This window comes from Passer domesticus, chromosome 1 (assembly GCF_036417665.1).
Source record: "Passer domesticus isolate bPasDom1 chromosome 1, bPasDom1.hap1, whole genome shotgun sequence".
NCBI classification, from domain to species: Eukaryota; Metazoa; Chordata; class Aves; order Passeriformes; family Passeridae; genus Passer; species Passer domesticus.
Genome location: NC_087474.1, coordinates 48,824,144 through 49,112,501, shown reverse-complemented (window position 1 = coordinate 49,112,501; position 288,358 = coordinate 48,824,144). Strand labels below are relative to the sequence as shown.

At 38.8% G+C, this 288,358-nt stretch overlaps 4 protein-coding genes and 1 long non-coding RNA gene across 15 annotated transcripts in view; 2 read left to right on the top strand and 3 right to left on the bottom strand.

Annotated features, from left to right (window-relative positions):
* The window catches only part of CNTNAP2 (contactin associated protein 2), a 1,014,456-nt gene extending 885,164 nt beyond the window's left edge, over positions 1 to 129,292 (top strand). For both annotated transcript variants that reach the window (XM_064419448.1, XM_064419458.1), the window contains 9 exons: positions 16,159 to 16,329; positions 35,726 to 35,944; positions 38,475 to 38,711; positions 50,257 to 50,502; positions 51,994 to 52,127; positions 64,966 to 65,059; positions 102,997 to 103,227; positions 117,591 to 117,662; positions 118,641 to 129,292. In XM_064419448.1, coding sequence (XP_064275518.1) covers positions 16,159 to 16,329; positions 35,726 to 35,944; positions 38,475 to 38,711; positions 50,257 to 50,502; positions 51,994 to 52,127; positions 64,966 to 65,059; positions 102,997 to 103,227; positions 117,591 to 117,662; positions 118,641 to 118,840 — 1,604 coding nt within the window. In that variant the 3' untranslated portion in view covers positions 118,841 to 129,292. The remainder of the gene's footprint in view (positions 1 to 16,158; positions 16,330 to 35,725; positions 35,945 to 38,474; positions 38,712 to 50,256; positions 50,503 to 51,993; positions 52,128 to 64,965; positions 65,060 to 102,996; positions 103,228 to 117,590; positions 117,663 to 118,640) is intronic.
* Positions 129,293 to 145,449: 16,157 nt separating this feature from the next.
* Positions 145,450 to 164,647, bottom strand: LOC135291542 (basic proline-rich protein-like). The gene is made up of 4 exons (XM_064407436.1): positions 164,592 to 164,647; positions 163,526 to 164,231; positions 162,886 to 162,917; positions 145,450 to 145,609 (listed from the first exon to the last, which is right to left on the bottom strand). Exons 1-4 carry the CDS (start codon positions 164,645 to 164,647, stop codon positions 145,564 to 145,566), a joined length of 840 nt encoding a protein of 279 aa, XP_064263506.1. The 3' UTR covers positions 145,450 to 145,563.
* On the top strand, positions 163,816 to 216,062 carry CUL1 (cullin 1). Of its 3 annotated transcripts, XM_064419428.1 has the most exons (23): positions 164,486 to 164,665; positions 176,704 to 176,896; positions 179,012 to 179,304; positions 191,539 to 191,713; positions 192,391 to 192,558; positions 193,586 to 193,636; positions 194,582 to 194,672; positions 195,385 to 195,548; positions 198,809 to 198,971; positions 202,537 to 202,667; positions 205,318 to 205,425; positions 205,525 to 205,631; positions 206,773 to 206,821; positions 207,199 to 207,330; positions 207,866 to 207,983; positions 208,925 to 209,001; positions 209,766 to 209,897; positions 210,726 to 210,818; positions 211,989 to 212,036; positions 212,128 to 212,210; positions 213,660 to 213,765; positions 214,491 to 214,604; positions 215,521 to 216,062. In XM_064419428.1, exons 3-23 carry the CDS (start codon positions 179,165 to 179,167, stop codon positions 215,599 to 215,601), a joined length of 2,331 nt encoding a protein of 776 aa, XP_064275498.1. In that variant the 5' UTR covers positions 164,486 to 164,665; positions 176,704 to 176,896; positions 179,012 to 179,164; the 3' UTR covers positions 215,602 to 216,062. The 3 variants fall into 3 exon arrangements, with proteins under 3 accessions (XP_064275482.1, XP_064275498.1, XP_064275488.1); XM_064419412.1 differs by lacking the exons at positions 164,486 to 164,665; positions 176,704 to 176,896 and adding an exon at positions 163,816 to 163,956; XM_064419418.1 differs by lacking the exon at positions 176,704 to 176,896.
* Positions 213,776 to 215,198, bottom strand: LOC135300205 (uncharacterized). Its single transcript, XR_010362087.1, has 3 exons — positions 215,088 to 215,198; positions 214,887 to 214,962; positions 213,776 to 214,035 (listed from the first exon to the last, which is right to left on the bottom strand). It is a non-coding gene; the product is annotated as an uncharacterized LOC135300205 (long non-coding RNA).
* Positions 216,063 to 218,085: 2,023 nt separating the features above from the next.
* EZH2 (enhancer of zeste 2 polycomb repressive complex 2 subunit) lies at positions 218,086 to 268,864 on the bottom strand. Of its 8 annotated transcripts, none has more exons than XM_064419375.1 (20): positions 268,714 to 268,864; positions 246,869 to 246,992; positions 246,249 to 246,377; positions 243,334 to 243,450; positions 241,847 to 241,985; positions 239,509 to 239,652; positions 238,831 to 238,933; positions 238,069 to 238,232; positions 231,454 to 231,545; positions 230,283 to 230,523; positions 229,681 to 229,850; positions 229,206 to 229,300; positions 223,706 to 223,746; positions 222,422 to 222,547; positions 221,883 to 222,061; positions 220,924 to 221,019; positions 220,222 to 220,303; positions 219,370 to 219,450; positions 219,172 to 219,256; positions 218,086 to 218,416 (listed from the first exon to the last, which is right to left on the bottom strand). In XM_064419375.1, exons 2-20 carry the CDS (start codon positions 246,983 to 246,985, stop codon positions 218,356 to 218,358), a joined length of 2,262 nt encoding a protein of 753 aa, XP_064275445.1. In that variant the 5' UTR covers positions 246,986 to 246,992; positions 268,714 to 268,864; the 3' UTR covers positions 218,086 to 218,355. The 8 variants fall into 8 exon arrangements, with proteins under 8 accessions (XP_064275445.1, XP_064275454.1, XP_064275464.1 ...); XM_064419384.1 differs by lacking the exon at positions 268,714 to 268,864 and adding an exon at positions 267,805 to 267,936; XM_064419394.1 differs by lacking the exon at positions 268,714 to 268,864 and adding an exon at positions 252,804 to 252,958.
* Positions 268,865 to 288,358: the final 19,494 nt, after the last annotated feature.

Below are 288,358 nucleotides of genomic sequence, written 5' to 3'. Positions count from 1 at the left end.
GCTTCCTGGCAGCAAGCCCAGCACAATTGTTTGAAGTCTGGATCCTTTCTGTGCAGAAACCTGTGATTAAGTCACCTTCGAACAGAACATCAGATCATGTCAATATCTTAAGTTTTCTATACTTGGTTATTAGCCTCCCTGAGCAGATATGACCCATCATGTTTCTTTTTCAGTCATTTTGATTTGTGTCTTCCTCAGGACTAAAACGCATGGGAACAGGAGAAAAGGTTTAATCTTTTACTTTGAGAGGGTGATCTGCCAAAGCTTTTCAGTAGAAATAAGCATGGGAGTTATGATATAGAGAAAACTGGGCATTAGGTTTACATCTAGGAGGAAAAGCCATGGCTGCCATGTTGTTTTTAAGCTTAAGAAGAAAATGTGTACAGAGCTTTAAAAAGCTTTGTGTGTTTGCAGGTTTTTTCCCCAGGCTTTTAATTCAAACCATTTTTGTCTTCAATTGTAATAATATCAGATAAAATTTCTTATAACATAAAGTTGGATAAGCTTAAGAGATTTTAGAGCAATGGCATATTTAAGTTGTAGAAAGACTAAAAGCTATTAAGGTTAATATACCTTTTCCTGATTTGCATCTATAATTAGTAGCAGAATATGCCCTATCCATTTTAAAAAGTAATCTTCATGCTATGAAAAACTGGTTCACCTCAGTAGAGAAATAATCCATCTTCCCTTAAAAGTAAAATCTGGCACACAATTCTCCTATTATTCTGTATTTTTGAAAAGCATTCTATTTAAGTGATGACACAGGAGTAAGATGAGTTGGATTACCAGGCTGCAGTGATCTGCAGATAAGTAATCATCTGAATAAAGTCGGTTTCATTCTTTCTCAAGCTAAAATATGCAGATCTGTGGATGAAACTGGGGGTGGGAAGGGGGACAAGGGGTGAAGATATGAAAACTTCCCACTGATATTAATTTTCAAATCTAAAAAAGTGGTAACAGAAGAGGACAAGTGCTAAGCTAAAAGCTTATGAAGATGAAGGCTAGATTTTTTACTACCTTATGGCTTTGAATGGGGAAAAAACTCAAATTACTTCACAAATAATCATCTTTTATCTAGATTTACCCTTTGACTTAGAGGTTGTTTGATCTTTCAGTTATTCGAAGAAAGAATAGAACAGAACAGAAACATACTGATTTGCTAACCTGTAGCTTTTCGTTCCCTGAAGGGAGAGGTTGCTAATACTGTTTGCAGAGTTAATGAAATGGTAAATAGTGCTGAACCTGGTTATGATACTTCTAAGTTCCTCTGTCCTCTGATGGGACAAGCATTATCAACTGTCTTTGAAACTGAAAAACTTGCCTTGACATCATGGTGTCTCTTAAAAGAAATAATGCATACCTGTGCTTGCAAAATAAGACTTGTTTTTCTCAGTAAAATCATAACCTGTACTATCATAAGTGTAAACCAAAGAAATTGCATAATTACTCATCAGATGGGGAAAAAAGCCCCAACCAACTAAAAAAAAAATAAAAGCAAACACATCCAGCACAGAGAAAAACACAAAAAACCTCCAACAAATACCGGGGGAAAAAAAAAAAAAACAAACTGACAGTCTGGATTTAATCTGCAAAATAAACTTTCAATCCCTGCTATTTGTGTACTTTTCACAATAAATGTTTATGGACAGGATTGTCCTCATGGTACTCATATGAAGATGATGTTTCTTTCTTTCATATGAGCATTTGAGCCTTTCACTGAGCCAAAACCTGTTTTTTTAGAAAAGCCAATCAGCCCTTTTCTGAAGCAGGGCCTGTTGCTTTCTCTCTGCAGAATTCATACATTTTTAGATGCAGCTGAAGTAATCCACTTTGCTGCCACCCTATTCCCCAGCCCTCATTGCCTCAGCACTCACAGCAGCTGGCTGACTGTGCTCAGCACATGGGAGAGAAAGCACATTTTGCAGGTTCAACTGTTCTTCTAGAAACTCAGTAATGAAATCAGAAATGACAAGGTAAGCTCAGCAGTGACCAGGCTCTGAGATGATTTTTTGCTAACCCTTTGTTGGCTTTCATTCAAATTCCCAGAAAAAAAAATAAAATTGAATCTGTCATTATTTTATTACCTTATGGTTTTGAATGGGGAAAAAAACTCAAATTACTTAGCATCTTTTTATTCTTCCTGGTTTGCTTGTTTGGGGTATTTTTTGGGTGAGGGATTGAGAAGGAAGGAGTGAGGAAGAGGGGATGTGGGGGGAGAATGGTTTTCTTTGTGTGGAACTCCATTATTTGCCTGTGCTGTCATGGAAAAAAATATAAGAGTAAGTTTCTAGAGAAAAACAGTAAGAGCCTGGATTGCTGACAAATACTGACATGCATATATAATAATATGTACATAAGCTGTTCACTTGCAATGAGACAACATAATAAACACAGGTGCCAGTTTTGCCTTCGTTGCAAAAACAGGGTTTCATTTGTTTCCTTCTCATCAAATTTTCTGTTTTAACCTGCATTTATTTGTACCTCAAGCTCCCATAGAATACTAAACAAATTCAGGAACAAATAGCTATAAACACAAGACAGCAGACCAGGTTAAGTACCCACAAATCGGACCTAGTGATGGTTGAAGCCAAGTGTGTTCAGTGTGTTCTTAAGCAAACATTGTAAGATGGCCGAGAAGATGACCCACCATCACCTGCAGAGAGTTGATATCATAAAGATTCACTGTCAGGAGCCCAGTTTACCAGCTGTTCTGTCTTTTGGGGATGACTACACAGGAAACATGTAATGCTGGTTACAAGCTGCATATTTATAGTCTGAAAAGGAAGGACTAAGACTGATTGCCATTATAGTGACTTAAATGAAGGCTGAATCCAAGCCAGAGCAGCCCCACTTAGAAGGTCAGGCTGCAGTTGAGGCAATTAGTACAAGCATATGTTATGTTTACAAGGCACAGTGCAGCTCTATCTACATGAAAGAACTCCACCCAAGCCCATACAATAAAAGAGAAGAACACAGAGCAATGCAGAGCCTGTCTTAGTGCTGGCTGTGGGAAGATTGTGCAGGCCAGCTTTTGCTCTCAACTCTCCAGCCCTCCACCCCAGTCCTGGAAAGCTGTCTGATCTTGTGACCTGGGTACACCTGCACATCTCAAGTGCTTCCATCTCCAGGGTTAGCTCTGGTTTTGTTCCAAGGCATTTCTTGACTCATGTCAATATTTCCTTAGACAAAAGCCACATTTATTTTTGTCCTTGGAAGAATTTCCTCCAACAGAGATTGTCATGCAGTAACAAATTCCTGTGAAATTAGGTGGTTTCCCAAAATCAGATCCCAATTCATATCCATTTCTGTGCAGGCACGTTTTTCCCCCATGACTGCCTTTTAAATCTATATTTGACATCTCAATTGATCAATACAAGTATATTTTGGTCCATTTGTGCCCTTCCTCTCCATTTGAGAATCAAGATTGCTGTGCACAAATACTCTCTTTTCCCAATGAAGGAAACTGTAAAGTCGAGTGTCAGAGTACAGCTCTTCCCTCTTTCAGAAGAAGAAAGTCTTTGCAGATCAAAGTGAAGTACACCTCTGGTGTCAGCAGCCCAGATTCTTTACAGCTTGTGAGTAGTTTCTTATTTAGACCAAATACAGACCATAGTTCTGATTCTTTAGCTTAGCCTTAACTCTTTCCCAATACCAAATGCCTGAGCTAGTAGCTGTGATAGTAGGCATGACTGTGATGTTCCCTTTCAAAAAGTTTAGATCTGCCATGTCTGATTTTTTTTTCTTATAAAAGGATTGCTAAGGAGCCTTCTGATTTGGGCTGCATGTCTGAGCAAAGCAAAGTCTGAGTAAAAATCACCAGTATTCATTAATGTTCAAAGAACCTTATTATATTTATTTATATTTATATTGGAAAAAGATGTCATAATGGGTAATGTGCCATGATGGGTATCTTGGTCATTGTGAGATAATTACAGTCATGCAAGGTTGCAAAATACTATGAAGAAATATTTGTTTTTAAACAAATAGCAAAATATTTGTCATCTTTGCTTTTTAAGTGTTGCTGGACCTAATATTTATGTATATCTTTTTATCCATAAATAATGTTACCACATTGTGTTCTCCAATTTCAAAATTTTTTGACATTCATTTAATGACTTCATCCAACACCAATGCATTTGGATAATGTGCAAAATAAGAAGCAAATTTGTGGAAAATTATTGTTGACTATTGTATCACAGGAGCGTGTTCAAATTCAAGCCAGGTTTTGTACTCTGTTTCAAGTAGAAAAGCTGCCCCTTCTAGCCTAAGATTGTAACCACAATTCTCTGCAAATGTTGACAGTCCTACAAAATCAACATTCAAAAACACTTTATAAAGGAGAAAAGAGAAATGGTATTTTCTTCACCTCAGAGATCTTGGACTCTGGAGGCATAAGCCATAAACAACTTGGCCAGGGTCATGTATGCTAAGAATGTCAGAGCCAAGAAATTGAATTTAGAATGACTAAATTATGGCACAGTGCCATTCCCCAAGTCACCTTCCATTTCAGATAAAAATCTTCACTATAAGGGGCTCCTTTTGTGTTCATCTAGTTTTAGATGTTCACGTTTTTCCCACTCAGTGCCATGCTTTGTAAAATGTCTAAAGGCAGTTTTTAGCTGCAATCTTCTGTTGTTATAAGCCAGCTGAAACATTCTTTACAAGCCCAAATTTCTACATGACTGTTTAGTAGAGAGACATTTGGGATGGGAAAGGTTAAAAAAGGCAGGAAGGCAGGCAGGCAAGCAAGCAAGAAAGAAAGGAAAATAAAAAGAAACAAAGAACTTTGGCTCTTTATGAGACATCATTTTCACACCCTTTTCTCTTTCATTGCATAGTCTTTTGGTTGAGATGTAAAATATTTGGGAAATAAACACTGAGTAAATATTCTCAGATTTGTGTAAATTGAGTGTAATGCCATGAACAGTAGAGCTATGTCTAAGTGATTAGCAAGAGGTCAGAATCAGATCTCCTGTAGATGCAGTTATATTTTGTTTCCACAAATCATTTCACCTCGAAAATACTAATTTCATTGCAATTTTTCTATTGATTTTTCTTGTAATTTTTATGCAAGTCAGAAACATTGGTCATACTTTCACAAAATAGTTGAACGTGAGAAGGGGTTCTCTAGGGAAGTTAAACCTTTAGCATGGGTTATTTGTGATAGGTTTTGGGTTTTTTTTTCTGGTAAAGCTGGTATTTTTTATGGGGATGTACTATGTATAAGTCTTTGTTACATATCTGTAAACTCTGATTGGTTTAATAGTCGTTAAATTTGTATAAAAGCATTTTAACATATACAAACATTTAAGATTCTTGGTCTCAGTGCTGTTACCATTAAGCTGCAACAGGAGTTCAATAGATCTCTCTCCATATGACAACTTATTTAGTCTAAAATGTCTTCATTAGTGTTCTGGTTTAGATTTGCTACTACACTAGATATATTTGCTTGCATCACCTGTGTGAAATTTGAAGTGTCAGTAGACAGTGCCTGTTAGAAGAGGGACAGCTGCAGTTCCTACCGTACATGTACCTTTCTACAGGGAGCCCACCTTTGTCCATATAAGTGTTCTCTCTGATAAAAATATTACAAGTGTCACTAATGGCAATGTTAAGACTAAGAAATTTTACTTTTTAATTTAAATTTTGTAGGTATTCTTTCTTTGTATTCTTGGATTTAGAATACTGCTGAGATAGTCAGATCACAGGAAGATATTTGGACATAGTGATAGTCTTAATGAGTTATTTTAAAGATAAGGAACAGGCAGGGAATGGAATAAATGCTCAAATGCAGTCATGTGAAAAGTTTCTCTGCATAGATGATATAGAAATGAACTGTAAAATTACTTTGCAAAGAAATTTTTTTCAAAGACAGAAGGGGGGAAGTCTATATCAACATCGGCATATCAAGCAGGGCCATGGCACAGAGCAGAGTAGAGGTTCTAGTGAAGGCACCAGTGTCTGGGGTGGAATAGTACCACAGCATGGAGTCCAGTGGTTCTTCCCAGTTCCCAGAGGAATGTAGAACAGGGAATCCATGGAGGTGTTAAGCTCCCAGCTGTTTGAATTCAGAACACAATGTCTATCTCTATGATTCAAATTCTGTGCTTGTATAAATAGCTACGGTCCATAAAAAATACACACACACAAAAAAATGGGAAGTTGGACTTGGAATAATGTTACATGTGACATGAAACTTGGATGGCATCATAAGAATGAAGACAGTTCTACTCAATTGTAGGTTTAATGTATATCTAAACTATTTATTAATAACTGAGAACTAGGACATGAACAAAGGAGTCATTAAAAGTATATATCTACAAATAAGCAGTAGAACAGCATGACTGTACTAATGCACCTGCTGAATTAAATGATTACTTCACGCAAATTATTTTAGCTGTAAGTTTCATCAGGTTAGAGGACTACAAATAACCAAAGGACCTAGTTATAACTTGTGACTTAAATATTCTCAGCTTTAGTTCAGAAATCTCTGAAATCCATCCAGTAATAGAAGATCAAGCAAAAGCATTTCATGATCTCCGTCAATAACAATGGAATCAATGGCATGAAGAATAGTTAATGTACTACATCAAAAACAAATTGCATCTTACATTTTAATTCTGAAAAACATTTTCCAATGTGAATGTGTAGCTGGTCTAGCAGAACAAATCAGGTGACCAAAGAGCCAGAACACTGAGTCCAGATCCATAGTCACACACAAGTGATTTTAAAGCCACAAATAGGAAGAAAAATGTCACTCTAAGCAGAGAAAATGAGAAAATGTAGAGGGGAAGAACTGTGTGAAGATTACCCAGCGCATTCTTCTTTTAAAACATCATTGCAGGAAGAGCAAATGGGAATGGCAGAAGAAATGGATTTTGGGTCATGTAATTCACATGATGTTGGCCAATGCAATGGCTCTGACTCTACAGAGCTCTAGAGCTGCAATCTCATTGTCCACACACCTTGCCAAGGATCTGGAGAGCAGAGAGCTACCATTTCCGGCAGTTCACCTCTGCAGCACAGGGAATAGATTTAGTACCACAGGGAAACTGAATTCTTAAGAAAATTCTTTTTTTTTTTTTTTTTTTACATTATTGTCCTTGTGTCTTTGCCTTCCATCTTGCACAGATATGTGCAGAGCATATGGTGATTATGCAGCATTACCAGGTGGGAATGGAAAGCTCGACAATTGTTTTGCACAGCTAAACACCCACCAATATATAGGGAACAACAGAGAATCAGATCATCACAGTAACATGGTTTGTGGACAGCAGCAGGCTCCTGTATTTAATGTTTACCATTCTGGCACCGTGGCAGGGTTCCTACATACTGCCTTGACTGTGGCTCACTGGTGATCAAGCTCATGTTTACAGGTCAGTTATTGTTTAAAAAAATTCCCCTGAAAGGACACCAGTTTACATGCATCATTAAAGCTCTATCAGCACATTACAGAGCTCCAGGTTGTAAACCAGGCCGGATCAGGACCTTTCATCCTTTAGATGGATGAAAGTAATGATGCCAGCAGTGACAGGGTATGTATCGTGATTAGGCATTGTGGCCAGGAGGCAAGAGTTCTGAAAAATGATCTTCCAAAGATGATTGCAGGAAACACAGCAGGTGCTGGAAGCATTTCTGCATCACTGAATCTGTTTTATTGACTCCAACATTTCACTGATAAATATGATTGCACTTTTCCCCTCACTCAGCAAATATAGTGACTGGCAGAGTAAAGCAAACTTTAGCATCTGTGTTTATATCCATTGATTAGTGTCTTGTAACTGTTATGTCACTTGAGAATCTTTATGAAAACAGATAATTTATAATGGCAGCTGATAAACTGCTAACCATCTTATTGCAACGCAAATATAAGTAATTTTTTGTCCTTCATTGCTGACCAAAAAACTCAAGTTGATCCCAAATAGAAGAAGAAACTCTTTAATTTCTAAAGAAGTAATTTAGGACTTGTCTGCATTTGTAATTTTTTTAATACACTTACTCTCTCCTCAGTATTTTGTTATGCATAAAGTATTTTGGGGCTTTAGACCTTGGGCCCACATGAAAAGATGAAAAGTTCTGTAATGAGGTCAACAATTGTCACAGTAGTGGCAGACATGCAGAAGGGGAGGTGACAAAGTTCTGTAAGTGAGGACCAAACAACCTCCCCAAAACTGGAGGAGGAAAGGGCATCAGTGGAAGGTCACCACCCAAATGAGTGGACAAGTAACCTTTTCAGGACCTCACTTTCAGAGAAGGTGCATGCAATGAACTTCCAGAAAAGAAGTCTTGAGGAATCACTGTGAGTTTCAGGTGTAGTATAGAAATTGAAGGGGTTATATATTTATCAACAATCTGGATGCAGTAGTTGAATGCACCATCAGCAAGTTTGCTGATTAAACCAAACTGGGAGGTGCTGTTAACTCTCCTGAGGGACAAGAACCCTTGCAGAGGAATTTGAGGAAATGGATCATTAGGCTTTGATTAATGGGATGAAATTTAATAAGTCAAAATGCCAGGTTCTGCCTTATGGAGCTATGTCAGGCACAAATCTGGGAGAGTAGTGTCTGGAGAGCAGCCCTGCAGAGAGGGTTCTGGGAGTTCTGGTTAACAGGAAACTAAACAGGAGTCAGAAGAAGGAGGTGCTGAGCTCTTCTCCCTGGTGCCCTGTGCCAGAACACATGGGAATGGCTAAAAGATGCACCCATCAGGGAAGGTTCATGCTTGACATGGGGACATTTTTTTACTGGGAAGCTGATCAAGCTCTGGAACTGGCTTTCTGGAGAGGTGGTTGATGCCCTGTGCCTGTCAGTGTTTAAGACAGTGTATAAGGACAACATTCTTAAAGCTATGATTTAACTTTTGCTCAGCTCTAAAGTGGTCAGGCATTTGGACTAGATCGTCAATGCAAAAAAAAAAAAAAGTCAAGGTCGATGTAAAAAAAAATTCTGCAACCTGGAATTTATCTTTTAAAATCTGAATTGTCTTTAACATGACAGCAATCACTGCAGAGCTAAGTTTTCTGTTTTGTTAACTCTGAGCTCATCTCTATATGTATTGATATTCTCAGCAGGTTTTGTTCTGGACTTCCAGCCATTTGTTACTTTGTTGAAGGATACACAGCTAGTTTTAGCCTGGAAATTGAAATCTAACCTATATTTTTATTTAGCCTGAAAGGGGGTAAGTCAGTTTGCTGTTATACAGTGCTAATACACTCTCCATCTGTTCACTTGGGGATTTTTCCTGTGTGTTGTCAAAAGACTTTTCTGCTATTAAGGCAACATCATATGTAGCAGCTCTTTCTGGTTTATTTTTCTTGATTCAGATTTGGATTGCAGATCAGGACACTACCATCTTAATTTTAAATTAAGTAGCACTTTACATGCTTCTTTTCAAGTGATATTCTGCTGTGATGTTGATAAATTGTTAACCTACAGCCCAGGAAACACATTATTGATATCACTAGTTAGTCTTTGGGTATGGCAGGAAGAATTCAAGGACACAGACTTGCCAGGCTTGGACTATTTTGAGATCTGTCTCTTTTTTTATTTTATTTTTTTTCCTCTAATGGCAGGAGTACTACACCTAGTTTGTGTTACTGTTGCTTATCTTTTTATGGTGCAACACCATAATATTAAAAAGTAGTTACTTTTTGCAGAATAAGATATTGATGACTAGCATAACCACAGAATCATCAAGGTTGGAAGAGGTCTTCAAGATCATCTAGTCCAGCTGTCAGCCCAGCACCACCATCATTGCTTAAATCACCTAAATCATATCCCCACGTGCCTCATGCAGGCACCTTTTGTAAGAGCCGATCTTCATCTCCCCTGGCAAAACTTAATGCCATTTCCTCTCACTCTTTTACCTAAGACATGGCAGAAGAGAGACTGATCCATACTCCACTACAGCTCCCTTCAGGCACTCTGTCCTTAGCCTCCTTTTCTCCAGGCTTAACAATCCAACTTCCTGCAGCTGCTCTTCATAAGACATGTTTCCTAGACCCTCCCCCACCTTTGTGGCCCTCTTTGGATATACTCTAGCACCTCAATGTCCTTTTTGAAGCAAGTGACACAGAACCGGGCACAGTGCTCAAGGTGCAATCTCACCGGTGATGAGTACAGCAGGGCAAACTCTTTCCTACTCCTACTGGCCACCCTACTCCTGATACAGGCCAAGATGCCCTTGGTCACCTGGGCACACTGCTGGCTCATGTATCCATCTGGCTGTCAGCCCCCAGTCACTTTCTCCTCAGTAGCTTTCCAGCTGCATCCCCCAGCCTGCAGCAGTGTCTGGGCTTGTTGTGGCCCAGGTACAGGACCAATAAGAATAATGGCAGTGGGCAGAGAAATGCACAACTGGCATATATTCAGCAGTCCTGAAAACTGGGAATGTGGGATTGTGGGCAAAGGGATACTGACTGATAGAGGGGAGTCCAAGGCTCTAAACAACTCACCAACAAGAAAATAAATTCAGGACTGGAGCTGGTCAAAACTGATTCTATGAGTACCAAAGAAATCAAAGAAATGTAAAAATTACCATATATAGTAAATTATATGTGCATTAAATATAGTAAATGCAGTAGAGTGAAAGATAGTAGATGTAGCATGGAGCTGCAGACCAGAGAAAAACAAAGGTTTCAAAGCATGTTAGCACAATGAAAAATGACACCAGGCAGATATTTCAGTCAGGAAGAAGCCCCTGGCATTGTAGTTCTCCCAGCAAAGGAGAGAATGCCGACGACTTGCCATCCTTGCTCTCCTCCCCAACACAACCCCCACTCCAGCTCAGACTGAAGCTGTGATCTCAGCTCCCCAAAGATTAACACTGATGACAGAAAAGTACCTGCCCTGCTTAGAGGTCATGGTTACATCTTTCACAATAAAGTACAACTCAGTGCAAGAAACACTGCCAATTTTCTTTGACTTTTCAAATAGAAAGTCCAACAGCAAATTTGGTTTTCATTACAGCAAGTTCCACTCTGAAATGGATCTGAAGACTTGAGTCTAAGGTGTGATTTTTGCTGTACTGATACCCAAACTGCTCTGTGTGCATGCATAAGTTCCTATCTCAGAATGGAAAAAGAAGAAAGGAAAAAAACCCCACCAACTTGATTTGTTGAGCATAATTGTATGGATAATCTCAATCCATTACTTTGTGCCACAGAACAGTTTTCCATTCACATAGCCATCTCCTCTGAAATAGAAGACTATTCTTACGTTTTATTCACATAATGGTTTTGATAGAAAATCTGTTTTGCTGCAGATGAGGGCCCTGGAGGTTTTTGGTCTATTGTAATACATAAGAGCTGCCTGACACTGCAGCATTCGTTCTCTAGTGCGATTGCCTAGCAGGGCTAAAAGCACTGATGTCTTTTACAGTTCTGGTATTGCCATTATCCATTTCAATGGGGTTTAAATGTAAAAGTGAAATTGATGGTGTTAAAGCATGAATTTCAATCATGCTAAGAAAGAAGATATTGATGGGAGCCAGCAAGGGAGCTCTGAACAAAAATATTGCAAGGCAGAAGCTGAAAGGCTGATTACTATAAGGCCAGTGATTCTGTTTTCAAGTTACAGAGCTGCCACACATTAAAAGATGCCTGTTCATGTTGCATAACTCAGGACAAAATGTGTGTTTGTCCCTGTCAGTATTATGGGTCTCCTTCCTTCTCACTGAGGTGGGACTTCATGGGAAAAATCTTCAAGTCCTAGTTCAGCTTTTTATCTGAGATTTAAGATGTCCCTTCTCATTAACTTTTGTAGTAGGGCTGGTTTCTTGTGGCTACAGACCATCGCTGTTCTTGTAAAAATTATACCTTTGCAATTATAGTGCAGCCACCTGTCTGAGACTGAGTCTTTTTGGAGCACTAAAAGAGACACTTTTGTATCATACAAATTACAAAGAACACCGTAACTCAGGGTTAGGAAAACTAATGAGAAAGCAGTAAGAGTGTTTTGCAGGAGCTTAACGAGTTGGATTTTAATTTTCACAGCAGAGAGGCAGAGCTGTGAGCAACCTTGACACAAATTGAAACAGAATCACAAAGTGTTACTTGGTGCATTGAGGCACCTCTGTCTCGGCTATGACTCTGATTCTTGCTTGGATCCAGGCAAACATCCATGGCAGTGTCCTCTGGCACTGTGGTCAGCAATTCCCTTTCCTGCCTCCACGTGCCCTGTGTCCTAAGGCTTACTGCCATCACCAAGAAATTTTATGAAAAACACATCCATGCCTTGGGGATCTCCACATTTATTTCGAGTTGCAAACAACTGAAAAGGCTTGTCTGGTGTCCTGATTGACTTGTATTTGTGCTTCCACGACAGCAGCATGCTCTGTACCTGTTTAATTGGTTTAAAATCTAATTTAAACACTAAGCGAGTTTAAACTAACAGAACTGCACAACAGAGCTGTGGTGTTCATTACAAAATTATAGTTGAGTTTTCAAAGAAAGTAAAATTATAATGTCATATTTCAGATAATACAATAAAAATTATCCCTAGACTCTGGTATGTTTTTAAATTAAAAACTTATCATTTATAGTGTTCTTTCTAAATAAACTCCCTTTCCCACCTTCTGTCTGATATTCCTGCTGCCATACCTCTACTCTGTGGTTTAAGTTCCAGTCCCAGTTTTCTCCATCTACAGTTTGTCAGCCTAAAGTGGGAGAAAAATGCCTGTAGGATCAATATGTTCAAACCACTTGAGGAAAGAATTGTGACAATGTACCAAAGAAATTCTAAGGCATAGTGACTGATAAAAGTTCCTAGCAAGAAACTGTAATAATGTGTGTAAAGTGGATTTTTGTACAGTATTTCCTTAGGGAGCCCATTTATTATCAAAAGATAGCATTTTATGATAAAAATCATTATTTATGTTTGGCAAAACATTTCTATTATACCCTTAACAAAAAGACTTTTTTCCCTTAAACTGATTTGAAATGAATGTACACTAGAGTGCAAAACCATGATTTTATCTTCATAGGAATTTCTCATGAATAGTCTTTGAAGATGTCTCTCTCAAGGTGCAGAGATTTCTCCAATTCTGTCTGCATCATTTATATTTATTCTCTCACCAATAAGGTCTGCAGACAAGGTTTTCTGCAAAGTCAAATCGTAGCATTTTGAATTAAATGCAAAATCCTTAATGATGGAGCTCTTCAGCAGGCTGGATGTAGCTCTAAATAAAAATTGTTTCATTTTGTTCCAATAAGAAGGTGATGAAGGCTCCATCTGAACCCACCTGCCTATCTGGCCCTGCAGTGGCACTCTGAAGCAGCAGTCCTTGCAAGTGTGCTGTGGTAAAAATGTGAAATCTTTGCCATAGGGCTGCACCCTGCTGGTTAAACCCACAAACAATACCAATCCTAAAAACTCTGAGATGTCCAGCTGGTCACATACAACTGAAAACTACTGCCCTGTAAAGGCAAACCAGTTCTTGGGTTATGCACTCTCATAGTTAAGGATTTAACCCACAGGGTCCCAGCCTTGCAGACTAAGTCTATGTCAAATTGCATTTAATGATTTCAAGTTTGCAAGATAATTAGAAATATGTAAATACAATACTGCAAAATATATAGCTGTTTCATATAGCAGGTCATACTCTTATTTACTTTATTGAAATATTCATTCTAATAATGCACTCTATATATTCATTATAATATTGCTCTCTTTTGGTGAAGTGAGGTGGCTTGGACAGCTTTCTCACTGAAGAGAGATTTGTCTCCAGTAATACTTGAATTTTATAGCTCTCACATTCACAGCAATTTTACTTGTCATGTGTTTTGGGATAACAAGTTTTGTAATATTCAAGGAATGTAAAGCTAGGGATCTAAAATACTTATTTAAGTTAAAAAAAACATTGACGCATTTCTACAAGGTTATTCAGGGCAGCAAAATTGGCTCCTGAACAGAGAGTGTATTAATACATTCCTGGCTTTTTGTCTAAGTCCCACTTATTTCATGTGAGTTTATTCAGCAAGTGAAGTAAAATCTTTTTTGAGGGTCTGCCAGCAGCTAGCATATCTGCAGGTCCCAGGAAAATAAAATAGAGATGTCCAGGTACATCTGCAAATGGAAGAGCATATACAAAGTCCATCTGGACCCTGTATTTACAGATTATTGACAAAGCACTCATGCATCTAGACCATAAGCAACCCTAATATTAAGAGAGCACTTTGAAAAGTGCAGGAAAATGAGACCTGAGACTACGAATGAAAATAAAATTCAAGACATTTATCTGTGCTGCTTTAGCACTAGGTATGTTTTCAAAGAACACACTTGCAAATAACGAGCAGATATTTCTTGCTCGTGCAGGTTTATGATATGAAGATTATTGACTTTTCTATAGAAATCATTAGTAGTGTTCAATCTGGAAATTACTCATTTGTATAAGGAGGGTAAGTAGTAATACATGTTAAAAACTAGCTGATCTAGCCTAACTGGTTAATTCACTTATACCTGTTTCATGAATGCCTATTTCTTCCCACTTTCTCTGCTCAAATGTGTGCTTACATATATACACCCTCAAAATCTCAATTACAACTTTCCTCTTGGGATGCATTGAACTAAATGGAAAATGGCTTCTTTTTCCAAATACCCTAAATCCTTGAGAGAGGCAGAATTACAATGTAGGGTATGGAATAGTACTATGGAAAGCAAGAGTATGCTTTTATTTATACCTAAAAACATCTGCTAATTCAGATGTTCAATTTAAAATTGAATAGAGATTAATAATTACTCAAATAATAAAACTTCTGAAATGGGTGTGAGCCAGTAGTATAATGTATCATCACAGCTGATCTTCTGAAACTTCCTCATTCATATTCATCCAATGCTAACCAGACAAATAATAGCATTATCACATAATGTAATAAAAACAATAAAGTAAATGAAAAATAAAACAATGAAAAAACAATATCTGGGACTTTGGACTGGAATGAAAAGTAGTAGTATCATGTTTATTAGCTAGAATACTAAGGGCTCAGATGTGATGACATCATGAGTGATATTCTAATAAGTTTCTGAAGCTGGATATGTAAGCATTCTGATTAAACCAAAAACAGCTCTTTCAGTCTCTCACTGGCTTACTCTATCACCTATATGATCATCATAGAATCAATATAACATGGCCTGGTTTGGAAGAAACCTTAAAGATTGTCTAGTTCCAACATCCCTGCTGTGGATAGGGACACCTTCCACTAGACCGGTTTCTCAGAATCCCGTTCAGCCTGGCCTTGAACACTTCCAGGGATGGGGCATCCACAGCTTCTCTGGGTTACATGTTGCAGTGCCTCACCACCCTCACAGTAAAGAATTTCTTTCTAATCTCTAATCTAAACCTACTGGCTATCAGTTTGAAGCCATTCCCTCTTGCTCTTTTACTGCATGCCCTTATAAGTCCCTCTCCATCTTTCTTGTACCTTTCTTCAGGTACTTGAAGGCAGCAATTAGGTCACCCCAAAGCCTTCTCTTATGAATCTTATGATCTTTTTATTAAGAGAATCTTACCTGCTCTTATATCTTATGACTTCTTTTTTGCATTGTAATGCTACCTTGCACTGAATTTGACTGTCATTCTAGCTAAAGTACAGTAATAGTTATTGGATGTTATTAATTATTATATTTCTCCAGTGGGAATGTACTAGGGGACTATTAGGTGCATATGTTAATTGTGTCGTATTGATTAGCTTCATTTACTGGATATTTCCTGTGATTTAAATTAATTAACTTCTGATAGACATGGCTAGAATAGGAGGGGGTGTAGGTGTGTAGAATAATTTTGAAGACAAGTCACACATGCAGCAATATATGAAAGCAAAGCATATACCTGAGGTGAAGCAGGTATCAAGCTAGTGTTTTGCCCCTCTGAATGATCTCCCATGATAGTCTTACTATAATAAACATATAATAACAACATTTGAGTATGACTGGATATGATAAATTAAGAGCTAGAAAATAAATTTACCATTAACGGGGTCTGTCTTCTGAAATGTGACACACCATGCCCAGAAAAACAAAATGGAGATAGCAAGAATCAAGGTGCTTGGGGTTCTTTCTTCAGCACAGACACACCATAGCATAGATGAACCTTAAAGTTTCCAACTTTTCCAACAGCTTCAAGACAGCACTGAAACATGTCTTTCCTGTCTATCCTCTGCAGGGAATTACTGGAACGCAGCTTCTTTTGTTACTTCATCATCTTACCTCCACTTCTCCACCTTCCAAGGAGAAACCAGTGCAGACATCTCTTTCTACTTCAAAACATCAGCCTCAGATGGGGTGTTTCTTGAGAATCTGGGGAACACTGACTTCATCAAACTGGAGCTGAAATGTAAGTATACACTTCCTATTACTATTCTTGTCAGTTGAAGTATTATGTTGAGTAGTAGCTTTTAAAAAATGTGTACAATTTAATAAAATGTGCAAGCTGTCTAAATCCTGGAAAAACTTCCAAATCAAGCTGCTTGACATGTTTTCAAGTTGTCTTTTGTGAAAGGAGTGCTTGAAGTATATTTGAATTGTTTATTGAGGGGAAAATACAAAGACAAATAAACCTGGTAACATCAATTACAAAAATGACACTGACCTGAAAAGGGGTTTCAAAATTGCATGTCAGAATTATTTCTTCAAAATTTATGTCTTCGGCTCTGTGTGCTTTTCGGTTTTATTTTATGGTTGCTTTGGAAACAGAGGAAAGAAGGAAAAAAGAGGCACCATCCTAATCAGCGCTGCAAGGAGCCAAATAGCTGAAAACTTGCATATGATATTTAAAAGCCATAAAATATCTCATAAAAATAAATCTTTATCAGTATATCTGTTAATAAAATCACTGATCTGAAAAAGAGGGTATAATGACACCAAGAGGCAAGTCAATTGTATTATTCAAACCATTTTTAATGGCCCAGGGGCAAACTTTCCAAGGAAGGTGCTGAAATCCTCAGCCGCACCTGAATTCTGCTTAGTGGAATTGAAGCAGTTGAATTAGGGGGAAACACGTTTTATGTCTACTTTGTTCTCCCCTGACCCTGCCATAAATGGGAGCAGGGAGAGGCCCTCTGTGCTATGTGTGGTTGTTATTACAGCCTCTAGCAGCATGTTACAGCCTCCCTGCACTCCAGCACTGGGGCACTGGGAAAAGATGTGTGCTTCCTTTGGCTGCAGGAGCTGCTCATGGATGCCAAGGACCCAGATCTAAATGTTGATGCACAAAAGTCAGCAAGTCATTAATGTTGAAAGAGAAGCAGTTGGCTTGTGGGCCCTAAATAATCTGTACTTTTATGCGGATTCAATGTGATTTAGGTACACATATCTCATTTGAAAGCAGAGCCATTTTCAATGCTTCCCAAAGTTTAAACACACAAATCAGAATGTATAAATTTAGAAACCACTAAGAGACTCCTTTAAAATGCATTTAATTTTTTCCCTCCAGATAAGAATAAAATGCTAAGTTCCATTTGGGTGACTTTTTTTTTTCTTTCTTTCTACAACAAATTTCTTTCACATTGCTTAATCCAATTTCTCTAATCTGCAACTTCAGTGAATGAATATTGCTCCTATTGAGTCACAGGGAATAGTTTTATTTGCTTTACCAAGGGGCAAAGCCCTTTAATAATAAAGTGGCAGCTATTTTTAATTTCCCTTTGAATTTAAGTAGTACTTACAGTCAGCTGAGGTGGGCATCTTCAGGGCTTCTTGCTCTTCTACTTTATGGAAGATGTTCTCAGCCAGTGCAATCAGACCAACCATGTTGTTGGTCACTTAGCTAAAAAGTGACACTATCAGTGTGTAAACATGACTTGGCAGCCACTGAAATTCTTTTGAGCTCAGCTCCGGGTAAATAATAATCATGCTGCTCACTGAATAGATTTACCAGTTCAAGAAAGTGGCAGTGTGCTCAGAGTATCATTATAAAGGACTTTAATTTTAAACCTTTTTAAACCTATGCTTGAGATTCACTGACTTTGCTGAGACCTGACATATGCGTAAATTTACCCTCTGCCTCATGTCTCTGAATCTAAACTTTAGATTATAAATTCTTGATAGAATAAGTTGAAATATCATCTGTAAGAAAAGATGAAAAACAACTGTAAGAACTGCGTAGACTGCATTTGCTAAAAAATACAAAGCAATTCATTTGAGATAGTTGCATTCACTTTACCCTTTTTCTCTGGAAACTATTGCTTGAAATTTTGAGAGCCCCAGGAAAAGGCCTTCCTGTGACTTACAGGTCACAAATTAAAAAGTGGGTTCAGTAATAAAGAGAAAAGCACCTTCTCTACTAATTACACATTTATTAATGAATATTTGCTTTACATATTTTGGGGGGTTTTTTGGTTCTAGTCTGTACTTACAGTTTTCCATAATTCATTTAAATGAAGAGTAAAGTTTCAGAATTTCAGAAGTACTTTACATAGCTCTACAGTAAACTCTGCTGCTGCTTAAGCCTGTTTCTTTTTTACAGAAGTCCTGTAAAATTAATATGTGAATTTGTTCCTAAATAGGAACATAAATTTATGTTAGTAAGGTAATTACAGAATTATCCCCAAACTCTGATGAAGCTTTCCTTTGGCAAGGTGCTTTTCATCTATCTATCACATTCTCTAATAGAGCAGCTATTTTGTATTAAAGGCTTTTTACATAAAAAGACCACCACCACATATTTACTGAAAGCTGTTTTGGTTCACCCAGTGGATTGCTTTTGTCTATTCATTGCCTTCTCATACAGTTACAGTTCTCACTGGAGAAGGAGGACTTCCTACAAAGCCTGTTCTCAATTTCTTTACTTTTTTACCATTCCAAAAGGAAAATGTCAAAGTCAGCATCCTGCACATACAAATTCCATTTCTTTTTCCCTTATGTGTAAAATAGCTGTGTGTACCTGTAATACATGGGTAATGATGTATAAGCTGAGCTCTATAGACCAGAAACAAAAAGGTTCTATAGTATCCAGTATTTTAATCAGCTTGCTGCACTTGGTGAATGCATTAGGGAAACAAATCATTTGGTCTATTAAAATTCTTAGCTTCAAGTCTTTGGAAAGGAGTTTGCATGTTTTATTCTGAGCACAAAAGTGGTTACTAGGAACACTCATTAAATAATTTTACTGCATTCTGTCTTTGAGCCTAATAATTCTTGAGTCTTATGTTATCTTAGGGTCTAATAATTGTGCAGATTTTCTAACTCTCCTGATTCATATGAAAAAGAGGTGACATTTACAGTATCTTGAAGAGTAACTTCATATGCCTTCAGCAAAACCTCAGATTGCCATCTCTGAGGGGGGATAGAGGAAGGAAAGGAAGACCATTTTTTTTTTATTTCAAAAATAGCTTTTGCAAACATCTGACAAGGAATGGTGTCAAGAAAAAAACAGAGATAAAATGCTGCTATGAATGTGGCTGAAGACTTTAGCTGTTCCATTTATCAAGCAACTCCTCTGGCAGGCTTGTAGTTGTCACCATACATGGAACAGTAGACAGAGACGTAGAATTACCTGAAGCCTCAATTTTTACATACACCAGTAAATCTACAGAACCCCATTGTTTTCATAGCTAGCTGGTCAGCTGACAATGGCTAGGATTGCTTAGAAAGGTGGTAGTTGAATAAAGTATTAATTTTTCTGTAAGACAGGGCTTCCATCTCTGGTCAAAATTTCCAGATTATTTTAAAATTAAAACTGGTTTTTAGAGTAAGAAAGAGAGGATGCATTCTCTTTTAGAATTCATTCTCCTTTTTTCCTATTTATTTTGTATGTTTATGAAATATGGACTGAAGATTTTAGAGTTACAAGTATGAAAATGTAGCTACTTCATACCTGAGATGCTTGTTGAATAAATTACATTTAAATTTTCTGTTTGAGATATATCCCAAGTTTTGGAAAAGATTTGCTCCTGAAAGCAGATTTTGGAGGGGGCTTATTTGTGGTAATTTGGGAAGAAGCATCTAGCATCACTGTTTCCAGAATACTCTCTCAATGACACTGTCATATAATTCTAATGGAAGAGATATTCTACACACTTCTGTAGCTCCTCTCATCCCAGCACCTCCAAAAAATCCACAGACACTAATGAATTGTGTCTCATTGTTACTATTCTGAAGTAAACAGCAAGTCACTTTTGCAATTGAAAAAAAAATGAGGCTTAGAGGTAAAGGTTAGCTTGTGTTTGGTCCTGGCATTAACATGGAAGAGAGGAAAGGTCTTTCTTATTAATTTTGTAAAAAGCTGGGAACATTTATAAGCACTGTATTCAGGGATGTCACTTGGCTGATAACCCCTAAAAGTGCCCTAAAAGTCTCTCCAAGGAGTGATCACTGAACTTGGCAGCTGTGAAAGGGATCATATGGAGTGGCTTGCTAATGAGAGCCAGTGGCATGGCTGCAGGATGGGTGGACTTGTTCTGTGGGCAGGGGATGCTCACAGCTCTGTAATACCTGACATCTGCACATGGAAGGTCTCATGCTGCTTCTGGGGCTCAACTGTTTCTACACTACTTAGTTGAGACATAAGTAACTCCTCCAAAATCAGACAAGTGACAATGACAGACTAGGGACCACCATTCCCATGGCTGTTTGGTTCTTCAAAAAGTGTTCATTCATCCAGGCTGGATGCTCTAACACATGACTGATTAATATATTTTCTTGCAAATTTTAATAGTTCTATCACGTCTTTCTCCAGAGGCATCCTAAAACACAATTCTACTATATCAATGAGTTTTCCACAGGATGCTCAAAGTCCCATATGTTAAAATAAATGCATCTTATGTTTTCCACTGCTTGGTTTTTCACCTCAGTAAGGAAACTGTGAGACCTTCATTGTTTCTTTCAATTGAGTTGTTATTTTGTTTTCCTAGCAGAAGGTCACTTTTCTATAAAACACCCACCTAGGAAAGCATGTTGTATTAGCCACATGTCAAAGAATGCATAGGACACTGAGGAATCTCTTCATCCCAGAGGCTCACAAGAAGTTATTAAATTAAGTGTAAAAACATTACATTTCTTCTGGAAGTTTATGACCCAAATGTTTTTACAACAGTACTTGCAAACTGTCATTCTATTCCAGGACAATATGAAAGTTTCAAACAAACAAAAAGAAAACCTGGTCTGAAGAACTGCAAGCACCATTCTTTGAAAGACAAGATTCTGTTTCAGATGAGGCAGGTGATGCAGAAATGCCTGAGATGCAAACAAACCAATTTATGACTCATCTGAGAAGACCAGTTCCACCTCTTTTTTGTTCCAAATTAGTAGATGTGGATAGGTGCCCAGTCTGGCAGGTAGGAGCCAGCCAGAGGCAACAAATAAAAAATCCAGCTGGGGAACAGGCTAAAACTGACCAGTGGAAAATTCCCACAGGGCTGTGAGGAAATTAAGGCCACCTTCTGTAACTGGCTTGGAGGTTGGCAGACTGTAGTTACAAGTTGCTTTACTTTGGTGTCCCTCAGTGTTAATATGCCATTCATGACCTTCACCATACAGTGCATCCCCCCAGCATTACCCCTCTCCTTTCAATGGTGATTGGACACCTTCCTTATTGCCATAAATGCCACTTTAAAAGTAATTTCGTGTGCAGTGTTTTATAAATCAGTTAGAGCTCACACAAAGCTCAAGGTGGGAACTGGTTGACATTCAAAGAGCACAGTTGTCCCTGACTTTGCTTTTCACTAAAACCAAGCAACACATGGCAAACCATTGCTGGCACTACCACCCAGTAATTGATCTCAGGTCTTCATCCTTATTTCCAGTCTACTTCCTGTTCCATGCTGATGCTGCAGAGGCTTTGTTACCTTCTTCATGTGAGCTAATCATTTTTATGCAGAAAGTAAATATTTGCTATGCTGCACAAAATTGCCAGATGCTACAGGCATATGACAGAAACAAACCTTCTGGGTCCTTGAGTTTAGATCCTCACAGTCACAGACAACCAAAATGCATAACCTGTGCCTAGCTCCCTAAATTTATGCAAGTCTCTATTGAAAATAGTTTGAATCTTTGCCAGCTGGACAGCTGTTTCAGACTCATATCTTTGTTTTTTAGAAGTCTTCTAATTCCTAACAATTTGCTTTGCATCTTTTCTTTACAGCCATGCATTCTTGTTTCAGTATTGTTCTTTGGCTGAACTAATTATTTTCACTTCCTAGCATTTACTCTCCCTTTGTATGCTTATGGTGCAATCATATCTTCTCCCCGATTTTAATTGCTGTGTTAAGCAAGACAAACTCACATTATCTCTTCTCATAAGATATTTTGTCTTGTTCCATTCTCTGGTTAAGTTAATAAGGTTCTCCCTACTCACAGTGCCTTGAATTCTTTCTTAAACACAGGTAATCCAAACTATCAACATTAATTCGCATAATGGTTTACCAGTCCCCTCTACAATGACATTAATTCTTATGCTGTTCATTTGTCCTAGGAATTTTTGGCTGATTACACTGGGATACTGTGTGTTATGTATTATTTTCTGACCTCTCCAACCTTGTGTTACTAGAGGAAAAAAAAATAGACATATGCTGACTTCTTGTGTAAAGGTATTTATTATAATACCAAATATGACTTGACCCAAACCAAATTAGAAGTCGTCTAATTTTCTGATGACCTGCTCTTCACCCATCTCATCAACAGTCTCTGCAATTCTGTTTTCTATCACTGCTCTTTTCAGAAAAAAATCAAATATGCTAAATCTATAACAATTCTCTTCGTCCAAAAATTCAGAGGGATTTTTAATCAAAGAAGGACATCCATTGTGTTGACTATGGTAAACCCATTATATGCTCTCATATTGTTTTTGTCTGTCATACATTAGGCAATGATATCTATTTCACTTGCTGATTTTATGGGCAGTCTTACCTTGATTGACTGCAGGGTAAAATCTTGTCAGTAAATCATTAAAGATATGGTAATTCCATCAGTTTACACATTCTTTGTAATTACCTGTAATTTGAAGTAAAAAGACACAAAAAACTCTCATTATTTTATACCCTTATGCAGGCTGATGTGTACCAAAGCCAATCACAAACATCTCAACACCCCCATTTCCAGAATACATCAATTTCCACCTGATGTTCTCCTCTTGGGACAAACCTCTTTGCCCATCAGAGAGGGCAGAAAGGAGGGGTGGGGGAGGATGCACACAAAGACCTGACTGTCTTTTGTCACTGTCACTCTTACCTTTAATCCCAGTCACCAACATCATGCCATTACTTGAAATGCCGAGAGTGAGGAAATCTGAAAGGGTCCAACCAAGTTTCATTGTCTCCTCAGATTATGTGGCCTCAATCCAGTAGGTCTTCTGGACCTAAATTATTCAGATATTTTTGAGAATCATTCTTCTAAGTGGATAAAGAGAATCTTGGTACTCTGAAAGTACTCTTCTTGGTATTTAAGTTGAACTTTTTAGATAAAGTGTTAGCAATTGTTTTCTTAGCCCATTGAAAGTCTAAATTAGTCTTTATTGGTTTTACCAAGGCAATTCAGTTTTAAAGTAGAAAAAGGTTTTCTGTGACTAGAAGATTAGCTATAATGAAAGTGGAGGTGTTTTTAATAATAATACAGTGGTATCCATGGTGCTTAAAATATTTATGCAGATGGTTAACTCAAATTATGTCAACAGACTGATTCAAATAAATACAATTATTTTCTCCCTAGGTGTTTGTAGGTATATGCTAAATGTTTATATAGAGTTCCATCCACAGCCTAATAGTTTGCAGCATTTCACTATGGTTTAAATGGTAGTTTAAAAGAAAATCAGTTTAAATCATGATGGAAATTAATTCATTTTTAAATCATGTTCCATTTGGGTTCTGCCTTTCTATCATGCCTTGCTACAGTTGTTCTAAGGAAAATTAATATTTCGACTCACAACTTTAGAAACTTTGAACACATATAATTTCTTACATTTTGAAAGGAAATAAAAACTTAATGTAAAATTTTGTTTAAAAGTTGATAAAATAGTAATCTATTTTTAAGAGCATGAAGGCAGTTACTATCACAAGGCTGCCATAATACGATCTTGCATAATTTAGACTTTTTATACCCTCTTGATCTAAATGTCTTGACTTTGTTTTTAAAATAGAGCTTTTTGTCTCAAATCATGCACTGCAGACAGCTCTCTACTCGTATGAAATCTTAGAAGCAAATGTTTTATAAATCCATAAATTCTCTCACCATTTTATGTTTTCTACTACTATAGCAGGAAAGAAGAACAGGTCTCCTGTTGGCTTTACATTTCCTGAGACTCATGCATACTCCAGCAAAATAGTTCACAAAAGGTGGCCAAACCAGGCAGCTCCCTCACTCACATACTGCATCAAGTTTTCTACCTCTAATCATCATGAAGTCTAAGATACTTTTACTTCCAACAGATCAGTTCTCTTTCCCACTCTTGTACCTCTCCATGATACTTCTGGTTTGTATTCTTAGTAGATACTTCTTCCTGCTGCAGGATAAAAAGCAAACAATACCAAAGATATCTTCTTCCATCTTGGGAAATCCATTCTGGATTTTGGCAACTATAAATTATTACAAGTATATTTTCCAGAGCAGAAAATCTTTGTCAGAAAATCTGGGACAGAGTTAGTTGGGTCCATCTACCCACCCCCTCACATGCACCCTTTTCATGTACAGAGTTACTACACTAAAAACAAAATTGAGTCATATTTTTGGATGGCTTTTTTTTATTGTGGTAGTAAAGTGCATAGTGCAATGGAGTCCTTACCCTGATGGTGACCCTGGACAGCCAGAGAAATAAATAGCCATGAGAAATTGCTTATAAAAGAGGCACTACAAATGACAAAACCTTACACAGACAAGCAGAAAAGTCAATAAATTCATATCATCATGAGACCCTGCTGTGATGCAAAAGTTTTTCAGTCGCTACCACCCAGGCATCTAAACACCTTTATAAATCTTAGCCACAGTCCACAGCAGAACTTACAGCTAATAAACAAATTACAGAATAAGAAAAGCACCACAGAGAGGGAGAAAAGCATACAGGGAATGTGTTTTTATAAAAGGACATCACAGAAAAGTGACAGTCTGGATGTCTAGTTTTCAAACCCGCACCAGGATCTTACCATTGAGGTATGATGCAAAATTTCCAGTTTTGACTGATTTTTATTGCATTCAAATGTGACATATTCGAGAGGGGTGTCAATATCCTTGTGTCTGTTTATAAGCACTTAAACACATTGCTCAGCAGCTTCAGAACTGTGCCAAATTCATAACAATTTTTCATAGTAAAATAAGCCACTCTCTCCTTTCCAAAAACCTCTCTGATGCTTTACCATGCTCAGACAAAATCTGATTTCATGAACATTACCACCTGCTTTTATTTTGCCTTTCATCCAAAAAAAAAAAATAGCTATCAGTTACACAAAACCCTTTATATTCTGCATGGGAGAGCTCTGTTCTGATGTCTCTGCTTCCCCCTTGTTGTGCTCCCTTCTGTTGTATGGGAGCAATTCAGTTTCATGGTAAAGTCCTGCAGTTAAAAAGATATAATGAAGTATATTATAAGCCACTACAGACAGGAGAACACACATCTCCTCCCCTTTTCCACTCAGTGCACTGACTACAGTTCCCTTTGTGTGAATCATCTGTGACAAAAGAGACCAGGAGATATTGCTGCTGTATTTTTTTTAAGCATTAGTAACTCTCATGAGATGAATCAACAGACCTTCAATGAGTCACCGTTCCTGTTCCTTCTTTCTTTCCAGGCAGCTAAATAGTTATTGGAAGAGAGATTGCTAGATGGGAGGTAACATCTCTCTGAAATTGTATTTATTGCGTTAGAATTAAAGCAAGTGGGGTTTTTTAAAGTCCTGTTATAACCATCTAATGTTTGGCTTTAAACAAGGCGTTTCACATCTCTTTTCTCTGGTTCCTTGCTTATGCAGGACTGATAATATTTTTTTTTATTTTGTTCTTACTGCCCATGGCTGAAAATTGCTGTATCAAGTAAAACACAACCATGAAAGTATGGAAGTTGTTTCCAAGTGCTTATCTACAAGTCAGCTGCAGTGCAATTAGCATAACTGAAGTAATTAATAAATAATGATAATAAATAATTTTTTTCTTAGGGCATATTTGGCCTTAGCATGATCTCTTATGAGAAAACTTGGTACTTCCATTAACTCAATTATTTTTCTCCCCCAAAGCCATCTAATGTACTGTGTAGGAAGACTGGTATTTATTTTTGAATGGTTCTTTGGCAGTCAAGATTATTTCAAAGTGAGATAAAATAACTTAGTTATTATCAAAACCAAATCCCTCCTTATCTTTTTCCTTAAACAGATGTTTAGTCATGATGAAAAAGTGTTGTACTGAGTTCTGATGTCCCTTCATTTTGAGCTCCAGTATAGCTATGCCTTTCCAAAATATTGCTTGTCTGCCAGTAAAATGGGAACTGTTGTCTCTCTGCAAGGTGAAAGAAGCCAGGAATTATTTTTTTTTTTTACTACCTTGCACCTGGAGAGTTTTTGGCCAGTTTCAGGTAGCCTCTGTGCAGTGCAGTACAGTACTTCTGAGCCCACTGGTCTATATTGTATATTTAAGATTAAAACCACAGGTGAAAATAATAAGGCTCAGCATGGATACAATAGGCAAAGATTATCACAGCAGAGAGAGTCTATTCCAACATAGGCAGTGAAAGCTAGTTATTCAGTCAGACAAATATATGAAAATATGTTTGATCAGTCATAAAATGAAATTATGAAAGAATTAACACATATGATTTCCATTAATCCAAAGATTATTTGTTCCTGCAAACTGAAACTAGAATTTAGACTTATTACTTGTCCAGTTGTTGAAATTACGAGTCCAGCTATAAATGTTATTAGACAGAAGATATTAGTATTGTGAAGGAAGAAGGACAATAATGCGTTAAAGTTCACTTCTTTTAAATATATAGCAAAACAATTTATTTGTGTGCAGTCTTGTCTTACAATGTAGCAACATAGTCATATGCATAAGAAAACAGCAGCTCTTGCTGAATCAGGTCAACATCTCTCAGCAGATCTGATTCCCTGTCCATTCTCAAGGAAATGTCACTACAAGTTTGCAGCTGCCAGATGTAGATACTGCACACAGCAGAGGCTGAATCAAGTGCCTTCAGGCTGCAGACCAAATGGTGGAGAAAATGAGGATCAAAAATATGAGGCTAAACACTTTAGGGGGTGCCTTTCCTGCATTCAACAAAGTGTTTTCCTTTATTTTTCATTCTGATACAATTTTTCTGGTGTGCAGGATACTTTGAAAATTGCAAGATAAAAACAAACTGAAAAGGTCATAAGAAACTTTAGACATTCTGAAGAATGATGTATTCCTAATGAAATTTCGCAGGAATTGAATGAATTCTGCTCACCATAAATATTCACTAAATCTTTAATCTTTGGGAAAAAAAATCTACCCTTGGATTACTATTTGGATCTTTTCTAAATATTATGCTATAATTTCTTCCAGAACTGTGATGATTAAAGCCATTCAGTTATACATGTTTTCATTTCTTTACTTTTCCTTTATAAGTTAATTTCCTTTCTCCTTTCCATACATGTTTATAGACTTTCGGTGACTGAAGTAAAAATGTGTTTGAAAATATTTCCTCCAGGCAGCAAGAATTTCACTGAGAGAAATCAGTAATTCTGTTACAGAATGTCAGAAACCACTAATATTTAAAACTAATTTTATAGATACATTATCAAAATGTTAATGCCAATAACTGTACTTCTTACTGTACGTCCTTTTTTGCAGGAAACTAGTATTTTACCAGTACATATGGTAATCTCTCTTCCCACACATCTCAAGTCCCTGAACATCAGGGCAGGGACTGGGAGGAAAAGGTTTTTCTCATTGCAACTCAACTCAGCTTCAAGATTCCCTGAGGAACGTGAACAAACGTAGAGCCCTGGGATTGACAAGATGCATCCCATGGTCCTGAGAGAACTTGCTACTGTAGCTGCCAAGCTATGCTCTGTGATATTTGAAATATCATGACACTCAGGCAAAGTCTCCAGTGACTGGGAAAAGGTGAAGAAGAGAACCTTGGGAGTTACTGGTCAGCCTTAACTCTCTGCCAGGATCTGAACAGATCCTCCTGGAAGTTATGTCAAGGCATACGCATGACAGGGAGGTGATTAGAGACAGCCAACATGGCTTCACCAAGAGAAAATTGTGCCTGACTAACCATCAGCCAGTTCTCTCAGGACTCTAGGAGAACATCTCATTGGGTTCCACAGACTTATGCACATTCAGGTTCCACAGATAGTCATGAACCTGACCTCTACTTACAGTGAGAAGTTCTTTGCTCCTCCAGTCCCCATCTTGCTGTCCATCCACTGGAGAGGCATGGGAAGGTTGTCATTGAAGACTTGAAGGCAAAAGAGGTGTTGAGTACCTCAGCCTTATTTGGATCCTCATCCATTGTTACCAATGTTCCACCACTGTTTATCAGGGGTGGGTGCACCTTCTTTGACCTTCCTTTTCTGGTTAACAGACCTGTGGAAGCCTTTTCTGTTATTCCTTGCATCCCTTGCCAGGTTCAGCTTCCTCAGGTTGGCGTTCCTCAGCTGTAATTAATCTCTGTACTCTTCCCAGGTTTCCTGTCCATGTTGCCACTGCCTGTGCATTTTCTTCTTTCCCTTTAATTTGACCAGCACTTCCCTACTCAGCCGTGCCCATCCCTTGTTTTCCCTGCCTAATTTCTTGCTCCTGGAGATTGTCAGTTATTGTGCTCTGTGGAAGACTTCCTTAAAAACCTGCCAGATCTGCTCTTCTCCCCTGAGGGCAGTGTCCCTAGGAACCCTATTAAATATCTCCTTGTGGAGATGGAAGTTTAAGTTTGCCTGACTTTGCTCCTTACCTGATCGATATATCTCGGGACTGCAAAATCCACCTGATGCCTTGAGAGGCTGCCTAGAACAGAGGCTAGACAGTGTTAAAGGATTAAAGTTGGTATTTATTAAAAGGCCTTTGAAGGATACACCTTGGGTAGTACAAAATCTCGGCTGTGGCTCCACCCAAGATGTCACGAGTCACGAGTTTTCACACTTTTATAAGTTTTGGTCCATTTACATATTGGGGCTAATTGTCCAATTACAGCTTCAGGTTATGAAGTCCCATCCTCCCAGATTGCTCTCCTCAATTTGCTGTTGTTTATAGTTTTGGGGCCTGAAGCTGCAATGATGTCCTTGGTTCTCAGGCTGGAAAAAGGATTTTTTTGTCTAACTAAACTATGAAGAGAACTTGCTAATACTTTAGATGAAGTTCAGAGTTTTATATTCATGCAGTACAGAATCTAGAAAATATGAAAGCTAAAAGTAAGGAATCAATCCTTTTAGTTCAGTCTGTGTCCAGTCTTGATGTCCCCAATTCACTTGTTACATTGGTAACCCTCAGACACAAATGGATTGTTCATTCCCTACAGAATATCAGCTTGTTCTAAGGGTTCAGAGACACAATGAGCCTCACTTGTATTGTATCTTGTAGGTGGATTTACACATGAGAAGTGGATCTTATATATTAAATCAAAGCAATAGCTTTAGACACCCTTTTTTCCTTCCTGGCACTTACATAAATGACTGCATAAGATTCAAAAGAATGTAAAGTTTCATGATTGTTTCTTTATTTTACCTGTAACCCGCAGGAAAATATAGAGTGTGTCTAGTCTGTACAGTGAGCCCCTATGTTAGAGAGATCTCTGAGCTGTTTCTGAGGAAGATATAGCATGTCCACATAAATCAGCACTCAGCTATGCTGGGATTGATCCTCAGTGCAGTATAGTCTCTCATTAGAACTAATTACTGTTGGCATAGCATCATGCTGATGCAGCTGTGCAGTTTTCAGAGCTGGTTCATTTGGCACTTAACTCAGGGATCACTGAAGTCTTGGGCATGGATATGCACTGTCATTTGGTCAAATGAATGAAGGTTCTGCTCATTAGTTCAAATGGACTTTTCATTTGGGAATTAGATAAATGATGAAGCCATCCAGATGCTTAGTCCCATTATTGTAAATACAGTTATGATTTTTGACAACTACCTGATTATTAACAGACAGCCAAGCTACACAGTAATTTCTGTATTGCAGTCAAGCAACTTGGATCAACAATTTTTCTCTTATGTTGCTTTGGTAGCTTTTATTTTAAGTCGTGCCCTTTGAGAAGTGGCCTCCTTAAAGCAGATCCTGTGTTCCAATATGGCACTTCACAGTAGCATCTGTAGCCCCTTCCACCTATTTCTGGCAGCCAGGAACAATCTACCAATGTTGTTTCCATGTCAGCATTGACATGGTCTCTCTCAGCCCTGTGCAAATGAGGGCACCAGGGAAGGAAATTTAGAGATGACTTTATGAAACTGTCTTTAAACACAAAGATCTGAGTATAAGAGGGAAGGGTGGACAGGCTAGTTACTTTCAAATCCTAGAATGCCTTCTTTTCTATTCAGAGTCTTATTTTCTATCTATTAAAGGCAGAGGGAAGGATTCCAATAACTATATACATCAGAACTGATCGTGACCATTTGATAATCTTGGCCATTTTATACATTTTGTATAACAATGTATAGACCACTAGCTCTAGAAATATCTATCATCTCTCTCTTTTTATTAAGTTTTTTCATTTTCAACCATTTCACTGAATTCTGTCTACAGGATCAGAGAGTGAGCCTTTTGTCAGAGGTGTATGTACAAACTGTCCAAGAAGTTTGGCAGATGTTGCCCTTACAGAGTTACAATATTTTCAAGCTGTTGTTTTCTCAGCACAAATATATCTCTGGCAGATTCAGTTCACAGTTTATAGCTTACTGTTGTAAGTTATTTTACAGCCAAGTGAGTGAACTCTGATTCTAGATGTAACATGGCATTTATTTCTAAGAATGGGATTTCAAAAGGATTCTAAAGCAGTTAGAAACTCGTCTCTTTGATGTAAGTCAACTAAAACATCAGTCAGTCCCATTTGAAGGGTATAAAAATATATCAGGGGATGTAAGAGAAACAAAGTACAAGGGAGGACATGAAAAATGGAGACATGGGCATACATTAGAGAGGTGGTTGAGAGAAGGGTTGCAATCCATCTTCCTTTTTTTCCCCAGTTTATGTGTCTTGAGGACATCCACCTACTGTTTAGCATCTAGTGAGTACCCACCCATCCATTAACATCTCTTTCTTTCCTGGCAGCCCCATTATAACTAGAGATCCTAGCCTGAAAATCATCTACAAAGATGAAACTAGAAAACAGGGGAGAAGGAAAAAAAACCCCTTGAAACACAAGGAGTTCAAGGAAGATGGGAGATCTAGCTGGTCACAGATCTTGAATGTTAGAAATGTCTATCAGCTCATGTAACTTGACCTTGTGCGTAGCAAAGGACATAGAATTGTGTGCTGCTTCTCCTGCAGCTGACCCTGCTTAAACTTGTGTTTAACTAATATCTACTAGAAAGCCTTGAAAGGAAGGACCCAAGAACCATGGACTCCTACAGACAAAGCAGTCATAGAATCATGGAATTACAGATCAAATCATGCCAGGTTAGAAGGAGTCTCAAGAATCATGTGGCCCAACCTTTCTCAAAAGAAGGACAGTCTAGACAAAATGTCCTAACAGCCTGTCCAGCTGAATCTTAAAAGTGTCCAGTGGAGAGGAACCTACCACTTCCTTGGAAACATTATCCCAGTAGCTGATTGTTCTCATCGTGAAAAATTTCTATCTTTTGTGTCCCCAGGAGTAACCTGTACCCATTACCCTTCATCTTTTCCATGTGACTTCCAATCAAAAGGATTTCTCCATCTTCTTTGTAGCCACCCCTTAAATACCAGAACAATGGTGAAAAAGTCTCCCCCAAGCCTTCTTTCTCAAAGCTAAACACAGTTTTCTCAGGCTTTCCTACAACAGGCTTTCAAGTACTTTGATCATCTTTGTGGACCTTCTTATATTTGTCTTTGTTGAACTTCACAGGTTCTTGTCAGTCCACTCTTCCAGCCCTCTGCAGGTCTTCCTGCACAATGGTTCAGTTGTACCCCTTCATTTTTATGTGCAAATGCCTCATAGATTTAAGATGAGGAAATGGTGAAGCACAAATAGAGGTAAAAACAACACAGAACAAAGAGTGAGAAGGGCATTTTGTTTGCCAGAGTTGCTCTTCTGTGTTCTGAACAGATGGCTGACAATATCCTGAGACCTTAGAAAATTGAATCGATGAGAGAAACGTGCTCAGATTTAATTATATGTAATTGTGCAAGGCACAGAAAGGGTAAAACTCAGCCACAAACCTCAGTGTATTGAGTGAATTTATGTAGTAGGAGTACATAAAAAATTCACTCTTGTTCAATTTTATGAAATTTTCATCACAAAATCCTGTTCTAACTGAATAAATTAAAACCCACACTAACTGTTTTTTTTAATAATTAGGCAACTTCAGACATTTGTTCAAAGTCTGATTATTATTCTCATTTCTTAGAAAAACTGGCTTTAGTTTTATGGCATTTGGTAGGCTGGAAAATAAAATTATTATTAGGAAAATTCACTTCATTACCTCAAAAGTGACCAGTACAAACCTCTGGTCATTTTTTTGCAGCTCAATTCCTACATCTTTTTTTGAAAAAAATCCTGTGCTGGGTCAGTCATTCTGAATAAATACTCACATATGCACACATTTGTTAGATATTTTTTGAATCACCGTACTCAAATGTTTGACAAAATAATACCACTGTCACATCAATCAAAGATGCATTTGAGTAAAAGAGATTATATCACACAAGGATTGTATGTGTAGACAGAGTGAAAAGTACAACACACTGAAAGGAAAAAGCTAAACAGTTGCCAGTCTTCTTGTATAAGAAGTTACACTGAACTTCTGAACTAATTGGATGCTCTACTGGCTCTGGCTGAGGTGGAGTTAGCATTTTCCTCAGCAGCTCATATGGTGGTGTGTTTTGAATTTTTGCTTAGAGTAGCTTTGATACCACACCAGTGTTTTGCCTATTGCTAGTAGTGCTTGCACAGTGCCAAAGCTTTCTCTCTATTCCAGTCAAGAGAATGAGGGTAACAAAGGCATTGGAAAGGGACACAGCCAGGACAGTTATTCGCTGACCAAAAGAACAACACCTTGCTCATCAGAAAAACTAGTGTAGAGGAAACAGAAGGAGTGGGGGCAACACAGTGTGCTCAAACCCAACCTTGAACTCTTCATTGCCCCAGCCTTGAGAGTCAGGATCTCAAGAGATGTGGGAAGAGCAATTGCCAATAAAAACTGAGACAAAAAGAATGTTGAGTACCTCAGCCTTCTGCCTGTCAGTTGTCACCAGGCTACCTGTCTCATTTTTCGGGGGTATGAAATTTCTTTTGTCTTCATTTTCTGACTAATGTGCCTGTGGTCAGATATTCATCCATTTGTGTTATGACCTGTCATCTTACTCAGAGATGTCCCTGGTTGGAAAGTACTTATTCCAGAGACTGAAAATGGAGCTAAGAATGAAGAGTCATAACTAGTAACATAACTTGTATGTGAGACATTCTATTTGCAGCCTCTGGCCATCTGTGAAGCTCTTTTCATTGACATATTTCATGTTTTTTTCAGTCCATCAGTCTAGAAAATGCATTTCCTTGCCTTTGGTATGGGAATCATGTTTTTGGTAGGTTGAGGAAGGATCAGGAAGCCGATAGATGTAGTATTATCTTCTCTAACTTTCAGCATCTCAGCAGATACATGTACTGACAATGGCCTATGATGACAAGATTTTGCTGGAAAGCTATTCTTTCCCTAAATATAAGATTAAATATAAAAATATTATATAAAAATATAATATACATTTATATAATTGATACTAATTTCAAATGGACTGATTTTCTCCAAAAACTACAAATTTAATTACATATATTTTAGTCTGTGATACAAATTTTAGTTTAAAGCCATGCATAAAGTTAGATTATGCAGGGACAGAGCTTCTACTTGAAATATCTTTATTTGCCAATTTTCTTCACTTTCCCTTTTAAAAGAAGAAAAACTTTCCTTTGAAAACTTAGGGATACTTCTATCCAGAAGACCAAATGTTTGCAAAGAAGCATTCTTATGGCAGTTTTCAAAAATTCTGGATAGATAATAGTCAAAGTACACAGTAGCAATATTGACAATGTCATCAGCTGCCTCAGAATAAGAGGAAAAGTCTGCTAAGAGGTCCTTATTTTACAGTCCTGTGGACTGACAGCTTTTGGGAAACTATTCAAGCCTGACAGTGAAGAGATCTGAGGCAGTTCTTCAAAGCAGAATTAAAGGAGAATTATACACACACGCTTGAAAACAGACTTGAATACAACATACAATTTAAGTACTGGAGAGGTTTTACTCTAATTCCTACTTTGCCTGGGTTTATTGGCAGAACCACTGAAGTTACAAAACATAATAACATTAAAACTAAATATCTTTATTTCTGTAACAGCAAGCTTTGGCTTATACAGATTTTGTGCCTTGTAAAGTGCAAAAGGACAAACAGACTAAATCCATGGCTTATAAAAGGCAGTTTATTCAACAAATTAAATTATTTTATTCAATAGAGAACAGAAAGAACAACAGCTTTTCATTTTTTTTCTTTTAGAAGTAGCCAATTTTGAAAAAAAAAAATCAATTATATAATAAATTTATGTTGAAAGCAAATTTTCTGTAAAAAACTTTATTCCTATCCACTGAATTTTCTTTAAAATGCTGTCAAGTCTATCTGATATAACCTTGTGAAAATCTATTAGGTCATGTACAAAAATATTTCGCACTATTTATCAGCATTGTTAGTGATAATGAACATGGAGTGGTGCTTTTACCCCAATTTAATAGCCTTGCTGAATAAGAGTTTTATAATAGTGTATTATCAATTCAACCTAAGCAGAAACCTCAGCTGTACTGGAACACTTAGACCCTAATTGGGCACCCAAGATCTTTGAAGGGAATTAAAAGGGAGCTCTGGCTTTTTTATTTCGTGCTTAGGAAAACCAAATTAAATTGAACTCTGGGTTGTCTTTACTTCTGTCTAGTATCCTCATTTGTGAATGCTGTAATTGATAATCCATTCTCTTTTAACCCTTTCATCAGATCTTTTGCCACCAGAATAGAATTTGCAGCACAAAGATATATAAACTAAATCTCAAGAAATTCATAATTATACTACTTTATTAAAATAATTTATATCTTATTAATCATACTCAACATTCAATAATAGTTATCAATTATATATTTGCCAAGGATGACCTGAAGGAGTGACTAGTAGTGCTTAATGGAAAATCATAAAATTTCTAAACATGGTTTTAATCACACACTATAAGCAGAGCACTGTAGAGCTTACTAAAAATCCATTTCTTTTTCATAAAATATCACATGGATCTTAACCACAGCATTATTAGTTCATTGCAAGAATTAATTGCCCCTCAAAATCAAAACAAAAATTTAGATTTCTCCACCATTTCTTTATCAAAAAGCTTATTCCTTTAAAAAATAATTTTAAAAAATGTAAACTGGAAGGCTGCAGAGTACAAAGATTAATGCAATTGTTTGAGGGTCTGCTGATGAAGTCAAGAAGTTTGACTTCTTCTAAAAGTCGAACTCCTACTCAAGTTAGAAGGAATTGAATGTGCTTATAAATTCAGAAAGATGACTTAGCAGAGCACGTTTCTATCTGATATGACTCCTTACTTTTTGGGAAGTGAATGTGTTTACAAACAAGACTGCAAACAAATTGTGGACACCTCTTGCTTTCTATTTCAGCTGCTACTGAGGTCTCCTTCTCGTTCGATGTCGGGAATGGGCCGGTGGAAATCGTGGTGAGATCTCCCAACCCGCTCAACGATGACCAATGGCACCGGGTCAATGCCGAGAGGAATGTCAAGCAGGCCAGCTTGCAGGTGGACCAGCTACCCCTGGAGGTCCGGAAAGCTCCAACAGAAGGGCACACACGTCTGGAATTGTACAGCCAGCTCTATGTTGGTAAGGTGCAGAGGAGGCAGCCGGGCTTTGCTCTCAGAGTGCTGAACATACTTTGCCTCGTGTCTTGCCAGCAGCAGTTAGTGAATGTGGAAAGCTGTGCACCTCGAGTGGGACAGCAAAGAGGGGGGAAAAAAGAAAAAAACAAAGAAAAAAAAAAAAAGGACGAATGTGTCCATAATTACAGAAATACAAAGATCAACTAAGAGAAAAATATTGTGCATTAGAAACTTGTCCTTGTTGTCTCTCTCCACCTGCACCTCCTGGCTGATAGTGCCTCCAGCAAACTGCAGTGCCAAACTCCTTTTTTGCTGAGTCTCTTCCCAGACACACAAACACTTTTTCACCACAGAAGTAAAAACTTCTGCAGAGTTCTTGCCAGGACTGCATGTGCCTGCAGTGCCCATCCTAGCCTCAGCAGCACTTCCAGCCTCTTTGGATTTGATCATTGGCCATACTTTTGCATTCACAGCTCTCACTGCAGTCTTTTGCCTTTAGTCCCGTGGGCTATTTACTCATTTGATGTAGGAAAGCACCACACACTGTTACACAAATGCATTCCCTGGAACCAAGTTAGTCCAGCTGCTTTCTGGAGCTACTGGTTTCCACTACATTTGGGGCAGGCTATTCCAGCAGCATTTGTATTTCTCCAACTGTGAGCCGCAGGGCTGTAAAGTGCTGACATGCCAAGTGCCATTAGCTGGAATCAGAACTGCATGAAATGTTGAGCAAAGAAGCACTGTCATACCTCTCTAGATATCTGTTACAAGAGAAGAAGGAAGTGAAAAGAGAAAAAAATCATTTTTTTTCTCCATGTCAGTCAGCATTCAACAACTCAAATGAATTAAGATTATGTTTAAAGCCTTCATTGCCTTAGTAATCAGCCCAGTGTCACTGCAAACTGTGTATAATGTGTCACCACATGTGCAGGTGTTATTTATAAGCTCAGATTCTCCTTTGCTGCTGTGGTCCTAGAAATGGCAGTTTCAAAATAAGCTCAAAGATAAAGTTTGTTTAAAAGAGGAACACTTAACCTTTAAAAAATACCAAAACCTTTGCTGTAAACAGGAAAAGATGGAAATTTTTCCTAGCCTGAGTTCTTTGAGAATTGTTGATAATGATGATTTTATTTGTTAGTATTGAATTGACTGTAACACTAGCAATGTTTTGAAATACATAGTACCTTTATTGCCAAAAAAACTAATGTCATAATCTCTACCAGATTTTTTTTCTTTCTGAATTACATCTATTTCATATAACTTGGTGATTGGAGCACACATATCAGAGAACAGCTTTAAACTTTACCTGGAGTCAGACTTTGAATGGATTTGAGTTGGAGTGCCCAAAATGAATACCTGAATATCAGGGCCCTGAAGAGTAATGGTGAACAAGAATTGTTTTAGTGCCTCCTTTTCCATTTTCTGTAGAATAAGTATCTGTTCTTTAGGTGAGCAAGAGGGACCGGGGGGTGATGACCTTGTGTCCTAGGGGCTAGGACAGTTAGTGGCAGGGGAAAGGTGGTTTTTCATCACTGTAGTATATATGAGTGTACATAGAATGGAATCACACCAGAACACCTCTGCCATGTGCACTCAGCAGACACCAAGCCTTGCCTGCTCCTACTCCAGTTACTGGTGCTTGGTTTGGAGCAGCCCACTCTGGTTTGCATTTAATCCTCTTTTCCATTCAGGTAAACATCAACCTCTGTGCTCAGTGGTGATGAGCATTCACATCTCCTCAGGGACTCTGGCACCTGCAGCACTGCAGTAGTCAAAGAGAGGCGGGATGAGCAGAAAAGATGCCAGCACTCATTGTTATTTACTCACATTTTTTAGTTTGGGCTTTTTTTGATTGTTGTTTCTAATCCAGCCTCAGATAAGTCTTTCCTAGATGAAATCACATTTTTTTCAGTGAGTGTTTACTCGGGATGAAAAAGGATAATTCTTATTAGCTGCTATAAAAGGCCATCTCAACCCAGATTGTCAAATGTAGTTTTCCAGTGTTCCATCCTTCAGTCTAGACTCTGATAAGTAAATAATATATGTGATGTTTCTTGGAAATCAATGTGAATATTTCCTATTGTAACTGAGAATGGAGATTTGGCTCCTTTTTTCTTTGCCCATTGTGGCTTTGAAAAATGTAACACTGCATAGCATGTTATGGCATTATTATTATCACCCACCATTATTAATCATTAGGAGAGAAAGGCTACACATTAGCAGTTGAGCCAAGCCCATTTCTTCCACTGTTATCTCTAAAAACATTGAAGTTGAAATGAAAGGAAATCTTACAGTGTAGGGCTAGAATCCCAAATGTCTAATTAGTATAAAGCAAGCATTGATAAAAAACTACTATTTATGCTTGCTAATGGTATGATATCAAAGCGCTAGGTTTCACTGATCTGCTGTCATTAGGAAAAGGCAATTCCTTGTCCTTATTACAACGTTACCACAGGCTTAGCAGGATATTTAATGTGAAGCAACAGCAATGGAACCCATTCAGTGTTGTCTCACAGTTCAGCATTCCCTCTCAGGTGCTGCAGGAGGCCAGCGAGGCTTCCTGGGCTGCATTCGTTCCCTGAGGATGAACGGAGTGACGCTGGACCTGGAAGAGAGAGCCAAGGTCACGCCTGGGGTGAAGCCTGGCTGCTCCGGCCACTGCACCAGCTATGGCATGTACTGTGCCAACGGGGGGAAATGCGTGGAGAAATACAATGGCTACTCCTGTGACTGCTCCAAAACTGCCTACGATGGGCCATTCTGCATAAAAGGTAAATGCCTCGGTGCAGGAGGCAGAGTGGGAGGGAACTATTTGTCTGAGGGAGAAAAAAACCACAATGGAATCAATGCTTCAGCTTCATTAAATAAACTAGTAAATCCTGTTCAATACTTCTTGCTAACAATTCAAACTATACACCCATGTGTATATTTAAATGTGATTATTTAAAACCACACCTCTACATGTTGCCTATTTAAATCAAATAACACAACAACAAAATGTATCAGGAATGCCTGTAGTAGGAGCAGGTCTGACAGAGGGTATTCCATTCCAACTAGCACAATGTCATGGTAACTTCTTTAGAAGAAAAACATGGATTTAAAGAAAAGCTAACTAGTCATTCAGATATGTAGGTATGACATTTGGGTTGAATATCTCATATATCGGGAAGCCAGCATTTGGCTTAAAAATTTTATCCATCTGTAAGTAGATCAAGTCTTTTAGTACCTCAGACTGGGTTAGGGATTCAACCTGCTGGCACAAGGGAAGGCACAGAGCTCCCATATTTATGTCAGCCCTTTGGCAATGTTTAAAATATGTTCTGGAATTTCAAAAGCAATGATTATAAGAGAACAATGTACTGTGGATGCACAGGTCTGCATGAGAAAGAAAGTCAAGGAGCAAGGAAAAGCAGGATCCAACAAGAAAAATAGAGAAGAAAAGTACTAATTTCTTTTTTCTTGTTTGACTGTCTAATCCACTGCTTTTCCTAATAATTTTTAAAGTTTTCTCAAAGTTTCAGATAAAAATGTGAAGGCTCTTCTCATCAGCATCCCTGATGTTAAAGAAACCTGTAGCCTCATAAGGCACTCCTCTGCTTTTATATTCCTCTCTGAACCAGGAATCCTGCCGGCAGTCTAGGTCACCAGGCACCAGATCCCCCTCATGAAGTTAATTTGGCAGTAGGGAACAGCACCTGGCTTTTGATGTTCTGGTTTTCAACTTTTTCTCAGGGTTTTTTCCCAAGTCAAATTCTGGTAATTATTTTGCAAATATCCATACCCTGCCTTCTTATAGCCACACTTCTAGGAAGCATAATGTTTATAACAGAAATAGGCAGTCTGTGCTGTGTTATGGGCTGCATTTCCTCCCCACACATTTCAGCCATTTCATTTTTACCCATGTTTGCTCACTTTCATTTCATTCTGTCACAGCAAAGCTTTGTCCATTGCTGATGTTGCTCACATGTTGGACCATCCTCTTCTAAAAGCCAAGGAATTGTTTTCATATCACGAAATTTTCACATCACCAGATATGGATGAATCTCTGGCATGATTATTTTTTAAATTCCAATAAATATGATGTATTTCTAGTGCAACAGAAGGGAAGCAGCTGCTTCTCTAGGTAATGGCTTCCACTGTGCTTGCATGCAGGAATTTCATCAGCTTTCACCATACTGTGCTGCTTCGAAAGCAAATTATAAAACATGTCCATTCAGTTCAGGACTGTACATACAGCAGCTCCTGAGAATGTGAATACAGTAATTTCAGTTAATTTAGCAAATGGTTTGTCATGAATAATGGTAATGCATATTTAGTATTTCTGTTCACTAATGCAGTTATATGGTAGAGGAAACCTGTTCAGGCTGGAATTAGGTCAATCTCTCACAGATCATGTGTTGACACAAAAAAAAAGGAAAAAAAAAAGGAAAATAAAAGAAAAATAATTACTGCCATGCTGTATTCACAGAATTCACTTCATAGCTTTTTCTATATTGCCAGAACTCACACTGACTTTTATTCGTGAGGGGTTTGTTCCTCTTATGGATAGATAAGCCCCAACCTTCCACCAAAACTACCTCTAAGCTAAAGTGTCTAATTTTTCCTGGATGTAGAGCTAGCAGAATAAAAACATACCATGAATATAATAATAATTTGGAATAATTGAGCACCTAGCATAGGCAAGCCCTGGTTTTGGCTGGCCTGTAAGCACTTCCATAGCAATGACAGTAGTATCATATAAGTTATACTCTTCTCCTTATCAGTGTCCCCGTGCAGCCAAGGGCCTGTAGCTCTGACAGGGATAATTTGGGCATGCAGTGAAACTTTCTGTGAGCTGGTGCTCATGCAAAAATACTCTTTTTAGAGCAGGGATGTCTGTACCATACGGTGTTGTGCCATTTAAACATGACATCAGATCTCTGCTTTCAATATCAAATCTGTTCCAGGCTAAAAAGGGCTCCCTAAATCCTTTAGATCTTATGTACGTGGTTTAAATTGCCAATTTCCTATCTGTTAGCGCTGAAGACTGTTGCACTCATCTAGAATGTTCCCAAGTGTGATTTATTGTGTGTGAGGTCATGAGGCTTCCCTACAGAAGGAACAATGGGATACTGGGGAAAAAGCTAGAGGGTAAATTACACAAAACAAACTGTGATTGAAATAAGTGTAAAATCTCTGTAACAAACAATGCTGATAATGAGGTCTTTGGAAGAATTCATTTACAGCCCATTACATTTACATTGTCAATTTAACTTGCATTATGCCTTTTAAATCAAGTAAAGCACTGGAACAACTTATGTGTGTTGCCAAGCTTCTTAGACTTGTGAAAGAAGGGAGTCCTACATTTTCTTTCTAATAGCAGCTCCTGGAATCTTGTACTGTGTCTTGGGCTATGAGACAAGAATGAATGTATTTTCTAGAAAAAATGGGCAAACATACATAACAAGTGCAAAATAAGTAATGGCAAAACAGCCAAGTATGCCTTCATTTAAAAAAATATTTTTTAAAATTTATAAAAATTTGAAAGGCTTTGGAAATTTATAATTTTTTTCCTGTAAAATAAAATTATGCCTAAATTATATTTAAACGTATTTTGATGAAGAGATTGTAATTCTTATATTTCAATCATTTTTTTCATTAACACTTTGACACTTTCCCCTCTGTAAAAGCACTGAAATATCTATGAACATGTTTTCAAATACTGTATGATCTGTTTTCAATTATTTTTTTTCTTTATAATGACAGAGTTGAATATGGCTCTGTCACTTTTATAACCTGCACCACAGTATGCTGTTTGTTGCTTTAATGCTGGTAAGTCTAATACAAGGCAAGCAGGAATATTTTCTTTTGTCGCCTTCACTATGAATTCCCATTGGCTGCCAGAAAATATCATGGTTAGTACTTTGCAGGATAGATTAGGACTACATTTCGTTATTCCACTCCTCTCAGTAAATATTCCAGGCCAAATAGATCTGTTGATTTGATAATCAGTAGTGCCTGACATCCCATTCCAACCAATATGAGATATTACCAAAAAAAATATGCTACTCAGCTGGAGTGAAAAGTGGCACAATGTAGCCCTTACAGTATAGCCCAGACTTCCCTTCCCATTGATTTTCTTTTGCCACAGGAAAGTTTCCTTATCCAAAGGCTTCATTTTGATATTGAAATCACTTGCCTGCAGTGAACTTCTTGGGGTTGGTTACGCACTGAATGTGCTAGCAGAGGAGATGGGAAAATTGAAGGAAAAAAAACATTGCTATAAGGAAATCACCATACAATGGTTCATGAGTAATAAACACATTTCACAATAAAAGCAGGGCTCGTATGCTGTGGATTCTTTCTCTGATGAAATCTGTCCTGAGAGCCTCTGACTGATGACTGACAAGAAATTGCATTGTCTCCAGCCTTATTAGCAGCACACCACACTGTGAATGATGTTGTAGTGGTCTGGAAATTACACTATTTTTTTACAAGGACAAAAATAAGTATGAAAATGCAGTCTGACATCTATTTTATCTGTATTTTTGCTTCATGTTTGAGGCATATGCAATTGGTTTTACTTCTTTCATTGCTCAGAGAAATTGCTCTGAGGAATAGCTGAAGTGTTTCTGCTGTCCTGCAGATTGCTGTCTGACCTTTCCCTGTCCTTTGTTTAAGCATAAATTCTGGGGTTTTTTTCTCCCACAGCTGTCCTATCATCATAAAAGCATTTCTGAGAGAAAAATTAAATATTCTTCTTCTAAAAAACAAACTCTTTCCTCTCTTTAAACAAAAAATAGAAATAAAAATAAAAAGCAAAGGTCAAATGCAGGGCATGTGGCAGCATTCTGATGTGGGACATACCCCAGGGAGAAAGCATTCCTCCTTTGGTATTGAAATGCAGTGGAACAACACCAGGAGAAGAAATTACACCCACCAGGAGTGAGGCCAAAAAGAAAATTTTTTTAAAAATTAAATAGTTGGTGCTATGACTCATGTGCCTTCAGGGATGCTGGAAGGGTAAATTCAAAGCTTTCCAGTTTCTCTGCAGTTACTCAATTTGCATTAACAAACAGCAAGGAGATGCTATAGTCTTTTTTCTTTTCTCCTTTGGTGTAAAGCTCAGGTTCTCAGTGTGAATTCTTGTAATCGTTAAGACAATGCCCAAAATTATCTCCTTCATGTTTGTTTTTATATTTGTATGAACCCTGAAAGCACTTACAAGTAGTATTGTCACAGTCAGATTTCCATCTTTCCTGCTCCCTTCTATGTCCCAAAGAGAAAAAACAGCTTTTTACTAGGCTGAGTGGATGCAAGACCTATCAGGAGGCAGCAGCTCTGCACCAACTCTCAGACTGACACTTGAGCAACTCCAAATTCTGCCCTGCTTAGACTCATTCAATTCCCTTTATTTGGCAAAACCATTGCATTATTTTGATGAAATCAATGGTAAGGTGATTGTTAGAGTGGTTTAAGGTGACTAACTTCTTCATTTTCATAGTTCAGAATCACAGAACCCAGAAAATCAAGGCAACATTCCCTCCCAGACCCCAAAAAATTCCACTGTTTTCAACATGATTGTGATCTGTTAGCTGAAACTTACATGAGAAGTTTTCCTCAGACTTCAGGACTCAGGTTTTAGCCTCTTTTGGGTAAATATATACTCACAAAAATATATATACTTTCTAAAGCTATTCCATTCTTTAGTCCTGTCAATATTGCCTAAATAAACATTCACAGTTATGTTCTAATGCTTTGAAAGTTGCACTTCAATGCAACAATTCTTTCATTGGAAAAAAACAATGTTTTTTTCTTTTTAAAGAAACCTTTCTAATAGTACTTACATATCTTAAAGAGATATCAACCTGGTTATAAACTGATTATTAATCTGACTATATTAGTGCTTGCTCACTTATCATCCATAATAAACTACTTATAGAAAGCATAAAATCCTTATTTTATACAAAGAAAACAAATAAATCAGGGTAGTAAGCTAAAAAGAAAAAATATGTAGTCCTGGCTCAGAACATGTGATTAACTTTCTTGGTCAGACAACTAAAATAGGCCTGCTTTAGTGTCATTGCTCACTGAATGCAGATGTTTTGTAAAAGTTAAGAAGAGCAGCCTCAGCAACATTGCTGGCTGCTGCATGCCTGTGCAAAGGCAGCTGAGAGGTTTGAGTTCTCACACCAGATACCCATGTGCAATATTTATACATCTGCATGCTGCTTAAATAGTTTTGGCACCTCACAAGATGATAGGGCATTTGTGCTTACAATAGCTCTGTGATGTGAGAAGATGTTTTTGTTATGGTAATGGGGAAAACAAAGGAGGGCAGGAAGGATCTGCTCAGATTTAAAGTGGATACCTGTAGTACAGGAAGGAATTGAAGCCAGTCTCACCTACCGAGGCTGTTACTCTGAACACTGTGAAATCAGCAAATGACAGTCCCTAATATTTCTCAAATGCTCTTGCAAGGATGCAAGTTTATCTCTGAGGTTCCTAAAAAGCACCTCCATAGACTCCCTGGCAGGAAATTGTGAAATCCATTCTATTTTACACTTGACATCACATTTTCTTCATCCATCCAATTTTATTTGATGGCAGCATGGAAAAAGTTGGTGTTTGGGTTTTTTCTTTTCAACCACTAGGGATATTCCCACTAGAAATGGAGCTAGCTTGTTATTTAGATTCAAAAGAAAATACATGGCACCTGTTGTCATTCCCTTACCCTGAGTCTGTTGTCCCAGACATCAGATCAACTATCTATCATACTTTCAAATCAGTACAGAATGAACTGCAACTGCAACTTTCCTGACATTTTTAGTCTCTCTGTGGCATGTACACTTCTGTCCAGGTATAGAAATGTGGAATAAAGTCCTGTTTTGCAGGGCTAGTACAAAAGTACATTCAGAGCTCAGCCTTGTTTAGCATATCAAACTTCTTCCTGGCAGAATCTACCTGTTGGCATCAACTAGGGAGGCTTGAAAGTGTCATGAATCAGGTGGCTAAACCCATCTCCTGTAGCACTCATCCTGTTCTACTGAAGTTAGTGGGAATCTTTGCATGGATTTATGATCAGATCCCATAGTTTCACTGGTGCACATTATTTTGTATATCCCCTGATTCTCATAGCTCAAGAAAGCGTTTTTTATACTTAATACTGATACACTCATATAGAAGAATCAAGTCCTCACTACGTTTGTATTCTATTAAGGCCCACAAGCAATTGCTATACTTTGGTGCAAAGTTCCAACATGCATGACAGATTATTAGAGTAAGAGCAGCCAGAAAATGAGGGATGTAGAGAAATAGCTTTAAATTCCCACGTCCTGATATTGCACACTAAATATGCCTAAAGATAGAATAAAATGTTGAGTAAGCTAACCAGATGAATGGTAAGCATTATCACCTTCAGGGCCCTCAAATTCTCTCCCAGATAACAACTGTGAGATTCTAACCCTTTACTGATATCCTATGGCCAGAAGGTATCTCAGCAAACAAGTCTTAGTCTTTGTAACCACAGTCTGGAAGTAGCAGTGATTTTAGGTGCTCCCAAGCAAATTTTTGCCATGAGATGACCAAGCAAGCTCTGGTTAATCTATATTCAATATTCATAACTACACGTAAAATCAAAAAAAGAAAGGAAATCATGCAAAAAGAAAGAGGGTTTATTCAACCATCTGAAGAATCTTTGTAAATGCACCAAGTGTTAGAACATCTCCAGTGACTGTCCTTGCTTAGGATTTTGAAAAACTGTTTTTCACACTCAGAACTCCATGAAGGGAAGACATAGCATTGAGCATTGGAAAGCGACATCACAGACTAATAATTCTAATTTACCAAATCTGAGCAGGGCCAAGGAGGTGTTTAGGGACCCCAGATGGGACATGATGACAGCTGTAAGAAGTCAGCTTTGGGAAACAAAGAGGAGAGAGTCTTTTCCTTCTCCATTTCTCATGTCTTTGCCAGAATTCATAATTGCCAGGATTTTGTCTCAAGCTGCTGTAAGGCAGGTATACCCTGTTACACCCATTAAATAAATAACCAGCACTACTTCCTCCTTGGTCTCCAGGTAAAAAGTGGCAGAAATCAGATCCAATTTACTTGGAAAACTATGAGATGGCAGCTTGAGTCAGTGAGAGCTGTCCCACTAAAGAAGGGAGATTCCACTTCTTACAATGCCATTCTTGAAAAGGTCCTGTGTTTAGATTGGGGCAGTTTGGTTTTTGGTTCGGGGATTTTTTTGTCAGCACCACAGATCTACAGCTTCTTTATTTATTAGGCATAGTATCTAGTACTTGATTCATGACAATTCCTATTAACATTTCCATCCCAACTGTCAGCATAGAGCAAACTCAATTGCCGTAAAGACTGCTGAGCTCTGTGTCTCTTATATATATGCACCCAGATAGAAAATCATACTGAAGTTGTGTTCAGCCACACCTATGCCATGTTGGCAGCGTTTTTCAGAGGTGAGAAAAAGGTTGTGGAGAAAGAAGACAAGTTCTCTATGTGTCTGTATGGCTCACAGGATCATTATCACTGCCTAAGGACAGAAGCAACATTGACATTTCAGTACTGTACAAAACACTACAGGAGAATAAGATTACTACTTACATTTTCTTAGGTCTACATCACCGGCCCAGAAAAATAGTGAGACTTTGCAAGTTTTGTAGAAGAAATGGGGATTTTTGTTGCTATTTGGTTTTTTCCTCCAGTCTTTCAATACTCCTGATCCCAGACAGAATAAGAGGGTACAAAAATAAAAGTAGCTGAGTGGGTAGAGGGAGACTGTGGTGATGACCATAGAATCATGACCTTCAAAATAACATTGTGACTTCTGGGTACATGTACATTTTCTGCGGAAGTTTTGGATCACCTTTCCAAATTGAAGCTGGACAATTTTGTAACATATGTGCAATTCACAGTGAGGACACACACCTTGCTTGATAAAATTGTTTTTAACAATCTACAATTCCTGTTCTGGGTTCCTCTACAAAGCCAGCCCTAAGTGTTTATATTTGAGAAGTCTGCCAACAGAAAGTGACTACACTGTACGTTGGTATAAAAATAGGTATTATTTTCTGAAGAAAACAGATCTGTTACCACCACATTCATTTCCCTAAGGCCTCTGCTTTGAAAGGGCAGTTTGCAGAGCAATCTTTACTACGTCTTATGCCTGATGTCCCAAGAGTCATCTGTTCAGATAGCATTTCAAATTTTACAGAAGAAAAGAGAGTTGTGCATGGAAACTTCATTCACATTTCAGCAGCAGGGTTTGGGCTGCATTTGACCGTCTTTATTCAGGGAGCTTGAATGGTTTTCTGGATGAAGGACTTCCATGCTTTTTCTAAGACAACTTCAGGAAGATGCTACACTTGTGACCTCAAGTGTAAACCTCAGGGTCACTACTTGTGACCTAAAAAGTAGGTAGCTTTTTCTTTGGTCAGCCCTCAGCATTTCCAAGTCATCACATACCTGCATAGAGTATGTGATAGAGAAAATTATGTTCTAGCTATTTTTGGTACATCCTAATAGTTTAAACAACCTCCTCCTGTGAGTCACTGAGCACTTTGCAGTCCTGATGCAAGGATTTCAACTTCTTTTAGTAAAGTGCATAAACATGTGCATCAGCCTCTTTGATGAGCTGGAACTTGAGACAATTCAATATATTCCTATTGAAGGCCCAATACACTCACAAAACCAAAGTGAACCTTCCTCTTATCCTGCCTTTTCAAAAAGGTGATGTGCATGTGAGGAGAATTTCAAGGTTTATTGCAATACCCTGTATGCCTGCAATAATAGAGCTACATTGAAAATTATTTTCTCAGCACAAATCAAGTTAAACATACCGAATATTCTTTGCTCCATCGTGAAACCCTTTTGGAATAAAAAGTCACAGAACAGAGTATTGAGAGTTGGAAGGGACCCACAAGGATGATCAAATTCACCTCACAAAACTGCAGAATAATCTTAATACCATTTCAGAGAGCACCATTTACTTAAAGCTTTCTTTGTAGTAATGAACATTTAGCATAGCAATTTATAACATTTACAGCTCTGGAAAAAATGCTTCGCACGCTTTCCACTTCAGCCCCAGAGCAGTGCTGAGGTCAGGACTGAAAGTCCCAGTATCCCCAGAGCGTGAGGCCCTGGGCAACCATAGCGCCAGGCAATTCCAAAGATTACTTCTAAAATGAAAGGCATGACAAGCAGCAAACAGGCTGGAGGCAAACATAATTGTGCATCAGTGTGCAGAGTGCGTGTGTGGAGCCTCCAGGGGGCTGCGGTCCCCACCAGTAGTGGCAGCAGCAGGACCCGGCACGGCCAGCAGCTCTGCCAGTGTAATTGATAGGGCACCTGCCCCAGAAGCAGCTTCTGCAAACCAGAAGCAGGACCTGAAGAATAAATTAGTGGTCACAGTGATGTTTTAAGGCCCATCTTGCAAATACTTGGAGCTACTGCTTTTAGCAGCAGATAAATTTTTTGCGTGCTAACACTTGTTTCTTGCAACACTGTTAGAGGCAGAGGGCATCATGAGTTTGGGAAGTTTTTTCATGACAGAGCCCTTCACTTTTAATCCAGGAGCACTAAAGTTGAGACTACTGCAAAATATAGTTGTTAAATGAAATTGCCTCCCCCCATAACTTTTCGGGGTGATTTAACTTTTCCCCTATAAAATTGCAGTTATAAATCCATCAGAATGATCAAATTATTTATAGCACTTCAGGACCACAGTTTGGCTCTGTGTTTTATATGTCCATTTAGCGACAGCAGCTGTGATCTTTTGAGTTTGGGAGAATTTTTGTATGACAGCAAGAAAACATAAAGCTTTTTCAGCATTAGATTTAGCAAAATTCTGGAAAGAATCATCAATATAATTTTATAATTTTATATATCCTCTTACCTACTCTCTGCTCAGCTACTCTGAATGAATTCTGCAGGCTCACTCCCAGCTTGCTTTGTGTCTGTGTAAAGCTTTGAAAATTAGTATCTTCCAACATGTGTTTTGAGATAAAGCCATTACTTAAAATTGTGTGAAGACTCAAAATGCTAAAATGGAATAAAAATAATTTTCTTGTTTAGATGGGCAATTTTGCACAAAACTGTGGCAACTTTGCATCATGTAGAAAGGTAATAGACAATGAAAGACGTTTTTTAGCCTGTGTAATGCCTTAAGCATTTCTTACAGCCTTTCTTTGAATACAGTACTCATATGTTATGATTATAATATTTTAATCATTATTTAATATCTTACAAAATGTTCATAAACACAGCTTCTTAATCAGGTTCACATATCATTTAAAAATTTCCTTTCAAAATCTTGTCCCAGGCAGCACAGTTGATCCAGTACCACAATGTCTCTAAATAAATGAGTGCCATAGCGATCCTCAGTGGAGTACATGATACCACTGGTGGCCAATTATACAGTAATTCCTATAGGAGGTTATTCAAAGTCAGCATTGCTGCAAGAACATCAGCCTGGAATTATGATTTTAATATTGAGGAAGAGTCAGGACTGCATTATTACGGGATGCACTACTAGTGCTTTTTCAGCTGAAAGTATTAATTTGGTCAAAAAGGGGTAAATTTTCTGTCTGGAGTGTTGTAACACCACATCTTGTCTCAGATTGGTTTGAAAAATATGGCACCTTCTGGGATCTAAAGTCCAGGTAGCTCTTGCCTCTTGTTCCCAGCTGAGTCAAACTCACTAGTTAATTTCATCTCCCATAAGAGCATCCTTGCTGTGGAGGTCTCATGAAGGATAGTGCTAGCAGTGGATAACTTACAGGCATTGTGTCCAGTCCTTTTAGGGACTGGAATTGTCATCATTCCTTTGGGTGGTCCTTCCAAATCCAGTCAATTTTGGTGGTCAGAACTGCTGTTTTTCCTTTTCCTTGGCTGTTGTTTGTTTACTGTGTCCTTTAAGCCACTCTTCCTTGTATCTCCTTATTTGAAGCATTATCTACTTCAAAATTTCAACCAGAATAAATTTAAATCATAATTATCCTTGTCTGTAGTATTGATATGAGATATAGGCATAGGGTTTCTGTGCAACCCAAAGGAAATATTTCCTTTGCTTTAAAATCCAAGTACCCACCAATAAAATGGCAATTGTTCTTTTCATTCTCATAGGAAAATAGTGAGGCTCTTGACCTAAATATTGTGCTTAATAGCACAAGTTTCTACTGCTGTGCTTAAATAGCACAGCAGTAGAAACATGCACAGATTAGTACTGATCAAGTCACAGGAATATGTTTCGACCAAAAGGTGTCGGCACTTTTAATTTAACTTTTTTTCTTTTCATCCTCCTTTTCCTGTTGTGTTCAGATGTGGGAGCATTTTTTGAAGAAGGAATGTGGCTTCGTTACAACTTCCACTCCCCAGGGACTAGCATGAAGGATTTAGTGAGCCGGACGATTTTGAGTTCTGCAGATCCTGAGATCACAGCACCTGACCTCAGCTTGAACAAGGAAGAGCTCAGCTTCAGCTTCAGCACCACCAAGTCCCCTTGTGTCTTATTTTACGTCAGCTCCTACACCCCGGATTTCTTGGCTGTGCTTGTGAACCCCACTGGTAAGAAACTGCTCCGGGCTCTCCCCATCTAAGGTACAATTGACAATACCAGGCTGATAATGAGGGGGAGCTCTGAACTAATCAGAAAATCTCTTCACCCTTGTCACATTAAAGTAAAGCGCTTAGAAACCTGAATCTTCATTCTGCCTCTACTCGATCTGGTACTGATGTAACTGTTCAGTTTAGTGGTGTTTTTTCAGCCAATCCTCTCTCACAAAACAAAACTAACCAAACAAAAGAAACCAAAAACCTGCTATAACAACGAGACCCATGCCATGAGCCAGTATTAAGGTGGGGACAAGTAGACATCCACATCAAGGTACCTGAATAGCTGAACTGGCAAAATCCCTAGTAGTCAGTATGAAGTGTCATGTACTGTTCTGAAAATCTGGATACTCACTGAGGTGACTAAAATATGGATGTAGTATAGTATAAAATGTCCTAAACATTTTGGTGATGGATGAAGGTTGGATATGGACCATTTACTGCTACAGTATTAAAACTCTATATGAACTAAATATACTTCAATTCCAAAGAGTGCCTTAGTGCCCCATGAAAATCATAATTAGGATGATTTTACTACTGTTCTCTTTTATGGGATAATATGAGTATTCTACACGCCACTCATTTTTTTCCCTTCATGGGAAAGAAAGGATGTGCATGAGAGAAATCCAGCATCACACAACTAAACTGTAGTTATAGAGGTCTAAGTCTGCTCTTTTGGGCCAGAATATTTCCATTTTTCATCAAGAGTGGAGGCTGCATTTCCCTTTTCAAACATTCCTCCTTTTAATCAAATATTTAAATGCGTTATGAAGAGGAGACACTTCACTTTTGTTTAGAAAAGAAAAATCTGTCTGGCAGTATGTTATGAATATCAATTAGCCACTCCTGACTACATTTTTCCAACAACGTAACTTCAGGTTTTTATTTCACAATATAATACTAAATTTCCATGGAAGTCCAGACGATCACTCATCAACAACAATTAAACATAAGAGCAAGAAAGTACTATGTGTGAATTATGTGTCAGTGCTAATTTGTTGTAATTTTGCCTTTATTCAATGCATGTTAGTGGTTTATTCTTTAGAAAATGTTATGCTTTGTATAATTTTGTAGAATTTTTCTGCAGCAAGAATAATAATCTCAACAATAAAGTGTTACTTGATGGGCTCAATTTTGTACCAATTGTCCATATTGTTCAGGGCATAAATCCAATTTGTTTGGTTTGCAGTCTGAAGTGTTTACAAACACTGTGGTTTAGAAATGCTGGTCATTGTCACACTTCTGGGTTATAAACTAGAGGCAGTTTCGGCCCAGTAACTTTATAATCTCAAACATGAGCTCTTCTCTTACAGCAGAGACCAGCTATGAGAGCAATTAAGTATGAAATGATAACAGCTGTATGTGAAAATAAAGACAGGAAAATAGCTGGTGAATAAAGATCAAAATACCTGAGGGTCCTTTTCACATTTTTTTCTTTCTCACTAGGGAATCTGCAAATTCGGTACAACCTCGGGGGCACCAAAGAGCCATATAACATTGACATTGACCACAGAAACATGGCCAATGGCCAGCCCCACACTGTTAATGTCACACGGAACGGGCGGGACATTGTACTGCAGGTAAGTTGCTTGGTTCCATCACTCATATCTTACAGCAGGTGTTTTTTAATGGGTCTCCAGCCCTCTGAAAAGACTGGTGCTATTTAGAAAATAAAAAGTACAGTAGATGGGTTCTGCCTGCAGATCACACTCCTAGGAGTTAATAAAAGCTATTCACTCCCTTTGTGGTATCAACTCATGTTGTTCTGAAATCCTCATTTTAGTGTGATGACAGCTGGTCTAATACAGGTGTCACTGTAGATGCTCGAGGGCATCAGAGACATCTGGGCTGATAGATAATGTGGGACTTAGGATAAACCTGTGCCATTCTGGAGCAGCAGCTGGAAGCCAGGAGGGATACCCTACTGCATCTTAAATGGTAGTGAAGCCTAATGCAAATAATATCATTCTGTAAGTCCTGAGTCTGCTAAATGAGGATGTCTTTAAATTTAAATTTACCCTGCAGTCCAGTGAAATTGCAAGAGCTGTTTTGCAAAGATGAGCAGATGCCTAAGTGTTTGTGTGACATAAGCCTGGGACAGAGAGCATTGTTGAAGTCACATACCTCTGGCTTATTTAGGTTTTGGTATGGTACAGGTAGGAACTTCATCTCTCCATATATCTCAGTTTACAAAACTTTGAGATAGTCTAATTCTATTTATAACACTATAAATAGAGGGGGAATGCTGCAAGAAGCAGTCAGTGTTTCCAGGCAGCCTCCTCTCTGTGGTCATCACAGAACTCTCTTTTCATTTCCTCGTTGTCAGATCTGCAAACATGGAGATTGTGAGCAGGGTATAAGAACAGTTTTGTTAGCAGGAGAGTCAGGTGGATGGGCGACATTAATCTGGATTTGTTAGTTCAGAAGAAGCAAACCAAAACCAGTAACAAATGAAATATAAAAAAGGAGACGTTTCCTTGGGAACCAAGCCAAAAGGTGAAGGATGGTAGTCATCATAGTATTATGTAATTGAATATTAAAATAAATCCCTGACAATTATTGTTTCATGGTATCAAAAGGAAACTTTTCAGTGCATTACAGTGTCGTTTGACTGAGGCTCACAGTACTCAGAATAACACTGAATGCATTGAAGTAGAATTGTCACAAAATTACTCACAATAACAAACAACCTAAAAAATTCCAAAATCCTAAAAAATATCTAGGTGGTACATCCAAACTCTTTTCAGGCTTTTGGAGGTTCAGAGGAATATATATTGATGTGTGTCTGTCTTGCATGCTGTTGCATGCTTATTTCTCCTACAGCTAGATGGAAATAAAGGACGACCTATAGTTTGGTGTCCCTCTGGTGTTAAATGCTTTTATTTTGGGGAAGTATGGCATGGAGTCCTAGCTGGCTGATTTAGGCAGCTCTAAAACTAAATAAATTACATTCCAAAGGGATCAGATGAATTACCTTACCCAGATGGAAATTATGTACACAGTTAAATGTTCCAGCCTTGCATGAACTCACCTGAACTTGATTCCCAAAAATTCTTTCCCAGTGTTTTGAGACCACTGCCTGTCTAGAACTTTGCAGAGTCAGAAACATTTTGGTTAGTGCTGCTCTGCTGGGGTAAAAAATTTTTAATCTATTCAGTGTGCCTAAAACTGATTAATGTAGCCAGAAAGCAAATTCATTTGGGACTTATTACATGAGCTAATCTGTCTGATGTACATGCAAGAATAAGGAAAGAAGGGTCCCATAGAAAGCAAATACAGAAATCCTATTCCTACTGTATCAAATTTTGTTTGACCTTTGTAAGTTTATTTTATTACTTATCTGCTTACTTTCTGAAAATGAGAGAAATTATATGGACAGAAATGAATCTGCTAAGTAGATTGTTCACTTGGAAATGACTCCTGTTCAAAAATGAACTCCTCCCAGTGTTTGAAAATACAGAAGATATAAATACAGTTTTTCTCAGTATTCATAGGACAAATCATAAAGTATGAGTTTTCTCTTGCAGATCTGAGCTATGAACATTTGAGTAGACTTTTATTTCCTGCTAAATCCTTCACCAACCTGATGAGCAGCTGGTTTGCTTGCTTTTAAAGAAGACAGCTTGCTTGCCAGGTGCTGTTGCTCACACTTCCACATCTCTACAGGGCATAAAAGTGTCACAAGAAGGATTTATTTCTCATCAAAGCTTCAATTCAAGAGCACTCAGTATTTTTGAGATCTTAACAGCAAGTTCATACTTAGAGTACCTGTCTTTCTAACTTACTGTAATAACCCTGTAGTGCCAGAGAGATTTAAAAAATCTGAAGCCAGGCAATAAATTGGTACCATATGAGCTGTGTGAATCAGAGTTTTATCATGATTCTTGAGTTTCACTTACATATAAATATGAAAAAAGACTCATTAGTGAACTCTATGAGACTTCATCTCATGCTGGCAGACAGGAGGCCACTGATTACTTACATAAAATCAGATTTTGAGGTGGGGTTTAAAATCAACATATCCACAATATTATATGTCCACAAGGTAACAAAATAAATTCAAGAACAAATATTTATTGTGAACTACTTTTGTTATAATTATATCCCTATTCTAACATACCATGGCAGTAGCAAAGGCTCTGTCAAATAGTTTTTATATTTTAGTTTTATACATTCACTGACTGCAGACAAATCAATAGTTCTACATTAAATAACAAGCTCTCAATGGTGTTGCCAGTGGTTTGTCAAGGATAAGATTAAGGATATACAGTCAATTTACATGTCAGAAAAAGCAAATTACATAAATCCAGGGACAAAGATATGCTTATTTTCTCATTTCCATGAGGGGGACAAAGTAACTTTTGATAGCAATAATTCCTATCCCTTCCCTCTAGTAAAATATCAGATACTAGTAACCATGGCACACCTCCAAGGCTCCTTTAGTTCACCTGTGGCAAGAAAAAGCCCAGACTTACAGATGGGGAATGCATTATTCCAATAGATGACATTTCAAGAGCTGAGCTTTAGGTTATGGAGGGCAAGTTTTACTTTGTTTGATTTCATTAGAAGATTTCATGCATCAGCAGGGTATTTTACATATCATAAAAACCAGATCACTCTTTACCAAGTGTTCATGGGTGATTAACACTATTCACATATCAGTAAAATCTTCTTTGAAGAGAGCCAAGGACAAAAGCTCCCTAGCAGAGGTTCTGATCCAAAGTCCATTGAAGTAAATGAAAGGCCTTCCATTGCCTCCAGCAGGTTTTAAATTGTACCTTAAAGAACTGTAGTAGTTGCATCCTGAGTGCAAGATTCGTACCTTCTGCCTCTTTGCATGTCCCTAGAGTAAAATCAGGATGGAATCTGGATCAGAGCCTTTTATGTTCCGTTGCACAAAGGTAGATCAGCCTGCTACAAAGAAAAAATATGGAGGGGGGAAGAAAGAGAAAAATAAGTACTATATGCTTTGATTGTTAGTGGAATAAAGCTGATAGTCAGCAGGACTCAGACTGGGCCTGTCATCTCCCTTGCATGTTCATTCTCAACAGGTGTCCACATCTCCAGCCCTGCTTTAAAGCCATTTCTGGTAATGGGTTATGAGTCACAGTTTATAACACCTTCTTTGTTCCTGAAAAGGATTAAATCAGAGCAACTTCTTCAGGACTGAAGAAACTCTGTCCCAAACTCTCACTATACTTTCAGGACAATTATCAGCAGCCACTGCTCATTTTCTCAGAAGGGTGGAGACAGTTCTCTCTGTCAGCCCTGGACAGTATGTCAAACTGTGGTGGAGGGGCTGCACACCACACTGCCATGTAATCTCAATGTTAATTACTGAGTCTGCTCAAAATCAGCTAAATTATGAGGCTTCATGGCTAAATCTTGACCTGCACTCAGCTGAGGCTGAGAACAATACAGAAAATGTATTTGTACAAGTCATTTTCCAGCTTCACCAGAGGCAAGCAAGAGTAAACACTCATCTTTGTGAAAAATGCTCAAGGATCTATTTGACCCTTACCCAAATGAAATCAAGAAAAACCAGAATTTTTGCAAGACCGTTTCCATTTAGAGCTCTGCACTGCTTGAACAGAGATAACAATTGCAAACTCCTAGATTGTTCAAAAATATAAATCATACAAAGTTAATTCAAATCTAATCTGATTGCAGATGGTAATAAAATAAATGGTAAACATAATAGCAATAAAATAAAATAGGTAAAGTGGAGCAAATCAGTCTGCACATAATCCCCATCTTAAATGCAATTAATATATCAAAGATTTTATAATTGTAGATTAAATTTTGTTCTCATTAAAGCATGTGGGAACTTTCTCATGGACTTCAGTGAGGCTATAATTTCATCTCCCATGCTTATTGTTGTTGTAGAATCACAATTATCATATTTCCTATATTTTGAAGCCTCAACAGAAAATTATCACTATTTGAGCTCGTGCTTAAGAGAAGACAGAAAATAAATCACCAAATTATTTTCTGCAGCTAACCCAAAAATAATGACAGCAGTAAAACAAATTTTGTAGAAAGACATTTTATCTATCTTTAAAGACTTCAAATGATAGAAAATGTACCATATCCTTTGGCTATGGATTACGGTGCTAAGTACCATTCTTCTAAAGAATTTGCACCTAATTTACAGTTTGAATTCAACATTTAACTTTGGGATCTTTTTGTCTATGCTTGATAGATGAAAGAAATGTTTAATGTCAGGCATCACTCCCCTTCACACTTTCCTAGAGATGCTGATTAAAACATCTTTTCATCTTGTCTGCAAGATGCTAAATAAACTGATCTATTTTAGTATATCCTCATCCATCTATAGTTTTTGAGACTTAAAACAATTTTTTTAAGTCTTCTCTGAAAACTCTCCCTTTTGAGTCACATTTTGAAAACATTTACCCTAGGATTAGAAATTATAATGGCTGTTATGCCATCAAAATGATGTAGAAATACCATCTTTATTTATTTCCTCCATTTTTTGTGAATTATGCTGCCTCAGCAACCTTTGGGTAGTGCTGTAAATTGTCAAGACACCAGATTAATCTGAAGGCTGGTTTAGCTAACATTTAACTGGTAAGGAATGGGGAAGTAGTGCTCATGATTTGAAAGGAACACGTCAGTATTTACCAGACAGTATTTACAAATTCCATAGCTGCTGATATGAATAAAACATGTTTTAAGTATCCAGGACTTTAATCAAAGGTAAAACACATAAACCACCATCAACATCAATGCAACAGTTAACCTTCTGCTTTGTTTCCTCATACACAGCAATTCTATTGTATTTAAAAAGAAATTAATGAATTTCCAAACATGTTTTTCTTAAAGGGAAAAGAAAATCATTTGTTCTATCAATAGTAAATGCCTTCCTGCTGAAATGAATTATTTAAAATCCCTGAGGATACATTCTTTTCACTATGTATTGCCCTTTTGTAGTGGCAATGTATTACTCAAAATGCTAGTGCCACAGAAAGGCAAACTCAGACCATTTTCTAGAGCAGAGCCATACATTAGATCTGCATGTTTAATGCATTAGCACTTAGTTTACCCATAACTGCTAAGCTTTTTTTTTCAATCAGAAGTCACAGGGAAGTGATTTTACTAAGGTGTGAAAATATAGGGGTTTTTTTCCACAAATAGGTGACAAAGCAGTATAAGAAGCTATCAATAGATATCAATAAACTTCTGAAAAGAAAACAAAGCTTTTATTGACATAGTATATCATGCCTATAACCCTAAGCAACATCTGGTTATCAAAATATAAACAATTACAGACCCTGATCTTTTCATAATTCAAGTTCCCTCCAACTATAAGGATGTTACAGATGTTGCAAATGGCCAGGTGTTCAATACTGAAAAGTGTCAGTAAACAACAGCAAGAAACAGCAGAACAGAATTTAAATTGTGTGTACCAGCATCAGAAATGAGCAAATAATTCACTGATTATTAATTTTTACTGGTTCTTTTGTGCTCACAGGATGACCATGAGCTCCGAGCAGTTTTGCTGATTTAAATCTTCACTGAAATGACTCAATTTCTTTATTTTACAGTGTGACACAATATTGCAGTTAAAGAAAGCAGTTATAGTTAGGACAGGAACCTCATAAATAAACAACTTCTACTCTCCTTTTGTGTGTGATAGTTGGTTAGTAGTAGCACATCCCCATTGAATCTCAGCTTGATGAAAGACAGACTAAAAGTTTTCAAAAACCAGAACTCCTTCCACTCATCAACAAACAAGTAGACATCAGGACATGGCGTCCTATCTCTCTTGGAAAAACATGGGGAAACAATGGGAAAAACATCATCCATGCATTCCCATCTGGGGTAGCCTTTCTCCCTGTGGTTTTCCTGTAGCTGCTGCATAAAGGCAGAGGCAGATGATGAAGAATATATATTTTAAAAAGTTTTACCCCCTCTGCATTAGCTGAGATAGTTTCAAACTTAGAGGGCTTTTAGAAGAATATTCCTCTTTACTTTCTGATTTGTAAAACCCCTCCATAGGAGAGCATCTTCTTTACACATCCATCCTTTCTCATTTCCTCAACAGAGTTGGTGTTGCTAGATTCAGTCATGTTTCAGCTGCCTTGTCCCAAACTTTGCCCATGTCTAGGCCATGTATCGTGATAAGACCCATAAGTGAAATGTCTTCCTCACCCTACACCCCCATTTTCCTGGGAAATAAAGCTAAGGCCATTCAGGTCAGAATGGGGAATGGTGCAGTCTGGCATTTCCTGAGACTGCATATCAGAGCAGAGCAAAGGTCTGCAGGGTGTATCAGCAGGCTTATACACCTCACAAATGTGTTACTTACAGTGGCTAGGCTGAAACTACTTCCTTCTTCTATAATGTATTTTCAGTGATGAGTGTGTGTGTGTGTGTGTGTCTTCCTTGGCCTGTGTGATTGCTGTTTTTATATAATTTTATTGGAATTAAAGAAACAAGGAAAGAACAGAAAAATCATTAAGTAATCCCAGAGTCCAAGACAAAGCTAAAAAAGTCAAAACCTACCATGAAATAGGCGATTTCTATTGTATGGAAGCACACATTGGACAAATTAATGTCCTGTGAAAGTCATCTTTAGGTACCTGAGGTAGATCTCTTTAATTTTAATGACTTGGCATTATATGACTTGCTATTGCTTCTGTTAACATTTATTGTAATTCATCTACTAAAGAGAGCAATAAAAAGTCAACAGATATGTGAAAGAAGCACCAGAGAATCACTTTAATTGAAGGAGCCAAACTAAATAGTGTGGCTTTCCTTATCAGTGTTCTTGTTACATTTTGAGTTATGTTCTACTTTCCATTTAAATTGTATCCAAAATTTTGTGACTTTTTTTAGAGGGAGGCAAATTATCCCTGGATTTATATAGCAGAGCAACAGCAGCTTTCAGGATACAGATGCAAGCTTTCTGCACATAAAGGATTCAAGTTTTGAACCAGAAAAAAAAACCCTATATTTTTAATTTCTTTTTCTGCAATGTATCTATGTTTTTTCCATGTCTGTATCACATTAATCACATTTTAATATAAATCCCTGCAAAAAAAAAAAAATACTTTATAATAAAATACTGTAATTTACCTTTATTTAAAAAAAAAAAACCTGCTGAAGGTTTAATCAGTGGATTACACCAGAAAAACAGATTTTTAGGAGTGGTTCCTAAAAGAGCACTTACTATACCTCTATAGAAATTTCATCTGCAGAGCTCAAAGCACACTGCCAGCCTTTAGTTTGCCTTACATCACACCAGTGAAGTGTGTGCCTCCTCCTGTGTTCCAGATGAGCAGTGAGGCTGCAGGTTTGTGACAGTCCAAGGCAGTAAAAAATGCAGGGTTTATGGTCCTGCCTGTTTCTCTGGATCCACTCCTCATTTACAGTCCATGGCTGGTCCCTGCTCTGGCTCAGATCTGATCTGCACTAACCTGGGTCAAGGACCTGGCCCGTCACAATCAGATCAGCAGAGCACTAGTGCCACACTGAGGAAGGAGCTGAATTGCAGTAAGAAGTGGCCATGATCAACCCAAACAATTGCACAGTTATCACTCTAAGCTGCTCCTTTTCTATGTACTAGAGAAATAAAAAAATTAAATAACACCGTATTAACAAAATTGTTTATGAATTTTTTACTAACCTTTTAGCAGGTGAATCATCATCTATTATTGTATTTGCGGGGTCCTTCATGGCAAGAAGGAATGATGAATCGGACTCCATGTTTTCAGAAGGCTAATTTATTATTTTATTATATATATTATATTAAAGAATACTGTACTAAACTGTACTAAAGGACACAGAAAGGATACTTACAGAAGGATAAAAATATAATAATGAAACTCATTACTCTGTCCAAACCCCTGACACAGCTTGGCCCCCAATTGGCCAATAAGTCAAAACAATTCACATGAAACCAATGAAACAATTACTTGTTGGATAAACAATCTCCAAACACATTCCAAAGTAGCAAAACACAAACAGGAGAAGCCATGACATAATTATTGTTTTCCTTTTTCTCTGAGGCTTCCCAGGAGAAAAATCCTGGGTGAAGGGATTTTTCAGAAAATATGAATGTGACAATCTATATCACACCAATAAAAATAATGTAATAATATCTCCCCTTTGATTTTCATAAACAACTTTCTTCTTTCTCATACACTTCTGTCATACTTGTGAGGAGCTCCATCTAAACACCTGCATACCACCTTGTTATTTTCTTGGGTCACATGCCTATTCTGTTCCAGCATTGTAGGCATTTTTGAGTAGGAACCCTTTTTATTATGTATTATTATAGAACTTAGCACAAAAAGCCCTTGTTCAGGACTAGAGAGGTTGGTAACAAAAGTGATAAATCATCATAATCATGCAGAAGAGAAATACTACACTGATCATGATGGTAACACCCCCTTCTTTATCCTGCTATTGCTGAAGTCAAGAGCACAGCTGCATTGACATCAGATGGTGTGAGATTAAGCCTTACAGCATTATTATTCCACCTGATTTTGACAATTTTTTTTTATAAAATTTGTCCGGCATAAAGAAAAGCCTTTACTTTATAGCAGTACACAGGCTGGGTTGACAATGATTCAGATGTAAGTATATCCACAGGGTGAATATAAGGTATGTGTTTGTGTTTATACCCGTTTTTTCCCCAAGAATACTAAGGTGATGCAGACATTATACTTGCCCTTAGATTGATATCTCTGTTAATCTCAGAACTCCCATCAAGATTAGTTTTATTATCTAAGTGAACAGTAATTTAAAAGAAATAGCATTTTATTGAACTTCTGCTTAAATCCAGACAACTTCAGAAAAAGGCAGTCTGCCTTGGCGTGACGTGACTTGAGAGCTGAAACTGCAAATTCCTGAGAAAATGCCACCTACTTTCATCTCTGTTACACTCAAAGCCACACTGGATGTTTATATGAAGCTCAAATGAAATTACTGAGTTTTTCAAGAAAAGTAGCTGTAATGAAAAATCTTAAATATCATTTTAAATGGTAATATAATACAAAATCATGACATCAACATCAGTGTATACAGAGGTTCTATTTAATTTTCATTAAATAAGGAAATCAAATTATAATTCAAATATAATTTGACACTAGTAATTCATTTTTATTATATGTTTTCTATTAGATTGGTAGGTTAGTATTTCATGCAAAGACTGCAGGCTGCTCCATTCCAGCTGCTTACACTGGAGCCCCCACTGGATGGCAGTCACATGCAGCTTTGGAAAGAATTCAGCATGGTGCTTTAACTCACAGACCTCTAAAGAAACCCTAGGCTGAGTGTCAAAAAAAAAAAAAAAGGTTTCTTTTATTAGGTAATTCCAGTTTAGTACAAAGACAAGCAGTAAAAACAAGTGGACAGAAATCTTCACATTCTTTCAGCCTAGACCCACTGTCTTGCGGTGCATCATTTCATTACAGGTGCCAGGATTAGAGAAAGGCATTACTCAAAGCTGTAAAAAGCAATGCAGGTGTCCCCTGACAAGAGAGGCCAGAGCTGGCAGCAGAGCAGGAGCTGGCTCTAACACTGATCAGAAATGTTGGCCTCAGAAAATTGGTATCAATAGGTTTTAAATAGAGATTTATTTTAACTAGGAATCAGAACACAAAACTTCAGACAGTCTTTAAAACAATCCACAGCTGAACCCATTGAGATATCTTTCCTTGCCTTCAACAAGATGTGAAAAATGTATGTGAGTGGCTAGATTCAGGTTTTTAGTCAGTACAAGAGATCTGTTTAAATGAGTAAACCTCAGCAGCAAAGTGTCTGTTCCTGTTAGAGCCTGCAGTGTAACACACCATTACTCTCATTGTTGCAATCCCTTTTGCCTCTGAACCGGGATGAATCCCTTGGGACTTCAGCTCTGCTATCCTGAAGTCTCAAGGAAAGGTGAGGTCACTGAAAGGACTTTGGGTTTCTTTTAATCTGGCCAGGGTTGCTGCTAACTAACCTGTTCCAAGATGGGGAAAGAGAAGGCCTTTCCAAATCCTGAACGCTACCTGAACACAAAGGGAGTCTTATCACACTGCAGCTGGCAGGATTTGTTATTCTGTAATTATCCATGTAAATGTTCACAGTGGTTCATCATTAAAACTGTTTTCATTTTAATGCATATCCCGCAGACTCAACCCATGTACACAGGTAGAGGCTGCCTCCACGTTTGGCAGGGGTGACTTTTTTGTTACTTATTGCTACTAATTTCTTACTCTGGCATTGGACATGTCGCTGCTGCTTTAGGACATCCAGCATACATCAATAAGTTGATTATAGACATAGATTGATATTTAATTAATTTATTAATATTTTATCTGATTAATGATGATCTGATCAACACCACTACCTAGAGTCCAGATCACAACAAAAAGAAATATTTTGAAATTGCTCCAGACTTCCAGATTCTGAAAAAAAGAACCTAAATGTTGATGATACTGACAGATACCAATGTAAGTAGTAGCATGCCCAATTATTTTATCAGAGTTACTTCAGCATATTTTAAGTCATTTAAATAAAGGGAAAACCTAGAAAATTTATCCTGTGTAGGTATTGGAAAAAAATACCACTGCAGGCAAAGTTACATGAGGTTAACTTCTTGACATATGAGAGGATGGAGGATCAGTGTTTTGTGGATTAGTTTTCACCAACCTTTACCTGATACACCTCTCTAAAGTTTACAATTTTCATTTAATCACCTTAACGGTAAATACCATAACAGATCTAAGCCATTTCTATTTTTGTCCTGAAATAACAAGAGAATTTTTTGATATGCCTGCAGTTCTCATTGAAAATGTGTCTTGCACTTGCAATGTTGAATGCTGAGACATTTCCCTTCCATCAGGAAAACCAATAGCAAGCACTCAAGTGGAGTCTCTATTTAGTAAGGCCTGAAGTGGTTGAGGTTGGGATCTGTTTACTATTTTAACCCTTTGTATTCACTTGACTACACTTTCCAAAATAACTCTTTTCAATTTGAATTTATAACACTCTAATTTCAGGTAAAATATGCATTTCTGCTCTTTATTAAAAATCTAAGAAAAACTGTTCACAACACTGAACAATTAAGACTTACTAAACCTCTCTTGCACTCTGCAGAGACTGTCTTTCCTGTGTAGTATGTATATACACTTTTCTTCTTGGGGTTTTATGGGGAATTATAAGAAAGACAGGACTCCTCCAATTGTTGTGGTTTTTTGAGATGGTTGCCTCTGCAGACTCATGACACCAGCAGCCTTTACAACTGCCTGAGCTTACGGTGTTCCAGGTTCCAGGGTATCAGGGGATTCAGCCCTTCAGTTCTGTGCTACCTGCCAGTCATTTACTTTTAACCACTGAACAGAGCATTTGCAGTATCATTAAAACAAAGTAATCCACAATAATTATATTTTGAAATTAGAAATATGGCAGAAAGATATGTGAAAATATTGCATGCCCCATAGAGTTGCCATTTCCTGAGAATTACTTTTCCAGTCTACCCTGCAAAGTCTTAAATCACATATATGAGTTTCTATCCTGTTTTGTGCCAAGGCAAGGCCAGAATAAAATAAACTGTTACTGCTCTGTCCTCTTTAAGCCTGTCTAATAAACATGTAAATCTGAGAAAATAAATAACAACAGTAAAGATGAAAATTCATCCCAATTACTTTTATGAAATGTGAAATCAAAACTCCACTGAGCTATATTAAACTATGTTAATAGCACTATTACTAAGCATAGGCAATTCATTTTATTACTCTCTTTCTTCACATTTTTCTGTTAAATAGCTAAAAACCAGGGGGAAATATGCTAATGTAACGTGATTGCTGTGCCATATCAGGGACAATATGCATTTCCTATAGATTAAACTATTTAGCTAAGTTGATTACTCTTGAATTTATTTAGGTTTCAATAGGTGTCATCACAATCAGATTGAACAACATTCTCAACAACAAAATAATGAACATGAGGTGCAAAAAAAAGAACGCTTTATTAATTTATTACTTTTTTGAGAGAAAAGAAAAATGCCCAACACCTGAATTAGTCTCAAATTCCCAGCTATGTAAATCTAGTTTTAGCAGTAACATAGGTCCCAAATGGAAATCTATTTCTATGGAAAGAAAAATGTGTTTTATTATTGATGCTGTTGTTATATTTAGCAATTGAAGAGCACATAAATAATAATTGATGTGATTCTACAGCAATCAGAACAAAATATATTCAGTATAACTATTCTCCAGGCCTTGAGAACTGTGGAGATGGCAGATATGGAAGGAAGTGTATTTACTATTGTTTTCCCTTTATGAAAATTAAAGTATTAGACAGTTATAAGAGATGGCATAAACTCCATGAAGTAAACCTGATTGATCAGAACTGTAATAAGCAGATCAGTTCAAAATACTCATCATTTCGTTTCTCTTTCTCCAGCTTGATCACTATCCTCCAACAAGTTACAGCCTGCCAGCCACATCTGACATTCAGTTCAATTCCCCAAAGGCGCTATTCCTAGGAAAAGTCATAGGTAAGATTTCATTTTGTACCTGGGACAATGATGTTTGTGTAACAGGATGCTTGCTGGACACGTGGTACAAGTGGTGGTACTGGAGTTATGCCTAAAGGAGGGGTTATGTTCACCCTGTCACAGAGGCTGATAAGCACACAAACAATTTTCTGCCATGCATGGGAGGAAAAAAAATGAATGAGCAAAGAGACCCTTGTAACATTGTCTTTGTGAGGTTTCATTACCCTCTCGGTGTCAGATGAAGGCAATCCAAGGAAATCACTGAGACCACTGCTTCTACCAGGAGATACTGAAGTCATTTTGAATATTATCATTCACTGTGAAGTTATTGTGTGCCTTGTATAATGCATACTTTATCCACACAGACTGCCTTCTTATCCCAGAGTGTCCTCTGGAAACCACCATTCTCTCCCACTAACACCCACCAGCCAGGCCCTTTGGAGCCTGTAACACCTGCAGCAACACTCATCTGGACATTTTCTATCCCTTTTTTGGATTTCATGGTTATTTCCAGTGCAGCAGCTTCCTGGCTAGCTCACCAGATGAACTCAAGGGGAAATAGAGATGCCTCGGCTTCACTTTCAGACCGTCCTTCATTCCATTGTTTAATTTTTCTGCTACTGGCATTCTTACATGAATTTCCAGTGTTACTCACTTCAGAAAGAAATTCTTCCCAACATTTACAGTTTGTAAGGAGGGCTTCTTCCCCTTTTCAGAGATAAAGGGGAATTAACATTATTTCCTCTAAGCGATTTATACAGAGATATGGTTGCTTGAACTCAGTGAAAAGCTTAATCCAGAAAATTGCAAACTTTTCTTTGTTAAGTGGCTAGAGCATTAATCTGTGAACCCTTTACACTGTTTTTAGAAGTGGTAAAGAAATTGACCACATAGCTAATGGAATTTTTTGTAGATACATTTTTCCATTTGTTTTGTTTTTAAAATTTAACCTGGAGAACTTCCATGAGATAGGAAATGAAAAGTCTTTAAAATCATTTGCTATCAGGAGAGTCATGAACTATTTTCTAGTACTTCCAAGTCAGTTCTGCTGACAGTACAAAAGATGATGCAGTCTGATTTTGGACAGTCTCTGGACTCTGGGTACCTTACTCCATTTAATTTGGGCAGCTGGATTGGAGCTGACTCAATTTTTTAATAGCATGGGATTATATTAACCCTTTGGGAATATGATTTTTTTTTTTTTTTTGCTTCTTCTTCCCTACTTGTTACTGTCTTTGCAGATAAGGCATTTTATTAAGCAGAAAAATGTATCACTACTAAAGAAACAAATGAGAAAACAAAAAATAAACCCATTTTTACTCTTTCTATCAAAGAAAAATTGAGCTTCACTGCAAAGAGATGTATTTCCTCGGGTAAAATGGTTGTGCAACTGACCATGTCTGTTGATGAGCTTTACTGTGCAGCTCTCAGAGTCATGTTGAACGAGGGGAGAACTCAGTTAAAAGTACAAAAGTTTGAAGGGTAAAGTAGACACAGAATTCAGTATCTTCAAAGGCTCTAGCTGTCACCTCATACTGACTAGGCATATTTTAGTGGTCTAGAGGGATTAAAACCAACAGAAGATCTGGATACATAGATCAAGTTGCAATTTGTGCCCATATGCAATTACGTTCTCCAAATGGGCAATATGGGAGTAGCCTCCCGTTTCACTGCTGCTCTGGCATTACTTGCATTCAGTTTCTGTTGTTCCCATACGATGCAACTCTTATTTGTCAGCAAAAATGAATGCAAGGTCCTACTTTTAAAGACAGATGGGTTTTTGAAGAGCACTCTGGAACAATCTTACTTGGAAACTGGTCCTCTGTCTGTCTTATTTCCATTTTTATTAGTGTTATTTGCATAGGAGCAGCCGGTTCTACACCAGCTGTTCTTGCTGTGATAGAGAGTTCATCTGCTCTCCGTCAGAAATGATCCCTTGTATGGCACCTACCACAATGCAACACCTCTCTCTGCCCTAGGTGTTACAACATTATGTTGTAACAATTGTTACAAGTGTCACAATTAATAAAATGCTGCTTTGTACCTGCTCAGAATATTTTCTGTAAGGCAGGAGGGTCACATCAGAACAACAGCAAAACGTTTGAGTTGCAATCAGGGAGAATTCTTCTTTAAGTCGAGATGTTTTCTGTTTCCTTGAAATACTGTTTTAAAAAATGCATTTGTTCATTGGCTTGAAAAATACTGATATAAAATAATTGTAGTCTTTTGGACAAGTAAAATGGATTATGATTTGATGTGTGAAATAAAGCTGGAAGACACAGCAAATGAAAAATCCTATTTTACATGAGTGTGTAGTAACAAAAACAATAACACTAGAGAAATGCAGGATGCTGTTAATGTTTCAAGGAAGTTCTTTAATCTGTTATTTAGATGTATTTAGGCTTTGGTGGCTGACAGACAAGGCGAGAAGGAAAACCAGGATATCTGGATGATAAGCTATGAAGAGGAAAAAGTGAAAATTAGACAATGTGACAGGCATCTACATTTTCATGTCGGCTGCAACTTGCAGCTCATTACTGCAGTAGGATAGAGCAGAAGTTTGATTTTTCCATTAAGTGTAGAGGGTTTGGATGCAATACTCAGCTTTGTCTTCACATAATTTTTGGGAAACTACACCTGTACTCTCTTAGTCTGTACTTTATTATTAAAATTGGAACATTTCTTTGGCAGTTAATACGTATTTATAAGTAATTAGCTAGACATAATTATGCATGATTTTGTGAAAGTATCATTCTGGTGAACAGAAATAATTTGAGAGTTTGTCTAACAGGATATATGATTGAGCACAGACACACCAAGATCAGACTAGAGTTGCTCTTGAGAAAGTGGCAGGGAAGTAAAGGAAATGTGCTTCTTGTCATCATTTCCACCAACCACTCCAAATAAAATTGTCTCTTTTCAGAAATACTTATATATCCACTTGGCAACAATTGACATAATACAAATAATCATCACACGGATAATAATTTTCAACACTGACAGCTGTCCCTGCAGCTCACCTCTGTGGGCTCCATTTTTGTCTCTGCCTCAAGCTAGTGTTCTTCAGGGACTTCTAGTAACAGTAGCCAAAAGGGACATATGTTGCAGGTCTGCCTTCCTTCTTACAAAAACAGCTGCCATCATTCTATGGATAAAGAGAGGTCCTGGAAAGCAACACCAAAGGCCCGGATTCTTTACACAAAAAGTAGTTGCCTTGAGAAGAAGTGGTAAAGGTCAATTTCTAGATGTGGTGAGGTTTTCCTAATGTTAATGCAAAGGCTTTTTTATTGTCACTTGATTTGATTTACTGGGTTTTTTTACTGGTGTTTATGGTGAAAATTAAAATTACTGGAGACATTTCCCTGTGTTCATTGTGACATTCAGCACCTTGGACTGGTGGGAGGTAAGACTAGCTTACATCTAGCCAAGTAGTTAGTTTCAAATGTGCAAAGGAGAGAACACAGAAATACTTCACAAAAAGGAGGAGATAAATGATATTTCTTCATGGCTTAGGTACAGTAGAGAACGAAGAACTGCTTTTTCTCTTGCATGGCATCTGTCTGCCAATATATACTGAATAATAGGAGGCAAACATTCAGGATGCTTTGAATTTCCAGCAGTGAACAATGGCATTTATTCCAAGAGGTAAGCATTCTTTATTCCTAGATAAGATACTTTCTTTTCTATAGAAAAAGCTTAGTAGTTTGGTGCTTCAACACATGTAACTGAAAAACAATGATCTACAATGCAATTCATCCTACCAAAACCATCACACACTTTTAAAACCAGCTCCTGATCACCATGTTTCCACACATCTGCAGACTTTCATCACTTAGAGGGTTTGTTTCATGTCAAAGAATGAACATTTTCTCTCTTTGAGAGTATTTGCCATCATTAAAAAGGGGAAATTGATAGCCTAGATAAAAAAAATTGTGAAGGATATAGGCATAGTCATATTTGGTGGTCAGTTTGGATATGCTTTTAGACATCGACATCATCTGATATGAAGTTATTTTTAATATACATATAAAATACCAGTTTAGAATTAGATCTCTATATTGTAGGGTGCTTTTTGTCAGCTTTTAAATTTGTATCTTAGAAAATAGTGCAGAGCTGAAAATAGACCACGAATAATCTAAAAGTATTCTTCTGCTACACATCTTTGACATGCATCCACTAGTACTTCATGATGATAATGAAGTTAACACCTCATTATATATGTTAGGAGTGTGGCACTCAGAGCTGCACAGCTTGAGCTCTGCTGCTCTCCTTCATTTTGCAGGGCCGGGAGACACTCTGAGTGCAGGGGAGCTCAGCCAACTCTCACTGATAATGAGAAAAAAACAGCTAGCATGCAGTAAATTCATCCAGCAACTTACTTCAAAGTAACTGCCTGCTGGTTCATTTCTGAGCACCAGCATTGACATTCAGTACTGTAATCTCACTGAGAATGCCTCTTGTCATATTGGGAGCCCTCCTGCTACAGCAGGTAGCAGTTGAATATTAAAGATGTTCTTTCCCCTGCATGAGTTATGTATGAATTGTCATACAAAAATATAACATCTGGAGAATTCTTCTTCTCCTACTCCTCCTGTATAATGCTGCCAGCCTGGCTGAAAAACCTCTAGGATTCAATATTGCCTATCTCTCTGATCTCAGATCTGTCTGTCCATACTCACTCTTTGAAGTGTTTCTGGTAAAGGTGGAAATGTTCCACAGCTTTTCTGGTCTAACCCTGACCAAAATAAAAGTAATTTTTCTTTTCTTTTAGACCTCTGGTTTTGAACTATCTGTTTTTTCTATGAGAAGTCTTACCTACAAGCCATATTCAGAAAGGAACATTTTCAATCTACAGGTCTCATATCCGAGGGACATGACAAACACTTTGAATTGCCAGCTTGACCCTAATAACTTTTGAGGCAGAAATTAGGGTAGCACAAGTGAATTTTATTGTTTGAGAACCAAAATGAAGAAGAGAAGCCAAGAATATTTATTGATGCCTCTCAGTATCCATGTAGCATCTTCTTTCTATTTTTCTGAATATTGCAGGATTCATCTGCTTTAGCTCCAGAGGGGCAGAAGGTAGACCACAGACAAAGTGGATTAAATTAGATGCTTAGATAATCTCAGTTGTCATAAGCATAGCCAGTTTTGCTCTTCCAAAAATTAGCTGTAGTTATTTCCTCCCACAAACTTTTCACTCTCACCCTTCAGGTGACTCTTCACCTCTCAGCCCCTCTCTCACACTTTGTAGTGGCAGGTGCCTTTTCATTTCCTGTTGCACTATTCTCTGCGAGAAGACTTCACTGATTCCCAGTCTTTAAATCTTCCATGGGCATTCAACAGCTCCAGAAGGTCGACTTTTACTCTCATGGTCTTGTAGCACACATACCAGCCTCTAGCAGGATGCAGGAGTCTCCTAAATTCTTAAATTCTAAAGTTGCTTCCCTTGTGCTTTAACATGTCTCAGAAAATTGATTCATATAGATCACTCTACAGCATCTTGCTGAGAAAATTATCTCATTGTTTTACAGTTTTCTCCAAAGTATTCTTCTGCTGCCTCTGAAAAAAAAAAAAAAGAAAAAAGAAAAAAAAAAGAAAGAAAGAAAGAAAAGGGAAAAAAATCAAAGGAGATTGTAAGGCAATTTAATTTCTTTAATGCCATTTTAAACAGAGTATTTGCACAAGCCTTATCTGACATTCAAAACAATGATAACACTATTTAAAAGCAATGGAATATAACGAAAATTTAAACTCCAGTAATTAGACTGACCTCTTTCCTAGCCTCAGTATTTTGTTAAGGTGGCATATCTTGCTTATACAACTTTTCCCTACTGCAGGAAGACAGGAATTATATTGCCTGTTCTGTGTAATATCTAATACTAATTTATTTCAAATGCAGCTGCTTTCAAGGCTTAAAGAAAGGTACTGAACATGACAGGGGCATCAATAAAACCTGCCACTGGCCCCATAAAATTCTAATGGCATAGATAGCAAAATCGAAGAGCTCAGAACACCTTCAAGGCTTATAAATCATTTAAAAAAAAAAAAAAAGGTGCTACACAGTCTGAAAAAGCCCAAGGTATTCCTGAAGGAATCTTATAATTTTGCTCCAATTACATTCAAAGGAAAAATCAAAAATTAGAATAGAACTCCCCTATGATTACAGAGAGAACTAACAAAAAAAATGTCTTTAATAAGCCAAGGCACAAGTCTTAAAATTTTATATTACTTTACCTAGCTGAGGAAACCTCTGCTCATAATTCCAGATATAAAACATTCACAAATAATGTGAATATGCACTCATTATTTGATTATAAATAGCATTCTTGCCATATTATTTTGGCTGAAGGCACAGATTATATATGTGCCATTTCTTGTAAGAACAGGTACAGAAATTATGTCTAATTCAAAACTCACTCATTGTTTGACAATTGAAAAAAAGCTCAGGTTTTATCTGACACTTGTTTCACTTAGGGAAAAATCATAACAGAACACATAGCCTGAACAAAATATTGCAGAGATTGTCAAATAGAAAGGGAGGTGACTCATGTCCCATGTTTAGAAGGTCACTGGGATCAAGTCCCTTTACCTCAAGAGTTGTACTTGTTTTCACTCCCACCATTGATAATTTGAAAGTGCCTGTGTCCTTCTCTGGTCTGCAGTGGCCTCTTATACCAGAAGATCCAGAGGTTTTCCAGAACCTGGAGAAAGTTTGCTCAGGTTGCTGGAGAACCCGGGAAGAGCAAGTGATGTGGGATTTTTTGGAGTATGAATTAGGTAGGAATTTCATGGAGTGTGTTACTCAGCCTTAGGCCTGGACAGCTTTCATTCTCTCAGAGAAGCCTGGGCCTGTCCATGTGGTTTTAAGCTGTTCAGCTTTTTAAGATGTAATTTATCTCTGTTCAACACAATCTTCACACTACTAAATTCTGCTTAAGTAGACTGCATATAGAATGTAAAGTAAGTTTACCTTGTGCTGCTGCTCTTTGCAGAAGAAAAAAAAGCCTATTCTGCATGAGCATGTTCAAGACATAGTAAAATAAACATGTTCTTGAAACAATATTAAGTCATGAATAAAAGTGAAGATAAGATAATCTTTCTTTAGGACCTTTATATAGAACTATAAATTCATAGACTAAATTATTCATGGTGAATTATTTGTTTAATTCCCAATATCACAAAAAGAAAGGTAAATGTATAAATTATGGAAAGACACTTCAACAATTTCCTGTTAAGCCAGACCTTTGGTTGTAGGCTGCATTTCTTTTTAAATAAATGCTTTCATTGTTTAAATTGCAGAGCCAAAACCTGGCTGATGTCTTAATTTCAAGTGTTCCTGCTCAGCAAATTTTAAAGATATATATATATATACACTCTCTAAATGAGTCCTTTATGATAGATACAGTAATGCATTCTCCATCTGCATATTTCAGGGTACACTTAAAACACTATTAGTTGTCATGGAGAAGGAACTCATTTGGAAGATTGTGTGATTCCCAATGGCTTCAGTTACATCCACGCTGTAAATAAAAACAGGCACTGTGTTTGTATTAGTGATCTTGCTTTAAAACTTGTCAAGCAAATAGAGTTGACACCACCCAGAAGGAACTGGTTGTTTGAAATTATTCTGTCAAATCTTTTCTTCTTGTTGTTTTTTTTGGGGGAGGGATTGCTTGGTTTTTTTTTGTTTGGGGTTTTTTTGTTGGTTTTCTTGGTTTTTGGATTTTGGTGTATTGGGGTTTTTTTAGTGGGGGGCAGTCTTAGGGTATCTTATTTTAATGTTGTGCAAAAATTTTAGAAGTATCAAGAAAATTATGTTTTCTACTACTAAGATAGAATAGAATAGGACAGGATAGGGTAGGAAAATATAGTGTAGTAGAGTACTAAGGATAGCATTGGTTTTAAATAGCTTCTTGAATTAGATTCAGAGGTTTTTCACAGCAAAGTCAATGTCACTAATGGCTCCTTGTGCTGCAACTTGGTTGTTTATTCTGATACTAAATCTTGCATAATAGTAGCAGTGTTATGCCATTGAACATGACAGTCGCTGATTCTTAGATTTATATGCCATAATAAAACTGTATTTAATCTGTGGTACTGTGACTAGTTCATAAACTGCTCCTTTAAATGCAACAGGAATAAACTTACATGTTTACAACTTTCTTTTTAGAGAAGCCTGTTTCCTCTCCCATAAATGTACACCGCTAGCTAGAAATCTCTCTTTATGACTATATGAACTCACAAATCTAACTCAGTGACTCCCAGCTACTGTACCACCAGGGTTGCACTCCACTTGCAAAGGAAGCCATTGAGTAAGGTTACAGTCTCCCACCAAAAGGTAATATTTTCCTTTTGCTCTGTCTGATAGCAAGATATATATATATACTGGCACTGGTTTTGTTACTCCTTCCTACTTTTTGTCCTCTTCAGACTGTGTTCTGAGTTTTACCAGTCTTTCCTTCTTCTTTTTTTGGAGAGACATTGTCATCTGTCTCATTGTTACATGAAAATGCTTATTGGTCAAAAAATAGTCTCCTGATCCTTCTGATCAGTCGCAGAATCCAAACTGTGTAAAGGCTGCACCATAATATAGACAGTTATCTCCAAAATGTCCAGGGAGAGAAATGAACTTGTCATCGAGTGTCAGAAGAACTGAATTGTTTAAAATACTTCAGCTAAAATGACTCCTCCCAAAAAAACCCTTTTTTCTTTTAGAATAATTTGAAAATAATTTTTTGGGCTTTAGGTGATGTGACACCTCAAAAATACTGACATTGTAAGACATCTTCAAAGCAAAGTACTATTACAATTGCTAATGCAATTCATCAAATCTTTCTTAGCCAAATTTGATTTGATTTCAGTTTAGAACCTTGAAAATATGTACTTTCTTCACCCAGTAAAAGCTCACTTAACATAAAATTAGCATATTTGTCAGTCTCCCTGAAGCAATGGCAGCCTCTTGGTTTCCTTCTTCTGCTTTCACATGGGATTCTTTTCAAGACAGTAAATGACATCACTAATGAAGTTGGGAATGGTCTGCTATTTCTTCTACTATTAATTCGACCAGGACTTAAACACTTCCTTTACATTTTTCATAGGTAACATCTTAAGACTTCCACTAATATAAATGTAGACAAAACTATGCATTTAATAAGATAGTTGCCAAATCTGATTTCCTGGAATCACAGGATGAGAGTTAAGAGTTTATGAAGGACATGCAAAGGCTAATGAGATCTCTGCAAGCCATCCTCTATATATGAAAACAGCATATGGAGAAAAACCAACATATGGAGAAAAAACAGGAGTGTATCAGTGGCTAAAACTGATCTGACTCTAGAAGGACAGAAACTTGGTGATTGAAAAAGCTACAGGAGAAAGAGAGGGATGAGCTCTTCAAATATAGCTTCTCAAAGCATTTTACATTCCCTTAAGCAAACCCAAGCATTATCTTGCTCAGAGCAAAGGAACTGATGTGGTTATATCAGGGGGCACAAGACCCTGCTGAGCTCCTAGGCCAGCATGAGAAGGCATGATATTTAAGTGGTGGTGTAACATTATATCAGCTGGAGCAAAAGGATTTTTACACTGCCATGCTTTCCGGTACTTCCTTTACCTTGGGAAAGGAGCCGAGGCAGCAGCTCTCCACTAAGTGCCTGCAAGCTTGCAGGAACCCACAGATTCCTCTCCATTAATGCATAGAGCATATCTTAATTGCTTAAGTCTGTTATCTTGACTTTGTAATAGTGTCCTCTCCAGGGATGAAGGAATGCCTGGCTGGCAGCTCAGTTTGCATTGCATCTGGTTCCTGGGTGTTGTTTGTGGTGTGCCACATCCTTTCTGCTGAGGGATGCACTGAAACCAGAGCATTAAATTTATGAAGGACTTTTTTTTTCTGGAAATAGAATAACAGGCTGCACCCTGTCCTCGTGCAGGAAAATAAATGAATGGGAAATTTTAGAATTGTGTTGCATTTTCACTTTATTCTGAGATCAGAGAGGGAGAGGAGAACAGGGAGGAAGAGTGGGACATGATGAGCTTGACAAACTCCCATTTTGTGGTCAGACCTGAACCTACCCTCTTTCTAGCTTCCCTCATCAAGAATTATCTAGTGAGATGTTCATCACAGCATTCAGACACTATCCTCTATTCCCAATGTGATTCCTTTACCAACAGTGCTGCACACCCAGCTCTTTCTGCACTGGTTTTGTGGCTTTCCAATGGTGTGCATGGCACTTGCACACCAAATTAATTTCTATTACTTCAAATCTGGCCATTTCCTGTCTTTCCTTAAGACTCAACTGTGACTGTTTTGGGGATTTTTTTGAAGAAATTTACTTTGTACATAATTGTCAAAATAACATATTCAACCAAATCAAAAGCCATGCTAAATACAAGCAAACTCATAATACAGGGCAGAGAGTTACACAAGTTCCCCTGCATTTCTCTCCCAGTTCCCAGCCTGCATGCCTTTGAGCTTCCCCACAACCCCATGTCCAGGCTTTGGACACCTCTTTTAACCAAAAATTGTGCTGTATTTCAATAAGGTTTCAATTACTTTACCAGTCTTCAGAATAAAATAATTTGGGAAGCTCTGCTCATACACTCATATGTGATAGGCCTCTTTCCTAGCCCTATCTCCCTTCTGCTCCCACTCTCATCCTCTGACTCCCTTCACTGATCTCCCTGGTTCCCTCTGGCTGCAGCTCACACCTGAACTTGCAGCAGGCAGCTTTTATCCCAGCAATGCTCAGCTCAGGCTGCATCCTGCTGCTGCAGGTGGATTCAGCATGCTGTGTCTCTGCTGCTCGGGACCCAGCTCCCTCTCTCCTCTGCTCATCCACATTTCAGGGGCCCTCAAGCTCCCAGTCCCCAGGAGCCCAGGCACCCAAAGCTGTGGTGTGGTCTGTAAAAAATGGCAAAGCTCTGCAAGTCATCTTTCTCCAGGCTCTCAGCATGACCAAATTGTATCCCCTTCCTTCTTTCTTCCAGAGCTCAAACAAAAATCATCAAACAAGTCTGTGTTTTGAAAAGAAAGTAGAAATTACTATCAACTGGTTAGACAATTTTCTTTCTGCGAGACTTAAGAAGCTGGGGTGCCTTCTGAATTTCAAGTTCTTGTTGCAAATGTGGGTGAATGCCTCTGGAGGGGAGGGGAAAAAAAGGAAGATCCGAAGGGACTAAGGAGTGGCATGGAAGGAGCTGTGAGAAACACAGACACACGGAACAAAATGGTGGTGGCAAATCAAGAGTGTTGATAAGCAAGAAAGAAAGCCAATGCCAGGTGCAGATCAAATAGGGATGTCCTGCTTCTCTGGTGCCAGACTGAAGGAATAGACAGCTTGGGAAAAGGGACTTGATCAGCTGTCCTTAGGAGGTACCAGTTTTTCTTGTTTCTTTTTCTTACTGCCTAACCATGAGTCAAAGAAATGAGCAAATAGATCTTTACCTCACCCATCTGCTTCTTCTTAATTATTGTGGATTGACATCTGTTCCCTAACAAAGTCAGATCTCCTGTCAAAATGCACAACAACTGTCCTAGCTGAGCATGTGGCACTTTGGCTTCAGCCTGTGCTGCTTTCACAGATCTCAAAGAGAGGGCATCAAGTTTGGGGCTGGCTCATTACCATCCTCTTGGACCCCCAGTCACAGTAATTTGGTGTCAGGGACTAAATGAGAGCAGTGGCACACTGCTCTCCCTGTCCATATGCAAGAACAAGTTGAACAGGATTCTGTGATCAGTGACCTTGCTGTGACCTTTCCAGTTTGGGATGCTGACAGAAGGCCCCTCTCTGACCAGCAACCTCACTGCTTTGCTATTTAACTGATTTACAAACACATCAGCCAGCCTCTTATGGGAAATACTCCATCTAGCCACAGATTTCCAAAGACAAAAGGACAGGATTCTCTGCATTTTAAACTCCTGCAATCTCAATCTTGCCTTCGTCTTTATTATCTATATTGCTGCCTGAATCAAACTCTTCCTGCTAGTAATTAACTGGAGAGAGGGAGAGATGAAATGAAATAAATATTCATTGAAATATTTTCCAGTTTTGAGATGGACTCAACTGCAAAAATACCAAGGATTTTTTTTTAAGCACATTGGAGATTTCTTGTGCCATGATTCAGCTCCTCTTGCAGAGGTTGGTGCTGAGCATGCTTAAATACAGTCCATGCACAGAGTTTCTGCAGATGTGTACCTACCAGCTTGGCAGCTGCTTAAAGACACAAATTACTTGTACAGGTCACCTATCACATTTCTTTTTTCCAGCTCTTCTTCTGACTCCCATCCACTCAGCCGCTCAGCAGACACTCTGTGAGGGCTGCTCATTATTCAGAAATCCTGGACAACTCACGACTGTGCCTGTGCAATTAAACTCAGCTTTGCACAGGCCATGAACTGGAACATGCTGTGGCTGCATGCACAGATGCACATCTAAATGTTATGCCCAGCAAATTCAGCATATCCAGAATATTTCAGCCTCGCTGTACATCTGTTGATGTGTCAGACTAAGTGTTCTCTGTGCATTTCAATGCTGTCAGACATGTGACTGTCACAAAGCTCACTATTAGATATGAGCTACCAGCAATATTTAAAGTGTTTCTTTTTGCCAGTTCCAGAAGAGGGGAAGTGTGGGTGAAAAGAGAAGTGCAGATTTTTAGGGCAGAACGATAGTTAGTGGTTTGTTCTTTCCTCAGCTTGCATCAAGCTGCTTCAGTCTATAATAGTGTATTGAGAAGTGGAGGAAGTCTATAGTATTTTAGAGGATTTAGTGCTTCAACACAGAGATCGTGATGGGCAACACTAAGATTTCCTAGTACAGAAACTGTCACACATGCCTAAGTTTTTGGAATATCTAAGACTTCTCAAACAAGGCATTTTTTTCCAGATTTCTGCGAAGAACTCATGATCTGTGGCAGGTGTCTTGACAACAGCTCTTTAATCACCCCACCTCAGTCTACCAGTCCACATCACCCAGGGGCATGAACCAACCATGATGATAAAAGTCTCAAAGAAAAGTATTTGTCAAAATTAAAAGCCACTAGAAAAACAGTAGAGGGACACTTGTAGATGTAACAATAGAATAAAGGATATAACTTATGGTAATATTTGGAATAAAACAGGAAAGAAGGAAATAACTGAAATAAGAATAAAGAAGATACAGCAAAACAATGGTGAAAAAGGAGGATGGGGAGAAAACACTGAGTGGAAAACCGTAATAGATAGGTGGTGACTTGTATCACATAATCAGCATAAAATACTTGAGCAGAAAGCCCCTGAGACATTGGATGCCAAACATTTAGTGAAAAATCATAAGCTTTACTCCAGGTAAAGCCATCAAATTCTACTTAAAATCTGTACTGCTTAAGCTGATTTAGCAAAAATCTCTGCACATTTATGGAGAGCTTTTTTCTGTGAACCCTTAGGGCTTGGATTTTTTCCTTCTAATATTAATTCTCTGGTGTTCTTCTCTTAGTCATACTGCAAATGATTTAGCACCTTGAAATAGCAAGGATTTAGCTTCTCTGCACTAATGATTTAACATATGTGTGTTTTGCTACTGAAAGTTACCGTATTAATCTTAAAGTCTTAAAGAGTCTTAATATTAATCATTAATCTTAATCTTAGAGGGGCTGGAATTTATATGGTTGGTTTGTTTTGTTTTTTTTTAATCAATATATAAGATAGAAATAATTTCAAGTACAGTGATACCAAGCAGAACATAGAAAGAAATTTATTTCCTCCTAGAATGTGTGCCTTCTTCAGAGTATTAACACTGCATCTAATCCATCAATGCAAATACTATTTCTCATTTTCCAGTGAAATCTTATCTGAATATTCTTCCATTCCAGAGATTTTACAGTTCATGCATTTCTGTATGTATTAATTAAATATCTAATTTTCTAGTTGGGCCTCCAATTTGGATCTAATGTTTTTCCAGCTTAGTCAATATTACCCTTTTGACAGAAAAGAATAAATTCATTCCTTGGGGAAGGGAATACTGTCTTATATATTCATTATTTAAAAGAAAATCTTATTTTAATTATCTAATTTTCTTCTCATTGGTATCTCGCAATAATCCTTTTTACCCTCAGTGCATTGTTTTAACATTGAAAGGGCATCAATGAAATCATAGAATGGCCTGGGTTGGAAGAAACCTTAAAAATCCTCTGTTTCCATGCCACCCTGCCATGAGCAAGGACACTTTCCATTAGACTACTCAAAACCCCATCCAACCTGGTACTGAACACTGCCAGAGATGGAACACCTACAACTTCTCTGGACAACCTGTTCCAGTGTCTCCCACCCTCATGGATTTCTTCCTGACATGCAGTCTTAAACCTATCCTCTTTCAATTTGAAGTCATTTCCCCTCATTCTGTCTCTACAGCCCTGTGTGAGAAGTCCCTCTCCAGCTCTCTTGTACCTTCCTTTAGGTACTGGAATGCTGTTTTATTGTCTTCCTGGAGCCTTCCCTTCTCCAGGCTCTTCTCAACCCCAGTTCTCTCAGTCTGTCCTCATAGGAAAGGTGCTCCTGCCCTCTGAGCACCTTCATGGCCCTCCCCTGGTCCAAGTACTTCTTAGATCAGGGCCCCCAGAGCTGAGCACAGCACTCCAGGTGGGGTGCACAAGTGTGGAGCAGAAGAGCAAAATCACATCCATCGATCTGCTGGCCATGATGCCTTTGATGTAACCCACCATGGGCCCCCATCTCCAGCCTGTCAAAATCCCTCTGTATAGCATCCTTTCCCTCCAGCAGGTCAACTGCATCACACAGCTTGCTGTTGGCAAACTTGCACTCAGTTCCACTGTTCATGTCACCAACAACTACATTAAATGGTGCCAAGAAAAAAAAAATTAATCCAAGGAAGAAAAAATCAGCAGGAAATACATCTTTTCACTACATGGAGTTGTCGCATTTCTATTCTTGTCAAGAGATTTCAGGCACTTCAAATGAAGCAGATTGTGCTCTGTCTTCACATCGTTTTTTGACCAATGAGAAATATTTGTATTCTATGAATTTTATTTGAACAGTCACGAAAGGTCTGGAATATTTGTACTTCATGGGTTGTCATTTCGCTACCATTGTTTCTGTATTTAGGCAATAGTTTAATGTTTTCTTCATCTGCTATGTATCCTTTTCTTTTGGTGAAACATCCATGGCAAAACTTGTATTTGCACAATGCCCTCTGTAGCCATAGGACAGCTAACCACCAGCCTGGCTTTGAGTCCTGGCAAATGTTGTGCCTCAGTAGAGCTCTGAGACCTTGTATCAGTGATTTTTTGCAGCCTGGTCAGTATTTGACATAAAAATAGAGACTGTTTCACAGTTTTAGGCCCCTACACATTCATGTACATTTATTTTGCCTTTCCCCTGCTGTACAGTTGGGCCATGGCCCATGCAATGGTCTAATCCAAACCTCTGTGGTTGCAGCTCTATTTTCCACATGCAAAGTCTTCTAATCAGACTGTTTAGGGGGCTTTTAAAGACTTCTTAAAATACCCACACAATCAGTCAGTCTCTGTCCTGCTAAACGTGTTACAGAGACAGCATATGTTCAACAGGATGGAGGCAGACAGCGCTGGAGACTCTGCTGGCAGGATTTGAAGGCAGTTGTGCAGTGCATTTGTAGTGTCAACTGGAATGATGTAGTGGAAAATAAACCAGTCTGCCAGTTTGGGATTTCAGATCCAGGGTTTTAGAAATGGTTCAAAATAGCACAGTGCCATCTGTCTGCACAAACCTGCGGGAGTAACACAGCCATGGCAGCAGCAGTCTTCTCACTGACCAAAGAAACGTGCAGCCCATTTGGCCTGAGCTGTGGAGGCACCACAGCAGCTTTGTAAGCATCCTTCCATTCTAAGTATGTTCTGCATTGTCAGTCTCAGGGATAAATTTTACTTAAATAGGATGTGAAATAGTTATTTTTAATGAGTTCTTTGATATAATAAAATTCTTGATTTTCTTTATTTCTAGTCAGGAGGAACATTTGATTTCTGTACTTTTCAACATACTGCATAGACAGAGATCCCTGGAGTTCAGTTTTTCTGACTCAAGACAGGAAAGGCATAAAGCAAACTCCTGGTTTGCTGCCAAATATGTGTCTTTTTATGAACTATGCGTAACATTATAGATACACTTTTGTTGGCTCTTTTATCTTCTATTTATAAAGGCAGCCTGGTTTACAGTTTTAAAAACTAAAATCCTTTTTAAGCAGAGCAGCAAAACAGTTGTGTAAGTTGCCTGAGCAGTATGACCCCTGCAAAACTGGTCCACTCCTTGGATAGATAATTAGGCATGTCTTTCCATCAGGAGAGACAAACTTCTCAAGACTCAGCATTCTACTAAATGCTCAATGCACAAGGAACCAAGAGATTTACCTCTGATACACTGCTACAGCACAAAGGCCTAAAATAGCAAAAGAAATTCAGTGTCCTGATTTATCTTAGCTCATGAAAATTATTGTCAGGCAAATGAAACAGGAAAGTGTGTGTATATGGTGAATATCACATTAGTCTGTTTCCTATAACAGATGATGGCTGCTGTTTTCCTTTTATCTCTTGAAAAATCTGTTCTCTGACGTACTAATACTCCATATGAGGGAAACACAGAGTTCTTGCAAAGACAAAATTGCACTGATTGATTGTTCTAAATTCAGTGATTTGCAGAACAGCAAATTGAACAGGTGCTGCAGTGGAAAAACAAGTGGCTTCCTAGCAGGCAATGATGACAAGCTGACTTTCCATTCTTGCAGCAGATCTCTGGAAGTTCTTTTTGAGGAGTGATTATTGCCACTTGAATCATCATGTCCCAGTAATTAAGATCTGAATTTCCTTCTCTGGTGTATCTTCCTTTCACATTTGCAGTATGCAGACAGTGACTACTAAAGTTATTGTTGTTTGGGTAAAATATATCCTAAACTACATGGAATATTTTTTTGTGTTTGCTTACAATTAATGATTGTTATTTACAATGATATCTCACTGGATGAAGAATAACACATCAGCTTTTAGCCATGACAGTAATTCAGTTTTAGAGTCCCGATAAGTGATGAAAAGCTCTATTTCAGATCTCTTGTTTTTATATACTGAAACTACATTGGAACGCTATTGTAAAGCCTACTGGTCTAACAATGAGCCAGAAAATCTAAAAACTGTACAATAAAATCATGCTAATCTATAATTGTTTTACTTTGTTTATAAAGGACCAAATTATTTCTTATAGCTAGGTGGGGCCAGGAAATTCTGCTAGACAGGTTAATCATATTTATTTCCCAAAATAAAGTGTGAACTCCCTAAGAGATGCCTAAGTGCACTGCTCACTCTAATCAATCACTGACCATGTGTTTAGAAGAGCACTGGCTAAAGAGATAATTTAAGTAAAATGCGTAAAACCTGGTTTTAGCATTTCTAGTCATAACCTTTGCAGCCAAGAATTAAGTCCAGTGGCAGTCTACATTTTGGGGAGACAAGGAGCAATCTTGCTTCTAAATAATGCCAAAGCTCAACCAGCTGCCCTAGGGCTGCACTCATTTCAGAGAAGGACACTCACCAAAGATTTTGTGCAACAAAAGCATTGCCAATAGAGTGACCACCAGGCTGCCAGTCCCCCTAAGAAGAGAGGAAGAATTGAACCTTTGGCAGAAACAACCAAGTGGAATGAATGCCCTGAGATCTGCAAAGCGAAATATACACAAAAGGCCTTCCTGGTCCTTTTGCTGGAACTAAGGGCCTCCCTTCAGGAGGACAAAAGAATCACCTCCTTCAACATGGCCTTGTCCTTCAACAACAAAATAGGTTTTATGCCTGTATGTTCATTTTCTAACATACAGAGGAAGAGCAGATATTTCAAGAGGAGTGACACAAACTCTTTCTACAATTTTTCCATAACTATTTGTATTTATTTGAGAGGGAATAGAGGAAGGAATGGAAGCACACTCCCCCTCTCTGTTGCAAATAAAGAAATAGACTGCTGTTTTCACAGCCTCTGTGCCTTTTGTACCATGGTCATTATGCCAACCTTCTTGCCCAGGTGTTAACTCTTGAAACAAGAAAAGGAGACTCCTTCATTTTCCTTGTTTGCTGAATTTTAAGTTACAGTTTCTTCAGTAACTAACACACATAATCAAGAAAGTGAGATGTATCTTTCATTTTGATAACTGGTTTAATCCCTAAAATTTACAGCCAGGTTGGAGAGCAGGCTTGGAGGTTAGGCAACATGCACATTCTCCTTATCTGGCTCCAGATTTTAGTGATTAAGTTTTTTAAGATGTGAAACAAAGTACTGGAAAGCCTCCAGTTAAAATGTTTTAGCTAAATCCTTCTAAGTATTATTTAGAATGCCCACATGCTGTAGGTCAGAAAGCTTTTTTCATACTCTTTTTCCATACTATGAAGTATGCCTTATCTGCTACTAAAACTGTCCTCAGTGTGCCAAGAGCAATACAGTTTGGCCACATGTACCAGTGTTCTCACATTCACCCCCTCGTCCACAAAATTAGCCTTCAACCTATAGTTCTTGTTTTTGGAACAAGCATGCACTCAAAAATAAAAAAATCTGTGACAATTTGCTCAAGATTTCCATGAGAGTATAGCTTCCAAAAGGAGCCTGCCTGAATCTGAGTTTATTATTTAGGATCAGTTCTCTTAGCATCAACACAATTGTCATAGCAAGATTGTATTTGCAAAGAGGATTTACTGCTGGTCCAGCACCAGTGCTTAAAAAGATTGATGAGTTCTCTTTTTTAATGTATTAAACAATTACTGGAGGCATATGCCACATATAATGCAGGGAGATGTTCTCTTTAAAGATTATTTCCAATGCATTTTGTGTCTCTTTTCCCAGACTATGTCTCCACATAATAGCAAGATATCTTGTGTTACTCAATTATTACATGGTCCTGGAGTAAAAAATGCTTAGTTGTCCATGGGGCTACAGACCTCAGAAAATATGCTTCCCAGGGAAGGCTAAAGCATGGGAGCACAAGGACACCCCAGATGCTTGATGGACTTTTGGGACAACTTAACCAGTTACAATAAACTTTGAATAAGTCTTGTTACAATGCTGCAAATTACTTTTTGAGATCAGGTAGCAGAGTAGTAAAGGTATTCGACTCTATAAATATCCAAAGATTGCTCCTAATTTGTCAGGCAAGAGCTGACTGACATTTCCAGCTCAGTATCCTATTATATAACTTGGTGTTTTAACTTAATGAGCCGAGGTAAAGCATCACTGTCTGTTTTCATTCAGGGGAATGGAATAAGATAATGTTTCTGTTTTCTCTTTGTCACAACAGAGCATGGCTTAGGTTTAAGTCTCAACTATGGTATTGCTATGTTAACTCAGATTAATTGGGCTATCCATGTAGCTTTTTTTTTGGTCAATTTTTACAAATTTCCTTGGGTTTTTTTTCTAAATTTCTGTACCAACAACAACAACAACAAAGGCAATATTCTTGGGGATTTCAGTCAGTTGGGTTTTTTATTAAATTATAATAAATTTGCTAAGTTCATGTTCTTATACCCGTTTAGAGGAGATTCATTCAAGTAACTTGTCTTCCTCAAACTGATCATTCAGCAGTTAAAAAAGGCAATTCCAGCTCTAGTAGGCAGATGGCACTGACTGTGTTTGGTACTGGATGGGGCCAAAGGGGGCAATCTGGAGGTGTCCTCAGAAGGGCACCTTAAAAGTGAAGCCAATGGGCCCTTGCCCTTCGGCATCAGCTGAATTTGGGTGTCTCAAGGAGTGTGTTTGCAGAGCTTTTCTGCAAGGGTGGTGGCGCTGTATTGCTCCAAGCATTCTTCGCAGGTGTCTTTCTACTATGTTTTCATAAACAGTTGGGACACCTTCCCTCATGCATGGCACATGGAATAATAGAAAATTTGCACACATTTTCTTCAACTCCAGCCAAGCAAGCAACAAAGGCTGGTAATGAGCTAGCCAGAGACAGGCACTGATATTCCAGTAATGTGAAAAAGGTGCCAAAAATAATACTGAAAGCAAGGTTGTATTGCTCACATTCAAATGCTTGATGGAAAAGCTGAACATGCTTCTGGAACTGGAATACAACATCAGGTGATTAGAGGGTACTCATAATTTAATAATGACAGGACCATTTAGCAGAATGACTAAACACTTGTGGTGAGTCCCAAAAATAATTCCACTCCCTTCAATTAGGGCAGCCAACAGTTTAAATATAGGGAGTCAGAGGAACCAAGGTAAATAGTATCACAAAACTCTAAGGCTTGTACTGAGGCACAAGAGAACAGTTCAAATTGGAACAGGAACCATAATGTGCTTCCCTGAGTTGCTTCTTCCAACACTTAGTCTGCTGCACTTTCAAAAACTGCAGTTATTTCCATAATGTGTTTGGCTTTTGCCAACAGATGCTGATTTTTTTGCCATGCCTTTCTTGGCTTGGTTAAAGAGCTCTTTGTGCCTTCTTAGGTACTTTCTGAGCTTCTTAGCTTATTATTTAGTGGATTTTCTTCCACTAAATATATGCTTTATTGATATTGTGGATTCTAACCTAATTAATTCAACATGCCATAAAGACACATGCACCTTTCTAAAATACAATTATATAGCTTGATGAAACTTGTACTCAAAACCTGAAATTTTAATTCCATTTAAGGAAACATTTTTAGCTGATAATTTATTTGAAGATTTCCTATGTTCACTTATTTTTTTCTTTTATTTGTTACTTACAGATTTCTACAATGTTTCTTCCACTGCTTTTATGAAAAGTGGTATTTGGCCTATTATCCAATAGCTAATCATATGATTTTTTTAACCCATTTTCAGTTTTTCTGGAAGGACCTAAGGAATCTTCCAGTGGTCTGTAACTTCTCCAGTGCTTAAAGATCTGTGGAGCGCTGTAGGAAGAGTAATCTCTTCACTTTATATACCCAGGAGCTCTTAGAGGACACTAACAGATACATCCAAATAAGCATAGAAGCTTGGAATCATAGAATGGCCTGGGTTGGAAGGGATCTTAATGACCATCTAGCTTCAATGCTCCTGCCATGGACAGGGACACCTTCCACTAGACAAGGTTACTCAGACCCCCATTCAGCCTGATCCTAAACACTTCCCAAGGTGGGGCACCCACAACTTCTCTGTCAACCTGTCCCAGTGCCTCACTACCCTCATAGCAAAGAGTTCCTTTCTATATACTCAATCAAAACCTACTCTCTTTCAGTTTGAAGCCATTTCCCCTTGTCCTCTCAGCAGATGCTTTTATGAAAAGTCTTTCTCCATCTTTCTTATGGGAGGCCACAATTAGGTCACCCCAAAACCTTCTCTTTTCCAGGCTGAACAAAACCGTTTTCCTCAGCCTTTCCCAGTAGGAGAGGTGTTCCACCCCACTCATCATCTTAGTGGCCTCCTCTGGACTCACTCCAGCAGGTCCATGCTGGGGACCCCAGCTCTGGATGCAGCACTGCAGGTGGGGTCTCACAGAGAGGAGCAGAGGGGCAGAATCCCCTCCCTCACCCTTCTGGCCACGCTGCTTTGGAGGCAGCCCTGGACACCTTTGTCTCTCTGGGCTGTCAGTGCACATGGCTGGGTCATGTCCAGCCTCTCATCCAGCAGCATCCCCAGGTCCTTCTCCCCAAGGCTGCTCTCGATCTGTGCATCCCCCAGACTGTGTTGGTGTTGGGGATTGCACCAGCCCAGGTGCAGCACCTTGCCTTGGTCGTGTTCAACCCCATGAAACTCCTAAGAGCACACTTCTTGAGCTAGTCCAGGTTCCTCTGGATGCCATTCCATCCTTCAGGTGTGTCACCTGCACCACTCAGCTTGGTCATCTGCAAATTTGCTGAAGAGACACTGGATACATTCATTTATGTTATTAATGAAGATGCTAAATAGCGTCTTCAATACTGGTCCCAATAATGATCCTTGATGTGTGGTTTTGATTTTACTTGGCAAGTTTTTCTTATTAAAAGGAATTGTCACATCTTCATATGGTACAGGCATAAAGTGTGGAACCTTGTTCTTTAAGATAGAACCTGCTCTTTAACATCCACTTCCATCCACAGAATTCTTCCTGTCTCTTCTCCCTCTCTGCTGTTCATTATTTCCCTCAGCTTTGACCAGATAGCCTTTTTAAAGTACATACATCACATATTGTACATAATCAGGTTATGATTGTTGGTCCCTAGGCAACCACCATCTTCCAGGCCAGTGATTAAATCCTCTTTTCTCATCATAATGAAGTCCAAACTAATTACCTTATGTCATATTCAGTAAAATTTTTAGGGAAAAAAAAATTCAATAATCTAATGATTCTCTACTACTGGCTACACAAGATCCCAGCACAAGCGTCCTAAATTGAAGTTTCTAGGAAATGAGAATGAGGGTTTGGGGTTTTTTTTTCACACACACCAGACATGCCTATCACCCCCTTTTCATTAACTTCATTAGCAAACATGTTGGGACACCTATATTTAAGATCATGCTGGTTTAAGTTATTCAGCAACAGCAATCCACCAGTGATGTGTTTCTTCCCTACCAAGCTATCCTCAGCATTCTGTAATTAACATTCCTGTCAAGCAAATTGTCTCTCAAGAATGTAATTATGAGTGAGAAATTTCCCTTCCCACTGTTTATATCTCAGATTCTGAGCTTATGAATACAGGCAATTAAAAATTGATTCTGGCAGGGTCTTCCTTGGCTAAAGGTGGAAAAAATACCCTGCACTGAATTCTGTTCCTCTGCAGCTAAACTGCTTCTAGTACTTGGGCCAGCTCATTTAAACGTAGTCTGAACATCTCTAAATTGCAGACTGCCATGCTGAGAGGCCTTTCAGCTCACTGCTGAGTTGGGAATGCCTTCACTACCTAAGGTTGAACTACTGCTCACATAAATTGCATATTGTCTCTGCTAGAATTATTACAAATGAGCATTCACCAGTTAGAGATTCCTCATTTACTGGGTTTTTTTTAACTTTACAAAAATTAGCAGGTTCGTGCATTACTTGTGGGGTACTGAGGGAGCTCTCAGAGTTTTCTGTGAGAAATAATAAAACAGAACAGGACATTGAGTGCCTGTGCAGAGCAGGTTCCAGTTTTATTACATCAAACCTGGCTTGGTTCAGAGCAACAATAATAATGGACCTCAGTAAAACGGCAGTGACAGCTGGTTTACAGGTCTCAGACTGCACTCCCCAAAGAAATACATAGATTGCATGTACAGTCAATGCCAGTTCTGTTCAATAAAGCCCTCCATTTTTCTACATTATTGTTTAATAAATCCAAATAGGAAAAAGCCCCTCTGTCAAGCTGCTCAGAGTTTCTACTCAAGAGCTGAGCATCACGGAATTTTAAATATATGGACATGTTATGGTCATTTAGTGAGGAAAGTACCTGCTGGTGCATGTGCTGGTGTTAATGAAATGCTGTGGCAAACACTGCTCAAGACACATCCTTATGGACACAGCACAAAAGGGGTGGAACAGATCATATTGAGGAGACTCCTTTTACAAAATGCTTATGAATTATCATTCACACTTGAAACTGTGCTTTAAATGAATGTTCCACTTTTAACCCACAGGAAAAGACAGAGCCAAAAAAACCCACCAAGAATGTGTAATCAATACTGTCTCTCTGGAAATACAGAAAGAAGAAACAACTGTTTTCTTCTGGGATATATCTAAAAAAAATATTCTGTCTAAACTATTTCAGAGACGTTGGCTGTTTCTCTAGCAGTACGTAATGAATGATTCAGCCGTAGCTTTGTGAAAGTTTTGATGTTCTGAACAATAGAGAAATGTCCAGGACAGGGACAAGATACTGAAATTGAAGTTGTGAGTTAAATTGATGTGACTAATTGTGATACCATGCTAGTTGAATAAAAGCCTTAGATGTGGTCCTGCTGAAGGTTCTATTATCTTTTGTTTTACTTCTGAGATGACGACTTGCACAACTTGTAATCCAAGACTCTGGTCCTACATTTCTTCATCCTGGTTCCTCTAAGATCATTTATTCTTCCCATTTTTGGTTAAGTGCTAGTTTTTTGTGGGTTTTTTTTGGTTTTTTTGGGTGGTGGTGTTTTTTGTTTTTTTTTTTTTTTTGCTTTGCTCACTCACTTCTAGCTCCTCACTGGAGAAAAAGCTGAGCATTTTGGCCCATTTTCCCTCTGGCCAGTGCATTTTGTTGGCTGCAGTGATACTTTTGGCCTGAGTCAGTGCTGGCAGCCTCCTTCCCCTCAAGCTATGCAGCATCTGCCTCCACACTGGGTCTCACAGACAAGAACAGCAGACAGCAGTGGCCAAGCCCAGCCATTCCAAGTGAGCTGTAGCCCGAATTTTTGTTGACTCTTCAGAGTTTATGCCAATCCCAAAATTGTGTTGGCTTCTTCTGCCTTTCTCCCTCCCTCCCTCCAGCGCATGGGACCCTCTCTCCATTTGGTAGCATGAGTGATGGAGCAGGGATGGAGATAGGAAGGTGGTGGTGCATCTGGGAGAGGAGGAGAGAGCAAGGGACACTTGTGAGACCAAGTGGAGAGAAGTAAGAGGAGGCTTCATAATGTCTGTGCTAATAGCTGGTTAATAGGTGATGTCATAATCTCTGTATTAGATGGATAATATGGATAGATGAACAATAGGTGGTCTCATAATCTCTGTGTCAATAGATGGATTTTGACCCCTTCTTCTTTTTCTAGTGCCCTGTATGCAGGATGCTTAGTATCCCTTCTGCCAGCTAAAAAGAGAGCAAGAGCAGTCATCTCACTCTTCTTTAACAATAAATTAAAAGCAAAAATATTTTTTTTACCGTGTACCGTTCAAAACTTAACAAAATAATGACCTTCAGCTACATTTTCCCTATTTAACATAGCCGGCTCTTGACAGTGAGCAGCATCTTGTAGCGACACGGGCGCTCGGAGGCCCGGGACCCCCCGCCGCCCCCGCCCACTCCCCCTCTGGATCCAGTCCGTGTATTCCCGCCCGCAGCACGGGGCCGGGAGGCTGCGCTCGGCTCCGCTCCGCGTTTTCCCCAGCCCGCCCCGCAGCCGCGCCGTGCGGGGCCGGAGCCGCCGCTGCCCGCAGTGCCCGGGGCAGGGCAGGGGAGCAGCGCAGGTAGCCGGGGCGGAGCGGACGGGAGGCTTGTCCTGGGGGCGGGGGGCTCGGACACTCGTGCGCGGAGCTGGCAGCGCCTCGCAGCCGCAGGGGGCGGCGGCAGGGACGCGGTCCCGCGGAGCGAGTGCCGGGAGCCGGGAGCCGGGAGCCGGGAGCCGGGAGCCGGCTGCAGACAGGTGAGCGCACCTCTGGCGCCAGAACAAAGCTGCGAGGCGTGTCCGAGGTGCCCGTCTGGGGCTTGGGGATTCCCGACCTTGTCCTACACTCTTCGTGTCTGCCTGGGGTTCCGCTGGATCGGGGGCTGGGGGAGGAGAGAGGGGCAGCTCGAAGGGAGGAGGAAGGGCCATCTGGTTTAGATCGTCTGCTGGCGCTGCTGCTGCGATCCACCTGTAAGTTTGTTCTTATTTTTATACGATCTGGTTGTAAAAGAAGCAAGTTAATAAGCAGTCCTGTCTTAGACATGTCTGCTGTCTGACCCAGCCGATGCGACACGAAATGTTTAATCATGTACAACATTGAAGAAAATTAGGCAAATGACAGCATTTTATCAGTACAGCATCTTGAACTTAGTGTCTTATTTTAATGCATTTCTCTGCTAGAGCAAGCATAACAAGATCCTAGAATTCCAATATTTTTATATTTTATTTATTTTTATTGCAGCTTGATCAAACGTTTATATATATCCCTCTAACGAAATCAATTATATTTGGGATATGAAACACCCAAAGCTCTGCTTCAGTATTTGGGTGGGAGCACATGCTATAGCTGTTAACAAAGCCATTATACTGCAAATGGCATTGTGTCCTTAGATGCTATTCCAGCACATCATTCCATGCTTGGATGCAATGTAATAATGATGATAAAGCATATTGATAGTACACAGTTTGGTTTAGCCCACCTAGAAATGTTCAGTTTACACCATCTGATGAGTTGTTAAGATAATCACTGAGTTAGTCCGTGCGTGTTGTCTCCTCAGGGTTGTCCATCATCACTCTACACACCCAGCTCTGTCTTTTTGTCAAAAATGCCTGTTATCTTACCTGCTGAATAAGACTCTGGATGAGCAGATCATAGAAATTGAAAAAGCTGTGTACGCTGAGCATGCCTGGAATGTAATATTCTGGATGTGATTTCAAAAGCAATAATCGTCCAGTTTAACTGTACATATTCCTTACTGTTTCTCATGGAGTGAAATTTGTTGGCTGGCATTAAACTGCACCTATTTCTATCACCTCCAGTGTATTTATTGAATAAGGAAGGATTTTTGGTTTCCAGACCACAGTGTAATCCTTTTACATTTCATTCTTTATGAATCATAATTTCCACTGCCTAAAGGTGGAGAGCTTTGACACTCTTAATTGAAGTTCATTAAGGTTTCTTTTAAACCAAAGATTGGGAGCTCTCTTTCTAGTCGATATAGTTGGTCTACCCAAATTTTGATTCAGGACAGTCCTATAGTGGTGGAGGTGTGCAGTGGTTTTCTCAACCACAAGAAATTGAGACCCTCAGTGATCTTTGCCAGGCTGCAGGAGGTTATTTGTCCCAGAGTGAGGAGTTCAGCACTGGCACTCACTGGTGCAGGAAGCTGAGAAGGTCAGCAGTGTTAATGGCTTCTGAAAAGATTGGGCACATTCATGGGAGACAGTTCTGGTAACCAAGTGCAAAAGGCAAGATTCAGCCTTCTTCTGAGAAAGGTTTAAAGCCCATGTTTATGGGAAGCTGAAAAGGTGCTCTGGGAGAGGATCGTTTTACATGCCTCATGCTGTTCTACTGCTTGTGAATCGGCTAATATCAGTCACTTTCCATTTCTGAGGGGGAACAATGAACTAGATAATTCATTGATCTATTTAATGTGGCTGTTACATTTTTATGGTAATTTGTGCATCAAATTATAATACTTCACAGAAATGAATTTATTACACGTAAGCATTTCCAGCAGAGGAAATGCAAAAGTGTGTTTTATACTTGTAACAAAGAAAATAAGAATATAATAGAGATTGTTCAAATATAAATTGTTCAGCCTCAAATGTGAAGCATACAATATTGGAAAAAACCCCAACCATAGAAGAAATTGCTTCTAAGAAATTTAATTAATTCTTTTTCCCTGCACTGTCCTGTATTATTTTTTTCCTACAGTATTCTTTGAATTGTTAAAATGAGTTTCAGTACTACAGCTAAGTTGGTATTGTCTGTACAAAACCATGGATGTTTTGATCTGAGAATAATTAAATAGCTAGTAAAGAAGTAAAGCAAACAGAAGGAAAATGTAAGAAAAAATTACCTACTAAGTTATAGCATTCTTATTCTTGCTGTCATTCTGCTTTTCATTTGCTTGCTACTTTCAGGCTTTTGGTAACTGAAATAAAATTGCCACTACTTCAAAACACCTTTACTTATTCTTAATGAGGCAGTGTGTATATCTTCTGAAAAGTGTCAGTTCCAGAAAAAACTTCTATTTATATATTACATTGGATTGAAATCCAACATCATAGGTGCAATAGCAATGGATTTCTTCAAAAGTAAATAAGAAAAAATATGGAAACTGTTGAGGAAGTTTTATCTTTGTGATACTAAGATCCCTAAAAGTGGTCTCTTAACAGATTACAGATACTTTACCTTTCTAATTATTAAAAAAGAAAGCAAAAAAAAAAAACCTAAAAAACTCAACAACTTTTTTGAATATATAAGTTAATATGAGTCATAAATGATATACAAATAAAAATAATATCCTACTGAAAAAATTATTTTCTAGTTTTAGTTGCATACCATGGATCTTCAAATCTTCTTATGCTAGCATTTTTACCATCTCAAAGTGAGACTAATATAAGCAAGGGAGAATGAGGCAAGAGAGGGAATTTCAGCCTGCCCACTCTGATGACACTGCAGTTTTACTAAGATATTTGAGGCTAGTGATATAGAATGAAAAGTATATTATGAGGTCATTTGCAGGTAGTCATAGGAGAGTATCCATTAAAATGCAAAGTAATGGAAGACTGAAATTACCTAATTTTAATAAGGTTGTAAGAAAAGCACTGTATAACTAAATGCACTGGACTTTGGCCAAGACACATTACATTTGACTACAGGCTGCAAAAGACTTATTTAATTATTTGTTTACTTTCTGGCCTGAAAATAATTTTCTGTGTTGTGTTTCAGCCAGCTTCCCTAAGACGTACAAGCACATTTAGACAAATGATATGAATAAAACTATGCATATTTCTCTTGCATAGTAATGCAAAGTGTATGTGTTTTATAGGCTTCTCTAAGAGTTATGAAGGATGCTGTCAGTGTTATTTATCATGAGCATAAATTAGAATGGGTTTATAAATCCTGCTGAAATACAGGGTAGCAGCTAATTCTGAGGATGTTCTGTCTGTAATAACAACCCTTTTTTTTGTAGCACTTTCTATGATGACAAAATTATTTAGTCATTTTGTCAGTCATTTAAATTGGTTGTTTGTATTTTTTAAAGAAATTTTGTCTGTATAATTTTTTTCCTCCCCCATCATCCACTTCTCACTCTGCCTAGAGCCTGCCTACAGAAAAAAAAAGCAGATAAAAAATTTTAATTCTTTGTTGTGGATGAAACACATGGTGATGGCTGTTCTGCTGCCCTCAACCCGTGATCTGATTGCTCTTGCTTCATGTCAAAAGGATAGAGGATGAGGTAGAAAAAGAAAATTGTTCTAGAAGCAAGCTGTTGTACTTCTTACGCAGTTTTGCCTTGAGAACTGCTGATTTCTGCTGCTGGGTGGGTTACACCCATGTGTGCTGAGCGCTTTGATTCTTGATCAAAAGATTTCCATCAGCTCTCAGGAGAGTTTTTAGCCAAGGTATGTGGTGCAGCCCGAGTGAACAAGATTAGTGTTCTGTTCTATCAGCTCAGGTCATCATCTGGGTGAATAGCCTTTCCTCTTAACTCTCCCTACATTTGGAGCTCCTCCTTTAAACAAGAGCCTGAGTTTTTTGCTTCTGGTGCCCAAGGAGAATGATTAGTGCTCTAGAGGAGAATAGAATGCTACAGAAATTTATTAAATTATTATATTAGCTCTCACCATTGGTTATAAAGGGTAGTATACAGAGAGGTAACTCCTTCCACAAAACCAGTGGTAATTTTGGTCCCCTTGGCACGGAGTGGATTGTTTGCTCCCATGGAGATTCTGGCCCCAGCTGAATGCTTCACAGCAGCCATTCTTGAGTGGGAACATTTGAAAGTTTCTGCCAAATTCAAGACTTCCATATGATATCTGCATGCTGGGTATAGCTCATTGGCAACAAAGGATCTCTAGACACTTAGTATTTCTTCTCTTTTGCTCTGATTTTGCATTGTTTTATTACCCTTGGGAGAACTTTCTTTTCTATCTATGTAAATGTGCCATACAATCTTTTGTCTCCATTAGTTACCTTTCCAAAGTCATGAGAAGTTTGAGGTGTGTTTAAAAGAAAACAAATTCATTTTATTTTAATATTCAAATAGTTTTTTTTACTTAGGTCTCAAAACACCTTGAGAAAGATCTCAGCTACAGATTGGGAGTATTTCTGTGTTCTACTAAGAGGGAGAGACAGTTTGACAAGAATATCTGAAGTGGCTGAATCAAGGTCATACAGCAAGTCAGTAGCAAAATGTGGAAAAATTACTTGTTTCCTTGGGAAAAGGATATTCAGTTTTACTCTTGGCCTTGCTTTTGTGGCATTTATAATGCAATTGCAAAGAACATTGCAGCATCAGTCAATTCCCTTTTTGTTAAAAAGCAGTGTGAATTTCTTAATGATAACTGTTGCTGGCTAACACATGGCATTTTAAAATGGAAGATTTCAGGAGATCTACATCCAGTATAAAATCTTGAAACATTCAATAATTACATCATCAGTACAAAAAAGCAGGGGAAAAAAAAAACCCAGTTTGTTCTCAAACCCCTTACATTTGTGGCAATGTGAAAACAGGCTGCTGTCAAATAACATCTCCATTTCATAGCATTGCTCTCAGTGCCTTTTTTGACAGAGGAGCTGCAGTCCAGCACTAGTCTTTATTATTCCTACAATAATGGGACTCTGATAGGAGTGTATTTCATGTCAGTGATTTACTGTCTCTATTACAGCGTGACCCGAAAGCCATAACTCCTCTACCAGGGACTGGGGATTGGAAGCGTTCCAGGGCTGCAGCACAGCTTCCAGGCCAGCTCAGATTCTCTAACCCTGTGTATTTTTCATGCAGTTCGATGATTTTTAGCTTGTGCAGAAAGTATCAGAAATGTTTCATAAAGGAATGGCCTTTGTTTGGGCAATTCTAATAAAGCCACTGGTGCAACTAAAATGTGCACTGAGTTGTTACAGTCTTCATAAGTCATTTTCCTCTTGCTTGTACTGTAGGTGGAAAGGCCATTTCTTGACTGTCAGCACATGAAAGCACAATTCATATGCAACATTGTTGGTTGGCACTGCTGGGTTAATGTTAAATCCCTCAGTTTCTGGCACAGTGCTTCACAGACTGTGAATAGCATCTTCTCTGTGTGTCAGTGCATGGTCAGTGGGGTTGCTGGTCTAGATATAAACCAACTAAACAAAATTATTCCATGCAAGCCATAACATCTCATGAAAGGAAAGCAGAAGAGTTACAAGTAACATAAATTTACAAAGAAAAAGTTAAAATAGCCACAGAGGATCATGTCACAGGATAAGGCCACACTGTGAGGGAAACCTTAAGGCTCTGGAGAGCAATCAGTTGTAGACATATCTGGAGGCCTCTGACTTCAGGGTCTGATCATGACTGTATGGAGAAGGGGACAGATGTCATGCTCCAGAAGAGGGAGTAATAGGATGGCTTTCCCAACACACTGTGGGCTGGAGGCCACACACAGCTTTACTGTATTAACTTGATGGGAAGGGGTCAGGTGGGGAGACACCTGGATATCACCTGGCCCTTGTAGACCTGTGGACTAAAAAAGTCCATCTGCTGCTCAGAATTTTATTTTTTGCATAAGGAGCACTTGGTAGCCATTTGCACTTGGGTCTTGTGAAGCTCAGATGCCCATTTTCAGGGGTTGCTCACCCTTTTGTGCCCCCAGTATCCCTTGAGCATGTTCTCCATAAATGAGCATCTTGTTCCACTGGTACGAGTGTCCAGAAAGCAGTATGGACCAGTTCAGTTTTAAGTAATGAATGAAATAGAGTCCCTATTTTTTGTTTTATGCTTAGTTTGTACCACTTACTGAAATTTACTTCAGAGGCTGAAATTAAAAGCCAGGGACATTTGAGGGTCATGAAGAGTCTTTACAGTAGCTCAGCTCAGTCCCCATACATCTTGAGGTTTTACATTAAGTACAGCTCCTTAAATGTAGCTCTGAGAATTTGGCTTCTCTGCTTTGTACTGGTAGTATTTAGCATCTCTAAAATCACACATTCTCTACACAGTTAAATGGTATTAGCATGTTTTTGGGGTTTTTTATACAGAAATTGCTGCCCTTAGGACAGAGGAGATATAAACAGCCAGATAGCAAATGGATGATCCCTCTTCACATAGGAGGATATTCACCAGAAGACCCAAACAGTGTGTCAGAATGTCATTTTCCCTTTCCCTGGTGTTATCCCTCTTTTGGATGTGTAGTAACTGCTCCTGACATGGACTTTCTTAGCCCTGTGTCTTTGGTCTAGCAGGTATATGCCACCCCAGATAGGTTCTCCCAATGACTGGGATCCAAACCAATTAATTTATTCTCTTGGGATTTTTACACCATGCCAGTTTTGGCATCTGCTATAATTTGATGTTGCACTGAACAGTTCATCTGGGCTTCAAGTAAGTGAAACTAGTAATCTCTGTGGACTGTGAATTCTTGAAACCAATAGCTTTCAGCAGAGTTTAAACTGATTTCTATTATGTGGAGCCTGATGCCATAACAGAGAGATGCTTGAGATGTTGATTGAGCTGCTCTTTGGGCAGCGGGTGACATAACAAGGTATCTTTCTGAGTGCAGGGGACAAGGGGGCACATGGTACTTAATTTCTAGGAGAAAATCTATCGCTAAGGTTGACCCAAAAGCAATTAGTGGTTCATTAAATTGAATTGGTGAATTCACCTGTGCAGTCTATTAAAATATTATACAGTTTAAGTTCAATTTAGTACTGCTAGCGGAAGGGCTGTGGAGATTGATAATGGATTATCTTCTGTCTACCCACTGAGTGGATGCTTGTTCTTCAGTGAAACAGCAGAGCAGCCTGGTAGCTCAGCCAGAAATACCACCATATGGCAAAGCTGAACTTCTCCCACTGCTGATGTGGCTCCTTGCTTTCCAGAATCATTAAGCTCTTGTATTTCTGAGTGTAAATGGGCACATATAAATGAGTCATTGTCCTAAATCCAAACAGTTAGATTTTTCACCATTTTCAAAACTCAAATGATGTCTTGTGTAAATTGTGTAAGAAGTAGTCTTTTTAGCAAATTGAATTGAAAAGGGCTTTGGTTGTGCTTCTGAGACTTTACTTTGTTTAAAAGGTATCTTCTGTCAAGACCCAAATCATAGCAGTATACAGAGCTTTATTTCTCCCTACCCCCCCATGTGCTACTTTGGGCAGAGCTTTCCCACACCCAACAAAGAAAGAGCTAGATGGCTGTTACATTTACTGACAGCCTTGCTGAACAAGAACAGGTACCCTTGGTTATGCCTTGTTTCTACTTTGAAGGGCTCCATTGGAAAACTCCAAGGGAATTCATAAGAGGATATTTATTTCATACATTGTAATACATACTCACAAACTGTACTTCAAGTTCTTTTACATTTCCTTCCTAATGGAACATAATTTGCTATAAATAGATGTCTTGATCTCTATATGTCAGGAACACTGTTCAAGGTTCAGAATTTATTATAATTTTCTATACTGATATGCATTTGAGAGCCCATCAAGAAAAACAAATGCACAGATCAGATACATAACAAGGAGGTATTGAGCAAAGATGCTCAGCACATACTTTTAATAAAAACATGTTTTGTAGGTTTACTTCCCTCATGGCTGGTTCTCTCTCCTCTGTTGCTTTCCAAGGTCCATGTGTAACAGTCCAAGGCCATCTTTCCACATGTGGCACAGCAATACTGGTTTGGAATAGTACTGTGCTGGATTGCACAGCTCTGTGCTGCAGAGCCTTGTGTATGTGTGAAACATTCTAGGATCCTCACGCAGGGAACTTTACATGAACAGGAAATTGTTCTTCATCTATGCAAAACCTACTAAGAGCTGTGGGACCAAACATATCATCTTTGTTTTCTGCTACATCATGTTCTCAGTTTTTTCTTGTCTTTCTAAGTGTTGCCACAAGATTATATAAAAAATAGATGGTAGAACTAAGTGCAGCCAGACCTCTCCAGCAGTGCAGTAACTTCTTGTGCTATTAGAAGCTCTATGGCCCTTTGAGCCACTCTATAAATCTTTTAATGGGTAAGTGTGGAAAGCAGAAAAGGGAGAGAAAGTAGACAAAAAGTGTATTTGGCCATGTGTCTACTTCTGCAAGTAACTCATCAGATGCATACTGAATAGGTCAACTTGGGTAATAATCTCAATCAAAGTGTTTATTGGTTTATCTTGTAATAGTGCCTAGGCAGGAGCCACAAAGCTGCACCTACAGGAAATGTAGTAAGGGCAAAAAGGCTTAAAAACAGATAACCTAATTACACTGATTATTAGTGTTGTGTGCTACTTATACATTTGTCACTTTTGCATTGGTCTGGCCAAATGTTGTCCTCAATATAATTCATTTTTGCTTGTTTTCTTCTAGATTCATAAAATAATCCATTTCAGCATGTTGGGTGCTCATTAATGGTGCCTTGTGTCACAGATAAGTTTAGTTGGTTAGAACTGGGTGCACATAGTGCCAAGGTTGTGGGTTGATCCCCAAAAGGGTGATTTACTTAAGAGTTGGACTCAGTGATCCTTGTAGGTCTCTTCCAACTCAGAATATTCTGTGATTCTGTGAAATATGCTTGAAAATAGATGTTCTTTGCATTTTTTCACCTAGTGGATAAAGTGCTTCTTCAGTAGTGGCACATAATTTCCAAGAGAGAAATAGTATTATGTTCCTCACTATGTGGCACATTTCTGCCACAACTGTGAGAAATAAGTCCTGAAATCAAAATGAGCAACTAAGAATTAAATTCCTGTATCTTTTTACTGTTAAAGAAATAGCAAAACAGAAATAACAAGTAATTGATGTTAAAGATATCTTCAGTGAATGATAACACACAAGACATGAGGTGACATCTGTGAAATTCTTGGCATACTGTGTGCATGTTTTATAAATTTTCAAAATGTTTAATTCATGTGGGTGGGCAGTTGTGTGAATGCTTAGTGTTAAGGATTTGTACACCACAATGCATCTGTGCTGGAATGGGTTTACCTGGCTGGTCTTGTGTAATTGTGGCCTTCATCTCATGTCAGGAGGTTGTGTGATCAAGGCAGAAAATGGTTAAAACGGGTTGGAGTCAAAAAAGGGCCTTTAAGTGACTTTTTTGCAGTCTTTCATTACAGATATACCCGAGGGAAAGTTGCCAGCAGGAGATTGTTGCATCCAATCTGAAAGCAATAATATAAATGTTGTTACTGGGTAATGATAATACTGTATGCTGTAACATTTATATGACTTTCCACCAGCTTATGTGCTAAAAAATTGGAATAATGCAAAATAGTTGCATTGTACATTTCCTTTTTTTAAATAATGTCATTGTAATCTTCTTTTGATTTTCTCCCCTGTTTGTTACAGGGAGAAAATTGAATTTTAGTAATGAGAAGAAAGACATATTTCATTTTGCAATCACTGCACTCCCCAGGAATGGGTTTATTAGGCTCAAATGCACAGGGAAACAAAGTGTAATGGCCTAACATCAGAGGGTATCAGTGTGCTGAGCCCCAAGGGACATGCAGGGGCGGGAACATGTTCACAGTCATGGAAGCTGATCTATACTGTTCTAGCACTGGTGAGATGTTAGCTGGCAGGAAATTTGCATGGGATGATCTTCACAGCCATCACTTGTGGAATGTTTTAAACAAAAAATGTGGGTCTTTAGCAAGATGCCTTGTTAGGTTGGGGAGTTTTGTTGTTGTTTTTTAAATTCTTTCAGTACCTAGTATCCATCACTTATTTATGGAGTTAGAGAAGTGTGGCGCTGAAGTTGTTAAATTAGCAGAGTCATATTCATGGATCTTTGTTCTTGTCAGTCAAGACTGTGTGTGGGAGCTATTAGCTTCTGCATGAAGCTCCACAGAACAGATAAAATGAGTGAAATCACTAAACTGTTAACAAAAGTGGTTACAGTGTTTGAAGAGTCTTGTAATTGTTTCTTAGATTACTTTAGATTACAAGGATTACTCAAAAATGCAGCTCTTCACTGAATATGTCATGAATATTTTATTGAAGTAAGAGAGAGTGAATATTGTGGTCAGAAAGGAACTTTGTCTGAGTGATGTGGTCTGCAGGTAGCATTCAAATGCATGAAGTGGCTTTTGTACAGCTTTTCTACTAACTATGGAAAACGTACATGCATGGGGTGAGATTTTTTACTTACAATCAAATTTTTGAAGGAGATGTTGCTAATGGTTTGGTCAAACTACTTTTTCAAAGGAGAGCTAGATGTGACTAAGACAATTATTGTAAGCATTTAAGTTAGTCCTTGTCTGAGTCCTGAGGATGTGTCTACTTTGTCAGAGATGACAGTCCCTGCTTGCTGCCAGCTCGTGAAATGTGTATCATTAGTACAGGCTGGATAAGCACTAGCAAAGAAAAGACATTCTCAAGTGAAAAAGAGAAGGGAAAATACAGGTACTAAAAAATCCATTCCTGTATAGTGGATTGTATAATGATTTAATGCAAGTAATTTTCACATCTTTGTTGTGTGCCCGTGTGCTAGGTATGAGGGGTATTTAAACGTTGCATGTTTATCATTCCCACATTATTGCAAAGACAGAAAAGATAGCTTAGTTCCATGTAAATACCAAGAAGTTGTTTCAGTCATGCTCTATATTTGACCCTTTTCTACCAGTTTTCTCACACGACATGCTTAGTGTGTAAACCCCAAAAATTAAATGGTTTGTCTGGTTTGTAGCCTTGGAACTCCATGTATGTGTCCCTGATGCCAAGCCCTCAGTATGGGGAGGAATATAGCACTGATATATATATCATGCTAGTTTTTAAAGACACTGAACAGCTTAGACCTCATATAATTGTTCCTGATATGGTTAGAACTGAAAACAGACATTTCCAAAAGATTAGTAATGCATTTTCTAATAATTTTAGGGTTTTTTTTCTTTTTGTGTAACAAAATTCAAACCCAGATGTAGTTTGGTTCCCAGTTTTACCCCAAACTCTTAAAATAAACCCCTTTCCTACTTCCTCGTCAAACCTCTCAGAAGCTTTTCTTCCCCACCTCTGCCTTCCTTCCTTTATTTTTTATGACACAATCTTGTAATTTATGGGCATTTTTTGTCTACAAAAAACAAATTTTTCAGTGCTTATCATTGTTCCTATCTGAAAAGGTTGCCTTTGAATAACGTGGTGCTTTGAATAACGTAGGTGCTGCTCCTTCTTTTCTGTCCCCCCTGTCCCTCTACTTCTTTGCTCACCTCAGTATGACTTTTTACACTGATTTCAAGGGCCAAGCATTAACCTAATGACCCAGGGAAAGGTGGTTGGAAGTGTCCTCGTGCCTCTGAAGCAAGAGTCCCTCACACAGCATAAGCATGATGCTTCCATGTGTTTTCATTCACTCTGCACTACCACAGAAGAAAGGAAGGCAAATTCCCTACTGTCCTGTAAATATTATATTAGACACTGCAGAGAGGCTTTGAAATGTTAATACCCCTCTAATGCAGACAGCTGACAGAGGGGGACAGTTTTGATTTGGTTGTGACTCAGGCTGTTCCAACAGGTCCCAGCAGAATTCAAACAGCTGGGAGCAGACACCAGTTTCCTGGGGAGTAAAGGCATTTTACATGTTTTTGGGGTCATCTTAGCTGGTGCTTAAGAAGAGAGAAAGCTACCTAGGGGGCAACTTTGAGGGACAACATCTGTTTTAGAAAAGTGGTGGCAGAGCCCTCTGTTCAGCTCATGGATACCAGCTGCCAGCTTATCTGTCAGCCCACAGCAGTAAAGTGACTGTCAGCAGCGTCTCAGCTCCCTCAGCCCTCAGCAGGGCTGGATGAGGTCCTGCTCCCTCTCAGCACTGCAGAGGAATAAAGAAGGAGACTGGAGATGGATGGTTTTCCACCTCAGGCCACAGGAACACGTGGCTTGCTGGTGAAGGGAAGTTTGGCTCCCTGGTGAAGGAATGCTTGGCTCCTAGGAGAAGGGACCCAGGAGGTCCCTTCACCTTTGGTCTCCTGGTGAAGGGACACTTGGTGTCCTCATGATGAGACAGGAGAGGGAAAGGAGTGACCATAAGTGGTCCAGGCCGCCCCAGGAGAACCAAGAGGGCAATAGGCCAGAGCTAAGGAAGGGGCATCTCTCACAGCAGTTGCTTCAGCTGGGAGCAGAGACCCTGGCCAAGACTGTCCTTCTGCCTTCTCTTCCAATACTCTTCTCAGAATTTTTTCCTGGCCTTTTGTTCTTTGATGACTCCTTCACTGACTCCTTCATGCCAGCCTTTCATTTTAATGATAGCATAGCAGTGAAACCGAGTCATGTTAAGGCCTGAAGGTTTCCAGCTTTAATCTGTAATGAAATGTAAAGAAACCTGTCAGGGTCTGATATAATCTCAGTCTCCTTCAGAGAGGGACTTGGGAACTGAGCTCTGGGAATCAGTGTGTTCAGACCAATTGTGCTTTCCAAAGCAATGAATTGTTTTGATTAATTTTTTTCCCCTCTTCCATTTCCCATAGAAATTGGGAAGATTGACCAAGATATATATAAATACAACACCCCAGGATTCACTGGCTGCCTATCGAGAGTCCAGTTCAACCAGATTGCTCCACTCAAAGCAGCTCTGAGACCTACAAACGCCTCCTCCCACGTCCACATCCAAGGAGAACTGGTGGAATCCAACTGCGGAGCGTCTCCACTCACCATCCCACCAATGTCGGCCGCTACCGACCCCTGGCACTTAGACTCAGGTAAGGTGGCATTCATGTCACATTAACTCAGTGGAGCAGTTCAGAGAAGAAACCTGTCTGCCTTCCTCTGTAAAGAAAAGCAAAAATTAGAGCTAAATGCTTGATAGATGACTCTAGGGCTGTAATCACAGTAGGAAATGCAAAACTGGAATGACAGAGATTTGCCCCCACTTTTAAACACAGTTACAGAGGAGGGTTTTTTTCTTCTTATTTTTTTCTTTTTCTTTTAAAAATATTATGCTTTATTTTTCTTTTCTGTAATTCTTAGGTTATTTAAATGTTGGCTTTTGACCTAACTGATGTGATAGCACTTTCTGTGTAGTCAGCGAAAAAGCTTCAAGTACATATAAATAAAGTACAGTAGCATTTCTTATACTGTATTCCTAATAAGTGAGTATATTTCAGTGAGCTTCATACAAAAAAAAAAAAAAAAAAGAAAGAAAGAAAAGTAAATCTAATTTTAGGCATAAATGCATTTATGTAAAGTGCTGATTTTGTTTTCTGGAATGTCTACTTTCCGTATGCCGTGTTTAATAGAAAATCCCATTAGTTATGGTGGCACTCATCTTCTGCTGAAAATGCTGGAAACAACGCAATTTGCAGATCCCGTCAATCTAACCCTGCTTTGTGACTGACAGGCCCTGAAAATATACATTGTGGCTAACTTTAGAGGATTTTTTCTCTCTTTTGCTTCTTGAGAATCAGGTTACCTGTAGATTTATAAGGTCAGGCATACATTGATGCTTCCCTTGCATTTTGTCCTCGTTCTGATTTCAATTGTAGAGTGTAAATTAGAACCTGTCCTGGCAAATTTGTTGTTTGAAGTGGTATAAAATTAAAATGCTAGAGGAAAAACTTGATTTTGATAATGATTAGTTTTTGAGCTTGGGCATGTATCCATATGCCAGTTTTTAAATGAGAGGAAGCAGGTATATATGTCTTTCTCAGAAGTACATGTCAAAGTTGTACCTTTGAGGTTTGTTTTTTTGTGGGTGGTTGGTTGGTTGGTTTGGTTTGTTGTTGCGTAAGACTTTTTTCCTTGCAGCGTCAAGGAACTCCTTACAGCATTTCCTTTCATCTCTTCTTCAACAGAGAAGTAGGGCAGTTGTTTCTAAGGAGAGACAGAGCTCCTTGTAGACCTGAGGATCCCACACATTAATAAGTAGTATCACTCTTTACAACCTGCCATTCCCTCCTTGCTGCCATGCTGTGCCACTGTAAGATTTCAGTGTCTCCTCCCCACTTATAACATGCACTTTTCTACCTGAATTTTTTTCATCATAAATTAGTAGTCCCTTCCTTCTCTGAAATTATTAGACCTGTTTGTACCTGAAGGCTATGGTGTGTACTCCTCTGTCTACACAAACACATTTTCTGAAGGATTCCTCACTGGCTCACGTCTTTAAAAAGTGTGCCATAAACTCCTTGAGGATGTGCTGCTGCTGTGAATCATGTGCATCTAATGGGCTTTGGTTGTTAATTTTTGTTGGTTACTTTTCTTTCCACTTCATTTCAGTGCAAGCTAGCAAAAGACTATGGTGGGATTTACTCAGGATATTTGCACAGTTCGTAATAGCTCCTGCAGTTCAAAGAAAGAGGTCCTGTTTGTCCTTGGCTCAAGCGATTATGCTTGACCCTGTGTTGGCTCAATCTCATTTTGTAAACTTTGTTGACTTGACAGATTACAATTTACACTTTTTCTTCTGGATAAATTGTAGTACTTGGACACAGAGACAGTGTGAAGGATGTCAGGAAACATGCACCATGCCAGTAGGTTGGTTCAAGCTGTCTGTTAACTTCTGTCAGTAAAAAATAGATTTAATTGCCATAGCCAGACTTAACTGTTTCAAGTCATGGGCAGACAAAGCTCAAGAAACCCAGCTTCACTTTCAGTAATTATTAGGTTTCGGAAGACTGGGAGCTAGGAATCCCTTGTCTTGTCCTCTCTAGTGATCCACAGCAGCAGAGGAAGAAGACTTGTAGTGAGGGACTGCAAAGAAAGCAACAATGTCAGGTGAGTTATGATGGTAGAAGTAAATTTCACAGCAAAGGAGTGACATTTCACTGGTTCAGGAGTAAAAGGATATTCAGGTGTTAGTGAGCAATGTCTGGCTTCTACTGTGGGTGGCATTTCCATGATACAAAGAGGAGGTATCTCAGCAACGCATTTACCAATATCAGTAAAAACAACCAAGTCTTTGTGAAAGTATCAGGGGTGATCTAACACAGATAGTTCAGTCACAGGAAAAATGTATTCTGTAGACTGTGTAACCTTGAGTCATCAAAGTCATAGCCTGTCAGTCATCAAAATTATTTTCATCTAAATTAAAATGCTTGGGTTTAGTGCCACTTTGCATTAGTAAATTGGCAGTTTCCACTGAGGATTTTTTGTGTTTTCCAAACCTTACTTAAGACTTTCTAACACAAATCATGTTGAGAGAGAAAATTGAGGAATCAGAGGCATAAGTTATTGGCTCCAGAACTGTAATAGTCTCTGTGAATTTACTCTTTTACTAAACTGGCTAGATGGACAAAGACAAAAAGCAACTTTGAAATTCACTAGAAGGACTTGTAGTGATATTGAAGCAAAAGCCACTCACACTATGTCAAAAAGAAATGGCTGCAAATAACATGGCTTTGAAAGCAGCAACTACTATGTGCAGCGTTTCTCATCTCCAATATGTTTTTATCTGTAATTTTTAGTGTTATGTTACCTATTTAATTTTAAATAATTCTTAACAAAACATGAGAGCTGAGGATGGATGTTTCATAGTGAAAACAAAACAGCCAGGAAAAAATTTGTGGGAAGAATCATATGGTTTAAATTTCATTTAGTGGCATAGTCTGAACTCATCCTGACTCATATTTTGAGTTAAGCTTAGGTTTATTGTTTTGTTTCTCAAATATTGTGGGATTGAACTTTGAGAATTGAAAAATGTTGTAGGAGGGAATCAAAGATAAGTGTCTAAATAGAACAGATACACCAGATGACAAATGTAATGATCCTTTCACCTCTCAACTACAGTGCTGGATGAGATTTTGCAGATAATTACTAGAAGTTAAGCAGGTTCTGCCTGATGGGTGACCTACATGAAATGTTTTCTTTAAACTCTTCTCTGTAGTTACTGCATGAACATCTCCTGCTAGCTGCAAAACATTTTGGATGCCCTAATAGAGAGGCTAAAGGGAAAATCATAATGACATGCATCAGTCAGTTGGCAGTTAACCTCTAAAAATTAGTTCAGGGATTTATCAATAAGGAGCCCTGTTGATTTTCTCCCCTGAAAAATGAGCTGTACAGTTTGTCAACTCAGTCTTGCACTTTCTGTTAGCCTTGAATACGCATGTATTTCACATTTACAATATTAGATCTTTTTAAATTCCTTTGCTAGCCACCTCCCCACCTCTGGCTGGCATTTTGCCATGCTCCTGAGACATTATCTTAAACCATGATCTTGTTCAGCTTGTGAGTATTCTCACAATGCATAGTCTTTTTCTGTTGCTATGGTGATCCTTTCTTGGTGGTGATGAAGCACAGGATTTCAACAAGTCATTCTTTTCTGGAACGTGACTTTCTGGCAATTTGAAAGTAAAAGGTCAACAACGACATCCAAGCAGATCGTCAATATAGTTCACTTGCTGTGTTTTCCTCCCATCAGTATTATCTCAGTTCATGTCAGACAATCCAATTTGCCTTGGTTACATCAATAGGAGTGTAGAAAAGAGGCTAAAAAGAGGCTGATCAATGAACATATCTACCTTTATATATTGTCCAAACCATTGAATTTCCTGTCTGGCATACAATTCAAAACAAAAGTTTTAATTTCTATAGCCTTTAACTGTACTGGTGTGCATTTTAATATCTATTATTGCTGCACTGGTGAAAAAAAAAGCTAATTGCAAGGGGTTTTTAATATCTCTCAGTTCAAATGGCTAAGATATAGGTGAATGATAGCTGACACCTTGGTCGTTGTAGAGGAGCAAAAAAAAAGAGCCCAAACACTATTATTTTTGTAGTAAAAAAATTTCACACTTCAAATGCCTTGTTAAAATTAGAAGTTGCGTATTATTGTTGTGCTATTGTTCAGTGTGTGGGTGCTTTTATCTAAGGTTCTGCTGATTACTAATGAAATTTCACCTCCTAAGTTTTCTTATTTATATAAATAAAGCATGAAAGAAACCTATTACATGGATATACCTCTCTGTTTTACATAAAATGTGCTGCAGCTTGCATTTAGTAAAAGCAGGATATCCAGAAAGGCAAGGTACACACAATAGTTAGCAAATTATGCTTTAGCAGCCCGAAGTTGTCCTAGCACTCTGTAGCTGCAAGATACGTTTACTCTGAGTGTGAACAGAATGGCATCTAGAGTATTTAACATGGGATTTAGTTAAACCTATATTAGCTTCAACATATTACAAATTAAATGGAACAGGATTAAATGCTACATCTGCAACATTCTTCAAGTGGCATGACTTTTTTCTGACTGTGTATATTTAAACCCTAAATGCTTTTTATTTTTTTATAATAGTTGAAAGGTCTTGCCTTTTATAAATCAACAGCTTGCTTTGATACCTATATTGAGCATGTCCTGCAAAATCATGTACCACTGTTATCGATATTAAAACAACTGCTTGCAGGATTCTCTCTCTTTTTGTTATGAATTCATCCCTCTTCCTTTAAGAAGTGATGGCAGGAGAAGGGAGCAACAGCACTGAGCACTGACCATACATCCAAGCTCCAAGCTCGCCTATTTGGCCAGCTAATTTCTTTGCAAAGTGAAAGAGAGCAGCCAATTTCTGCACTCAGAGGAAGTGTGACTCATATTACTGGTGGCAGTGCTGAAGGTCACCTTCCAGATTCAGACACTGTGGGTTGAGTCACATCTCTTCCCCTGACCACTGGTACCACATCTCAGAGAGCAGAGCAGCAGCACCTGAGGAGAAGCTAGGTCAGATGTGTGCTGGTGTGGATGTGGCTAGGAAGATGGAAAATAGCTTTTGCCCTTGTCAGGGGCTTGTTACAAATGACACAGTGGGAAGGAAGAATCAATGAGTGACAGTGCAGCCCTCAAAGTGGTCTTTGGTAACAAACACATGAACTTCTTGAACACAAACACGTCACTCTTCTCCTGGCCACAGACATTGAAAGAGTCCTATATACATCAGTGAGTTCAAGAGCGTGAGCATTTAAGTTAGTGGCATGTGACATGTTACATGTGACATAAAGTTAGTTGACATGTGACAAAGTGCTCATTCTCTCTTTTAGGGGATGGCAAGAGAGCAGGGTCACTTCCCTAGGCTTCCTGCAAGGGCATGCAGGTCCAGGCAGGGGCACAGAGGAGCTTCACCAACTTTTGTTCATGATGCAGCCTTACACATCTAAATTTGATCTTCTAGTGTTAGCAAAATTAGAAATAGATATGAAGGCATTTGCTCCTCCTTTTTCAAGCATAGCAAACCTGTACTGCAATCAGAGAATTATGCCAAATTCTCTCTTCAGGGTTACTGATTAGTCACAGTGGTTTGTTTGGTTTTGTTTTTTTTAATTAACATGGCATGTAAACACTGGGAGTCTGTTTGTCTGCCAGTAAGGTAGCTTGATATTTATACTCTTTATATAAGAGACTGAAGATGCACTTGCAACCTGCCCTGTGGGTCAGCAGGTTCTTCCACTGCCAGTCTAGTGCATTTCTGTGATTGTTTACTCTATTGAGAGTGACCAGCATTCATCCCCCATGCTCCCAAAATAAATATTGTCTCAGAAGTCCATGCTCTTGACCTGAGTTGTTTTCAAACAAGAAGGTAGCACTTTTTGTCAGTCAGGAGGGATTAAGTCTAGCAGAAACTCACAGCTCAGTTTCTAAGCACCAAGTGTTTCCTGCAGACAAGAGGGTAAGTGGTGAACATTTAAATGCAAGAGTTTCTATTTTTCTCCTGCCCATCAAACAGCTAACTAGGAAGAGCATCTGTCTGAAATTTGGCACAATCATTGCTTCATCCTTAAAGGGTTTAATTATGGTGCTTGAATTACTGCAAATCTCTCTATTGATTTGGAATAAAAGTGCCTCCCTCAGTCTCATGTAGCTCCTTCACACAATTATGCATCGCTTTCTCTTAACTTTAAGACTATATAATTTCTGTGTGGGATTTCTGACACTCTGTCTAGTGTATCAGACAGCTGGCAGACTGCCAAGCTTGTAAATTCTTCTGGCATTCGTTGACAGACCAGTATTGTAGCTGTTTCGTAAGCAGTGATTTGAATGTTAATGCTGCTACCTAATGTCAAGAGAAGGTGCTAGTACTAAAAAGAGAGTCTTTTCCACCCTTTGCAAAGACTTTATTTTTTACACAAGTACTAATCTCAACCATAGAGATAGCATACATTAGGGGGGAAATGGAGTAGAGAAGGAAACATTTAGAGGCCTGAGCACTTCATATAACTTTCTTTTTCCTTTCCTCAGGCAGAAACACACTTACTTCCTGTGTAAGAGGTTATTCTAGATTACAGTCAGGTCATTACAGCTATTAAAGAGGTTCTTAGGTTTAAACTCTCCAATCTGACCCATTTCTTGTCCCCAGTCAGAGTCTTTCTCTTTTTTCCTCCTTTTTTGTAGCTGTCATAAGTTTACAGATTTGTTTGGTATTTTTGCTCATTGAGGTGGATTTTCTGCTTTAGGGAGGGATGGAAGGGGTGTTTCTTTCACATATTCTCTCTGGGTCCATTGTCAGTGATAAGCTATATACAGCCAGGCTTTGACCAGCATTAACTCCACTATTCCTTTGAGAGCACCAAAGCGCTTCATCTTCTACATTAATTATAAAAGGAAGTATTTGTGAACCTTTCTTAACAGGTGAAATGTAAGCACTGCTCATAAAATTTTCATGGAAGTGATAGCTTAGGCCAGCATGATTCTTGTCTGGAGTCATAGTGAGACTTAGTGTCAAACAGATGTTGCTACCAGGAATTAAAAGATAGATGAGTTTAGGTCTTTGATGGATAAGGGTGCTCTAATGTGCTGCAAATCAATTGGAAATCTGGCAGAGCAAATGTTCAAAATACTAACCCTGAGATCCAACTTGCTGAAGTTCAGCTGCAGATAAAATCAAAAAGTGATGTTAAATGTCTGTTCTCCTTTTTAAATGAATAAAATTCTGTAGTTTACAGCTACCAGATATTAGTATTATGAAGTGTCTTGTCTTACCACTAATTTGTACAATTACTTGTGTGTGTGCCAAAGAAGGTGTGAAACAATCATACAAAAGGGAGAGCAAGGGATAATCACCTAACCCATCCCAACAGACAGTGCAGGAATGTTTTCCATTTTGTGTTTCATCCAGGACTGACTGGGGGAGTTCAAGATGCGGGGATGGATCTCCTAATAAGTTTTTCAGTCCCTTTGCTAGGAAGATTGCCTTTCAAGATAAAAAAAAAAAAATATATATTATACAACTCTCTTAGTGAAAACTAAGTGAGAGTACAAACTCTCTCTTTATCTCTTAGAGATAAAACTCCATTTCCTCCCCTCCTTAAGAGTATGGACAGCCGAGCTCACCTGCAGAAGGAAGTTAAAGGGTTGGTAACACAGCAATTCACAAATAGCTATCTTTACTGGTTGGGTTGTCTGCTGTGTAGTGTTGAGTATCTGTATTGTCCCAGTTCATTAACCAGGGAGCTTTCACTTCATTTTCTCCCAGCACTGCCATTGTTCAGTGTTAGCATTTCCATTGTTCAGTCTAAAATTCATGCTTGCTTTTACAGTAACATCCAAGAACACTTTTCTTCTATAATCCCCACTTACTTTCCCACTGTCCCAGGCATTTGCATGCAGAAGGGTGTTCAGAGGACAATGTTTCTATTAAGCCATTTTTAATTTTTACTCATTTTTCATTTTTAATTTATACTCATTTCATATTGGAATAAAAAGTCGGGATTGGAGAGCCTTCACACCAAAAAGGTAAACCCACAGTTTTGTATTCTCCATTATCTCTGTGCATGTATCTCTCTCAGTGGAAGTCACCAGAAGCTGACATAAAAACCACTTGAGATTCAATGAAAAGTTCTTAGGGAAAATAAAAAAAATAACCTTTCAAAATATTTTTGATCTAACTGAACATACCTAACAAAACTTAGTATAAGTAATTGGTCCAAATAGCACCAATGCATTGGAGGATTTGTAATCATTTACATTAGGGTTTTTTCCTCTCCATCCCCCCAGTCAAGATGGTTGTAAAAGACTGAAGAAATTAGTGAATTTTGTTCCAACATGGAGATTTTCATGTTCCAAATAATTAGCATTATTGGCAACAGAGAGAAGAAGATGACATTTTTAAAATTAAAAACCCCAATTTTCCCTCTAAGCGGAACGTCTGTTCTGGTAGTTACAGAATTGCTAAGTGGGTGTATTTTTTCCAATATCCTGTAACTTGTGCTAAAAAAATTTATTAAGCCTGTGACTATGAAGATTTCTATTTCCATAAAGTCAGGAAAGTGGTTCATAATAGGGACATGCATATAACCCTCTAACACTACACTTGAAGCATCACTAAAAATTCAAGGAGTGACAATTGACCCCACATAGTATGCCAGAACAAAGCTGACCTTTGACAAACAGCATGGTTAATAATATATTTTAGATATTTTTTGGGGTGTATGTGTGAGGTTGGGGTTTTTTTAAAAGTGGAGGTATTTAATATTAAAATCTCTTCAGCCAAATTTTTGGTTCTCTACTTATCCTGATGTTTGTAGGACTTCAAGTAAAGTATGTTAACAGAGTTTAATATTAAACAGTCCTCCCTCAGAGTCTGCTCTCAAATGCCTAGAAAAGCAGGAATAGGGGTAGTTTTCCTCCTTTCTGAGTTTTCAGCTTATAGAAGTAGGGAAAAAAATAGATATATTCATTTAAAAGATAAAAACATGAACTTTCAATACAAAGTAAGACACAAAAAAATGTGCTTTAAAAGAAACAGCTTTTTTCATACTGCTTCAGATTTCTTTTTCTTTTGCTGAATTGCTGCAGTTTACATGTCATGAGAGCTCTTCCCAGAGTCAAACTCAGGAGGAGAGAAATGGATGAGCACAGGTAGTGGGATGAGCATGAAAGGGCACTCTAAGGGTTGTGTTGCTCACCTCTGATGTAGGACTGTGGAATGGCGTTGTTTATTCCTGCTCCATCATTTCTGTGCATGTGTTTAGAGTTTCACTTGAGATCCAGTCCCTTCAGGAAGGGGAATGTAGCTGTGACTGCACGTTAATTTCTACTATCAAGAGTCAAGCAATTAGGTTCTGTACTTAGAGTCTGTAATAAGGAGAGCTCTGTAATTTCAAACCACAGCAGTACTGTCTCACCTGACCAGCAGAGTTAACATAATTTACAGAATAACACCAGAGAGCTTGCTTTTATTTTTCTCTGTGCTGTGGTCCTATGGAGAACCAGATTAGTGAATGGATCTACTGTCCAACACTTTCTCAAAATCTTAACATGTAAATGAGTGTTTGCTGTCATTGCAAAGTCAATTCTTGGATGCTTGGCTGCAAAATAGAATCAGGAAGGAGTTATAGTTCACATCTTTTATTTTATTTTACTTTACTGTTCTTCTTCTAATCAATGCCTTGATTGATGTGGGTTTCATGTTCTTTGTGATCACCTGATCTGGTGGTTCTGGTTGCTTCTCCCGTTCATATTTACGTGAAAACCCAACTGGTTTCAGTAATGGACAAACACGTCTCAAAACTGTGGACATCTGTAGAGATGAAAGGCCAAAGAAGCTTTGCAGCACAAAAGATCTAGTCTGAACAAGCTCACTTTCCAGCATTTCACATTTTCTTGATTGTTTTAGACCTGTGATAACTCTCACACTTCCTTTTTTGGAGCAAAGCTGAACTGTATCTTCCTTTGTAGTGTGGTATATTTTAACCAAGACTTGCCAACTCAGAAAAAAAGTTCAGTTAAAAAAATTGCTTTCAATGACTTATGCATAACATTCCTATTAATGTGTCTCAAAACAAAATTTGCCTTTTTACTGTGTACTTCTTGATACTGCTCTTTACCTGAAAATGACCACCTTGCTTTGGTTTCAGGTTTCCCCTTGCCTTTACTGAACAGCCTTTTGCTCATTTCTCAGCCCACACTCACCTTCTGGACTACTTTACCAAGGTCACTTTTTATCTCAATTTTGTGAATTTACAAAAAGCTTTTACGTGGGATCCATTGTAAAACATTTTCCCTCTGAAAATGGTAGATGCAAAATCATGCCTGTCATAATGAAACAGAATTAATTCACTCAGCTAAACCAAGCACATCTGTCATCTTTAACATCTAATCCTAATTGTGCTCTGTTTATCCAGTCCCATCTTCCCTCTCTACTCATTGAGGGCTGCTGTTTTGCATCTGACTGTGGCAATGACCATGCTGGGCATGCTGAAGGATGGTAGGTCTCCTGTTGCATTTTTGTGGTCATCTAAAGCTTCCAATGTCATTAAAATGATGGCCAGAATATGGAATTTGCCTGCAGTCAGTCTTTAATCACCCTTTCAGGTGCTGCAAAGTTTCTTCAACCCCATTTACCCTAATAACAGAAAGTTGAAAAGAGCAAAACATAAGTACAGACTCTGTAGGTTTACTCTGTGCTTATTGAAACCATGGTCCTGTAAACAGCAAACCATGAAGGAAAGAGAAAGCAAAGTGCACTGTGTCCTTTTACATAAGTTAGCTTCAGGATGATGGTGTTTGAAGCAAACCTGATGACCTGCTGGGGAAAGACAGGGTGCAAAGAACAGCAATGCAAAGAACAGCATCAGCCAGCTAGGATCCTGGAAGGGAAGCAGATGAAGGGATGTTCATAAGCCACAGAGTAGCTTAGCATTTCCTGGTACAGAACAATCTGCTCTGCACTAGCTGCAGGTTTTAGGAAAAGGTCTTTGCTGTGCTGTGACAGCAAACTGATGGCTCTGTGCCACAGCTGCGTGAGCAGAGGATTTCAGGCAGCTGGCAGGACATTTCTTGGGTCAATATTTAGCTTTTCAGGATAGATTTTCTGTTCCCCAGGATAGATTAAAAATCTCTTTGCTCTGTTCTTCATGTTTTGAATCACACACATGAGACTCTGGCTACTTGGAGAAACCTAGGGAAGATTTGTTTTAGGAATTACTATTTACAACCTATGAACAGCTCTTTATATAGTCTTCTGTGCTTTTACCAGAGAATCAGTATTCCTGCTGTCCCTTTGTCGGCATGGTCTAATGTGTTCTTTCCTCTTTTGGTTCCTGAATTCCAGCAGTAAAGGAAGAAAAATTTCTTTTAGTTGTCTTTTTGGTTTAATATTGCTAAGGAATGTGACTGTAGTAAGGTCAGAGAGGATTCCCCATGTGTTTGAATGATGTAACTCGTGTCTGAAACACCTGCACTTGGTACCTGTTGGGCACAATACTCTGTTAAGCTCATCTTGGAGAGTCAAGGACTGTACCCTCATATGTCCTTTTCTGCCTAATTGCTGGGGCAGGAATTGCTCTTTTGTGGTTCTTAGACCTCTGACCTATAGCTCTTTCTGATCTTTTGAGAAGCTACTGGAGAATTTCAAGGGAACGTCCTATTAAAAAAGGAAAGTAATTAGTTGTTTTCTTTCTCCTTTATCCATCTATGGTAATACTTCAAGTAAAAAAATTGTATGGATATTTTTGCAGAAAAATATATTCTATAACTCCACATTTGGATGAGATTTTAGATACAACATTTCAGTCAAAAAATCCCCATAATACACAAGCAGGTCACTTGGTAGCACAAGAATAATAGAACAGCAATTAATAAATTATGGTGATAATATCTGCCAACACTAGTGCAAGTGCTTTAAAAAAAAAAGATTAATGAAAGTCTAAGCTCCTTTTTTTCCCTGCAGCACACCTGGTTCTCCAGCAGCTGCAGCAGGGCACAATTTTGCCAATCTGATGATGAGCTCTTGCTGAGCTAGTGTCCCCTGCTCCCAGACACATGTTCTTGTTTCCTTCTTGTCAGAGGGGAGAGTCTCAGAGTGAATCACACGTGCTTGTTGATCTGATGGACAGCTCCTCCTGAGTGTGTAAGATGTCTGGGTGCCATGGAGAGCAGCTGTGTGTGGAGGCATTGACGCCAGTCCTAGCAGCAGCTCTCAGACAAGATCAAGGATGGAGCTCCATATCCTGCATCATGTCCCTCCTTATCCTGCAGTGTGCCTCAGTGCCTGTTGAATCTCACAGACTATGGCATCCATCTTCCAGGAATCCCTTGTAGCATAGCCAGTGTGATGTGGCAGCTCAAGAGGGATCATGCTGCCATGAACAGCAGCTTTCCTCTTTCTTCACACTTAACTAGTGCCAATGTTCTTGAAATAACCTTTTACAAGAAGATAAAATATAATATTCAGTTGTAAGGGAAGGAGGAACTGTGACCATTGTAGGTTTTCAGATTTCTTGTGTGAGGACACAGGAGACCAACTCTAAAGCAAATACTAGGACTTGTTAACTGCCTGTGGTTCTGCTTGGATGACAAGGGCCCTCCTTTTGGGTTAGAATGGCAGAGAGGAATTCCTTTTGATTTAGCATACTGATGCTTCCCCCACAGTATTATCTGGCTTTAGGATTTTCCTTGAGATGTAGGGAGGGCAGGTTTAAAAGTAGGATTTCCCACTGCCAGCCCTTCCCTTTTAGCACTGCAAGGGTATGTTTATAGATCCTGTGCCAAAAAGTCTTCATTAATGGTCCTGGCACAGTTCTTTGGAGCAAAATCCAGTGATGTGGAACCAGGTATTTATTTATCTTTTACAATTTATAGCTTGATTCATTTCAGAGGGGTGCAGATGAAGGTTTTCAGGAGCCAGAGCACCAACAAATGTCAAAGGCACAAGTGCTGCTGGCAAAAACTGCTGGACAGGGCCCCTCTCTGAGCTCTGAGAAGCACACTCCTGTTTGTCCCCCAGGCAGCCAGCCAAAATCCAGCTGCTGAACACACTCTGGTTCGACTCTCTCCCAGAGTAGGCACACAGAGGGCTACTCTAGCCCCTGAAAAGAGTTTCAGGCCATGTGGCAAGCTGAAACCATTCATTCTTTTGTGCAGCTGCTTTACAATACAAAAGGAACTTTATCATGGGTTTTAGTCCATGGTAACAGAAATACAGTCGAATTCCCTCATCCAGTTTTTGGTATACTGAATGCATCACTGGTCTGTAAAGGCAACTGATTATTTTCATGCAGTATCACCTAATCCTTCAAGCAAGGAAAATACAGTGGGATTTTAAAGGCTGCTCTGAGAAGCAGTTAATATCCTTGATTATTTTAACTTTCTCCAATTAACACAATTTTAACAACATTTTCTCTGTTTCAAAATCAATATCTTAGTCCAGTGGCAAAAAAGAAAATTATTGCAGCTGCTCATCCAGCTCCCTAGGCTTGCTTAGTCATTGCAGTGTCCAGTTGCTCACTATATGTCTCACTATAAAGAAAATGCTGATAAGTTTAATTAATGAGATTGCCTCTGTGATATTTTCTTGAGGTTAAAACCAAGGCCACTGTCCAAATTCATCCAAATTCATTAAATTTCATCCAATTTTGCTGCAAGAAGTTTCTCCTTTTCAGGTCTTTGGGAAATGAATGCTGACACATCTGCCTGTATTTCCTCTCCTTGCCTGCGTGCTGGAGGCTCTCCTCATCCACAGCCTCCCATGCCTCAGCTCCTCCAGCTCACAGTCTTGCTCCTCAGCTCCAAAGCAGCTCCAGCAGTGGCTCATCTGCCATGCTGGGCTTTCTCCCAGAGTGGCAAAAGTGCTGGCATGTGCTCTGGGGGGTGGCTGCTCTATAGCTCTGACCAACAGAAGCTGCAGCCCCTCTCTTACCTTGGACTGTGCAGCAGCAAAAGGGATTCAAGTTTTTCTTTCTAGGAGCTTGAATTTGTACCCAATGGTGGTCACAAAATCCTGAAAGCTTCTGAAGCCTTTAATAGGTAGCAGTGACAAAGGCAAAGGCAATAATAACAAGTATGATCAACTCTGTTAAAAGAGAGGGATTTGTTTTGTTTTGTGCTTTTTACCACTTAAAACTTACTGACTTTATGTTAGTAAAAAACAAAATGTCTTCCTGTATCAACAGCAATCCTTACCAAGAGTATCTCCTTTATTTTCTTTTTGTTACAAGGAGCAAGCAAGTAGTTCTGAGGGATTAGACAATATTAACAGATCTTTTTTGGTTTTATTAATCTATAGATAAATATCTAGCAATCACAGCTGTCTTTAAGTTGTATCTGAGGGTGTTGGATGAACTTTCTGTAAAAGTTTCTGAACTTTTACAGACGTTTTACTGCTATTTACAACATGAATCTTTAAATCTCTATTTCCAGCAAGTGCTGATTTTCCATACAATGGTCAAGCTATAGGAGATGGAGTTAACAGAAACTCAGCTATCATTGGAGGTAAGAAAACTCTCTACTTTTCCAAGATACTTTACAGTATTTGTCTCTGATGGCTGAATTGCAGTTGGTAATAAGGCTGCATATTTCCATACCCAGGTTTAGGTTTGTTGCTTTAGTCTTGATTTGCTGTGTAATTTTTCCTTTCTAATTTATATTTTTATTATTACTTATAACTTTTCCTAATACTTTGAAACTTTACAATACTGGAAGGATAGCATTGCATTCATCAGAAAAATTCAGGCAACTCTTGAACAGCCTCAGTTCACCTGCCCAATGCATCAGTTAATGTAAAGTGGTAAAATGTAACTCTGGCTGGTAACAATATTTTTTTCTGAAAATTTTATATCTTCCTCCTGGAAGATTCCTTTGCCTGTAGAGAAAGGCCCAAATAGGAACAGTGTTGATTTATCACATAGATACCTATGCCTAAGAGGGTAACATCCATGAGACTTCTCTATAACAGGGTTGAACCCAAAATAGACCATTGCAGGGAGAGCAATTAAGGCTAGGACTGATGATAAAACAGGAACATCTGCAATTATGTGCAGCCAGTGCTTAGTGGGTGGTGTGAGCCAACAGTGAACCAAGCCAATTTTCAAGGACATGTAGAGGAGCTAGAATAGGTCTTTAAGCCATTGACTGGAAAGTGAACATAGAGATTTCACCTTCAAAGAGCTGCCCACGTGCTCAGCACCCTCTGCCTTATGGTCAGCAAAGCTTAGGTCTTTAAAAAGTTATTAATGTTGAAGTTTTTACCTATGGGATGACAGTCACCAGCAGCCTTCAAGGAGCTGCATTTTGTGTATAGTGGAAACCCTATATAAATATTAGTGTAGTGGAAACCAAGCAACTGTGGTGATGCCCACAGTTTGCTCACGTTGCTTCAAATCAGCTCAGAGGAGTTTTGGGATCCTTTCTTTGTGTTGAAGTCTGCAGCTGGTCTCACCAGGGGCATCTTTTCTTTCCTCCTGTGTGCAGGCGTCATCGCAGTGGTGATCTTCACCATCCTGTGCACCTTGGTGTTCCTGATCCGCTACATGTTCCGCCACAAGGGAACTTACCACACCAATGAGGCCAAAGGGGCAGAGTCAGCCGAGAGCGCCGACGCCGCCATCATGAACAATGACCCCAACTTCACGGAGACCATAGACGAGAGCAAGAAAGAATGGCTTATCTAAGCCCACGGGGATGGGGCCTGGGGTGGGATGTGAGCTGGGCCAGGGTGGGACTGGGATGACTCTTGCAGTGGAGAGAAAACACTCTGTGTCGGACACTTGAGCACACATAGGATAAAAAGATCAGCACAACTGGAGGAGCAAGTGACAGGAAAATACTACTGAGACTGGAGAAAAAAGAATATCTCAAGCATTTAAGAAAAAATACTTTTTAATATTTATTTACAGCAAATTGTCCCTTCTGTATCCCAACAACTACAACAAAGAGCAGTTTTACAGCTTCAACATTGGTTACAATTTTCAGTAATACCTGTCTATTTCTGTGTGTGTTTAGAGATGTTCTGGATACCTGTGACAAGAAACAGGGCTGGTTTTTTATATTTTTAAAAGCTGTTTAAAATGTGGGTGGCTCTGTCCTGAGAACAAGTGGCAGCCCTTTCTTCCCGGCGTTGTGTTCCTTCCTGGCTGGCCACTTCCCTGCAGGCGGCCCTCAGCCCCGCACCTCGACCACATCACCGTTTATTTGGGTGACACTGATCCAGGGGGTGGGATAGGGGGTGAGGACTAATGCAAATCTTATTCACCAGTTTCTCAACATCTCATCAGCCCATGTCAGCCCTAGCAAGGCCCATCTTCTTGACCCAGGCACTTCACTGATTGTGTGCAATTCTCATCAACAATGTAAAAATACTGTTATTATGACTACTATTACTAAAGAGGATTATCATAAAGCACAGGAGGCTTTAAAGGTTTTTTGTATTATTTTGTTGGTCTCTGGGGGAGGATGATGCTGTGTGAGTCTGTAGACCTAGTCTGTTCCTGTGTCTTTGTCTATGGCACCAGGTCCATCTCCTGAGGCACGTGCCAAGTTAAACTAAGCTCTGCCTGTGGCATATTCTGTACATTGTAGTAGGGAATTAGAGCCAGACTTTGTTTGCTTCTGTTTCTTCTTAATAGGCTGCCATAGAACTATTAGTACAGCTTTACTGAGTGCATTTGAACCCATGAATTTCCACATCCTTTTTTTTTTTTCTTCAACTTGAGAGTCCTTAAATCCCTTGTTTCAGTCCCTTTGCCTTCACTGGCAGTGTTTGCACAGTCCGGAAGGTGAGGCAAAGGAGGCTTGAAAACTCTGCCTCCAGAGCATGTAAGGAACACACTGCACACAGGGCAGAGTTACTTTTCAATACAGAGATCTACTCAAAGTATTTTACTGTCTTTCTAAGGCATTTTTTAAAACAGCAAGGTCAATGTCAAGTACAGTATTGCATCCCATTTTTCCTCTCAAATCAGGAGTGTCCTAGGTGTCACCTGAACAGCAGGCAGGCAGCTAGAAGAAAAGACAAAGGGGCAGCCTGAAGACTTAATATCCTTTAGTGGCAATAATTTAACAAAGCTTTAGCTTGCCCTCTGTAAAGAAGCATGATTCTCCTGTGGTCTGAACTGGTAGGAAGTTAAGGCCTTAGTGGACAGGTTTTGCAGTGGAACAGAATGAAGGAATGAATGTACTGTAGGGCTTTGCCATGGGCTGAAAGAACAGAACTGATATCAGAATTTCTCTTTAAAAGTATTTATTCTTCTGACAGTCTTAGATTTGCTTTTTCTTTAATATTTCTGGGTTTAGTATGCACAGATTCAATTCATTTTTCTGCACAAGAAAGATTTCTTTTTCACCCAAACATGCAATCTACTACACTGAGCAGTGCTGGCATTTTTGATTTCATTATCTCTTTGGTTGCAAATTCCATTATTCTAATGGACACTTTAAAAACAGGAAAAAAAAATCATGTAGGGGAAAGAAAATATTGGAGTCTTACTAGACAAGACATTGATAAGCACAATTTGTCAGAAAGTCAGGCCAGGTAGTTCAGGTTTTAAGGATGGTAACCTAAAGTCCTGTTGGAGGAACATTATCATTGAACATAGATATCAAAGCAAATCAAGCCCATTAATTTATTCTATTTATGGATTTGAAATTAGCATACAACAAAGTTGCCAGTTTTAAAAGTAATTACTCTTTCTCAGGTAACATACGTGGCAGAGAGGTTCAGGTAGGCATAAAAATTACCTCTCTTACTCTTGTGCTCTGCAGACTTTTGCCTTGTCTCCACTATTAACCTCTGCCTCTCTTGTCTGTAATCAAGCAGATGAGTCCTGGGTTTAATCATGGGTGTAAAATAAGTCTTCGTACCTTGAGGAATATCAGCAGGGGATGGATCTACCCCGTACCACCACTCAGCAAAATACCTAGCAATCACAAATGTCTCTGTAGGATTGAAAAGGCATTATCTTTTCTTTATAATTTTATGTTTCATTTTATTTTAATGGTATTTTAGTCCACTCTGAAAAACATCCTTGCCTGCAACTTCAAGCTACCAAGAGAAGTGAACAGAGCATCATTTGCATAGATTGGTATTTTATTTGCAGAAAAAACACTCCTAATCTGAATTCAATGTCTGTGAGGAAGATCAGACTTCTGTATCCTGAGAGACTAGAGTCTTCTGCTACTTTATGTGGGAGAGACAGATTTAACAGCCATAGCGCAAATAGTGCTGAGGCCAAAAGCCTCAGCATGACATTAGAAGGGAAAGATGGCTTGGTCTCCATGTCTAACCAAGTTCTTGGCAAAGCAAACCACAGTTGTCTCTGGTTATGGTAGTGAAGCCTGTGATATCTATTCACTGATTTTCTAAAAAAATTACCAGCTAATCTCCCACAACCCTGGGAGATTAAGCGAGAACTTCTGGGAAATAACCTTTGGCCATTGCATAAGCAATAGTTATACATTAGTGTCTTAAGTTTGAAAAACAGTTCAAATTTCTGAAATCAAGTCAGGATCATCTGTACCTCTCCACTGACTGGACACCATAGATCTTTTTCTGTGAAATACACTAGTGCTGTGTTAAAATACAGTCACTTTCATAACTTAGAAACCTTTAAATATTAGAATTCTTGTTTCTCCTTAAAGTGGACCTTAGACATAATATTATCAACAAGCAGCTGTCTCTGTAGAGGGATTTGGTGACTTTGGGTGAATTCCTGCCTTTCTGCTTTGTATATCATTTCTGAGAATGGTGTATGTTTAGTTACAGGCACTGATCATTCAGCATCCTGGCAGTGAAGCAGGAGACATAGCCTCTGTATTCCGCTAGCACTATATTCTGAGAATTTCTTCCACTGCAAGCCTATCATTGAATCCTGAAACAACATCCATAGTTTATTTCACCCACTCTTACTTGTGCCAAAAATCCATGTTGTTCAACAGGTATGCAGGAACATCATGTTTGAGGGGAGAGTGGATCCTGCTTTTATAAAACTCTGTATTTTCCCCAAAGAATATTAAAATAATCAGTCTTTTATCACCTGTTTTTTAGCTGTTTCACCTATTTGAACTGTGCAGAGAAATGTAGCCTCTTGTACTGGTTTGGGAACCAAAGTGTCCCAGGTTTGTTTCTAAAGGGTCATTCCTGACACCACAGAAAACAACGGCAAAATTGCCACCAGCAGTGGGGAGAGCAAGACTGGGCTGGAGATCAGGGCTCTCAGTGTTAGTGAAATAATGTAAGCAATATTTTGGATTCTCATTCGCAAGACTTGCAGACCACCAGGTTATGAGACGTGGAGCTCCAAGGAGATAAAACAATGGAAAACTTATTTTGATGTCAACCCAGCCTCAAGGAAAATCTGCAGTCCAGTCTGGCAGTTTTGAATCAGGTCTTTCACACACTGCTTATTCCGTATTTACTGATAGAAAATTCAGATGTATGAAATAGAAATATGTATCTCTAACCAGAACTGGAGCATTTCTGCTTTGTATTTTTTGTGTCTTAATCTTTACCTGTACCTTTTATGTCTCTTCTAGCAGTTACCACTTCAAAGCTATGGCAGCATTTTAGGGTCATGCTCTAGGCAGCATGATATATGTGAGAGGATGGGCATCACAAATATTTCAGTAAGACTGCCAAAGCAGTGGTGTATATGTACAAGTTTATTGTACTGGTAAGAATTTATTTTAATTAAAACAATGTCCTTTAATGGCAGATGCATCTAATTTCCAGGGTATCTGTTGAAATGTGAAGCTAAGTTCAACAAGCAATAGCTTTCAATATGGTTTATCCCATGAATGACTTTACATTCCATCAAGCATGGTGATCCTGAAAGGATGTCATTCTTGACATGCAGAACCTAAATTCTGGTAGTCAGATGCCGTTATTCATGCTAGAGAAATTCAACAGAAACCTTGCCTTCTAACAGCAACAGCATGAAAATTAGAATTAATGAAGGGCAGTGTGTTTGTATTCATAAATATCTTCTGTGAATGTCTTTCCTTTTAACTAAAGTTCTATTAGAAACCAGATTGGTAAATAAAGAGGAGGGAAAAAAAAGAAAAAAAAGACATTTGAAATAGTTTTCATCACCGTAACAGCTGTTTCCCCATGCTTTGTATATTCTTATCATTGCCTGTAATTGTAACATCTCTAGTACCAGGAAATCAATTTGGAAAGGACAGAAGTTGGAAAGGCCTCTTAAGAAAAGACCCCTTGAACATGAAAAAAAGGTATTTCAGAATGCAGTTATAGATAAGAAGAGAGGGTGCTAAAACCAGGGAAGATTTTATTGAAGTGCAAGTATGTTCCTCTTGCATCAGTGTTACCTTTTACAAAGTGTACATCTGACCATTCTTTTGTGCTGACTGTTGAAACCCCCAGAAGGAGTTTTATGCAGGAATATTTCTCATTTCTACAGAAAAGCTCTAGGACCAAGAGATGTGAGTGAAGGTTCAAGTGTAAAGTACATGTTGAGGTGGGTAAAGGGTCTGAGAGCAGGGTTTGGGTAGAAATTTAATAATTGCCTTTCTGCTTTTTTCCCTTTCTGATCACTTTGCAGATAGCAGCAAGCAGTCTGCTTTCAGTTCTGCTCACATTTGTTACTGCCAATTCTGTGGCATTGTCAGCCTAACAAGGGTTACATACTACAAATGACTAAGTGTGGATTGTTTGCCTTCCTTTCCTATCAAAACTCTGTCCTTCCTTCATGAATGAGAGCCTTTTATTGAAACCATCAAGAACAATGTATGCCCAGCTCAACAGACTTGTGTCTGTTCCTTTTAATAAACTACTTTATCAGGCTTTAAAACATTTTTATGACATGAAGCATTTTATAAAAGAACTGTGTTAAATGCACTTGAATGGGAGCGTGTGAAACCTGGGCAAAGAGGCATCAGTGCAGCAACCACCTGAGTCAGAGGCACTGCTGCTCTGTCTACAGCATACACTGCCTTAACCACCCACCAAATCCCTGGATCCATCCAAGACCTTAACTTCCTTTGTGGAATATAAAAGTGGCAAAGTCCTGGTGGGATACTGTGTTCAGAAGATGGTCTGACCACATTCTGACCATTCTTTTGTGCTGACTGTTGAAACCCCTAGAAGGAGTTTTATGCAGGAATATTTCTCATTTCTACAGAAAAGCTCTAGGACCAAGAGATGCGAGTGAAGGTTCAAGTGTAAAGCCCGACTGATACTTGAACATTGTGACACAGAGAGTCTTTGCTCCCTTCTGCTGCCACTTGTCTCACTGCAGCCAAACCTAAGGCTGTTCAGGATATGATGTCTGCACCACAGTTGCTGCCATGATGTGGGTGAATAAGATACCAAACTTGCTCCAAATCCATGAGTATGCAGTGCTAGCAAAATCCCTCACGCTTGAAATTAAGTGCAATTTTTAAGATAAACTCAGGCTGTGCCCTACAGTAGCAGGCACATATGGTGCCTCAAATGAGACCAAGACTTGGACCTGGTAATGGAAAAGCATTTATTTAACAATCTGTAGCACTGTTCTTTTAACTCTGACTTTCACATCTAAGCAGATTTTTCTTGAGGCACTATGTTCAAAACCCTTATTATGCCAACAGATTAAGAATCAGGAAGAAAAGGGGCCAATTCATGGCTTCTTTACACAAGAAGTTTTTTTTAAAAGTCACTTACTGTAAAAAAAAAGTTTGGTATCAACAGGTTCTTTCACAGAGAAGTATTTCTTTTCACTAATCTTCTATTTTCAAAATCTCATGTGAGCAAAGTTGAAAAATTATTTAGGCACAACCAGAACCACTTCAGGGGGTAAGATATAGTCGGGAAATATACATATAAGAAAATAACAAATTTAGTACATACTGTGTGTTCTGTGATTCAGCAGCTTCCAATAATGTCTATTGGTACTCCCACTGCTGTTGTTTCCTTAAGGAAGACCATCTGGATTAAACAACAAACATAAAAGTGTGTACCTTTAGTTTTACCATGGATTAATATTCTCACTTGGTATGTTATAGCTTATTAAGGAAGTTCAAATTATTATTTCATCAGATTCCATAGCTTTAATTCTGCTGTCTCCAAGATCAGAGATGTACTATCACCGTATTAATTGTTATAATGCATAGGTATTTATACTGATAATATTCAACAACTAGCATTCTGAATTCTAGCTCAGAGTTGCTCTAAGAAATTCGAATTTATTGAGAAGGTGAATAGATAATATTTTCTGACAGGTGAGAAATGTAAATAACTGGAATTCACAGACACTAGAGCTGAAACCATTTGAGGGAATGTTTAGCATGCAGAAAAATAAACTGTACCAGAAAGAGTTTCTTGCCTTCCAGTCAGCAGCTTGGGTAGGTACAGTGCTGTGGCCAGTTATATATTGCCACGTGTTCATTGCCTTTTTGGCCAAAATATTTGAGCTCCTGTCTTTCACATGCTTTGAAATAGGCTGTTGTAAGAGTACAGCTGAAGATGTGAAACTTAAACAAGCTGCTCTAGGCTGCTGGTGAGAGTACAGAGTCACAAGACCCAAGGTCTGCTTAGAAGACAAGTCTCAGATGTGTTTCTACCTGTCCCTGTCTTTTGTCAACTTTTTCCCATCTTACTGAACATCACAAATTGAAAGGGACCACAGAACACCTTCTGGTCCAACATTTTGTGGGAAAGGCAACCTAGATGAGATAATCTAACATCCTGTCCAGTCATAATGGTTTTTCCCCACTGACTCCATTTCCAGGGTAGTAGGCTATCATCAGGCTCTTTAAGGCAGATAGAGTCCGTGGAGCAAGGCAACAAACTCTTGAATCAGCCAGAAAACAGTAAATTTAGATGACTCAGGTCAGGTGGAAGCAGGCTTCACCTGGGATATTCCCAGCCTAACAGCTCTCCTTCATTTCATCATGGCTTTGGTTGGCAATGGAGCAACTGGCCAAGTCTGTGTATTATTTTTCTAAACCCAGGTGGAAATATGGAAGATAAACTTGGCTGAATAAAGACAAGGTAGCCAACCCCTGTATGCTAATGTTTGCTCTAAAGTGTACATTCTCATGCTTACAGTGAGTGTGTCACTGAAGGAGTCTGACCTTGCCACGGGCAATAAATCCTTCACAAGCTGAACAAACAGCCCTGCACTACTTTGTCTTGAAAAAACTCCTTTGAGCAAATGTTTAGAAGTAGATCTATGGTTTGCCCTCATAAAACACTGGACGCAGTATCAGCAGCTAGCTGTAAGTTATTTCTGTTGTAAAATCAAGGTCTGTCTGCAGAGTTTTTGTCTTGCTCTAATGAGACCTTTATCCCTGGAGCACAAGCTACTACAACAGGGCAAGGTAACAAAGAGAAATTGCCTTTGCTGCACACTCTGAAACGCAGTGTAAAGTCCCTTTCACTACACAGTTCCTGGTAAGAGTAAGGAGTAAGATCTCTGTAGACATCTATTGTTTCCTTTTATCCAAACCCCTCTGCCCATTACTCTAAGGAAAGAAAATTGCTGACAGTTCTGGGGTTTTTCACATCTTTCTCTACTTTAGAAATGTTCCCTCTCACTGACAAATTTACTACCTTTTACTGTCACCTTTAAACTCCTTCCCAGCCATGCTTGCTACATTGACCAAGGTGAAGCCTTTCACCTTCCTAAAATGTAATCATTGTAGTGGAAGGGTTATGTGCCACTCCATCCCTGTGATCTTTTATGACTGTGACTGAAAGTGCAAGTTTGGTTTCTGCCATCTGCGGCATTATTTTATAACTTGTTTGTATCTGTTCCAAAATCACAGCATTGCCTGGCAGAGAGAGTCTGAAAATCAGGCAGCTGCACTTCGTTCCATTCAGCACGGTTACTTTCTACTGCTTGGTTCAAATTTTCCCAAGAGATATCAATAATAAAATTAAAGCCTGGCAAAAGCTAGCATCTATTTTTCTTAGGGCCACAAGATGTCAAATTGAGTTCTCAGCCATCAAGTTCCCTTGTGCTTTTGTAGCAGCTATACAAGGCTGCTGGTAATCTCCAAAGTAGGACACCAAAAATTATACTATAAAACCTTCTAGTGATTTTAGTTTCTTGGAGTGTTAAAGGTCCAGCTCAACAGAGTCAACAAGTCAGGCTTCTTACAGGTTTCTGTTATGAACACATCCAAGAAAACTCTCAACACTGGTTATTAAATAATTTTATTTTCATTGGATCAGCATCTCTGAGGGGAAAAAGTGTTGCTGTATGTGGAATACCTGAGACATTACACTCACCCTATTGTAACTCCTGCATTGTATCTGATCTTTTGAAGCTCCAACTTCTTAAGAGAAGGGATCAGAGTCACTTGAATAAAGAAGGCTAAGGCATCACTTGGTTGCTATTAACTCTGAAGCACAGAGAACTGGCTTTCCACAGACCTCCTTTGCATGGTCAGTCTCAGTCATATATGAGCAATGGGGAACTTTTCCCTGCTCTTCTGTGGATCAAGACTCATCAGTGGGCTGGCTGGGCGGGTATCACATAAATTATAAAAAAACCACTAATGGGCTGACTCACACATTGAGCAGCTAGAGTCCAGGGAGTTCCTTTGACAGAACAGCATGATTTGGCACAATATTCCTGAAAGGCTTCAGCTTCCCAACAATTCTGCTACCCCGTTTGACTAGTGCTAATTAAGAGAAGCCTGATGGAAATTACCTGTACTGACTTAATCCTACATGTGAATGCCAATCATAACCAAGAGTGCTTAATTTCATGGAGATTAAATCTATTTGCCCCCCATCATAGAGTGCTTGGGCTGTGCTCAGTCTGATGCTTCTTACTGACATATATAAATAGAAATATAGAGATAAATAGATATTTTTATGGAGATGTTTTATAAGTGGCCTTTACTTTGTGCATGGTAACTATTGCCAAACTTGCTATTTAGGAGCTACAGAAATGGCTGGTTCTGCAGTTTAGAAAGCAATCAGCTGTCTCTGTTGCAAGGGACACTTTGGGTACGGGCTTGAATTTTAGTTTTTATTATTCAACTATGATTTGCATGGTTTGGATTTAGGTTTTGTCTTAGTGCTGGGTTTTTTTTCTTTCCTCACTGGTTCTCTGGCAGGGATATATTGGGCTCAAGCAGGAACTTATTTCTCAGTCTTTGAGAGAAGGTTTGAAGCCATTGGTGCCATATAACATTTCAGAAACACCTGCCTTGCACAGCCTGTGATGTTGCTCAGTGTGAGGTCCTCAAAACACAGTTTCTTTAGCAGTCTATTGGGGGTTTCACAGCATAGTGAGATACTGGCTTTGCTTAACAAGATAACAAACTAGCAACATCTAGCTGCTGTTTTATGGGTATTATCTTGTAAGCAGAAAAAGGAATCAGCAGAGACTAGGACAAAAATGATAGTTCAGAATTAGGTTTCTATATATAGCTCTAGCAAAAGATTATGAAAATTGCAACAGAAGCAGGCCATTTTACTTGCTTTCTTCTTTTACTCCCTTTTTCTTTTCTTTTTTTTTAAGTACTGTTTGTATGCCACATCTTGGTAATTAATCTCTACCAGCCAGCCAACTCTCAATAACCTGGGCTGTTGTGTAAGGGTGGAAATGCAGTTGTCCTTTCTTACTGATCTAGTTCCTGTGGAGCAGTCTGTACCCAGGAAAAGATATGGGCTATTAGCTATTAGGAAAGCAAAAGCAGCCTCTCACTCCTTCCCTCCAAACCAGGTGGAAAGCCAATCCCAGGGTTATGTGCCTACAAAGCTGGCCCAATTTCCTGTCAGGTGAACCAAAACCTTCTCTGTTTGCAATTTTTCTAGTCCACAGGTTTCTTTCTTGAGCATAATTTTCCCATGGGACGCATAACCAGGAGATGATGGTTACCCTAATTAAACAAAAATGTGTATATTAAAAAACATCCTAATCTGAAAGTATAGTGTATCTGAGATTCCTCTGTTATAGACACTTAGTCTAAAAGATTTATGGCTACATTTGCTATGTTATGCTTGAATAAACATATAATTCATTGAAATACACAAGACTGATAAAAGTAATATGATCTCTTTAAGGAGAATAAACTGTTTGTAAATTTATAAAGAGTATAATCTGTTAGGCCTTATTTGAAGTATGTACTGTGGTTTGGTAAAAGTACAACATTAAAAGAGCCTTGCCAGATGAGGTGTGGGTTTTTTTTGTGTGTGTGTATGTGTGGTTCCTTGGAATATTTGACATGTATTTAACACAAAAAAAAAAAAAAAAAAAAAAAAAATCCCCAACCTTTTACAGACTGTGTATAAGAGCCTGAGATAAAGTGTAGAGGACTCTTCATATTTCTGTGTACAGTGACTCCATGGAGGGAACAGGTGAATATTTTCTTCTGAATAATTTAGACCCAGTTTCTTTTGGAAAAAAATGTGGTTTGTCACACTACTGACTGGCTGGAGGTTTTTTAAAGATGGTTTCATAACATCAATAGAAAGAATTCAGACCAATACACATGCAAATATTGATTATTTAATGGGGGGAAGATCTAAGGAAACTATAGGCCCCTTCAGAGCAAGAGTTGGTGTGCCACAGGCTGCAGACACGTGTTCATTGAACAATGACTACTGCTGCCCATGGAGCTGCTCTTCAGGGGAACAATCAATCCCACAGCCTGTTCTTCCTGCAATCATCCTCCTGCCCTGGCCCTGTGCAGACCAGCAACAGCTTTCTGGCACACAATAGGCTGCTCCTCCTACTTCTCCTGCCAGTTGTCCCTCTGTGTGCAGCCCAGCTGTGAGCACTGGAGACATGCCAGTGCTTTCCACGGAGCAGAAAGCCACACTTATACTCATGATGCAATGGCCTGCTGCCTCTCTGTGCAAGGTTTTTGGGTTTCCTCAGCTGGCTCCCAGCTGCAGGCAGCTCTTCCTCCCTCAGGCCACCATGTGAGCCCTTCCCTGAAATTCAGCAAGAGAAAGAAGGTCTGCCTGGAGATTTGAGGGGAGAGGGATTCTCATCTCTAACAACACTCTGGTTTGCTAGTGGAACCTCAGGAGGTGCCTTCAGCCTTTGAGGGATGCAGCCCAGGGTAGGTCAGATCAAAGTGTGCCTCATGTCATGGCCTGGTTTTGTCATGCCCAAAAGCAGATGTCTAGGGACAACAATAACAAGGCAAGTCCAAGCACAAAATTCTACTTCCTTAGAAGAGCCTCTCAGCTGCCGACCATGGGCAGCAAAAGGACTTTCAGGCCCAGAGGTGTTTTTGTATGTTTAGTCATCTCTTTCAAATCTACTTGCCATGTGTTTGTGCAGAACAAGTGAGATCTCCTCACAGCTCCAGTCCTTTCAAAACTTTGAATTGCTGTGCTATTTAATTTTAAAAACCCACCAGCAACTGAGCAAGAAGGGGAGTTTTTTCTTTATGTCTGCTTGCTAATGAAACAACCTCATCATGACTTAAAGCAGAGATGCGAAAGAAATCTCTCCAATCTAATTTGTGTTCTGCACAGTTCCAATTACATCCCTGCACATGCCCATAAAGATCACTGCATTTTATAAGGCTACACTGAGGACAGACTGCACAGCCTTGATAACCAGATAAATCTGCAGCCCTGTGTGATTTGACTTCTGACTGATACTCCCCGTCACCACCGAACAAGATCTGTAGCTTGATCCTGCACCAGAGAATTATTTTTTTTCTGTGACTTCCTCATCTATCACTGCTCATGGGGAGTCATGTTCCTTGCATGAGAGGCAGGCAGACACTGCTTTTTCTCCCTGTTTAAAGACAGGCCCCAGCAGCATGGCTGCAGGCTGCCTGACCCTGCCAGCTCCAGCCTGAGCAGCAGCAGCAGCTTTTTGGGGAGAGGGGCAGGGGGGACCTGTGTGAGGTGACCTATCCAGGGAGTTCAAAGCAGGGAGAGGCAGCACAGACCAGGGCTGGAGGGCTTGCTGGAGGAAGAGTGAGACAACAAGCTTCAGGGGTGGCAGAGAGAAAGATTTTTCCTAAGGCCCTGACAGATCCTTTGTTAATTTTGCTGCAGCCCCAGGAGGGCCTGGAAAGTCATTGAACTGAGAGCAAGGATGAAAGAAAGGGGCTGGCCTAGGAAGGCAATGCAGACAAGGGAAAGAGCTGCTTTATTTCTCCTCTGAACCACCCATCAAAGTTGAGAGGTTGTTTTGTCTTGCTTTTCTTTGTTTTCAGAAGTTCCCTTGTGCTAGTTTGGTTTTAGATTAAACCTAACTGCTTGATGGAAAAGCACCTTTGGTATATTCACATCAAGGAAGAACTGTAGGCACTGCCACCCCAGGGTCCTGATCCCATGTAAACCAAGAAAAGCCAGAGGCACTTGACCTCTCCAAACCTCTCCATTCTCATGGATTACATCTGTGATGTTTCATGATGTATTTCTTCAGCAGTCTCTTCCCAGAGGAGGGGTTTACCTCATCTTGATGACCAGTCTTCTCTGAATCCCTCAAGTATGGCTGTGCCCTGTGGGGGTTTGTGGAGTCAAAAGCCCCAGAAGGAGAGAAAAAGAGCAACTCTGACAGCTTCCTTTCTCCCACCAGCCTTTGTGCCCCTCCCTCATGCCTCTCGCAGTATTTTGTACCTTTCCATTTCATTAGTATCCTCAAGTACACAGCAGACTGAGCACTGCTTCTCCCCAAACTGTGAACAATGCAGCTCATCTTCTGTCTTTAGAGGACACAGCTGGAAACCCTAAAAATCCTGAAAGAGTTTCAGCTACTCCTCTTTCTTCCAACAGGCATAAAGTTTATCAATGCTGAAAATGCATCATTGCAATGCTTGCTGCTCTAGGGAGGTCAGCTTGGTTTTTATTCCAGGAGGGGAATCTTCTCTAGCTGGGAAAAAAGGGTTCCCACACCCTCTTTACTGATGGTTTGATCACTAAGATGAGGCAAAGGACTGCACAGATATAGCAGGTTCAAACTGTTAAATATCTTAGCAGAATACAGTGAAGGGAAGGGTAGAACCAAGGGATTTAGCTGCTTGATTTGATTTATAGGGACTATAGCAAAGAAGCATTTTAAATCCTATCAAACACGAAGCTACAGAAGTCAATGAGACAGGATATGCCTTTGCAGCATTGTGCTGGGTAAGCCTGTTAATCTCCAAATCCTTCACTTGTTTCATGATGGGACGTTGTAGGCAGCTCACCATTACTGGCTTTTCTCCATTTGCAGATGCCTGCACATTTAGCTGGATAAGAAGTGAAGTGAAAGTGCTACTTTTGTGTGTAAGGGATTTGGGTGGAATACTTTCTACTGTGCTGAAAGAAGGCTTTAAAAAAGGCAGGGTTTCAGGTGTAGAATTTTTTTTTTTTTTTTTTTTTGGCAGGGGGGAGTGTTGCAGTTTGGTTTGGTTTTTGGGTTGTTGTTTTGTGGTTTTTTTCTGAAAGAAAGGGAAATGGCAGTCCCTGGAAAAGCATTTCTCAGATTAATACACACTCCTGGTCTATAGATGATTCTTCTAGTGGTCCATGAAGACCTGCTGTAAGAAAACTCCTGCAGGTGCTCACACTGCCATGGTCAGTCCCTGCCCTGTTCGAGCCACCAGTCTTCATGCCAAGCACTGGGCTGTGTGGAAGCTGTTCTGTCCCCTGCATGCAGGGAGCTGTGAAAGAGGTGAACCTGTGTGTCACATCCTAGGAACCTGGATGTGGGGAGCAGGGTGCCCTGAGAGTTACCAGCAGGCACATACCCAGTCCCCACCACAGCAGGAGCATCACAGCAACTTAAACAGGGGCTGTCCCTGCAGGTGGAAGCAAATAGGCCAAAACCTTGCTGACACTTCCTGCCAACCAGAAGAAGAGTTTTCAGATGGACAGTGATATTGTTGACATGCAAAAATGCATTTTTTTCTGCTCAGTTCATGCCAATTCTAACTCAGCCCCAGTGAGGCTGGCTGCTCCCTAGGCTAGGATGGCTTTCCCATACAGCATTATTACCTTTGGGAGTAGGATGGAGGTTTTGGCTGCTGGCTTCCCACAACTTCCTTGGCAGTGAGTGAAATACAGCAGCTGCAAACACATCTCTGTGATCTGAGGGTGAAGTGGCATCTGCTCCCAGAGCAGCCAAGGCCAGAGCTGTTTAAAGGACGGTTAACAAGGCACCAGCCCAGGCCACTGCACCATGCAGAAGGGCAATGTGTTCTTTGACCAGTGTTAGGGCTTTCAGACCCAGAAAGGTGTTTTTCCTTAGTCCAGAACAAATTTCTAGACTGCCCTCCTTTCACCTTCCCACTTTTCTCTCATTTGTGAAGTCACAAAGACTCTTTCGTGCTGACAGAAAGAAGAATTACTCTGATGCATTGCAATAAATTGCAATAAATTGCAATAAATTGCATTGACTTTTTTTTCCCTTTTTTTCTCTCCTTCTGCTACTTGTACAATTGATTTTGGGATGAAGCATGCAATCACAACTCACTCACAGTGTCACAGCAGGGACTGAATTACCCAAGGGAAAAGGGTTGGAGGAGGGAGAAGTCTGTGAGGGACCATTACATCTTCCTTCTTTTCTACAGAGCTGAACTGCTTTTAGGGCAATTCAGTGCTGGGTACACCAAGGAGACACAGGCAGAACTTGAGCTAAAAGAATGGTGAAAAGTCTTATTGTGGCCTGTCACAAATGTGATTAATGACATCTGGCAGGCAGAAACAGGGGAAAGAAGGGAAGGCAGAGGATGGAAGAGTAGCACTTATCACAGGCGGTGCAGCCAGCAGCTCATGGTCAGAGACAAGGATGGAAGGCAAGGTGAGCCCAAGCTGTTAGCATCATTTCATTTTTAAGGGCATCAAGGATGGGAAAACACAATGGCAGCCATTTTCCTGGGTGAAGAGGTTGCTGTGGATGGCAGTGTATGGTATTTTTCAATTTCAGGAGGAGTACTCAGCATGACACAACAAGAGATAAGAAAGGTTTGAAAAAGGGCAGGGTAGATAAGACAGAAATGCCAAAATATCTGGAATCAGTTTATGAGCCTTTGGGTGCCACTGGACACCTCATATCCTCCAAATGGTAGGATTTCTAGTGCTAATGATTTATATTGTCACTAGGGACTCAGCCTCAGTAAACATTACCAGCTTGTTCTCTACATCACACTTCTTCCATTAATACTTCCATTTGCTGCAGAGGATGCCCTTGAGGTTTATGATGGAAGAGCAATGGCATTTTGGACTTCTGTCAGGAATTGCATTTTATTACTGGAATCTGAAGAACTGGGGGATAAAAATAATTAAAGCTGTTTTTAAAAAGTAGTCTAAATTGAAAGTGTTTTAAAACTTCCAGCAACAAAATAACCATCAGAAGTTAATATGCTAACAGCATCTGAGTGTTATCTTTCATGCACTGACTGACTGGCTATGATCTAGGACACAGTCCCATCTCCTACAAGGGTTGGTAAGGAGAAATGAGGTAAAACCTGGTATATAAAACATACAGGCCAGCTTCTCTTTTCAATGGTTTTACCTCTCTGTAAATCCACATGACAGAATCAAAACCTGTGGTTTCAAACTGCTAGCAGGGCCTCAAAGAGGTTCTGTTTCTAAAGAAGCACCATGAATCATTTTCTTCCAAAATATTTCCTGCTGTACAATGGATCACCTGAATCAGCGTGTTTGTGACCTGGTGTAGGTGTGAGTGAAACAAGATGCCAAGTCAGTTATTCCATGAGCTGCCATGACAATCTTTGCCTCCCCAGCACAGACACAGTGTGATCAGCATCCCGCTATCCCCAACAGAGGCTGATGTCCATAAAGGATTTGTAGCGTCAGATTGGGGTTTTCCTTAACCCTGTCACACAAATATTCATTGTTGTATTACTGTGTAGCAATTCCTAGAGAAATCCACAGAAATTTCTACTACAGAGAGAAATTAACTGGGCTGGCCATCTGCTCTTTGGATTTACAGGCATTACAGTGCATCAGCTACATATCTCAACATGTCAATGACCTCAGCAGAGTCATAAGGCTCCACAGGTGGAGCTTGCTGTAAATTTAGAAAAGCTCCTTAAAAGAGAATTTCAGGAACAAATGTTAAATAAAAAATAAAATATAAATAAAAAAATTTAAAAAAAACCAACCAAAACAATATGGCAAAAACTAATAAAGCCAGGCAAAAGCAGCACATGGCTCACTTTCCTATAGTGTTAATACTAACAAGCATAATGCTCCTCTAAGAGCACAGAGAGCAAGGGCTGAAGTTGGGAGTTTCTCTGGACCTTATGAAAACAGCAGGGCCTCCATGGACCCCATTGGAGAGTCCAGAAAAGGAAGACAAAACAGGAGATGGGAGAGCAGAGACCAAGCAGGGAAGGTTTTATGTAGGCAGCCCTTTGTGAGTTTGTGCCTTCCCACTTTTAAAAAGGGTAGGGGAAAATTTATCCCATTATTATACTGGGAATGTGTTGGGGAAAAGCTGTAAGAAAGGCTGGTTCTCATGCTGACACTGGATGTTCATCTGTGCAGGTAATTTAGCAGCCTTGAAAGGTGTTATTGGAAGGCAAGATGGAAAGAGAAGGTGTCTGTTTACACTAAGGAGTTAAAAAAGAGACATGGGAACATTGGAAATCATGCAGTGCGATGGCAAAATCCTGGAAACTACATTAGACTTTGTTCTCACTTTGTTGGGTTTTTTTTTAATGGTACCTAAAGTAAAATTTCAGGTAAACATATTTTTGTTGCATCTATTTTTCCGCGAACCAAATATCTCTCTGTCTCTCTCTCTCTGTCTCTCTCTCTGTGTGTGTGTGTGTGTGTGTGTGTGTGTGTGTGTGTGTGTGTGAGTACATGTGCCTGTTTTTATTAATATAAACATTTCTTAGAGCAATTGAATCCAAAGAGTGCCATCTACTGCTCACAAGAACAAGTTGCATGTGCAAGCACAGCAAATTTGAGTGCTGGATATATCTTCCTGCACAAAGATGGCTGTATGATATGAGGACTTCAGGCATCTCAGACCATTTTAGATTCTTCTTGGGACTAACCCAAAACTGGGAGATCTGTTACAGGGGCCAGCACTCCCAGCAGTGCCACAACTCTCCTGTCAACAACATTGAGAACTATTTTTTTCTTTTCTTCTCAGGTTGCTTCCAGTTTATCATCCCAAGGCAAGCGTTAACTGGCACTGATGTGCTTTGTGTGATGGCACACCTACAGCATTCAAGACATTGGCTGTCTCAAAGCATAGACATGAAAGGGAAGGCTTCAGGATTGCTGTTTGGTACGCTGCTCAAATAGCAGGTTGCAGCCAAGCATAAAGACTATAAATTGCCTCTATGCCCCCATAACTCTTCCCTAGTCACTCACAGTTCTGAAGCTTGTCACAGTATCATTCCAACTCTTCTCTTCTCGGCTGGAAGAAAAACCTACTGGGGTTTCCAGGGTGTTGCACTAAGGTTGGTGCTGCCTGTCTGCAAATAACAAATTGAAATGCATGTATAAATGCATCTTGTGTAGCATCTGTTCATATGTTAAAGCATCACTGAATGCCTTTCTGTGGACTGGGATTTTTTACAGACTAGCTCAAGCTGGGCACGGAGTGACTTTTCACCTGACCTGGAGTACTTTTATAGTTGTTACACATTTCTTGTTGCAACTGTGATGGTACAAGATCATGAGCTACGTGTGTGAAATACTTACATTCACATGTAAGGAGGGTGTTACTGACAAACAACTCCAGTAAAGAAAAGGAAATCTTTGTAGGTTTCCTGAGGAAAATACAAAAAGTAGGATCCTAAAATGTCCTTTATCCCCCTAACTGGAAACTTGGATCATTGTGTATTAAATCAGCATACTCTGAGTCCTCTCTTCAAAGTAGATTTCATATAGTTGCTCTTACATAAGCAATTTTTGAAAAAATAAGTAAATGCCGTCATATCAGAAGCATCACATGCTGTTATTGAATCAAGATGGGTCCAGATTTATTATCTTAGAGCTCCTAAAATATGATTTTTGAAACACTGATACTCAGATGCAGTTGTTTTCCTTTTTTCCCATGATATTGTAGAACACAAAAAACCGCTTTATCTCATCCTGTCAGCCCAAAGAACATAGTACTGTAATATGGATAGCATATTCATTCCTGGAGGATAACTGGTCCATTCAGGCCCAGATATGTTGCACATGCAACAGGGCTGCTCCATTTAGGAAACACATCAGCATCTCTGCTACCCTTAGTTATATCAACACCTAGAAAATCTAATAAGTATCCAGATCAAAGTTTATTGACTTGAGGAATAATGAAGACATCACATGTGACCGAGAGCCTCTTGTGCAGCAAAGCTGCTCTCCCATGCAAGGAGTGTCTGGCTGGGGAACTGGGTGGAGTGTAGGAAGTGGCACCTCAGTGGAGCTGCTAACCAGCACCAGCACTCAGTAGCATGATTAGCTTGTATCTAGAACCAGCCTGATTTTCTCACACATCCTGGTTTAGATATGTGTGAACTGCCCTGTTTACCTCAATAAATGTTAATCCAGGAGTTAATAACTGATATCAGATACTAAGCTAACTACATTCCTTATCAAAGAATGGCAGAAAAGAAACTTTCTCAGTTAGGCAGAATTTGACATTCAAAATATTTTCCAAGCAAGCCAGCTTCATTCAAAACAGCATTTTCCTGACAAGGTTCGGTTTCCATTAAATGTTTTGAGCTTTTGTCACTGAAAATCTCTGGAAGAAAAATGTAACAAAAGCCCACTGACATCTGCCCAGGAATAAAAAATCCTCACCAGGTTCAGTGTCACGGTAATGAACATTTCTTTCTGTGCTTAGGAGGGCAGGTCTCCCAGATTTTGCAACAGTCATGGCTGCTCCACTGGGAAGGGTAGCTTCTCCCTCTTAGGTTGCTTTCCAGGTTGCTTTCCAGAGAAGAGTGCCATGGGGAAGGTCCCCAAGGCGTTGGCCATAGTAGGAGCATCCCTGCTGAGTGGCAGTCTTTCCTGGGCTGCTGCAGGAAGGCATAGGAGGGGTGGCAGCAAGTAGCAGGACCCTCCTTTGCCTTCCTTTGCTGGTTTCTTGCTTCAGTTGCCAGCACACCAATTCAGCTCCACACCATGACAAGGCCACAGGCCATCACCCTGATGATTATCTGCTGCATGCTGAGAAGACATGGTCTATACTTTTTGAGAGATGTAACAGGCTTCAAGCTGATTGCTTATTACAGCTGCTGTCTGGCCAGCCACCAGAGCATGCCAACTAATCCTTTGGAATAGGTCAGTAACAGTCCTGAGAGGAGGATTAAAAGGGGTAAAGTCAGGTAGGAAGGGGCATCCAAGCAGGTGAAGTGGTTGGTTTTGGTCAAATGTGTGCCACTAACTGAAGTGGCATGCCAACGATAGAGATAAAAGAACTTTAGCTTTCTGCAGGTAACCTGCAAGGAGAAGTCAAGCCAGAACATGATGGGATGTGGATGGATTATGGACAAGAGAAAAGTGCAGTAAGGCTTGATTGCTGGTCTGAGCAGAAGCTGTTCCTGCAGCTTTTCCTGTAAAATTAACAGCATTTCAGGAACTCTGACAATCCTTCTCTAGCTTATTTAGTCAGGGGCTAGATGGCACTGTGTACCCAAAAAATAAGGTGTTAGTCACAGATTTCATCGTCAGATGTTTCTGTACAGGCTGTGAAAAGTGAACAGCAGTGATAAACTTGACAAGACAGGAGGAGCAGCCAGAGAACCAGACTTCTGATGCTGCGGTCATATACACAGAAGCCTTATTTATGGAGGAAAAAAATGACGGGCCCACTTTCTGAGCTGAATGTTTCACCTCTCTTTGCAGACCTGCACATCTCTTTGCAGTCCCTTGCACGTGCCTGGTGTGTCAGGCTGGTTGTTGGTATTGGGGAAGAGCACAAGGCCCACAGGCCCTTTCTGTCAAACCACAAGCTGCTTTTCTGCCAGGAGCATGTGGAAGCACCAAGCACAGCTTGTCCCCACCATGGGGAAGCTGACCTCCTCCCACAGTACCTGCAGGGCTGCTGGGACAAATGCCAGGGCACCCAAGCAGCAGATTACTGTGCCTACTGTGGGAAAAGAAAACTTTTCATCAAAATAATTGATAAGGCATGATAAAACACAGCAAACTGCATTCAGCTCTGAAATCTAGCAGGATTTAAGACTTCTACAGTAGGGAGAAGCTCTTTTTTTTCCCTTCCTCATTAGAGCCATGAAGGCAGACAATTCAGCTTGTCTTAAAGCCACAAGAATTTTTCAGAAGCTGTCAGTTTACAAAAACCTGGTATTTGCACTCACAGAAGTATATGGAAACTTACACTGCCAGGTTGTTTGGGGTTTCGTTTTTTCTCCTTTCCCCCACAACACTCACAATTTGAAAAGGTGGAAGCAGTTCCCCCAGAATTACCCCACAATTATTCATTCCAGCAATTACCCCCTGCAGCTCTAAGTGTTGCTTTCTTCATCACGGTACATCGGCACACAAGTGGTGGGAAAGAAAGTGGCAGCTTAAGCAGTGAATTCTTTACAGGCTTTATTCTTAAGCTCTATCCCTGGTAGAAGCTGTCTACAATGGGAGGAAAACCAGCCTGGATGGGGAGAGAAATCCTGTGTCCCTGAGGCAGTGTCTTCTGAGGGGTTCATTTGAAGAAGCACAGAGTAGGCCAGAGGCCACAAGCATCTATGGATGAAATTGCCACCATGTTATTTTTCATTTCCCAAGAGTATTTGGTGTCTCAGTTGCAGATGGAAGCACGCAATGGTGGAGAAGAAGAGGGACCTCCTGAGGAAGTGAGCCATTCTCTGAGTCATCTGCAAGTTACTAATGAACCCTCATCTGCTATCCTGCATACACATTGATTGAGCTGCTGTGTCCTTGTCACAACATGCACCTTTTGGTTGCTTTCAGCTATCCTGAGGGGATGAAAGTTTTACTTCCTTGTTTTGGCTCAGAAGGATATCCTTTGTACCTCCTCGTTACACGGGCTGCTGTCTCTGAGTTCCTCAAACCGATAATCCCAAGGAAATCAATGGTATGACTGACTCTTCCTTGACTTGCTTTAAAGGGCCATGGAAATGAATACACAGATTAAGTGTCTTTAGAAATGCTCTGCCCACTGAAAAGAGTAACATAAACAGGAACATAACACAATCTGAGTTGCTTTTCTGTAATGCTTTCCTGCAACTTCCATTTAGATTTTTTCCAAGACACCAAGGAGTTATGTTTTGTTAAACCTTAGGGAGATGAGTTCTGTTGCTCTAAAGTGTGGATGTGACAGCCTGGACAGAGAGGGAGGAAACTAGGTAAGTTTTCCCGGAATTGGCTTGTGAGACTTTAGAGAGTTGAAGATGATAGCTTATTATCATAAACAACCTGAAGGTGTTGTTTTCCTACTCTCTGTTGTCTTGTTTTTCTCAAAGATTGTTTATAAGAGGTGTTTTGCGAATTAGCCAATCAGGTGAAATGTATTGATTAATTGACCAGTCAGGTGTATCTGTATCAGAATAATGTATAAAAGGGGGAATCCAAAGTAAAGCTGTGATGCTGTGCAAACCAGCTTTCTGGTGTGTCTGTGTCTTACTCAACAGCAACACTAGAGAGTTGCTCACTAAATGAGAAGTAAAGTAAACGAAAAGAAAAAATGTCCAAGGCGGTTGATATAAATAAGTGCAAGTGGAATATGAAGACTTAAGTCTTTTGGGGGCATACAGGAAACAAAAATGCTACCACCAAGTGGGCAGGATCAAATAGCAACAGCACATTGGGAAATATTCTGTCATAACATCCACAAAGGTCTCTGAAACCATAAATCCATTTTAAAAAAATCCTCAATGGATTTTCTGTTACTTCCAGCTCTCCTCTTCCTACCTTTGTCCTTATTCTCCTATTTACCTTCAGGGCAGTATGTGCAGACATACCTAGAGCAGCCATTAACGCAGATAACCTGGTTACCAGCAGCAGTCAAGTCATAAGGCGCATTCACATGATGTTTTGCAGGGAGTTATGATGTTAGCTGCCCTGACTTCCTGGGCTGTCCTGACACAGCTGTTCCCAGCCTGGGTGATATCCACAGCATGATATTAAATATTTGAAGCCTTGAGCAGATTCAATCATTTCTACAAATGATTGATGCATGTGCTGATGAGTCTTCACATCCAAAGCACCAGCCACAGTCATGTCCAATATATGCCCAGGCCCATTTCCCCTTGGCTTTCCTTCCTTTTTTTTTTCTTTTTTTTTTTTTTTTTCATTTTATTCATCCCTACGTCTTCTAAAACACTGCTGTATTAGGAAGTTTTAATGAACTATCAAGTTCAGTTTATCCTCTCCAACCACCACCTTTTCTTGCAGAAAGGAATGATATCAAGTATTTGCAGTGCTGCTTCATCCCCTACTCTACCCTGCTCTCATCTCCAGCAAAAGGAAGTTTGAGTTTCAAATTCATCTCACCAAGCAGGTCACCAAGCACAAAATAAACTTTTATCTTTTCTCTCCAGCAATCTGAGAAACTTGGGCAAAATTAACCAGCAAGCAAGAAATTCTCTGATGGCTATGGAAATGAGCCATTGCATTTTATGTTCTTGGCTTACACAGAACAACCAAGGTGCAGTCTGAGTTCATCTCCAGATGAATCTTATTTTCAAGATCCAGCCCTGGGCAAGGTGGCAGAGCAAAGCAGCCATGGTAGGTGAGAGGCATGGCAGGTGAGTTGAGAGACTGACCAGAGCATTATTTAACTGAGCGATGTGGAAATGCACCAACAGACTCTCGCTTCCATATGTAAAAGGATGTCTCAAGGGACTGGTTGAACTGGTTGACTGATTTACATAAGCAGAGCAGTGAGAATCGATTATGGCAATGCCAAAATTTGTCCAGAAGTGTGGATTTATCCCGTGTTCAACCATGTAAAATAACAGGACAACAAATTTCAGCAACTGTTCTGCTTCTAGAGCATGCAAAATCACCTAAATCACACATTTGCTTTTAATGGCAAAGTTAAGCTGGGCATTAACTTTCTCCTGCGGCTCCTCAGGAAAATTGCAAGCAATTGCCCAAGTGCAGGTTCAGCCAGGGTGTGTGCAAAGCTAATACAGAGAGCAAAGGTGTTTGGGTGTAGCTGAGGGCTTATTTTGGTCTGGAGCATAGCTATTAACGACAAAAAGCATGATAAGAATGCAGTCAGAGTTCAGCGTCCTTGCCTAAGTATACAGGACAGAGAGTTTATAAAAACACATTCTTACACATGCAGAAGGTAAATATACACCAGCCTCCACAAAAGCATTGTAATAATTTCATAACTATGATAATTTAATAATTTTAGAGTGTATCAAAGCTTTACAGTCATCCTGAACTTACAGGTTGCATTACAGGTAGCATCACCACTGACCTGGGTGATGACCTGGTTAGCTGACCCAGGACTCAGGGGAACATACAGAGAAGTGAGAGAGTTTCAAGATTAAATTCTAAACTTGAAGCCTGGATCTGCTCAAATACTTCTACTATTCTTTTAATGTATTACATTGTTATTCTGCAATGTTAATTTTCCAAAGCCTGTAAATTATTTCCAACTATATAACTTTAGACTGTATTTCTACAAAGATCACAAGATATTTTTGCCATCTCATGAACTAAATATTTTGTGTGCCATGTGGATGCAGTCAAAGAATGAATTATTGAGCAGTTGTCATGGGGCTTTTTGTGATTTACCACACAATCATTTAGAAACTGCAGCTTCTGCTAAATTCAATTATTTCTCTTGCAGCTTGCCTTTTAAAGGTGCCATGTTAGCCTTACATTCAAAGGACTTTTCCTCTTCCCTCAAAGAATTCAGAGAATTTACAGGATGGAGGTTAAGTGCTAGTAGTAGGACTAAAAAAAAAAGGCATTAAAACAACCATTAAAAGCAAGTACCACAAACTGCAGATGAACAGCTAATAAGCTGAAGAAAAAATACCTGATCTAGCTTTCATACATGCACCCAATAATCCCTGAATATTTTTAAGTGACTCTGGGATGGAGTTTATTTTCCAGTTATACTGCTAATATCAACATAAAGTTCATTTAAAAGTATATTTTTTAATATTACTGAAAGTATATAGAAATTTCCCTGTAATACATCACAAATGCATAGCTGAATTCACACTTGTAGCACCAAAAGCTCTGGGCAGTCATTATGAAAACGTAGAAGCACTGCCAGGAAAAGAGGGAGGTGGGCAGGAGTGATAGGTCTACCGGGTTAATCAAGACTGATTCTGTCATAAAATATGCATATCTATATATATTGCATATACACACTCACATATCTATAGTATGCAATAGAAGATGTGTATGATATATAGCATACAGTATGCCACATATACCGCATATTACATTACATATTATATGGTATGAATATAATACATACTCTGGATTCTGCTATGCTATGTTGTGTTACATTGTTACATTATTTATAGATATACTTACTGTATTTTAATGTTTCCTTGACAGTTGACTATATTAGAAATGTCCAGAAATTCATGGAATCAGCTTTTTTCACCATGTTTCTGCCAAACATACCTTCTTTTACCGGACCAGTCTTTCTGAGAAATCAAATGCTTTTCTGTTCTGGATGGATCAAGTTTAGGGAAGGTACAGGACCCACATGCACTGTCATGACAGAAAGTCAACTTTTGCACAAAACTCATCCCCTCTGTGCTTTCCTGTGGGAATGGGTTGCAAAAGAAAGGGAAATATAATATTTTGAAGACAAGATCTAAAGCAGACAGTAACTTGCCTCCTGCATTTCAGGAACTGCAAGGATATTTTCTCCTGATTATACAAGCTGCCTGGGAGTGCTTCTTTTCTAATCTATTCTGTAAAGATAACTCTAATGCAAATTGTGCCTTTGGGGTTAGAAAGATGGGCTGGTGTAGAAATTATCAGGCTGTTATTACTTTTCAATCAGTTTGAAGAAATTTCAGAAAAGGTTGTGAACAATGTGCATCCTCTCTTAGACTTTTATTTAAACTTCGTAATGATGCATGAGAGAAACCCCTGGGCAAATACCATGGTAGTTCAGCTATGGTCTGATGGCTATTTTTTTAATGTGTGGTAGTCTTGATAAGTACATTAGACCAGGGCTGTTGATTAAGAGCTCCTGGAAGCAAACAAGCAGTAGTGCCATATTTTTACGGAAGGGTTTTAGTTTCCACAGCAGGCACTCCTGGCACTTGCATGACTTTCAGCTAATCTACAGCATGCCTAATCTCCATCAATGCCCAAGCTGTGACCCATGACGTTCTCTCATCAGCTGGGCTTCTGTTGCTAAACTGTACAGCCACTTATACTGTAACACCATGGAGTTCCTCAGCAACATATTTGGGCCAAAAAAACATCAGAAATGCAGATCAGATGAGGCTTTGAGCAACCTGGTCTAGTAGAAGTTGTCCCTGCTCATGGCAGGGGGCTGGCAATAGATGACCTTTAAGGCTCCTTCCAACCCAAACCATCTGTGATTCCAAGTATGTGTACAAAATGTGAGCTTGTGTGCATCCTCATATGTGCATAGAACATATGTGTGTGTATACATGTGCAGGAAGAGTTGCATATACTAAAATACATGTACACAAAAATTGGGTACAGAATGGACGATTTCAGTCAAATATTTATAAGCAGAAGATCTCATAAACAAAAGCAATGGACCATACTCATTAGTGATGAAAAAAACTTTGTAGGATAGTGCTCTGGAACCTGCAACATCCCCATTACAGACCCTCAAAGCCAGCTTTTGCTCTGCCAGAAGATACAATGCTGGCAAGTCTTGCCCACTTTAAAATATTACTCCCAGACTTTCGGTTTTCTTAGCACAGTCAAGTTTTGGTTTTAGAACCGCTGGTGATATCTTCAGCTAATACTTTGTATCAGCCCTATTGTTTCATTTAAATCAAATGACACTGCTGCTAATCCAATCTGTTTCTCAATCACACAGCCAGCCAGGTACTTAGTGTGGTCCTGTGCTAAGGTAGTTTTAGGGGTAGTTTCTCTGTATGCATCTATAAACCACAGTTAAACATAGCATGAATGATGAAGTGACAATGAGTTGCCAACAGAACATCAATAGACATCAGCAAAATGCCTCTGATTTCTCACCCAGGCCTGGGTTCCTCACAGAGAAGCTTTCTATGGGTTTGGGAAAACTGTTTACTCCTTCCAAGCAGCAATAACCAAAGAGAGACCATGACAGATTTTGCAAACAGGGTACATGTTTTACAGATATATGCTCTAGCTTGTGTCAAGAAAGCCAGGGAAGGTGGAAGAGGGTTGCAGATGGCCCATGGGTTGGATTTTCTTCTTTTCCTCTGCAGCACATGACGACCTGAAAACACCTGGTACAGATGCTACTTCATTCTGAAGGCAAGTATTTGCTGTGCAGAGTACTTGAAGGGTGAGCAGAAGTTCTTGCTACCTGTTGCCAGACCAAAGAATTTACCTAAGGAGAAGACTTCATTATTCCTTCTATCTCAGAAGAAGAAATATAGTAACATACTTCTGGGATATCCCCCTGCAATAGATAAATAAATAAATAAATAAATAAATAAATAAATAAATAAATAGAATATATACATAAATAAATAAATACACATATACATACATAAGTATAACAAAAATCTTTATCATCTGTATTTACCTAAATTACATTTAGAGACACTGGACAGATCAGAATGGAGATTATGCTCTGAGAGAATGAAACCAAAAGTATCCTACTTGGGAAGTGCATGTGCAAAATATAGATATATTACTTGCATCTGACCAATAGTTGCTATTACAAGAAACAGCTGGAAGTCAGCCCATGTTTGCCTTTCACTTTCACTGCTGACCATCTTTCTATTAATCTTCTATTCTTTCATGGCAGACTGAAAAATACTTTGAAAAAATTATTAACTGATAACTACACATATACTCACACCCATGCCTCTGTCTGAAAAATACCATAGTCTCTCCTTGCATCTAGAATTGAAAATAATTGTCCTATATGTAACATTAACATTTATTTTATCAACATTGCTGCTAATTTATTATTATTTTACACAGTATCCTAAGAAGGAATTCTTGTGTTGGGAGCACTATGAAAATTGCATTTTTATTTCACCTTTCACCTATACCTGTTGTTGAGAATTCATCCTTCTGGATAAATGAGAAAAAAAAAATTCCACATCTTATCTTCCAAGATAGGAAGTAACATGAATTTCTGGGGCAAATAAGACCTTTTATAGGTGTCCAACAGCTGTTGGGGACAGATCTCCAGTCAGAAATCAGGAGGAGACAGTGAAAGGATATCCATGGAACTGGTTTTAGCCACAGCAGCAGCCAGTATCTTCCTAGTCCAGGGGCTGGCTGGACACATACCTGAGGTCATTAGTTCCATTTCCTAGCGTTTGTTAAATGATGAAATTAAATTAAATTGCAACCAAATATAAAGCATGGAGACTTAAAAATATTCCCCCCCGCAACTGTTCTGCTTTAATGGAGCACTGGCTCATGGTTTTTTAGCCAGTTACACTTTCTGACAGCATTTGAAGAGCAGTGACTTTTATTCACTCCCATCCCCATGTCAACAGGAAGGCTTTTAATTTATTATTTTCACCAGAATATTTTTTGTAGCTTCCTTTCCTGTGTCAGTATCTGGAAGTGACACAAAGAAAGAAGATTTCCAGTACCCAGTTGTGCATCACGGAGCATGTCCACTTGGTTTAAGGTGTGGAAGTCAACAGCTAATAATCTTCAGATTGAATGAAAATAATGATACTAAGGAAGACAGGCTGTTTGGTTTCGGTTTGGTTTTTTTTTTTTTAAGATCTCAAAATTATATGTTACAAAGTATTTGCTAACAGTAAAAACAATGTATAGAGTCTTTTGCAGTTTTTAAATTAATAACTGTATGGATACTTATGTTATATAAACTTAAGGAGCAGTGATTCTTGAACAAATTAACTGAAAAAAAGTAATTAGTATCTGTTCCTAAATGCAACTAAAATATGAACATAGAAACTTCTAGAGAACCTTGAAATAAACTTAAGGAACTGAAGGCTCTGTGATACAAAGTATGACCATCAAGAGCTTTCATTGTACTCTAACTGGGGCATATTCATTTCTGTTAATACCTTCTGGTGCACTCATCATATAAAGGACTGGACTTACCTGACTTGTGCAACTGACTGAATGAATTAACTATGTTATGTGCTAGGCAAATGCGTTTCAAAGTCTTTGTGCAATAAAGATAAAAAAATTCCTTTTTTTAATTTAAGAGCTTAAGAGCTGTGTAGAGCATATTTTTTTTTCAAGTTTTATTAATCTTCTCTTAGAAGTGTGAAGAGACATGGTTATGTTCAAAAGATTTGCCATACTGAGAAGAAATGAACTGAATTATTACTTAGTGAGATAACACTGTTACAGTTTAATTGAACACTTTAAAAACTTTTCCATGAGAATGATACCTGAAATTGCTTATTTTAACATGGCATTTATTTAAACTGTTTAGGCATTAATTTGTCACCGGTTTTATGAGTGTGTTTTCCTTTTGTTTTCTTCCTTAGGATCAGATTCATAGCTGGTTACGACATATGCCATTAGAATTGGGGAACTGAAAAGGTCAGTGCTAGATATAGCAAAACATCAAGAATGGGAACCATTTTTCAAAAAAATCTGCAATATCTTCCCTCTCCCTGAGCTCTTTCACTTGAGGAGCTTTCCAGATCTATTAAAACAGATGTGCATACCAGGTTATTGCCTGTCATAGATCACCATTCACCATGTGTGACAGTGCAACCTCCCCTGCTTAGCCAGACTTGACCTAGAAACACCAAGCAGCTGGAAAAGCTGACACTAAGCTGGACCAAGACACTGTCAATATCTCAGGCACCACTGTGGGGAACAGACATTTGGATACAGTCTAATATGTGGGTTGTTTCACCTCTTTAAAATGGTCATTTTACTTCCCATTTCCAATTGGGGACATAGCACCATTCCTGCTGTGAAGCGAAAGCAGCAGCTGGGCAAGGGAGGAAAGGGCAAGGGGGAAGGAAAAAGTTTGTCTATAAATCTTTTAAACATGAGTTTACTGAAATGTTGAGATCTATGTGGAAACAGGCAAGAACAAACCAATCTTCTTCTTGAAGAAGCCAGCTGTGGCGTCCTGATAAACTGGAGTATGTCTTTGTGGGGACAAAAATGCTCATGAAAGATTGTATGAAATTAAATATATATATATAATCTTTAGGACCTTGATATTTCTATGTTAGCTTTTATTTGAACTTATAAGATTAATTTTAGTTCTATTTGCAACATTCCAGAGGAGGGGAGCAAGATCAAAGCCACAACATCTAAGTTATGGCCTAAGCCAAGGCTTAGAGTGGCAATCAGATCACAGTCACATCTGCCCCACATTACCTCTGTATGATAACATCCCTAGCATGTGCCCTGCTTAGGAAGTTTAGGTTATTACAAAATACTTCTGCCAATAAAAAAAAGCACCCCAGAACAGCCATCAGTTTTATCCTCATAGCTGGTGGACCATATATAACTTATGCTAATAATTTTCCATTTCTAAGTCACAGCAAATCCATAATTTTCCATTTCTAAATCATAATGCAGAAATCATTGTAAAAGATAAAATCAGACAGGAATCTTGCAGGTGAATAATTCCATTTCTTTAAGCATATTTTGTAATATTTTCTAAGCATTATTTTAATTGATTTAAGGTAATCCCAAGCAGTGGATGTGTTCTTTCTGTTCTACAGCAAATCTGATTACAAAGCCAGTTAAAATTAAGAGGATACTATTTTGACTTGTTCATCTTTTTTTCAGTCTCACCTCCTTCAGTCTCAATCCTCCTGAACACCTTGATCAGCTCAGGTTAGGTCTGCTCCTCCTTTCCACTCCACAACTGCTATGGCCTAGTGAACATGTCATTGTTGAACAGCAAGGATACAATCTCTACTGCCTCTCTTCCTCCTTTTCCTTAGGCAGGCTTCACATAAGTCCCTGCTGAACCCCAGAAAGGCAACACCTCTTCTCCTGAGGCTGCAACATCAAAGGCAGGTGAGTCCTGACTGAGCTTTCCTGCTTCCATACTGGCGTCTTTCCTGCTGCTGCCTCTCACCCTTATCCAGGCAGTCCATCCTGTTGAGATCAGGCATCATGGCCAAAGACCTGCCCAGCAGCAGGAGGGCAAGCAGGTTCAGCATCTGCTTTTGGCTCCAGCACAAACCAACCACCCCACTTCTCCAGACCTCACTTCTGCCTTTCATAAATAGACGTGGTCTTTTCCCTGTGTTTTTGAGATCTGGGAAGGAATTTGAAGGAGTTATTGATGCCAGCTATAGGCACTGCCAAAAGAGGTTATTGTGTATGTATAGACTTAATCCAGCTTTCATATGATATGGAGCTAACCTGAAAACAGATCCAGCCACATCCTTATAGGCCTCTTCCAGGTATGTTACTCTAGCTTCTGTAATGATATGTCTGCAGGAATGCAAGATGAAGCAGAGCTTACAACAGAGACAACCTATGAAAGCTCGGGCATGCCACATACAAAATTATTTGCCTGTTTGTATTTTGTAAGACTACCCATAGTACCATTGCACTATGTATATTCAAAAAACCAAAGGATGACCCATGATTAATGAACAGAGTTGACATCTGGAAACCCCAGATCTGAATGATGCCTCTCCCAGGTTTTCTATGCAACTTGTACCAAGCTCTTGCAGATAAATATTTCAAAACCAGTGGCCTGACTTTAGATACTCTAATAAAGTTGGTGTGTTTGCCAGAGCCACTGAATCTAGTTGCTGCATATAAGCTATGCAAAAATTGTGGATACTCAATAATTCTGATAATCAGGCTGCTGTTTTTCTTTTTTGTTACTAAATTGAGATACATCTCAGCACAATTAGAAATTCATCCTTGAAAACCTTGTTCTCTGTTTGATAAAATTTGCCCTTGAGAAATGTTATATAAGCATGTAAAGCCTAGATGAATATCAAGTTTAGGACCAGGAATAGGATATTTCTTGTCTGCAATTAATTGTAAAATGGAGCTATGGGTATTAACCTGATTCACCAAAGGCATTAATAAGCACATCCATTAAATTTGTATATTGTTAATCTTCTGTTTGTGATTCTGCAAGATCAAGGACTTTTTGATCAATTGAAACTGTCCCCTGAGCCTATCCTTCACACCAATGATATCTTCTCTTTTTCATGTTCCAAGGATTGTCTTTCAGTCTTAGAAGTCAACCTGAACATTTTCTGTTCTGTTCTGAGTGTTATCATTCATGATTCTCAAAGGTAAACCAGACAGAAGACAGAGTTAAACAAGTTTGGAAGACCAAAGAGGCAGTAAAAGGAAAGACACTGATAACTGGAAAAGATAAATATGAATGAGCAAAATGCAAAAGGTTAATTTCAAATTTCATAAGAGCAACAAAATACCAAAGAAGAAAAGTTCAGAAATGAAAAATATCCAGAAAATCAAGGACAAATGTCCAGAACTAGTTTTGTTATTTTTCTTTGCTTTGCTTTGTAATAGAAAATGTCACATAGCCTACTAAAACATTTAGGATTTAAATGGAAAAAAAAAATTGAGGTCATGAAATAGAAAGATTAGTAAAGAAAGACAAAATAAAATTGAGTGAAGGGAAAAAGAAAATATTTGTGGTGACTTATATTGGTTTTTTAATGACAGAAATGCAAAGACTGAGAAAGTTACAAAGAAAGACATCAGCCCTTATTTAAAAAGTCATGATAACTACACAGTTTAGCTGTAATGGCTTTGGGACTCCTCAGCTTTTCATAGATAAAATCCTCACTGTTCAGTACCTATGAATGTTACAATATTATAAAGCAATTGCAGCAGATTCTGTGATTACTGTGCAACAATAATTCAATAACTTTTAAACATATTCTTAAAAATGCAGAAACTCGACATTAATAATTATTAATGCAATAATATTGCTATATAGTTTTAATGTTAATATTTAATATAATATTAATACAGAAACAGTATTTTTCTGAGATAATATTATAATTTTTCATCTTCTGTTTCAAACAAATTTCTTCCCTGGGCATATTTATTTCCCTGGGCATTTAATTTCCCTGGGCAGGTCCAGATGTCACTGTTTACTTGTCTGACTGTGCTAGACCCAGCACGAGAGACAGAGTTCATAACCAAGTGAAGAAGGCTTAAAATTGCCCATGAAAAAAAAAATGGGGGTGGCTTCACAGTCAACAATATCTGTACTGTTCTGGTGAGGAATTGCCCTTCCTATTCCTGGCTTTGATGCCATTTCATAGAGCTAGAACAGGGTAGAATAGCAGGGCTTGAGCACTTCCATTGTTGGGCAGGGTTGGTGAGATTTGCATTATTTTAGCAGCATGAAGGTAAGGTGGTTGTCACTCCTGTACTGCACCTACACTCAGCTTTCACTGGTACTTGTTCCCCTAAAACTCTCAGCAATCACTGTTTAGAGCAGAGGTTAAAAACTTGTCCAATTCATTGATAGCTATAGAATGGAGAACAGCATCAATTCACAAAGTAGCTGAGTCCTTGCTGAAATACATTCCTGCATCTAGTGATCTCTGAACAGGCTGTGGTGTTTAAGTTCATAAATATTTGCTTTTGATCAATATTTAAACACAGAGGCAGTGAACAGTTCCTGGTGCTATATGAGGTACTGAAGGGCCTGTGATGTTAAACACCAGCTCCTTGTCCATCTCTGTCCACCTGGGAGTGTGTTACAATTAAGGCAAAGGGACAGTTCTGTGTTACTTCCATATGTCCCATTCTCTGCTGCCTCCATCTACTAGTACATCACTTGCAATACATTTTCCTCTGACTCACCATATTTTTTCAAATGCTTTCAGTACTGAAGTTTCTCTATTTTTTTTTTCCCAGAGTAAATTCTGTAGAGCTAGTAAAGAAACAATGAGAGGAAGGGAACCTGTTCCTGCAGGCCTTTGAAAAGGAATTTATCTATTTCAACTTGCAAATCACAATTCAGGTAGTATTTTTAATACCATGTCCATGCCTAACTTCTCTTTTAATGCATGAGGGGCTTGGAACCCATGTGTTTTGGGAAATCTCCCTGTGTACTTGCTTTCATCTTTAGATGTGAAAAACAGGATCTTAGAATTTCAGTGCCTCTTGCAGTTTCTTACAAAAATAGTTCCTCCCTACAACACGGATGCACTTTGAAGAGAATTGCACAAAATTATCACTGAAAGATTCTTAGATTCGCTCTTGTCAGGATCTTATAAATTAAACAGAAATGTTAACATGCTTTTTTAGTTGCTGTGGTGTTTCTGCTATTGGTTTATTCTGGTATGTTGATGGCTTCAATCAGACCAGCTGATTGCTTTCTGTTAGGCAATATTTCTGTAAATACTTTTGCTATTTTATACGTATGCTGCAGAAATTCAGACTGCACCTGCAACTAGCACCATGTATTCAACTCTTTCACTGATCAGTTTTTCTCTGGCTCACACTCTTAAGAGAAATCAAATCTTTTGATTCCATCATGAGCTGCTATAAAAACTTGCTTCACAGAATTTTGCACTTTCCACAAGCAATACTCAGAGCTGAAAAGGCACAACAGCTATATAGAACACACTGCAACCAAAGACTATGCTCATGAAGTCATGGAAGAATAATCTTGCTAAGTTTCTGTGCTTTTTTATAAAGGATCACATTTTCAAAATTGGAGCCATAATTGTTAGGCACTTCTATAAACTTCCTTCAGTGCTGAATACCAACAGCAGACATAGAAACTTAGATTTCCTCAGCACCTCTAAAAGTCAATCTATATGTAACTTGGCTGCACAAATATGAGGCAATATACCTAACCCAGCTCTGAAGAGTTGTTCTATGCTATACAATATACTTTCAGCTTAAAAGTGGGACATTTCAAACCCCCCTAGCTATACTGAAATAGAAACTATGCCTGTTAAGATACCATTATTGAAAGGTTCCTTTCCTCCTCCTCTCCCTCAACCAATCCACTATCTTTGGAAGAACAGGCACCATCTATTCTGGGCACCACTCATTTCTAATAGAGCAACACTGGTCCATTAATGACCTCTTTGATGAAAATATCCTAATAACCAGCACATGGGAGTAACAGAGAGGGTGGGAGTCCCGTTTCTTCATCACATGCCCCCACACATATGCAGATTACTCATGCCTAATGGCGCACAGGGACTGTGCTTTGCACTGGAGCCAGAGCTCAGCACTTACCCATCATCTCCTCCCATTGCTGCATTTACAGCTTTTACTTAACAAGGATTTAATGAGACTGATTGTTGATGCCTGGAATTTTGGAAGGTAGAAATGTCAGGGACAGCAAACGAAAACAACAGCCACCATATGTCATTGAAGAAGATCACACAAGCCTTCTGACCAGCCTCAGCCATGTGAAGCAGCCAGGACTTGAGTGTCTCTAAATAATTTGTAATGCTTAGTAAAAATGGCTGCCCAAACTTAATAGGGGAAGATCTGTCAAGGTCTTTAACTCCTACCTTTAAGTAAATTCTCAAAATCTTAACAAGAAGGAATGAAGCTAATATAAGACAGTTACTGTAATAATACTTTCATAGAGCTCCTTAAATCTCTAAAAATTGAGAGGTCATTACAAAATAGGAAACACTTGACTTTACATGATCTTTATAAGGGAGATCAGTATTGCTTTGAAAAAAATTAAAAACTGACATATGAATCACTTTATTAAAAGTTGGGATAATTTTAGTGTTTGTTTAATCAGAAGTAAAGTGAGAACAGATCACAGTTCTGAAGTAATAGAGGCTTTAATGATAGGGATTGAGTCACTGAGCAAATGAAAATTTTTGGCTCACTAGAGATCAATTTAACAAATACTAATTAATAGTTCCACTAAGTGCTAGTTTCTGAATATTTTGAAAACCTGATCAATAACTAACTATACTTCAGTAAAATAAGGTGCAAGAATGTAGATCCACACTTAAATATCTCTCTGTGTACTTCCTTCATTTGGACAGTAATATCTTTTCTGGAGATTTCTGTAATAGGGTGTAGCCTATTGGCAATGGTATAAATGGAATGGTATAAATGGTGTAGCCTATTGGCAATGGAATGAAATAAATCTTGGTTCCTTTTCCAATATTAAGCAATTGGTATTCACTCTGTTTCAAATTAAATGGAAAGTTTTTCACGTTTGTGTCAAAGAGGAGTGGTATTTAGCATCTCAAACATGTTTACACCAGCTGCTCTGCTTGAGTACATAGAAGCTTTGTGGTGGAGCTTGGCTGCTGTGATGCATCAGATACTACCAGACATTGATGTTAAATATTTGGCAAAACCAAAATTATTCACATGGAAAACTAAGTCACACTTAACATTTTATTCACTTATGTGTTCTAAAGCATGGTAAATATTCTTAGAAAATCCATTGAACATACTTCTTGAACAGGGCAAATACAAAAAAACCAATAAAACCCTGAGTAGCAAGCCCAGCACATGTTGTCTAGAGCATCTTGGTAATTATTAGTCTCAGCTTTATCAAGTGATCTTACACAGAATGGAAACAAAAGGAACAATCAGTATCATATTTACTGGTAAGAACAGAGGAAAAATAAGATGTCTGCAGTCCAGCAGCTGGTCTGTGTTTGGCCTATAACTCTACAGCTTGTGAACTGGCCACGCACAGTGTGTACTCTGAGGGTGTACAAAGCACCTGCATGCTTTACTGACTTTGATGTCATTAAAATTATTTCCAAATGTTTTAATATGTTGTCCCCCAGGGATTAGTTGCCTTGGGAATCACCTGTATTATTTACCATTATTTTCCTTACTGACATAGCATGATCTTGACTGATAGCCTTAAATGGTGCAGAGGTGGGGGTAGTGTACTTTTTCACCATCAGTCTCACACTCTGATGTAACAAAATTGCCATGATTTTCAAGATAAGTAATCCCTCCCAAGCATATTGGCAAGCTTGTGTTAAAAGGTCAACATATATACTATTTTGTGTCTTCAGCAGAAAAAATAAAGCTAACAGGAGTTAAAAACTGATCTGCATAGTGCCGAGGGGTGTGTAGTAGCATAACACTTACCCTGGATATGGCATCTGGGCCCAAACACTACATGTAGCTCTTGAAAAAACATTTTGTTTTGTCGTCTTGCTATATTGTATAACTGAAGTCCATGAGGCTCATGCAGATAGGTGCAGTCATAATAATAACAATAATAATAATAACAATCATTATTATTATTATTATTATTATTATTATGCGGGAATACCTTGTTTCCAGAAACCAAAATACAAAACCAGAGGAAAATCAGCACATTTTCAGCTTTTTCGGGCTACTTTTGTGTGTTTGTTTCTAATGAGTCTAGATGAGTTTTGATAATGTTTCTAAGTAGATGGCATTCTAAACTGTCCCAGATTTTATTCAAGTTTAGAGCTATCACAATTTCTATGATAAATTCCAAGGAGTGGAGGCATTGTTGCCTGTAATTATTGCTCAAGTGTACTTAAAATGGCTTTTTGGAGAACTAGGTTTTTTCCCATACTAATACTACTTTTATTCATTTTATGTTGTCTTTTGTTTAGCAAAGAGATAAGAGCATTTATTATCCAGCAAAGTGGGCTAATATTGCAACGATATGCACAAAATCCTCTGTATATTGTTGAATTTAAAAAGCAAACATAATGACAAATAATTAAAAGCACCAGTCATAAACAACACAATGTACTTGGTTTATTTTACAACAGCAATTTTAATTCCTTCATAATTGCCTTGTAATTTACCATTTTAAGAAAAAAATGTACATCATCTGTTACTATCTGTGTTTTGTGTACTTCACTCTGAAAAAACACAAGAGAATTAGGGTAAAATGTATTACTTGCTGTACTGAGTTTAAGTCTACCACTTTTTTCTTGCAATGATGTGAAGGTAGCTGCTATTAGCCAACAGAATGGGTCTCCAAGCTATAAAGATTCATCAGGTTTTTCTCAGACTTCTGAGATAGGAACATTAAAGCATTTTGGCAGCTCTCATTAGGCAAAGCACTAAAATCTGTCTGATCTAGACAAGAATTACACAAACTATTTTTGGGCATTTAGTGATTATACTACCTCAATATAGCAACTTAATTCAGGGTTTGACTTTACTGAACCTTTAAAATCTAGAGACCAAGTCCCTGTGGTCAAGAGGCCATCCCTGTCCTTGGAGGCCAGGCATTGTATACAGCTGCAAGGCATTCCTGTAAATTCATTTGGACATCTAGACTATGTAAAGAAAGGAATTTATACAATGGGTATCAATGAGTTCTCACCAGGGCTTTACACAATCCACATCTTTCCTATGGAAAGACTTGGAGCACTTCAGAAATCTCTGCTGCTTTTGTTACAAAAGGGGTTGAGAAATCTTCTGGTGCTCATTAACATGAGTACATGACTAGTTTGGGAGTTTACCTGTTGTATTACTACAGCTGATCCCAAATGCAACACACTTCACTGACCGCTGCTTAATTTCATGTTGTTGACAGATCAGTAAAGCACTCAGATCCCAATTTGCTTTAAGCCATGTGGACAGAACAGATTTTCCCTGCAACACTCAAGGAAAACAAATAATTGTCTCAGTTGTGTACATCAGTTTAAAACACCTCAGAGAAATATCACTGAAGGAAAGGGTCCTGTGTAGACGGTAGAGACTGTGACTTTGAGAACCAGCAAGTTTGTTCACACCCTTGGAATGCATAAGGACTGTTGGTCTCTCCCCCATAAGGTTTATTTCTTGAGTGGTTTATGAAGGAAAAGGGAAAGCTATCCAATGTGTCATTGGAGATGTTGGTGTAGGCTACTGAAGACGGATGGATTCCTATCTGAAATGAGGAAACACTTGTGTCTGTCTGAACAAACTGTTCTTTTAGGCAAAACACCATTATTCACATTGAAAACAGCAGCAGAAAATGTTACTGCCTCTGCCCACTCCTGGTACAAAACAAGCATAATGATCTCTTACAAACAACCAGGAAGAAAAGATGCAGGCACACAAGCACACATCTATACCTATGCCTGTATCTATCCCTCCAGTGAGCTCCTGAGTTAGTGCAAACAAACCTCACATTCCAGCAGCACTGGTAAGTGCAACGGAGGGCCTGTGCTGAGGATCAGTTAGAGGCAGCAGAGCTGCATCCAGACAAAGCTGGAAGAAGCTGCAGCAGCAGTGCTCTTGCAAGAGCTGCTCATAAGCAAAGGCAGGAAACAGAAGTCATAAAGGACCAGCTTGTTTCCAATTCATGAGATGTCCAGAATTGGTACCGAAAGGGAAGGAGCAACCCTAGAAGTAAAGGCCCAAGAAATAGTAGCCTCCCTAGCTGGAAGAAGAGCCAGGTCATGGAGGAAAAGAGGCAAAGGATTGAAATCTCTGTGTCAAAGAAATACATTGCATGTTCAGTAAAGGTCAGCACTGCTGAGTTTTGCAGTTCCAGGTGAAGGACTGGTATCCTCTGGCACTGCTTGATGTGTCTGTTTATGAGCCTCACTGTCAGTCCCACAGCAAGGGTATTTTCATGGAAAGAGCAATCTTCAAAGCCTGTAGATCCCCAGGAGGTGCTGGAGCTCCTGTCACTGTCACAGGTATGCAGAGACCCACAACACAAATATCAAAAGCAGGGACTTGCAGAAATTTCTGTGGCAACGGCTATATTTCAGACAGCTTTTCAGGTATCATCTGATTTCCTGACCACACAAACCACCTGTCTTCTTATCATTCCTGCCAACATTCATCTTACATTGCTGCCATGCACTGACATGTACTGATAACACATTAACTTACTACAAATCATTCTCTTAGGGATTGTTTCAGAATCAGAATGTTAAGGGGTTGGAAGGAATCTTAAAGATCATCTACTCCCAACCCCACTGCCATGGGCAGGGAAAATTCCACTAGACCAGGTCTTTCCAGGCCTTATCAACCTGGCCTTGAACACCGCCAGGGTTGGGACATCCACAACCTCCCTAGGCAACCTGTTCCAGCACCTCACCACCCTCAAAGTAAAGAACTTTTTCCTAATACCTCTCTCAAATTTTCCCTCTTGCAATTTGTACCCACATATTCAATATATTACAATTCACTAGGTTTACCTGTCAAGATAGTGAAAAGTTAGCATACAAACATTTCCTCCACCTACTTTCTTACTAAAAACCTCTACAAGACCTAAACCATAAGGTTTAAGCACATAAACTCTGAAGTATCATGACATTGAAGGAAAAATCAGAAGCTTGTCAGTATTTAAATACATTATGAAAAATCTCCTGCCATGCTTCTTACTAGACCCTCCTGCTTTTAGGAATTCCGTGTACAGAGGTTAGACCCAATGCTGATCAGAGAGAATCTAAATACCCTACAAGAGAATGTGTCCTGTGAAGCATCTCAGTGAGCTCAAACCAAGGAAATTGAGCCTCAAGTTTCAGCCTGAGGAAGAATGCAGTAAAAATAAACTCTTGCTTTGAATATGCTGAGTGTGAAAAGCCAAGTTGTGGCTTGTTCCTGTGACACTGCTCTTCCTTGTTCTCTCTCCCTCAGGTAAAAATATAGTGAGAAACAAGTTAAGCCCAAAGAGCAGTGTTCCTCTATGAAAAATGTTCATACAGAACATCAATTTCCTTCATTACACATGTTGTGTCTGTGAAGAGCTGCCTGTTCATCATCACAAAATATCAAAAAACTACACAAAACAAACAAAAGAAATATTAGCTTTAGTAAAGATCAATGAAACAGCTCAGCTACATTAGCAGCAGATTAACTGCTACTCAAAATTTAAAAAAAGAAAAAAAGAGAAGCACAACCAAGGTTGTCTTTCAGTCTGTAAAAATTCCTTCAAAGAAAGAGCTTTAATGAGTTAAACCAATGCTAAGTCTTGGATCTCAGGCCCAAGAGAAACGTTCAGCCCAATGAAGGACAGGATGGAAAAAGAAAAGGCAGTGGATCAGTGCATTATTTGTGGCAGTCAATAGCAGAGGCATTAGTAGAAGGAGACCATTTTTGATTGAAAGCTTTTAGTCTAGAAATTATTGCAAAGAAAAAACGAAAACAAAACAACAACAACCCAACCAACCAAACAAAAAAATTACCACCAGCTTCTTTCTATTATGAATTCCCAGAGCACATGTGTGCCTTTAGAGGTATGAACAAATACTCTCCATTCTGGAATTCAAATATCCTAAAGTTGAGAACAAGGTGACTATTTGCTCATCTTCTACCCAAGGATACATTACTATTCTTTGCTCTGGATGGGCAATGATGCTTCACTTGTCATGATCCCATTCTGCATAGTATCTCCACATGCCCATTTGAGGTCAGAACTGTTAGAAGTGATTAGGCCAAAGTGCTCATGGGAGCAAAATATGGTTGTAGCTCCCTTCTAACTCAACTTTTCTTTTCTCTGTTCCTCTTCTCTGCTCTAATGCTGGAATTCAGACCGCTGCAAACCTCTAAAAAATCAATCATCCAGGTGACAGACAACCTGTCAGAGAAGAGAAAAAAACCAGAAGGCTTGAGGAGAGCTGGTCATGTGCCCTCTATACACATATTTGTACACACACTGCATTGTTCCTGCTGGTGATACAGCCAGAGTGTTTGACAATAAAAACATTGACCTGTGCTTATAAAAGGAGCAGATTAACCAAAGGTTACCATGTTTGTGAATGCTCCTAGGCTGCCTTTTTATTCAATATAGGAGCCTGGCACTACCTGTCTGACACATGCAGGGACTGGCCTTTGTGAAGAACAATTTGATCTCTGCAAAATGTTTTCCATCTTCCCGCAAAGGTTCACAGCACAAGAAGCAGCAGAGCAGTGGAATATCATCTGTCATTCACAGATTCTTTTAGGCACCTTTGAATTTGGAAGCACAGAAGATATCTCTTCTCAGTTACTTTATACAAATATGCATGACAGACTGAGCCCAAGACTGATTTACAAGCAATCATGGAAAATCCTGAAACTCAAATGTTCTACTCAACAAAAAAGCCAAAGAAATTGGTAGTATGCTCACATTCTGTACAGAACTTTCCCAAACATGTTGTTTTTTATTTCCTGCATCTTAGTTTTCAACCCTCCCAAGAAGAAACAGTAAGAGGAAAAACACGCCTGCAGCCTCTCACTAGCTCAAAAACAGAGGCTCTCAGAGCTAAGGAGCACACGGGGCTCAACTCAAAACCAGGAATAAAGCATTTAAATGGGGAACCACCACTTAGGAGCTTAGCCAAACATTCTTTACCAAAGAACCAAGGAAAACAAATCTGCCAGGAAAAGCAAGAGATGTTCAATACAGCCATGCAACCTTTACCAAATCTGGTTGCCATCTACCATGCCTATACCAAGCCTGTCCTCCTGGATGCATGCAGGAGGTGGTATAATTAATTACTGTTTTCAGACCAACACTGCACATGTAACTAGCAGGGAAAGTATCCCTCCAAATCAGCTCAGACTCCTGACAGTAGTAATAAACTAGCAGCCACTGCAACTCTGTGTCTTTGAATGACTCAGGCTTTCCTTCTTTGCTGAGGGAGCTACCTACTTAAACTGACAGCAAGCATTGTCATGATAATTTTCTTGCTTAGTGTATGCTGATTCACTGCTGATGCAACAAGTGTGAGACCTTCAAGTTATTTTGAAAACAGGCCCCTCTCAGCAGCACCACAAATTCATTTTAGTAAAAAAAAAGACTGGATTTCTCTCATGAAGTCTGTCTGAAGAAGCCAGAAGAAATTCTGGCTGCCTCAGTCTCTAGGGGAAGCTTCTCTACTTTCATGCAAAGTATATAAATTCCATTGGAAAATTTAAAATGCATGAGCCATCCTGCTATGAGTAATTTGGTAATAGGTATTTTGGCATTCAATTCCCTGCATTCAGTTCCCTTTTCTCTCTGTGATCACTTACCCTGCTGCTGGAATTCTTTCAATGGATGTATGAAGGAGCCATGTTACGCACCATGTCCGAATTGTCTAGTGAACCTTTTTCTATGGCCTACCTTTTCAGAGTGTCAACTCAGCTACTACTACCATGAATGAAATCAGAGAACTGTGCCTTGCCTCTATAAAGTGAGCACAAATCATAATGCAGCCCTGGGGAAAATGAGAAACAAATTTCAATACTCCAAACTGTCAAATCTCATGCTTGTACCGCAGTTAATCACAAAAGCTAAAAAAAAAAAAAAAAAAAAAAAAAATAGTGCAAGATGGTGCCAATTCAGGTCTTTCTTCTCCCCTTAGTTTGCTCCCTTCCTGTCATTTCTCTTTCACCTTTCTTGCTATCTATAGCTCCCTTGCCCCCTTGTTTTAGGCTTTAAAACAATGATGCCTTTATCTCTTGCAAAGAGAATTGCTTAAAATACAGCACCAAGACCTAACTTTCCAAGACTGAAAAATCAGTCCTTATTTTTCATGATCAGACCACCCTCCTTTGGATTTGGTTCCTGTTCCCCAGACTATTTGGTTTGCCCTCACTGTCCCAATCTTTAACACACCAGGCAGAACTAGCCACGCTGATGCCAACCCACACAAACTGTCTTCTACTACAACTCACGTATGTCAGCAAACCAGAGATTTAGTCATGCCCATGAATGGTATTTGCAAAATATACCTACACAGGCAAAATATAAGCGTCGTGATGCCACCCAGCTGACTGAGACAGTGTCCCTGTACACATTAAACCAGTTCCTCAGACAGTGCTCCTTAGTCAGCACTGTCTCATTGGAAGAGCTTTGTCACTGACTTTGCTTGTGTCCACTTCAGTAGGCTGGGCCATGGGAAGGCATTATTATACAGGGAAGTAATTTTTCCAGCACCAACATGACTAAGGACCATTAGCTTTGAGAAGGCAAATTTTCAGAAAAGGTGAACAGCTGGTAGAACCAGAATGCAAGTGAAGCATTTTGCAAAGAAAAGAAATCTTCCGTTTCTTCCTACTGCTTCCCCATTTCTCTTTCCTTTCCCAGGAAGCTACTGAATTTCATGGGTTTAACTCTTGATACTAGTATAAAAGATAAGTGCTTTTTAAAACATCTTTTACAAACCTTGTTTTTTTTCTTCACAACACTGCTCCAGCAATATAATTCCGATGTTCAGGAACAAATAAGACAGAACTGACTCCAAAATACTAATTTTCTGAAACCTGTCCTAATTTTAGTATGATTTTGTATCATCAGTTTCATACTCTTAGAAAGAAAATATAACTGCCCCACTTCCAATACACATAATAGTGATTTATTTGATTTATAGCAAATTTGCTAGGAGGTTTGTTTTAGTATCATACATTAAAGTTATCTACAGTAGGTAGTTCTGCTTTAATTTGTTTGCAGATTGCAAACAGGTTCATGTAACTCCATATCCCTCAATAAGTCAGATCAAATACCGTCACACATCTTCCAAGCAGCTCACAGCTGAACAATGTAATTTCTTTTCTCTCAATTTCTACCCTCTTCTTCTCTCTGCAGTGTTGTTTCCAAGTTGTCTTCTTACTACTCTGAAACTCACAATTACAGAAATATTTCTACACTCTTACAAAAGCCACACTTCAATCAAAGTTTTCAAGGCAATGTTCATGCACTTAGAGGCATACCTGAAGTGAATAATTCAGAGGAGCTTCACCGTTTGGTTTAACACTTGCTTGACAAAGACACACTGTTAACTCACAGCTGTACCATCCATTCAGACTCCCAGACTTAGTGTGGTGTCATTCAATGTGTACAGGACACTTTAGAAATCTGTGTTTCTCATACATACAGAAGCAGCTGCTTACCTATGGATGGAGGAAAGTCTTATCATGTCAACCTGAAATACATGGAATCATAGAATGTTAAGGGTTTGGAATGGACCCTTAAAGATCATCTAGTCCTAACACCCCCTGTTAGCAGGGATACTTCCTTGACCTTAAACACTGCCACGGCTGGGGCGTCCACAACCTCCCTGGACAACTTATTCCCTTGTTCCAGCACCTCACCACCCTCACAGTAAAGAACTTCTTCCAAATATCTAACTTAGAATTCCTTTTGTTGAATTGTACCTATTACTCTACGTCTTATCACTACTGTTCCTGACAAAGAGCCCCTCTCCAGCTTCCCTCCAGGATTCTTCAGATAGTGGAAGGTTGCTGAGGTCTCCACACAACCTTCTCTTCTCCAGGCTGAACAGCCGCAGCTTTCTCAGCCTGTGTTCATGGGAGAGGTGTTCCAGTCATTTTACCAGCTTCGAGGCCTCCTTTTGGCTTGCTCCAACTGCATGTGCTTCTTGTCCTGGGGACACCAGAACTGTACACAGCACTCCAGCTGGGGTCTCACCAGAGAAGGAGAGGGGCAGAATTACCTCCCTCACCCTGCTGCCCCAATGCTGCTTCTGATGCAGCCCAAGCTCCATTGGCTTTTTGGCTTGTGAGTACACACTTGCCGGCTCATGTTGAGTTTTCCATCAACCATCACTTCCAAGTCATTCAGCTCATCCTTCAGCTCTTGTGGCACTGGACTAACTTGGGGAGGGGTCGGAGCAACGACCCCTCGGGCAGGGCCGGGCCTGGCAGCCAAGGAGATGGCGGTCGGCCGGCCTCCCCCGCCGAGCAGCTCATGCGGGCGGGCAGGCTCCGCCGGAGGCCGAGGCCGAGGCCGAGGCCCAGCCCCACCGGGCCCTGCCAGCGCGGGCAGCCGCAGCCCCGGTTCCCCCGCCCGCCGTGAGCCGGGGCGGGGCGGCTGCGAGGGGCGGCGCCTCCGCGATCCCCGGGCCGCGCCGGGGGGAGGCGGCGGCGGCGGCGGATCCGGGCCCGGCGGAGGCGGAAGGGGCGGGCGGACGTGGCCCTGACTCTGCGGGACGCGCGATGCTGGTGAGTGCAGGGAGGCCGCGGCGTTGTGTCGCAGCGAGGCCTGGCCCAGCCCGGCCCGGCCCGGCAGGACGCGAAGGCGGCGGCGCGGAGCCCGGCACTGAGTCACGCCGCGGGGAACGGGGGAAGGGGCGGTCGGGCCCGGCCCGCCCGCCCGCCTTTCTTCTCCCGGGCGCGCTCCCGGCCCCGGAGCGCGGGGGCGGCGGTGGTGGCTGCCCGGCCCGCTCGTGGATCCGGCCCCGGAGCCGCGGGCCGGGCCGGAGCGGGGAGGCCGCGAGCTGCGCACTCAGAACGCATCGCCCCCGTCGGGGTGCGGGAGCGCCCCGCTGGCTGCCCCGGCCCCGCAGGGTCTGCCCGGCCGCCGGGGGCTGCCCGCTCCCTCCCTCCGTCCCCGGCCTTCCCCCGTGACCGCGGCCCCGCATGGCCAGGGCGCCTCGGTGGCTGCCCCAGCCTTCCGTCCCGCCCCGGCGGCTCTCAGACCTCGGGCCCGTCCTCCCGCAGCCCTCGCTGTGCCCTCCTCGGCCCCGGGACTGCCCACCTCAGCCATCCCGGGCCCTGCTCCTCCCATGCCTCTGCCCTCTTTTTATCCTATGAGCTTTTATCCGTAACCTCACCGGACACTGTTTTGGGGAGTTCACCTGCTCTCTGTCCCTGTGCTGCTTCCTTTCACTCTGTTCATCCCAGCAATGCCCATAGCCCTAGTGATACTCAGGTCAGTCTGGGAGCTTTTTGGTTGTACCTAGAGACATTCCCTAGTGCTCTCAGTACCATTGTGGCTGGGGGATTTTTGCCACAGTTCATCTTGGTCGACTTCTCTAGGTTTGTCTTGCTCTCAAGGAGTGTGCGCCAGGCTTCCCCTTGTTGCCATCTACTGTTGTGGTCTTACCAGAGAAGGTGCCCCCGTAACCTTTTGTTTGTCTGTTTGTATACTTATGGTTTCTATCCAGATGACTAGTCTTGCATTTTTTTGTTACAAATAACCAGCTCATTTATTTCCCAGTAACTTTGTCACTGCAAACTAAGTGTGTCCTGATTGGGATCCTTTCCCCACCCTTCTTGTTTCCTGTTGAAGTAATATTCCAGTACTGCCATTACCTCTCTGTTACCTTTCCTCTTCCAGTTTTCTTCTGCCCAGTAACCATTTCCTTCTTCATGTTTTTTTGCCCTTCTGATCTTACTTTCCTGTCATTAAAATCTTCCTTGTCATCTCACCTCTTTTCTTTGCACATACTCCTTTCCTCTGTAGATTCATATGCTGTCTCCCCCACTTTGTATTTAAATCCTCTAGCTATGCCTCTGAGGAGAAAGGAATTTTACCTTATGTTATCTGAATACTTGTGTTCTGGTTTCAGCTGGCATAGAGTAAAACACTGAAAGGGTAGAGATTAATTACTTGTTTTACCTTATTTTGTTTTTATTTTTTTACTGACTTTTTCAGCAACTTTTCTCTTGATGTATATGTTCATATATAATCACTTACCTCAGCCCTAATACAGACACGTGCCCTGATGCCACTCAGGGAGAAAAAACTCTCTATTGGAAATCCTTTTGGCGGGACTGGGAGGAATAGTCCATGGGGGCCAGAAATACCTGGTGGCTACATAGCTTGAGTTTGGCCAAATAATGTTTGTAATACAATATTGTGGATTGGTTCTTAGTTGAAATGGAGTGTATTTGGGATGCCTCCTTTTTAGGGAAGTAGCAAGATACTGTACAGGTACCATGGTACAGAGTTTTTACTCACAATGAACTGCTGTAATGTTGTGTGTTGATGATCACGTGTCTGTGTGGCATCGGCACTTTGTGTTTCTGATGGTGACTTCACCAGAAAGAAGTCTTTTCCATCTGCTCTGTAGCTTCTTGTTTTCAGTATTTGTTGTTCAGCTTCTTATTTTGTGTTTGTCTTAGTTGCTTTGGTTCTTAAGATTGGTTACATTTCACAGACAGCTCATGACCACATGTTTGAGATGCAGTTTAAACACTGGACACACTTGTCCCATGGAGGTGTGGTGAGCACATTTAATCTCAGGATTAATTTGTACACCTAACTCTAGAATCCCAGTTCAGTGTCTTGCATTAACAACGTCTCTGGAGGAAACTTTCCATTGCTTATCCAGGGATCATATAGAAGACTGTCTTAGTTTGGCCTCCTAAACTAGGCATGTGAATTTTGCTTTTTGGCTGACAAAATAGTGGTGGTGGTTTAGCAAAATGATTCTTCTTCCACTTTGCTCCTTTGGATGCTGGTTTGAATTGACTTTAAAACTTGGGCCTGTTGCTCAAACAGTTGACATGAGAAAATCACATTGCTTTGTTGCTTTATTAAATAACCTAAATTCATTTGAGGTAAATGGATGCACACCCTTATTTGGGTACTGCTTTGGGGCTGCCTCTTTTTTAATTTAGCTAATTTGTAGTCTTGGTGCAAGCTCTTGGATTTTAGATATACTATTATGAAAACAATACTGAGTCCTTAGAGAAAGTTCTCAGATACTGAGCTTAAGAAGTGTTATCCTACAACCTGTGTGTTAACATCTCAGAGTACTGCTTTTCATCACTTGTGGTTCTTAGATAGTGCCTAGTTTTGTGTAGTTACAATTATTTCAGTAGGGCCTAACTTAATGATGAGTCATATCCCAGGTGCCAGTGGTTGCATGAATTGGAAATGCCTGGAATCTTCTCTCTTGCCACTGAAGTTTGATTTTTTTTTTTTTAATTAATCAAAAACCCCACAAAATTGCAGTGAATGAAACAGCTTTAAAGATGCTCCACTTGCCCTTACACTACTCTCAACATCAAAAATTTGTATTATGAACATGAAGTGAGGGATTTCCTAGTAAGAGGTCAGTGTGTTACCAGCTCTGCTGTTATACTTCCTGTGATGTCCAACAGGGTCTCTCTCTGTGCATCAGAAGGACAGCAGGGCAGATGTCCCACTTGGATGGGATATCAGGAGGATATAGCAGGCAGTTATAGCAGCCTGCAGCTTGGTGCAGTCTTCCTGCTGCACAGACCTGGAAGAAAGGAGAGTATGGAAAACTTGGCCTTGGAAGTTCTGCATGTGCTTTAGGAATGCATGATCTCATTTTGAATAGCATACTTAGGTGCTAGCATGTTTTTTAGGTAAGAGTACACTACTAGGAAAGTTTTAATTAATTGTATTTTTCAAGTTTATCTCCATATACGAAGTGGTTGTTGGAACCAACATTTAGAGGCCTGGTTACAAATTATAATCTATTCAGCATGCAATAACAAACAGCTATTTTGTTTGGTTTGTTATGGAGACCTCTGAGTTTCCCTTGCTTGATAAAGGAGAATTTTCAGTAAGAAAATATAATTATTGCAAAATTATGGAGGCATGTTTAGCTTGTCTACATGAGTAACTTACTGTTTTATTGTAAGAGTTGTAGGTTTTTCCGTAGAAGAACTACTAGGACAAGAACAGATTGGCTGTTCATGTTCCTACAGCACTGCAGTCCAGACCTGTTACAGACATGATTAAATGACTTGGTAATAAAATTGCTCTGAGCTGATGTGCCCTGCTATAGTGCTGTAACTTGTAGCCTTTAATGTAACCACAGGTTTAAACACTCCTTGTGTTATCCCAGCTTCTGTAAAGAGCACTGCTTTAGGAAATTTTCTGTGTCCCAGTGGGTAGTTCTCTGTCAGTTTTCTCTTTACCCACAGAACCTCTGATGTCACAAGAGAGAATCTCTTCCTGTTGCTGCCTTACCTCTTCTTGTAAATGATACAACTCAAAATTAAATACATTTTTTTTTTAGTTAAACCAACTATTGATTACATTCCACTTTATTTAATGTAGTGTTTTTCAACCTCTTATTTATTTATGAATCTTAGAAAATTGAATGAAAGCTACTGTGAAAATAGGAAAATAGTAATTATATTTGGTACATGTGGGAATGGGTGTAGAGTCATATGTAAATTTTTGCCAGAGTGGTGTCTCTTTCTCTCCAAAATTTCACTACTTTCTTTGCCAGTAGTATCCTGAACTTGTAAAAAGAAGCAGGTGATTCTCACTCTCTGTTGTGTTCTCTGGTGACTCATACCTGGAGCATTGCACCCAGCTCTGTGGCATCCAACACAAGAAAGACATGCAGTTATTGGAGAAGGTCCAGGGAGGGCTGCAGAAGTTATCAGAGTGATGGAACACCTCTCCTATAGCTGAGGGAGTTGGGGTTGTTCAGCCTGGAGAAGAGAAGGTTCCTTACTGAGGCTTTCATTCAGTGTATAAAGAAGGGGGATTATGAGAAAGATGGAGACTTTTTACAAAGGCCTCTAGTGGCAGGACAAAGGACAGAAATTTTAAATGGAAATAGGGTAGATTTAAATTGGTTACAAGGAAGGAATTCTTTGCTTTGGTGGGTGGTGAGGCATTGGAACAGGTTAACCAGAGAAGTTGTGGATGCCCTATTTCTGGCAGTGTTGAAGGCCAGGTTGGATGGGACTTTGAGCATCCTGATCTAGTGCAAGATGTTTGTCTGTGGCAGAGGGGATGTTACTAGGTGATGTTTAAAGGTGCCTTTCAACTCAAACCCTTTTATGGTTCTCGAATAAACAGTGTAACTTCAATGTGATGTTCTTCCAAAATCTCAGGAAAAAAATTATCTCATTTTCTTCCACTTTGGAATGTTCTGGTTTTGGAATCAAAGGGGTCCCTGCTTTAGTTTGGTCTAGTGAATACAAGGCTGCTTGACAGCAGGACTAAGAATAAAGCATTAAGAAAATACCTTTTCTTTTATATCTTTGTAGTTATGTGCTAGATTTGAATATCAGTTCAATACCATTGACTTCTGTTTTTCTTTAAATTAGAAGTACCTAAAGTTGATATAAAATTCTCCTTCTCTTTGGATTTCATTAGATTTGCTCTAGTTTATCTTGCTGTATGTCTCAAGCTTGGTGTTATTGTGCAGAAGAAATGGATTTACGTGTAGGATGGTCGGGATCATGGTGGTGGAAAGTTTCTGCAGTGCAGAGAGCTCCTCGTTCTGCTCTGATAATGTACTTAGCTTTTGAAGAGATGCACATGCTTCTCCTATTTTATTAGAGCCTGGTGACTTTGCTATTGGGACCCAGATGTATTTGATTCATTAATATACAAGGTAGGAAAAAAAGTGAAGTGTTTAAATTTGAAGAAGGGAGCTGGCTACAAAAATTTGGGTTATTAGTAAGGTAATTTCAGCCATAGCTGAAGTCAGAAACTTCTTATATTTTTAATATGCACTTAATGTAACTTGGCTTTTTGTTCCTCTGTGTTTCAGGTTGGACAATATCTTAAAGTGGATTACAGTTCAGAACTAAGGCTGGTGGTGTGACCCGAGTTCACCCTGTTTTGCTCTGTAATTTAAACTTAATTTCATATGTAAATTTGCAAGATCTTCTAGTCTCACAGGCGGTGGAGACTGTCACTTGGTAGTTTTATCTAAAGTTTGGAGGACTGAATTAGGGAAAAAAAAGAGAATTTTAGGAAATAGTTCATCATTTTCAAGCTGTTAGTCTTTTCATCTTGCTTTTCATGGTAATAATTTTCATGGGTAAATGCTCTGCTTGCTTCTGGGTAGCTAAAAGATGGACTTTTCACTGTACAATTGAAAATGCTTTTTTAGAATGTTTGGGGTTTTTTTTAAGAAAACAGACTTTTCTCTTACTCTCTTTTTTTTTCAGGGATAACTTTGAAGAAGCTTTGTTATTTCTGAAAGTGTGCCTGTGCTAGGATGCTGTCACTAATAGTAATTGTATAAAATCAAAGTTTATATCCTTAAGTAGTTAAATTGATTTCGTTAGTTTCTAATGCAGGCTTAGCTTTAAAACTTAATGGTGCAAGCTTAATCAAAAAGAAGGAGGATTTAAATGTGGCTGTTAGGGATGTGTGGCAATTTTAACTTTTACAAAATTAAGTTAAATTGTTTCACTTCTATACCAAGGGTGCCTGTTGCAGTCATTAGAGATCAAAACTGATTAACAATTTGCTGAAAATTATACTAAATTTAAGGAGAACTAACTTTTTGTGAGGTATAAATTCTTTGCTGTAAGTTAAGGCTGCTAGAATTCAGACTTTATAGTTGAACCAGAAGAATTACATACAGATCCCCTTCTAGATTTTAATGAGAAAGTTCTCATTCTTTTTTGGCCTGACTGTAGTTAGGCATCTGGAATGAAATATATGAGAGGTGTACTGTTCATTGCCAACAGTGTTTGCAGCATTACACCACAGTAAAAATCAATTTCACTAGCACATATATCCATGCACATAATGGAGGCATGATTTTAAAGGAAAATAAAAAAATAAAGAGGGAGCAGCCTTCACAGGTTGTGATTTTGTCACGTGCAGGAAATTTATGTAACTGCAACAGTTCTTGATTTATCCATTATTTGTCACTTCAGAATGAAACATTAATATGAAGGTGATGGTGGGAGGAAACTCTTCAGTATTTAAGCTGTGCTCTTGTAGTACATTCAAATGTCTGCAAATATCAGACTTTTTGCAAGATTAATCGGTGTGACCATCATCTTTATTTATAAATTGAAGTGTCAAACTGGATTGCCTTGATCAGTTGAGCTCTTGCACAAATAACAAGAGGGAAGAAGTTGTAAAATTAACAAGCTGTTGGGAAGAAATTCCAGGCAGAATTGGTTTTTGCTTGTTAGTGACGTGTTAGTGGTTTTTTTAAAAGTTATTGGTAAGAATTGCTGCCTTCCAAGAGCATGGAAAAACTCTGTGTGGAAATATTATTGCAGGTGAAAATTCCTGTTTGCATCTTTAACAAGGCAGTGTGAAAGTGCATGTTGTGGTGCATTGAGTGCTGTTATAATGTTGAGAGATTTGTGTTAGGGTTCAGAGGCTTGCCCTGGATGTTCTGGCAGAGGGCATGCTGTGTCTGAAGCAAACTGTGAGATGACACTGTTTTCTTGGTAGAGATCAGTAGGATTATGATGTTTTAGCTTATTAAGTTGGATTTAGTTGAAGTTTTGATGTCTGGTATGGTCTTTTGGGGAAACAGTTATGAGTAAGAATTGTCCTTGCAGGATCATTAAGGTCTCTGAACTGGCCCAAGGTATTATAGAGTTTCCAGCCCTTCTGTTTTTTTCTGTCTGAATTGCATTGAATTTAATTCCCTGATGCTGTTGTTTTGGTTTTGTGGGGTTTTTTGGGGTGGTGCTTGGTTGGGGTTTTTTTTGTGGGGTTTTTGGGGAGTTTTTTTTGCCCCTTTCTAAGGAAACAAGGCATATTATTCTGTCTTCTGCTTGACAGAAGAATGTTGGGTATCTAGCAATTTTCGTGGCTTGTCCTCCCTCATTTTCCTTTTCTGCATCTTCTTGACTGATTCAAGAAGTGCATCTTCATGTGCATTATCCTTCATTATTTATGTTTCTTTGGGTTTCATTGGGCTTTGTTTAGTCTTTCCCTTTCTTGTTTGTTTTGGTTTTTGTTGGGTTTATGCAGGTTGTATTGTATATATGATTTAAGCCAGAGAGAAAGTGGGAATGCTCGAGGCTCTTTATCTTATTGTGGTGGTTTGACCCTGGTTGCATGCCAGGTATCCACCAAAGCCCCACCATCACTCCCCTCAAGTAGACAGAGGAGGAAAAATACAATGAAAGGCTCATGAGTTGAGATAAGGAGAGGGACAGATCTCTCATTCGTTACTGTCATGGGCAAAACAGACTGGTCTTGGGCAAATTAATTGAATTTATTGTTAATCAAAATCAGAGCAAGTTAATGAAAAGTAAAACAAATTTTTAAAACACCTTCTCCCAACCTCTCTCTCCTTCTTGGGCTCTACCTCCTCCCCACCAGCAGCACAGGGAGACAGGGTCTGAGGTATGGTGAGTTCATCACAGGCTGTTTCTACCACTGCTCAGGGAGAAGAGTCCTTCCCCTGCTCTGACATGGGAACTTCCCACGAGGGACAGTTCTCCATAAACTTATCTTGCATCAGTCCTTCCCATGGGCTACAGCTCTTCATGGACTGCTTTGAAGTGCTTCTCTTTCCACAGGGTGCAGTCCTTCAGGCACAGCCTGCTCCAGCATGGGTTCCCCACAGAGTCATAAGTCCTGCCAGGAAACCTGCTCCAGCATGGGCTCCTCTCCCCATGGGTCTGCAGGGCCACCCAGGAGCCTGCTCCAGCATGGGATTCCCGTGGGCTCACAGCCTCCTTTCAGGCATCCTCCTGCTCTGATATGGGTCTCCTCCATGGGCTGCAGGTGGAAATTTGCCCCCCTGTGGACTTTAGTGGGCTGTGAGTGGGAATCTGCATCCCTGTGGTGCTCTGTGGGCTGCAGAGGCATGGTTGTTTCACCATGGTCTTCACAGGCTGCAGGGGAATCTCCACTCTGGTGCCTTGTCCTCCACTGACCTTGGTGTCTGCAGTGTTTCTCTCACATAGTCTCATTCCTCTCTTCTCTGAGTGCAATTACATCTGTGCAGTAATTTATTTTCCTTTTTAATATGTGCTCACAGAGATGTTACTGCCATATCTGGTTGGCACAGCCTTGGCCACTGGTAGATCCATCCTGGAGTTGGCTGGCATTGTCTTTCTTGGACTTGGGGGGAGCTGCAGCCAGATTCTTACAGAAGTCACCCCTGTAGCCCCCCCCTGCCACTATCAAAAGCTGCCACACAAACCCACAACACTTCTGTAAAACTTTCTCCCTTCTCTTCAGTGCACCCATATCTTGACTTGATTCTTTTTGGTTTTTTCCTAATCTGCAGCATTCCTTTTTCCAAGGTGTAAAAGCTGAATGTTTGAAGAAGCTATGAAGCACATTAACTGCAGGCTCAGTTAAAAAATACTATAGGGTCTGTGTCCTGTTTTTGACACAGGAATGTGCAAGACCTTGGGTATTAGAAAGGACATTTCAGTTTAGGAACAATCTACAAACTTTCTACTTAAGGATCATTTCATCAACAGCAAAGTGAACTCTCTGAAGATGGCCAAGCAAAACTTGAAATGTTGTACCTATGTAGTACTTAAGGATGTAGTCCCTTGCACTGTTTTCCACATTGATGTTGATGCAGTAAAACAACCATAAAACTTATTGTTTGTGGGATTCTAAATATTGACCAGTTTACTTTGGCTGGAGTTGCAAAAAGGAGAGTTTGCTTGTGTAGAATACAACAGCAAACCTTGTTGAGTCTAGATCTAGCCTTTGTTCATGAGGCAGCATGTATGTGTTGGAGTATGGTTTGGTTTTTTTTGTATTAGCTGTGGCATTATTGTAGGGAGATACCTGTCAAAAGCTGCTGGAATTGTTTGTTCAAGGAAGACAAAGGTAGAGCTGTAAGGAAGAAATAAAGACTGTTAAAGAGCTGGTAAAAGAATAAGCAAAGAGAAAAAGTGGCACACTCCAAGTTTCTGGGTTTTATTCTGATTAATAGCTACTGATATTTTAGAAAAATACTGGTATTCAGGCATACAGATAAACCACATGAGTTTAAAAGGCTTTTAGTGAAGACAATAATGGATAATTTAAGTAAATAAGAAAAGTGTGAAAACTGCAATTTCAAGTTACTTACATATATTGTGTTTAAATTTGAATGTAAAATTGAATTTTAGAGTCTTTCTAGCTGTGAAGAACATGTCCAGGCTTTATTTGTTCAGCTGGCAACTGTATGGTTGGCACATGAAGTAATGTAGGAGTGTATTAATTACAGTGCTTTAGATATCATTGATCAGAGCTGTAAAACACAGAGGAGGGGGTGTGGAGAGAACATTGGATCCCAAAATGAAGTCATCGTTAGGGAGGTACAGTATTAACCACCCAGAATTTACACCAAATTTACACAACTTGGTCTTAAATTACTGCCAAATTACACATGCTTGCTGCTGCATTTTTTTTAAATGCTGCACAGAATTTTTTACCACCCAAAGACAACTTTTGGAAGGGAGGAATGCATGCATACATCTCTGCCTTTTCTCATAATGAACTGAATTTAACTCCCTTGAAAATGAGATGAGCTAAAGCTTTTCACACTACAGGTAGCTCAGTGTTTTATAATAATACAGAGGAACTGAACCTTGTAATTTTTGTCATTTGTCTCTTAAATATCTTTATTGGAAAAGGAGAAAAAATTCTAGTATTTCTCTTCTGGTATCAATTTCTAGAATAACCATTTTTTACAATAGTTGTGTCATTTTGCTGGGGCACAGTGAAAATGTCTGCTATAGGCAGATTCTGCAGATGTTTATTAATTACACATTTGTAGCATGTGAAGTGCTAAGGACATTATGCCTGTTCCTAGTCTTGCTTTAAGAATTGTGTCATGTGAAGTGCATAAATTGTCTACCTAGCTCATAGCCTTTATATTTAGTGGCCTAAAATAATTCTGGACAGAAATGTGAGTGCTATATAATGTTGCATGCAGGACCATGGCTCAGCTAAGCAATGTTACAGTGTAGAGCTCATAATGCTAACATATGAGCTGAAGTCAAGATACTTCAGAAACTTCATAATGCTGAAGGTTTTTGAACTTATTTTTAGTGACATTTGTTCCACCATAGCTTGTTAGTGAAACTTGCTTCTCTTCCCAGATGGGTTTGGGTTTAGTATGATTAAATCCGGTCACTTAAACTCAGGCTATTAGACATGACAAGAATATTTTCCTCACGTTTGAAATTAGACAAGAGATAAAATAAGTCTAGAGGTTGTGCCTCTTTATGGCATCTTTAAAACAGTGCTGAGCTCTTGCGTCAGCTGAGAAACCTTGCTCTGAACCTTTAAGTTCTTACCGTGCAAGAAGCTGATAAGTTCAAATTCTGTCTGTAATTACTGGAGTAAACTATCTTGAAGTATGTAATTTAGAAATAAGGGGTTATGGGAGAACAACAGGTGATGCACAGGCCTTGGAGCTGTAAAGCTGAAAGTTGTATTGTGTTAGGATGTAAAAATTAGGTATTTGCTGTAGCAGATGGCTTGGGATGCTGAAAATCTGGTGGGGGCCTATTACGTTTTTTAGATAAAAGCTGGGTTAACTTTCACATTTTCCTGGCGGTCTCTTCCCACATGCACATCATTTTCCAGAGAGGTGGGATATCTAAACATACTCTTTATTATTAGATTATCAACAAAAACAAGCCCAGTATTTTCTAATACAGTGTGTTTCTTTGCATATGATGTTTATCTATCGTGGTGTGTGTCCCCAAGTAATGAAAAAGAGGGAGTAACATTTCTTTCAAGTCTTTGAAGGCTGTTTTAAAGTTTTGGCAGAAGTGTTACTTCCTTTTGTTTGGACTGTGTTAATTGCAGTACTTGAGTGCAGGGTTGAAAGATTGGCAGGCATTGACCACTATCATCCTGCTGCATCAAATTGTGCATATATTGTCTGGAAACTGCAAGGGTGATATTTCTCATGCAAATACAGCTGCTCCTGAAGCTATAATGAAGTTTGGGTTCTCTGATCCAAAGCTGCAGAGTGGGTGTTGCAACTCAGGCAGCTGATTTTATCCTTGAAGCAGGTCAGCAGCAAGTCTGATCTGTTTGGGCAAGAAAACGCAGCAATGGTCAGTTCAAGACCAGCCCGTGCATAGTCCTGCCAAGAGCACTTTGCAAGGGAGAGAGCTCACTGGTTTAAAGCTCATGAATTAATGGTGAGGTTTTAATTCAGGCAGTTGCACACAGTCTGGGCACTGAGAAATCTGGCTTAGGAACTCTTCTCCCTCTTTTTAGCAGTTGGGATGTTGGATGAAGAGATGCAGTGTAACTGCTGCAGACTTGATTTGACCTTTGGGAATTGTTTGCAGAGTAAAGAGTTTTTTCTGTGTGAATCAGAATAATAGCACTTTTCACGTGAAGTAGAATATCATATATTTGTGTATAATAACAACTGTGCCAAGTAACAAAACCTCTGCTCTTTCTATAAATTTAATACTATAGTTTAACCACTAAGTACTGATCATTCTTCTCATGAGTATGCTTTTGTAGTAAAGTATTCTTACATATTGAAATTTTATTCTTGTTAAAGTAATATACTAATAATTACCTTTCTGTTTTTCTGGATGTGAATAAATCTGGAAGAAATTGATAGTAACTTACAGAATTATTCATTTATTGCTCTATTTTCTGATTAATGTTCAGTAGTAATTAACTGGAAGAAGTAAATTTTTTGAGTCTAGGAAGTTAGCAAAATGGTACTGTCATTCTATATTCATGTGTTTAATTGCAAAATTCAAATTGAATGCCAGCCAAAGGATCGTGAGGTAGCGTCAATTGCAGTGGAATTATGACTTATAAATAATATTTTTATATAGTAGACTGCATGTGAAAAAAAAACAAAATTAAGTTTTTTTCATAGTGTTCTTAATAGCTACAACCTGAGTTAAAAACAGCCGTTTACATGAGGGGAAAGGAAGGGTGAATGAGGAACACCTTGAGTTGAAAAGATTCTGGGAATAGGTAGTATTCATAGATGCACCAGGGTACATAAAAAGTAGGAAATGTTTAATTAGAGAGGAGAGGTAAATATTTCTATCATCGCAGAGGGGGAAATGCAACATCTGCTGGTTATGCTTTCTGCTAGCTAGCAAGGGGTTGGCCTTTTGTTAGTAGCTCTTATAGAGCAATTAAGTATTTTGTGTTAGGTACACCAAAATGTGTTTTACACAAATGCACTCTAACCCTAGGCTGTTTGCTATTGGCAGATTAATAAGCAAGTGACAGCCAGTTATTTCTTGCACGCACAAGATTGTAGACATGGAATTAATTTTCTTGCTTTTGTTGCGATACTGACTTAGGATCACAGTCCACAGCTGTGGGTGTGTAACACGTGCCGAGCTGCTGCACAGAGCATTTCCAACAGTGGAGGTGAATGGCCACTCGTGAACCTTTGTTCTTCCTGGCTTTTGTTGCTCAGTCCTGAAAGTCCATCATCAGTAGTACTGCAGCAGGTTCGGTTTCCATAAATTAAAGAAGTTAAATACAAGCAAGGTATGATCTAGATTGCACTTCCTCATTGTGATGCATGATTGTCATGTGTCTTTAATAACTAGCTTGCTGTAATTAGAGAAACAAAAATGGCAGGGTTGAATTTTAGATGTGTGTTTTCTGAGATGTACATTGGTTGAATTCTTGCTTTTCCACCTAATCTTCTGAGTAACTGTTTCACCTGTAAAAAAGAAAATTAGTTATGTAATCAGTTGTATGTCAGATTGTATTGAGACAATACTTGTTGCTGAGACTCACGTAATGAAAAATACTTCTTGATGTTTTTACTTAGAGCTGGAGATTTACATGTGTATGGGTGATGGGAAAGCAAAGGACTGTAAGGAATGGTAATTTCTGTTACTTTAGTAAGATAGTCATTGACTGAAAAGAATGAAAAAATGTTTCTATCTCAGCTGGTCTTTTTAGGGTCCAGGAGAAAAGGCAGAAGAGAGCTTCAGATAACTGAGTGGCAGTCGGGGAGGGTATAAGAGAATACTTAATTTTCAGAACTCTGTGAAACCTGGAGTGGAACATGGAATATCCTAGAAGTGGCTGTGACTAAGTACCTATAACTTAACTGTAGGTCCTGAAAGAATATATTTTATTTTCTGCTGCTCAGAGATCAACAACAAATAATAGGATTTATTTGGTCTCAGCCTATACTATTCTTGAAATTACAGGAGGGTTCATATGAGCCTTGGATGAATGACAGACTTATCATAAAGCTGTATTGTCTGTAGAAGAATGGAAAGCCATAAAGTTGCACTGTGGTTTCAGTATTCCAGTCAGTGAGCTCTAGGGTGCCGAATGACAGGGTGGTTTGGGCTGGAAAGGATCATCTAGTCTAGTCTTGGACAGGGACATTTTCAATTAGTTCAGGTTGCTCAAAGCTCCTTTCAGCATGGCCTTAAACACTGCCAGCACCAGGCATCCGCAACTTTTCTGGGCAACCTGTTCCAGTGTCTTACCACCACCCTCACAGTAAAGAATTTCCTCCTTATATCCACTCGGAACCTACCCTCTGTTAATTTAAAACCATTGACCCTTTTCCTGTAACTACAGTTACTAGTAGAAGTTTTTCTCCATCTTTCTGATAAGGTCCCTAAATGAATGGAAAGACTCCAGTAAGATTAAGTTGGTCCTAACTTAGTACAGCGCTCTTATTTGTGGGCTAATTTTTTACAGTGTCATTTTCTGATAGGTTCTTAATTTTGTTGCTTTGGAGGATAAGACATGTTAAAATTGCAAACATATTTTTATGGACTTGTGTAAAAATCAATCTTCTCTGCTTGATGTTTTCAGTGGACCTTTCAGGTGAATGTGTTCCTTCACCATAATATCACAAGGCTGAATTGGTAGCCATGCTTTCACTATGTCCCAAAATTTGTGCACTTAAAACTCATGGGAGTAGTGTATTTTCTTACTTTCTGATTGCTTCATTCACAATTCATTCAATATTTATTCTGTGTACTCCTATTAGTAGTTCTTTCTTCCCATTATTGACTGTATGTTCTCTTGCTGGTAAAATGACATTGAAGAAAGTGGTGTTCTTCTTCATAGCAAAGAAATTAATGTAAGCATATGCTTGCCAGATAGAAAAATTCTCTGCTACCAAAATGCCTTGGCCTTTCAGGTTGCCTGTAATAGTACAAGTTTGGAAGAGTTATTGATAACTGAAGAAAAAGTTATTTGTAATATCTTCTGGTTAATCTTTGACATCCATAAGGATGTTTATTAAACAATGAGCTACCACAGAACCCAGAGCTGATCAGAAGTTTTGGAGTTTTACTGTTGAATGGGAAGGAATTATTTACACTTGCTGGTAAATAGTGTCTGCTGCTTGGAAAGTTTTCTACTGTTATGTTTTGTTGTTAGCATTACAGTTTTGTTGTCACCTGCACTGATCTAAGTACCTCCAGCCTTTGGATAGCTCTGGGTACTGTCTCATTTTGTGGTGAATTGCTAAATTATGTTCCTTGGTTTTGGTATTTCACATCTTAAGATGGATTTCTCATCTGTGTAAACAACAATATTTCAATTAAATAATAAATTTTGTATCTTTAGTGTGGATAAATTTAGACTGTTGTGTAACATGTATATTTTCTTTTCCTATTGCAGGTTATCCTCCTGGGAAACATCACTTTTTGTGTGTAAAGAATATCGTGCTGAGTTGCAGCAGCTGAGTTTAGAATGTTACTTGACTTGTGATTCTGATGGAGGAATAACAAGAGCTCAGGCTGCTGCACTGGAAGACTTTACAGGAAATACAAAATGTCATCAAATAGGAGTCAGAACCCGCATGGACTTAAACAGATTGGTCTTGACCAGATATGGGATGACCTAAGAGCTGGAATTCAACAGGTTTACACCAGACAAAGTATGGCGAAATCCAGATACATGGAACTCTACACGTATCCTAGTGCCTATGATAGCTGGTGCTCTCACTGCTGGTAGATTAGAGATAGTTTTTTAGACAGAAAATTGCTCCATAACTATTTCACTTAATGGCTTTTAAGAATGCATGGTTTTGTTGTGAAAATTGGCCTTTACTATTTAATATTGCTGGCAAATAGCAGGAACATTCTGTTGTCTGGAAAACTGGCTTCCATAATTATTAAGGCTACCTCTGTATTTCAGGTTTGATTACTGTTATCTTTAATAGAGCACATGTTTAAAGCGATTTTATAATAGGTTGAATTTTGAGTCCACAGTGCACATGAAGAAAACAGAAATTCCTCCTCTTTTTTTTTCTGTTAGTCTCTGGCATTATGCTTCAGGTCTTACTGATAATCATGTCCAGTTACCTGGAAATTTTTCAATTGTCATTCTCTATGTAATACTTTACTCTTGACTTGTGTAATTTTCCAGCTGGAGTGAGAATATCTCCAGTGGATTTTGCTTTAATTCCTAGCTTGTACTGGAGAGTTATTTTCCAGCATCTCTGGAAAATACATTCTGGGTGCTGTTATAAGATGTTGGAAAGGGGTTAGCCTCCTTGTTTGAATGCACTGAGGTACTGTTTGGAAGATTATAGGAAACTCGTTTCTATCAGGTAGTGTATAACTATTTTTTAAAACTAATTTGTAGGAGAATTGTGTCTCTTGTATTATGGCTTCGGTGTTTGACTTTAGGACTTCATTTAGAAAGGAAATTCTTTTTTATTTCACCTATAAGGTGCCATGTAAATGGATTCAATGACCTTTGTTTTGCATCTTTTGTTCTGTCTTGAGTCTTGTAACCTTGTATTGCTCAGTAAAGTCAGCACTGCTTAAAAAGGTGATGGTCTACACACTTTGCTGTACATATGATAGACATGATAACTAAATACATTTTGTATCATTAAGTAGTTCTGCTGCTTTTCTCTATCAGTATTTAGAGTTGGGTTTTTTAGTGAAGTCATTATTCTGAACTAATATCTGTAGCTGTTGTTGGCACTGATTTGGAATTGCAGCATATAAAATTTTAGTATGTATTAATTTGTTTGAAAAGACAGAGCTTCAAGGCTATAAACCAGTCAATTCTGTGGTTCCCTGGACTTTCTAAGGAGATAGAAAACTTTTTCTGTGCATATAATCTTAGCATCAATGTGTAATCTTTTCTATCTGTGCCTGCAGAATCTGTGCTCCAGGCTGTGGTGGGAGAAGTCCCAAGCAGCCTGCTGAGTGTTTCTAGGATACTTCTTTAATAGCAACAGGAAGATGGAATAACATTTGTTTAGGGTCAGTACTTTTCCTAAGATTTAAAATTAGTGTTTTCTTTCAGCACTAGGTTCAACATTGGTTTTGACTCAGTGAAACAAGTCTGTAGAAGTTGAATGTCTGATAGAAATTTGACATGCAGTAGAAGCTCTGAGGTTTTTTCTTCTGAGTGCCTTTAATATATTCTTGTTCATGAGGTCTGTTAAGCAGGGCAGCTGAAGACTAAGTACTGATTATAGTGGTAATGGTTAAACACTGGCTTTTTCCCTCTCCTGATGTTCTCAAAGATGCTCAGAATGAAGCTGTAAAAGGGATATGCTATTAGTTACTCATTTCCTCCTTGTTTCCGCTTTGAGGAGTTGTTGGTACAAAAATAAGGATTGTTTTTGTTAATTTCTTGAGTGAGTTAATTTAGGTAATTTTGGTGGTCAGCTTGGACTTTTTGTCCAAGTTTTTGGACTTTTTATTAAAATAGTTCGCTAACTCAGAATATTTGATAGTGATTAGGCTGAGTATTTAATCTCCTATGAAGATAGCAATGGATTTTGCATCCTATACCAAGTACCCATGTTCAAAAGTTGTGCTTAAAAGATTACATCCCTTTCAAAGCAGTAACTGTAACATATTTGCCCAGTTCTTGTGTACAGCAAGTCTTGTAGTCTGGTAGGTTTTTATTTCAGGAAGCTTTGCTTATCAACCAGCTTAGTTTGGAAAGCAGAACAGCTGCAGATGAGTTTCAGTTGCAGCTGTAATTGGTCTGAAGATCAGCTGTACTGACAAGAATGTCTTGACAATTGACAGTTTAGTCTTTCCTCATCCTCTTTTGTCCTCTTTCTCTCTTTCCCCATCCACCCCCTTTTTTTTTTCTTGTCAGGATATTGCTCCTGAAGTGGATTTCATTTCATCCCTCTAATTTATAAGAGGAGAACTGTGCATATAAGCAAACTTACCTTCAGTCATATATCTGCTATCAATTTTTCAATCAAAATTGATTGGAAATGTAGAAGATTTTGTTGTGTCTTGGTCAAGTCCCTCTGGAAAAGAATTGGAATAGTTATGCAATTCAAGCAGTTCAGACCTCTGTCACACCTGCACTTGTTTTCTTTGTTCAGAGGTTCTCTTTGTGAAACAGTAAATTCAGTCTCTTGAGTACAGGCTGGAGCCTGTGCTTAAGGTGGGTTTTTCCCCCTTCATTTCAGTGGGAGCAGAAACAAGATGATTATTCCAGGAGTTTTCTAGATCTGAGATTATTGAAGAGGTGAATGAGAAATTTTGTTTCTGAATGGTGGTTACCAAGTTCCTCATCCATACTTCTTGTAATTTGGATTTATTTGTGCTTTTAACTGCAAGGTACATTTTTTGGTGAGATCAGATGATCGTGTATTTCCTTCTTATGTGGTTTGTTGTTTTGGTATTTCATTTTTGTCCCCCACATGTGAGATTCTTGAAAATGAAATGTAGATATTTTTCTGTTCCTTACCCAGATATTATGTAATTTTTAGTATTGAATTGCCTAGTTGTTCCTATAACAGTAATTAACATCATCTGACAACCAGTATTACCAGCTAGCTCAGAATTGCATGCCGAACATTGACTTTATTCCAAGAAGAGAAAAAGCAATAAAATTAACTAGATTTCTAGGAACAGACCTAACAGTACTACTAATATTGTGATGGAAGAGCCTATTCACCCTGTTTTCCATTTACTGATTATTAGTTTGGAGGCTGTGATCCACAGGACTCGTTTGTAAAATCAGTGTTTAGGGGTATATGTATACAGAACATCTCCTGGTGGCATTTAGTCTGTTTGGAGGAAACTTCAATTAGTCTGTCCAAGAGAGAGCTGTACGTTTGTATAGCCAAAAATCTCTGGTTTGAATTGTTGGTTGAAAACATATTACTTGGTTTACTAGAATTATTCTTACTCAACTTATTTATACTGCTGTAGGCCACTTGTCTTTATAGCCACCTCTTCTTAACTCCATTTGGCAGTAATAAAGTTTTCATACATCCTGGGCTATTTTCTTTCCTTTTGGCAGAAAATGATGTCCAGTTTTCAAACTAATTGTTTGGTGAGCCTGCAATTTATTTTCGTCAAACCTCATGGTACGAGAGGATGAAGTGGGGTTTGCTGGACATTTCTATTGAAACTCAGTGGAGAGAATAAAAGGGGTTTGTTACTGTTCTTTTTTCATGTATCTTAAGATTCTCAGGCCAAGTACTAAAATGTCAGAAAACTTTGCTGCACTGTATCAAAGTAGTGTAATTTTCTACAGTGACCTAGACAAAGAGCTGAATAACTTTGCTAAAATACTTAACTTTTTTTTAGAAGCACACATCAACAATTTTCAGGTAGCATTAGTGAATGGAAAGATTAGTAGTGTCCTTCTCTGTTGTATGTGTGCATTCTTTGAAATGCCAAAATTTTGACAAATTCATGCTTTCACTGCCCTGATTTACAAAACATAACCTGAGAAGCATTTTTAGGGATTCTTTTAAACAATCTAGTTAATATATGCCCATACAGAACAGATTAATCTTTTTGACCAAATTTAATATTTAAAGAAAATTTGAGAAAAACTAATTTAAAGAGTCCAGTTGCTGTTCATTTATAACAAATGAGATTTATATCTGCATGAGGATATCTTAAAATGTTGTCACTGATAAAAAGAGTTTATAATACTGTGAAATGTATGATGTGTTTGTTTAACTAAGATAGAAATTGTAGTGTTCAGGTTGGCTTACAAGGTCTTTCAAATGCTATATACATAAAAATTACACTATTGATTTCAACAGGTTCCTAGAATATATTTGAGTAGTTGATTGGTATCATTATCATATAGGTCTTATGTGGAAATTTGAAGAAAATGAATTAATTTATTATGACTTAAAATTTGCTCAAGTCTTATACCAGTAAGTTGGATCTTACAAATGTGTTTTGTACATTATTCCATTATTAGCCATCATTAGTAAATATTTTCAAAATAATTGCTTGAAGTTTGTCAAGGATAGGGAAAGGCTATGCTGTTCTGTCACAATTCATTATTTTATGAAAAATCCTTTATTATTGTGATTCAGTTTTGTTCACTTACTTCAACAAAGCGGTGGCTACTGAATAACCATTGAATCAAATGTAAGTAATTGTATATCAGAAAAGGTTCTTGCAATTATTTTATAAAATGGGAAATTTTTTCCCTCACATATAAGCAAGTGATACAGGAAAATACTGTGTTGAGCATTAAATAAAGTGTAGTATGCTTGCACTTCAAAAATACCCGATGACTCAGGATAATCTGTCCGTTCATAAAATAGAAAGTCTAAATATATTTAACTTTTTTTTCCCCTCTGAGTAGATTCAGCACCAGTACTATATCTTGACCAAGCAAAACCATGAAACCCTTTTCCTAGCATACTTTCATACTTTGCCAAGATCTTTTGTAGTTGCTTCTATTGCAGTCTTTTTTCGTTGTTGAATTTCTGTATTTTAGTAGGATTTTAGATCAGCAGATGCATATTAAAACTGTGAAAATATTTGATTTTCTAATCACATGAATCTGTTGTTACCAGGCAGCATGGTATGTTCTTGGTTTTTTTTCTTTCTGAACAGATTATTATGCTCTTTCTATGCAGAAAAGATACTGAGGTGTTAGGGCATGCACTTATTTACAGCTCAGACACTGTTCCATTTTCTCTTAAGATTCTATCACTCTAAACCATCCTTTTCACTTCAATGTCAAATTGCTTAAGGTCACTTTGGATACATCAAGGCAGCCTCTTCTGTCTGCTAGTATTAGTCCTGCATGTATGCAATATCCTATTTCATAGGACTTCTCAAGTTCCAGTTAGTGCTTGTGTGAAACATGAAGGCAGAGGTAAATGTATTTGTTGACATGTTTCAAGGATACATAATAGACCTTTTCTTGTATGGAAAGGTACATATAATTGTATGCATTTGTGTGTATTTACAAAGATTGCATCTTCAGTTTGAAAGAAGGGCAGAATATGTTTATATTTGTGCAATCATTTCTTTTCTTTATGCACTTTTCCACAATGATTGCTTGCTGTTCTACTTGCTTTTTATAGTAACCAATAATATTCTGTTCAGAACCAACCTCTGTCAATGCAAAGAAAGAAATTTAAAAGCAGCCTCAGTTATGGAGGTTCTTACACTCCCTGGCATAAAGAGTGTACACTTTGTTTATGCATTTAGCTTTGAAATTTTGTTTTCCTTGTAACTCAGTGCTTCTCTGTGATACACTTGAGTTTATGTTGTAGAGAGAGAAACAAGAAGTTATCTGTTAGTGTTCAGATGGCTTTTGCTGAAAGTGTCTCTGATCTCAGACTTGTAGAAACGTGTTTGAGCTGAGTTATGCCTGGATTTTCATAGCAGCTGCATGGCTGATGCTGTAATAGCTTCTCAATCTCTTGCCTCAGCCCTTCCCCAGCTAAAATGGTTTGTCTAAGATGGAGTGTTTTAGCGGAGCAGTTGTATCAAATCTAAAGACTTACATTTTTATACAATTGATACATTTATCAATTGAAACTTAATTACAAGGGGTGAATGTGTGGGTTTGGGTACAGGCTCTTAATTTTGTTTGTTTGCTTTCTCTGAATTGCTTTGTGGGGTTAACCCTTACTTACTGGATGATGAGCAGAACATAGATAAAACCTCTTGCTGATACCTTCCTGAAAAGAATGAAGGTTTCTGAGGTGTTTGTTTTACTGCTGCTCCTCACAAAGCTAAAGTTCAAAGCGCTTGTTCTGAAAAGTAATTAGGTTTTTAGAAACTTATAATTTCAGAAACTCATGCAAAATTCCTTCATCTGTTTCACTCACAAAACATTAAAGTCATGTAGGCATGTCCACTTCTCTTAACATCTTCTCTTATGTCTAGGGTAATCCAACCCCAGCATTTGGATTTCAGCATCACTTCAATGGCTTTAATTTTGAAGAAAATATGTAACTATGTTCTTTAGCAAATATAATAAGCTGTGTTGTTTGTATTAGAAGTGATTCTACAGTAATACAAAGCTTCTGTAACCTTCCCTAGAAATTTTCCTATCAGTGTTTGCAGTAATTCTCTATATTATGTTCTTGCATGCCTTTGGTGTAATCTAGAAAAATACAGATTTGTGACAAAAGTGGAACTAATCTCAATTTAGTCCTACAGGCCAGCTACTGAGCCTGAAGTTAATTACTGCTTAAGGTCTGTGAAATAGCAAATTTGTGCCTAAAACTGATCTTTATAATAAAGAGACTAGAAGTAATGAAAGAAATTGTAATTGGACAGTTGTTTGGCTTGAGTTATTGTGGGCATCTCTGTGCTGTAGTTTTCTGCTGTGTTCTGTTAATTCTGCTTCCCTTTCAGTTCCTTTAATTTTACATACCTGTTCCTCACACTGACTTCTTCCAGTTATGTTAATTTTTCATAGCAAAATGAAAGAACTCTGGAGACCTGGCTGTGCTGTTGAAAGGTGAATCAGTTATGACCGCAGAACTGTTTTCATCTAAAAATTAAGACTTATGCAAAACTGAATGATTTCTACTCATCATTGTAGAGTCTGAATGCTTTCTTGTTGTGTGTTGAATTACACAACTGATAGTTTTTCTTATATAATTTTGGTTTGCAGTTGCTTCCACAGGAAAAAACTCTGTATGGAGGACTTTGGTACTTTTTGAGGGCAGAGGGTAGATTAGAGTTGACCATGGCATGCTCAAGCTTGTGTTTTGTTGGCATACTTGCTCAGAAAATGTATGCAGTGCTGCTGAAAGAGCCTGTTTCACTTCCCCAGTGAGGGCACAGAAGTTCAGATCTGCTCTGGGGCCAGGGACCCTGGTTGTAGTGTTGGTTACTTCCCCAGGCCTCATGACAACTGCCATGCTACTGGAAAATAGGTGGCAAGTAAGCTCTCCAGCTGGATTGTGTGTTAGGAACATTTCCTCCAGTGGAAGTGATCTTATACAAGGCCATAAATCCCTTGGGGTGTGGCAGCATGGGATTTTTTTTTTCTGCTGACTATCTTCAGAAAGGGAGCCAAGGCTGTCAAAAGTAGTGTAAATTATATTGGAGACAGAGGTGGTAAAATTAATTTGTCTTTGGCTATTTTTTTATTTTGAAGACTTCTTGAGGAAAACAAAGTTCCAAAAAGGACTTTTCATCTTGAATTATTTTATAAACTTTCTTGCAGTTTTCTGCTTCAAATTTATTTTAGACAAGTAAATTAAATTTCTCCTTCACTGTAGGGAAGGTGTAGAGGTTAGATGAGATTGATCTTGATCTCTTCCTCTTGTAGGTGGTTTGTCTGCTGGGCCAAATCTGAAGTTCAGCAGCCCGAAGCTTGGGGATCAGTACAGCTTCACTCTGGTTCAAACTTTTCTGTTGATGAATTAACTTTTCTGCTTGTTATGGTATGCAAATTCTGTATTGCTATACAGAATTGTGCAAACACCCCCAAAAATGTTTCCTGGTAGCTGTTTGCTTATGTATATAACTTCCAGCATACCATGCATTGAGGGATTTATTTTGCTTTCTGTAACTAGGAATTCTTTTCATAGCATTCCCCTTGTGATTCTCAGATGGACTGTCATACACTTTGTTGTAAGCAGCGCAAGTCTGATTTTGTTTTGAATATGTCAGTCTTTCTGTCAGTTGCTGGCTCTAGCAGATGGGGGGACAGGTTGTAAACAAAGTGTGAGAGAGCATGCTTACTGCAGAGTATGTCAAAGTGTTATACTTGCAAACTACTGTTTGACTTGTGTGGAACAGTGAAACTAGAGCACTTCAAAAGTGCTGTCTTGGACCCTTTGGCTAGCAAATCTCAAGCCAGAATTAAAGGTAAAGGTGAATATTACTAGAATTACTTTCTTGCAGCTCTGAGGTAATTACTGTCAGGCATGGACAAAAGGTCTCAGTCTGTGTTTACTTTACAATGAATCCTGGGTTTAATAGTAAAATGTATGGGGTAAGAAAAAGGCTTACATCTTCTAATCTTGGCCTTTTATTTTTCTGAAGGTGGTTGTGATTGTTTGTAGAGATTAATAGATTGTTTTAGTCAGGCAGTACTCTCAAAACTGCAAGAATTACGCTTCACCTGGACAGTTCTATTTTCAGGCTTACTCAAAGTCACTTGGGGTAAGAGAGGGGAAGAAGGAGGCAAGACTGTCAAGGGATATTTATGAATCAGCCCTTTCCTAGTATCTCGACGGAGAGTCTTTCCATAAACAATTTAGAGAAATTTATATATTGGCTATTCTAAAATTAACCTGTTGGGTAAACCTGCTTTTCTTGTTTGTGGCAAGAAAGTAAGTTGCATATCTAGAGGAAAATGATTGTGCTGTGTCTTGTTCTACACTTTAACAGAGAATTCTGAAATCAAACTGTAGATAGTAAAAGTAGCAACAGTGCCAGGGAATTTGAACAAACAAATGACTAGGAGGTGGAAGAAATCATTGATGTCCGGGAAATTAGTGTCTAATAGAGATAAGAGGCTGAGTAAAAGTTCAGTTGCTTCAATTCAGTGCAAATGAAGTCTTTGTTATTGGTTGACATCATGGGAAATGTACTTACTTGACATTTGGATCAGGTAACAGATAAGAAATAAATGTAGGCTGTATATTTTCAAAAAGAGTTAATCTTGGGCAAATACTTCTTTGCACAGAATGCAATGACTTTCTAAACAAGCATGTAAATATAGACTGTGAGTAGGCTTTCCATGCAGTTTTATGTGGAGACCCTGTGCCTTGTTCCTGGTGGCATGCAGGATCATTAAATTCAGTTTAAGGATATGTTTTGTCTATGAAGTGTTTTATAAAATGAATTACAAGGAAGTTAACTGAATATTTTGAGACTATTTTCTTCTTGAGCTTTACTACTTAGGAGCAAATCTTATAATGACTGTAAATTATAATGACTGTAATGCATCATGTATTTGTGGTTTATAATTCTCCACGTAATTATTTGTGCTGATGTCTTGCCATTTTATTGTGCTGGACTTTGGAAGGGAAAGATAAGTCAAGTCTCTGCAATATATTAATTTCCTAGTTCATGGTGTGCTGTGGAGGAAATCTGTCTAGTGGTTAAAGCTGGGTCCACATGTGTTGAGGGATACAGTACTGGAATGGTCTTCCAGGGGAGGTGGTGGAGTCACCATTCCTGGAGGCGTTTAAAAAAAAATTGGATGTGGCACTCGGTGTCATGGTTTAGTTGAGGTGTAAGGGCGTGGCTTGGACTCAATGATCGTGACGGTCTCTTCCAACCTAGTGATTCTGTGAAAATGCAAAGTCAAATTAAACTTTAATTTGGATTGGTTAATACAATGTTTTCTAACAAGGATGTGACTCAAAAGTCTGTCCCTGGACTTTCAGTAGAAGAGTAAATGCTCAGTAGCTTCATTCCTTTTGGCTGATTGTTGATTGTGTGAGTCATTATGGTGATTTTTATTGTCAGATCTGAGTTTTCATCGAGTTCAATTTAGGTGATACGTAGCTAGTTTATTTTTCTTGCTTGTGGAATGCAGCTTCTTTAAGGATGCCTTCTTATTTGAAGTGTTTGGGACAGTGGGACTTCCACTTACAACTTTGGAAGAATTCTGAATATTTGAGATTTTTAGATCGAAAACAGAATGTGTTCTTGAAATGTTACATTAACAGTTACAGCAAGTCTTCCAGGCTGTAGTAGTATAAGAGGAAAAAATATTGCTGCTGCTTGCTAGGGTCATCTGCTGCATCTTTGATACCTAGCTTTAAGATGTAAAGAGCAGACTTCCTATCCTGGGGCAATTCTCAGACTTTTCAGGTAGACAGCAGTGAAGTTGCAACAAGAGCTCTAAAGGTAATCAAGAGACTTCAGGGACTTGGTATGACTGGTTAAGAGATCAGAAGCTGAAGTAATTTTCACACCTTTCTCTTTCTAGTTCCAAGGAATGATGAAAGAATAAACAGGAAGAGCTGGCAGATCAATACTTGGCTCTGAGCCTGGTGTCAGTGGCAGATTTTTTTTTTTTATTATTATTAGTGCTATGTTTATATGACATCAGGCCTGCTGGTGACAGACATGCTACACCTGTCTCAAAAAGGGAAAAGTCTTTGCAGATGCTAGAGTTACGAGGTCTTCTGGAGAGAGCTTTAAATGAGATTGGAAAAGGAGAAGGGATAAATCCAGGGGAGCATGCCAGTGTTTGAGGGATGGTGTGCTAGTGAGGTCCTTCAGTCTGATATTTCAGTGGAGATATCAGGCGATGGAGATCCATGTGGTGGCAAAGAAGAAAGGGTCGCTGTGTTACAAACCACAGAATTGCCTGGTCACATAGGAATTAGGGCTTATAGCCAAAAAAAAGGTGGTGGGATCAACAGCCCAAGCAGGTGCATTTGTATGAACACATGCAGCAAGGTAGCAAGCAGGCTGCCAGTCACAAGCCTTCTTCCAAGGGCTCAGTGCTGGAGCCAGTTCTGTTGAGCAGTGACTGAGACAAGGGGATCAAGTGCACCTCAGTGATTTGGCAGAGGACGCCAAGTTGGCTGAGGGTGCTGATCTGCTGGAGTGTGGGTAGGCTCTGCAGAGGAGTCCAAAGAAGCAGGACAAGTGAGCTGAGGCCCATGGTACGAAGTTCAGCAAGGCCAAGTGCTGGATCCTGCACTTCAACCACAACAACCCCAGGCAGTGCTGCAGGCTGGGGGAAGAGTGGCTGGAAAGCTGCCCCATGGAAAAAGACCTGGGGGTAATGTTTGACAGCTGTCTGAACATGAGCCAGTGTGTGCCCAGGTGGCCAAGAAGGCCAATGGCATCCTGGCCTGTATCAGCAATAGTGTGGCCAGCAGGACCAGGGCAGTGATGGTCCTGCTATAATTAGCACCTCAAATCCTGTGTCCAGTTCTGGCCTTGTCACAACAGGAAAGACTTTGAGGGGCTGGAGTGTGTCCAGAGAAGGGCAAGGGAGCTGGAGAAGGGCATGGAGTACAAGCCTGATGAGGAGAGGCTGAGGGAGCTAGGACTGTTTAGCCTGGAGAAAAGGCAGCTCAGGGGTGACCTCGTTGCTCTCTACAACTACCTGAGAGGAGTCTGTAGCAAGGTGAGAGTCATCCCCTTCTCCCATGTAATAAGCAGCAGGACAAGAGGAAATGGCCCTAAGTTGCATCAGAGGAGATGTAGGTTGGATATTAGGAAAACTTTCTTTGCTGTAAGTGTTGTCCTGCATTGGAATGTTGTGCCCAGGTAGGTGGTGGAATCAATGTCTCTGGAAGTATTTAAAAGACCCTTAGGGTGGTTAGGGAGATGGTTTAGTGGTGGACTTGGTGGTGCTATATTAATGGTTGGACTCATCTTAGAAGTCTTTTCTGATCTAAAAAATTCTATGACTATGATTTTACACTAAAATTTTGGGACTAATTTGTAGCCTAAAATTGGGTGTTAGTGAATCTGATCTTATGGTGTGCATTTAAATGTGTGTGTCTCACCATTACTGCTTTCCAGGTTCGTCCTGTGTGCCAATCTTAAGTGGCCAAATCTTTTATAAAGTATTCTCTTGTGTTTTCAACTACTGAATGTTGCTTGAGGCTAGTACTGAAACTTCTTTCAGTTCAAATTAAAGCTTATGTATTTGTAGAAAACCAATAAAATAGGTCAAATAAATTCCATTTAAATAATCTTATCTGCAAATTCCACTGCTTTGTTTTCATGATGGTTTTGTTAAGTAAACATCAAATAAATTTAATGTTGGGGTCAGTACTTGCAGTGCTCAGTCTGACACAATTTTGCTGCAGATAATTCTGCTGAAAATTACTTAATTTTCTTAGCTGTGATTTGATTTGATGTGGGCTAGTGCATCTTGTAATGCGTTATGTTTAAGTCATTCACAGTTGTATAAATAATAGCTTATTGAAATTAGCATTGTTTTTCATTGTATTTTTAATGTCTTATGGTGGCAAATGTATTCCTTAACTTTCCTGTCAGTCATGTTTATAACTACTGTACCAGTGTACACCAGTCTAATCAAGCACGGGGAGCTGGAGTACCTCCTTCTAAATCGAAAAAGGGCCAGACACCTGGAGGTGCTCAGTTTGTTGGCTTGGAATTGTACAAACGGCTAAAAGAATTTTTGAAGAACTACTTGACTAATCTCCTTAAGGTAAGATGGGGTATGAGATTAATCTGCACTTGTAGTAACATAAACTGGGGTGAGAAGAAAAGCTGTATCAATAAGCCTAGAGGTTTTGCAGGCACTGGAAGTAAAGTGAATGATCTTAAAAGGTGCTTTTGTCTCCATAGCCATTGAAATGTTTTGTTGGCTTTCCCTAAGACATAGATCAGTCCCTAAGCTTGTACCTCTGAGCTGCTTTTCCTCTTCAAGGCAAAACAACATTCTTGTGTTTTATAGAAGTAATGTTACATGACATCTTAAGCTGTCCTGCATTTGAGCAAGAATAGCTAGACTTTCCAAGCAATTAACCAGCATATTAGGAATGCTGAAAAAATGGATGTCTGTCATGTTGAAAATGCCTGACGGTAGCCTTTATTTTTTTAATAAATAAACTACTAATAGAGATGGATGTTGTCTTGCATCCAGAGGGACAGGGATGTCTTCTGGAGCTTTATCTGTGCTATGCATTTTTTCCAGCCTTTTAATTTCAAAATCTCATACTTCGTGCTTTACTAATGTAGATCTAAATGTATTATCAGTGTGTTTTCTGTAAATACCAGTTGTGTAAATGGTGTAGGTTTATTGCACAGTCAGTTTTTACACTCTGATACATCTTGGTTTTACCTCAAAATTGCACAACAGTACTGGCAAACTTGTAATTTCAGGATGGTGAAGATTTGATGGATGAGAGTGTGCTGAAATTCTACACTCAACAGTGGGAAGATTATAGGTTTTCAAGCAAAGTATTGAATGGGATATGTGCCTACCTCAATCGACATTGGGTTCGTCGTGAGTGCGATGAAGGTCGTAAAGGAATATATGAAATTTATTCAGTAAGTAGCTTTTTGAAGTGACTGATTTGTCCATTCCATCTGCCATGTTTGCATTATCATTCTATAGATCACTCCTTGAATCTTGTAGGAGGTTCATAGACATTTTGTAGAAGTGGCATTCTCCCTCCTTACCCTACTCCTACCTCAGTATATTTGTAAAAATTCCAAGGGTCTAAGTCTGTGAGATGTTTAATGTGCCTTGCATGTTTTGGGACTTCAGCAGTAGACTATTGAGGGTTGTCTGAATATTTGCTGCTTAGTGGTATCTGTGTGCCTCGGAGTGGTCTTGTCATCCCACTTACAATTCAGCCAAGCATTTCAAACACCAAATAAAGCAGTAAATAATATTTTTTTCTGACTTCAATACATTTCTACAAATTTTTTAGCATCCAAGCTGCTAAGATTCAGACAACATTTGGTTTGTAGCACAAATTATTTTGGTGCAGTTCTGAAAGACTGATATGATAATTTTTTTTGTAACGTGAAGTAATATAAATAAGAACTTAACAGTACTTCTATATTCCAGATAACTAAAAGGATTTTTTTTTAAAATAAGGGATAATTATTGTCCTTACTGCTGAAGCGTTAGGAAAGTGCTGTGCTGTTTTTCTGCTTCACTAGAATAATTCTGCATATGGTAGAAAAACAGTTGGTATCCTTAGTTCCCTTCCTCTTGACTTTAGTAGCCTAATGCTAAGGGACTATGTCAGCTTGGAAACTGCCAACAAAAAAAAGCTGTGTGTTTTCAAAGTCACTCCAAGTGGGTTTTGTTGGTTTCTAGAGCTGGCAGTGGATCCCCTGGTAGAAAAAGAAACAACTTAGTAAAGGTAGTGGTAAACCCAGTTGTAATTTTAATGTGAAACAATCTCATTGCTTGAGAAATGTGTGTGCCAAAATATAGTTTTAGAAGTTCTCATTAGTTTGCATACTACATCAGCTTTCCTTAAATGGAGTTACCCTACATGTATATGTGTATATATAAATATTTTCTTTATTCCATCTTTCTTCTCCCTTCTTTTACTTCTAGCTTGCCTTGGTGACCTGGAGAGACTGCTTATTCAGGCCATTAAATAAGCAGGTATATATATGTATAGTATTAATATATTACAACTATAGTGTTATTTTATAGGGTTAATTTCATATATTGTAAGTAACTGCTTCAAGGAGCCTGGGGGGCATGGGGGCATGCACAGACCTGGAAAATAAAATGAAGCCTTCTGCTTCTCCTGTGTGATATTTTGAAAAAGACATGTGTTTGAAGGAATAAGCCTTTTTGTGTGTGACTGAACCTTGATACCAAGACTGTTCTGTTATCTCTCTGCTGAGAGGACCCTTGGCTTTTTTTTTTTTAAAAGCTAAGGGGACTTAAAGTAGCAATTTCAGTGGTTACTAAGCTAAGCAGGAGTACAGGCTGATGACAGTCATGTCTTAAGGTTTGGGAGTCAAGACTGGCTGAGAACAGATAGGAACAGGCCAGGATTTTGGTCTCTCCTAATGTTACTGTAAGTTGTTACATTTACACTGATGCCTGGGAGACTCAGGTCAAAGCCAAATGTTTAAAATGAGTGAATCAGCACAATATAAAACAAGGCATTCCATCACAATTTATAGGTACATGTGTAGGTTGATTTCACTTCTTACCAGTACTTCATGATGAAGTAGTTGCAGCAGATTATTTGTCCAAAGAACAGGTGGTTAGCTCAGGTCTTGCTACAGTGTTTTGTATTTCAGGTATAAAAAAAGAGAAGTTTGGCTTTGAAAGTGTTTTTTTTTTAATTAAAGAAAAGAAAAATACTTCAATACCCATATACACCTTACCACTAATCAGACTGTAATTATGTTGTATGAATTAAAGGAGTATCATTCTCTGTATGAACTTTATATGTTCAGATCTCCTTAAATGTTGTTCTCAAGGTGCCTGACTTTTCTTGAATATGGAAATACACTCATAATTAAGTATGGTGCTTGATCTACCAGCTGCTTTCTCTGTGCTTGACTTAACTTTTAATCCCTGTTTTCCAAGGTAACAAATGCAGTGTTGAAATTGATTGAAAAGGAAAGAAATGGTGAAACTATCAATACAAGGCTGATCAGTGGAGTTGTACAATCCTATGGTAAATGTGATTTCTTTAAGATTCTGTTACTTTCTTGAAAAGAAATAAATTTATATACCCTATCAGAGCCCAGAAGTAGCACCCCACCTCCTTATATGTCCAGTAAAGATTTTTTTCAGTAATGTAAATGCAGTTCTGCATTGTTTAACTTCACATTTTATTGATATTTTATACAATAACAGATGATTATACTGTATTTGTGAAACTTGAGAGTGCAACTGATAGACAAGAGTGTTCATCAGTTACAAATAAGTTATTAAAGAGCTAAATCTGGAAGTGGGGAAGGATGGTAGTTTGCATAGCAGAGTGGGGTTGCTTTTTCCCTTTTGTGTAATATTCAGAGCATTGCCATCCAAATTACTGACTAGTTTCATTAATAAAAGCAAAACCATATAATCTGGAACTCCTAAGAAGAAAAAATGAAAGGAGAATTTGAACTACCATTTGAGATACTGAAGTTTTCCAAATCCCGTAATCCTACATTTAAGAAATGTATCTAAAAATGTAGTTGACATTAGTAGTATCTTGTGCTGATATTTTTAAAATGCAAAATCAATGTACTTTTTTTTAAGTGGTGCTGATGCAGTCCCAATTGATTGCTTTCATCTAAGTTAGAAGGAGTGTCATTGTTTATTTGCAGGAGATGACTTCATAAAAACGAGGTTTTTTATTTCTTGGTCTTTTTTGTTTGGTTGTATTTTTTTTCCTTTAGTGGAGCTGGGGCTGAATGAAGATGATGCATTTGCAAAAGGACCTACACTAACTGTCTATAAAGAATCCTTTGAATCTCAGTTTCTTGCTGACACAGAGAGATTTTATACACGAGAAAGTACTGAATTCTTGCAACAGAACCCAGTCACAGAATACATGAAGAAGGTAAATTACTTAATCTGCTTTGTCATTCTTGTTTTTGTGGATACCAGTTTTTTTAGAGACAAAGAAATATAAATTCTAGGCTTTTATTATCAGTTTCTTGAAATGATGGTTATTTTACAGAAACAGCTGGTTTTCCCTGTAGTGATTTGTTCTGTGTTTATCTGGTCTGAAGTTTGTCGCCTTACCACATTTCAGTGAGTACAGTGAAAGTATGGAACTTTCTGAACAGTTAAAACAGAAGATTAAGTTAAAATAAATTCAGATTTTTTTTAGACATCAAGACACCAAAACAATAATTTTGCTTTAATACCACAAGTTTACCATTCCCATACAAGGAACGGTGTGTTGTTGACACGTTTATTGAGGTACCTTCCTGAGCAAGCTGGCTAAGGAAATACATCTCTAATTAGCTCTACTTCTCTTAGAATATTTTAGTGTCATGAACCCCTACAAAGTACTTCTCATCAACAGAGGCCAGATTTAAATTCTTAACTTGTCTCTAGTTTTGGGGATCCCAGACAGGGTAACTAAGGGCAAGGAGGATAAACACTGGCTAATTCTGGTCTGGTTATTAGGTCAGTCTTACTGACCCGGTAGTAGATAGGTCATCATCCACCTTGGACAAGTGCTGCTTCATATGTTTTATTCACAGTACTTTTCTTCACTTTCTGAATTGCTGCTTGTTTATTCCCTTTCAGCTTAGTTAAAGAATAAGAGAATTTTCAAGTATGTAATGTACAGATACACATCCCTCCCTGCAATTTTCTTCGTGTAATGCTTTTTACCTCAGAACATATCCTTTCTTAACTCCTGGAATTAAAGTCAATGAATTACCCAGAAAGAAAAGAGGAAGATTGGAGGGGAAGTCCTAGAAATAACACAGTAAAAGGAATTGTGTCTCTAGTAGTTTCCCAGTAATTACCAGACCAACCTATGTTTACTTTTCTGTTGTTGAATTAATTCTTTTTTGCTATTTCCCTTTCAAGTTCGTGTTTTAACTTTCATCCTAATGTATGTATAAAGAGAAAGTAAGGAAATTTCAGTCATTCAGAACCTGAATGACTGGCTCATCCAGACTTCCTTGGTACAGGACAGTAAGAAGCTGTCTGAAGGTCATTGCTATTTCAAGAACTAGAGATTACAAGCAAGTAGAAATAACTGATTAGTCCCCAAACAATCCTCAAGGCTTCAGAAATCCACAAAACAGCAACTTGCTTTGCTTGAAGCTGATGTCGAGGATGAAAGCACATACAAAGTTAGCAGACAGCAAGGGAAATGTTCAGCAGGAAAATGTGTAGCCTTATGTGTCTGTTCAAATTAATGTATTAGGGATGTATACAAGCCATTTGGGCTCTCTTGGCATCTCCTTACACACTAGTGGCTGGAAGATCTTACAAGTAATCTGATGGAAGCATGAACTGTGAAGGGAGTAATCTGCTGTTAGTACACTTACTTGACATTCTCACTGGAGCACTGTACTTTGAGTTCTGTCTGGCAATAAATAGCATTGCAAAACAAAAAGAAACCTTGGAGTACTCTAGGGCACACCAGCATAGCATGACTGTTACCATGTTCAGTAGAATTGTGGTAGTGTGTTGTAGAACAGTCAATGAAATCTTAACTAGAGCTAGGATTTGTGTATGTAGTTATAGAGGCAGACTTACTGAGTTTAGAAAGATTGTGAATTTTTCTTCTCAGGCTAGAACTCATGAGTAAAGCTGGCATAGCGTGATGTGCTGTAGGGAAAAAGGTCAGTATTTCTTAAGACTGTTCCTTGAAATATAGTCTTACACTGAACTTTTCATCTTTATATTTGAAACAAGTGAAGATACTGTTGTGTGAACTAATTAGTTTTCCCTTGTTTCTGAAATATGACTTTAAAAGGAAAATGGAGCTGTAAGAACACCAAATAAAACAGAGAGTATAAGGAAACGTGAACTTAGAGTAAATATTTTTTTTCATAGAAGAGCTCACAATGAGAGTTGACTGTTAGCATTAAAAGTGAAAGTCTAAGAAGCAGCACCAGAAGTGGCGGAATTTCCTGAACTACAGAAATGCAGAATTGATTAAATACAGGCTAAGTAGTTCCAATGTTCATAAGGAAGATTTGCTGCTATTTGCTGTCAGTAAGGAAGTTGTTTGTTATTCCTTACTGGTAAGAAACTGGCAAGTACTTTGGAGCTGGAGCTTGTATCCCTTCTCAAGTTGCTGATTTAATTTCCTATATTTTGATCAGTACTGATTTAGCTCTAGGGGACAGTAATCCAGGACCATTTCACAAGACCTAAGTGCAAAATCATTGCAGAATGAGTGAAGCTAACAGTGACTTAAATGATTTGAAGCTATGTGTGATGCAGTGCACTTGCAGTGTAGCTGTTCCTTTTTTATTGTCCAGATACGATCTGTCATGCTTACTTGTTACTCTGGCATACTAGGACAATGAATTAACCTAATTCCATTTTCTTGATGATGTTGTTAATTTAAATAATTCCATCTAATAAGAGGACATATGCCCCTTATCCCTAATAATGTGCTGCAGTTACAAATGGTTTGTAATGCGAATCCTTAACACTTTTGCAAACGAAATAGAGGTAATTGTTATGTAAACAATTTCAGTTTTACATTTAAGCATAAGTTCTATTCCTTGAGTGACATTTAGAATTTTAGTTTGCCAGGAAGATGCGCATATGTAGCATTTCATATGCCAAGTTAAATGCTAGTATAATTTAAATGACTGTAGTTGATTGAGAAGCTTTTCTGTGTAAAAATCTAGATGAGACTGTTCAAATAAATTTGTCATGGCCATAGTGTTAAGTTGTAGTTTCCTGCCTTTTAGTTTTGTGGAGCCATGAAATACATTCATGTTTGTCTTAAACAAAACTACCTCTGTAGCTGGAGAGCTTGCTGATCCTAAAACTGCCAGCATCTCATGTCAAAGGCTTTCTCTTTTTCTGACAGCAGATTTCCATCTGTAAACTCCTTATTCACAAGCAACAGGAAAACAGTTTTGCTGTGATTCTCCCCCGCCATTTAAACAGCACATTGTATTTTCATCAACATAAACATCAATTCCAAATGTATATTATGATTCCTGGAAAAATAACTACTAAAGTAGGTGGTTCGCAATACCAGACTAGAGAGAAGTTTGCTTCTTGTTGTTGTTTTCTAGAAGAATTGACTGAACAGTCACCTGTTTTCTGCTGTTAGATTTGTGTTCTGCCTTCCCTGTGGGTTTCATGTTTATCTCTGTGTTTCTGTAGGCCGAAGCTCGCCTTCTTGAGGAGCAGCGTAGAGTTCAGGTATATCTCCATGAGAGCACACAAGATGAGTTAGCACGGAAGTGTGAGCAAGTACTTATCGAAAAACATCTGGAGATCTTTCATACAGAGTTTCAGAATTTGTTGGATGCTGACAAAAATGAAGGTAAGGAGTTTCAAACACTGGCTTTGGGCTTAGAGCTCTCCTCCCTGATGAATTGTGAATAATGTAAAATCTGGTGCTAGCTAAATGTCTTTTGTTCAGGAATTAGATTAAGGGAGAAGATAGTCACTAAACTGGTGGACAAGCAGGTTTAATGAAATTGGGATGGCTGATGATACTGCTTCAAGGACCCTACCCCAATCCCTGATATTAAGGCAGAACAGCACTAGTTTGATTTCTCTTAACATGGCTGGAAGAGTTTCAAGAGCACTTGAGCCATTTTTCCAGCAGGAGCTGAAGCTTGTGTGGGAGAGATGGGAGGTGAAAACAGACCAGTACTCTTTCCAGCTCTTTCAGTTTAATCTATGGATCTTCCTGAATCAGCACTGAGAATTTTAAAATCCAGAGTGATCAGAAGTATGTATCAGAAATGTTAAAAGAGGAATAGATGCAAACAAGTAGCTTTTAAAATAGAATATATAAAATACATAATACTGCATAGATCACAAGGAAAGGGTGGAAATTATTAATTGATGAGTTAAATTTGGCTGTGAAAATGATTCTTAAGTGTTGCTAATAGATCAAATTTATATTGTCATAGAGAATACATAGAGTAATGACTTCTTCAGCACTTCCTCTGAAATATCAGAGTTTAGGTATCTTTAAGGAATTGTCAATTGTATTGATTCGTATGAGTTTCTTCAGGAGTTTATAGACAGCACAAAATAACAGCCAGAACTAATTCCTGTGGATCATGCAGATAAGGGTGAATCATAATTCTGATTTCCCAGTTGGGGAACTAATTAAATCTGTATTTCAAGTCTGAATCTGGCTGTATAGCTAAAATACTGCTCTTATGAAAAGGGGCAGAATGAAAGAGATGCTGTGGTTAAGTTACTAATGATAAAATTGTTCATTTGAGAGTTTTAAATTGTAATTATGACTCTGTCTCTTTGTATATTGGTATTAAAATAGCAACTACGAATTATTACTATCTATAGTCATCGTGTTGATAATGAATAGATGCTTTGAAATCAAATAGGGCAATTGAGTGTGATTAGTAGGTCAGAAGTTAGCTGATTCAAATGTAAATAATTACTAGTATTTGAGTCAGATGTTGTTTGTGTTTGTAAATATTTACTCCGTAATTGGAAGAGATTTTAATGGGTGTTGGTTTGTGAAATGACTTCATAAATGAATAAAGGATTTCTGACAATTGAAATAGCAATAGAACTAAAAATAAAGTTTTTCTGGACTCGGGACACCTTCACAGACTTTTATTTTTTCCTCCTGCTTTATCAAGCTCATGGGTTATGTGAGCCCTTAGTACAATCACTTACTGTAGTGATGCAATTCCATAAGTTTGTCTGGGTAAAAAAGAAAAGAGGTATCTTGTGTCTTGGGCACTGTCTTTGGGTTTACTTTCATGTGGATTATTTCTAAGATTAAGTAGACTTTCTTTAAAATGCTTGATTTTTTTCTTATTTTTAAAAATATTTTCTTTTCTGTTATCAGGCTCCACTTATGGCAATTGTAGCAGTTCCCTTGCTCTTTTTTAAGATTCATGAAGTTTCAAGATTAGAAAATTTATTTTCAGTGACAGTCTGATAATTCATTCTTTAACCACAGTAATCAGTTCATTCTCCAATTTGTGGTATACTAGCATAGCCTTTGTTAGACTATCCTAATATTTGCTTTGCTCTCTTGAAAATACACTGGTTTTGAGGTCCTTCCATGCAAACTGTGTTTGAGAATATCATATTACAGGCCACTCCAATTGGTGTTCTGTAACTTTTTAATCCATTGTGTCACTAATGCATAAACTGGTTATAAAGGTTGTGGGACACGTTCCTCATGTGTTACATACATCAGTATAATACCTGTAGGAAACAATTGGATTTATTGGGAGTAGGCTGTAATGATGTAGGCAGTGTCACCATGCAAATCTTCCATGAGACTTTGTTGCATCTCTTCCTTATTTCACTTAACACAGACATCCTGGTAGACCAACTCGTGAACACTTGCTTGTGGGTAGATTATAGCAGCAGCTTGTTGTATCTATGCATGGCATTATTTTCCTACCTTTTTTCTAAAGTTCTGTATGGTATTCTTATGTTCTTATAAAAGTTAACATCAGGTTGCAATTGTGGTTTTTCACAGAAAAAAAAATGTTTTGTTTTCAAATCTGCAAGTTTAAGCTTGACAAAGTTTTAAGGAAAGGAAAGTGTTATATAGAAACCTAACTGAACTGAAATGTCACACCTTCAGTATTAGAAGGCATCAAACTCTGTGTTGTGTTTCAGAGTTAGGTAGAGTACCAGCTCTTGCTCTTGTTTTGTTTAATCTGATAATCCTCTGGTTGTAATAAATTTCTCACAAGCCCTTCAGAGAAGTCCTTGCACTTCAGAAGAGCTAGATGTAGCTGTCAACCTTTACATGTGTTCCACAAGGTGAAATATCCTCCTTAGTTTACAGTAAATAATCTGATTGTTTACTGTTTCACTGGGGTGCCTGTTCAGTGAGGGCAAGATTGCAAGAGGTGCCTGGCAGGTTTGTGAACGTGGTTTATGGCCAATTCAATGTTTGCCTTTTTTTTTTTTGTTAAAGAGTTCTGCTCTCAGAAAATACAAAGTATCTATCTTGTTGAAACTAAATAATAAAAACCAAAACTCTCTTCAGTATTAGACTTTCCAAAATTGCTAATTGATTTGGAAAGTCTTCGCTGAAAACTAGTGAGGTTTTAATAGGAAGACTTAATATGCTTCATGCATGACCCAACATGCAGTTTTACCTTTATTAGTTCTATCGTAATGCTTTTCAGAACCTCTTTTTTCTTTTAGCTACAACTATTACTACTGATAATCAGTCACTTAAAGTTGTTTTTTTGAAAGAGATGTCTTTTACTGACAGTGCTTTATTGAAGGAAATTTGATTTATAATGTTTCCATATCTGTTAAGGTCATATCAACATACAACATTTTGCCTTGAATTTCCAACTGATACTACTGATGCTGTCCAAAGTAAAAGTGTTGCTATGCAAAGGGCTACAAGTAATGTTAGATGTCTGAGAACTGACTTGTTGAGAATAAGATTTAAAGGACAGTGGTCAGCTGGAAAATGTGCTTGTATCACAACCAGCAGTAACATTAATAAGGGCCTCAAATTCATGGCAGCACTTCAAAATGTTACTTAAATAAGAGAGGTTTAGCACCATTTTTAAATCATTGCTTTAAACCTGTGAATACTAAAAATCTGATGTAAATTTTCTACCATTCAAATGGTGGGTTTTTGTTCTTGAGATTTGCTACATTGTGAAGGTAAAAAATAGATCCTAATATAACAGATTGTTTTCTCTTTAACTAGTGTTAGCTTTCCAGGTGAGTACAAAGGTTTGCTGTATTGGATAATCATTTAGTGTAGTTTTTTCTGGCTTTTTAGGAGCAGTTGCTTATGTGTTTTTGTTGACAATGGATGTTTAACTCCTATAGACAACTAGTAAATGAGAATTTGAAGTAATAGCCAGTACAGATGGGAAATGCTACCTTTCCTTTTATTTCCTCTTTTACAGACTTGGGTCGCATGTATAACCTTGTATCTCGAATCCAGGATGGCCTTGGAGAGCTGAAAAAACTTTTGGAAACCCACATTCATAATCAGGGTCTAGCTGCAATTGAGAAATGTGGAGAAGCTGCACTAAATGCAAGTATCTCATCAAAACAAGTCTGTGTGTGCTGCCACTTCTACATTAGAGGATAGTGAATGCTTCCTGATAAAACTTCCAGTTTGTTTGTTTTCCCTCTCACTAATTTGAAAGGACTTGGTGATTCTCAAATGTTAGTAGAAGGTTTAAAACAAATTTACATTGCTCTGTTTCTACTCCTTAAATTTTGGGGTTCTTTTGGGTGGTTTTTTATTTTCATTTGGTTTGGGAGGGCTGTGGGGGGTGTTTGTTTTGGTTTGGTTTTGAGGGGGAGGGTGAATTTCCTTCTGAGAGTTTGCTGTCAGGATGTCATGCTGCTTGGAAAGCTGACAGTGCAAATACAGCACCCAACACTTACAATACAAGTACACCTGAAAGTCGACTGTTTCAAGAAGCATTATCTCCAGTCAAATGTATTTGATTTTGTCATTTTAAGGAATTCTGAGTTGGAGTTTGTTGGTTTGAGTTTTTTGATAGTATCTTTATCCTGTTTGGAAAAGCATGAGAAATAGGAGAATAAGAAGGAACTGAAATGGTTGGAAAGGTCACAATATAAGGAGGAGGTCAGATCTTTGGAAAGGCTGTTTTTTTAATTTTTATCCCATAATTGTAATTTCAAACTTAGTTTTGTATTGATTAGGGTTGCGTCTTGGCAACATGAAGTTTTTTAAACCCATTGCCAACCTTCTTCTCTATAGACAATATTATGTTTTCCAGGGGAAAAGAAAAAATGAAGCAGTGCACAAAGCAAGATCAGGATAGAATATGGATTCTGGTAAATTTTATTTAAAGTGGAATTCAAGAAGCACTTGGAAAATGCTCTCAGGCATTGTCACTGATAATACCATCATTAGTGTGATTCTCAGGGTGGTCCTGTGCAGAGTCAGGGGTTGGACTTTGATGATCCTTGTGGGTTCCTTCCAACTCAGGATACACTATAATTAACTTTGATTTTTGACAAAGTTTATTTTAACTTGTTGCTTTCCTGAGAAGTTCTTGAAATAGCTTCATATTAAAGCAGTAATCTGTATTGGAGGGTGTAGTGTCTGTTGTTCATTTCTATAGTTTTAAGTGCATAGCTTTTTAGCAGTGTTGATCTTTTGTGAATGATAAAGTAATCATGAAGCAAATTCAGGAATCTTCAGTTTCATTTGTACATGTCTCTGTGAATTTTGAAATCAGATCTGCTCCATGCTTTGCACATCACTCTTGAGGTTTTTTCCTGCTTAGGCTTTAAAGAACTAGGCCACAAAAAAAAAAAAAAAAAAAAAGGTCTTTCTCCAGGAATTATTTCATCTTTCAGGGAGGGGGATCCAAGATTTGTATGTATTAGTTGACTCCAACCATTTACAAAACTCTTCCTGCCTCTGACACTTTTGTTTTCACATCTTTCTCTTTTGTTCCTCACTCCACACATTTGTTCTTCATTTTCATAGCAGTATCTCTAGCTGTTCCTTGGGAACCATCTTGCCTTTTCTTGCAATATCCCACACACTGGTGTATTGCTATTCATCATTGCATTGTTAGTCCTCTGTCACACTTAGGATTGATTTTTGCTAACTTCATTTACCTGTACTGTGTCTAAACAGATAATCAAGTAAGCAAATGCTTCTTGCTTTCTCTGTAGTCAGTGCAGAGAAATAGTCATACCAGCCTGACTCATTTCACCTATTTTATACATTAATGCAGAAGGAGTTGTGCTCTAGTCTCTGTTAACTGTATTAACAAAACTGCTTTTCAGTCAGATTGGCTGCTTTTTATGCCTTTTGTTTGTTGGGTTTTTAGCCTTTGTAATCAGTACTTTTCTGAATATCCTTTAAATCTATTTGCATTCCTTATCTCAGAAGTTCTCAGTAATCTCAGTTCTTTGTCTCAAGCGTAGCATTAGATTGGTGGTGCATGGTAGTCTGTGTCTGTCTTCAGTGGCAACAGGAAATGTTTTTCAGGATCGTGATAAAACCCTGCCCATATTCCACCACTTCTAGCCAACAAGACCTTCTGATCTCCAGATTGAAGACTTCCAGCCTTTTTTAGTCTGTTGTATAGTAGCTGTCTTGTGTGCCTGATGATTTACTTGCCCATCACTGTCCCTACTCCTTGACTCCACTCCCTATTTATTGAGAAGTAAGGATCAGTAACTGCACGAAGAACTCAGTCTGAGTACAGTAACTTGATGTTTATTGGCATTTGGCTGACACTGGGTGCTGAACACGTAAATTTTAAAAACTACCAGTGACTGCTGAGGTGTCTGTACTAAGTTGTACCTACTGGATATACACCAGTCACATTCTTACCACAGAGATTTTCCTCTATAGCAACTGCCATTTTATGATTGGCCAGCTCTTTCAAGTGTGACTTGAAATAAGTTTTAAGTCTTTAAAAATGTTTGCAGTGGTTGAGTAAATACTTTGTCTTTTGTGTGCTGTGGTACACTCTGCACTGTGGTTGCTGTTAAATGGGAGCTCGCATTAGTCAGTCCTGGACATAGGACCTGAACTAGTCTGCCTACTAGTTTACCTTTAAAATGTTTCTAATACTTCATAGACTTTCTCCACACAAATTTTCTTGGGCCAGTGAATAGCTCCATTTTGGAGGAAGTAGAAAGCAGAAAGTCAACAGGTTGCAAAAACCAGTCTCTCCTTATTGCAGGATCCAAAAATGTATGTACAGACAGTGTTGGATGTCCATAAGAAATACAACGCTTTAGTTATGTCTGCATTCAACAACGATGCTGGCTTTGTGGCTGCACTAGACAAAGTAAGTGCATGAAGTGGCAGATGCTGGATTTGTTTTTAATTTCCATGCAAAATAAAAAAAATTGTCTCCCAAAATTTCACTGTCTTTTGTGATTTATAGGCTTGTGGTCGATTTATAAATAATAATGCAGTAACAAAAATGGCTCAATCATCCAGTAAATCCCCAGAGCTACTGGCACGATACTGTGACTCTTTACTAAAGAAAAGGTATGTCCTCAAAGACAAATGATTATTTCATGTTGGCTTTTATTTTAAAATGTTTTAGCCTATGAAGTTTTATACTGTCTTCAGAAACAGAACTGCACTTTGCAAGAAATTAATTTTATCAAATTCTGGATACAAAAATTTCAGTAGGACCATTCCTAAAGGTTGTGTTGTTTGGTATTCTTTTTAAGGAAAAGTGGAGGAAATAAGCAAACCTTTCTTGCCTTATAGGAATCTTAAGTTTTTGTTTTTCAGTAAAACTGAAGGAGGGGTTTTAGGTAGGGTTTTCTACACTGAAAAACTTAAATTGGATTGTCTCTTGTAAAGAGATGCACATTCCATTTTCCATTAAAACTGTTGCTTTCCTCCTTTTGTTTTTTCTGTACCTTCTTCTATCTGGGCAGAAATTGAGGAGGAGAAAAACTGCTTTCTAACCTTTCACAGTTCATATTTTAATTCAAGGTATTTAGTTTTAAATGGTTCAGCAGCTCATACACTGAGTTTGGTATCAGTTCAGTTCATACTGGATTGGTGTTAGTTTTGTCCCTGGCAACATTTTTAGTTGGTTGTCAGAGGGGAAAAAAACCACCACCAAACAACCCAAAAATGGGAGAACTTGCTCAGTTTTCTCTTTCCCATCTCCTTCATTCAGCAAAGGTTCTATTTTCTACTTTTCAAATACTGACTGTGTACAGGGTAGATTTGGGGTTTGTCTGGTGGACAAACTTGAGATGGAGGAAGACAATGTGGTGCCACCTGAGCTTTCACCCAGTGAATCCCAGCTCTGTGAGCTGTATTCTTCTCAATGTACTATCTAAGGTAAGAAATAAAGATAGCATTTAGCAGCAGAAAGAGAAAGGTCCATGTTTAAGCTCATAAATCCTGAGCAGTACCAGGCTACCAGCAAGTCCCAAGCAAGTCATGGTCCAGGACTTCAGGCTGTGACATTTGGGAACTTCATAATTGCTGACAGGTGGAGCAGTGAACTGTTCACTTCATTACATTGTTTTCTCTTTAAAGAGCTTTGGATCCCAGAACTAATCAAATTTGCATTCTTTTATTTCTGAAGCTTCCATATGCATCCATATGTTGGTTTAATTCTGCTGGGTTAGTGCTCATTAAAAATGCACTTCTTTAATTTCAGCTCAAAGAATCCAGAAGAAGCAGAATTGGAAGATACACTCAATCAAGTGGTAAGATGTCTATAAATACATATGAAATATAAAAATTATTTTATTTTGTTTATTAAAAAACCCTTTACAGCAGATTTAAAGTGGCTATATTGAAGCTATGCTTTTGCTTAATCTGTATATGCATATAAAATGTATAATTTCCTTGACATCTTTTTATGTCATTATATATCCACATATATATAATATGCTCTACATGTGGAATATACAGTTCTTTTTTTAAAATAGTATCCATATTTAAAGCAAACACACCACCTAAAAAAGACAAACAAAGCCCCCAGTCTTTAAAATTTAGGTGCAAATCAAGTAGTTCCTGCTGCATCTTTTTCAAGACAAATGTTTAAATATTTTTCCCTTACAAATTATCTTGGCTTTTCCAGATGGTTGTCTTCAAGTACATTGAGGATAAAGATGTGTTTCAAAAATTCTATGCTAAAATGCTGGCAAAGAGACTTGTGCATCAAAACAGTGCTAGTGATGATGCTGAGGCAAGCATGATCTCCAAACTAAAAGTGAGTATTCCATGACTGCCCCATAATCTACTGCCTTGCAGGTCTTCACACTGTTTTGGAAAGCATTGATGTACATCCTTTTATTTGTTTATTTTATGCACAGAAAAAGAAACAACAATGGACTTTTTGTCTGTTTTTTTTTTTAAATCATAGGAACTTCTACTGCATGTCTGCCTGATGGAGCTAAGCTTAATTATTCTTAACCAAATGAATGACATGGATTTAATTATTCAAGGGAATGAGTACTGAAAAGCAGCTTAATTTTGTTAACCCATATTTATGCAGAATTAAACAAAATGCAATTCACTACCCTTTGAGTAGTCTGTTTCATTGTGTTTTGCTTAATTTTCAACAAAAATTTCCTCAGTTTTCAATGGCAGTTAAAGGTCACATTTCAGGGGGGGATCAGCACTTTGAGTAAGGAAAATGCAGAACTTTGTCCATCTTCTAATGAGGAAATAAGTTCCAACACTTTGTTCTCATTATCCAATGTCTAAAATGTGTCTTGCTGATGTATCTGTGCTTTTAAATACAGCAAGCTTGTGGTTTTGAGTATACCTCCAAGCTGCAGCGGATGTTCCAAGATATTGGTGTAAGCAAGGATTTGAATGAGCAGTTTAAAAAGCACCTGACCAATTCAGAACCATTAGATTGTAAGTAACACCTTTACCTAAGTTACTGTTGCATAGTATAGCTTCCTCCTATTTCTGTAGAACTAAGGGTGTGAGGGAAATATTTGACTTAGTGCCACAAATTAGAGTTAGTGTTCTTCTGACCATGATAGCTGGGATGTTTAAATCAGGTCTTTAAAGTTTAGGTCTGTTCTTTGTCTTCTAGTAGCTCTTTATATATTTTCTGAGTAACCTCTTCCTGATTTTAGAGATCACATTTAGGTACATAACTAAATTAATACTGTCTCTTTTTTTTTTCTTTTTTTCTTTTTTTATGTTTGATGGGATGTTTTTCCTTAAACAGTTTTGATTGTTAGCTGTTTAATACTTAGATTTACATGGTAGTATTAAGGATAAAAGTTTATTGTGTTCCAGGTTGTTTTTAGATGCCCCTATCACCTTTTTTATACTTTTCATTTGAAGCACATTGAACCAAATTCTGTCAAGAATTGATGATTATTTCTTGGATTACAATTAGAGTTGTGTATCATCAGGTTTAAATTTTACTTAGTTTTTGTGTTATTCATTCTTGACTTGACCAAAATGCCTTACAAGTATAGGTGTGAAAGGTCTGTTCTTGCAGTTGTGTACTGTGGAATGATGATGATGAACTTTCTCTTTTAACACCGAAGTGGGAAAATTGTAACTCATTGTAGAGATAGAAACAGAGTAGTAACTCCTCCAAATAAGAGAAGATTGAGTGCCTGTAACAGTAAATCTAAAGTTCTCCAACTGCAGTGACATCTCTCATGAGCAGTTTTGGTTATGAGCCGACAAAAATAAAACAGTGCTTAATGATTTTTTTACCATGTTAGTTTGACCGTGGGCCAGACACATCTGTGTTAGAACTGGGACTGTTTGAAGAGGGAGGGAGGGAGGAGAAAGTGGGATAATGCAGCTCATCCTCTTCACCTCTCTTTCAGTGGATTTCAGCATCCAGGTGCTGAGTTCTGGATCGTGGCCGTTCCAGCAGTCCTGCACGTTTGCTCTGCCATCTGAGGTGAGACACTTGCACTTGGTTCATCTGAGCATGGAATGATCATGAGAGAAATTTTTTTACAAGGCTGGTGTTTCCTTCCATCTGTTGTGTTTCAGAGAGGACTATAAGTGTCTCTGGTATTTGTCTATTTGGCCTGAGGATATTTGGAACAAGATAATTGAGTAAGGTAGTAGGAGGGAACTGTGTGAAATCTGTGTTTTCTTGTCTTCCCATGAAAACTCCCTGGTTAATAAATCTTTCTTCAAAATATTCAACAGCAACTAAAGCAAGTCTTTGTTAGTGCATTTTTCTGGGTATACCTAATTTAAGACACCTTTTCATACCACTGCTTCAGCTTTACCCAGTAAAATCTTCAGATATTATAGTCGTTAGTTTTCTGCTGAGTGTTTATCCAGAGGAAAGGCATGAATATTTAACATGAGAAGTAAAATTAATGTTGTTACCTGGAGGATGAAGGTGGTTAAAACAAATTGCTTTGCTAGCCATGCTAAATGTATCCTAAAAGGAAGAATGAACCTTAAATGCCTATTTACATTTGTACTGTTAATGGTACTCTAAAGGGGAAGCTTGTAACAGAGGGAAATTTTTCATCCAGTCTGCCGAATGTGAATACTTTGAGTTTCCGTTTGGTGGATTTAGACAACATAGTGGTTGAGGGTGATCAGATTTGATAATCCCCTGTTGCTTCCATAACATGTTCTAATAATGGTAAATGAAGGTAAATAATATTTATTTATTTATTTATTACTTATGTTTTTATACAGTTAGAACGGAGCTATCAGAGATTTACTGCATTTTATGCCAGTCGTCACAGTGGAAGAAAATTAACATGGTTGTATCAGCTGTCCAAAGGGGAATTGGTTACCAACTGTTTCAAAAATAGATACACATTACAGGTAAGGACAAGTCATACCAATAGAAACACTTGGTGATGGTTGTTTTCAGAGGACTGTATGCAGCCCAATAGAACCTATCAGTACAGTAAATAAAATAAAGATACAATAAAGATTTGTGTTTAAAAGAAAGTTGACTTAAGAAACAGAACACATTGCCTGTGGTTTAAACAGGTGTTGAAATGCATTTTGTGAGATAAATACAACCTCTCTGCCTAGGATCTTATGCTGCTTATACTTTGCTGTCTGCTGTGTTTCAAAAAATAAATGAGATGGGGAGTTCACAACAGCAAGAAGAAACAAGATAATGTCAGAATTGACCGTGTCATCAACATATGTGAACCCTGTGGTGATAGACATGGATAAGCCACCAATAGCTTCTTGGTGTATAAATTTGGTTTCATTATTCTGCTGGAGTTAGGAGGGTTGTGAGGATGAATTCAGCAGTCTGTATTGGGTGTAATGAAGACTAAATGTGCAAGAGTTGGAGTGACAGAGGAAAACAATTTGAAACTGTATTAGCAAATAGAAGGATAATGTTTTGATGCCATAATAGAAAATTTGATCAAGTGTCTGAAGCAAGCCAAATTGGGGGTTTAATCCTGGGGTTTATGTTTAGATAATTCTGGAAGAGGGAGTTCTGGTTGTAAAAGCAACATTTGATGTTTTTTTTTTTATTAGCACCACTTGGGTATTCTCTGTTGTCCAAATATTCCAGTGTATGTGTTTAAATGATTAATTTCAGGCTGTTCAAATTCAGGAAGTGTTTGTAAGTTCTCATTTTCTGATTTCCCCCCTATCCCCTCTGTTCTCTGTTTTTGGATCTGTCAGGCATCCACATTCCAGATGGCGATTTTACTGCAGTACAACACAGAAGATGCCTATACCGTGCAGCAGCTGACAGACAGTACTCAAATAAAAATGGTAGCGACTTTGCACGTTTTACCACACTCTAGTGAGCAAGTGTTTTGGTCTTCAGGGCTCTCCCTGCTATCCTAAGAAATTTGGATTACACATGCTTGGAGTCAGAACCAGCTTCTGTCCCAAAGGAGACAGATGTGCTCTATTCTTGGTCAAGTCACTTTCCTGGTTTACTTTCCTGTAATCATAACTGCCTGGTTTTCTGATGAGTCTTAATGCATGTACATTCCTGTTCATGACTGGAGTGAATTGTCTAGCTTCCTGCTGAACTCTGGGTAGAAGTTTTCAGTGTTTCAATGCATACATTTTAATGTTAAAAGACAACATTCTAGCAAAACCAGCATTTTCCCTAAATGATTGATCTATGCATCTGTCATTCTTTTATATCTCAAGGCTTTTTTACATGAACATAGTAAATCTGCAGTTCACTGGCTAACTATCTCCTGTGGAAAAAGTTCCCTCCTTTTCTTCCCAAGCAGGCTTTATGGCCCACAATTTGACATTTATTTGACCTTTAGCAGTAGGTTGGAATCAAGACTGCTCTGACTTCTGGAAAGTTAGGTATTCCTCTTCAGTAGGATCTTTACTTCTAGAAATGCCTACCTAAAAGGTTCTTGTTGCTGATGGATTACAGCAAACCCAGAAGTCTTAGGGTTTGCCATTTATTACAGACTGTGGTAAAAGAGCAGTTTTGCAGGCCTGCACAGAATATTGCCAGTAGCCCTCTGGGTGAGCAACCAGCAACAGCAATCAGAAGGGATCCCTGTTAAAACAAAAGATGTTAATCAGAACACAGAGAGTGCTTGCTTTCTGAAGTTTAAGCTTGCCATGGTATATATATTTGCATGGTTTGGGAAAAATTATTTCTTAGGCGTATAAATCTGCTTGCAAAATATTACCTAAAGCAGCAACTGGAAAGATCTCTTGTTTGGAATTAGTATTTCTCAATAATTTTATATTTGACCAGCCACAAGGGGGATATGTCATAACACCCAAAAAGAACATTGTTTTATTTCTGTGAATTAAGTTTTTACTGCTTTTTCTTGCCCCCTCATTTTGCAATGTTCTGCACTCATTAGTTATTAGTCTAAACATGTGCATTCTTTTTCAAGTTTTTAAGTTAGACAAAGGTGCTGTCTATCTGCACTGATAATGTTTTCTGTAATTTTGTAGGATATCTTGGCACAAGTTCTACAGATACTGTTGAAATCAAAATTGCTTGTAAGTACTCTTGCTTTGTTATGACCTGCTTAACATACAGGGAAATATGTAAGACTATTTATTTATTTATTTGTTTCTTTGTTTGTTGCAGGTTTTGGAAGATGAAAATGCAAATGTTGATGAAGTGGAGTTAAAACCAGATACTTTAATAAAACTGTATCTTGGTTACAAAAAGTAAGCAGCATGCATCACTTAGATGTAATGGGTAGCATCCTCCTCTGCTTTCAAAATCTGGGTGAAATCTAATATACTTGGGATGAAAGCCTCAGGGTTCAAGTGCCAATTCAAATGTAGATCCAATGTGTACCAGCATTAAGGGAAAGGCGAGTGGTGGGGGATTGGTGTGATTTCAGCTCTTTGACTCTGGCTTTGTCATAAAATAAAGTCAAGGCCTGACATATTTCTATATGTCCTTTTTGTTCCTTAATTCTTGTCTAATTCTTGGATAACTGATTCAAGTGCTGCCGTTTCGCCAAGGTGTTATTTGCGTGCACTCGGCAAATCCATGATATTTTACAAGGTTACAGAAGTGTCCAGTAACCAGCAAAGGTCAAAGGCAGAAATGTTCATCCACTACTGCTAACATGAGAAGATCAGGCTCATTTTATAACCACGGTGTATAGAGTGATTTGAAGACTTAATAAACACAATTTTCAGTAGGTTTTATTACTTACTTTAAACAGTTGTATATTTTAAGCTGTTTACAGCCCTGTGGTATTTTTATCGTGCTTTTCAGAGCATAGATATAAACACACACAAATTCAGTGAAGAGTTCAGTACTTCCCAAAGATAAGATCTCAGGTGAAAGAAACATTTTAAAACCTTTCCTTGTACCTCACCCTTTATCTGCTTTCTGTCCCCCTTTACCAAATTAAAGGTTTGAGAATTCATGGTCTGTTGCACTAATGCAGTGATAGAAACAGCTCAGTGTTGCTGCATTGTGCAGCAGCTGGTTCCCAATTTGTGATGGAGAGCACTGTGGTAAATAAATAACAATCCTCTCTCCAGGGCAGCTAACAGGTCTGAGGAGAGCCCTCTGCTCTCTGGTGCTGAGGTTTGCTCCCCGCTTGTGACACAGGACCTTGTCTTGAGTGGCCACGTGTGGCAGTGGGCTCACCTCAGCACAGCTGTCAGTGCCAGGGAGCGTGTGAAAGAAAAGCAGAGCTCAGTTCCACAGAACAAAGAGATTCTCCCCATTATGGTCAGAATCCAGTCTGTAAATCAGAAGGGTGATTCTGTTTCCATTGACTTCCTTTGTCTCCTTCACTGACTCCAAATTTCTTACTACAAACAGAAATATTTTGAATACAGTGTTAACTGTACAGTGCTAGTTACACAGATCACTAGGATGGATTCAGTAAATTGTGAGATACCTTCCTGGTAGGTGTCTGTGAATTTTGTTTCGTGGATTGGTTGTGGGCATTCTTTATTTTTATTTTAATTTTGGTTTAACTTGAATAAGTGCATCTAGAGTTTTCAGAAGAGCCAAAGTCCTGTGTTGTTGTAAAGTAATTATGGTGCTGTGGTTTTTATTTTGGAGTTGTGTTTTGTTTGGAGTTTTTTCTGTGTTTCTTGGGTTTTTAAACAATCTAATTGTTCATTAACTTCTGCTTTTCTTTACAGTAAAAAATTAAGGGTAAACATCAATGTGCCAATGAAGACTGAACAGAAGCAGGAGCAAGAAACTACACACAAAAATATAGAGGAAGACAGGAAACTACTGATTCAGGTGAGTTTTATTGCAGAATGCTGACACAAATCTTTGTAATTATTTAATGAAGCTTACTGTAGGGTTTTCCTAACTTTTACTAGAAGACAACATGCTCTAACTACATTAGAGTTCAAAAAATGTATTTAAAATATTCTTAAAGGTGATTTGAGTCTGTAGTAGAAACTGGAGGAAGGCACTTGTACAGACAGGATGTGTTCATTCACATTGTTCTAACCTGATGTTGATGAGCGTTTGGGTTCCTTGGATACACATTCACCAGACCTCATCCTGGGTGAAAATTGAATAATTAAAAAATAGTAATACCCATGTAGTATGAAATCAACAGTGGTTTTATATCCATTCATTTGGAATCCACTTGAGAGGCAGAGGATGGAAGTACAGATGTACCACTAAGTGTCACAGTAAGGTTAAATATATAAAGAAAGCTTTTTGCTACACAAGTAGTTTTGTGTGGCTCTTGTTACCAGTTGGTGCTATTATTATTGTGACTGACTGTAAGCACAGTTCTAAAAATTCATGTGTCAAAACCACTTTGGATGACTGTGTGCTGTGGAGTTCTTGAAGTCTGTGTGAGTAGCTGACACCCATGGGCAAAGCTTCTCCCCGTCTGGTGCTTGAGTTGGTTGTGGTTCTTCTGCACAGGCAGACATGATCTAGGGGAGTTAAACAGCCTTACACAAGGACTTTGCTCCTAAACACACCTTCCCAACTTTGCTATGCAGGCTGCTATTGTGAGAATCATGAAAATGAGGAAGGTTCTAAAACACCAGCAACTGCTCGGAGAAGTGCTAACACAGCTGTCCTCAAGGTTCAAGCCACGAGTTCCTGTAATTAAGGTATGTGAGACCCACATCTCTGAACCTGGATTCCAGGAGGTGAGAAGGATATAGACACAGACAAAACACATGCTTCTGAATTAAAAAAGGAAAGCTAAGGAGATGGGATGGGCAAGGACAGACTTTTTGAGTTGCAAGTAGGAAATACTTTAACCAGAAGTACTGCATTTCTCTTAGGGAAGTATCCATGTTTCGCATTGTTGGCAGTGGTGGTAAAATAGTAACTGGATTGCATCTTTTCACATCAGTGTCAGCTTACCATAGCCCTTGATCCAGGCTTACCTTTTGTTCCTGCTCTCCCAGTTGTGGGACAACAATCAACCTTGGGGTTAGCTCAATAAACCAGTTTCCTGCTTTCCTTTACAGTAAAAATGGTGGGATGGGGAGCATTGTATTTAATTATTTACTCATAATTATGTTTATTCTATTAATTATTCATTTATGTATACTAATTTCTTCATCAGTTTGTTTAAGTGTGCTCACCAGCAGTTTTTATATCCACAACAAAGGAGTAGGTGAGGCAAAGAACAAGCAGTGAGAGCAGTTGCATAAACTGGCACCAGTGCAGGGCAGTTACACAGCCCCTCAGTGCTGCTGCTGTCTTTTGTGACCTTTGCATCTTGGTGTAATTCTTTATTTGCTATCCTACTGTGAAGTTGCTCAGCATGGTCTCCCAGTCACACCCCTGGAATGGCATCCAGTAAGTGCAATTCAGTTTAGTGGATTAGTAAAGCCTTCTGCTTGGATGTGATCAGAAAGGGGAGAGTGAACTGCTGTGGTTTGTGTCCTTTGCCTATTGCTGTCCTCTGCTTGGCAGGGAACTCCCTCAGGGGTCAAAATCAAAGTTTGGAGCAACCTCAGAGAGAGCTTTTATACCCATGTCCCACAGCTTACCTCTGTTCTGTTCCTCCCACAGAAATGCATCGACATCCTCATTGAGAAGGAGTACTTGGAACGTGTAGATGGTGAGAAGGACACCTACAGTTACTTGGCTTAGCATTTTTATTAGCAATTACCTGACTGTGTGACACTCGGCAAGTAGGTATGTGATGGAAAGAATGAAAGCGACAGAACTTCATAGCAGCCACCCTGCTGCCATTTGGACCTCCCTTTTTAATGACTGAGACCAGGACTCCATCAGCCAGTCTCAGATTTACATCAGAACTGCTCAGGATTGATACATTTCAAGTATGTAAATATGGACACCAATGCCATTTAACCTAATTTAAGAACAGAAAGGAATCAGACCCTTCTCGTTTAAGGGTTGCATGCTACTGCATTTAAATCAATACATTGGCTATATGATAAACAGCTGCCATCACAGGCAGCACTTATACATGTTGGCAGCACTTGGAGAGCGAGTCTGAATGGACCCATGTGTAATCTGCTATGAAATACCATTTGTATAGTGTGTTTCATTTTTTAATGTGTGATAAATAATAAAAAAAATTTAAAAGATTTCTGTACAAGTTGCATTTGGTTTTATTGTTTTAAGTTTCATGACTTATCTTTCTAAATGTAAATAAAAGGTATAATGGTTATGAAAGCTATTAGAAATTCGTTTTGCTTTTCCTCCCCATTTTCTGGTGGTTTAAGAACATTTTGTTCTCTGAAGATACTGTCATCTGTCATTATCTGTGCATGCTATTTCTTTTTGAAGAGGAAAGTCTGCACTTTGAAAATAAAAGGAAATTGTGATGATTTCACAAGACATGCAGAACAGAAAATGCTCAGAATATATGGCAAGGCTTGGTCATCTGAACTTGGAGCTGGTTTTAATATTGCTCATTGTCCTATAAAGTGCATGACACTTGCATAAATGCTGCCTAGAATAAAGGAGGTTTAGGCTGCCCATTTCTTTGACTGGAGCAGAAATTGGAGTGTGTTCCTGAAGAACAATTCCCATTAAATGCAACCTGTGATGGGAATTAAAATACTTTAAAAGTGTTACTACACATACCTTGAGTGACCAGGCTTCATTCCATTCTTCTCACATTTTATGAAATGACTATTGGCTTTCTATATGCTACGAGCAAAATGCTGCCACCCTCACAGGTCTCACTATTGGTAATCTATATTTTCTAATCTTGATCCTGAAAAGAACTTAACTTCTGTAGCCATTTTACCCTTTATACAAACTGTGATTTTGTTCAGTGTTTCTTCTTGGAGGAAAGGAGCCAGGTTTTGTGTTGCTAATGTTTCTCTCTTGAGGGAAATGGTTACAGTTGAACTCTGGGTTAAAAAAAAAATGAACTACTAGAAGGGAGGGGTGTCATCTGCACTTGAGATTTTGTACACTTCCTATTTCTGTTCTGAAAGAGCTAAAGACTGCCATTAGGGGTAATAAAAGCATCTTGCTCCTCAAAGTTGCTTTTGGAAATTTAGAATGGGGGACCTAATGATGCCTCTTAATTTTTTTTTTCCTAAGATGCTGTTTTGTTTTTGTAAACCCTTCTTGCAGAAAGTTCAGGGGTAATAGATTTCTTTAGCAGGATGTATGTGCTATGCTAACAAAGAAGCAGCCTGAACTCCTTTCTTAATTGGAAGGCCAGGAATCACCTGCTCTGAGCTTCCTTTCAAAGCCCTTGGTTGGTTAAAGCAGTGCTTTATGTACTGTGCCTCCTTTGGACCAGGAGCTGTGCTCTACCTGAGGAGGGAGAAAATCAGGTTTATACTTTTGGACTGTTCTTTTCCTCATGAACTCTTAATTCTTACTTGGGCCACCACCACAGTGGAGGGAATGTGGCAGCTGCCTGCTGTACATGGAGTGTGGAAGCAGAAGAGCTGAACTCAGGCCCAGGCTTGGAGCCCCCTCAGTGCAGTAGGTAACTGGTCACCATGGACAGGATATCATGGACTCAGTTCTGCAGTAATGGTACCCTGTGCCTACCCTCCCCTTCCAGCTGGTTTGACCAGAGCATTGTGTTCTACTTCACAAAAGGCTGCAGAGTCCACATCCACCAGCAAGTAAAAAATAAATGTGGTAGCCCTGTACAGACATCTACCTGCTGTCTAAATGTTTCTGAAGGAAAACTTTGCACTTCTCTTCTGCATCTCTTCAGTTTTTAATATAGGTGTAGTTACTGTTGTATTTGTCATTCAGTTTGGTGCTTCAGAGAAGCCACAGCAAGGGCACCTTTTACCACAGCTTTGTCTTGAAAGTAGCGTTTGTCACGGAAATCACAGCTAGTCCGGCAATTGCAGGAGTTTCTGGGCTGCAGCCATTACTCCAGAGGACATGGATGTAGCTGCATCCAAGGGAGCTGAGAAGCTGCAAGAGCACACCTGTTTCACTGAGGCACAGCAGCACCACAATCACCTGACTGCCATCTACACTGTTTCCATCTTCACCCTGATCTTAAACGTGACCCAAAGCAACAGGAGACAAGTACGGATCTGCCTTTGCACAGAAGTTACAGGTTAAGTTCACATTGCTTTCTCAAGGGGCTGACACAAAATTCCAACTCAATTCCAGTAAAAATGAAGAAGTTCAAGTATCCTTTATTCAAGGTTGAAAAATGTACCACACCACATTATTGCAAAAGTTCATAGGTACAAAACACTTTGCAGCTGGTGAGAAGGCAATAAAAAGTTGGTTTTTTTTAAAATTTGTTACTATAAATTACTGTTACAGTACTTTGCAAATACAGAATTTCAAATTGCATCATTTGTATTTTTCTAAAATTGCCCACAGTACTAGAAATTCCTGAAGATAAGGCAGCTGTTTGTTTAAAAGAAGAGGTAGCTGGTGTCAAGGGATTTCCATTTCTCTTTCAATGCCCACATACTTAAGGGCATCAGCTTGGCTATATCTGAAATTAAAAAAAGAAAAACACACAATCACAAAAAAAAACAGTATCATGGAACATTTCAGCTTCATTTTTCTGACAGAATGGCACCCCAGCCTGGAATACTCTCATACTTAGATTTCCCATCATTTCCTCACCAACTGAGGTGTTTCTTCCTTGTGTGAATTTGCAGGTGCCTAACACTCCTGACCCACTCAAGAAACTACTTTCAGAGGTGTTTGATCAAGAGGAGATGAATCACTAAAATTCCATACTTTTTCACCTTGAATCTCAGAGTCCTGAAGTTCATTTTCAGTACTGAACAGCAACTGCATTTCTCCAGGATGACCTACACAGTATTGCCACTGGACAGCCTACTTTTTGCCAAGTAAGATTGTAGAGGACAGTAAGGACACATTCTTAACAAACATTTGTCTGTAGTAATTCTGAAATTTCATTCTCTGAAATTCTTGCCTATTTCTGAATGATGGGGGAGTTAACTTGTACTGCTACCAAGGTAACCCAGCCAGAGAAAGTCTGTCCCCATTTGTCACTACAGTTTGCTCTATACAAGCTGCTTTTCCAAGTTTGCAGGCTCTTAGCCAGCTGCATTGCTCAAATCAGTCCTGCTATGGCACCTGGCTTAACAAAACCAGTGTGGGGGGTGCTGCTTCTCAGCTGCTGAGACCTGAGGCTTGCAGGGGCCAGGCAGGCACAGGAATTAACTCTGAGCTGCAGAGATACTGAAAGCTAATCCCATCTGAAACCCATCTACCCACCTGTAGTCAAAGAACAGTTCTTCACCAGTCTGAATGGCTCTTTTAGCAAATATTCCTATTCTGTGATCACCATTAACCATCATAACTGTTTTAAAAGAAATCAGGTATGTTAGTACAAATACTGATAAAATGCATCTTAAGAGAAATATCTCTCAGTATTTCATACATTGATGAAAAGCAAGTAAATGTGAAACTTACCTTTTGCATAGCAGTTGGGATTTACTGAATGGTTTGCAAATCTAATTTTGTTGCCCTTGCGTGTTGCATCAACCACAAAATCTAAGGGGACAGAAAAAACCAACAAAACCCACAAATGTTGGATGGGCCGAGTTTCATACCTAGTGTGCTTGGATCTTAGTAGATGAAGATAACTGTACAGCTTCCCCCATGGAAGAGCTCACCCACCACCCTACAACAGCTGAACTCTGCTGTTCCACACTCTGCTTTTCCTTTACCTCCTGCCACAGTGGCACCACCTTAGCTTCTCATTGAAGTTTCTCCATTCCACAAGGACAAGCTCCATAAATATGCTGAGTCAACACTGACATAAAGCAGCAGGGGTTTTTTTCCTCATATCAACTATTTTATAGTATTTTATGCTTGACACAGTGCAGTCTGTATTTTTCTTTTCAAGTGGCAGCAGTCACCAAAAGTGGCTTTTTCCCCCCCAACACCACACCATCATAACCTACTGCTGATTTAATTCAGTAACATTACTTCAGACAACACCTGGCAAGCTTTTTACATTCTTTAGTCTACTTAATGTCCGCACACAATTTTACTCCATGAAATTCTACTCCTCTTGTACAGTTGCTTGTGCAACAGGCTCCATCACTACATCTAGCTACATTTAGAGAAAAAACCCCAAAGACTAACTATCAACGGGATGAATCCACACACTGACAAGGAAAGATGTGTGGAAAAAAATTCTCATTGTTACCTGCTGTCTGCAGAAGAACAGGGCTGAACAAAATGCTAAGCATACATATTTTACTTATGCTGCCAAGGGTTGCAACTAATGCATACCATTATGCATACCATAATACATACCATTATTCAAGTTAAACAGAAAGCTGCACATGTATTTGTCATACACTTTTCCTCTTCTGTCTGCCTCATCCTGAGAAATAATCTGAAAGAAACACCACTTGTAAAAAAGAGAAGCACTCCTCCATTGTGTAACCACAGCAGCTTAATGTCAACCCCCCCAGCCTTTTGAAAGACAGATGGGAGTTTTTTTATTCTCCGGGATTCAAAGCATTCCCAAACAAAGTGTTGTTTTTAGCAAGCATTCTGCACTTACCAAACATCCATGCTTTGCTTTTAGCATAAATAAACTGTTTCAGAGCAGAAGAAAAGCAAGAATTGCTTCTCCTCTCAAAATCAGAACTGTGTACTGTACTCAGGGTTTTATTGCTACAGATTAGTGAAAGCTCCTACTGACTTTCAGTACTATACTAAATAATTTGCCACCAAATTCCAAGCATGTCTGAACTGAAATTCCATCTAAGACAAAAAGAACATTCCAGCCTCTTTTTCTCACAAGAATCAGTTTCAAAATTTTTGTGACACTTCAATTGTGTCGCTCCTGGGGTCTGAGCCTGTGCCTGGAGATACAGCCTGTGACACTGAGTCAGCCACATGGCTCTGTCTGAACGTGGCACCAGGTTACAGACAATGGCACCCATGGTTGGTCCCTGTCAATGCATAACTTCACCAACTAAGCTCATATCCAGTGTTCTCCATCCTTACCTCACCACAGTATTCAGAGATGAATTCATTCTTCTGTACAGGATCTTTGATAAAAATTCCCCAGCCTGCCACATCTGAAGGTGCCAATAGTAAGTGCTGTGGAATAGAAAAACCAAGAAGTTTTGATATGCCTGGCTTAGATTTGAGTTCAGGGTTTTTTTCCATTTTGTTTTCTATCACTGAGTGAAATGCGTATGTTGGAACTCCAGGAGTGCAGACAAATCCAGAGTCTTCTAATGATCAAACACACACTAAAATTACAGCTTGTGGATGAGAAGATGTATGTAAAAGAAAAATGACCAAGTATTTGAAAACTACTAAAAATTTTAGTTTAACCAGCTCAAGACACCTTGAAATGAGGGGGTTACATAAAAATTCATTTACTGAAGACTTCAACCTCAAAAGGTCTGCAGACAGGATCCCACTCCACACTAGCTCAGTAATCAACTATTTTGTGAGAAAATGTTCCAGAGTAGAAATAAACTTTGGTTTACTGATTTATTGTTTTATTTGCCAGAACTGAATGGGCTTTCAAGACTTTAGTAGACTGTATACAAGTTTACACATTAGAATCAACAACTGAAGAAAGAAACAGCTTCTAGGCTCTGAGATAAACTTCTTTATGCTGATCTGGGGAAAGACTGCTGAGCTCTTTAAAATGGCAGCCTATTTGCAATTAAGAAACAAAGCCTGAATGGGGAAAAGGAGATATTCTGCTGCCTTGATGCACAGAAAACACTGATTGGTACATGACAAAATGTAGACAGACTTAACAGCAGCACATGATCAAGCTAACAAGTGACAACTCCCTTCCTTGCTGTTTAGTTTGGTTTGTGGTTTTTTTTTTGTTTTCCAGTTTGACAGTATGAAGGCAAAGAAATTCCATTCTCTGGCTTGAAAATATAAGAACACCTCAAAACCCAGGCAACAGACATGCAGTTGTCTAACTCTGGACATACTTTTTTGGATCCTCTCTGAATGCTGCAGTTCTTGCAAGAAACATTTTTGCTGTCCCAGTGGTCAGCTGCTCCACAAGTCAGGCAGAGGTCAGGATCACACTCACGCACAGCCAGGTAACAGGGGCACTGCTTGGTGTTGCATTGTGCTTTACAACGACACCCAGGAAAACGATTTTGGCCTACAAAGGAATGTGTGGAATAGAAAAACAGCAAGTATGAAAAAATACAGAGTAAAATTAAGACTGTGCAGATTATAGCATATCAGAATATTTAACACAGCCACTGATATCTGCATAGGACATTCAGGAGTACTGCAAATTCTTTCCTTCCCTGATTTTAATAACTCTTTCTCAATTTTAGGTCTGAAGGCTGCTTCTGACTTTATGCAATGGCCAGTTACAAGGGCCAAATTAAACTGAACATGCTCACAGAATTTGCTGCTCCTGTAACTGCCTGCACCACAGACAGACTGGTAGTACAGAGCTCAGTGGTGGGACAGTGAGAGAAATTTATATATAACTTTTAAATGTTTTACTTACATTCTGAGCTGCACTGACAAAACTTCTCACAGAAGTTTTGAGCAATTACACATGGGCATGAGCTATCACAAGGCTGACGTGGGTGATCACATGGCTGATAGTTGTAAACGTGATTCGATGACCCATCTGAATAAAAATAGCAACATTTTGTAAAGTTGAATGATGCAAACAAACAATATACAGTTCCCTTCACTCTAAGGCAAAAATTCCCTTTCAGTCATTTAACTAAGAAAGCCCAAACATGAACAAAAATCCCAAACCCACAAGTGGATTAAAAACCCAAAAGACACAAAAGCAGAAATGTAACCTTAGTGAGGTGTTTTACACCATTAGCTGCCTTCCTAGTGCACCTCGTTCTGCCATTGCTCAGCTGCTTTGAGTATTCAGAGCTGAAAGCTGTTTACGTGGAAAACTGAGAAACGAAACTACAATGGTATAATTTCCTGTCTGAACATGTTTTGGAATAGCACTGGTATTATTCAGCAAAGTAAATTTGCTGAAATACTGAAAGCAATTTTTAATGTGGAACAACAGTCAACTTTCAAACAAGTAACACTGGCAATGTAATCCCATTATTATTATTACTATACCACTGTGCTTTCCCAAGTCAATTTTCCAGTACAGACAATGCTGAAGTCTTCTAAGCAAAAAAGGAGCTACCAGGGACAAATCTAGAGCTTTACCAATACATCAGCTAGGAGAATTTGTTGCTATATAAATTATATTTGCTATTAATACTCCTGAGCATGTTTTGGGTTTGCCTGAATTTGTGAATTTGTAAAAATGCTCAAGTTAGCAATCAGCAACAAAAAATGAGAGAGACAAACTGATCAATTATTTATATTGCTAGAAGTCCCAACTACTCTCAGCAACTTTTTAGAGAACTACTTCTAAATTAAGCTGGCTTACAAAAAAAAAAAAAAAAGACACTTCTTAATGCAGCTCCTATCCTTAATACCATTTTTACCTGTGCTTCAATGAAGCCATACTGGAAAGACAGTAAACTCAGCCTTCTTTCCTTTTTATGGAATTATACAGAGCTCTTCCAGCTATTTAAACCAAAGAGTACCTTTTGTCCCTACAATACGTGTAAGCGAGAGTTTACATTTTTAGTTTTCATGCCCCTAAATTTTCTAGCTCCTCACGGAACATACACAATGGCCTAACCTTAAAAAAAAACCAAATAACCAGCCCTCCCCACAAACAACCAAAACAACAATAAAAAAAAAGCAATAGTAGAATCTTTAAAAGTTCAGGACATAAATTGAATGGAAAGATGCTAACCCTTTTTCAGCTGTATCTTTCTGCAATGAGCAGCCCACAACCTGCAAAAACACAAAACAAACAAGAAGGTTGACAGGAACTCCTCCTGCAGTGGGCTGGGAAAGGCAGCTGCATCTTGCACCCACACTTGACTTAAGATGGGAAAGTTTCTGGAGATGTGAACACCTGCTAACTGCACACGAGTCAGAGGGGCTGCAGCAGAACCACCCTGTCCCAGTCTAGGGCTTGACAAGATCAGAGCTCTGCAGGCTGCTCCCCCCGCTCCCCACACCATTCCTCTAGTCCCAGGATTGCACAGACGAGCAGTCCCCACCCAGCCCAGCCTAGAGATGCTTAAATTCAGATGCCCTTGAAGGAAGCCCTGCCAAGAGCAGGCTGCTGGAGCTGCTTCTGGCAGGCAGGAGCAGCAGCGAGGGAAGGATACAAAGCTGCAGATCTGGAGGGTCATGCCTGAACAAGGGGATCAAAATGGGACAGCTGTTTGCTGCACAGGACTTGGCCCCAGCACCACTCTGGTTGTCACCTACAAATCACAGCCAGGTCCTACCCTTCACCTGAGGAGCTCCAAGTACTTGAGAGGAGACAGTGTCTGCCTGGCACAGCCACACTGATGGGACCTCAGTATTCCTTCTGGCTGGACACTTTTCCTCAGGTGTCCTGGTTGGTGGTGCTGCACTGAGCCTTTCCCCTTCTGCTTCAAAGCCTACACTCCTTTCTCTTATGTCCTTACAGTTTTCCTCCAGTGTCCCCTTTCTCAGGAAGCTCAGCCAAGTACACCCTTTGCCAGAAGTGGTGTTCTTGTTGTGTGGTAGATTTTATTGTTTGTGTTTATTGTTTTCCTGTGTTTTTTTTTTTTTTTTTAAGAGTAACATGGCTTTTGGTTAGCATAACATAATTCACTATACTTGAAAGTTCTTCAAATTACATTTACCCCTTCATTTTGTGTCCATTTCAGATTGCAAGCTCTTTGGCCAGGGAATGTCAGCTATTCCATAAATGGTGTGTCAGAAACAATCAAGCTGTCTGGACCTTTAGTACCAAAAGGAAAACCAGACTTTTAATTTCAGTAGCCTTAAAATTAAAGGAGAAATCAGTTGTTTTATTTTTTCTTCAATTAGATGCATTTTAGTTACTGCTTGTATTTTAGTGAACACACATAACAAAAAAATTAGACTAAGGATTTGCAAAGTTTATACTTCTGGGACTTCCTTAGTATATCATGTAACAACATGAAGACAATATGGGAGAAGCCTCATTCCCTGGCCAAATAATACATTGCCAGCTGCATCAAACAACCTCACTTTCTCTGCAGATTTACTGAGCTGCCCAAAACACTCATGAGCACAGGTACTAGAAGCTTCCCAGCACAGAACACCTACAAAAGCTATTCTGCCTTTCAGCGAACACAACACTCCTCAGAAGTTTGCACTCTGAAAAAATAGTTCCCACTGTAACTGCTTAAATAGGACTTTTTAGCTGCTACTTCTTTCATAAAAGCATAGCAGGTTTTACTTCAACTAAATGGTGTGCAGCGCCCTCCAACAGCTTCAGATAAATAAGATTCTCTATAAAATTGCCCTTCTAAAGCATTACTATGAGATTTAACTCAATAACCAATTTTCTTACAAGCACTGAAGAAGCCCATACAAGTTAGAAACATACAAAGGCAAACTTGTCCAAGTAACTACGGCTGAGAGGAAGAAAGAAGCCCAGAATCACAGAGTACTATAATAGATGACATTCCTATTAAGAGTTATTCACTCCAGAATAAAAGGCTACCAACATATATTTATGAATTATGAGACATTGACTCTGCAAGAAGACACTTCCCAAATGCCTGAAAGGAGTGCAATTTTGACTAAATTACTCTAATGCACACCAAACTACTCTCTTTCTTGTCTACCTGGTGTTTGGAAAATGTAACATACCATATTTTTGAACAAGTCTTTCACAGAAACTTGTCTGCCACCCCAAGATAATAAGTACCTATTAGCACAGCAAACTTTAAAAGCATTCTGTGGCCAGACTTCTTAAAATACTCTTTCATTAGCAATTAGCAGCTTCATTTTTTCTCCTAAGGTAAGCATTATCATAATGCACACAAATGTGCATACACATCAACAAAGCATCAGTAGCAACAAGTCAAAGCAGAAGGAAAACTACAGGTGGCAGTCACAATGGAAAAGGTATCCATCTGCTCTGCCCCTCTTCTGGAGAGATTGGTGTCACAGGAGGGAGAGGGGGGCTGGAGACACACAGTGGCAGCAGGAACTCTGGGAAATTACACAAGACAACACTGACCAGCTCAACGGGAGTTTTGACTGCCACAATCCAAGAGTACATTCACTGCCTTTAACTTCCAAAACCTGCCACAAAATGCTCAAGTTCCCCCAGTTAGTGCACAAAGCTGGAGCCTGAGCAAGCACTATACTAAAGGCAGAGTGTCATTTTTGTATCTGCCCTATATAAATCTGCCATCCCAAACAGAAGCAAAAGGCAAGACCTGGTCCCATGCAGCAGAAAGCAAAGGCAAGGAAAAGACAAAGCTGAGAAAGCAACTATCTGGTTGCTGGCATCTGCAGGAGATGCCAGCTTAGAAAACAAGTGTTTCCAGAAGCATCAAGACAGCGGCTGTCAAAGATATTGTTTTCTTTCCTAACAACTTACTAGACTTCTAAACTTTGCCAGTGGTTTTAGGCAGCAGCAGTGTCAGCCAACCAGCACTAAAAACACTCTTTGGAAGCAGCTGCTCCAGCATTTCTTGCTTTGCACAGGGATATTCTGCTATCAGAAAGAGCACTAAAAATTCAAAATACATGCCAATTATGTCAAATATGTAGTTGAGTCTTTGCAGTGTTTGATTTTCTGGCATCACTCAAAGACTTCAGTCTCCCAGATCATCTTATCCACAGCCTCCCCACCACTCCAAGACTCAGCGTTCCAACCAGGTACCACATAAGAATATCCGTGCCAATGCCTCAGCTGCACCTTTTGTCTGATAACAGTGAGACTTTAAATCCCTACAAAAAGGTATCCTGAACTCTTGGCAGAACTATATAAGCTATTCAAACACATGCAGTGAACAGCAGTCCAGCAGAAGGAGGAGGAAAATGAGAAAGTGGGGGGGAAAAATATTTTCAAATAAAATTACTAAGTGGCCTCTGAAGAGGGGATGAGGGAGAAGAGGAAAACCAAAATAATAAAGCAGCAGCTTTAGATGGCCTTAAAATCAGTACCAAAATAGAGGAAGAAATGCTGATTAGTTAAAGCAAATTGAACTCAGCTCCCAGCAATGGAAGAAAAATATATACGCAGGTTTTTTACTGGCTTCTATGCAAAGTACTCACTTCTCCTCAAGACAGAGTTTTCTCAAAATAACAGGTTAATCTGATACAAAGGCCGGGCTCTGACACTTACTGGTTCTCCAAAAAGCAATTATATTAGAAGTTGTCTTCTCCCACTGATCAGCCTTATTACAGCTACCTTAACAAAAATGACACAGGAAGGAGGGAGACAAGACATTTCATTATCCAAGAGGGGTGCAGTCTTGTCAGCTAGTTGCTCAGTATGTCCAATGGGCACCAAGATAATATGGGAAATAGGCAAAGTCTTGCAAGAAAAGACTTTATCTGCTCTCAACTAGGTTACAAGAGGCCAGCTTTTTGCTGCTGCTTTTCTCTCTGGTGACGCTGCCTTAGCTCAAAGCCACATACACACATGGAAAACCTGCAGACAGTAAGAGCCCTGCAATGGAAAAGGGCAAAAGGAAAGGAAGGGCCTTCCTGGCTCTAGGACTGGATTTACCCTAAGAGTGAGTAAATTCAACTAAAAGAAAGGTAAGAAACAGAGGAAGATTTTCAGATGGTTGTCCCAATTTCTGATTGTGGGAGAACTTCAGAGTGCTCAAGTTACAGGAGGATGTAGGCAGGCTAAACTGCTTTCCATTTTAAAAAGGCTACTGCCATAGAAGAATGGAGACAGCATGATTGCCACATATTCTGGGACATTATAGTCGTAAAATTATCTCCTTCCTTCAATGAGAGTTTAAAGAATTAAAGGGCATTTCAAAACTAAATTGCTACCAATAAAGTTTTTATATTGGCAACTAATAAGAAAGCAAATAAACTCCATGCAATAGAGTGTGCTTTCATTGACTTGGGGAAAAAAAAAACAACTTCAAAACTAAAAAAAAATTCTGAGAATTCTTCCAAAACAACATCAGCCTGATAATCATACAATCCATTTCAGCTGCAAAAATATATTTGAACCTTTTAGCTGCTCTTTTAAGTAGATGTAGTGGCACCATTTTTACAGCAATTTCTGTGAATCTGACAGCAAGCTAATTCTCAACTACATATTCCAAACTTGCACCATGGCTAATAACCTAAATTTAAACAGCCAAGCCCACCAAATGCCCAAACACTTGAAAACTGTGCCAAGAGCATTAAAATCAATAGCTCTTGCTGAGAACAAAATCTTTTCCAGATGCTCACTCAGTCTTTTCCCAGCTCACATTGCCTGCTTCTATGCTACAAAGCAAAAATATTCTGCTCCACGTCAACAGGATCTTTGAACCAGTTCAGGAATTTCACTAGGCCTGGAAATAATAAGTAGGCAAGCAAAGACAGAAGCAAGAAGGATTGATGGGAGAAGAACAGCAAGGACAAACTTGAGGGAAAATAAGGGAAGTTAAAGGGAATAAAAATAAGGGAAATTATATGGGAAAAAGTGTACTTATTGCTTGCTAAAGAAATGTTTTTGCTAATTTTCAGTCAGCTTTTAGTCTCCTATGTTCTTATCTCTCAGAATAAAAATAATCAATGCAGAGGTGCATTCTCCAAACCTCAGGATTCTCAAAGAAAAATGCATTTCACTGATAGACAGTAACCACCAAGTTTTGCAATTTTAACAGAAATTGTGTCAAATAATCATCTGTTCTTCATTGCAGCTTCACTTCAAATAACAACATGTTAACCTGGTTCTTTACTTGGTGTTCTAGATGCTAATGAAACTGGGGTGCTACAAAGGAATAGTTTCTCCTAAAGAAGAAGGCAATCTACTAACTTGCTATCTGAAGCTTGCTAGAATGCACTTCATCATTAAAAAACATATAATCATTACTCAATCCTATTGACACACTTCTGAATTTAATGTTTATCACTGTAAAAAAATAATTATACCACACTATCTTGTTGCAACAAGCTGCATAGATGATTTCTAATCTAAACAGGGTTTTGACTGCTTGCATCAATACACCTACAAGACCCTGGCTGTTAAAGAGATTAAAAAGAAAGGAAAGGGAAAGAGAAGAGGAAGGTTATAGTTGTCAATGCAGTAACATTTTGTCTGAAACTAAAACACCATTTTGTTTTATTGCTGCAACTTTTGGTTTTGGAAGCAAAAGTAGAGTTGCACAACTTTTCCTCCAGAACACTTTCTGTTCTGATCCCCTGTATCTCCAATTTATTGTTATGCTAAGGGTATTTAGTAACAGATTTACCTGTGTTTCCTTTTCTTCTTTCTGGGAGGAGTATCAACATCTTCAGCAGGGACTGGTGCAATAATACTAGATTCCTTTACTCTAAACTCATACACCTAACAAGAGATACCATAACACATCCACGATAAATCTCTCACTAGTACAAAGTTGCTCATATTCTAAGTTAGTATGATTTCCTCCAACCAACAACTTACAGATTATATCCAGTCATAGTCTCTTTTCAATACATTTAAAGTTGATTATTTTTGCCATTTAAGAACTGACACTCTAATTTAAACCTCCTGAAAATTTAACTTAAAAACAGTTTTAAAACTAACTTCTATGTATTTGTGGTATGAATTCTGGACCATAGCATTCTTGGGAAAACCAAGAAAATTAATTACTTTTCCCTTTTAGCAATCTATACTAGTATTTGTATACTTTAGCTTTAAAAAGTAAATTGCTATGACCCTTAGCAAGTAGCTTCCCTTCTTACCTGTCTGCACGTTTTGGTCCCAATCAGTCTGGCAATTGCACAGAAGTTGTCATAGTAGGTGCCAATAAGAACTCTAAACATTGAAGCTTCTGCACCACTCCATTCCACGTTCTCTGGAGGCTCAATATTTGGCTTCATCTTTATTGGTGTTTGACACCTAGAATTTGCTTCTGTAATAAATGAGAGTAAGGCTACATATCAAAATTTACTTTGCCCTTCGCATTATGATTAACTGCAGTTAAAAAATATCCCGGGTTTTTTGTTGTTTCCTAAGAGCCAGAAGAAAGAAACACTCTTCAGATGCCTCTTACAGAAGCTAACAGCAGCTACTCAAATTAATGACCAACATGTAAATTGAGACAACACAGACATTCTCTTACAGTTTAATTCAACTCATATTATTATTCTGTCTTTTCACTCCATGTACGTGTTCCACACATTCCAAACACACATTTTCAAGGATTAGAAACAGCATGAATTTTCTAGGATTACAAATGGCTTGACTTGTTGTTTCTGTTGCGTTGGTTTTTTTGTGGTTTTGGTTTTGTTCATCCTCTCAAGCACCGCAGCTCATTGAGCGAAGCAGCACTGCCCAGCCTTACCAGAGGAACTGGATGTTTCATCTTTCTTCTCTTCTTCCTCTTTATCGTTGTTCTCCCCGCCGGTCTCGGCGCCAGCCTCTCGGTCGCTGTCGGTGTCCTTTGACTCCAGGACGTTGATGGTGGGCGTGCTGGGCCGGCTGGTGTTGTTGGGCAGCCGGCCCCTCCGGCGGCCGCCGGGGCGCTTCGGCGGGGTCTTGATGCGCTCCGCCGTCAGGGCGGCCGCAAACTCCTTCGCGCCCTCCTGAACACAAAACATCGCGGTTACGGCACACGAGCGGAGACGTGCTTCCACTTGTGGGAGAACACCTTCTGCTCGCATCCCGAGTAACTTCCCACTGTTCTACAAAATAATCACCTGCACCAAGTTCCAGTTAACTAATATATAACTCCAACCGTGACCACGAGCACTTTTGATGCTACCGTGAAAAAAATCTACACTTTCAAAGTACTCATGTCAGTATTTCAGTTCACCTTTTACTTTGGCTGCCAAGAGAAAAATAATTCAGTAGTAAATTTCTGTTTTCCCAGATGACAGAAATAAATTAGAATTTCCCACAGAAAACACCCATAAAAATATGAGAACTCTTCTTGCACATGGCACTTACACAATATGTGTTCTGCATTTTTTAAAATGCAAGCATTGGTAACTTGTTTTCTAGTGAAAAGGGGTATGATAAAGTGTAGCAAGTTTTAAGATGGGAAAATTGCATAGTTTCCCATACCAAAACATTTAGGGGAATTATGAGAAATATTTGAAATTATATTATTAAATATTTCACTTTATTAATTTCCATCCTATTGCTTCTTAAGAGCACAAGTCCCATATGCAATCAGCCTTTGGCAAACTAAAAAAACCTTTATAATTTTTAGTTGTGATACACAAGAGAGTGAAGTCTGCAGTTTCTTGACTAGATTGGACAGAATAGCAGCAACGCCATTATTAGGGGACAGTAATATTTCTTCTCTACAAATATCTCAGGCTACATCTACAAGTATTCCTACTCAAGATGACTGAAAGTTAAACTTTTTCTCTCGCAGCAGCAGACTTGACTGCAAATGACCCACAAGCAGATGCAGTATCCTAGATCCAGCATGTCCTTAGTTTAAGTATCCCCCGACAATGCAGCCAGCACTAGCACTCAGTGAATTGTGACATATAAAATTATCTTACCAAATGTTGATAACAGTGAGGTCCACAAGGCTTATTATCTAATGCTGTTTCTGTATTCTTTCGCTTATAAGTATTGGGAGTTGCATGGAATGCTGTTGAATCAAAACATCACGTTTTTAAGTTTTCATATAAAAATATGTTAAATATATAACCTCAAACTGTACCCAAAACATGAGGTTACCAAGACTTTACTAAAACCAGAATAAAATACTAACAAATGGAGTAAATAAATAATAAAATAAACCCCATTTAGTGACATATGACTTACCACTTAAATACACAGAGACAGCACATAGGTAAGTTTCATATATCATGGAATGGTTTGGGCTGGAAGGGACCTTAAAAATCAACTCCTGTCTGCCATGGGCAGGGACACCTTCCACTAGACCAGGCTGATTAAACCCCATCTAGCCTGGCCTTGAACATTGTCAGGGATGAGGCAGCCACAGCTTCTCTGGGCAAACAGTTCCAGTGTCTCACTTCCCTCATGGTGAAGAATGTCTTCCTTACATCAAATGTAAACCTATCCTTTTCCACTTGAAAGCAATTATGCCCTTTTACATCAACAAAGGCAATCATCACATTTGTTTCATGTATCAAGGAAGATTTGGTGTATCACCCTTTCCAACAAAAGAACAGACTTTACTTTGCTGTCATGTTAAACAGAATTATCCAGTGCTTCTCCTATTAATGACCATCTCTTCAATGTGTAAGATTCAGTTGTTAAATTTCTATCTTGCCAAAAAATCTGACCCTGTGCACACTTTGGAAAGGTAATAGGACCCACTTCACATTTTCATCAGTGAGAAGGACACAAAAGGATTTTTGCTCTATTAGTTTATCAGCACTCCAGCTAAACTGACAGGATTTAAGAATTCAGTTCCTGTATCCCAGCTGCAGGGTAAAAACAAGTTAGCATTGCACAGTCACTCTGGATAAGTGAGCCAAGTCTCTGCACCTCGCAGAGAAGCGTCTGGTGCTGTATCTGAGGAACTCTGTACAGCTCTGACAAAGCTGCAGAACAGTGACTCAGAAAGGAGCAGAACTGGGATGTCACACATGCAACACGAGCACCTTGATAACAGGAGGGCAGAGTTTCCTACCCACTCTCTTTGCCAGAGCCAGCTCTCCTCCCGGGCATTCCCTGTCTCCCAGCAGAGTGTTTTCAGGGAGACTGACTTTTCGCAGTTTTCTGGAAGTCTTGGGAACTCCTCTGTACCCCCTACAGAGCTTTTCTGAAGCCTGGAAAACCTGCCACTAGACGCTCACCACAACTCATACATTCAAGCTCTCACATTATATTAGGAGCTTTTTGAGATACTAGCATTAGTTTTCTGCAATTGTCCTTTTAAAAACAACTCATCTGTGCTCAAGGAAAAAATACTTTGTTTTTTAGAGAGAGAGAGAGATAGATATCAATAAATACTTTTTCCCTCTAAATGTGTTAACAGTGGCATACAGAACTGCAAGGAACAGAAAAGAAGAATTGACTGAAATTTAAAAAAGTAGAGAGTACTCAGTGCTAGCTGTCTGTTTGCTAATGCTCCACAAAGGCCCAGAAAAGATGCTCAACTTAAAATGTGCAATTTCCAGGCTATGCAGAAGCACTTATGCTGTAGTTTTACCACAGCTCCACACCTGTGGTTGGATAACTTTAACTTACAGTGAAGGTAAAAATTCAGTGCATAAAAAGTGCTAATATGCTCAAAATTAAAGCAGAAATCCCTCCCCTCCTACCCATATTAATCTAAAAGGGCTGTTCCACACCACCACTTCACACATCTCCTTCATTAAGCCATTTCCTAGTCATTTTATTCCTAGATCATGCTCGAGGCTTCTCTTTCTCTGTCCACTAAGCTTTGAAGACTCAACTTTTTAAATGCTCTTCCTTCCCTGTTAAAGCATGTGGGCAGAGCTCATTCTTCCCAGACAAGCTTTTAAAAGCAAACTTCATTTCAGTGGTCTGGTTTACAGCATAGCTCTGCAAACACCTGTTTTGGCAGCAGTGGGGAGGGTGACCAGTTCCATCTTGGAACCTTGGAAACACTTCATGTTTCCCTCCCATAAAAGAGGGTCAGTTGAAAAATCAAATAATAAATTCTATAATATTGTGCCTGTATTAACAACAGCAGCAGATGGGAGCCCCCCAGGAAAGCAATGTACTCTTCCAAGGCTTTCTTAAAATGGCATAAACAAAATAAAAGTAACAATAAGTAAATATTGCACTCCTTTCTCCAGACAAATACATTATATTTTATAAATGTGGAAACACAAAAAAGCTTTAATTTGCTATATATGGGCATATAGATATGTAAAAATTATTTACAAGCGAGTATAGGAATGTAATTTATGTATATTGTTGCCATTAGTGCTCTTTCATCCCCTAGATTTAGTTAAAAGCTTTTATTGCTACACCACTTCTCATGTTTCACCTATCCTTCAAGTGTTCATATACTCTGTAGATAAAATATGTTACACTTTGTTACAGTAAGAAACCATGCAATTTAATACCAAGTTATTTCACCTTTTTCCATCTTCTAAGAAACAATGAGATGATGGGAGTCCTTTACCCAAAAGCAGGGGGGAAAACTCCCATGTTTTTCAATACTGCATCTTCAAATTTGCACAGTATACCATTTCATTCAAGATTTTTTCCACTTAACTGTTTTACCTTCTCTTCATACCAGAAGGAAAATAATTTTTCAGCAAGGCAAAAGAACACTAAGGCGTTTGCAAGCCATGATCTATACCAGATTGCTGCAATGTACAGAAATCAAAGGTATTCTTTCTACATATCACTTGAAGATGCAATCATTTCTCTCTCAAATTCATTTGTGCAAGGTCCTAAAATGAGTATTTAAAAAAAAAAAAAACTGTTTTCCTTTATAAAATTAAGAAATTAACTTGTAATATAATGAAACAAACCAACCTTTGTTATTTTTAGACTCTTGAGACCTCAAAACCAGGCTACATCTGATACTTAAAATTAGGATCCTCTTGTGTTCAACTATTTAAATAACACCCAACATGTTACAGTAAAGACAACTACAGTAAAAATCTACCACCTCTATTGCAAAGTATTTTTTTGGGAAGACTTGTTATAAAGAAAGGACCCAGGATAAGAATAAAACTATTTGTATAGCTGTATTATGAATTTTTTAAATATCAGTAGTAATCTTTTTCAAAAGAAAAATCACAAAAAACTTGGTAGAATTTCCTAAACCCCTAAAATCTGTATTTCTTTAATGATTTCCTTAAGAGAAATCATTCTAACATGGTATCCCTGAGCATGTTTTCTGTCTTCAAGATTTATTATCTGTCTCATCCCCAATGGGCTCAACTCTCATTTTCCATAATGTGAAAGTACACAGGCAACAGTTTAGCCTGAAATGTACATTTGCTTCATAGTCAAGCTATTTGGGAAATTCTCCCTACCTGATATTTTTCCTTCTTCTAAATTCTTTGTTAGTCCAGACATTTAGGCATAATTCCTTGCTGTCAGCAAATGAAGTCGGTACACAAGTTTTTTCAGTTATGTCATCACCTGCACATAAAGGGATTGCCAGGTCGTCAAGGGGACTTGACACGTTAAAAATCTAATGATAACTTTTCCTATATTTAACTCAAATGTTCTAGAACAAAGATTGGAAACTCCACAAAATAAGGCTAAACTTAACAAAAATGGAATCTAAGAGGGGGAAATACAAAAAGCAAATGCAGACCTAATAGAATTCCTGGATTTTTTTTTTTTTTTTTTTTAGTTCTCTATGCCTTCTCCAGAGATTTACACCTTTCAAAGTACCAACGTGATCACTGTAGCCCACCACATTACCAAAGTAATTCATCAAAAATGTCATCTGCAGAAGCCAGGACATCATCCCACAGCACTTGGCAAGTGCATGAAACAGAACATTGAGGCAACTGTCGAAATGCAATAAAAGTTAAATTGTTGCAGAGACGCTGAAAATTGCTACTGCACCCTTCCAATAACCAAAGCATTCTTTTTAACTTTTTTTTTTAATGAGCTACTTATTCCAAGCAATGAGCTGGGTGAATTTTGACCAGCAGTCTTAAAATTTCACAGAAAACAAAGAGGCCAAACAACTGACTCTCTCAGTTTTTAACAAAAAGATTCCGTGCTCTAGACAGACACGCAGACAGACAGACAGACACACAAACAGAAAACAATCCCCTTTCCTTGGTGTAACTACAGACAAAAAGAAAAGGAAGCAATGCATCCAAAGCAGTGAGCAGTCATTGTTGCAGTGGAATCTGGGTATGATTTCAGGGAGTGGCAACTGAAGCATCAGTTTACTACATTCAGGGTCCAGCACTGAGCCCACACAGCGAAGGCCAAGAGATCTCCTTGTGGTGATTACGTATCCAATACATTATCATCAGTGACAAGGAATGAGCTGCACAGGCTGTCACAAAGAGCACTGTCATAGCCAGCCATTGCACCCTCCATCTGACACAAACGTAAGTCCTGAATGCTTCCACAGTGAAAGTGCTATGCATCCCTCTTTCTGTCATGGCTGGTCCTGAAATTCTGAAGGGATGATTTCAAGTTTGGTCACTTTTAAGTAGGAGACACAGTTTAAATAAAGCCTTGGACATACACCACTTTGGAAAGAACTCCAACTTGCTTACAGGACATATCAAAAGTCACCAGCAAGAAGAACTTAGGTAATCTTTTAGTATAATCACTTTGTCTTTGTTCTTAAGATTATGAATACAGAGAAGGGAGGCACAGTGCTTTTGGCTTAAAGGATGCTGCTGGTATGAGAACTGAAGTCTTTCAAGCAGTGACATGGCTCTGGACATCCTCACTGCCTGAACTTGCAACCCAAGAACATGTCAGAAAGTCCAAGACTGTGAACCCATTCTTCACAGCACTTTTATAAAAAAAGTCTCTCAGAACTGGTGCCTCAGAACTGTGATCTGGTAAAGCAGCAGATACCCAACAGGTAGTCAGCAAAACCTTTCAGTTGGACTTCTATCAGTCTGCAAAAATGGCCATGAAAGGCAAATATATTTGTGTTTTAGAAGAGCAACCAACTCCACTGGAAAACTGTAAGTTTATAAAATCATTGAGAAAAATGCCTAAAATCACTGCAGCAGAAATATCTCAAGTCTTCAGAGGTGCCGCTACAGTAAGCCTGTCCTCACTATGTCCAGACAATGCCATTTTGTTGAATTAATCAAAATTGGCCCCCAATCTTTCTGCTAGACTATTGAGAACGTCAAGTACTCCTAAAACCCCTGCCAGATAAACCAATTGCTAACAATCAGCATACAACCCTGTCCCACAGACTAGGGCTGCACACAGCACTTCTTAGAACGAGCATCCAGGCAACTAAGACAGCACAAGACCTACAGCTTCACAGAACACACTGTGTTGAAGCTGGCTGGTCAAGGCAACAGCTTACTCCAGAAACTTACTGTTCCTGAACATTATGGAGAAGTAACAGCTTCCTTTTATTTTTTTTTATTTTGCATTTTCTAGCAAGGCCTGGCAACAGAATATAAGGAGAAAGTGAAACTAACAGACCTAACTCCAAAATGCCCAAGTACTAAAGGAACCAGGAACATGAAAAGCTTCCCCTCTCCCCACCATCTGAGAACAACTCCAATTCCTCCTCAAACTGAAGGGCAACCAAGGGATAATAAAAAGCAGCAGCACTGTGCAAAGCCTTCAGTGTGGAGTACAAACACAGGCAGATTGCATGTGTGTCGGATGAGGAGCTGCTGACAAAGCACAAGGATTCCCAAATGAACATGCATGCGCACTCACAGTGGAACATGCAAATGAACAGCTCAGTCATTAAAAAGCGAAAATTAATTTGGTATAGAGGGCACCACAGTACACTGCTACAAGCTGAAACCACTTCATATTTGGCTGTTAGTTTCCCCTTTATATTTAATTCTCTGTCCAGAATAACTGTCTCAAGTAGCACTTCAGAATCTCTTCACACTTTGCAAGTGAAAGCCAACATCACTGCTAAGCTCTTGTCAGCTCGTTGGCCCAAAACAATGGGGCAACATAAAAGCAGTTCAGGGGAAAGGACATCACAATTTCTAAAACTCAACTCTCTGAAACTATTGTTCAAATAACCAAGTACAATTAATGTGGCTAGAAAGCAACATAGCAGAATAAAAAACTGTTCATGAGTGTTCATTCTCCCTAGAGGAAAACGAAGCAAGTTTGATGAATAACCAGGATTTTTTATGGAAAAATATATCCCATTCTCCATGCACAAACTGAAAAAGTGTAACACATAAACAATAGTAGAAAACAATGTAGTTTTCTTGCAGACTATATAAAAAGAGAAGTGATGTTACAGATTGCTCCTGGAGTCAGGAATTCTATACAAAGTCCTAAATGCAAAAAGAATAACAAACTACCCACACAGGTGCATTCGTTTTTCTGAGGTATAGTTTCCACTGCAAAATAATGTCAACATGTGCGAGCTGTTTTCATAAACTTTAGAGATATTCCTGCTTTTATTTTTTCTTCTCTTTCCTTCCTTCTGCATTGAATCTTATGGTACTTTTAAGTCTCCTGACTTACAAAAAACAGTAAGACGTTTACAAGCACACTTTAATTGTACTTACGATGTAAGAAGCAATCGTATTTAAAACAGCGCCTACAGAAGAGTGTGTGAAAGGAGTGCAGGCTTTGCTCCCTCTGAACAGATTTAGCATTTGGTCCATCTATATTCGGTGTGCACTCAGGAGGAAGAGCTCCAGGAAGCTGCTGCTCAGTCAGTTCTTTGTATCTTTAAAGCAAAATAATAGAAATTATTTATTGAATTTTTTTTTAATAAAAGTGGGTTTTATTCCAGTACCACTCTGCATTTTCAATGACAACTTAAAAAAAAAAAACTAAGAAATTTATGTGTCAGCTGAAAAGGCCAATCTACTAGTGACATGACAAGTTATTCATTCCATACTCATTGATACAAATCAACTAGGAAATAATGCATTTGTTTTCAAGACCATCACGACCTAGTACATAGTATCATTAAAAAGGAGTAGTATGAGCATCATGGTATCATCCAAAAAGGATATAAGATTTTTTTTTACCAATAGCTTTTATTTTAACACCTCAAAAAATAACAGATTATTAGACACATATAAGAACCCACTTTTCAGTATTTTAAAGGGAAGGCTAATAAACATTTCTGTATTGTTTGACTTGGGGAAAAGAGCCAAATCCCTTTAAATGTCACTTGCGGAAGTTACACAAATGCCACAGAACTAGCTGCAAGGGGAACCATTCCTAATCAACCAATATTTAACGAAGGATTTATTTTATAGAGGGATCTTTGTTTCATAAAGCAACACAGCAATATACTCTAAGAAATACATTCTTACTTCTCTTTCAATTCTTCTGCTGTACCCTTGTCTGGAAACATTGAGGAAATGGCTTCAAATATTTTGTCAGAAGGAAATCTCCGAGGTGGGTGGGTTTCTTTCTCTGTCAAGGAAGAAAAAAATTTTGAAAAAAAAAAAAAAAAAAAAAAAAAAAACAACCAAAAAACCACCATATTTCCGCTCCTTTGCTACCTCAAGAAGGTGTTCAGAGAAGGGGGTGTTTGCCAAAATTCTAATGTAAAAAAAAAGTAAAAATTTTTATTTCCAAATCACTTACAATTTTAACTGTGTTAAGTAATCTTTCCTGATGAGAAAAACCTACTAATAAAATTCAGATAGATCATTATTTCACCAGCAGATGGAGATGGAAATTCAGAACTCTGCCTGCTTTAGAATAATGATACATCATTTTCTGAGGAGTACCAAAGCATTTATTAGACAGACACCTGACTGATTTTTGGTGCATGTGACTGCCTCAGTATGCCAATTAACAAAAATGGGCAAAAGTGCCTCTCATGGTGTTCTCAACATTGAACTAAATGACAAAGGAAATTATGAAAATTATTTAGACCTACTTTAGACCTGAAAACTATCACATAGGAAGATGGGTCTGAACAAATTTATTAAGTGGTTAAACAAAACATTTGTTTAATTTTTAAAGTCTGCAAATAGACATACCCATCCTGTTACCTTCCCGATCTTTTTGCTTGTCATCTCTTTCATCAGGATTGTCATCTCCATCATCATCATCTTCATCATCACTATATTGACCAAGGGCATTGACCAACTCAACAAATATTTCATCATTGATAAATCCACATTCTGAAATCCGGCAAAATTGGGAGTGAATAAAAAAAACACAAGGTATATATGAGGTATTTTTAATCCTCTCTACACTTTAATTAAACTAAGGCAAATACTGTCATTTATGAAAAGTAATTTTGTAGTTTTCCCCTCTTAAACAGCAGTGTATAAACCAAGAACAGTTTAAAAAGCTCATTATTCATTTCATAGACTAACAATAGGGAATGAAAGAAGAAAAATTCCCACAATTTTTTTCCCAACTCCATGTGCTATGTACATATATAAATCTCTCTTCCTTGTAAGATAAAAAAATACTACCAGCTACATTATTTAAAAGATTTTATGCCAGAATCCCAGTCCCAACATGGTTAGGGTTAAGCCAGTCTGGAAATGCACGCTAATAGTCTATAAACCAATCCTTAGGCAGCTAAGGAATCTGCAGAGAGATTTTTGGTTGATCGTTCCCTAGCATCTACTTCCCATAATAGACCCCACTGGCTGGGTGATAAAAAAAGAGCACATCATATACAAAAAATTCAAGAGAAAAAACTGAATTTTATATATCTATTTATTAGATTATATCCTGCATATATCTATTTATCACTTTATATTCTGCTGTGTCATTCAGATGGCAAAACAAATTAAACAATAAGGCATTTCTGCACAAAGGAAAAACCACAGCTAGTACTAGCAAGAGACTATTTTTCAAAAAAAAGAAAAACCAAAAGAAAACATGAACTATGTGGGAACTGTAGTGCTTATTACTGTCCTTTTGAACCTGGACTAGGTTTGCACGTCAAAATAACTTGACAGAAAATAAGACTTTTATTACTACATAGACAATGAAAATACCACTTGGATGTTTTAAACAGACTCTTAATATACACCCATAGGTTAGTACAAATTATCTCCCAAAAGTGAAATTACAGAGCAAGTTTAGAATTCTGACTCTTACATGGGAATGCCTCTGGATTACAGATTCCCACAGTATTTACATTTAATTACATTCACACAGCACAAATTATTGGGAGACTAAAAAAAGTCTATTTCTAAGATATTTTATATAATAACATAATAACAGTAATCACCATCATAAACATGCATCTCAGGATGCTCTAACAGGATTAATTTTAAAGCTAAACTCCTTTAATAATAAATTAATAATAGAAGTCATTTAGTAGTAACATCATCATTTTGACATAACCAGTTTTCTGACAGGGAAATCAGCAATCAGTAAATGTGTAAAAATATCCAAAGGCCAAAGCGCACAAAACATTCCATGTTTCTTATGAAATACAAAGGCATCAGCTATAGTGAGGACACGAACAAGTCTAGCAGGGCTGAGTAGCAGTTATTACTGAATCACAGGCTTAACCTTCATGAATGGTACATGATGAACTCAAAAAAGTGTGGTTCTCTTTCTCAGACGCGTCAGCATTAACAGGAACATGATTAATTTTAAGAAGCTGTTCTCTGTTTGAGAGAAGGGGTGGAGTGTGTGGGAAATATCTCTGAGAAGGGGAAATCACAGTAGTCAAGAGAAACCTCTGCAAGGGAAGCTGAGGCTTGTATAAGCCAGTTCTGAGGAACCCCAGAGCAAGTGAAGTTGCCACTTCACTGAGACTTTAGCAAAGTGAAGGACAGATTACACTGCAGGTAGTCCAGCTCCCACACAGGAGAACAGATAAACTACACCTCAGAATAAGTATATGTAATACTTCTATACCAACAGAAGGATACAACTTTGCTCTATAAGCTGATTTACAGAGAGGGGGTTTTTAAGTAGCTAGCAAGTTCCTTAAAGAAAGGAAGGAAATAAAACCCCACAAACTTACAAGAAGTTACTCTGTACCATCACATTTGCAAATGTTGTCATTATCAGAGTTTTGCATAAATCATCCTGCCACTTTCTACTAGGCAGGACATGTAACCACATCACAATAATCATATTCCAAAGCTCTGAGCACAAAATTGAATACCAAGAACCACTGTATGGTATAAGGAAAAAGTTAACGTGCTTAATTTCTCCACACTACTGCCTAAAACTTTTCAGCCTAATGAAAATGCAGAACAATACATTTAAATAAAGAAGCCTGTTATACCCAATGTTTACACAATGTAGAAGTTCTAGAGATACTACTGTAACAATCACACATCAAGCCTTAAGCAATACTACAACAATAATTTATATAGGAAGAAATGATTAGTATACCTGAGTGTTTGGGCTCACCTCTGTCTCCATGCACCTTCCCATCATAATTCTTGATCAGTTCTTCAATAAAGGTACCATCCTGGTCAAGAACTTCATCTCCCATATACGGAATGTTATGTAAAACAGTTTCATCCTCTACCTAGGAACGACAGTGATAATCAAACCACTTTAAATTGTGCTGTCAAGTGACCATTTCTGCATTGTTTTTCACTATCTACAGGACTCTGCCTATAACAGTAAATTAACTAGCTTCACTGCTTTAGCACATTTACCATTAACTAGAAAAACAAAACCCTCAATGACTTTCAACAATTTTTTGCATTCTTGGTAGCTGGCTCAAAATATTAAAAGTAGCTCCTAATCTTAAGGTTAGCAGAGCGTTTCCACAAAGTTTCTAATATGGAAACTCATTAAGTTATCTGGCTTTGGGAAGCCTGCATTTGGTAAATTCATTTGTCCTCTCTTGGTTCTCTCTTACAGTAATGTAGGAAAGCACAATGGAAACCACCCTTTCATTGTTTGGCCAGAGATAAGAAAATATGCTACAAAAAGACTCTAAATTAATGTTGTCTAAAGAGCAAACAGAGAAACATACCTGAAAATTTAATCTGAACTCCACTGTCCCTTTTTTTGACTGCATATAGACTAAATGCATTAATACTCCCATGTTTTATCAATAGAATTTACGGACCTGGATACTCAGCATCTTCCAACAGTACAAAAGAACCTTCTATTGTTAAAAAAAAAAAAAACTTTCCTGCTGATCATGATTCTGTACCCATCCAAAATATCCAAACACTGTTGAATTGAAAGCAAGGAGAAAAAGGTGTGAAAAAACGATGTATACTGATTTAAAAAATGTTGTTTAAACCACTTCATAATAATTATCATCAAAATAACTAGTCAGGAAAGGTGGTCATAAACAAAATGATGTGACAAAGATTTGCAATAAGCTAAGTTTTTCCAAAAGTCAAATACCTATATCAGAAATCTAATGCTATGGCTTCTGCACACAGCGAAGTTAATCTGGAAAAAAGGGCATACTCAGGTATGAGAATGACCATTATGTAGGGCGACTATTTCAAGATTTAGTTCCCTTTATTCCACAAGAATTACTATTCTGTTACAAATATGTTGGTTGATTGCCTTATTAATGTAAGGCATTCATATCCCTCAGAAAACATTTCTCACTACACTAATTTGATGCTTTCCAATAGAACTACATTTGTTTATGGCCACAAAAGACAACAGCTCTCCTGAATTAAATAAACTTTACAGCAAGATTTTGGAGATACTTAGGTACATTGAGGACAAATTCAGTTTGCAGTTATCTTCCTATTTATTTTATTGGGGGAGCTTATTACTGCCCTATTACCAATACCTAAAGTAGGGAAGGTAATTGGCAATAGATTTTGCTGGCATGCTTCTAAAATTAACACCTCCCTTTTCTCCATACCCTTCTCCTCCCTACACTTGTTTAAACTTACCATAAAATTCTGTTGAAGGGGAGACCAAGAGTACATTATAGGCACAGAAGCAACAGCATTGAGAGTCTTCAGTGGGATGACTTGTTTTGGAAAATCAATGTCACTGGTAACAGAGCACTGAAATAAGAAGTTGAAGTTACACTTACATAGCAATATCAAGAAAAAAAAACAAACAAAAATAAATCACAGAACACTCCACAATATAAAAAATTCAAAGAGTTTCTCAAAGTTAGCAATATCAACCTTTGAAAAATACACCAGTTTTTTAAAGCATAATAGGAAAACTAGTTTAGCAAGAGAAAAGAACCTCAAGAATTATTTCTATGTCAATATATTTGCTAATAAATCATGACTGCATTTTTCCACTTATTATTAAGTGGTTGTGATAGTATTTTACTCAGACTATTCAACCTACAATACAAATTAGTTTTGGTATCTCAAAACAGATTTAATACCTGTTGCTGCTGCTACACTGATGTTAGTGTATTCACTCAGACCATCTGAGGGGCAAGTGAATTCCCCTGGCTTCAGATCAATACACTGCAGAAATCATGTATTATTTACGTTATAAAAATAAATAAAATTTTACTTTAATGCCAGCAAGACATCTTATATAAATAAAAACTCCATGTCTTTTTAATTCCTGCCTTGTTTCCCAATTACTGTCTTTTTATCCTATCCTCAAGCCTTTCATTATGCTCTCTGCTTACAAAGGAAAAATGATAATTAATTCTTAGTATGTAACTCTGGATAGATCAATGAATTTTTCACCTACAGGACTTCTGTTTTGGATATTCAGAGATTTATGTAGCCTTCAAAGGATAAACAGTCCATAGAAATACAGACAACAATTACATTATTCTTGCATCTAATAATCAACGGTTAACAAACACAGATCAACTTTTCTCAAATACTTGAACTGCAGTATGAAGAACTCTGGGAAAAAAGTTACAAGCAAAAGCAGACAGGCACACACAGAAAGCTAGGGGATGTACAACAGAGAAGATTTGGAGGTAGGTAAAACAAAGTTTAGAACAGCTATCATAGCTACCTGAAAGGAAAAAAGGAAGTGGAGACAAAAGATCTTTCTCCTTTCCAGAAGGGAAAGATGAACAGAGCTTCACATTTCTAAAGAAATACACAAAGTAATGTAACAAACAATATACAGAGACAGTACCCCGGCAGAATGACACAAGCCAGATTTATTTCTTTTCTTTTTAATCTGCAGCAAATGAAATTAGATTTCTGCTGTGTATATTAATATTCTAGGCACCATCCGATGCTACCGCTCCATTCCCATTTCAGCTTAATGTTTAATTCTCTAGCTAGCAGCCACCTAGCATATTTTTCATGTATTTTTTAAAGCAAAATACAAAAGTAAAAGAATTAATTACTTTTCTCTTTGGAACTAGAAGTCCCAGGCTGACAAATGGGCTACATCAAAGTGACTCAGTCTGGTACTATGGCTCAGTTACACTGCTCTGTTGTTCTGGTATGGAACTCAGGTTGATGTCTGGTAGGCCTGCACAGGGCATGTTATGGTCTCCACTTGATGCTGACTGTCACCAGCAATGCCCTGCACTCTTCACCAAACACAGGAAGGCTCTCACACAACCTTTCTATCTCTAGCCAGTGTCTTATGCAACTCTGAAGAAATTCAGCATAATAAGAAGATTTTAAAGTAATCTCTTAAAGTCCCCAGCATTTTTTCATCTCACTTCTCTCACTACAAATTATGGCAACCTTAAATCAAGCATTAGAGTTCTGATTCATGAGACAGAGACTGGACTGAATGTAGTAATTAGTGTGCTCTATCAATACAGGCAGGAAATTAACATAAAGAATAGTGAACACGCTTGAAAGAAAAGAAAAAAAAAGAGGAACAGTCTTCTACCAACAAAAAAAAGTGAAAATTGGATGTGTACCTGTGTCAACTATTATCAGTTCTAATCCCACACAATAGTTATAGAGCTGTACACGAGTAATTGCACATTCAAGAACATTTAAAAGATAACACACCAAGGTCCTTCTTGCATTTGAACATACATGCACAGAAATGCACTTCTGTGACACACTCCCATTCCCCAGTTCTCCACTAAAATTTTAAGGAAAAGAAACTCTGCAAATTTATTTGCAGATAAAGTACTTTAGCTTGCGTTTTTTAACCTATTCACAGCCAAGTCTTTTCATTCTCACCCTACTGAAAAGACTTTATTTTTCAGATTATTACAGATAAACATCTTCAAACGTGTTAAGTGTGAGGAAGTGGCTAAGCACTGGAAGTGGAAGAGCAACTTAAAAATAAGGTAAATTAAGCTGGGATGAATATAGAGAGCTAGAATGGGCTTAAATCACTATTGAAGCTACCACAATACAGAATATAATCCTGAGTAACATCCTCTAGGATGACCAGGAAAGCTGCACTAGATGACATCCAGAGGACCCTTTCAACCTTACCAATTCTGTGGAAACCATTTTAGATTTAGGCATTTAGCTCAAATTATGCCACAACTATGGAAGTGTTTTTCACAAATTTAGCATCCAGTCTGCTTGTGCAACACCAGGATTCATTACTGTAACTCCAACAGGAGCAAGAGTAAACTCCCAGTACCACGGAGATAGAACAGTTTTATAAAAGGATGCTGAGGTATGATCCAATCATTATCAGAAATAAAGTTTCACTTTTGTGTGTCATTCAAAGCCAGGTAGCCTGCTACATATTTATTCCTTTGCAAAAGTCATACGATCAAAGTACACAATAAATAAATTCTTTAAGACACTCATACAAAACACATTGAGCTGCCAAGTCATATCATGCTGAAAAAAAATATAAAGAACAGCCAACTTTCCAGTAATAAAATGAAAACGTGCTAACAACCTTGTAAGTGGAATTACCACAACACATGTTAACCAACCTCCCTGGTCCCGCGCAATGAGCTCACAGAAGTCATGATGTGAACAGGCTGTATCCTACGTTGTTTCCATTCTTGATTTAAGATTTCAGTTCTTTCCAGTATCTTCTGACGATTAGAATTAAACATACTCTAAAAATTAACCACAACATTATAAATAAACGAAAGATTCTAAATTTATCTGCTAGCATCTTAAAGCATTCTAACATTTAACCAGACATGTTATAACAAACAAAAGTGCTCAAAACATACAAATTTAGTTTAAATGTCAGGGAAGTTCAATATGGCTCATGATCTTTCTTCAATTCATACCATATTCTCACATTTAGAGTCGCACATATAGCATGGAACTAAATTCTAAATTGAATTTGAAAGAGTATGCAGCTAAAGAAGTTGCCACATAAGCTCTCCACAACCTCTTCTGATACTTAACATTCTCGACCCAATCACACATAAATGTATCATACATGTTTATAAGACCACAGAGTTAAGACAAGTTCTCAGTGGGTTGACAAAGTATTCCATGAAATTGTTATAGCAAGTATTAACTGAAGGACACAAACTACAGAAAATAATCAATACTTGTAAAATTTAATAAGCAATAGAACTAAAAGATAAAGTACCTTTACTTCATCGGCACGTCGGAACCTCTTGAGCTGCCTCAGTCTCATATATTCTGATTTTACACGTTTTCTCCAACAAATTGGTCCCTTCTCAGATTTTTTTCCGGTTTGACCCATGATTATCCTACAAGAGACAATGTCATGTTTGTGTTACCAAATCTGACACTGCTGCTTACAGAAATTAGATAGGAAAGCAACATTCCTTTAATATCTTTCATATTCAATTCCTTTAATTCCTTTTCAATCACACACTTGCAATACCACCCCAATCCAAGAGAAAAAAACTGAAAACTTATTTAAGTGATAGGCACCAGAAAACAGTCATTTTAATTGCAAATCAGTGGACCCTTCACATTTGCACTTCTAATGCCTCTATGCAAAAAGGTATCTGATGGAGTTAAAGGGGTGAAGAGGAACAAATCAAGACTCCCACTGCAAAGACAAATACTGGAATCATTGCAAGTAGCCTTGTAAATTAACTTCTGGAGAACTATCTTCATGGCAGGCAAACCTTTTCCTCCTTGCAGCTTCCTGCAAGGTTGTCTTCACTAAGACACCAACTCCTACAATAGACTTCTTGAGCTAACATCAAGTACAGAGGTACCCCAAGGAGAACTCAGTCCCCCACCCAGCCACTCAAGCATGAAAAAATTGTAGAAATTCAGGCGAGTTTTGAAACAGCCAGAATAAGAGACTTTGCTCTTTTCTCAAGTATTCTATAAGACCACAAGCTGCCCATTGATTCCACTTTACTGATCACCCTCCTAGTGCCAAGTGGTTCATTTTTACGTTACAGGACTGTTGGCATTGAAGTTGTATTTTTATGTTATAATCCAAATGCCTTGCTAGAATATGCCAATCTGCTCTGTATTTTTCAAAATCAAGGACCGTATGCTACAGCTATGCTGGCAATGACTATTTTGACAGCATCCTGAAACTAAACCACTACATCAAAGACTGGCTTCTTCTCAAGAGCTGCATTTTATTGTAAAACCTACAATATTTCACTGAATAGCTCAAAATGTCATTCACATGGACTCAAAGGCTGAAATATCCAGTTGCCCAGGGCTAATACATTCTCAAACAAGCACAATCAGTTTGAGCAGAAACAATTCCAGCCCTTCCAATTATCAACGCAGGTCAACATGAGCAGAGGTGTCATCTTTGGCCTCAAATCCGATGCCCACTGCTTCAGGGCCCCACACTACAGCTCCCCTAACTGTTGTAAGTACAGCTTTATTCAAGTTACTGGAAGCTTACTGCTCTATCTTCAGCAGTTCTGTAGAGGTCAGATTTGAGTTGTATCAGATTTTATGATAATGATGAGAGGGAGAAATCAATACAGAACCTGTTTATTCTCAAGACTATGCATTCATTTACAGTGAACAAAAAGGTAGTAAGTCTGTAAAAGCCTGAACCCATTCTCATGCAAAACTTGATAAGATTTAAAATAATATGAAGAAGAAAGAAAAAATGTTGGGGTTTTAGATTTAGGATGAAAAAATAATCGACAAACAAATAGCAGAATTTCTAACTCAAATAATGGAAAACACCCTTTGAGGAAAAAAGACATGGGATACAAATAACTACATGATGCTCCTGACTAGACAGAGGGTGAGGACATTTATCTCACCATGGGGAGATAAATTTAGAGCAAAGCATCAAACACAGTTGCCCCGCATCCATGCACAAGACAACAAGTACAACCCACTTGCACCTCATTCACTACAACCCTAGCAGTTACAAAAGATAAAAAATGAAATGATACTTAAAAAAATAATCCTAGACCATTCATGTTTGAACACAGACAAGATAATCAGTGATTCAAAGTGCATTATGATACTAACTAAAGAGCAGCACAAAAGCATTATGAAGTATGAAAAAAACACTATCATATGCTGAACTAGGCAAAGTAAAAACATTGAAAAACAATCCGTTAACTGGAAATAAATTAGACAGAATAAGTACCATTAAATAACAGACAACCTCAATTTGTAACAGTACAGAACATCAAAATTGCTTCAGTTATGATTCAGCCAAAAGACATGGAAAAAACATTAATGAACTCAAAAGATAAATGAAAGCTCAGCTGATGATACTGAAATAATATAGCCCATAAAACTGAAACACAAATTACATTTACTTGCTCTAATACTGCCCCAACCACAGCACTTCCTAGTCTAGTTTCCTGGATAATAACAAATTACTCCAGCTTAAAAAAAAAAAAAAGCTTTCTTGACTGAAATTAAATTACCAGATAAGCCCTGCTCATCAGAAGCAGATCTATACAGAAATCACATATAATTGGATTAAAAACAACAACAAATAGACAAACCCAACAGAATTTCTATCTTTCTTTCACACAATTTAAGTACAGTCCCAAGACGACCTGAGAGAAATACACCCCTTTAAATTAAAGTTAAAAAAAAAAAAAACAATCTATTCAATTTCCCAGCAATGAACATCATAGCTACCTGTTGTATTGAAACGGTAACAAAGTAATGCTTCATAAGATAAGCACTTCCTTTAAAACAGCATAACTTACACTAGTGTTATTCATCTGAAAACAAACATGACTTTTAAGAACACTGTCCTCTTGCACTAGTTTCCAGTTGTTATCTGAGGTACAGCACAGACAACTAAATGGTCAAGTCACTAAATTAACATGTGACAGAAAATTAAAAAATCTGCACTGTTGCTTACATCAAGTGACAGCAAGAAAAATTCTCCTACATAAAGCCAAAATGTTAATGTGCAACAATCAGTGGGATATACATCATACCTTAAGTCCAATGTGTATAAACAAATTAGAAACTACATCTTAAATGGTAAGCCCATATTAAGAGAAAAAGCACTTAGTGGAAAGGAAGCTTATGCACAGAGAATATAGAAAAATTATATCTAGGGGGAAAAACATGTCTTGGATGCATGTTTGTAAAAACTTTTCAGAGATTGTCAAAATTAATATATTGCTGGTATCTGAACAGCAGAGCCAAGTGAAGCGTGTCTGTACTTTTAGGCAGTCTAACATAACCAAAGTAGAATTTCTGTGTTGCTAACGCATGTAACTGCGGTAGGAGACAATTGGTTTTGTGTCCCAAATCTCAGAAGATAGTACAGAATAAATATATACCAAGGCAGGGGAGCAGGGCAGGAAGAGCATATTCAGAGAGTTAATTCTCATACTGCTATTGATAATCTTCACATTAGGACTACAGACAAATGCCATTGATGATTTCTCATGTCAGTTCAAAGGTCATCCCCAAAACTTTAAATTTAAGAAGCTAGACCTGAGAAACTGGGATAAGTTTCCCAGGCAAGAAGAGCCAGTGTTGGGGAGCAAAGAACAAGACTTATGTAAGTAGGGTGCTGTACTCTACTTCCCATCCCTGAAAGCAAAAGTAACTTGGAGAATTAAAAGACTTCAGGGAAACATCAACAACATCTCTGGCGCAAGTTCAGGGTGGTAGATGCTGCCGCAAGCCTACTAGTGGTGTACTTGCCTAGCACCTGTGTGTTAGACAAACCTTTCCAAATCACTTTCTTGTGCACATAAACAATGGAACTGGTACTCTGAATTGTAACAGACTACACAGTTCCCACTTTGCTAGATAGGACAAAAAACCCACACATTTTCCTTAAACTACTTTGTATGGGAGTCACAGCTAGAACTGCAGAGCAGAGAAGCTAGTGAATGTTAAGATCAATGTCAGAACTAGCCAACTTTTCAATAAAGTTTCAGAATACTCCCTACAGGAGCCGAAGTGGCACAAACTAAATCCCATCTGCCTGAGAATGGTTAAGTCTGTCTTAAGACAGCACAGTTTGAAACAGTTTCCATTTAATAAATAAAACATGATACTGATTATCTTAGTGCAATGGTCTGATTCCAAGAGCCCTTAGGCCTTGTCCCTCTTCTCCGTTCCCATTTCCCCTTCTGAATCCCACCAGCTGTTTGTATTGTTTTAAAATCTTATTCTTTCCCATTTTTAATCCTTTTGAATAAAATGGTCCAGAGAAACCATCTAACTGCCAAAGGGCCAAGTCCTGAAAGTTCTATCAAAAAAAAAAAAAAAAAAAAAAACAACTATGTAGCAGCCAAATAAGTTATTTATGGGCAGAGTATTGCCTCTCCAGAAGAAATACAAAGAAAGCAAGCATAACTCCAAAGAGCAGTGATACTGCTTCTAGAGAAAGCTCTTCTCCCAAAGTGCACTATCACTTCCATGCACAAACTCAGCTAACCCGGACAGATCTCACCTGGCATCACAGGAAGGATGGAAACTTTGCCGTAACTCCCTGGACCTCCTTTGCAGAGGAGGGAAAGCTGTGGGCTGTCTCATTCCAACTGGACAATCACCCCAATGCCATGAGAAAAAGGGAAATAATTCTACTAATGAGAAGACCAATGCTATTCCAGACACCCACAAAGTACAAAAAACAAAACTAACCCCTCTTGAGGGGAACAAAAAAAGGGTACTAGGAATGAGAAATACCAAAGCCACCTAAACACAAATTTAAAAGAAAAACCTACAAGAAAACAGAAACGAAGACATAGGTGTTCTTGTCAGTTCCTACTCATACTTGCATGGCTGAAAATGAAAACAAAAAAAATGGCAGTGTCCTAAAGCATATACATTTGTTTTTTAAAGATACCCTGCTGAGCATTTCATAATTCTGTACAAGACGCACATCTTTACCTTAAGTTTTTAAGAAAATTCATGCCTATTAGCTTAAATCAGGCAACCTTTACTTTCAGCAGACAAATTGTGTACAATACTTCTAGGATTCACAATGAGACAAAGAAGTGTAGAACCATTTCAGCTCAAATTGCTCCTGTTTTGCCTACAGAACATAGAAATAGCCTTATTTAAAGACACGTTCTATTTTTCTTTGATCATTTTGGCAATATCCATCAGTGAGAGACAAGCACACAGATAATTCTCTAAATTAGGCAGACTATTCAAACAATCATACAGCTGTCAAAAACTATATTTAAGCTCCTCTGGCTACCATGCCAAATTTCAGGAAAAAAGATAAATTAATGAAAATTTTCAACTATGAAGCATGGGAGAACAAATGAGGGAGCCTGCTCTTTTAAAAGAACACTATTAGTTTGCAATTGTACTTCATATTACACAGTATTTTAAACTGTAGAAATATTACATTCTCTTCCCACTACTCAGGATCCCTGTTTGGAGGTATTTATGAATCAAAACATATTTTGTATAGTACAGTATAATTTACAAGTTTTACTTTTGTGAATTAATCTACACTCTAAGATTATTCACATACTTCAAATATACGCTAATGTAATACAGCACTTCAGAGCACTCTTAACCACCAGTTTCAGTGCAGGGGGGAGACAGTGAGGTTGCAGAAGAATCTAAAACCCAGTGGAGAAACTGCATTTGAAATCTGATACAAATAGAATAATGAAATAAGTAATCATGGGGTTTTTTGATACCTAGAATAGTGGGAGAGTAATGAAGGTATAAAATAATTCAGATGGGGCACGGGCAGGCAGGGGAGAAGTACTGCTTCTACCTCCCACAAAGCCAAATGCTTTCACACATGCTTCTTTAAAGCGGATGTCCAAAGGAACGTGTTTAACTGCAGGATCCAGCGCTACAGTGCTGCTCGATCTCCCTTCCAGCTCACCTCCAGCACTGCCCACTGAAGCCCTGTCTGCAGTGACCTACTGCCACTGACTGGAAAGCTCAAAGCCTGCACTGCGCTGGCTGCAGGAGCTGGCATTTCAAATATGTGCCCTTACTAATTTAGAGTCAACACTACATCAGGAAGGTACTCACCAAAGTGACTTCCTCAGCAGCAATGGCACCTTACCATCATCCCACCCTTCCCAACTCTTTTTTTTCACCCCAGTAAGGCTCATTAACTAGATACAACTGACCAATGATAAATAAAAACTCACGATTGCAATTGTTTTCGGAAACACAGATGAGTTTCATGATCCCATCCACAGCTGTGGCATCCTCTGCACAACTGTAAAGCAGGAAGAATTTTATAGAAAATCAGGCCAGCACTAGCGAAAAACTAGTCCAGGCAATGAAACCACAAACAGGCACTGGTTTCATACATCAGTGTGCTCTGGAGTGGCAGGCACGCTCTTTAGCTGGAAGCTGTTATCAGATCCAGACAGCATACAAGTCTTTCAGCCTGAGCTTATGTAATCTTACTAATGGACAGATTATTATATAATAAACCCTACCTGAAGTCAACACAGAACTCTTTCAAGCATCTACAGAACATAATGAGGAAAAAAAAAAAAAAAAACAAACCAAAGAAAACCAACCACACCCTACCACACCCTTCTATGTTTATTCACAAACCAAAAAAAATTTTTACTTGGGCAGCAGAATTTAGGGCAACTTTCACATTCAACTGAAAAAGGCAGAATTTTAGCAACAAAAAGGATTAACAACATTTTGCCACAAGCCTGCAGAAAAAATTCAATACTTGCTAGAAAACAGGAAAAAACCAAATACCCCCACTAAGAATGCATTTCAAGTATAAAAATTCAATGAGTTAAGCTTAGACCTGAAGTTAACTTTACCAAACCACCTCAAAGAACTAATATAAACTTTTTGTTATAGGATTTTACACAGCACAATACAATAAAATGATTGTTCAAGTGCAGCTAACTATTTTTCAGATATGTTAAACTAAACTTTACTGCTTAGAAACTCTTAGAAATTTCCTTTTAGTATTCTGTTTCGAGCACCCTAAATGCCAAAGCAGATAATACAGTCCATGAACCTATCCTAAATCTTTCCAGACTAAGCAGTTTCCAGCACACTTACTACTAGTACCAAGCACCGGGGAAAAAAAAAGCAACAAACCAATAAAACACATACATATAGCCAAGACTTCAAAAAAACTAACTTGAAAATAAATTCTAAATTAATGCTTTAATCTACCAGATCTGCCTTCTACATTTATATCAAACTTTTAAAATAGCACAGAGATTCACAAAAAAAAAAAATGTTCAAACCCCAATATCCTTTTTTTTTTGATTAAGTAAGACAAATTGTTCAGTTGTGATTTCAGAGCTGCTAAGTCTTTCCATATTAAGTTATGCAAGCTGTAGGTGGGTGGGGGGGAAATGACACTTATCAAAACTCAAAGGGCTTTTTACCTGTGCTATTACAGCAAACACACAAAAAGATATGACCAGAAGTTTTACAGTTGCCACTCTGCTTTCTGGATTTTCTAAAGCAAAGCAAAACATGGTTTTCTTTCAAACTTATCTATGTAAAATACCACGTTCTCATTTCCATGGGAAGAAAAATATTCCCAAGGCCACTGTCAGCCAGGGTATTTCAGAGCCCAAACTAGACCAACTAACAAAAATCTCAGTCTCTGAAATACAATATAGGAAATATTAACACTGTTTATTAATAATATTTCATAAAAACAACTACAGCACATTTAATCTTTTACAGAAGTAATCAGAGAAATAGGTATAAACTGTAGTGGTTTTTACTATTTTATATCACAGAAACATGGTATTTTAAGTTTGTAGTACAGTTCAACTTATTTTAAACAAGAAATACCTAAAAATACTTATGTATTAAATTTATGTTGTTATTCCATATGCTGAAGTACAACATCATCAAAGGCAGTTTAAATTTCAAGAAATAACTTACATCAAATGCTACCATCAGTTCAACTACCTTCCTCAAATGCTATTTGGTGTCAGTTTGACCTGGAAAAGACATCATCTGTCCACTGTATCAATGGTCACTCATTTCTACTTCTACACAGCCTTCTCTACTGTGAGTGCTTAAGTGCTTATGATTCTGTAATCAAACTAGGTCAGGCAGGGAAAAAAAAAAACCTGTCTGAACAGCCCAGAAAATGAACATACTTGGTTTTTAAACATATTTTTTCAACAAAACCAGCTTCACATGCCAGTTTGTTCAGCAGCCATGGATTTGTTCAATGTGTTCAAGCCATGAATTCTTGAATCCACACGAGGGACAGAGGGGCAACATCAGGGCAGAAACAAGAGGCAAAGAACTAAAACTGGAGAGAGCAACAGCTCAGGCTTCAACACAAGCGTTTGTGAAACCATGCCATCCCTCTGATACTCAGTTTTACTGGTAGAGAAAAATTATTCTTAAAAAACAGAAGCAGGAAGCATTTATTAAGCTACCCATGCCAGCTGTGCTACTCTTTGGGCAGATAAAGGCTAGCAGCTTGTACTTTTCTACAAAGGCTTAACCAGTACCAGGTTCTCTTTGGGAGTATCTAAAAGAAAAGGATCAGTTAACTAATCTAAGCAGGTAACTCCAAACATTTAATCTAGTCTTCCTCACCCTGAAAGGCATCAGTAGTTGTGGACGATGTAGGTTAACAAAACACTCATGATCAGTTCTGACAAGATGACATGCTCTGCAAGAATGTTCTTGATCACTCAAAGAGATGGAAACTTTTACAGGTTATTATCATCAAAGACAAAATTATTAACTAATTAATCTGATGGAAGGAGGAGAACCATCAACAGCTTTATATGTACCAATGCCAACCCCAAAATGAGGAGCAATAACTGTGTGTGAAAATTCAAAATATTTCCTCTTTTTCCTTCTCAAGTTAGCAGAAAACCCCTGGCTTCCAAGCAGAATTAAAAACCTGTTCTGCAGTGTGGGTAACAACCTCATCCAAGACATTTTAGTGTCAGCCTTCACACCAGCACAGACTGATGCTGGCTATAGGCTTTCCAGGTTATATGGCAGCTCCAAAACCAGAAGGTCTGCTGCTATAAATAGTCATGCTTTTAGTCTCATTACAAGTAAGCTCCTCTTATTGTGACAGCTATTTATTTGTAATTACTATTTGCAATGCTAAAATACACTTCAATTAGTAGAATCCCTTTTACACTACCCTGTCACTACAATATTGTGGGGTTATGTATCACCAACCTGAAGATTTTGTCTCCACTGAAACTGCTGTTAAATCCAAGGCCAGTGTACTTTCTCCTTTCTGATGTAAACAATGGTTACTAGCTTATTAGTAATTACCTAACAGAATTTCACTTGGAAGAACAACATTTCAACCAAAACTAAACAGTACATACACTTACCTGTTTGCTTTTGGAAGCTGATGACAAATACATCCTAGTGTACTGCTCAATTAGAACCAGGAAAGGAAGTGGGATCTTAAAATGGCATTTATTTCCTCTCTCCATTATCTGTCTACACGACCTCAGCATCTCAGACTTTACATGGCAAATATGGTACGTTTGATTGTGGTGATCAGTTACTTCAAATTACATATTTTCTGCACTCAAAAGCATAGTTTTCTAACTGGACCAAAGCTGTTGATGCTGGCATCAGAAATATCCAAACTGGCAATGAAGAAGTGGAACCATGAAACCAGAGTCAAGGGAAACCAGAAAAAACCCTCTCATCTTCAATGCAAGCAAACCATTCCAGCATATCATCCACTTGTCTTAGACTAGAGCATTTATCTTCCACACCATGTAAAACATATCATTCACACTGTGTAGTTTTTTTGTTCTTTACAGCACTTTGCACAATCAATGCAGTCAATGCATTAACTACTTCTGCAGGAGTAGCTTTCGAGAAGCTGTTTCCTGCTATCTCTTGATCAACTAAAGATTGTTCTGAAAAGATGTAGTCAGTGGCAAACAATAGCAGCAAACTTGTCTGCATCACTTGATGTGCGAGACAGATGAAAAGCTAGTGTAGGTTCCTTCAATTGCATTCTGCCACGTACATCCCACTACAGCCACTCAACGAGTATTAGCACAAGTCAAAGGCTTCAAGGCACATTCTATTTATTCCTACAAATATTCTTTCAGAATACCACATGTAAGCTCCCCAAACTGCTGAGCACACTCTTAAGAATGTGTCATATTTCTGTCTGTTTCTGGGCCTTATCAAAATTGGACGAGTCACTATGAGAATTTCAAACACGACATAATGGAATTAACTCCCTGAAGAGCTTGCTTTCCTACACAAATTGGAGCTAAACCCAGACAATCACAGAATGTGAGCACTGTTCTAGCTCTTCTACTGAAACATGCTAATCTATGCTAAAATGAAAATACAAGAGGCAACAGACAGGACTCAGTAAGGGATTTCTTTTCAATACAGGAAGAAAATTCTTCCCAGTGAGTGTGGTCCAGCATAGGAACGTATTAAACAGAAGTGTCAGAATCTCCACTCTTGAAAATATATTAAAAGTGGTCCGGAAAATATTATTTCAGTGTTGGCCTAACCCAAGCTGGAGACTGGATCAGAGGACTTCTAGATCTAAAACTATTCTACAAGTCAATAGATCTCTCAGCTGCGCCCATCATCTCAAAACAAGGACTGCACTATTTCCTAAGCTCATGCCAGGGAGTTTGTTTGCCTTTTAAATTTCAGTTAATATTCAAAAGATGAAAACAATGAGCACTAACACTCTCAGTATTTCAATCTGCTACAGACACAATGTGAAAAACACTACCATTAAAGGAACAATAATTTGTGAATTAAAATGCTTAAGAGCTTAATCAGACTAAACTCTTGGGTTTGGTGTACAATCACAGATTCTCATCATCAGTAGAAACATTAGCCTCCTTTAACAACCCCATCAACTAGCTAGTTCACACACTCCTTCCCACTACCACTCCATGTGTTGGTTCATTTGAGAGATGCCTTGTCTGGTTAACAGTACAGTTAGAACTTTCAGCTCTCTCTCTCAGAAACTGTAATTAAAAAAGATTGGAAAACTCTTCACTAATTACAAAAGCAGTCTAACTAGAATGCTTGAACTGAACATTATGTTTAGAATAAATAAAAGGCCACATATAAGGGCTGTTACTTTCAAGTTAGTTGTCTTCATATCCTAATGGGGTTCTGCTTCTCTTAGAGCCCAACCTTTGTGCCTTTGAAGTGCCACTTTTATCAGACCTTTTAACTTTCTGCCATTTAAGGGACTACAGCCTTAGCTTGCTCTTAGGATATTTAAGATCAGAAAGCTGATCACTGCCCTGGTATATTAAATGGTTGGTTGTCTTCTGGTTCGGGGTTTGTTTTGGCTTTTTTTCCACCTTTTTTTTTTAACTTAAACATAATCTCAAAGAAATCACAAAGTGAGTCAAGTGGTAGACACAGTCACAACAAGCAACTATTCTATTATTTGCTTCCCCAAAATGTGTTGAAACATGTGTCACCTCAATTATTTCTTCCCAAACACAATGGTTTTTTGGGCTGTGTTACTACCCCACTAGCTCTTTAAGTTAATAGCCACCAATTCATATTTCAGGATACTCAAGACTAATGGGATGCTCTCCTGTATCTTTAGAGTAAGAACTTCAGCTAATTTCAAAACAGGCTTATAGAAAAAAAATCCCCATTTTGTGGCAATTTCTCACCTGGCCATGGCATGCTACCTTGATCTATGATATATAAAATGACTGTGCACAGCCTTTTCTCTTAGCCACTTGTACATAGCTATATTTCAGTGAACTAAGAGTACAGTTTCATTACATATTTCATCCAATTAAACTGCTTATTTGTAGTAGTACTACTATGAAACTAACTTATTAACTATATTAATGACTATATTAATGACTATATTTTTATTTGCAAGACTACTTCCCAAACCAAAACTAGTTACCACTGGAGGGGTTATTAAAATATTATAACACAGGCAATACCTTGAATCTGAGCTAAGCAGTGTGTCAGAATTTCCTCTAATGGCTGATTTTTAGCCTTCTTGTGATAACAAGGCTGATGAACCCTTCTGCATACCTACTCTACAGGAACTTCTGATGCAAATGGTAAACATAAACCAAATGTGACAAGGTTTACTGTCCACTAAGTTACATTTATGGTCTGTAACAGTTTCATGAAGGACTGTAAGTGCTCTGGCATTACGAAAAGCTTCGGCATGAGCATATATTCTATGAAAAATAAAAAACTTAAGAGATTGGGGAAGTCATTAGAAAGTAAATTACTAGGGAGAAACACCACTTAGGCGTGCAGACCCTGACATGTCATCAGAGCAGCCCCTACCCAAGTAACGCTACCGCAGGCAACCACCATTGCAAAGACTCACTGTCACTGCTCTCTGCTCCCGCATGTAACATAATTAGATACAGTATTTTACAGCAGCTACTATCCTGCACTGTACACCTAGATGTTGCTAGGAAATGCCCCTATCTTAGATATTAGGAATTCTAACCCTCAGTCCAGATTTGCTGGGAGCACCTGCTTGCCCCCTTGTATTTAACCCCTGACTTAGGCTTGCCTAGATCATAACACATACTTTTCTTCATCAATTACTGTTTCCAGTCTGTTTTTAACAGCTGAAGTAATCTCTCCAAACACAGTTCCTCATTACTGCCCAAACATATCAGACAAAAACTGCCAGCTTTGACTTTCAAGCATCACCCCTACTTGATGCTGGCATTTCTACAAAAAGAAGCCCTTTTACCTGTGCTATCATTTCCCTCCTGACAGCAGAAGCATTTTTGCAGCCATTGACAGAAGCGAGGAAGTTCTCTGACTGAAAATATCTTGCTGCTTTCGACTGAAGAAAGTGAGCATCCAGTCATTCTGGCCCCACCTAAAGACACTGAGCCACGGCCTTAAGCCTTCCAATTTTCAACTCCTTGTGACAGTACTAAGTGCCTACATCTGCAGATCAGTTTCTGGATGTGCTCAGTTCATACCACTTATTTTTTTTTAAATGCTCTCCTCATTTAGTAAGTCAGAGTAGTTCAGTTTTCCTGACACACAAGACAGGAGGGAAATATGTCAGCTCAAGGGCTCACAGAACTCACATTTTCTTCAATCATGCTCCCCATCTGATTTTTTTAAATTATAAATATTAGTTCACCTCCTACAGCATTTTGTTTCTTGCTTTCTCCCCTAACAGTTCATTCACATACATGGTTTAACACTATGTTGCATTAAAATCTTTCTCAGGAGTTTCTACCATTGTTATATACTGACCAGGCAGATACTAAAAACTCCCGCAGACAAGGAAGAAAGAAAGGAAAGAATGAAGTGTCAAGAAGCTCTTGGATATTAAATAGAAAGATATGGTCCTTCACTCCCTTTTGCTTCCTGGAAAAATATAAGAAATCTTAATTTATCTTCTTGCTCTTTTTAAATGAGAATATTCTATTTTTCTGCATTAGAAAACTAGCAAAGCAAAGCAACTGCCAGTATTCAACACCCCTTACTCTATCTGCCAGCATGTTAAAAACTTTGCTGCTCAGAGTTTACAAGTAACTCTTGATCTTCCAGAAGCATTTCAGAAAATAATCAAATTCGTGATCCTTAACATCTAAAATAATCTTAAGCAATCTGCTTCAGAAATTTAAATAACAGCATTAAGAAAACCCACAAGAACTCACCCGATCATGAGAAAACCCCCCAACCATTTTAAAAGTTTTTGTAACTAACTATAGGTTGATCTGAGCAAGATCCCACAACAGCACCAGTCTAAAAATCAAGCTTATTTCAGATTTTCTATGAGACAGGGAAGGAGAGCATCAATTTGATGACTTTTTTTTTCCCCTAAGAGCACAGTGCCTTTGGATTTATTTTGACATTATCTCGCTTTGTGGGAGTTCTTCATTTAGAACATTTACTCTTCAAGAAACACTGGTATGGATGCTTCTCAGTTTCATTCTCTTCAGTAGAGAAAAAAATGTTATGTCTGTTTATAAGAAAACAAGATTTCAATAAAAATAATTAGTTTTTCAATACATTTCCTTAAACAATTCAACAGTAGAATACAAAAAGTAACAGAACATAATTTGTGTTCAGACAGTCCTTAAAAGAAAAAGATAAATCCATACTGGAGCATTCTATCTGCATAAGCAAGCCTGCAACTATCAAAGCTATTCTTCCCTTCAAAAAATCCTTCTGTGTCCCCACTTCAGGATTTAGAGAAGCAAAAACAGACATTAAATCATTACTGAATACCACTTAAGGACTAAGAGTAACCCATTTAAAAGAAAAAAACTCCTGAATTCCCTACATTACCACTTTCTTCCAGTATATTTCAACATGATACTTTCAGAAAAATACCGGTTTGGAAATAAAAACAAGAAGTTCAACTACTTGTCCATTTGGGTGGGGGGCGGGGAAAGGGAGAACAGGGAGACCATAACCAAATATTTTATATTAAAGACTGAACCAAATTGGCAGTAACTGAAACTGACTGACATGTCACTTCACTTTGGGCAATGTGAGCTGTACACCATGCACCAGGTAATGCAACTATTTGCTTTTCACTTGGATATCTGCATCTATAAACACTTCTAACATTTGCATGGATGAGTAAGATTATTTGGCTCAAAAAACAAATAAAATATTTTAAAACTCCAAGCAGCACCGCAGCAACAAAAAGTTTCAAGCCCAAATTTGATCACATTTTTTTACAAGTCACAATTAAAACCATCCCACGTTCCTTACAGCAAACCAAGCCTGGCTATTTGTCAGGAGAAAGAGTTTGATGCATAAAACTTGAGTGTCACCTTTGAGCTGCTCAAATGCATACCTCCAGAATTTCTCTTTTCACACTCATTCACAGACACCCAGAGGAGTTAGATGACTCCCACACACATTCCAATTAACCTCTGTTGCCTAACACCTTCATCACTTAAAAATTTAGCTTTTTGATATCCTGGATAAATCTGGCAGAAAAAGTAACACTTGCTAGAAACACTTCAGACATGTCTCCACAAGAAAAATAATTTATGATAAGAATTTGAAGAGCATAGTCTATTCCACCTGAACTTGTTTTGTGGACACACCTTTTATACTCTAAAAACTAAAATAGCCACAGGTCTTTCTGTTCAACCCATACTTGCAAAAGCAACACACATTCCACACAGGAAAAAAAAACCCTGGTGTACAACAATTCAGATTCAATAGTTATTCCATACTCCTTCCCTGCTTAGGCAAATAGCCTAAAAGCTTAACTTTGAAAGACATTACACTTCCACGTATGCAGAATTTACTGTAGAGCAGTCTGGCAAATTGAAGCTGAACTAGCATTTGCCATTTGCCTGAATAATTCCAAAATGAGCTTCAAATGATGAAAGTAACCATAAAAGTTACTTGAAAAACCAATCATTTAAAATTTCGCAAAATAACTGGGTCTAATGTACATCATCCTTATTCTGTAAGATATACAGCAATAAATCTACCTGCAAATTATACTAGATGTTGCTTAAAAAGGAAAATAAACACATATACTACTTTTCCAGAAGCTTGACTTAATATAGAAAACTAATTACAAACAGTTTATCTTGGAAAAAAAAAAAACCAACATGCAACCCCCAAAAACTCCACCACCCTCCAGTGAAAAAGAAAACATCTCCCTTTGGCTGTGGAAGAGAACTGCAAATACTAAATAAGGTCTTGGGACCTTATGTCCCCCTGCTTCAAAGCAACCATGTACATACGTTGTTTTATTCTTAACACAGTTTAACCACCATGAATGGTTAAACTATGTTAAGACTAAAACAACATATGTCGATCTCTTCTTCCAATAATTACTGTATTTAGCTTTGCACTAAACACATTGGCAATAAATACTCACTAGAAACATGGCATAAACTAGTGGACACACAACAGGAAGAAGTTATCACAAAGGACAGAATTTACACTGTCCTGGTTATATACGCTAACATTAAAAAAGAGACAATAATACCGACTTTAATTCACTTGCCATGGTACAGTTCCACGGGTAAATCAAGTATCTATAACACACATCCATATGTCTTCTTACAGAAGCAGCAAAACGAATTCCAGCTCTAGAATTTTTTTCTTATTAGCAAAAACAAAATCAGACTACACACTAAAAATATAAAGCTTGCCAGATCCACTCATGCTAAGAAACATGTAAAGGAAACCAGCACACATTTAAAAAAATTAAAATTATATATGAGTTATAAGATTTGAGTTTCCTTCCTTTCAAATACTTTGTTTCTTTAAATTACATCTGATGGCTTTGGGATTTAAACCGAACATGCAGGCTGTGAATAGAGAATGCATGGCAGGAAAAACTGAACTAACCATGTAAAAGGCAGAATGGAAAGGAGCCAGATACAACAAATAACTGACAAGGGAAATAGGCCTGGTTCTAGATCAAAAAACAATTTAAAAATATAAAGAAATCATACCCTCCTGTAAAGATTTATTTTCAGTTCATATCCAAAAAACCCTAGGATGTGAACTGCAATTTGTACTACCTTGCCAGCATAATTACACATACAATGTTATTCAAGCAGGCACCATATGTATATACAAAAAAAGCAAACTAATAGCAAATTCTGGAGTATTCTGTAATTGTGTATCAAGGAAGTCTATATTTGCACACAGTAAGACACCAGTTTTACCTCATTTGCTAATGAAATCTTATATATCCCAATTAGAAGCTTTGGAAGTACTACATCACATTTTCAAGCAAATGACAACACTGTGCTGATCCACTCACATCATTACAACGTTATTTTTATCCACAGCATTCAGATCACGCACAGTATGTATCTAAATGTCCAAATGGCCTTCTTACTTTAAGAGTACTACTGATTTTACCACTAGATAGGAAGCAGAGAATGCATTATAAATCATTCCAAGTCAACAGCAGTTTTTACAAACAGGCACAATAAATGAAAAATCCTATGTCCAAGCTTCAGCCAGGCAGCCAAAAGCTTTCTTATATAAGAGTGTGATCCACACAAATTTGGGGGTGAGTGCCATTTATTTGGTGGGTTTTTTTTGTGGACACAGCAATAACATTAATAGACATTCTCTTCTCTCACCGTATTTTTAAATTACAATCCATTTACAAACCTGTGGCTAAATAATTATTATATATTTTATAATTCCTTTCTTTTTAAGTATTTTTAAGAAAGCTTAATTTGTCTATTTCATATGCAAATTACACCTTTCATTCTTCTTAATAGTTGTCTCTACTCAAGTTTAGTAGTGTTACTTTACCTCTTAATTCAGAACCAAGTCTACAGTCTGACCTATCTTAGTGGAAATCAAGGCATATAATCAAACTGCCTATTACTATCAGTTACAGGAAGCAGCATGTTTTAGAAAAGTTCCCTGTTTCTTGCTTGGAGCGCAATAGAACCGTCCCTCAATAAATTTTATTTTTAGTTTCACCTCATCCATAAATAGACCTACACACTATCATCCCGAAGTCTTTAACTGATCTCTATGAGAACAGACAGAATACCTGCTTAGTAATTCTGTACATTGTTTTCCTTTTAATCTTTAGCTCGACAAAACCCTTGGGCATATACTCAGCTAAAAAATAAACCTGAGCATTTGACTAACTTGTAACAAGTGTTGTCACCATTCCCCTGTGAAGCACACCTCTCTCTTCTGCATACAATTTTCACTAGGTTTTGCTGGTTTGGGTACATTTTATACAAGATTTTAGTTTGCCTCACTGTTCTCCTAGCAGACATAGCTACTTTAACTAAAATTATTCCTTAATCTATGTCAGTACAGGAGTAACTCATCCATTTAAAGACTGACCTAGCCACTCCAGAACAGTTGTACAAGTCATACACTTAGGTGTTAAATGTGTAGATACATTTATAGATAGATACATTTACAGATGCTGTCTTCAATCAGACACCACTTCAGCAGGCCCCGCACAGCTCTCCATGGACCTCGCTGACGGAAGGAACAGAAGGCTGGAAGAAACTTCAACATTAAAATAAACCTCCTGTTACTGTCCTACAGCTTCTGTTAACAGTGGTCTTGTTTGTTAATGTAAGTGTTATGCAAACGCCTCCATCAAATCATTAAGAATTGTATTTAGAGTATGCAGCCCGTTTCCTTCACTCTTTAAAAAATCTGGTAAAGTGAATTTTGCTTGGATAAGTAATACTGCCAAAAGGCCTTTATCGGCTCAGTGAACTTCCTTGCTTAGCAAAGGCCAGGTTCTGGTTCTGTTCCTGAGATTTTCAGCATCCCTGCTGAGGAAAATGTTATTCCCCCTAAAGTTTCACAGGTACTTTTCCTCAAGTCAGCTAAGATCCATCTGTAAGTCTTAAAAGTAGAATTACAGAACTTCCAGATTACAGCCAACACGAAAGTTTTTCCACAGCACTTTTGCTCAAGCACAACATAAAGCAGACATTTATTAAATGTGCCTTCTGTCAGTATTGCAGCCATTTTTAAAAAAAACTCTCACTGTTCAATCACATGAATATAGAACCATCATCTCAAATTGTTATTCAGTTTCACCATTACAGCTGTGAACTTACTAAAATTCATCCGTGATCTATACAGCTACAGAAGCCGAACTGTCTCATGAATGGTGACAGAACACTTCTTTTGACTAATTGCAAGAGGAATTTTAGAGCGCACCAACTTTCCTGGGAGCACCGTTGGCCTGCACTGGATTCTAGATGTAGCTTATTCTGACATAAGCTTCTTTACAGAAAGGGACTTGCACTCTCTCTGTCTAATACAGCTCCTGCATTCAATTAATACACTACAAAAATTCCCTTCTCCCCAAGCCAAAGTTTCTTTGCAGGTAAGAAGTAGCACAGGAATATTTACATTTCACCTATGATGGTTGCAATGTTACAGAACAAACAAAAACCAATTTGAAAGCATGTCTTCAAAGAAATCGCCATATTTCAGCTTGTTAGCAGTTTTAGCAAGAAAGGAAAAAAACACAGCAGGGGGGGAAAAAGTTGAGCTTGAATTTCAAGTCTCTGGCCTAAACTTACACACCACCACTTCAGCTCATTTTAAACTGAGCAGTGACATTTTATGACTATTTGAAGGTGTAGATTTCCAGTGTCTGCCACTTTTCAAGGTGAAATTACATATTAAAAAAAAAAATCTATGAAAGAACCCGAAAGTTTTTCCCAATTTTCCTCCTAAATTAAAATCTTGAATCCTTCCAAAGTTCCAGACAAAAATAGCAGTTGGCATCTCATGGAACATTATACTGTCACAGATTTCTGCACAGGTTGTTTAACTTTAATTGTTACTTTCATTTCTCATGGAGGCGGAGGAAGGAAAAAAATATTTTTCCTTTTTTTTTCTTGTAAAGGAAACTCCAGAACAAGAAATGTGACTTTTTTATCCAGTACTTTGTAAAGTACTAGCTCTTAAAAACATTCAACATATCACAGAAAACTTCTGAGTCGTATCTCCTAAAATACTGGAAGTGTGTTTTCTGAAAGACTTAGCAGCTTTCAAATATGCACATTTTAATAATCACTAGTGAGACTAGCTATAGTACACTATGTACAAGTAATACCCACCTTTCTGCAGATGCTTTATTGTTACCACAAATAAACATTCCTCGGACTCTCTATTTGATATGGACATTGGGGACAAACAAAGAATGACCTTTAATTTTTTATAAATTGCATAAAGAATCTGAATGTGCCAACCCCTAAAAAAATATTAACCCATCTTTGAGAAAAATCCCCACTTAGATGTGAAGATTACACTAAATGTGCTGGTAAAAACTCTTCGTTGAAATCTGTATTAGTAAGAACCAAACTCACAATAGCTGAAACTAGAGTTGCTGGACTTAAGCAAAGACAAACCTATCCTGCTAGAACTAAATCACCTTTTCCAAACTGTTAAATGCTTCTCATCAGAGAGAACAAGAATCTGAACTTCCAGCTTTAAAAACGAAAAACTTTTCTCTTGCTCCAATAAAATCAGTATGGTGCTTTGTAAGTTACAAATAAGTATCTCGAGTAACATACAAGTTTTTTGTCCCACTCCTGCCACACATTTGTGCACGCACTGCTTTTCTTTCATGTATGAATAACAATCTCGGAATCACCACGAAGACCTGGTAATGTTAAATACATGTGCGTGATGCCACAAGACACCGATTTCTTTATCCAACCACACATTTGTTGCTCACAGACGGCTCAGCCCGGTACTCTCCTTCGCACCTCCCCAGACACGCTAGCTTTAAACAGTGCTCCGTATCGCCGTGTTTGGCGACATGAGACCCAAAACTCCCGAATTTTCAGCTATTTATGAACTTTCTTGCGGCGCTCTGGAAGATCGGGACCGCACGGCGTTCTCCACCATTAGGAAGTTGGCCGGAGCGGCCGCCAGACTGAGCTCCCCCCTGGCCCCTGCTGAGCTCCCTCCCTGAGCCCGGAGCCCCCAGCCCAGCCCAGCCCCGCCGTCCCGCGGCCCGGGGCGCGCTCAGCCTCCCCGCCCGGCCGGCCCCGGCTTCCGGGAGCCCGGGCGGACCTGTCCCGGCCTCCCGGGAGGAGAGGGACGAGCCGCGCGCCGCGCTGCCCACGGCGGGCACACGGATTTCCCCGGCCCGCCGTGCGCCGGGCTCACACACACGTACACACACAAGCACGCACACACACACATAACACACACGCACACACATATAACACACACACATAACACACACGCACACCTCCCTCTGCCCGCGCCGGAGCCGCCGCCGCGTGCCGCCGGCTGGAGCGGAGACGAGGGGAAGGCAATCGCCGGCTCCGCGCCCCGTTCCCCCTCCCGCCGCCCCCCGCCCTTCGGAGGAGTGACGGCGAGCTCGCCCCCAGCCCGGGTCTGCGCCCCGCCGGGCGGGGATCGCAGCCGCCGGCCGGGCTGGACGGAGCCAACTTAGACAAAGGGCACTCCAGACTCCATGTCTCCCCCCTCCAGCTGTCACCGGCCGGGAGCCCGCGTGTCTGCCCGCCGGCGCCCCGCGGGAAGGGGACGCGGCTGCTGCCCGGGAGCCGCCGCCGCCGCCCCCATCCTCCCCTCCCTTCCTCCCTCCCTGCCGCCCCCTCCCCTCCTCTCCTCCCCTCCCCCATGACAAAGGACCCGGGTATAAATAGCCGCTCCCGGCGCCGCCGCCGCCGCCTCGAGCCCGCGAGGTGTCGCTCGCCCGCCCGCTCACTCACTCACCCGCCCCCCCGCCGCCCCGGCTCCGCGCCGCCGCCGCCGCTCCCGCCGGTGCCGCCGCCAGCTCCGCTCGGCGCTCCCGCTCTGCCTCCCTCCGCCTCCGGCTGCCGGATTCACCCTCCCGGACCGAGCGCCAAACACGCCGGCCCAATCGCCATCGCGCTCATTGGCGAGCGCCGAGCGCCGCCCCCATTGGACGGACGGACGCGGCCGGGGCCCCGCCGGGCCAATCGGGCGCGGCGGGGGGCGGGGCGAGGGGCGCGGCCTCGCTCCCCACGTGCGGGGGGGGCAGGGAGGGGTGGGGAGAACTCTTTGTTCTCGCGCTGCCCGCGCGGGGGGACGGGGGGCTCGCGCTCCCCCCCGCCCCCGCCGCCCCCCGCCCCCCGCGCGCCCGCCCCCCCCCCTCCCCGCGCCGCGCGGCGGGGCCGGGCCCGGGGCCGCGCCGCGCCGGGGAGGCTGGAAACTCTGGGGCCGCCTCACGTGGGGAAGGGGGAGAGGGAGGGGAAAGGGGAGGGAGGGAGGCAGGCGAGAGGATTGGCGGGCACCGGGAGGGGCCGCGCTCCCGCTCCCGCTCGGCGCCGCTGCTGCCGAGTTTGAATCGGTGCGAGAGCGGGAGAGGCGTAACGGCCGTAACGGTCCCGGGGGCGGGAAGGTCCGGAGCGGGCCCTCCGGCCCCGCCGCCGCTCCGCCTGCTGCTCCCCCGGCAGGAGCGGGAGCTCGGCCGCTGGAGGTCACTCCAGCCCTTCTCCGCCTTCAGCAGGGAAAAATGGAATTGCCAAGATAAGTTTTCCCGGCGGGTACTTAGCCCTTCCCTTGGGACCGCATCCCTTTCCGTGTGTCCCATCGAGTGCCACTTCCGAGATACACTGGAGCCGTACCCTTACTGCCACGAGTCCCGTCATCCTTCCTTACCAAGTATCACCTCTCGTCTTCCCTGTGGCTCCCTCAGCGCATCTTCAGGGCCAGAAATGAGCAGCGGCCGCTGTGAGGGGGTTCTGACTAAGGAAAGTCTCTCACGGAGGAAATAAATCACAAACGCGCCCACGCTGCCAAATCACGCCGTGGGCTTGCGTGGCTCACAGAAGTGACACGTAGAGAAGAAAAGGAGGATGTATCAGCCCTGGAGGCTGGGGACAGCCCACGCCCGCCGGGCAGCCCCGCGGCTCCCCGGCGGATGTCTCGGCCGGCTGAGTCACTTCGCTGCCTCTCTGACCTTTGCTGGCCCAAAGTTTACCGCCGCCAGCCCTCCTTCATTCACTGCAGCGCACCGGCGGCTTCCTCTCCCTCGCCGCTCCGCATCCCGCGCGGTTTCCCCCTGTCGTGGGGGGATGTCATAAATCGCAGCAGCAGCAAAGTGCTCGCTCCGCGTCAGGCTCGCATCCTGTTGCTCGCTACGTGCTGTCTCCAGCCCTCTAAGGTTGCTGTCGTTTTCCCTCGTTTCTAATACACGAGCCGTGCTCATCAATCTTGTTGCCGAGGTTGTGTTTAAACCTTGAGGGTTCGCACGCCTTTATTCTGCTGCTCTCTGGTCGCTCCAGCCTTTACTCGGCTTCAGCAGGGAAAAATAAAATTGCCAAGATAAGTTTTCTAATGATACTCTCCACCTCCCTTGTCACCAGATCCCTTTCCCATGTGTCCCACATCGAGTGCCACTTCCGATGTGCACTGGAGCAATCGACATCCTTGTTTCTGTCATCCTTCCTCACCAAATATCAGCTTCCCGCTTCCTAGTGCTACCTTAGTGCTTCTTCAGGGTCAAAGTTCAAGAAATGAGCAGTGGCCACTGTAATGAGGTCCTAAGTGATAAAAATCTCTTGCTGGGAAATAAATTACAAATGCACAGTTGGCTTATGTGCCAAGTGAGGCTTGGTGTTCTTCTACTTAAAGGCAATGTACTTGTGTGTTTTTATAGTCTGTTTCTATGTGAAAGCACTTAAAATTTCCGGACTTCATTGTGTATTAAACTTGGAGTGAGGTCTCGGGTGTTGGCATTCCTACACTGTATGTTCTTGATTTACCTCATAGCCTTGAAAAGGGGTTTCTAATAGTAGTGGGGGGTTTTTTTTGGTTTTTTTAAATCTCTGGGATTTCATGAGTTATGAGCAAAAAACATGCTGCAGAAATTATTTCCTCTTACAGTTACATGTCATATTGTGGTAGATAGCTATAACCTTCCTCTAATTCTAATGGAGTAGCTGACAATTGTCAAGATTATCGTTAAAATATTACATCTGAAAAATATTAGTCATTTCTGGAAATTCAGCTATTTTGAATCTATTCTGCCCCAAGATGGCTGCCACCACCAAAATGGCTACCCAGTCCCTTCACAATTTAGGTTTTGTAATTTATTTTGAAGTTGCACTTCATGAGATCTGGTTTTGGTCAACAAGGAAAATAACAATTGCTAGATAAGGGTGAGGTAACTCAATGTAACAGGTACACTCAGCCACAAGGTAGAAAGATCTGCATTACAGAACCTCCCCTGTGAACTAAACCTCAGCCCCGATCACATCCTTTTCCTCTCTTGCACAGAAGATTATTCATCTGCTATACCTGAAACTGATGCTTACTAGAAAACGTGCATGTTTTGAACTGAGTTACTCTTCCTCCTTTGCACTGTACAAAACAACCTCTCCACCAAGGTTCCATTCCAGGCTGTTAAAGAGATGAACTTCTGTCGAGAAACTCCAAGAGGTGCTGATTTCCTGATCCATAGTTCAGGCTGCCTCAAACATCCTGGAGAATTTTAGTAACAGTTTGATTCTCTACACAGGAGTTTAATGTTGCAACGAGCTCCCTACAGACTTTCTGTTTTCACAGAGTAAACCACCAAAAGTAGTTTTCTGTTTCTTCTGTATTTCTGTGATTGAAGAGCAACTATTTGAACACGGATCTGTGTTATGCAGAGACACTCAGATTGGATCTTTAGGCAAAAATAGTGTAACAGTTTTTGAAAGAATTACAAAACCCGGTATTTTGAGGAGTGCTTCTCAAAGGAGTGAATTCTGGCAGCAGAATGGAACAGTACTTTTGAGAAAAGTGGATAACATTGAAGAAATATGCATGTGTTACAGGACAATGAAATAAAATCAGGCTAAAGAAAAAAAGTATCCGTTTTAGACTCTTCTGGAACTGTTGAAAGCATTTGCCCTTTTTTTATGGCTAGCACACTGTAGAAGAGCTTTTTCTGTGTTCCCAACAAATGAATGTATTCATATTGTATGTATGACTAAAATAATAGAATAAGGATTTGTCAGTGCTAGATCACCAGCATCAATTACACATAAAAATAACTGTTTGACAGCATCAGAGGATGCTCCTAACTATGATTGCTTCTGGAGGGGAATACTTATGTGCCTCTTTTCACTCTTTAAAGAGTGACATTTAAGTCCAGGAAAAAGAAAGTATGAACAAAATTTTGCTACAAAGCAAAATTAACAGTTAAGTGGTTTATTTTAGATATTTTTAATATCTCAAGTAAGGTGGTATTTCCAAAGCATAGGGTTATTCTTTATGCACTATTGTCCTAAGATTTCCTTGTAGTCAGAATCATATGGTATTTTTTTCCATCAGGCTGGGGGAACCAAGCCAGACCTGTCTGGGAGCTACCTTGGCCTGGAATAACGAGAGATGTTGGCCAGCTTTCCCCTTGCCCTCCCGGTTTTATTTTCAGGAGAGTCACAGCAAGGCTGCCCCCAGCCCCGGCAGCTCGGAGCAGACACACCGGTAGCTGCATCTGTAATTCTTGTAGATAAGCTGGTGACTTGCTGATGGCAGCGTCGCTTTCCTTTGTGCTCCGGAATGGCAGCGTAACAAAGCTGTGTGCGGCTTTGCGCTGCCTCTCCTCCGTGGCGCGGGCTGGTGGCTCCGCCGATCGGTCACACAGCCCCGAGAGGCTCAGCCTGCTCGCGTTTGAGCTCCCTTGCTCGCTGGAGGGGAGGGAAAGAGGATGCATACCCTGTCCTGGTTACACCTACCCCTACAATCAAAGCCGGTAGCACTGCCAGTAGTGTTTCATCCAGCAGAACGTTTAGGAGCATGATCTTTGTTTCTTTGTGTTTTCCTAACCCTGTACTTTTCCAGAGACCTCACCTTGCTGTGTGTCTGAAATTCTGCATTTTGGTCCATGTGAATTTGATGAGATTTTACAAAATGTTTACATACATGGAAATGTAAGTACAATCTAAAATCTAAAGTAAGTGGAGTCTAAATCTGTAATAGCATTTAGCACAGCAATGATTACACAGAAATCAGCATATAAAGTGGCATATCATAAAAAGGCATATCAGAGGCCTTTTTGAAGTATTGGCCTCTTGTAACATTGTTATAAAAAAGCAGGGAGTTTGTATTAACTTTTAACAAGCAATTAATGACTATGTTTTGTAACTAGCCACTTGGAGATCAGCTATGTTTTAAAATGTTTTACATTAATATCTTACTGATACTTATGGACCAATTTCCCTGAAAGAAATGCAACCTCATGAACAGTTTTGCACATCCTTTCTGACCTCTTTTTTTTCCCCATTTGCCATATGCTTCTCTGCAGAATTGAATTTAATAATCAGAAAATAGGCCAGCATGACTGTGGGTATGGTGCTTATTAGGCTAAAGGAGGAGGAGACGAGTCATTTCAAGATATAACGTATACAACAGTGTCTGTCAGACTGGGCATGTCTCAGCAGTGGTGCTTGGGGGTCCTTCATTGTCCTTGCTGGCTTCCTCACACTCAAAAGCAGGGTGCTGTGGCCTGGGGCTTGGAAAGGACAGCAGCACAGACCCACAGCCAAAGGTGTGCCCCTGAAAGAAGCACCACGCCTTGCTCTAAGGGTCCCTGCTAGCAGAGGTTACTCCTGCTGTGGACTCTTTGCCTCCTGTGCAACTGAAGGAGTGCCTGCCAATTCTCTTGATGCACTTTTCGCAAGAGCCAGTACCTGGAAACTCACCCAACCAAAGGAGAGGTTCTCAGTGCCAAATATGTTCAGTGGCAAGTGTGGGCATATTGTCTAACAATGACAATTAAACAGACTGCATGCACAGGAAAAAAAGGTCTAACAGGGAGTACCTTGCCAAACATAGCCAGGGTTTGATGCAGCAGTATTACAGGAAAACGCACAGATTTCTGTGCCCTTTATGGGCTGCCTGCATCTGATGCTGTGAATAGTAACTCACGCAGCTGGTTCCTAGCTCTGCAAATGCATCAGTGGCACACACACACCTCACACACATTCCCAAGTAACAGAAAGCTACCTCTTCTTTCACTGAGTGTTTGCCTTATGTGTCGTGATAAAGGTATGTAATACATTTTTTTACTGGGTATAAGTGTTTTCACTATGCTGTGCCACCTCAGCTCTGTCATACTGTGTTCAAGGTTTTACAGAGGATGCAAGACAAATAAAGATAGGAGCAAGAGTGATGCAAACAGCTGACACAAACTATGGTTCTATATTAAATGCAGAATAGTATCCTTTTGGCTAAAGAGAAATGTTGCTGAAAGGAAAGCTTCATTGTTGTTTTTATGCAACAACTTAAGCAGCAAAATTATTTCAGTTAACTTTTTTAACACGCAGAGATAAAGCTTATTGCATGTGATCATCCATTTCAATTTGTGAAAGGGGTTAATTGACTTCCCCTGCCTTCAACTGGAAATGAACTTGTTTTTAAGACTGTAGGAAATTCTTTCACCTCAAATAATCTACTTCTGATTATTTTGTGGTCACGGGAGCTGCTTAAACTGTGTGAGAAAAATACTTTCTCTTCCTTTTCTGCTTGCATTTTCCTTTTCTTTTTATTCCTTCCCTGACCTTCATTTACTCTTATATTCAAACTACTTAAAGGTCTAAATGGTATAATATCACAAAATTGCCATGAAGACATATGCCTGAGAACTTAAATTGCAAAGCCCTGGCCCCATTTCCAGGTGGTTTTGGCAGTGTAGCTGTATGATACTGCTGAGTGTGCCACTCACAGGGGAGAATTTTGCTGCAAATTTAAAGGTTCGAGTGGGTATTCAATAAGTGTTGATGGATGATGGTTTCCCATCAGGCCAAATCTGAGATTAAAAGCCTGAGCTCTATTTGAATATTGTGTTTCTGATATGTCAGAGTTCTCCAGAGGCGGTGGCTAAATTACCCTGGCAGATGGACTGAGTTCACTGACTAGAATCAAATCTTCATGTTTGGCTGCAGAATGTACTTCTTCCAACAGCCACGTGAAACATACATGTAGTGATAAGTCAGCCTGTTTGCAAAAGCAAATGCAGTTGTGAAATCATTTACCCCTCCTCGTTTTCTCTTTGATATTTATGTCACGTCTACTTTCAGCTTCTTCTTTGTAAAGGTACTGTCCTGTCCTGTTCTGTCCTAGAATTACACAATACTGACATCTAAAATAGTATTTGCTCTTAAGGCAACCCTACATGCCTGTTTTGAAATGTCAGATCTTATGTGTATATACATACATATTATGTTATGTATATACACATAAGATCTGACATATACAAGGTTAGTAAATTCATAAATGTAAAAATGAAAATAATGTTTATCAACATAGACTTGATTAAACTGAATGAAAAACTGAATGCCTTTGTGGGAGAAAACTAGGAATGCCTATAGTTTCAAAGTGGATGTGATAAACTCTTAAATCTAGCCAGGAATGGTAAGTTATATCATCAAAAATAAGTATAAGAAGATGTATGGTGAAAACTTTACAGTGAAAGTAAAAAGGTAATGATATTCATCCAACCATTAAGTAAACTAATACAAGTCATAAAAATAAAATGTTCACAAAAGTTTATGGAGATGTACAAAGTACAGAATATCTATCACATTTGTACCTCAGTTTTTTTCTTTTCTAGTCTTAGCCCTTAATAAAAACATCCAAAAATCAGTGCAAATTTAGAAAAGGGATTACCCAGACCCATTCACTATTGTGACATTGTGTCAGTGAGTTTACTTCCTAGGTATAAGGATTTCCAATTATTTCTAATTATTTCTTTTTTTTTTTTGCCAAATATGCAGTTCTTTGTAATATACACATCTCTAAAGATCAAAATGGTAAAAAACAAGTATACTCTGCTGTTGATCTGAGAAAGCTGTTCCTGGCAAAAGAATCTATTTCTAGAATCAGAAGACAATAAGCTTTTCATGCTTTATGACCATGCTTTATGAAAGGATCACCATTGCAGTGATTTATATGCATGTACAAATACAGACAGACCTGTGCATTAAACTCTGTCATGCAGTGATGCAAGACTTGGTCATGAGACTGACAGACAACATTACATTTTATGTGTCAGCTGAATATGCTGGTCAGATATCTAATGGAAAGAATGACCAATTTAAATTTGTATCCAACTTGTATCATAGAACAAAAAAGGTCATTGGTTTAACAATTTAGAAATGTTACATATCACTTTCCTCTCTGAAGTCTTCATGATGGGTATGAAACATACAATTAAGAGAAATTAAGGGAACTGGACCTTAGCCAAGAAAATTATGAAATAACTGAGTGTCTATGCACACTGATGCTGGGAAATGTTTTTTGAAGGATAGATGGCTGACAACTACATAAGTGTTGAAACCTTGTCTATAATTTACATTTTAAAAGTCAGATTTTGCTCTCAATAGTGCTTAAATAATACTGAGGGCAGAAACCGATCTTTTGCTTTCAAAGCAAGAGAGTTGAAGTTGAGAAAAGAAGAATACTAGGCAAGGCCTGTGCTGCACTAAATTTCTACTGAAGATCTTAAAATATGCCAAGTCACATTGAAGGATTGCTTCATGAAGTTTAGTATCTGTCAGACTGAGGGTGTAATTCTGATTTTCTCAATCTATGTGGGCCTTAAGTGAATTTTAATTGGCATTACTCACTGGGAAAGTGAGATGAGATTCTAAGGCTGTAAGTAAGAAGGACTGAGTCAACCAAGTGAGTGAAACAGTGACTAACTAATTAAGTGAATGAGTGAGCACAGCATTGTTTGCTTTTGTGATCATTTCTATGCACGAGTGAATGGCAGGGCTATTACATGTGTGTGAATGAGCGGGTCAGGGTTGCTGAACAATCCATACATTTGTGTGGTCTTCCCATCCCTTGATTAGACTAATGAGCCGAGTGTTTGGAATATTAATGCATGTAGACTAGAGCTAAACTTGTTATGTAGTTGGGAGACAAGTTTAAAAAAATATGATCTATAGCCTGTCAAAGTCTGTTTTCAGTTTCATACCTGTAACTCTGGACTGGGTAATCAGCTGCTCCCTGGCAGGTTGCTTCCAGCTCGTTGGTGTCGGGGAGATGAATGATACACTATTGCTTCTTCCAGGATTATTGTTGTAAGTGACATTATCAAATCTGTTTGTAGTTTATTGCAAATCTAATTGTGTCGTGTAAACTGAAGCATTATCTGACAATGAAATGATTTTCTGTCTTATTACACTTTCATAAAAGAACAGATTTGGCTATCCTTATGTCAACTATTTTGCTTCCAAAGTAGTTAACAAGGCTAGCAATAATTTTTGGCACCCTGAAAGCTTATTCCTTCAAATAGTACAAACAGAAGGAGAACAAAACCTTGTTCTCTTATGTCATATATAATTTACGTTCTGTTGTCACTTTTCATTCAATAGCTGCATGCGGTTAAGAGAATAGGAGTCAACACCATGCTGAAATTCAATCAAATTATAGGTATGATGAGGGGATATAAAGAAATGGTGTAGAATTTTGAAAAACTTAGTGGTTTTTTCCCCTATGATTTTTTTGTTCTTCCTGAAGACTTGCTTATCTTTCTATTTTTCTCAAAAAAAAAAATTTAAAAAGAAAACATGTAAATTCCAGTAGCAGAAAAGGTCAAAGAAAATATATTAAGCATTAGTCGCTACCAGCATTTCAACAACTCTGATGTCTTGACCTGAGCTGGAGAATGCTTTTAATTATTGTAAATTATTCTGAATTTGAAAGTCAAGTTTATGGGAAACATATGTATATTACATAATTAATCCTACAGTTTTTGTAGGCTCTTTCTTTCAGCATGTTGGCTGATTGTTCCAGTACAAGATATTTCCTGATCCTAAGCCAATTTCTGCCCTCTCATCTGCACTACACTCTTTTAGAATGTTTCAGTAAACTGAGCAGCTGGCAATATTTTTTCATATATCTTATGATCTGACAACATTTTGCCATTCTTTAAAAAGCACGAATCCTTTGCTTTTTGCATCCTCCAGGTTTGCATGGCAGTCCTCCAGAGAAGGACATGATTTGGCAAACAAAGTGATTTAGCAAAATGCTGATGTTCTGCATATGCTGCCATATTTTCCAAGTGTATTTGGTCTTGAATTAAATGCCTTAAACTACATGGCTAGCTTTACAGAGAGTAACATTTTAGGATTCTTCTGGATTTTCCTAGCCAAAAAAAAAAATATCTGATTTTGCAAGCAAAATTGTCACTGATATGTGCTCAAGCCCAATGCCAAAGGTAAAAATTTGTGACTTATGCTCTGATGGAAGTCACATAAGTATGTCCTAGTTATCCAGGCAGTGGTAAAACCAGGGTAGAATTTCATTCAGGTCTCACGGCAAAAGTGATCAAACTCAGGAACAAACAAAGGTTTCAATTACTGAAAAAGTTTTAAATGGCAAACCTGTTTTATAAAAAACAGCGAAGTATCAGTCTATGTTTTAAATTTATGCTTAAAATGTTTTAAAACTTCTTCAATCAAAACATGTATTCCTATCTAAAGCTACTGTTAGTAGCCACTTTATTAAGAGCAGAAAATTGGCTGATGTTCTTCTGAGACTCTGAGTCTCCTTCTAACAATTCCAAACAGTGCTACTGAATAGAGAAGGCTGAACAACATTTCTATGAAATATACTCTGTTTCAAAGAACAGGGTTTATAGGTTATTTCAGTCTAGTTCGTCGGTTTATGATTAACTGCTGGGAACTTGAAGTGTGAGGAGTAGATTGTCCAGGGAACAGATGTGATTTATTCTTCCTTTAGTTTACTTTGTGGTTTTTTGCAAACTACATTTGCATGTGCTAATTCTCACATTTTCAAAATAAGGATGGGATTAATGAATGTTAATAAAGTTCTTTTCGTACCAATAGAAAAGGAGGCTTTAGATCTCGGGATATTATTGTTAGAGTGGAAATTTACTTGTGAAACATTTAAATTATTTTCAAAGTACATTCCATATCCGATGATCTGAATGCAATATTGAAATACAGTATTGGAAGATAAGTAGGAGTTAAATCATGCCATATTTGTTTTGGGTGGCCAAATACGTGGAGTGCGAAACCGTGCCCACAGCTGCATCAACTTTTCAGATAAGAAGGGGCAATGTTCCACCACAGAGCAAGCAAATGCTTGTCTGCATGTAGTTCTTGCAGATCTCCAAAAGGTCGTGTTCAGGCCATGGCTTGACATCTACCACGGATCACAGAGGTTAACTGAAGAGCATTTGCTTCATGAAGTTATGTCATGGTTTAACCTCAGCCAGCAGCTAAATACCACACAGCCACTCCCTCACTCTCTCCTGCCTCTCTGGTGGGATGGGGAGGAGAATTGGAAAAAAAAATGAACCCATGGTCGATAGCAATTAAAGAATTGTAATAAAGCTGATAACAATGGTGGTGATGGTGATGATGATAATAATAATAATATAGTAATGAAAATGGGAGAGAGAAAGAGAGAGGGGAATAAAGTCCAAAAGAAACAAATGATGCACAACATATTTGCTCACCCCCTCTTGATTGATGCCCAGCACATCTCCCAGCAGTGATCAGTGGCTCCCAATATTTGAAGGCTCCACCATCCATTCCTGTGTTTCATCTTTAACAGTCCAGTGTGTCAGTAGATTTTCTTGGAGGCTGGAGCATTACAGGCAATGTGATACAGCCACTCCATGCCATGCTCTTTAGCCCAGGTGTCCATGAAGTTATTTCAGAAATGAGTCCCATTGTCTCTCTTTTTTTCTGGAGCATCATGTCACCACAGGCCTTGCTTTTCAAGGCCCAAGACAGCATTCTGGGTGGTGGCTTGGGACACAGGATCTGTGTCCAGCCATCCAGCGGCTGCTTCCACCACTGTAAGCACATGGCCCGGACCTGGTGTTAGCTTCAGGAACATATAATTACAGAATGATTACATGCAAGTGCCTTTATTGAAGAGCTCTGGGTGTCAGGGGTACAGACCCAAATCTGACTCCCACATGGGTTCGTGATACCCTTATTGTTATATAACTGCATATTAATTGTTAAACTTATATTGTTCTATTGTATATATTGATCTCATTTAAGTGTGGATTTTGTAATTTCTATCAAACCCCCTAAACGTCGTTTCTCATTACGATTAAACAATAATCATATCCAATTACCAAACAATTATTACATTTAACAATCATATCATTTATTATATAACAATCATATAATTTATCATAGCCATTAAATTATTATACAGGTTCAGTTTCGCATGATCCAGTAAAGCCCAACATTTTCCCAAGGACTACCCTAATATTTTCCCAGGGACTACCAAGCCCAACCTTTCTTTCCAACTCCCCTGAATATCCCATGTTTTTAGAAACATTTTATCCCTATACTATCACTAGCGGGTTGGTGGGAGAGTGTTACAGCCACCCTGCCAGGCCTCCCATGGTTACACTGCAGACACCATCCTCCATACAAGCTTGTCCTGCTTGATTGCAGCTCATATTTCACATTCATGGATAACCTTTGTGAGAGTGTCCATGGATAAGTCCCACCCCTTGGTCATGAGCCCATCTGTTGGTTACATCCCTTCCTTATGGCCCAAGGAGTCATGGGCCCACTGAGCTGAAAATAGCTCACACTTATGTTGCCAATCCAGATATACCTGAGATACTTTTATCTTAGCAGCCTGATCCATCTGCTGGTTATTCTGTTTTTCTTCAGTGACCCAACTCTTGGATAACTGAGCCATCTGCATGATGTATTTTCAAACCCAGGGTCTCCACCCAGGCATCAGTAGCTTGCCACAGCAGTGTCAATGCCACGATGGCAGTGCTGCCAGTTATTCTGTTTCCATCACTGCAGCCACTCCCATAGAGCATTTGCCAATATCCATGAGTCAGTGTAGAGATAAAATGCTGGCCATCTCTCTCATTCAGCAATGTCTAAAGCCAGCTGGATAGCTTTCACATCCGCAAACCACCTTCTTCAGCAGTTTCTGTGACTTGTCGTAGGGAAATCCTTAAAACTGCTTTCCATCTCTTATGCTTCCCTACTATAGGAACAGAGATGGTCCTTACAGGACCCACCAGTAAACAGGGCATTTTGCTTCTCTCTTTCTGATAATGTATTATGAAGTCAGGCCTCTTCAGCACATGTTGCTTCCTCCTCTCGTGACAAGCTATCAGATTGCCCTCTATTTCCTAAACTAGACTAATAGACAAAAATAAATCAACATCTTAATGATTAATTCTGTATTTTATATTTGGCTTTATAATATTGCCTGCACAAAAGAGAACCTTATGAATACTTCTGTGCATGAGGTCACAAAAGATTGTGGACTGCCATCTGGAAGTGCTGCACTTTTCCACCTTCTTAGCCCATCCTTCTAAGCCTATTCAGAATTCTCCTCGTGCTCTCTCAGAGCGTGGAAGTCGAATGCGTAGGCTTTGCACATCACATACTCTCTCGCAGTCCCTCTTTCACAAAGTGCCTCTCACAGGTCAAGAAGTTCACATCACTGTGAAGACAGAGAGGATCAATAATAAAGAACTGCTGTCATTTGACAGCTGCTCATTGACACATATTATGAGTATCCAAATTTATTTCACCAGCTTGGGCTGCCATTCTCTGTGTGTAGACTCAAGGGACAAGAAAACAGCTACAGAAGCTGCATCATTAAAACCCGTTTGTACAATGCTGCGGGAATGTCCAGTGTGAACAGCTTCAGATTCATGCTTTTTTTGCATGTTTTCAGAACTGCAGCTCAATTATTTATAGCATGTACAGTGTTTTCCTGAGAAAATGAATGAAGGCAGGTAAAGAGAAACTTTATTAATCCTGGGATTCAAGCTGTATCCAAAGGATACTGGCAGTTCAGAGGACTTTTCTAAACTGCACAGCTGAGAAACACTTATCCCTGTGTGCCTTACCCAGCACACAGAGAATACCACATCAAAAGCACCAAATCAGCTTCATTAGACTGCATAAACAGAAGGCTTTGTGTTTTTATTTGCTTTCCTTCTTATTTAAAAAAACATCAAACTTAGGAAATTGCATGCAAAATTAAATAAATGAAGCCCTACATTCATACACGCATACAGTTACCTAGTTAAAATGTAGGAAGTCAGGAAATGCAAAAGTTAATATTCTTATGTCAGCAATGCTGTACTGAATGGAGACAGTTTTCTCCTCTTGTTTTCTTTGTTATATTTATTCAAGATTGTGGCCCCTCTCAAACTGCAGAAACTTCACAGTTTTTGAGAAAAAGATAGTAACATCTGAATCAAACCAAGTAACCTGCTCACACTTGTCTGTAAAAATGTGATTAAGCCTTTGTTTAATAATAAAATAAAACGCTAATAAAATTAACGGAATACATTAATTGCTATACTTCTGCTGTTTAATGTATGTTAGATAAACCAGATGTACACTGTGACCAAATTAATATTATTATCAAGTAGAAGCTTGATATTCACATTCTCTGGTTGTTAACATCCTACACTAGTGAATTAGAGAACAATTCTGTGCTGTCAGATTTGGGTTTTTTAATGATCTTCTACTCATTAGTCCAAAGTGACCAACATTTAGCAAGTTACTAACAAAGAGAGGAATTCCAGCACCTCTCTGCTGAAGGAGCTTCAAAATACATATCCTTCTAAGGACTACTGAAATATCTTTATTAATTAGCATGTTCTTCATTTTAAAATGTACAGTATTTGGCAATTTATTAGCTGAACTTTTCAAACACAATAATATATAAGTAAATGTTTGAGACCTGAGTTAACTGGTTAGCAATCTTTCTGAAGCATATTTACAATATGATTGATCACCAATATTTTACAATGCTAAATATACAAACAGTTTCAACTGGTTTAGTCCAGTGCATACTGTATATTTATAAGTTACTGGGGGGGAAGGTGTCCCCTGGGGGGGAATGTGGTCCCTGGTTTGGTTTAATTCTTTTAAGGGAGGAAACACCTGAACATTTACTATTTGCTATTATTATGAATTTGATAATGAATATTTCATTTGACTGAAAGGACCAATAGAAACAGCATGTACAAAAAATCCCCAATTATTTTAGGATAAACATTGCTCTGCTGGTCCCAAAACCTACTTACAGTTCTGTCTTCTAGTTGAAATCAAGTCTGCCAAGAATCACATAATTTTGATCTGTTTAGAAGAAAAAGTCATATGTTAGAACTGGATTTGCAACCTAGCTTGCAAATAAACCTACCCTGAAAATGTGAATGTTTCAAATTAACAGCTAGTCCCAAGCTTCTTGTGCAAGTCTGCTGTGAATGCTGAGTAAAGAAAAATGTAGCTTGTAGAAGCAAGTGGAGACCTTGAGTAGCTGTTATTTGGCCATTCAGTATTCATTGCCCATAACCAAGGGCAGTAAAAATGTTTATGAACCCCGATCATTTCCCATGGGATAAGTAACGTCAGGATTTGCACAAGAGCACTTTATCTTCCATTTATGCATCATACTATAGTTTCTGAAGTTATAATTATCTGTGCATTTCAAAACATAATGTGTGTGTAAAGGAGTCGTTCCTTTTTATAATGCATGTAAGCTATGGAATACACCAATTTACCAACAACAATGATTTTTTTTATCTGTTCATTTCAGAAATGTGATCTGTTTAATCTTCTAGAATTCACATTTATTGAAAGAAAAGAAAACTAAAGCCTATATTCTTGCTATCCACAGAGTAGCAGAAGGAGGGATCAGAAGAGAATTTAGTCCTAGTTATTAAGTAGCTGAAATTTAGATGGTATCATCAGTAGAGGCTCCTTTGGTGGGTTGAAAAATGCTCAGATTTAGTCCCAGTACCATACAAAATCAATAATATATATACAATAACAAATATGAGTGTAAAAGTGGATAGTTGGGTGTAATTGAAAAATTATAGAGGGCCCTGTTGTGACTTGTTTATGAACCATCTGCCACATTAGACATATGTAATATATGCAATATAGAGATAGTGTAGGCCTGCAGAAAGTAGACTGCAGTTTTACAGGATATTTTTCCGGTTTTCAGTCATATTAAAAAGCTGTTTGTTATGAGTAAATTCAGGGAGGACAGAGAACATCTGCTCTGTAAAATTTAACTCAAGACAAATTGTGTGTGGCTTGCTTTATTTTTTTTTTTCCTCTCTATATGTAAAAAAACATAAACAGATTTTTTTTTCCCTAGCACTGCAATCTTTTGACAGAGGCTGCAGAAAGGCTTGCAAACACTTAAGATAGTAATCTTATTTTCAGAAAAGCAGTGGTTGAACTGAGTATATTTTTTGGTGAAGCAGTGGTTCCCCAACGATCACTTGGTCGTCAGTTCACTGTGCTGTGATGTTTAATGCCCTGCTCTGGCACTGAAGCCTTCCATGCAAAGTTCTTCATCCAAGGCCGTGGACACACTTGAAACATTGAGAGAGTTTATATTGGGCTGGTATTTCAAATTGCAATGGCCATTGTGGTTTTCATGCAGCACTGATCTGTGTTAAATTCAAGTTTATCCTGTCATGAAATCACGGTCTGATTTTAAATTCATTTATTATCGCATATGGCACTGAGTTGTGATCCTACTTCATAAGCTGCTAGTGTCCTAATTTAGGAAATAATGTTTGTCAGAGATCTAAAATGGATTAGACCAAAATGTTAACACTGGGAATACCAAAAATAATGCATGTTTTCTATCCTTAGAGTTAATAACATTTTTTGGAAGCATGCATACCTAGTATAATAAAAGAGGCAGCTTATTTCTAATTACTGAACCTATTTCTAAACAAAAGGAAAGCAATATACTTGCTAGTCAAAGACAGCAAGATAAAATCTGAAAAGGACTGTGCACCTCCTTATTACTGGAAAACAGTTATAGATGCAGCAGTTTAGTTCAGCATCTTTCAAAATTTAATTTCATTTTTGGTACCTGTCTTGCTTCAATTAAGCAAGTGTGGTGTAAATTGAACAATCCTAATAATTTTCTGGATTGTTTCCAAATGCCTCCGTTTTGGAAGGAGGTCAGCCAGCTGAAATGTCAAATTTTTCAAAATGACAGACATACTGTGTCCAATATAAATATTTGTCTTCCTTGATATGGCACAGGAGTTTTTATAGTGTAAGAATACGATATTTCACTTCATCTGAGTGCTTTGTGGGTTTATTGGCTGGGTGGTTTGTACTAATACCTACACCTGTTTTATAAGTATTAATTAATTTAAAATTTTTGGATAGCAAGCAGTAGTATCTTCCAAGATATTAATAAAAGTATTTTTAGTAGCATTTACCATTTAACAACTTTGTTTTATATATTACTCTCTTCAAGTGCTTTTCCACTGTTAGACCCATTTCCTGGCAGGCTCATCACACCTATGAAAATCTCACACACACTGTTTTGTACTGGAGAAAGAGTCAAGAGGAACAGTATTTATCATTAAAAATAAAATTTTCCAAACCAGTCTGGTCTGAAACTTTGAAAGCTGTGACTTTGTCAGATTGTATGATGCTCTCATGAAGGATTTAATCCTAGAGTTAAAAGAGGATGATGGACATAGTTTTAGAATTCCTGATGCTTTTCGCTGATTTATTATTTTATTGAATTATTGTCCTTTCTAATCATTGGTTTCCAGTTACTTCTTCCCAATTTTGTTTCTCATGTGTTTTATTTAAGCTTACCCAAGCATAGCTGAATTCATTCTCTCTTGCTTGAGTATCCTCACAATCAGCTCTTGAGCACTACAAGTCAGGCTTAGCAAGACCTTCAGGACCACAATGATGTGATTACACCATGGTCTGAAACAAGGAATCAACAGCTATTTCTTGTTACCATATATTGCATACATATTCAAAATATGCAATGAAACCTGTAAGAAACCAGAAAAAGTTGCAGATGTTTGTAGTACAGCTGGCCAGCTTTGACATTTTACAAAGTGTATAAACTGTAAACATTATTTGCCGTATAAAGCACACATTTGCTGTGCAGCAGATTTAAAACAGTCGTAGGCTGTCAGATTTTGTTGGAAAATAAAAGAGGTATTTACCAGTTGATTTGCTTTCTGAGGTACAGAATCAAGGTTGTTTGCCTTCATCCCTTTTTGTGGAAGAGTCAGCCAGTTCCTTACTCACACGCCCAGAGTTTGGGCTCCAGATGCTGAGAGATGCCCAGATCTCTGCTAGTCCCAAACTGATCAGGAAAGGACAGGAAAGTTGCATACTTGTAGGGGATCAGGGAACAATAATAAAACTTGGGTCTTAATGTTAGAGAGAAATTATTTTTAGCAGAAGCCATGCTTTTGTGTACCTGGATATATCAGTGAAGATATAAACAGAAAAGGACATTTATTATAGGCCCTATTTTTATAGTTAGTAGATAAACTAGAACTCTAGTTTCTAATTTAGTATGAATGCAAATAAATTCTAAATAACATCTGTCTTTAACTGATGGAATAAAACTCTACTTAGAAGTAAATTAATTAATTTAATAAATCATAAGACTATTCCAAGGTAAATGTGAAGTAACCCGCCTACTCTGGTGAGCCCACAGAGACCTGAGATATCACTGCAGCTGCAAGGTGTGCAAGGAAAGTCACCTGAGGTAAGTTTTGTCTAGTACAAATACACATTTAAGAATTAATTATGTAGCTGGGCATTTCCAGGGTTTCGGTTTGTGTCAGCATTTTTAAGTGACTTTGGTGTTCCTGAAATATATTGAAGTGTTAAATGTTATGCAAAGCTTTCCCTGAAATGGAGCTGCCCTGGTGCAACCAAAAAGGGGTAAGGACAAAAGAGAGAAGTAAGCAGCAGGAGGAAGGGAGGGTTTTCTCTGCACCCCTATCAGGAAGTCAGTGTGGAAAAGAAGAAGGAAATACAAATATCTGAGTGTAAATCAGTGAGAACCTGAGAACGGGGGTGTGCACAAAGCAGGGAGTGGAAGGCATTGAGATGTTATGTAGCCTGTAAATAGGCAAAAGGAGAAGGAGTTATGGAGTCAGCTAGGGTTTAAATATCAATTGCAGGATGTAGTGCTTGTGGTGGCCACTGTTAGACCTGATGAGCTAGAAAAAGCCTTGAAGATTTCTGTCCTAAATGCAGCATTTTAGTAGCACTGCAGTCTTGGGGGATTACTTTGAGGGGTATAGCACTGCTTGGTTTTTTTCTCTTTGCTTTTGGTCTCATTTTCTCCAGCTAATAATACATCTGTGCTGACAGGCTTTAGGAAAACCACCAGCTTATTTACCAAGCATAAAGAAAATCACTTCCAGCAAAATAAGTTTACTATTACCTCATGTTCAAATTCACTCATAGAAGTGTAAAGCCTGTATATCCTTTTTGTCTCTCACTGGTGATGGTTTCATTGCTATGCAACAAAGGAGATGGATGCAAGTCAACAGGCTTTGGGTTTCTTCTTCACTTTCCCAGACATATTTGGGTTTTGGATCAACTCACAGTTTCAGCACCTCTTTATTTTTATACAAGAGAACTGATGAAATGCAGACTTTTATAAAACACCTCATGAGCCTTGGCTGGCAGAACATCAGATATAATTAGCTTAAAAATTGGCTGAACTATTAGCTAAAAAATTATTTTAATTTTCCAACATGATTTTTTAATGCCAAATATTCCCCGCAAAAATAATAGTAGTAGTAGGAGTAGTAGTAATAGTAATAATAGCAATGATGATGATGAAAATTCGCAGCTCATTGCACTTAATTTTTTTTCTTATTGTTATTTTTATCTTTTTAAAATGAGAGTAAAATTTAGATATATGTCAGAATGTAAACGCTTGGACTGGCTTCATATAAATTTTGGTTACTGGTTTATGCAGGAAAATTAAGCAGAATAGTATAATTATTCCTTCTATACTGAGTAGAATTTTTAACATATACAGTGAATACTGCAAGTTATGCAGTGGTTATTATGACAGGGGAATAAATTAATAATAGTGGGTTTTTTCTGGTTTGAGTTCTGGTTAGTGCAGGCAAAAACATAGTGTTCAAAAATTATTGGGAAGCAGGTTTCTACTTAGAAAAATAATATTTTCCAAAAAATGCAGTTAAAACATTTGTATTTATAACTAAAATATTAGTTTTAGAACACTGTATTTATAATACAGATATTTAGACAATAGAAATTATTTTAAGCATTTGTTCTCAATGCTTTAGGGAAAAGATGTTATTTTGCTGTATGAAATATCTCATCTCTCCCTGAATTTTTCATGCTTGTACTGCTGACAAAACTACACCCTTAACTACTTGCTAGCCCTCACAGAGCTGCACAGCTGATGGAGGTCAGCTGGGCTTTACCGAGCCCAGGAAGCCCCGATGGAATGGCCATTGGAGCCCGTCCCTGCCCTCGGGCGGCGCTGGGCGGGGCCGTGCGGGGACAGGGACGCTCCGCTCCCTGGGCACGTCCCGGGCGCAGCCAGCCGGGCGCTCCAATGGCCCTTGGCACGGGCACCGCCGCGCTCCCAGCGGGGCTTGTGGAAAGGCCATCCAGCAGCCCGGGGCCGAGGGAATCCCTGCCAGATCCTTTTTTGACCGAGAGAAAGCCCCGGTCGTTGTGCGGACGGGCACGAAGAAAATCTGCTCGCTGTGGGTTCGGGGGAACTGAGAGCCGAGAGGATCCATGTTTATCCCGGTGTGCCGCCTGGGGGAACGCAGTCATGTCAAATCCAACCCCCTCCTACTCAAAACTATAGATTTTCCTACAGTTCTTCGCTTGCAATGAATATCTACTTATACATTCAAATGCTAATTATAAATGTCCATTGAGACTACTCACTTAACATCTTGATTTATATTCAGGCTTAACCGTCACTTCTAATTAATATTCTGTTTAAGCCTGTATAAATAATACATGCCATGATTTAAAGTAAAATAGTTAAAACGGTAATAAAATAAGCAGGTAAAATTCCATATGATGCTTACTTTTTACACCCACAGAACAAACTCTTGTAAGCCAATGCGTTTCCTGGTTTTTATTATCTTTCCCTCCTTCCTGCAGAGTAGGAATAAATAATTTTAAATACAAGAAGAATATATACTCTAAGATCCTATTTTTTTTATTTGACATTTGTTGTTTCATGGTTTGTGAGTTTTTATAATCCTTTTGGTATTTTGCTGTATTTAAGAGAATATATTCTCCCTCTTTGAGTAACCATTTCTTGTAATTATCCTTTCTAATATCTCTGCATTCATCTGCAGAGGAAATTGAGAACTGCCTTATTTTTTACACACTGAATGACCCAGAGAAGCTACTCTGCAGTATGGCTTATCACTGGCAGATCATTTCTGCTTTACCATATTCGAAAGAAAGCTTAAATTTAAAAAATTTTATTTAAAAAATTGAAAACCTTTAGA

Excerpts from the sequence above, each read along its gene's own strand:
- LOC135291542 (XM_064407436.1), bottom strand. The coding sequence starts at position 164,647 with ATGGGCATTGCTGGGATGAACAGAGTGAAAGGAAGCAGCACAGGGACA. Across the intron at positions 164,232-164,591 it reads AGCACAGGGACAGAGAGCAG|CTCGCGGCCTCCCCGCTCCG; the intron begins GTGAACTCCCCA and ends CTGAGTGCGCAG. Across the intron at positions 145,610-162,885 it reads AGACTTTCCTCCATCCATAG|GGGGATATCCCAGAAGTATG; the intron begins GTAAGCAGCTGC and ends TATCTATTGCAG.
- CUL1 (XM_064419412.1), top strand. The coding sequence starts at position 179,165 with ATGTCATCAAATAGGAGTCAGAACCCGCATGGACTTAAACAGATTGGT. Across the intron at positions 206,822-207,198 it reads AAGATACACTCAATCAAGTG|ATGGTTGTCTTCAAGTACAT; the intron begins GTAAGATGTCTA and ends TGGCTTTTCCAG. Across the intron at positions 212,037-212,127 it reads TGTTGAAATCAAAATTGCTT|GTTTTGGAAGATGAAAATGC; the intron begins GTAAGTACTCTT and ends TGTTTGTTGCAG.
- EZH2 (XM_064419375.1), bottom strand. The coding sequence starts at position 246,985 with ATGGGTCAAACCGGAAAAAAATCTGAGAAGGGACCAATTTGTTGGAGA. Across the intron at positions 222,062-222,421 it reads TTGTCAGTGCAGCTCAGAAT|GCCAAAATCGTTTTCCTGGG; the intron begins GTAAGTAAAACA and ends ATTCCTTTGTAG. Across the intron at positions 218,417-219,171 it reads GAACTGTTCTTTGACTACAG|ATATAGCCAAGCTGATGCCC; the intron begins GTGGGTAGATGG and ends TTTTAATTTCAG.